At 33.2% G+C, this 288,358-nt stretch overlaps 17 protein-coding genes and 3 long non-coding RNA genes across 84 annotated transcripts in view; 9 read left to right on the forward strand and 11 right to left on the reverse strand.

The window, feature by feature from the left end:
• Positions 1–8,743: 8,743 nt before the first annotated feature.
• On the reverse strand, positions 8,744–37,028 carry LOC119067946 (tolloid-like protein 1). 2 transcript variants are annotated; one of them, XM_037171265.1, is made up of 17 exons: positions 36,301–37,028; positions 17,935–18,167; positions 16,709–17,178; positions 16,307–16,633; positions 15,894–16,091; positions 15,557–15,651; positions 15,183–15,497; positions 14,976–15,121; positions 14,673–14,874; positions 12,169–12,430; positions 11,898–12,103; positions 11,473–11,829; positions 11,103–11,389; positions 10,861–11,041; positions 10,643–10,797; positions 9,488–9,586; positions 8,744–9,418 (listed from the first exon to the last, which is right to left on the reverse strand). In XM_037171265.1, the coding sequence occupies exons 1-17, from the start codon at positions 36,500–36,502 to the stop codon at positions 9,098–9,100; spliced, it is 4,056 nt and encodes a 1,351-aa protein (XP_037027160.1). In that variant the 5' UTR covers positions 36,503–37,028; the 3' UTR covers positions 8,744–9,097. The 2 variants fall into 2 exon arrangements, with proteins under 2 accessions (XP_037027160.1, XP_037027159.1); XM_037171264.1 differs by having other exon boundaries at positions 15,894–16,127; positions 36,301–37,027.
• A 5,465-nt stretch (positions 37,029–42,493) lies between these two features.
• LOC119067947 lies at positions 42,494–43,989 on the forward strand. Its single transcript, XM_037171266.1, has 4 exons — positions 42,494–42,742; positions 43,171–43,218; positions 43,276–43,620; positions 43,682–43,989. The coding sequence occupies exons 1-4, from the start codon at positions 42,673–42,675 to the stop codon at positions 43,960–43,962; spliced, it is 744 nt and encodes a 247-aa protein (XP_037027161.1). The 5' UTR covers positions 42,494–42,672; the 3' UTR covers positions 43,963–43,989.
• Positions 43,990–44,616: 627 nt separating this feature from the next.
• On the reverse strand, positions 44,617–46,297 carry LOC119067839 (methionine aminopeptidase 1). The gene is made up of 5 exons (XM_037171014.1): positions 46,010–46,297; positions 45,768–45,950; positions 45,442–45,707; positions 45,091–45,385; positions 44,617–45,031 (listed from the first exon to the last, which is right to left on the reverse strand). The coding sequence occupies exons 1-5, from the start codon at positions 46,167–46,169 to the stop codon at positions 44,799–44,801; spliced, it is 1,137 nt and encodes a 378-aa protein (XP_037026909.1). The 5' UTR covers positions 46,170–46,297; the 3' UTR covers positions 44,617–44,798.
• Positions 46,298–47,609: 1,312 nt separating this feature from the next.
• On the reverse strand, positions 47,610–51,722 carry LOC119067840. Of its 2 annotated transcripts, none has more exons than XM_037171015.1 (5): positions 51,439–51,722; positions 49,181–49,609; positions 48,944–49,114; positions 47,981–48,880; positions 47,610–47,925 (listed from the first exon to the last, which is right to left on the reverse strand). In XM_037171015.1, exons 1-5 carry the CDS (start codon positions 51,460–51,462, stop codon positions 47,713–47,715), a joined length of 1,737 nt encoding a protein of 578 aa, XP_037026910.1. In that variant the 5' UTR covers positions 51,463–51,722; the 3' UTR covers positions 47,610–47,712. The 2 variants fall into 2 exon arrangements, with proteins under 2 accessions (XP_037026910.1, XP_037026911.1); XM_037171016.1 differs by having other exon boundaries at positions 47,641–47,925; positions 48,944–49,108; positions 51,439–51,713.
• LOC119067841 lies at positions 50,813–52,135 on the forward strand. Its single transcript, XR_005086053.1, has 3 exons — positions 50,813–51,158; positions 51,687–51,811; positions 51,873–52,135. It is a non-coding gene; the product is annotated as an uncharacterized LOC119067841 (long non-coding RNA).
• Positions 52,136–56,211: 4,076 nt separating this feature from the next.
• Positions 56,212–67,190, reverse strand: LOC119067843 (b(0,+)-type amino acid transporter 1-like). 8 transcript variants are annotated; one of them, XM_037171025.1, is made up of 14 exons: positions 67,170–67,190; positions 60,660–60,813; positions 59,190–59,282; positions 59,020–59,121; positions 58,814–58,954; positions 58,592–58,735; positions 58,305–58,523; positions 58,188–58,239; positions 58,092–58,113; positions 57,931–58,001; positions 57,725–57,859; positions 57,561–57,657; positions 56,854–57,172; positions 56,212–56,794 (listed from the first exon to the last, which is right to left on the reverse strand). In XM_037171025.1, exons 2-14 carry the CDS (start codon positions 60,661–60,663, stop codon positions 56,733–56,735), a joined length of 1,461 nt encoding a protein of 486 aa, XP_037026920.1. In that variant the 5' UTR covers positions 60,664–60,813; positions 67,170–67,190; the 3' UTR covers positions 56,212–56,732. The 8 variants fall into 8 exon arrangements, with proteins under 8 accessions (XP_037026920.1, XP_037026912.1, XP_037026915.1 ...); XM_037171017.1 differs by having other exon boundaries at positions 60,660–60,829; positions 67,110–67,190; XM_037171020.1 differs by having other exon boundaries at positions 60,660–60,821; positions 67,110–67,187.
• Positions 67,191–74,006: 6,816 nt separating this feature from the next.
• Positions 74,007–136,470, reverse strand: LOC119067844 (calcium-activated potassium channel slowpoke). Of its 47 annotated transcripts, none has more exons than XM_037171027.1 (29): positions 136,392–136,470; positions 126,728–127,078; positions 121,879–122,037; positions 121,683–121,794; positions 120,305–120,456; positions 119,529–119,696; positions 115,041–115,132; positions 104,421–104,531; positions 100,628–100,733; positions 98,763–98,810; positions 98,141–98,245; positions 97,648–97,803; positions 95,589–95,701; positions 92,588–92,746; positions 92,446–92,522; positions 91,811–91,846; positions 86,319–86,393; positions 85,043–85,093; positions 81,497–81,517; positions 80,344–80,418; positions 78,802–78,834; positions 78,551–78,725; positions 77,486–77,554; positions 75,966–76,140; positions 75,386–75,890; positions 75,190–75,326; positions 74,973–75,115; positions 74,690–74,909; positions 74,007–74,615 (listed from the first exon to the last, which is right to left on the reverse strand). In XM_037171027.1, exons 2-29 carry the CDS (start codon positions 127,073–127,075, stop codon positions 74,490–74,492), a joined length of 3,747 nt encoding a protein of 1,248 aa, XP_037026922.1. In that variant the 5' UTR covers positions 127,076–127,078; positions 136,392–136,470; the 3' UTR covers positions 74,007–74,489. The 47 variants fall into 47 exon arrangements, with proteins under 47 accessions (XP_037026922.1, XP_037026923.1, XP_037026928.1 ...); XM_037171028.1 differs by lacking the exons at positions 115,041–115,132; positions 136,392–136,470 and adding exons at positions 110,646–110,737; positions 132,173–132,744; XM_037171033.1 differs by lacking the exons at positions 100,628–100,733; positions 115,041–115,132; positions 136,392–136,470 and adding exons at positions 102,465–102,570; positions 110,646–110,737; positions 132,173–132,744.
• Positions 136,471–136,588: 118 nt separating this feature from the next.
• On the forward strand, positions 136,589–147,585 carry LOC119067846 (DNA polymerase alpha subunit B). The gene is made up of 7 exons (XM_037171078.1): positions 136,589–137,034; positions 137,102–137,364; positions 144,468–144,547; positions 145,991–146,821; positions 146,882–147,085; positions 147,152–147,332; positions 147,394–147,585. The coding sequence occupies exons 1-7, from the start codon at positions 136,959–136,961 to the stop codon at positions 147,535–147,537; spliced, it is 1,779 nt and encodes a 592-aa protein (XP_037026973.1). The 5' UTR covers positions 136,589–136,958; the 3' UTR covers positions 147,538–147,585.
• A 2,979-nt stretch (positions 147,586–150,564) lies between these two features.
• On the forward strand, positions 150,565–153,266 carry LOC119067847 (ribosome production factor 2 homolog). Its single transcript, XM_037171079.1, has 5 exons — positions 150,565–150,697; positions 150,760–150,975; positions 152,397–152,670; positions 152,731–152,872; positions 152,931–153,266. Exons 1-5 carry the CDS (start codon positions 150,678–150,680, stop codon positions 153,206–153,208), a joined length of 930 nt encoding a protein of 309 aa, XP_037026974.1. The 5' UTR covers positions 150,565–150,677; the 3' UTR covers positions 153,209–153,266.
• A 91-nt stretch (positions 153,267–153,357) lies between these two features.
• On the reverse strand, positions 153,358–154,865 carry LOC119067850 (flavin reductase (NADPH)). Its single transcript, XM_037171087.1, has 3 exons — positions 154,756–154,865; positions 154,017–154,158; positions 153,358–153,955 (listed from the first exon to the last, which is right to left on the reverse strand). The coding sequence occupies exons 2-3, from the start codon at positions 154,087–154,089 to the stop codon at positions 153,426–153,428; spliced, it is 603 nt and encodes a 200-aa protein (XP_037026982.1). The 5' UTR covers positions 154,090–154,158; positions 154,756–154,865; the 3' UTR covers positions 153,358–153,425.
• A 1,668-nt stretch (positions 154,866–156,533) lies between these two features.
• Positions 156,534–157,199, reverse strand: LOC119067851. Its single transcript, XM_037171088.1, has 2 exons — positions 156,944–157,199; positions 156,534–156,868 (listed from the first exon to the last, which is right to left on the reverse strand). The coding sequence occupies exons 1-2, from the start codon at positions 157,085–157,087 to the stop codon at positions 156,557–156,559; spliced, it is 456 nt and encodes a 151-aa protein (XP_037026983.1). The 5' UTR covers positions 157,088–157,199; the 3' UTR covers positions 156,534–156,556.
• A 4,019-nt stretch (positions 157,200–161,218) lies between these two features.
• LOC119067849 (N-alpha-acetyltransferase 80) lies at positions 161,219–164,258 on the reverse strand. 4 transcript variants are annotated; one of them, XM_037171082.1, is made up of 4 exons: positions 164,241–164,258; positions 164,023–164,115; positions 161,717–161,894; positions 161,219–161,651 (listed from the first exon to the last, which is right to left on the reverse strand). In XM_037171082.1, exons 1-4 carry the CDS (start codon positions 164,241–164,243, stop codon positions 161,317–161,319), a joined length of 609 nt encoding a protein of 202 aa, XP_037026977.1. In that variant the 5' UTR covers positions 164,244–164,258; the 3' UTR covers positions 161,219–161,316. The 4 variants fall into 4 exon arrangements, with proteins under 4 accessions (XP_037026977.1, XP_037026978.1, XP_037026981.1 ...); XM_037171083.1 differs by lacking the exons at positions 164,023–164,115; positions 164,241–164,258 and adding exons at positions 163,315–163,350; positions 163,444–163,537; XM_037171086.1 differs by lacking the exon at positions 164,241–164,258 and having other exon boundaries at positions 164,023–164,128.
• On the forward strand, positions 163,827–166,003 carry LOC119067848 (mediator of RNA polymerase II transcription subunit 6). 2 transcript variants are annotated; one of them, XM_037171080.1, is made up of 5 exons: positions 163,827–163,989; positions 164,964–165,164; positions 165,235–165,409; positions 165,480–165,585; positions 165,651–166,003. In XM_037171080.1, exons 2-5 carry the CDS (start codon positions 164,971–164,973, stop codon positions 165,983–165,985), a joined length of 810 nt encoding a protein of 269 aa, XP_037026975.1. In that variant the 5' UTR covers positions 163,827–163,989; positions 164,964–164,970; the 3' UTR covers positions 165,986–166,003. The 2 variants fall into 2 exon arrangements, with proteins under 2 accessions (XP_037026975.1, XP_037026976.1); XM_037171081.1 differs by lacking the exon at positions 163,827–163,989 and adding an exon at positions 164,233–164,675.
• A 2,730-nt stretch (positions 166,004–168,733) lies between these two features.
• Positions 168,734–169,753, reverse strand: LOC119067852. Of its 2 annotated transcripts, XM_037171090.1 has the most exons (5): positions 169,462–169,753; positions 169,364–169,374; positions 169,237–169,305; positions 169,022–169,171; positions 168,734–168,950 (listed from the first exon to the last, which is right to left on the reverse strand). In XM_037171090.1, exons 1-5 carry the CDS (start codon positions 169,679–169,681, stop codon positions 168,867–168,869), a joined length of 534 nt encoding a protein of 177 aa, XP_037026985.1. In that variant the 5' UTR covers positions 169,682–169,753; the 3' UTR covers positions 168,734–168,866. The 2 variants fall into 2 exon arrangements, with proteins under 2 accessions (XP_037026985.1, XP_037026984.1); XM_037171089.1 differs by having other exon boundaries at positions 169,364–169,753.
• A 4,320-nt stretch (positions 169,754–174,073) lies between these two features.
• LOC119067854 (40S ribosomal protein S29) lies at positions 174,074–174,776 on the forward strand. The gene is made up of 3 exons (XM_037171092.1): positions 174,074–174,233; positions 174,385–174,484; positions 174,559–174,776. The coding sequence occupies exons 1-3, from the start codon at positions 174,172–174,174 to the stop codon at positions 174,565–174,567; spliced, it is 171 nt and encodes a 56-aa protein (XP_037026987.1). The 5' UTR covers positions 174,074–174,171; the 3' UTR covers positions 174,568–174,776.
• Positions 174,590–182,917, reverse strand: LOC119067853. Its single transcript, XM_037171091.1, has 5 exons — positions 182,445–182,917; positions 175,426–175,884; positions 175,164–175,358; positions 174,918–175,102; positions 174,590–174,835 (listed from the first exon to the last, which is right to left on the reverse strand). The coding sequence occupies exons 1-5, from the start codon at positions 182,599–182,601 to the stop codon at positions 174,782–174,784; spliced, it is 1,050 nt and encodes a 349-aa protein (XP_037026986.1). The 5' UTR covers positions 182,602–182,917; the 3' UTR covers positions 174,590–174,781.
• A 13,576-nt stretch (positions 182,918–196,493) lies between these two features.
• Positions 196,494–198,163, forward strand: LOC119067855 (proline-rich protein 4). Its single transcript, XM_037171094.1, has 3 exons — positions 196,494–196,812; positions 197,428–197,694; positions 197,801–198,163. Exons 1-3 carry the CDS (start codon positions 196,801–196,803, stop codon positions 198,050–198,052), a joined length of 531 nt encoding a protein of 176 aa, XP_037026989.1. The 5' UTR covers positions 196,494–196,800; the 3' UTR covers positions 198,053–198,163.
• A 28,934-nt stretch (positions 198,164–227,097) lies between these two features.
• LOC119067857 lies at positions 227,098–248,171 on the forward strand. Its single transcript, XR_005086055.1, has 3 exons — positions 227,098–227,108; positions 235,282–235,291; positions 247,708–248,171. It is a non-coding gene; the product is annotated as an uncharacterized LOC119067857 (long non-coding RNA).
• Positions 235,881–247,838, reverse strand: LOC119067856. Its single transcript, XR_005086054.1, has 5 exons — positions 247,719–247,838; positions 241,754–241,756; positions 237,689–237,700; positions 236,455–236,459; positions 235,881–235,893 (listed from the first exon to the last, which is right to left on the reverse strand). It is a non-coding gene; the product is annotated as an uncharacterized LOC119067856 (long non-coding RNA).
• Positions 248,172–260,406: 12,235 nt separating the features above from the next.
• LOC119067858 (homeobox protein homothorax) overlaps positions 260,407–288,358 on the forward strand; it is a 264,173-nt gene continuing 236,221 nt past the window's right edge. For 3 of the 5 annotated variants that reach the window (XM_037171095.1, XM_037171097.1, XM_037171096.1), the window contains exons 1-4: positions 260,407–261,683; positions 270,937–271,196; positions 275,949–276,090; positions 287,949–287,999. In XM_037171095.1, coding sequence (XP_037026990.1) covers positions 261,669–261,683; positions 270,937–271,196; positions 275,949–276,090; positions 287,949–287,999 — 468 coding nt within the window. In that variant the 5' untranslated portion in view covers positions 260,407–261,668. The remainder of the gene's footprint in view (positions 261,684–270,936; positions 271,197–275,948; positions 276,091–287,948; positions 288,000–288,358) is intronic. The other 2 variants (XM_037171098.1, XM_037171099.1) reach the window with 2 other exon arrangements.

The raw sequence follows: 288,358 nt of genomic DNA on the forward strand, positions 1-288,358 counted from the left end.
GGAGATATAAATATCAAATTTCGAGATAGAAAATACAATCTTGGAGATAATAATTTCGCTTTGGAGATAAATATTTAAATTTTGGAAATAATTTAAATAGTAAAAGAGATAAATTAATTGAAAATGAAGTTAAAAAACATAAAAGAGGAGATAAATATATATTAAAATGGAAATATTTAATTTAAAAAGGGAGATATCGAAATTAATAAAATGGAGATAAAATAAATTCAAAGTGGAGATATAAAATTCAAAAAATGGAGATAAAAAAATTAGAAATGGAAGTAAAAATCGAAGATAAAAAATTCGAAATTGCAGATAAATATTTAAAAACCGGGAGTTTACTATCAAAAAATGATCTGATAGATAGATGAATTGTGGTTGCCCACGGTGTTAGTTAAAATTTTTTCGAATGTCAATTGGGTTCTTAGGGTCGCAACAATTTCTTTTTAGTCTATATTAATAGAAGGAGGAAGTGTTCATTTAATGGATGCGACATTCTTTTTCTGTATAGCGAGTGCAATTCATTGTATTAAATAGCTTCTCAATTAGTTAACATTTTGACTATGATTTTGCTAGCTATTTTCTTCAACAAATCACACATGTAGTCCCATTCACCTTTTTCCTATGACTCTGTATTAAGTTATTAACAGATTCATGCCTAGATCGTGTACCGGACGAGTATCTTCGAACAACATTATTGGGCAACTGCCCGTTTCGATGTTTAGACGAGCTTCGGTGTATCGCAGGTAAGTAAATTTCACTTAAAAGGGAAGAGCTCGGGGAAGAGATAAACTGATAATTCTAAAATGAGATTCGATCGCAGGAAAAAATATTTTTTTCAATAAATGCAACTCGTATCAAGTTTTTATTTTAGATTTTATTTGCAATTTCAGGGTCATTTTGTTACAAATCGGCAAAGTTCAAAAACAAGCCATTTACAAAACGAAAGATTATTGAAGAGTTGTAAGGTTGCAACTTCATTTTAGCTGCGGTCTGTTTTCTAGTTTTCGAACTCAAGGAAGATAAAATAGTTACAAATGTGAGTCGTTGTTCAAAATCCAGATACAAACCCTTGTGAATGGGTTAACACAATTCACCTTAATATCCATCTTAAGATATATAGTTCCACTGTTCTAACTCAAGTAAACAACTTGAAGCGCTGCAGGCTAATTTTTTAAGATTTTTCGATTTACCACTCATGTGTGCTAGATTCGTCTCTAATGATAACGATCTTCAACTTTTTTTTACAAAAACGAAAAAAGAAAAAAAAGTAAGATTTTGCGGTGAGGGTCAAACTTTAAAAGTTTAGGCTTTTATTAAAGTCGAACAACTATTACTAAAACCAATACTTTAAGGTATAGATTCTTAGAAATACAGTTAGAGACAATGCAATTTCAGGATGAATTTGCTTCAGCTGTTTTTAAGCTAATCCAAATATAAAAACAAAACTGTTTATAGGTTTCTTTCATCGTACAGTAAAAACCCAATGAAAGCATACTCAATAGGTGGGTAAATCCACGTATTTTGTGACAGTGATTTTTCTCTTTCACTCTCACAACATCACCACTGTATTGTAGCGATAGCGCTCTACAATATCCATTTTCACATTTGGTAACATGACTTACTTTGGTGCATATTCGTACATTGAAAAGAGACAAAATTCTGTTTTGGTAACATGACTTACGCTGGAATTTCCAAGGTATGGTCTAATGTCAAAATTTCTATGGAGTGTAGGAAATAGCAATTTCATATAAACAAACTCACCTTTCAATGATTTTAATTGAGAGGTGAATTTTTTAGATAAAATCGCTATTTCCTCCGGATTGTATGGACATTGGAAAGACTGACTCGAAGGAGTGACGAGAGCAATTTCCTCAATCTATTTTACATCGTGAAAACTAAAAAGGTGTTTCATAAAAAGAGGCCCTAGAAACCAAAATGGTCCAGGGCGCTGAATATGCTGGATGCGGCACTGTGCCTGCCACTAAAATTTTGCACAATTAGAGCGCTTGCTATGAAAACTGACTCAAGTTTCAAAAATTTGTATGCACATTACATGACGTAATAAAATTCAAAAATTGAGATAATTTTCACTAAATTTTGGAATTAAAAAAATTAATTTTGGAAATAAATAAAATAAAAAGATAATAAAAAACTAAATTCTGAAAATGAAAAATTTAGTTTTGGAGATAAATGAATATATTTTACAGATAAAAAAATTTAATTTTGAACATAAATATATATTAAAATGAAAATTTTAAATTAAAAATTGGAGATAACGATATTACAAAAATGGAGATAAAAAATAATTAAAATGAAGATATTAAATTCAAAAAAGGAGACGGTATGACTCCAAATTTAATTTTATTATCTCCTGTTTTTAATTATTTATCTGCAATTTCAAATATTTTATCTTCGACTTTTAATTTTATACCTCCATTTCTGTTTTTTATATCTCCTTTTTTGATTTTTATATCTCCCGTTTATTACTATCCAATTTCGATGATGTTAAGTTTACAGAATCGCACGAACTCCGTTTACGAAAAAGTTCTCCGTTTTCATTCCGTTTTGCCTCCGTAGTATTAAAAAAATATATTAAAGATCATTATTATTATTTTTTTTTTTAATTTGCATTTTTTATTCATTTGATTTTGTTATACAATTAAATTACATAAATAGAAGAATTTTTGAAATTATCACAAGAATACGTTAGCATCACTATTATCACAGAAGGTATTACGGATGCTCACTGCATTGCCCCTCTGGATGGCAATTGAAATCCGTTGGAGCAAAAAATCCAGACTTCGCGGTTCGCCGGTTTTGCGTTTCATAAGTTTTCCCAAATTTGACAAAAACAAACGATTCGAATGCCACGGGCGTGAAATGGTAACGACGCTTCAAGTCAATGTAATGGTTGTGTTTGTCGCGTTCTGCATGATCAGCTGCAGCCCCACTTTTGTTGGATGTTAGATTGATGTACGATGGAGCTACAGTGTCAACCACTGTAACGTCCCAGATTAACGATCTTCCGTGGCTCCAGACCTTGTGGTTCCCGAGTGTTCGGAAATCCGGCAGATGCAATAGCCATTGATATGATATTGTTTATTTCGGTGTGTCTGGCGTATTTACCAATCTGCATGATAGCCCATGGTGACCATTTGAATTGAATATATACCCACAAACACAAACGTGTGGTTCACAAATCAGGCTACCCAAACGCATTGCCACTGCGATTCTCGCGGCGTCGTTGTCCAACAGAAGGCCCAATTGATGAGAAGGAACAGCTTGCAGCCACTTTGATGATGTTTTTGTTGATGACGCAAGAAGTCTAGCTCGATCAATTTGGTCACTGAATGACATCAACTCATTGAAAATGCATTTCACTCGCAACAAATCCCAGGACGATTGACCCATTTTTTGATCTGATTTTGAAGGTATAAACTCAGGTGGATACGATTCGATCGATGCGTTAAATTGATCATTTATGACACTCAAGTTAAATTTCGCGAGAATTCGGTTTGCCAAAGCTTGTGATTGATAAACCGAAGCAAAGTACGCTGGGTGAGCCAAATCGACTAATTTTCTGATGCCTATGATCTGATGTGTTAATTTCATTATTGCTAGACAAAACGCCACTGATGCACATTGCAATTGGACTGGTCTGGAGAAGACTGGCGTTTTTTCGGTCAAGGATTCTATTTCTGAAATTCTAGCTCCCATCCAAAACGGCTTCGGCATCAAAGGTGGTGCAGAAGCGATTGTGCATGCCGTCCGAACATTCATTGAGGCTCAACACAGTTGCCCAACGGCAACTATAAAATTTGACTTCAGGAATGCATTTAACGAACTGTTCCGGAAACTATTGCTCAGTACCATTAAGGATAAAGCTCCATCATTATATCCAATGTTACGCCAAGCCTACAGCTGTCCATCCAGCCTCTTCTTTGGAGACATAATAATCGATTCGCAAAGAGGTACTCAACAAGGCGATCCTTGTGCATTGTAACATTGGATATAATGATGGAGCTTTATCCTTAATGGTACTGAGCAATAGTTTCCGGAACAGTTCGTTAAATGCATTCCTGAAGTCAAATTTTATAATTGCCGTTGGGCAACTGTGTTGAGCCTCAATGAATGTTCGGACGGCATGCACAATCGCTTCTGCACCACCTTTGATGCCGAAGCCGTTTTGGATGGGAGCTAGAATTTCAGAAATAGAATCCTTGACCGAAAAAACGCCAATCTTTCCCGCCAATCTTCTCCAGACCAGTCCAATTGCGATAGGCCTAATGTCTCCATTCAATTTCGCCATGTAACAAGAATCGTATGCTGGTATATTATCGCGCACGATGTCTTGCCAACCTCGGCTTCGCCTAGTGCGCTACTATACAGCATACGATTCGTGAAGAAAATCGAATGATTACCGAATTAGTGTGACTTCAGTAATACGTGGCTTTTGTCGCACTAGTGCGATAAAATACGTTAATACGACATTGCACACAGGTAGCGTAAGTTACAAATACTTAAAAATACTTAGTTACAAAGTAAGTTACTGAATTGCATGAAATGTAATAACACACTTTTATCTCAAAAATTCATTTTCATTCACTGACACGGTGGGGCTGAACGAACTTTAAATAAAAGTGGAAGTTAACATCCCGGGTTTTTTCATAAGTGGAGTTGAGGGAGGGAATGCTATTCAAGCAAACAAGTTTAAGAAAAATCCCCTGAGCTTTTTCTGAGAAAGACCATCAGCGTCAGCCATTGGAATTGATAGAGGGACAAGTTCTAAATTTTACAGTGTAAAATTTATAGCTCTTGACATTTTCTTCATAGAGCAATAGCAGCTGAAAGTCAAAATTTCAGCATGTTGAAAGACTGATATCTCTAAATGGTACTCACAACTAGTTTTCCAAACCCTTTCACGATATCACGATATAAATGATCAAAAATTCCAATAACCTTACAAAATTTGCTTTTAACCCAAATCAAATAATAATGTCGATCGATTCAATAATTATGTCAAGTTAATATAGTGAACAATAAGCTTCGTATGGCTTTTTGGTTGTCATACAATAATTCATGAAGAAGGATCCAGAAGCTCAGACTCTTCAACTCAAGGAAATAAAAACAATGAAAACATGGAATGACTTGCTTAAATATGAAGTTGAGCTATATATGTGTGCTTTTACAAGTAAAAGTAGGTCACCCAACCCATTTTTGGGTTGAAACACAAAAGGCCTTTGTCGTCAGCCTGATTGAAATTACGACACATTAAAGTAGTTAGTTTCGTTGAAACAAAATCAATCTGGATTAATATATGCTAAATGAATTACAGGTAAATTTATTAAAAAATATCGGTAATACCTACCGGTTTTTGAAAATGTACGTTAAATGCATTCAAAATTAATAAAAGAAAATTTTCAAAATCTCGTAGGCTGAAAAATATAATCAACCGGTGATAAAATTTGTAAATAATCGATACAATGTAAATCGAATGTTCAAATGTTTTATAGATAATCGATGAATATCGACTGATAATCGAATTATCAGTTGATATTTATTGAATTAACAGCCGAGATTTACTGATTATCAGTCGAGATTGACCGATTTTCAGTTAACATTTACCGATTATCGATAAAACATTCGATTGATATTGATTTTTTGAATAGATCGATAATTAGAAATAATGAATAGTCGATATTCTATCGAACATGCCTAAACTCTCTGATATTGCTTACCTTTTATTTGTTTAGTTCGTATACAGATCCTCTTCGTACTCTTTCTTTTTTTTTATCTATTTTGAGGACTTGGTGTCGACCGAGCAGCGATTGGCTTTAAGAGCGCTCACCCCTTGGCAAAATTCTAGCCTACATTTGTGCGCCAAAACATTCGTTTTTGACGATTTCTCTGAACGAAAGTCTTTTTTTGGAAAAGTAAAGCCATTAAAGCATGTAAAAATGTGTTACTTTTAAAAGGAAAATTGACTTACAAACCAATTTTTTCTTTAAAAGTAACACATCTTTGCGTGCTCTTTAATGGTTTTTTTTTCAAAACAAGACTTTCGTTCAGAGAAATCGTCAAAACCGAATGATTTTGCGCACAAATGTAGGCTAGAATTTTGCCAAAGAGTGAGCGCTCTTAATTTTTTCTTCGACTTCAAGTACAGCTTCAATCAATTTTTTTTTTTCATCATTTTTCCATCCTAAAACTTTATTTGCATTTTTTTACAGTCGAATTTGTCTTTTCTTAATTATTTTTTTCTTTATTTTTGTTTGTTTTACGTGTTTCACTAAAAAGTACATGCGATCCATTATTTTATTTCATTAAAACGTGCGATTACAATTCTACAGTATAAATTATTAACTTCATTAATTATTTTTCCGTATTAATTACAGTCGCTTAGTGGCCGTTTTTGTTTATTCAATTAAATTTAAAGATATAATAATTTGATATAATGACGACGTTCTAAATATCCTAAATTTTCTTGTTTTGTTTGTCACGTGTTCCTCTTTAATTTTTTTTCCCTTTTGTTGCCAGTACTTACGAAGTATACGCTAATTTAACTACACTTTAAACTCATAACAATTAGCCGTATAAAATCAGTTCAAAATCAGTACATTTATATCTGTTTGTTTGTTAATAATAATAATTAATCAATAACGTATCAACTTTGAGTTAACTGGCTGTATCGATACCACCACATTTAATATCTACGTTAAAACCCTGAAACAATGATTTTTTGTTTACTGTAATGCACATAATGCAAATCCCAGAAATCGGTTTATTATTGAAATCATGCACATCAAATGAGGCAACTGAAACATTTAGTAGACAAGTTAGTCTCAAATACGATGACATTTTGGTTGAGCAATGATTGAATTATATATGTAGCTATAAGTCAACACAGATTCTAGTTTAGTAGTTGTAATGGATGTAGTAGACAAAAAAGAATGCCACTTTTATCATTTGTTGACTCTTCCGTATCTCTTCCACTTTGTCCGTATGAGACATTCTTTTGAAAAACAGCCTACCGAAATCGGACGCATTTTCTAGTGGAATTTTCTGCATGTACCTAGAAAGGACTTCGACCCTAGAAGCCAAAACCACTTTCAAAAAAATTCTTCGAAGCTTGTGTGGCTGGTGAAAGGCGATCAAAAACCGAAAACTTACAAAGTGCCTTTGCCTTACAGAGTCGTGTGGTCGATTTCGGTAGGCTGTTTTTTAAAAGAATACTAACTCTATACAAACGAAGTAGAACTTTGCGCTTTGCTAAACCGTTTTTTTAACACGTCCTAATAGAACATTCTTTCTGTATGAGTGTTAGGTTGTTTCTCAAAAGCAGTTGGTTCTCTTACCCTCGCAAATCCCTCGAATATTTCCAACCAGATTTCTCCGCTGTTATTCACGGCGTATATGCTGTATATGCTTACCGGAAGTTTTTTACATAGTCTATACCGCTTCTTTAATTCATTCACCCTCGCCAACGAAAAACTGGTAAGGATAAAGGTTTTTCATCAATGTAATGGACTCAAAAAATTAGTTTTACGTCTGGCTCTGGACTATGTAACAAACTTCCGGCAAGCATATACTGCCTGTATACGTCCTAAATAAAAGCGAGTAATTTTGGTTTGAAGTATCCGATGGATTTATGAGAGTAAGAGAACCAACTGCTTTTGAGAAACACCCTAATGAGCATCCATAATGTGAGCTGTGTTTCAAGCGTTTCATGTTTAATGTTTGTGTACGGACACGTATCCTTTTCACATTTTATTCCTATAAAACAAGCCCATCAATTAAATTATTCGTCTTGGTCGATAAGAGATAACAGTCAAGCAGTCCTAGTTGAGCTATTTTTTTACTCACATTGACTTAGTCAGCAATGACTCTTCAGCGTTCGTGCTAGCAGCAGTGCTGTGACTCAGTAGCTCTCCGTTTATGTTCTACTTTAACATGAAAGTTGGAAGATTTTTTTAGTTAAATTAAGCAACAGATTTTCATAATTTTGAAGTTTAAAAAAAATTGAACTGATGGAAACAACCTTTGAGCATCCTCACAACGCATGAACTCAACATTTTGTTAGTCGACCAACGAATTGCAATATGTTCTTGATCTTGACCAACTTCTTAAAAATTGCTGAAAGACTTAATTGCAACATGCCTAATTTGCGGCCGACCATTAATTTGCCAATGGCTCGGATCGGGTAGACCTGTTTCAATTCAGGTTGACCCGAATTGAATTTCAACCGGAACCTGAACTAAAATTTCAGCTTCGACCCGAACTTGACCTGAACTTGAAATATTCGATTCGGCTTTAACCGAACCTGAATTAGTTAGACCCGTTTCAGGTAACCCGAAATTGTTCCACCAGGAATCACAAATTGTTGCGAAAAGTTTCGGGCTCCAGTCCGACCGTTCCAAGCATTAATTGCCTAAAGTCAAGTCCGATCCTGTAAATTATTGACCATCGCATTCCTCACTGCAGACACTACACATTTAGCTATACTCAAGTTTCCCAGTTCATTAATTGAAACGGTTCTGTGTTGATGATGGTTGACAAGATCAAACGAAAATTTTCATTCGAATGTGTTCATGATGAGTAAAGGATCCAAAACAATTTGAAAAATTTATAAATAGATGAACCTAGTATAATCCTCTCATTGATGGTCTAAACTCAGATCAGAGCGCACCCGTTCTCGAACTGTATGAAACTAAAAGACGTTCGTTTCGTGTTTGATTTTTTCTCGATATTTTTGCATAGTCATTTCAATTAGATGATCGTCCACTTTCGTCTATTATTCAGTTCAAAATAAATTAAATGACAATAATTTTAATGACTAAAAGTAATTGATCTAACATTTTCAGAGAGTTCATTAATAAAGAAAAAATGGTAAAAGCTAAGTAAATTAAATTGCCACTCGGAAAATGACTAATTTGTTCAGTGTTGATGGAAAATGAGATGATTCGACAATGTTTAGAAAATTTTGAATAAAATTCGACATTTAAGACAGACACACTCACTGACACTATACACACTGTCACGTACACCATTTTTAAGTAACATTAAAAAAAAATCTTTTTGATCGACTGCGGCTGAATTAATCAAATTGTTCGGCTGATAATTTATTGTCGGGCTGTTGTTGATCTTCTTTCTTGTACTTGACTTTATTGTAATTATCGTACTCATTATAATCGTCCTCGTCTTCGTCATTATCCGTGTCCAATTTGGCCACATATATGCTCTTCAAGTAACCGGGAAACGGTGTCACCATTTCCGAATCCTCTGAATTCATTTCTTCACTTCCTTCGAATGGATCGACCGAAACGTATGACGCTGAAAATCCCTTGAATACCATTGTGCCATCGGTACGGAATCGAACCAGTAGAGCTTCGTTGATGGATATTATATCGGGTGGTTTCTTATTGTCAACAATTTGTGAATTCAAACAATTAGTTTTTGCCGAAATTAACCGTTAAAAATAACTTACAGTGTTGCCACAATATCGTCCGTATAAGGGGCCACTGTAGTCGTCCAGTCCACTAAACACTTCTACATAGTCATACGAGCATGTTTTCTCATCTTCTATCTACAAATAGATCAAACGAGTAGGGAATGTAGCAGACACTTTGACGTTAGCCCCGTACGAACCCTTATACATATTACCTACACAGCCCTATTGTGCCTGTAACCCCACTGAAAAAGTTTCACGGCGTTAGAATAGCTGCCTCAGTCTAGGGACCCAATTCATTTTTTTTAAATTACTGTTCGCTCCTTCAATAAAACAAATATTACAAAAATCGGCTAAAGCTTCTGTATGCAAAAAAAACACTCAGGAGCGAGTAAAGACCTTATAGTCCAAGGCCCCAAAATTTTAACAAAATTCCATTTGTGGGGTGTAGCGGAGAGCGCGTCCGTATCTTTGATACACGTGCACCCTGGGTAACGCCAAATGCTCTCCAACCGCAAAATGGGAACTACTGGTGTCAGTATTACTGACGAAAAAGTCGGTTCTGCTTCTAAACCGAGCAGTCCCGGCCCATTCCACGAAGTTCCCTCGGGGCGTTGCAACCCCGCGGAATTTGATGCAAGTCGATCGGAGCTGGGAGTTCATGATTCCATCCGAAGTGGTCATACCAACCACGTACCCTACCCGAGGGTTTGTATCAATACCACGGGAGCTGGAAGCCCCCCGAGAACCAGAGAAACTCTCGGTATCGGGCCCAGCGATGGTTGAGGAGCCTATCCTTGGCTGAAACGTGGTGGCTGTCGGTTCAATTGCGCTTTATGCGCTGGGGTACTGCTCCCGGGGAAAGTGCAGTAAGGGTTGCGATGGGCTCTGGCCTCACCTTTGGTAATGTTGGTGCATGAACACCGGCATAAAAAGGTAGTTCTACCCGCTGATTGAGCGGTAATCTCGATCAAATCCTTTTTGGAAAGGAAGAGCTGTTAAGCTTATGGCAGGTAAGCTCTCTAATCTAAAGATATGTTATTCTGGTAAAAACCTCTCAAATAAAAGTGAAAACAGCAAAATCCCTTGTCTTACATTACTTCGTACGGGGCTCAAAATTTTGTGTTAAATTTCACTTGAATAAAATGAAATAATAATCCATAGAAAACAAGTAAACGCGAACCAAGACCTTACATCAAATGTTAGGAACGTCAATTGAACGTTTCGTCCCGGCTCGGCCTCGATAGCCCAATCACAATCGGCATTATTATCGTAATCGAATCCTCCAAATTTAGCATGGGAATAGAAATGTTTCACTCGAGATGTTGCAGTCAAATGTCCACCACAGGCTAAAGACAAAGCCAATAAATAATTCTGTAACAACAAACACACCAAAAAAAAAAGTATTTTACCCGTCGAGTGTGTAGCAGCAAATCCTCCTCTTTGAACGCTCACATCAGACTTGAAAACCATAAACATTTCGTTGCTGGAAGCCGATATCGGATGTGGCAATTTGTAACCGCAAAATCGTCCCAACGTGAAGCTATCGGGTGAATCTCCATTGTAAATTGCGATGTGATCGTAGGCACATTCCTACACATTAACACACATATTGAATAGAGGAAACGGCTTCAATCACAAAATTTATTTCTACCTGATGCGGTTCCATTTCGAATACGGTGAACGTAAGTCTAATTCGATGGCCAGGAGTCGTGCTAAAGTGCCATATGCAATCCTTTTTCGGTGGATAATAATCGGGATAATTTGGACTGTAAATCTGACCGTGCGGAGCAGTAATTTCGTATTTACAACCACCTTCCTTGCAGTCCAATTCGTTATCGTGCAAAACATAGCCATTGTGACATGAACAAATGTAAGATCCTACGGTGTTTTTGCATTCGTGCATACATCCACCATTGTTTACGGCACATTCATCAATATCTGCAGACACGATTTGTAAGAGGATTACAGATCGTGTGAAATTTAAAGCGCGACATAGATTCCCTCCCAGATTATTTCCATACCTGTGAAAAATACAGCCGCAAATCCACTTTTTTGAATGGTATTATCCGACCGGAATTCAATTCTCATGGCATTGCCTTCAGATGTGACCAATGGTAACGATCGAGATCCACAAAAGACACCATGCTTTTTGACGTTGTCTTCATCCAGTTTCGAGTAAATACTTAGCGAGTCGTAGTCACATTCTTGTTGATGGTAGTTGTTTCCTTCCAGATCGAAGTGGGTGAAATTGATGGTAATGCGATATTGTTCGGGAGCGATTATTTCCCAAACACATTCCTTGGACATTGGATAAATATCAGGAAATGAGGGTGACGTTATTGTCCCATTTAGCGCTTCAATTATACCACCACAAGCGTCTAGTTTAAAAAAAACGTTTTGTGATCATCTGTATAATGAAGCATTACACACAGTTAATGCAACTTACTTTCGCAAGTTTTCTTGTCGCTATGAAGTTCATATCCGATGAAGCAGGAGCACTGATAACCGCCAAGAGTATTTATACACTCATGTTCACAACCATGATCCTGTAGTTCACATTCATCGAGCTCTTTGATAAAAGATGCTGAAAATCCGGCCTTCTGAACCGAGCCATCCGAAACGAATTTCACAAACATTTTGTTCGTGGTCGACCTTTACAAAAATTCAAAAATTTAAGTTTCAAACTCAAACAAAACAAAAACAATTGATGACTCTACCGCATATCCGGTGGTATTTTGTAGCCACAGAAAACTCCTATTAATCTGGAATCGGCGCTGTCGCCGTCTCGTACCTCAACGTAATCATACACACAATTATCGTGATTTTCAACTTCGAATGATTGGAACTTCAGAGCAACCTGATACTCTTCCTGCACGGTGATTCGCCAAATACATTCTCTATTGGGCAGATAGTCGAGCGGATAGTTCGGAGAGTCAAGTCGACCTCCGCTGTCTAGATTAAGTTCACCACCGCAGACAGCTGAACGTGAAGAATAAAATAGTTTATGGTTGTAAATTTGTGTTTTCTGGTTTTTAAATGATCATGTGATTCTACTCTGCATTCATAACTAATCTTTGGGTGTCAAAATTCATAAACAGACGTAATGTTGGTTGTGTGAATAGTAGGTTACATAATGTAACTTACATTGGATGCTGCGAAAGTAATTCATTAGATGCACGGTGGGGTTGAACAAAACTTAAATAGAGTCGCAGCATCACCTCTGATTTTTTTCATGTTCTGGTTGAGGGACTTGAGTACTACACGAAACTGTATTTAAAACTGCCGACTGCAGATGCACGTAATCATTGTAAAAAATGTTCCAAATAACTCAAAACCACTTATTTATGAAGAATGGATAACAATACCACTCATCCTAAAGAAACGGGCACCTGAAGGTGGATGACAAATTGAACATTTCGTCGTAGAGTGACCTTGCTACAAACAAAATGTCGTAATAGATACTTGTTGTGAGGCTGGTATGGCAAGTTTGGTATCGTTGTAAAGCTAAGACTGCAGGCATATCAGGCATTATTGTTTTGTTAAAAGAAGGGTCTACCGATGTATTACAGATGAGTTGAAGTTTCGTCGAGGATGGTGAAAATAAACTTTTTCAAATATTGCACAATTCAGACAAATTTTGTAAACTTCATTCTCGGCGTTTAATAGAGCATGGAATCCTCTACCAATATCGCCATTCAAAGAGTTTCAGACTTTTTTCGTCTTGGACATTTAACCATTCAAAAATGTCGAAATTTCAACTTTAGCTGGCTGTAGCTACTTGGCCAGGTTGTCGAGTGAAGTAAATTTGACACGAATTAATTTAGAATTGACTCGTGACTCGTGGGTCCCGCACGGCCACGTATGCCGGTTCTCCGAAACGTCCGGACAGATCCGGAAACTGAAAACAGTTTCGTGAAGTCCCTCAACCAGAATATGAAAAAAATCAGAGGTGGTGTCGCGACTCTATTTAAGTTTTGTTCAACCCCACCGTGTATGAGGTGATAAAAGCAAACTCAGAAGTTGTGATGCTGGGTTACCACTGCCTCTCCCGTTCTTGTCTTTCGAATCTAAGTCTTGGAGTTCATATTTAGAATAACATAAATGTTTGCCTAATCCTACAGGAAGGATGTAAACAAGATTCAGGTATTGGGATAATTTTTTTCCGACCTAACTTTGTATGAACTTTGTATTCTGTTCCATGAATGAGTTTCGTGTCGATCTATTTTTAGCCAATTAAATCCTTGTCTCATCTTATTTCTAAAATCCTTCGGATTGTATCTTGTCACTTTAAGGCACTAGTGTGAAAGTTACTATTTAAAAAAAAAAACTTTTTTTTTCCTTTATTGCTGTTAATAATACGATTAATAATGTTGAAGCTAATTATAGTTTAGAACTAATAACACAAATTATTTAAAATTAAGGATTAATATGTATTACAATAAAACTATAAAAGAAATCAGTCAATTTGCAGTGTATTTCAGCTATTGATACTAATCCGTGGGGAAGAGTCAATGAAAACAGGATCACTGATTTTATGAAAGTTTTTCGCTTATGCTTTTTCGAAACTAAAGTGTGACTACGGCAGGTGCAAAAAGATGGTTGCATATCAAGAGTAGTGAGAGGTAAACCAGACGATTACTTTGTTCATCTTTCTACAGTTTCACCCTAAATTTATTTATTTTTTTTCATATCAAATTCCCTTTAACGATTAGTATCCTTATCTGAAACAGTCTTTCATTTAACTAGCTCGATGTCCTAAAGCCTTTGCCTTCATGTATTGTGGTCACAGAATTCATCCTTTTCAATACTGAAACGAGGAGTAGTTAAAAAGATGGTTAGTTGAATGTGAAAGACATTCGGTTGTTGCAATCTCATGTCACCACTTTTCTTTGGCATTTGTACATACATTTGTAAGCCAAACATTCTTCAAACATTAAAAATGACGAAACTGGAACTTTTAAAATTACAATTCGAACAACATACTCGAGAAAGTGCGGTTTTGTAAAGGGGACAAATACTGTGACCAACACATAAATTCTTTGAATTGAATATACAAAAGACAAAGAATTGTTAGGAATCGATAATTTTGCTTATGACTTGGAAAATGTAAAGAGAAAAGGATTGTACAGGGAAGGTAGCGAATTTTCTATCGAATTTGATATAGGAACGTTTCCAGCAAATGGTGACATAAGTAAAAGTGACTCAGTTCAAGCGTACGTACCTTCGTAATGTGCTGCGAATCCTCGATGACCTTCTTGACGATGCGTTGTTGTCAGTGTAACCAACATTCGACTACCTGTAGATTTAATCAGCTCGGAAATTTTTCCAGATCCACAATAGCGACCCAGCACTGGTGACTTGTGCCAGTAACCATCTCGTATTTCCAAATAGTCCGTTCGACAGTTGTTGGATTTGAAAATATCCTTTGAACGGAGAGGATGAAAACATAAAAGTTTTTCAAATAATTGGACGATCAAGTAGAAGTGAGCCTTCAAATACTAAGGAAAACAAATTGATGACTCACCAAATCCGTTATGTTCAGGATAATCTTTTCACCGTGAGTGGCCGTTATACGCCATTCACAAGCTTCAGGCTCTTGTGACGGTGCTGACAAATGATAATTCGGCGAAGTGAAACTAGCCGAATTGTCTTGGAACGTTTTGCCACATTCTAAAATGAAATGGCCGATTACAAATCGTCGGTCTCTTCAAAAAATGAAATGAAATCCTACTCGGACATTTGTAGAGTAGATTGGCCTGTGCTATATCCCCTTCGCTCAATCTCAACCTCTGTCCGATCTCTGGCCGTTTTTTTCCTTTCACATCAACCGGAAGAATTGTATCCAAATATGTTCCCTTGGAAAATGTATTCCGTGCATAATGCATAATCGAATCGTAATCGTATGGAAGCCCGAGCGAATTGACATCGTCTGAGGTAAGTTTATTGAAATTGTACTCCTGACCACCCATAATATTGTTGCGTTCGATAACAACGTGATTTTCGCGATCGGGACGAGTGTGTTCGTGCCAGAAACCGACCACATGGCCTGTGAATAATTTTGAGATGATACAATCTTAAGACATACAGGTCTCTAAGTTAGCATACCGAGCTCGTGCACCACGATTCCAAACTTATCACAGTTCTTCCCGATCGAAATAGCTTGTCCACCGTTGCCCCGTTTACCAACGAAGGAACAACATCTGTTAAAGTTTGTTTAAAAAAAAACAATGAATGAGCAAACTCCAGATCCTACTTGACGAAAGTTTAGGGGCCGTTCATAAATTACGTAACGCTAAGATCTCCATTGTCAAGACCCCCACTTCCATATGAGACGCAAAATCTACGAGACTTTTGATACAATTGTATCATGAAAGTCTTGGAACTTCTCCCCCTCTTGTGACCTTCACACCTAATATTTAGTACAAAGTGGCGCTATACTCACCCACAGGGTCGTATCGTGAACATGATAAAATTCGGATGATCTTCGGGAATGCGTTCGACAAACTTAATACACGTAAAGTTTTCCCAATGCCTCATGGCTTGTTTGAACAGTGCTTTATGTGCGCCACTAAAGTTTGCATCAATTTCGTACGGTATCACTCCATAGTCCCATATGCGTTCCTTTTTGGCTGTCGCAGCCCTTGTAATGCGGTGGTGATGTTGTAGTTCTTTTAATCTTCGTTTAAAAGTGATATACAACATGATCAGATTAGATGACATTTGATTAAGAAAACATTGGGTTTTTTGTTGGTTAATAAATGTTTAACGGGAACAACAAGCAAATAAAAAATTTGAAAGGAAATGGAATGACAATGATTTTATATTTCATGTTAACGATTTAGTATCACTTAGTACCTTTCGCTATCCGTTACACTTTCGATGGTCGGAATTTCCGTTGTCAGTTCAGTTAACAACGTTTCAACTGTTGATCGCTTCTTCGTTATAACATTCAAATCGATATCCGACAGCGGCGACAATTCTTCGGGCATATCGTTTACTAGCCAATCTTTAGCATTACCATCATGCGTCGGGTCTTTGTTCGGTTTTTGACTGGTTTCGAAAGTCATTACTTTTTGTTTAAAAAATTCGGAAGTTATCACAGGGCGATTCAATTCATGCTTCAATTTCTCGAAACGTTCTTGGTAATTGTCGGCTTTGGATTTTGGCTTTTTCGTGGATTTCCTGTGGTTTTTATAATTATTTCTGTTTAATTGTCGTAAAACTGTGAAAAGTCCTGTCGATTATCATGATAAGTACCTGCCTTGGCGTCTTCGTCGATGCCGTTTACGAATTACAGAATCCGACGTTAGCGTTTGAACATCATCCAATTTTCCACCATTACCGCCGGAATTGCTGAAGGTATTCGGAATGGTCGTCCGCACTGTTGGAGCAGTGGGGGTAGTAGTTGTTGTTGTCGTAGTCGCACGCTTTAAATTGATTATGTTGTCGCCAGAATCATCGATTATATCCTTTGTATCCGATTGGATTTTAGTGTGATCTATATGACGGAAGTGACTGGATGCGTTTTTCACATGTTTTTCGGATTCGGATAAATCACTTGATAGAGCAGTGGACGTTAAGTTATCTTTTTTATCATCAATTATTGTCGCATTCACATCCGAAGCATTTTCTTGGCTAATTAAATTGTCTTCGTCCGATTTGGGTAACACGTTATTTAAATGAGAATTACTGTTTGGGTTGTTTGGAGACGTTGCAGCATTTGTTTCCTTAAATGAATCATACCGTTCGGTATATGCATAAACCATGTTCATTCGGTCATTTTATCGAGGGCAACATTACTAACGGGCGGAATTTTAAGATCCATATTGAGGACATCCGACCGGAAGATTGGAAGACATAGTCGAATAACCAAAACATTTCGACAACTTTAAGGATATCCCATGGTTGAAACTTGAATCAAACCAATCTTTTTTCTATACTGAACTAAACCCTGGCATTAGTAGACTGATTCTTTTGTCACAAGCACTCTTCCGCTCAACGACGAGCAATTTTTCAAAAATTTCAAAATTTGGTACCTCTAAACGACATGATTTCAGAGAAGCTGATTTCGAAATTCCGAAATCCTTTTTATGTCGCTGCACCCTCCAGCGCAGTATAGTGTGAGACAATGGGTTGTTTGAGCATATCTTTCGAACTATCAGTCTGGTACAGCTTATATACAGTGCCGGACTGGCTCAAAAAAGCCCTTCGGGCGTTGTATGCAGAAATTTTTCAAAAAGCCCATCGTCGTCATTTATCCATACAAAAATCAAAAGGCCCTTCGGGAATCGCCCGAACACCCATAGGGCCAGGCCGGCACTGCTTATATAAGACTCAAAAAATAGTTCCAGTTTTCAAAGAATTTTTTGTATCTGTAGTTTGAGAGATATGGTAGTAATGTTCAGTAATGTTGCCCACGGTATGTCTATTACTTTAACGTGAAGACAAAAACAAACAAACAAAAAGAGGGAAAAACTACTTACGATCACTGCTGCATCATTTCTGTTTCTTTCATTCGAATCTGATATTGTGTTCGGTAGTTTTGTTTTCTTCCGTATAATGTCCGTTAAGCCTTCCTCTTCGACCTGAAGACCTTCATGATAAACTTCTTGTTTCATTCTTTCAAGCTCTTGTTGAAAAGACTTATTCAACTTTTCAGTATGCCATCCGGTTTCGTAATTTATGTTTGGTAATGCAATGTCACCCATAAATCCGTCTGTGTATACATGTAATAAAGGAGAAAAAAAATATAGTTTAATTGACTATTGCATTATGACATAAATGAAATAGTCGCATAATTAATTACATAACCCAAACCAACAGTAAGTTCTATGTTGGATTAAAGTAACAGACAATCGAAAACAGAGCTCTGTAAATGTTAGAAATATTGTATGTAGACGACTCATCCTCGCTTCAAAAAATCTACACGGAGCATAAATAGCGATTGAGGAATTGAATTAAAAAACAAATCTCCAGCTGATGTTGTAGTTAATTAACAGAAAATCGCTTGCGGCTTTGCACTATCAAACAATAGTTGAACTTTAAATTCAAGCGAATCAATTGCTTGTATGTAAATTAAAATGAAAAAAAAAGGATTCGGAGAATAAAATTTGTAACGAATGGAAATGTTCATGTATGCGTTGTCTGATACATAAAAATAAGACATTGCCGAGAGTAGTAATTATGTAGCTCATCCAGCGTAACAAATGTATCGATATTTATCTTGTTAATATTCGAAACAAATTACACTGGTCGTAGTCACTCAACATTCTCTTACAATCTCTTTTGTTAACGTCCTGAACTCGGGGCCAATATTGCCATTATTAACCGACATGTTAGGGTTGTCTTCAATCCCTATTGAAATATCATGATTGTTAAACAGCTTATTTCTCAACTCAGTGACGAAAGATAAAATTTTCGGTTTCTATTGAGAAAATCTTTGTACACAATTCGGTCATAAATGTTTCTACCGACAACGTGCCTAACTTTGACCGGGGAATATGCTCTGGTGTCAATAATCGTACATAGTTCTTTGTACCTCACGATTCGAAGAATTGATTTCATTCCCAAGAATCGTACAGTACAACGAACTATATACAATTTAAATGACTTCAGGATATCTTCTCCGGTCAAAGTAAAGCACATTGACGTTAGTGCGTATACATAATTATTAATTATACATATTTGCCCAATATTCCACTCCTGTATATAATAGTTATTTTCCTAACGCATGCTAAAATGTTTTTTTTAGCGAATGAAGGGTGTATCCAGCTCGAACCGGAGGCGAGTGCTGGAATCGAATTCGCTAAAAAAGCCTTTTATCATAAGTTAGGAACAACGTTTTTCCTAAGCGACGTAGGAAATGAGCGACGAAGTCGCGATATTTCAACAGTAGTTAAGAAACGTCTTGTTCCTAACTTGTGCGAATAGTGTTTTCACCCTCCGACCGATTGACAATTTTCATCATTGAGAAACATTTCGAATTATGTCGAACATGTTATATAAAAAGTTTTTTGTGATTTACAACTAAAATAATTGTCATGTTGGTACCAATAATAGATAAATGAGATTTTTTTGAAGAGTTTTGGCTATAGTGACAACACAAATTATTTGTCAGATTTTTTCGCACTTGTATCGAAATAAATGAAACTTTAACATTGATTGTATTTCCATCTTATTCTTACTAATTATTTACATCGCTCCGCTCGTATGGAAAATTTAGGGCTACTCCTTCAAAGTCGATTTTTGAAACACGATGCACAGTTTACAATCACTTCCCTAGTAAAAAACATAGCTAACGCCGACCCGTACGAAACACCTATTCGTATCAAAAGCATCACATTAAAGAAACTCTTCATTTCTCTTACTTCATTTTCTTCTCTGCTGAAAAAGTATTCTCCCTTTAAAATCACTTACATTATCCACTCTTTGCCTTGTTATCATATACAACTAAATTGCCGGAGGCAATATAGACAGCCCCGTACGAAGACAAATTTCATAAATTCCTATTTAAACAGCTATATACCGCTATATTTAACTATATTTCACTATAAATAAACATTTCACAGATAAATATATGCTATTATATAGCTTTATATGCCTGTATATAGCTCAATATAGCTGTATATAGGTATATATAGATGTCCGTATATGGAATCCCTGAAACCCCACACACATAACAAATTATTTCCATGTTAACAGAAACTCTCTAAGTATCATTTTTCCCAAGATATTTCTATTTTACTAAAATCCAATATGGCCGCCGGCAGCCATTTTGTTAGGAGACCGGAAATAGTACCGACGCTTTACATTCGTTAATACCTTTCAAACAAAAAAAAAATTCATGAAATTCGGTCAAAATTTACTCGAGATATTGTCAAAATACACCACGTTCACTGTACTTCCGAGTAGCCAGATAAGAGCTCACTCCAAGAGACCTAGCTCACGCTCCGGAGAACATAATTTCATAAAAAAAAATTTCCCTGATTGGTACGGTCAATACCTATCTAATAAAGCTAAAACAGACGAAATATGTTGAAATGTGGCCGACCTACAAGCAAAAACTGCTTGCCACCCTGTGTCTGTTCCACACCAAGGGGTCTAACTCACGAGTCGGTCATCCGATTTCCATAAACTTTTTTTTTTGTCGATCGGTATTGTAAATACCTTTTATATGACGTATCACTTACAAGTTTAAAGTTTAAATGTCCGGAGATATCTTCGAAAAACCGTAAAGCACTTATTGGGCCACAGCTCGGGAGGGGTCGATCCAAAATCACTCATCTTCGAACTTAGCCTGTCTTTTGACATTACCAAACGGAAAAAAAAAGAATTTTCAAAATCGGATGCGTTTTACTCAAGTTATCGTGCAGACAGACAGACGGACAGACGGACATTTTTTTTTCTCGCGGATTTGGCATCTCTAGACAACCACAATAGGTTTCCCCTTACTCAGGGAGTCCAATTCGACGTGTTACAAACGTATGCGTAAACCTATAAGACCCCAGTACTTCGTACGGGTCTAATAAAAGTCTCAAAGGTTCGAAAAGAGACGTCTCACGTCTCACAATACAAAGGACTTTTCGAACTTTTGAGACTTTTATTTTACTCGGGTTGATGGCATAAATAACTATTTTAGGATCTTTATAACTATCAACGACAATATTGAATGTTTTGCGAGTTTGGTGTAAAACACCTAGGGACTGTCCATAAATGACTTCTCTCTCCATGAAAGTGGACGTCATATCAGTGGTCTTAAGTCCGTGTTTCATTTTGCAATAAAACAAAAACAAATGAATTCTTGATTAAGTAAACGTCTAATAAACAATTCATACTACCCAGCTGGGTAGTATGAATTGTTTATTATTTTTCTGCCACAAATGGGAACAAAAACATCTGGTCGTATAGCAAATTATTCATTTGTTTGTAACATCACTCACTGCCAGAAATGGGCAAAAAGCTTAGCATCTCTCCTTTGAGGATGGATCTGAAGTTTCAGTACAAGCGAACAAGGCTAAATCTACCGATATTCTTGATTCCCTATTACAAAATCATCTAATCAACAGATTTATGTACATGACTTTGCTTTGATAAAGTTAACATTTTACTGATAAGTTCATCTCATCACAGCTTATTAGTGAAAAACAAACCGAATTGATTTCTATTTATATCTATTACACAGTAAATTTCAATAAAACTGTATTATGAATTAAAATGTGTGGATGTGCCTTGGTAACAATGTAGTATATTTATTTATGTGAATTATCGTACAGTCGAAGAAATTTAGTTTTCGGGTTTTCCAAAGGTATTAATCTTATTTAACCCACACTTTATCCCACAACAATGGAATCCACAAATTTAAATTTAGTTAACACAACGGTCACAATGACGGCGCTGCAGTCACGATTTCAAAATGTGATATAGGGTGGATAAACTAAATTTTGGTTTTGGTTACATTTTCTCTTGGTTTTTAATTATTACATCAGGCTTCTAAATTAAGAGTACCTTTATGCAATATAAACCGTTTGAGTTTGAAAAAAGATGTTTTGTATCAGTGAACGATATAGGAAAGCGTTCAGTACGTCTCAACATACAAAAGAACGTAAAATATAATTGTACAGTTAGCCACCCTACGTCCGTCATCGCTTCTATTGTCTTCAAAAACATATTGTGTGCTTGTCATGATATGTATCAGACGTTTGTTTATTTATGTGTCTCATCTAAAATGCTGGCCAGCAAAATTTTGATCATTAAATTCAACGGCAAAATTGATCTAAATGTTAAAGTAATTGTGAATAATAGTGAAGTTAATGTGGTTTTGTTTTCTCTTCATAAAGGAATTTGCATCAGTTCGATGTAAAGTGCGGAGCACCATTGGAAAAAAAACTTGTCGCTGAAGAATGATCAAAAAGTTGCTGGACGCAATAGCTTCAACTAATGCTTTGCAGGATATAGAATCGAAATTAGAGAAACACCAAGAGCCGTCCATTTGAAATCTTCATCATCATCATTTCAACTAAAGGTTTTTTTTTTAACGAAACGGAAGTTCGCTCGCAGATTCGGATCGGAACATCTCATTCGTTTTCGCTAAAGCTCGTAGCCGTCATTAATCATGATTCCCATGAAGAATCGCCAAAAATACAAAATTGGCAAGGGATGAAGAAACGCCGGCAAAAACAAAGAATGATAAATTTGTCTTTGTTGCGTTTCTTCACACTTTGGCGATTCTTCGTGGTGATTAAACAAATCCTTGGAAATTTATCCTTTTACGAAATTTATCTAAAAGGCGTTATTTGTTCGAAGCTAGTGAATCTACCCTTTTATAAAAGTTACGAAATGCTGCCTGGTTCGATCCTAAGGAAACTCTTATTTTACGTCAGGTAACGGCATCTTGTTCGATCCTAGGGAATTCATACTTTAACAAAAGATCCCGAGGACACTATCATTTTACGAAAGATAATGTAGAGACATTTCAAAAACGTATTTTTACACTTTGGCGTTTCCTCACACTCTGGCGATTTTTCTCTTCTTCTCTTCACACTATCGATTTTTCTTGGCAATTCATCATTATGAGGTTCCGAGCCTACGCTGAAATTGTAGCCTATATTTCTGTTCGAAATTTTTGATCGCTGATATCTTTTTACGAGAGCCCTTTTTGAAAAATGTACGACCACATTTTCGAGTAAAAATATGTCAGCTTTGAATAAAAAATAAAATTGTCTGTGAAAGTTCCATGTGCTTTGAGAAAACTGTACCGATGCCCCAAATTTCCATCAAAGGTACACTTTTCTCAAAGCACATGGAACTTTCACAGACAATTTTATTTTTTATTCAAAGCTGACATATTTTTACTCGAAAATGTGGTCGTACATTTTTCAAAAAGGGTTCTCGTAAAAAGATATCAGCGATCAAAAATTTCGAAACGCAGAAATGTAGGCTACAATTTCAGCGTAGGCTCGGAACCTGTTATGGTTGATTTGTTAAATCAACAAGAAAAATCGCCATAATGTGAAGAAAAACCAAGAAATATCGCCAAAGAGTAAAGAAACTCCAAGGATCATAGAGAATTGAAAATTTGTCTTTATGGCGTTTCTTCACACTTCTGAGACTTTTCTTGATGATTTAACAAATCAACTAAATATGATGAATTGTCAAGAAAAATCGCCAAAGTGTGAAGAAACTCCAAAATATGACAAATCGCCAAATAATACAATATTGTCGATTTGACTATAACTTTTATTTAGAAAAAGATTGTACGGGACAGCAATGAAAGTAAATAGATAGGTATGGCCAAACGTTCAAATTTGTTCTAGCTGGAGCACATACGGACTTGCATGGCGCCACCTCAAACAAACTCATTTCTAGTGCAAATTTCCACTAGAAATGAGTTAGTTTGAGGTGGCGCCATGCAAATCCGTATGTGCTCCGACTTGTATGGACTGGCCATACCTACTTATCTACTTTCATTGCGGGACAGTATGTACTGCATATCATATAATTCCTCTCTCTTGTGTTTATCTGTGTTCTACGAAGCCAAAATATAATTTCGGACTACAAGTAAACCGTCTCGACCAGTAGTTATTTTCCTAAGTTCCTAATGAGTGCAAAAAGGCTATTTCAACATTAGTTAGGAAAGCATAATTTTTATGTGAATGTTTCTGAGGTTTTCAATCTTAATATTTTCATGAAGTTACAAATAATCCACAGAAAATTTTATTATCCTAGAACGAGGTCGGAAATACATCAAATAAATCAAATAGAAAACAGACTTGGAAATTGTTATTTTGTCTAAAAGTTGATATTAAAATTCTTTGGAAATCGTAAATCGCATAATTGCATGAGCAGGCATCTCAGGATTATAAATCAGGAACTTTGAAGTTCGTCATACATTCATATTCTTATCTTATTCCTGACCAGATTCTGTTTTCATGATTGAGCTCAATCATGAGCTTCACTTATACAAAGAGTTGAATTGATTTCCTATGCCAAATTGTAATTTGGCGAAAAAGAATGTTCCGAATCTGCGTTTCGTTAAAAAAAAAAGCCTTTAGTTGAAATGATGATGATGAAGATTTCAAATGGACGGCTCTTGGTGTTTCTCTAATTTCGATTCTATATCCTGCAAAGCATTAGTTGAAGCTATTGCGTCCAGCAACTTTTTGATCATTCTTCAGCGACAAGTTTTTTTTCCAATGGTGCTCCGCACTTTACATCGAACTGATGCAAATTCCTTTATGAGGAGAAAACAAAACCACATTAACTTCACTATTATTCACAATTACTTTAACATTTAGATCAATTTTGCCGTTGAATTTAATGATCAAAATTTTGCTGGCCAGCATTTTAGATGAGACACATAAATAAACAAACGTCTGATAATTATCATGACAAGCACACAATATGTTTTTGAAGACAATAGAAGCGATGACGGACGTAGGGTGGCTAAATGTACAATTATATTTTACGTTCTTTTGTATGTTGAGACGTACTGAACGCTTTCCTATATCGTTCACTGATACAAAACATCTTTTTTCAAACTCAAACGGTTTATATTGCATAAAGGTACTCTTAATTTAGAAGCCTGATGTAATAATTAAAAACCAAGAGAAAATGTAACCAAAACCAAAATTTAGTTTATCCACCCTATATCACATTTTGAAATCGTGACTGCAGCGCCGTCATTGTGACCGTTGTGTTAACTAAATTTAAATTTGTGGATTCCATTGTTGTGGGATAAAGTGTGGGTTAAATAAGATTAATACCTTTGGAAAACCCGAAAACTAAATTTCTTCGACTGTAAACACACAACATAAATAAATATGAATTATCATCATCATCGCACTATATATATACTAATCGTGTTTACAAACATTCATCAAATACCACTAAAATTAATTTCTATGCTAGAATGGAGTTCGACTAGAATATAAGTAATGTTATACGTGCAGTAAACTATATTCTCATTATGTTCACTTGCATCGCACATAATGTCTACACATATGCTGAGCATGAGGTATCATTGATAATTTATTTTAGTGTACCTATAAATGCATAGCTCTCGAGGTTTACCAAATATTGGTTGAATTAAATCAAAACAATTGTGTTGTAGATTAAACCATAGATTTGAGTTCTTGATTAATGTATGGAATGTCGAATTGATAATTATTTGAGATTTAAGATAATTTAATGATGCGACTGTATGCATAGATATCTATCGGATAATGCAAAAGTGCTATGATTATCATACATATCCAGTACAATAGAATTATAGTTCGGTAAACTAGCAGGTACAATAATATATAAAAGGTAACCTACTATGGTAATGACGGCAAACGAAAGAAAAAAAAATAGTTTAGCATTACATTTAACGTAGTATAATCTCTATAAATAAAATAAGTTTAATGAATTCAAGTATTATCAAATGAAACCCCTATAAATGCAGACAACTATCACGTTAAGAACTACAGAAGGTTTTAGTGGTTTTTATAGCATATAGAAGAGGTATTATTCAACCTATATGCGAAAAAGGGAAACAACTGTTGGAACTATACATATTATTAGTTCGTTAGATTTTCCACATTTTAAATAAATCCAGTAGATCTACTACTGTCGTCATTGCAATACTATTTAAATTAAAACTCACTCTTTGCTGGTGAACGACTTTTATAAAGCAAAAAACGTTTTTATAGACACACAAGACACAACCCACTTGATCTAAGCTCGAAGTCTGGATATTATTTTCAGAATTTAAACAGTGGTCAGTGACCACTCGTAGCATAGAATATAACATGAAACATGTAAAATAAGTCGGGTGAACAGTTGCAGAGCCTCTCTTAAGCAAAGAAAATTAAGTGAAATTTAATGAAATTTGTAGTCTCGTTGTGAAATTCTAAGTAGCAATTTCCGCAGAATACCGCAAATTTTACCAAATTGGGTCCGTATCATTCCGTATCCGTATCATATTCTAATGCCAACAAACGCGAACGAGTTGTATGGGGAAACAAAATGTTTGCTACAAAAAAGGACATCTATTTTCAATGCACCTTCTCCCAAGTCCTTTCGTTAAAAGCACCACCCAAAACTCAGTGTTTTCACACGACCGCTAATTGTGCAAAGATTAAAATCGATTTCAAAGCGAAATTTTGGAATTTCTCTACGAAATACTAAATCAATTTTATTATTATTACCAGAGTTGCCCTAGTGTCTTTCAAATATTTATTTATTTATTCCTTTATGTCAGATTGCATTGATGACCATTTCGGAGTGAACAATGGATAAGTTTATTACGTAACTGGGTGCTCATTAATAATCTAGCTGTCACATAGCGCTGTGTGCTATTTAAGACATCTTCAATTTTATCTCTATACCTCATTCACGAATCACTTCGTTGATATTCATGTCTGGCACCAAACATAAATATTACCTAATTATATCTATCATCTCGAACAAACGAAATTAGATTTTTTTTTTCGTACTCACACAGTTCACTTAACAATGCAACTTCCATGATACACGGAAAGCATTAGAGCCCTTTAAAATACTCTGCGCGTTTCTTGAAACGAATTTAAAAAAAAAAAAGAAAGAGAAGAAGATGAAAACCCAAAGTGCATTCATAGAATTTAAGATGATGATGAATCTATTTGGGAACCGAAAAATTAAAAAAACACAAAACACAAAGGCGGATATTATAAATTGAGAAAATGTTTTTTGAATTTGAATTCACTGAAAATAGAACAATTAACGTTATTTAGAAAAAGGGTCTTCTTTTCATGTTAAAATTTTAATTATAACCGAGGGTATCATTCATGCAGACGACTGTTAAGTTAAATATAATTCGTAGAAATTATATTTTCGATTTAAAGTCGCGGAGGTCGGTCAAACGATGATACATATACTTTGTTGCTTTGAGCACAAAAATTGGGTAGACAAGGACTTCATAAGAAATATGATCACATCATTGAATTATAACAATTAATTGTGATAATTGATTGAATCATGCGAAGCGAATAGTAAGTGAAAGTATCCACATTTAAAATGAAACATTTTAAGTTCTTTGTTTAAGCTATTTCATCATTGATGTCGAAAGATGTAAGCCGCCTATTTTCAGACGACAAGCTACTAATTATACGCCAGTTTAGTCATAGTTGAAATATCTTTCTGTCCTTTCTTTTTAGTTTAGTCAACCCAAAAATTTCAGCACATTTAAGACATTTCGGGACCATACCTTGGCAATGTTTTTGAGTCACCTAAGACATACAAATTTAAAAATCGCCTGAAGTGCCAGAAAATCTTAAGAGCGCTCACCCCTTTGTAAATCTATAGCCTACATTTAGGCGGAAAAATATTCGTTTTTCGATGATTTCTCTGAACCAAATTTTTTTTTTCGAAAATGTTAAATCATTAAAGCATGCAAAAATGTGTTACCTTTCAAGCAAAAATTGGTTTGTGGATGATAACTTATCACACTTGGAGAAACCTTTGCAGATTGTGTAAATTTGTGTAATCTTCACAGGTTTCTCCAAGTGGGCCAAGTTATCACCCACAAACCAATTTTTCCTTTAAAAGTAACACATGTGTGCGTGCTTTAGTGGTTTTACATTTTCGAAAAAAGATTTTGGTTCAGAGAAATCATCGAAAAACGAATATTTTTCCGCCTAAATGTAGGCTCCAAATTTGCAAAGGGTCCATTACTCTTAAGGCAGCCTTGTACCTTGAACATATATGCTTCGATTATACTTCGAGTGTCATGGTGAGCTTGAAAAAAATTTTATTCGACCTCTCGTGGACATGAAAAGTTTCTTGTGGTTTTTGTAGAGGGCGGCACCACGAATAAGAATAACATAACAAGAAAATATTTCGATGGGAAAATTTTTAATTAGATCTTTTTTTCATTTTTTTGGAAGCTGCGGGAAGCTTTGAAGACTGTTCGGACTCCACTGGTGACTCGTTTGATCACAAAAATATAGTTGCTGTTTAGCCTGAGGTCTAAGCTTTACGGCGATACCAACAAACATCTTTTATGAAGCAAAGTCATACAACTAGGTCGCTGCAAATTTGAAAGGCCTTATCACATGTGGATGATTTCTATTTTGTCTCAAAAAGTATGTTTAGTTATTTTACATAATTTGGAAGTTAATTAAGGTCGGAAAATAAATTTGTATTTCATTCTGATATAATCTTTGTTGTTAGACCTGAACGGCCATCAATTTGTCTTCGTATAATGTCTCATTTTTTAGTGGAAACAACTAAAATGTTGCAGAGTTAGCTTAGAATGGCTATTGGAGAAGGTTTTTTTAATTTGTGACTTGAGATAGTGCAATTTGCTCATCGCTGCGATTTATAAAAAAACATATTTCGAGTCAAAAATCTTCTTTCGACTTTTATTAAAATATGTAAAATAACTAAACATACTTTTTGAGTAAAAATAGAAATCATCCACATGTGATAGAGCCTTTCAAATTCTCAGCGACCTAGTTTAATGACTTTGCTTCATAAAAGAAGTTTGTTGGTAGTCATTTATATCATGATTGGTAACGCTGTAAAACTTAGATCTCAGGCTAAACACCAACTATATTTTTGTGATCAAACGAGTCACCAGAGGAGTCCGAACAGTCTTCGAAGCTTCCCGCAGGTCCCAAAAAAATGAAAAATCGATCTCATTAAAAATTTTCCCATCGAAATATTCTCTTGTTATGTTATTCTTACTCGTGGTGCCGCCCTCTACAAAACCACTAAAAACATTTCATGTCCACGAGAGGTCGAATAAAAAAAATGTCAAGCTCACCGTGGTGTAATTCGGTTACATTAGTTATTTACATAGATGACTTGGATGATCTATGTCTTGGATGATCGTTTATAGGTAATTTCGTTCGAACAAAGTGCTACAAGCGAAAGTGCTTAAAATCAATCGTTCAAGACATCAAGACAATCGTTTCCATGCAAAGGGACAAAAACTAGAGAAAAAATCCAAAATTGACCGCATTTTTGTCCCCGAAGCACAAAATAGTTATTTGTTCAACGAGGAAAGAAAAGTTTTAAGTTGGATTTCGTTCGTATTTCCAGCGTATACCACAAGTCACACGAGGAATGCAATTTCCAACTTTTTTCTCGTTTTTCACAGCAAAGGCTTCCGAAGTTTCACATGAGTTCAAAAATGTCTATTTTCTCTTCTGCGTTGTGAAAATATAATTTTTTTTTCCACGGGACAAAATTTCGTAAAAAGTTGTATCTGTTCCTGTTGTGGACGGCTGGTTTTGGGCACATTCGCTTGTCTCCCTCAGTTCGTTCGGGATACAACTCGGGCTACATTGTCTAAAATCTACTGTCCACAACTGATAAGTAGGTTTGTGCATATTTCTACTGTTTTTCAATATAAATGCTACAAATAGAGACTGTTGAATTTGGCTGTACACTTATGGAATTGTAGCTTCCAACATTGTAATACGATTTAAATCTAATTAATTCCATTCGCATATATTTATACAATGTAGAATCCACATACAATATCGACGTTAGCATACCTATAAAAACGTACTTTAAAATTGATATCTGATATGGAAATAATTGGATTCATATAGCATACAACAATGGAAGTTTTAATTTCACAATTTTAATAGTGAATTTGATCACAAAGTAAATTTTAAGCTAATAATTCTACTGATAGTCCTTTTGCCATCGTTAACGCAGAGATGATATTCCATACGAAAGAACTATACTTTGTTAGACCGCTACGATTGTTATTCTAAACGTGCTACGTGGAGTCATAATGTTTATAAATAAAATAATTGATATAGTTCGACGAACCACAACAATTTCAAATTGAATGCATAATACGAACTAAGAACAGGAAAGACTCAGATGTGACACAATTACAATCTAAATGTTCTCGGTATCTGAAGAAGTTAAGTGTTCATTAATCAATTATTGATTGTAATTGATTGCAGTCGAGTCTTTATTTTCATCAATTAACATTGTCGAAATATTTTCTACAATCAACAGAAAATGCAAGTGCTTGTGATGCAGAAGGTTTCTTTTTAATGATAACCGTTCTCATCTTCCGTTTTGCGTTTTGTCCAGCATCGTACGGTGTGATAAATAGCTCGGACATTCTTTATCGTTTTGCCATCAGAAGTAAATGAGAACAGCGAATAATTAGCAAAATCGTGGTTTGAACGGAAATATTCTCATAAATTTGGTGTTTGGATTTTTTACCGATCATTTGTCCCAATTTCACGGTTTTCAAACATCACTTTTATATGTATGAACATTGTTTGATCGGTTTTGCATGACAGAAGATTACATTTTACATTGGATGTTGCGAAAGTAATTCATTACCAGAGGTAAAAATTGTGTTATAAAAGCAAACTCACTCGTGTGTTTTTCAGCAACAAGCTTCGGTGACTGTTTTTCGAGAGACTAAATTTGTCGAACTACAGTTACCGAAGCTAGTTGTTCAAAACACATAGTCACGTAAAATAAACCGAAAATATTCTTCAAATAATGTATCATTTTTGCAGGGTACACTCTGCTACGTAATGGTAAACTTTAGCATCTTGCAGGTAATAAAGCATTTTTTCTATTTTGTTGTTGGTGTGTAAGGTTCACAAGCAATTCGCACTAAAGCTGGACTTTTCACATTTTTATCCCTTGGTTATATGAATATCTAGTACTTCAATAGGTTAGCCTCACTTGTTCATACATATGTACATAGCTAGATCTCGACAAATATTTTTGCCGTCACAATATGCCCCTTCCCTAACAGATGACTACCCTTTCTAAAAAAACAAAAAAGGTTAAATTGGTGTACTGAAATTATGTTAAAACTGACAACACAACATTATATCCTGATCGTTAAGTTCCTCTTACTCCTCTTCCACAAAATTCCATTTGTTTTCTTGTTAAAGACAATTCTGAAATTCTAATCTCTTTCAACTGTGTCACATTTTAAATCGTCAAAAATAAATTGTGTAATTCACTCAACAAATTAATTAAAACATTCAAGAGCTCGAATTACCTATCCCATTCAATTTTTGAATAAAAGTAAATTTTCTCAGTTTTTATTTTCCTACTTACATAACTTAAGTACGTATTTTGTACAAGAGATTATCATTTTATTACAAACGAGAAACACTCTGTACCTTTGCTTATACAATTTATATTACATCACCATCATAAAGGTATTTATGCTTTATAGAAATGTTTGCATGTGTATACACTTCATAGAGTCCTTATAGATATTAATTCATCTTTCTTTAATTAAAATCGTTCTTATCTTTTTTAAGAGTTTGTCCCGATTTACGGTTAATTAAATCTACCCTTGCTGCCAATCTATAACATTTAAATTTGCATGAAATTTATCTTTACAAAACTTGTTTTAATCCATCCAATAAACAATGTTTAAATGTACAAAATTAACGTTTATGTTTTTGTGTTGTATGTATATGTATAATAGATAGATACCCGTCTTCGTCTCGAATGAGATACTTAATTGCAGAGAATGGGGTTGAGAATTATAGTTTTCTTAGAGATAAGAATTGTTTGTGCTCATTAACAATGAAAGTATTAGGCTTTAAATTCTAAGTTATTAAGCTCGAAGTCGGTACGGATTTCGTTTGATGTTAAAATAATAATAACAACAATGTCTCGAGCTATGTTCATATCCTGATACACTATATGCACATTGTGTCAGTTCGGAGTGTAATTTCAAGTGTATTTATTAAACTTTATGGGAACACAAATAGATGTGTGGAGAGGGAGCTCAGTCATTGAAAATTCATTCAGATCAGATATGACTTGATATATCATGCATTACATAAACAATGTTTCCAAAATTCGGTGGGTCGTAGTTTCTGAAAGATTTCGTTTTAAAATCCAATTGAAATTCTAGGATTCGAATCGGGGTAATTGGAGCGAACGTACATTCGTAACAAGGAAGACAAAATTTCTAGTTTTCCATTCTGCATTGGGTTGACATCGAGTCGTGCGTTCAGCACACTATAAAAAATTTTCGTTTTAAATTTTGTGTAATTATGAGAGCTCTAGTCTGAAACAGAATCAACAAAAAATATTATCTGTTATTTCTATAAGCTTGAGATTGCAAACATTTAAATGAAAAAGAAAAATGAGTGAAAATCGAATCTCAAAAATGCGCATTCATAAAAAAATTCGGTTCTTCAACCTCCTCAATTGTCAGAGTGATTTAGTCAAGATATTTAATAAAATTCTAATAAAAATACTCAATCGAATATCAGACCAACCCAGGGGTACTCTGTCTATATGATGCACAAATTGGATGTCACTGAGCCACCCGTTAGACGAATGTGGAGAAACTTAAACGGATGGAAGATATCGTGCGACATCGTAGAGCTCGTCACATATGAAGGCACAATGATGTGCCAACCAACATAAATTGGCTGGAACATATCGCGGTTAACATTTGATTGATTTTGATGCTTGGCGTACCCATTACTCATTACGATTTAATGGGTTTGAATCCGCCAAAACTAAAATTCTGAAGTTGTTATACTACTTGTCAACTCACTAAATTCATTTTTAATATTTAAATGAAATGAAATACTTCCGGAAACTATTGTGGAGCATTAATTGGAAACTGGTGAAAATTTTTCTCAATTGAATACATGGTATATACAACAATTTACGAAAGTTTTTGCAGAACAAATAACCGGCAGCCGTAGTATAATTATGTTACTACAAAACTTTTGTAATTTGTAGGGGCTATTCCGTGCTTTGATTTTAATTACCGTCTTAATTAAGTTAAGAGTTCGTTTAATTGTTATTTTAATGCTCACAAAATATTTTCAAAACTTTTATTGCGATATGCAAATTGAACTAACAATTTGTCAATTTTATGTAAAAAGAAACTGATGACGAGTAAAACACCCTTACACCCTTATACCCTTCTACTGACACCAGAAACCTGTTATTGTTGGGAGTTGTGTATTGAAAATCAGACAAGAATCGATTTATGACCTGTGCATTTCTAGTCTGTTTATTTGTACTTATTAGTAAAAGACTAAGATTGGTGTTAAGTTTTGTACCAGATACTGTTATCAAGTCACAAACACCTTCACAGTAACTTCTTTTTTGCGGAAAAGTCATTCGGGAAATTTTGGTACGCATTCGGTATCGTTGTGACAACAACTACGTAGTTCATAGCACGATATGACATGATGCAAAGCACTGTGCGTTGCATGATGCGATGGATGAATAATATGGATGATCAAATCCTATGTGATGCTTTCGCTTTTAAAATGAACCACACAGAATGGTTAAATGCAGAAAGGGCACCTTCAGTACTTGAATGAGTTCTTTTTAATATAGCTCTGGAATTAAAAAGCACACAAAAAATGTAATAAGTTCCAGAGTTACTGAGCCAACCGAAACGGTTTGATATTACGGAAACAGGATTTCTTACAATTAAATTCATCGGTCCGATTTTCCTGAAGACTGTTTGATACATAGGTCTCGCTCTCCAGATCTCAAAACTGACTTTAAATGTTCTTGACAAGCTTAATTCACCCGTGGCGTGCCTTAAAAATTCAAACCCAGGTCTTCTTACACAAGTTTCTATGGGCACTGGTTGGGTAGAATAGGGATGACTATGTGTTCGATGGAAAGCTAGGTATATGGGGTAACCAAAGTTTGAAAAGAAATGTTTGCTGTATGTCTAGCAATAGTCAAAAACAAAATATGATACCCAGTTGATCAAAATTTTGGGTTTTGTCTCATACTTCGACTTTCGGTTCCGGTTCAGTGAGTAATACTATGTTACATAAATGCGGGAAAATTTGCTTACTCAAGAGTGTCCAGAATCGAAGGCGTATTATATTTTACGTGTTACGGCATGTTTCATTTTCATTTACATTGCCTAATCACGTAAAACATTGTACTTACGAGGTTCCAAGTTGCTATTTGACACCCCACTTATCAAATACTATTACTGCCTTTCTTTCAATAATTTCTGTGGACGAAAGATTAAGTTAACGATATTCGATGTGCTTGTATATATTAGGCGTCGCGTTAGTCGCATTTTCTTATAATATTGTTTGTGCACTGACAAAAAAGTTTCGAAAAACTCACCTGTAGGAGGTAACTTTGTCTCCAGGTAATCCACAATAGCTGTAACAGCTGTAACAGCTGTAGCGCCCATACAAAAAATACAGCTGCGGCTGATAATGTAGATTACCTGGAGACAAAGTTACCTCCTACAGGTGCGTTTTTCGAAACTTTTTTGTCGGTGTGTAATTTATCAATGAAAAACTTTACCAAAGTAAACTATTTCGGTGTTTCCTTCTATATGTAAAGAGTTGAGTTACAGTATCTATATGTTTTACCCAAATATATTGCCTGCCAGTAGTACCAAATATTGGAACTGCTAATAGAATTAACACTCGTTTGTCAAACGTCTAAAAGCCTCAAAATTTGCAATCATGTATGCGTTTACACTTGCACGGACTGTGTATTTTATCTAACACCATCAAAACGCGTGCCTCCTGTCTTAACGAAAAAAAAATGCAAAGGCTATTTTCATACCTTTGATAACAATTTTCTAGGAGTGGAGCGGTGCTATGATATTGGTTAATAGGATAAATTTGTAGTCATGTAGATGTGTTTACACTTGCATGGACTGTATATTGTATCTAACACCATCAAAACATGCCTCCTGTCTTAACGAGAGAAATGCAAAGGCTATTCTGATAAAGGATAAACGCCACTCATCTACACTATTTTCAAAAATAATGGCAAACTTAGCGATTATATTTAGAGTACTTAACACGAGTTTATTGTACGAAAAAAAAAAAATTAGAAAAGAAAAAGTTTAATATTTAAAGCTAAGTTGGAACTGTGAAAGCGTTTGATTTAACTGTTTCGGGCATTTAAGGGCGCTCGTAACTTGCAATGCTATTGAAGTACAACAATTTGGATAAAATGAAACTTTGCAAGGAAGTTCTGTGAAGCTTATTTTATTGATGCAACTCATCTACAATAACCGCTATGACTTTAATTAGGATAGAAGTTTTCGACAGTAAAGAAATAAAAAAAAAGTTTTTTTATATTTAAAAATTGAATTTATCTACAATGGTATCTTGGCGAGGTCATTGCGTATTCTAAGAATTCATTTATTGAGAACTGAATGTTATATACATGTCATGAGCATACGGAATATTTTTTAAAATTATTATTTGATTGTGGCAGGCACATTTTATTTTATATAATGTGCGAAATGACTAATTATTTCTAGAATTAATATATAAAATGAATTTTGCTGTAGAAAATAATATTATTGAGATTTATACTTGTTTGTTGCTGTGAAAAGAGAAAAATAACCATAACATCTTATCAATTTTTTGTATTTATTTACTTGAACTAACAGGCCAACAAATGACCTCTTATTAATTTTAAAAACGGCAATATTTGATAATTTTACACATTGAACTGAACATATTCCGTATATATACAAATATATTGAGAGATTCTCATTGTCTGTTCGATTTGTTTATTATTTATCTATCGAATTTCCAATTTATTTATTTTATTTTGTCATTTATCGTTTTTTTGTAAAATTCTTTTTCTCTGGAATTTTACAAAAAAACAAGGATTTTTTTTGTGATATTTTAAAAATTTATATTTAGAACAAAAGGTAACGAAATGAAAGAGTTTTGAATTGAATGGTCCAATTAAATTAAAGTTCGTTAAACGAACGAACATTTCTATATATGTACACAGTACATAATATATGCATGCCCTGCCTACAGTTCCAAAATATTATTCCTTTGTCAACTTTTGAAATTTTTTTTTTTAAATAAAACAAAACCGAAAAAAAATCTTACCTGCTTTGCATGGGTCCATATCGATATCCTCAGACGTTTTTAATTCAAATTTATTCGATAAGAGATCATCTATACTGTATTTCTTTTGTTTGTGTCTCCTTGTGTTCAACGTATCATTTTGAATACAATCACCGTGTTCGAAACAAATCGAACACACAATCAATACTACTATGAATTGTATAATATTATTAAATGATTTCATAATTAGATTTTAGTTGCACTCGTTGTTTCCCGATTCTATATCATATTTTCTTGTGTGTGGAACAACTCAACTGGTTTTTTTGTTTTTCAACAATACCGTGGACAATGTGGATATGCCTTCCGTCAGAGGACAACTTTGTCTTCATATAAAAAAAAATCTATCCAAAATAACCGACAACAAAATATAAATAAAGATATCTTTTCACCAAATGATATCTTTGCTAAACACTCAATTCAACCACCTCATTCACATATACAATTAAGGATTTTGTTTTATATTTAATTAAAATTCAAAAAATGTAAAAAAATGTTTCTTTTTTACACATTCATCATATCAGTTATTATATTTCTTTCTGCACATTTCTATACAAATTTCCAACGATAATAAAAGACGATGATACAAATTATATATCCCGCGCGTTTATTCACCACTTGTCTTTCACTTTACATTTAAAAAAAAGTAAAATCATAAACACCCGTACAATTCGATTTCCGTACAGCAACTGAAGAAGTGAATCTGAAATTGAATCAGTTGAAGTACTGAATGATTTTGCCCTTTTTCTTGTACATGCTTATACTGTATATGTACATCACTTCGTTAGGACTTCGTTCTACTACAAAATGAAATATATTATTCGGATATACGTTTTCATATAGCTATATATAATACCCACTTGTTTTTAACTATGACTTACAGTCAAGAGTAATAGGTGTTTAGTATATATCAATACGGGAAACACAAAAGTGGAATATACAATGATAACTTCGTCTGATTTTTTTTTGTAAATATTTTTTATTTTGTATATTCGCAGTGTGATGAATTGTACTGTAATAGTTATTTTAATGATAGGATCTCTTGACGTATATAGAGGTGTTTTTACCTTTTAAAATTTACCTGCATAGAATGTATGTCGACGATTGACAGCGGTGACGGAGAACAATCAGAACAGAAAATAATTTTGGAATACGTTACAGTGAAAACTAATTTCCTCATCATCTATGTCGCACTTTAAATGGGACAATTTCGTTATTTTGAATTTCCACCAATGGAAAAAAGGGTTTTTTTTTTAAATGAATTCGTGGGTATGTTTCCTCAAAATGATCGTACAAAGCAGGATCAGGGCAATCCGCTTTTAACTTAGGGTACTCACTTGGCTGAAGATAAAGAGACTAAAGGTAACCGATTTTAGCTTTTTTATTTTTTTGATGGATCATCGGTTTTTTTTTTATTGGATGCTGGATTTTTGGTGCGTGAAGGATGCCTCTGCCTCCTGCTCCCCGACGGCTTGCTCCAGCTTGTCTTCCCATTCCTTTCTGACTTATTATCGTATTAAATTTTTCATTTAATTCTATATTTTTGATTTCCATGCTTTATTTCAAGTCAATTTTTCCATTCTTATTTTTAGGCCAGCTACTGTAAATTGCAGGTCAAGTTTCATGCTATATTTCAAGGACTATTTTTTATATAATTTTAATTGGTTATTCCTTTAAAGTGTCTCACAGTGGAGAACCACAATGCGATTTGTTATACTAATTTCATGATGTAGAAATGTTTGAATAAATAAAAAAAAAGAGTAAATAATTTGTTCTCGCATTATTCGTTCGTCAAGCGAACACGAATTTGCTTCGCCTGTTTTTCAGCTGATCCACCTATACCAGCAAAAGTGTTTATACAGATGAAACTCTTTCATTGAAAGTGTTACATACACGCGCGTGGTATTTTTAAACTGTCTAAACTTTACTGACATCCTCTGTACTATTTGATTTAAAAGAACTGTTTGTACACCCCGTCAATTAGAAAAGTTTTCTTTCTCTACACTAATTAATATTCATGTGACGATTCATGTGAAGCAGCATTTCAGACTAATTTTTTATGAGAAATTTTCGATAAATTTGTAAATTTTACTTTCCTTGCGAAATGTGTACCTTTTGGGACCATTGAATGTACCGTCAAAATAACATACAGAACAAAAATATTTGATGTTTCGGTTGACTTTTCCTAAATTATTATAAATACAAGCGAGCGGACTGTCGAGAGGAGTAGCTCGCTTTCGTCAATACAGTTCGACGTTCGTTACACTCTCATTTGATGGTGATTGGCGCTACCTGCGACAGTACACAGCTTTGGGTAACCGACTCGGGTAATGGCAGTCACAGAGTAAGGTACATGCGGAGATGTGGGTAAATACCGAGTAAATACTGGTAAATCGAATAATGTTGGTAGAGAAAATACCTGTTGACGAGAAAATGTATAGAAAATTTAGTACCTGTCGAATTACTGAGAGTAATTGATTGAAATGTTCCAAATCGGTTTTAAATCTGACAAGGAAACGATAATTTTTGTGTAAAATGACTTTTTTGGAAAATAAATTGAATATTGTCGCTCCATTTCAGGCTCCGTTTAAAAAAAATGAAAATTTCTATTTAGCAATTTGTGTAAGCGTATTTTCTTTGCTTTGGTATGAACATTGATTAGATGACACAAAGCATACACAGATAAAAAATTAGATTAAAATTTTTAAACGTTTTGTAATTGTTCCACTCATACAGAGAAAAGACCATTTATTGACGTAAAAAAAAACTTGAATTTGTATGAGTGGATCAGCTGAAACGAAATAATCCGTCGACTGTAGAAATTAAAGAAATTAAAATTGGTAACAACGACGATAATTAAGAAAATGTAATTCCTATATAACTTAATGATTTAGGGTTAAATGAACGTAATTCTCAATGGAATTAAATGTTAATTCCATAAAGATCCATAAAGGCGCGCACTGCTAATCCATAAAAAATTAAGATCTAACTCCAAATATCTGTCTGTGTAGTTCAGTATGACATCATTCAAAATGGGCGTGTTTTTTTTGGGAATTTCCAGAGTTTTCCTCCCAATATAGAGTACAATTAATGCTTGAAGTGCCTTGCTTTTTAACAAAATTAGTGTTTCACCCGCCTTCGTAAGTGTCTTAACCAGTTCTTTCAGAACCTTGAGAATCAACCGCCGAAACTTGTTTTTAACGAGAAAATACAGAAGTTTGCCCGTGACGATTGTGGCGATGAATTTGGCAATGAATGTACATACCAGGTACGGCCGATTTTTCAAATTTCTGTCGAGTAATCTTGAACGCACTCAATATTTTTGTCGAAGTAATATGAAAATGTTTGCGTTAGAATCTGTTTTTATACTCATTGTAATTTGGCACGTTCGTCGTTCGTGTCCGGCACTCTCAAAGTAACTGAACTGTAGAAAAAAAAAATACACTGCAATGCACTGCAATGATGGCGGTCGTTCTCTAAAAAAGGACAGTTAAATCAACACGTTTCGAAACTATATACTAGCAAAGTTCGTATCAACAAAAATGCTAAAGCATTTTTAAAACAAAGAGTCAACAAATACGAATTTTCTCAGTTTGAAGCCTACTTTCAAAAATACTTTCAATTGGCAAATCATAAACAGTATAAGTGTATGCCATTCTTCACTGAAACAAAACTTAAATCGCGCATGAAAGATTGTTATTGAAAACGTTGTACACTCGCGGAATTTTGAAAACCGACACAATTTCTGTTTCGTGATTTACTGTTTTTTTTAGCCCCGTACGAACTACTGGGGGCTTATAAGACTAATATGCCGTTTGCAACACGTCGAATTGGAAGCAGACAGTAAGGGCAAAGCATTTGGTTATGTTCATAGATGACGATCCGCAATAAAACAAGGCATCAGAACAGTCGGAGCGTTTGCTGCGACCTAGCCCCGTACGACCCGTAATCCTATTTCGTCCGTAACCATAATACGTCCGTAGCCGTAATACGCCCGGAACCCTAATACGTCTACAACCCTCTAATGCGTCTGTTACCGCAAGTCAAGTTGGGCATGGTCAAATTTACTGAAAGTGTTCATTTTTAAAATTGCGCATAGCGCAATTACGAAAGCCCGTACGAAGTACCTCTCAAATAAAACCAACAATTTACGACATTATTTTAGAAACCCAAAATTTTTTGCCAACTTTCCATTGGGTATTCAATTACCTCTCAAATGAAACAAAAACTAGCAAAATCGGATGAGATTTACTCGATTTATGTGCAAAAAACCCTTAGGGCCGAGTAACGACCTTTGAGCCCTCCCAACAAGCCCGCGTTGCATCTTACCCAAAAACAATATTCAGCAACTTTGTTCTACTCGTCAATACCTTTCATTTGATAGATCACAAGCAGCTATTGCGTGCTTATTTCGGTAGATATCGTCGAAAGACTGAAAAACACCTATAGGGCCCTAGCTCTGGAAGGGCCGACCCTAACATGCCAATTTTCGAACTTGACCTTACTTTTGTTGATAAATCCGTTCTCTATGTAGGCTCTAACTAGCTGCATTATACGTTTCAGATGTAGGTCTCAAATTAGCCATAACCATGGTCTCCAAAACATTTTCACAATTCTCCACACTCTTATTCTTCGAGTGGCCCAATATCAATTGCGTTGAACAAATTTTCAGTTAACGGAAATCCTCGGCTTTTAATGTCTGCCAAAATTTTCACAATTCCATCGGAAACTCCTCCATTTTCACAAGCCAAATATAGAAACTCTTCGTACAATTGAACTTCTCCATCGTAGTCGTATCAGTCGTATCGAGCTAAAAATTCATTAAAATCGTCAATACTTCGACCGACAACTTTATATGCCCGTAACAACGCAACAATCTGGTCTTTTGTTGGCTGACCACATCTAAAAATTCCATCATTCCAAATTGTATCGATGAGTTTCGACGTTTCTTGTCTGCCAGTATCGGGTAACATTGTGCAGCATTCTAATAGGAAAGCGGCTTCACTTGGCGACAAATCATCATGTACGGTTGAGTTGACGACAGTGTACATCATTTTGTAATTCACACGTTTCACACGTTGTGTATTTGTTGGAGATGCAGACGATACAACGTTGCTTTGGATTTGATGATTCCTTCTGTAGTTGGAGACAACAACTTTAGACCGATACAAAATTGGTGTCCTTCGCAGGAAGTGTCTGATTATTGTAGTCATTTCGATTAATTCGGATAAAAAAATACCCGACAAAAATACAAAACAATTGGTCGATTTTGTGGTTATGTTGTGACAGTCGCTGTCAAAAGAAGACAGAAAAAAGTAGATAGAGGTGTGTGCAAGGCTGTATACTTTGAGGAGGTCACGCAGACCGCCATTTTATTAGATACGCGGGAACACACCACTTCTGATGATTTTACATGTAAAAAAATTCACCACATCATCAAGACGACGAGAATCATCAGAGTAGGTGAATTTTTGAATGAAATCGGCCATTTTATCATCAACTGTGGTGTGTAACCCGCGTATCTGTATCTGCGTGACCTCCCCAAAGTATACAGCCTTGGGTGTGTGAAGGAGACTTGTGTCACAATTGTATTTTCCTGATTTTCCTTTATTTTCAGAGAAATGATAAAACCGGCCGCATCTGGCTATGACGTTTAAAAATTAGAAGACGATGGAGAAATTTTTCCGGCCAAAGTGTCAAAATTGTTTATCGCAAAATATGTGATCAAATCTCAACATATTTCGATCAAATTACAAAATTTTGCGATAATGTTTCAATTTTGCGATATCGTTTCAATTTTACGATAATGATAAACCAAAATTTTCAAATTTTTGACATTTCAACGATTATATGAAAGACCTCCAGGTGCGCATTCTAGTCCGGTGAGCGACGAGCGGCCGGTTTTATCATTTCTCTGTTTATTTTGTCCCAAAAAGTTTAGAGTTGCGTTCAACTTTCATAAAAGAGGGATTTTGTTTGAAATTTTGCTCGATGGAGGCAAGATATGTACTCACACACATGCCTGCTGTTATCACAAACTTAGACAATCATATTATAATGGTTTCATATGTCAATTTTCAGCGCTCAGTATACGTGTTCTACCACAGTCATGAGTGGCCGCGCTTATCATTTCTCTGCACACATACCGTTCGCACATCAGTCCGATGCCATTAAGAAATTCGAACATCGAACATCGATAGGTCTTATCGAAAAGTTTGATGCCAACACTATAAATTTTATACGCGCGTACCAAATTGTCAAACGACGAAAGTAAAAAAACCAAATCAAGAGAATGTTAAATCCATTTTTCGGATTTTTTGCAAGTTCAAAATTGAATTTTTACATTGAAAGAAACTAATGTCGCAACGTTCTCTGGTGGATGATATACTAGACATGGAAAATTTACATTCTAGTTCTGGTTCCAGTGGTAAGCAAAACAATTAGTGTTGATAATTGAGTGCAGCATGTCCGGTACCTCTATACAGTGTTTTCAGAGAGCAATTGAGAGCAACTAAATGGTCAGTACCATTACTTGATGAAATGTAATTGTTCTTTCTAATTGTTTTATGTTGTATATGAAGCAATCCATGACCTGTCCCGTGACTAACGAAACTTTTAACCCAAATAGCTCAATATCCATTAGACTTTTCTTAGGGCATCTTGGACTCTCTTGAATTCTGTGAACGAGTGGATCAGTTAATGCTCCATCAAGGTTTCTCTAATAAAAGTCCTGTAGTTTTCGAGCAATTCTAAAACGATTTCTGTCCGTCACGGGACAAGGTCAAAGAATACGCCATATGCATTTAGTCTAGTTTTCATTATTTGAATAATCAAAAGTATATATGTTTTGTCCAGAATCGTCTTCGTCTGGAGCTTCGTCTTATCAGCATGATAGTACCGAAGGTAAAGGATACATTCTCATAGTTCGAATCAACTTTAATAAATGTGTCCATATTGTAGGCACTGATCCAAAAAAGCTTAAAGGATCAGTTGAAGCGAATATGCTAGCACAACTGATGAGAGATAATATAGTCACTGCATTGCAGAAGAGGTTGCCAAAAGCAGTCGGCGAGAGAATCAATCAAGAACAGATGTTTTTGCAGAATCGTTTCCGATATTATTTAGCACGAGTTGTAACGCCAAAGCTGATTACTCTTAGAAACGAAACAGTTCAAGCATCAGGCAGCTGTTCCCGGATCGGATCAATCGAGGCCCTGTCCCAAAACAAAGAGGGAATTCTTCCATTCCACATCGACATGAAGCAATTCGTCGAGCAATGTGCAGGAATTGAAAACTGCAACGAAGGTAAAAAAAACCTTTAAATTGGAAGATTGAATGAGCGATATAACGGCAGCTTCTCCAACAGCACCCTTGACCCCGACCTCAGAATCAAACGCCATTAAACTAATGATGACTACTACGGAGTGGCAGTTAAAACAACAGGATTACCCAGAAGATGCGATCTATGCAATTAAGTTTCGACTTTTGGAATTGCAGCGACAATTTTTAACTTACTTAGAGACAACTGACGCCCCATATCGCCTATTCCGGATGGAAAAAGAAACCGGTTTAGGTATTGTCATATGTTTTGAGCAAGATGAAAAAGAAACAAAATCGAAAAGTGTAAATGAGCATCAAACTCTATGATATAATTAAAAATAAAATTTATTTTATCAGAAGAAAACAAAAGTTCTACATTTTTAGTTCTGCACGAAATACTGGGGTCTTATGAGCTTACGCCTACCTGCTCGTACACATAGCGACGCGAAAGAGGCCTAATCCAAATTTTTCTTTTGTATTCCAGTCAAGCAGTACGTTTGTAACACGTCGAGTTCGACTAATGTTTGACTGAGGTTCCAAGGTGATTTCGAAATTACGTAATTACGTCTCAAATGTTAAAATTTCAACGGAAATCGATACGACTGTGATAAGAGATGGATCCGTACTGACTTACCTTAATCATTCATTTCGTATACTCGCAAGGTGGCATTGTTATTCATTGCATTGTCACTGCACACGCTTCACATATTTATGTTTCCTCCTATCGCTACCCTTTTCGCCTCTTGATTTTAACTCAACTTTTCTCTTCTACTGGTATTTCTTAAATTTGGGAAATTCCCCTGGGAATTGCATGTAATTTGTGTCATGTAACGCAGCTCACGAGAGAGTGTTTCATACAAAAATATTTGAAACGCTCTCACGTGAGCTACGTTTTTTGTAATACAAATTACGAGGAATTTCGTTGTTAGGAAATCCCAAAAATTCTCACTTTCATTGTTTCTGTTTTTATTAAACAAATGGAACTTTTGAAATGCAAATTTTATTTTAAGAATTCTCAAGAAACAAAAAAATTTGGATGTAGCAATCGCATTAAAAACAGGTTGCGTCCATTAATTTTAGGATTATCAATTATTTAAAAAAAAAACATCCCAACAAACGCGCGTTAAATAGAAAAAAAAATGTAAAAATTTTCGGTAATTCATCTAAAAATTGTCCAAAAACCACGGTTGTCCGTTATTCGTACGTCGTCTGGTCATTATTTCACAACCCGTTTCCGTTACTAAAAGAGTTTGTTCGAATTGAGCACTCCACAGGCCATCTTGAGTTACGGCTGTCCAGTCATCGGGCCATTGAGCGTCACGCCAGGTTCCTTCGGAGATCATTGGCTCGATTGTAAAAACGTTTCCGGCTTTCATTACACCCACAGCATTATTTTCTGAAATTCGAACATTATTGATTGGAGCGAATCGAGGGGAACAAAACGGTAAATATTACTGGCATAGTGTGGTACATTCGGTGCGGTGTGGAATAACCGATGGATTCCATGTCCACAGTAACTCTTCACGACACTGTAGCCATGTGTTTGAACATGCTTTTGGATTACATTTCCGATTTCTCGATATCTTTCGCCCGGCTTAACTATTTCGATTGCCTTACTCAGCGCTTCATAGGTTACTTTGACTAAGTTTTTGTGCTTGTCGGAAACATTGCCAACGAAAAAGGTTTCATTGAGATCACCGTGAAAGCCACGATGATACACTGTCACATCTACGTTGCACAAATCGCCATCCTAGTAACTCGTACCAATTAGTGATAAAAGTTCAATCAAAGTAAAAACGCCAATACCTCTAATGGTCTTGTGTCAGGTATGCCATGACAAATAACTTCGTTGACTGAAGTGCAACAGGAAGCAGGAAATTTGTAATAATTCAAAGGACTCGGATAGCATTCTCGTTCGATGCATGCCTCATGTACCACACGATCTATTTCATCAGTGGTAACGCCGACACCAACAGTCTTAGCCGCTTCGTCTAGCACTTCACGACCCAATTTACACGAAACTCTCATCGATTCGATTTCTTCATCGTCTAGTACCTTAATAGTGGTGTTACCTACCAACAACTGAGGTTAGATCGGATCGGTTTCATTGAAAACTATCATTGAAAACTTACCACGAAAACTCTCTTCACTTAACGGTTTACCGGCAGGATGATCAGCATAATCAGGACGACCAATGCTAGTTGGCACCGTACGGATCGGAGTCTGTTCCCAGGGACGCAATTTGCCGGTAAAAGTGTAATAAGGCCATGGATTGTAAGCAACATGTCCTGGGTCAGTCGCACCAGTCTCACCCTCTAATAGCAAATCATCAATTCAACGTAAGTCTTCCCATTAAATTGGTTTCGCATCTTACTTGCTAACGCATGTATAACTTTATGTCCTTTCCATGCCGACTTGAAACACTCTTGTGAACAGAAAAATGATCCCTGAATTCCAATTTTGAGGCATGTCGGACATTGCAGTGTTGCAGGCTTGTCGCAATTCGGTGTTTCACATTTATGTGATGATGTCATAATTAATCACTACGACTTTGTGTATCAAATGAAATGAAATTTAAAAAAATTGAAATTCACAATCCGGTTTCACAGAAAAATTCTTTCAGAAAAGACTGAATCGATGTTCGAATTTCTATATGTCAAGTACGTCAAGACACACACACACACACACACACAGTGTAATGCATGTGTGCTTATAATGTCCCAGTCAAACTTTAAGTAATTTCTTTGGCGGCAAATTTGATATGGGATGAAACTAGAGGCCATTGGTAGTAGATCTTCCATCCGTCATAATTGCAATTGCAGGACATTCGATATTTTCAACGTTGCAAATTGGCAACGGACTATTAGAATTTCTACGAGTAAGTGTTACATAGAAAGCGAATGAAGGAAAAATCATCTTGCCGCGGATGTGAACACGGGACCTCTCCATTATGAGTCGAGAGCTCTAGCGCCAAAGCCACGGGTTCAGCCAAAATGATATTTACTTCGAACGTCTTTATGTTGTGTAGAGTGCTAGATTGAATGTGTGTGTAGTGTGGTGTATGTGTGGGGCCATTATTCGATTCTTGTCTCATACGGCTATTCATCTGTTATCGATAACGACGACAAAAATACTGGCTAGCTCTAGGTATTAGGGTCCTTTATATAGTAAAATGCATGTTAAAAAAATTGAAGTACCAGATTTGAAATCAACCCGATCAGGCATGAGTGTACAGAATGTTTTTGAGCTTTGCGTTAAGCAAATTATTTGATATTGACTGAGCGACTAGAGCTAACATCTGTTTAGGTTTTCGGTGATCGGCTCAGTACAAAATAAAAAGTTATAGCTCGAATAAAGTCCAGCTGGTAAACTTTTTCCGAAAGAAATTAATTAATTAAACTAATTTGACTACAAGGAAAAATCTGCGACCATCGTAATATATGTTTGCGAGCACGAAGTAAGAGCTACAAGTGAAAATGCCTCAGGTAGATCGTCCTGAACAGATACGCATATAACTTTACAAGCAAAGAGCCTTCATTCTCAGCCTCGTCGCATATAAATAACTACTTAGTCACTGAGAGATTGCAATGAACATAACTGTATAGTGTAACGTTTTTACCTGCAGCTTACATTTAGTTCAGGAACTCTTATCTGAAAGTGAACTCGTAATATTTTACGACTGAGGGAAGTTTTATCCAATATCTTGCCTTCCTCACGTCACGTTTCTAGACAATCTGGCACAAATTGTAGTTACTTCGCCTATCATCTTATGCATCTCGATGTTATAGGCGATGTATTTGTGTCATTATCTGCTCCTGCCTTTTTCACGTTACTCTGTCGTGATTCCTATAGAAACTAGTTGGACCAGCTTGGAGGCGTAAATAAATGTCAAGTTCAAGTAAGTAGCTTACCATAAACTCGGCCTACGAAATTGAAGCGAATTTGTTCGGGAATTGAAAAATCCGCTGTCACTATTTTCTTATAATTTTATATTCAACAAAATAAATAAATAAATAAAAACATATAAATTAATGAACAACCATACCACTACCCACACTACGCCGCCCAAAATATCAACTAAGAAGAATGCACCATGTCTTCCGTTGAATCGTTCGAGTAATAGTCATACGAGCTTACGTTCTCAGCTTTCTCGTCATTCACTATCTCCGCTGAACCGTGTTCGCTCTTTACTTCTGACATAGTCACTCGATTATCAATATCTGAATACGAATCTACTTCTGTGTTAGATTCGTTTGAAAAGTTGTCGAATCGTTTGACTTCATTCACGTTCTAAAACAAAAAAGAGATAAGTTGGTGTATTAGACCTTATGGACCTTGGACTTACTGTCTCAGTTTGCTCGTTTGTAGGCTCTGGGACAATGATCCTCAAAGGAACGTTTTCGAACTGTTCATCCAGATGTTGCTGATGTTCTTGTAAAGCTGACCCGGTTGTTGAACCGATCGTTACGGACGCTTTTCTCGCAGCAATATCTTCATTGGCCTGTCTTAAAATTTCGTCATTGTCTCGTTGGTGTTGTGTTATATCAAAGTCCGTTTGCGGATCCGGAAAACTGTCGTAGTAACTTGACGCAATGAAACTATTCTGATCCAAATTGTTGTACAGTTTACCAAAGTTGATTAAGTCACTAACTTCCTTTTCAGTCAACGTTGTACTGTCTGATACAGAGGAAGCAACCGAGTTATTTTCTCGTATTAATGGGGATGGATTCGATGGTAAAGATTCATAGCTGTTAACATCACCAATTTTATCTTTGGCTGCAGTCATTATTTGACCAGGGCTAGCAACGCTTTGTATTGGACTCAAGTTAGAAGCAGCGGCTATGTTCGATTTGTCCTTAGGTGCAGGTTGAAATAAGTGTCGTTTATGCTGGTCCAGTAATTGATTGGACTGAGTAACGAGGTATGTCGGATTGTACACTGACAAAGGCATACCCTGTACAATTGATTGTTGTTGCAAAAACTTTTGCTGAAGAGGAGAATTAGATGAATCGAATTGTATTGATGTGGATGGTGATTGTATCAGAGCAGAGGGTGGGAGAGTTCCGAATAGATTTAATGTTTGGAAGTTTGTATTGCTTGGTTGACTAAACGGATCTGTAGATGGTTTGATTTTGATTGCAGGAAGAGAAGGGTCTGGATCTGGGGCATACAGTTTTCGAGTTCCCGAAATAAGGTTATTTATCGTGTGGTCATTTGTCTCTTCAGTCACTTGGTATTGATGAATCTAAAAAATTGTTGGACGTTAGATGGGGCACATTATCATACATTTTCAAACTTCAACACTCACATCGTTCGGCCTTTGTGGTAAGAATACGGGATATGGTTTTTCAAAGTACTCTTGTTCAGATTTGGTTTGCCAGGCAGGAAACGTTTCGAGTTGAGAAAGATTCGGTGCTGGTATTGTATGAATGGGATTGAATCTGTCTGCATTTAATCTTATGGTACTGCCACCCTGAAACTTATAATTCATTTAAATCAGCTTATCAATCAGCGCAACGACATTTAATTTCAGTTCAATAAATACCGCTGGTGATTTTGAGGTTGTCTGCAATAAATTATTAGAGAACGGATTTTCGAAAACATATTCTCCAGTGTTAGGTCCTGGCGGAGAGCTTTGAAAGGTCTGGCTCGAAGTTAAAGAGCTTGATGCTAAGGGTGCTGGTGTGGGACGTTTATATGCCGAATTCAAATGATTTTTCAAGAAATACGGTGTGTTTACTGCTACTGCCAGTTTCATTGGTCGGACTAGTCGTTGTGGTTGGGGCAATAGTTGCGGTGCTCGTTTATACAAAAAATCTGCTGATGGTTGTCTCATCATAGGCCTTAATGCCATCATAATTTGATGGCGAAATGATGGTGCTTTTGTTGGTGGCCAGTTTGTGAACACTAGCGGCGAATGCGATTCCGACACACATATTTGTATAGCATAGCTGAAGATAACTATGTATCTTATCTGAAATTAGAGCGGTGTGACTTCCAGTGTTGGTTGTTAAAACAAACTAGCAAGCATAGGCTTGAATTTATGGAACTTTGGCACATCAGAGTGGTAAAAAATATATTTGAAGAATAACTCTTTGCTGGTGATAAAGACAATTATAAATATTCTTATCCCGATTCTCGATTCGTAGGAGGAAAGTGCGAAAGATCACAATTCCAAAATCGAATCACGATGGGGGGAACTCATTGATACAGTGTACCAACGTGCGACTGTTCGTGCCCTCCGAACGGAAGATAATAGCAAAGAAAAACTTGAGAAAATGAACTGAAAATGTACAACTCTCATAGCTCGATTTGGCATAAAGCTGAATTTCCCCCAATGTAATATTGAGAACAGTGAACTTTTCTGCTTATGACTCGCAAAACTCTCAGATTTTGGAGAATATTGGTGACTTTCACGGTATTACTTAACGCTTATAGCAGAAGCACGTCACATAAGTCGTCCAAATTCCGAATGGTAAATATTGTAAGAAGATTTACATCTTACACGGATTGGCACACAAAATGTACGATGCCACAATTAAGCTGGTTTGAATATATAATTGCTAAGTTAAAAAACCACGAAGTAGAGCAAGAATTGTACCGTTCGTTTTACACATGCCGAACGACACTGCCATAATATATTTTAAATGTAAACATAAAAACTGTTGAATAGTATTCACAGTACTCAGTAGTAGTAGCACTAAGTGTTAAAAAACAGGCCAATCAGAGGCCGAGGTGACGGGTCCGTCCCGCTCCAAGTATTAAGAAAACCATCCACTTTTTGTTGTATCTGGAGATCAGGTTCTATTTTAAAGGAATTGAATTTCCTAATTTTTATCTGTTCTTCTAAAATAATAGATCGAAGTTCCACCTTTGTTTTCAAGTTTTCATAGTTCTTTTTAGTTGTTTTTCATGGTTTTGAGCTAGATCGTTTAAATTCGGATGATATTTCAAGCGAAACCAAAATTCAGAAATTTGATGAAATTTTCGGGAAATGTATTCCTTATATGCCGTGGTATAGCTTCAATTTGACAAACCTTTAATTTTTGAGCTAAAATATTGCGGTATTTTCTTTCAAACGATGAGTAATTATTTCAATTATAAGCTTCGCAGAAGTGTAAAGAATTCCAATCATCTGTTACATGATATCGTTCAATTAGCTCGTCATTATTATAAAACAATTTGCAGAGGGAAAATGTTGACAATTTCAAAAATTTCAATCGCAAATCAATTAATTGCAATTATATCCACTTAAGCATCCGTTGAAAGAAAGAAATGTTATTTGTTGTGATAAGAGAATTTCAGAGATTAATAATCATTGCAACAATTGCATTAGATTTATACATTCACTCAATTATACCACATTATACTAGTTCCAATCGTCGTTCTACAAAAGTAACACATTTGCCTCAACATTTGCAATAAAATATTGGTTGAGCTGTGGAATTAGCAACAACAAAAAAAAAACAGATCCATCCTCACAATTTACTTGGAAAACGGGTCGCTGACACAAGTTGTATCAGGTGAATGAAATGCTTATAAAATTCTGTTCGCTTTTATGTAGTACAAATTTTATCACGTACAATTTAAGTGAAATTTATCAAGTTTTTTTCTTTCTATGAATAAACATTCCATTACAATCGATGCGTATATCATACACATAGTGAATAAAATCAAATGTAATCAAAATAAGATCAACCTCAAAATGAATAATTAAACCATAGTTCGGATGAATGGCTCCATCGATCAATGTTAATCAAAACATTTCTTTTGATTTTCATTATTTAAATAGTAACATATTACCGTCATGAATGTCCTGCATATCATTTTGCAAAATTGTCCACTTTGATTCCCGTTTTGTCTGTTCCAAGGAACAAATTAACTTTTTTCTCTACAAATTTTAAATTTCACAACTGCGTTCTGTTCGTTATATTCAAATTATCATTTCATATCACAATTATTGTCACATTAACTCATTTCTTGTAACGCAACATAAGCGGAATCACACGCAAAAGAAAAAAAAACTATGTTAACATTCCGTGTAATCGCAGTGAAACCATGCACCTGACTGAATAGCTGAAGAAAGACTGGTATACAATATCGCTTGAAGATTGACCACATTGATCCAAAGCATTGAACTTGACTTTCTGCAATTATTTATGAATTAAACTGTACAGTGCGTATAATCCAACGAAACTCTACAGAGTGACACAAATAAAAATCAATTTGAATTATAGTCCAAATGCTTCACCTAATCATTTGCTACTGAACCAAACCGCCGCTCCAGCAGATGGTATAACTTACTTTACTATATTTTTATAAAGTTTCAACTTTATGAATCACTCCCGTTTATTTTTAATTTGGTCTGGACTGTTATTATAGCAGCATCGGCATGAATTTTAAAATAATCTGTTGGCGAAGAAATGTTGCATGCAACACTTACGATCCATAAATGGGTGACAATCAAATGTTGTAGTGTTAATAAAGCAATTATATTATTAAAACGTAAGTGTGTCATTATACAATTCGCATTTCGGATGAAAGTACACATGAATATTATTTTTCGCGACCACATTGAACAACGGTCATTCCCGATTATGGGACCGGGAGAACGCAGCGTTTTCATTAAAGTTTATTTGCCATAACCGCACAGCCCTAAATAAGCAATGTTTCTTGCAGCGTTTATGTCGCGGTTCCAACACCCATTAATTCTGGCATTAGTGGGCTGACCTTTATAAACTACTGCTTTAAGGCTATGGCGTTTTGCAATATGCAACACATCTAAATCGGTCCACAGGTCTTTGGGACACTACTTGTCTTCCTCTCGTCCTGGTTAGGTTTCGTGCCTGAATCATTCGTCTTTTACATCTTGTTTTTAAATGGACCGCTTTGGAGTGTTTGTGTAAGATGTAATGAGCTGACAAATTTTCTGACAAATTTTAAGCCTCCAATGAAACAAATAATCGATGGAGAATTAATCGTTGTCTAATATTGGAAAAAAAGTGAAGTTCAGTGCCTGTCTTTCGTTGACTCGACACTGTCCTGTTCTTCATAGCATCTACTACAATTTTTGGTGGTGCAGTATTCATCCTGGCGAATCACAATTGTGTTTGTGCGTTGCCTAAGGTAGCGACTGATTGGTTTGTCGCCTGGTGAACGCATGTACAAATGTGACCTATAGGAAATTGGATATTTCGCAAGAACGATTAGAGACAAAGAGCAAACACACCAATCTCCCAGAAACACAATCCGTCAGTCTTTTGCTTTCTTCTTTTGTCCTTTAGTAGATCCACGTCACCGACGCGACCATTTCTTTTGCCATTTCGGTCATCGTTGTCTCAGTTGGCGAAGTTCAAATTGGTCTCTGTCGCTTGGTTGGACAGAGTTTAAAAACTGTCGGTAGTTGCCACTTTTTGGTGAAGATTTTTCGAAACTATCGACTATTTTACGCCGAAACCGTTGTCTCTTGCGAAAGCCTGCAATGTGGAACGAGAAAGATTGAACCGGCCTCGTAGTGGAAATCTTTGGCTTTATGCAACACGTTTCACTCAATAATTGCGGAATTGTCCCATGTGCGAATGATTGTTGCGGCCATATTTCGCATTCCAAAAATCCAATCCAAATTGATTCGTTGCGATTGTTGTACAATAGTCGGATCGACATCGGTCCCAGCAGAACGAATGAACGAATATACTTTGCCTTTCGTTTTCGATTTGCCGTATTGATGACTTCATCTCGTGACTTTTTTTTTTAAAATAAATTTATTCAGTTATCATTCCTTAGACTATGCCGTGCGGAATACAATGTATAGCACATTTAGGGTAAAATTTACATATAAAAAATAAAATAAAATTTAAATTACCAAATAGCTGGGACAAAAATAAAATTCTTAAAATAAATCACAGTCATAATGACTTCGTCAAAATATAAATCATAAACAAAAGATGACTAGGAAGACCGACCGTTCACTTGATTCAGTTCACTCAACTTAATTTAATTCAATTTATAAAACAGTACGGAGATATCACATGGAAAACGTCAGTGCTTTGCAAAACTTTCAGTTTCACCTTGAACTTAAAAGTCCTAAAGCTGTTTAAATGTCTTGTGGCTCTGTCAATATCATTGTATTCAGCAATTGCTGTAGCAAGAGCTGCATTTGTCGAATTAAGAGCCGTTGATCTGGTGGAATTAGGATTGTAAACATGAACTCTCGAATTTCGACTAGTAGTGTGGTTGTGAACATCGCCGTTCGTGACGAAGTTGAAATTGTTTTTTGTGAGATTGCAGATTAGCTAATAATTGTCCTTGATGCGAATAAAATGCGCCGAACCGTCGCTCGAATTGGTGAATGCGGCCACCGAACTTTTTCGTCGCTGTTTTGAATTTTTTATCTTCAACATGCCAAAACGGATTCACTGTTTTCACATTGGTATTGTCGTGTTCTTGTACCAAGTCCAGAAATTCGTTCTGTGTGTACAGACCGGCACAACGATTTTAACCAAGTCGAACAACGATTTTGTGTCGATGGCGGAGTGTTTCATGCCGAAGTCGTGTTGCGGCACTATGATGAAGTTCTGCAATTTTTGATGGTGCATCTTTTCGCCGACGTCGTCATTTCAGCATTTCATTTGACGTACCCTCACGAAGAAGTAATAATAAAATGGTTTAAAAAATTGCTCTTCTTACCAGAGCCTATTTTAGGGAATTAAATTTCCAAAAATTTCCAAAATTTCACAAAATTTCATTTCTAAATTTTGTTTTCTGTTAAATCTCATTCCAAAGTAATCAGTTAAGCTCAAAGACATGAAAAACACCTAAAAATGCAGTAAAAACAACATTTACGATGCAATCTGTTCTGTTTTTAGATAAAATGACGAAAAGTGATGATAAAATTTAAGAATTTTTGGAAATTTAATTTCCTTAAAATAGTTTCCTTAAAATAGGCCCTGCTTCTTACGCCTCTTTCGTTTCGGTTTGGTTTTGTCATCCGCCTTTTCAGGCGTTGGACGTGTCCGTTTTCGTTTCTTTTTCAGCTTCGAAGCGATTCTGCTCATGTTTGTTGCGTGGATCCAGCGTTGTAGTCATTACTGGCACCATTTGCATCCAAATGAATCTTGGCCCAATCGATTTCGTTGATTTCTTCGGCTTCTGTTGTTTTCTCGTCCATTTAGCCTTTTTTGGATCTGTTTTGGTTTTACCACTGATGTAGTCATCCAGGCGACTAAAGTAAAATTCTCCCGATTGACAAATCTGAGAATCGACAAATTTTTTGCAATTCGTCATTTTCTACCTTCAGCTGAATTAGGAAGCCTTTGTTGTAAAAAACGCTGTGCTTACCTCAGGAAAATGTTGAAAATTGGTTTTTTGAGTGGCTTGTGCCCAGAACAAGAACGGAATGCACACTCGAAATGCAACTTCTAACTTTTCTTCACTCGTTGAACAAAGTACTATTTTTGTCAACACAGTAACGAAAAGTAAAAATTTACTTACCATTATTGAGAAAAACGTTGCATACAACTCGGCCTTTCCATGCTTCTTTAGAACGCAGGTGAGAGAATATTCATTTTCTCACCTCAATTTTAACTTTGGGAGCCTATGTTGTAAAAAACGTTGCGTAGACCTCGGGAAAAAATAAGACATTTTATTCTCTCGAGTAAATCGCTCTGGCCACAAACAACACCCTCCAAATGAAATTTTCTACCTTTTTTCACCTCAGTGAACAAATAACTATTTTAGGCATATGATGAAATGCAAAGGTGCCTAAAAAGCATTTTCACTCGTTTGCATAAGTAACTATTCAACTGTACAGTGGACATCAGAGAAATGTAGATAGGTATTTGTTTCAACAATATTTCAGCTGGTCCACTCATACAAACAAAACTACTTATAATTGTTATGCGATTGGAATACTTAAACGTATGAAGTACTGGTAAAACCGTATTAAGACGTATAGACGCAGTTTTCTTTGTATGAATGGGCATGGACAAGATCCCAAAAATCCATAAGCTCATAACGTTAAAAATCGTTACAACTTTTTTTTTCGATATTTCAGTCAGTTGCATAAAATAAAAGTGTATGAGCCATTGTTACACCAATATATTTCGTGGGGAGTCTCGTCACCGACAAGCACTTCTAAACAATTTATTTACTCTTGGAGGCTTTTATATAGGCCTTTTAACTCTCTAGAATTGCTAGATCTAAAAAAATCTGTAAAGCAACTGGAACCGAGCCGTACTGACAATGGAAACCTCGAAAGTTAAATTAAAGACTTCTCACAACCACACATTGTATTATATTGAAATATGATAAGACAGGAAAAGCATCCTCACCTCACGAATATGGTTATGTGTAGTCGCTGCACTTCAAAGACAGTTCGTTTCGATTCAATGAATTGCGCTGTGGACTTGCTGTAGTTGACTCACCATTCCTCGTTACAATTCCATTAGAAGAATTCTTTTCGAACATCGGGCCGATTCAAAATATTTTCCTTACGTTCCAACGAATATGGGAGGTTAATACCTACAGCTTCCGATGTCACCAATTGATAATCGAACTTTTTCTTTTAATTTTTTTTAAATTTAATTACAAAAAAACTAAACTCTGGCAAGCAACAAGCATTCGTTAGGATAATTGACTATAAAATTAACATCCACACTATAAGGAAGATGCTATTCACAGGTGCTTGCGACTAGTCACTTCTTATGTTCGTACTTTAGTATAAAATAACAGATAAAAAATATCTCCCCGGACAAAATAGTTCCGGTAAACATCAACCGGACCATCCATTTATTTATTGTTTTATTTAACAAACACGACCTGGTATTCTCACTGTAAGCTTTGTATACCCATCATTGCTTTGTATTTGAATATTTAATGAGTTCTGTTTTTGAAGTGAGCAACGGATTATAATTTTAAAATTTTATTTTGAGTGGAGTCGGCCCGAAAAAATTTATAAAAGAGTTAAGGGCTGCACTTCCGTTGTTTGGTCTATTATGTTAGTCGTGTTTTTGTACATGAAGGTACTTTGATCGAGAACGATTGTCCAGGGATACTAGTCGTAAATCTAAAAAAAAACTACGCTGAACTTGTCTTAAGTTTTATAATTCCTTCGGAGGAGGTGCAGCTTCGAAGAGACATTGCAGCAAATATGTAAATTTATCTGGAAAATATTTTTTGATTGGTCATTTCTTGTCAATGAAAAATCGATGTATGTCTTACTCATCCATCTTGGTCGTATTTTGTGATAGACGAATGGCGTATACACTGCGATACCGCTGAAAATAAATGCTAACGCTGCCAGGTATTTAATGGATGGTTCACTAATTATGGGCATAACCGATAGGAAAATTGCAACGAGAAGTGCAAAAATTGGAATGATAATTGGAACTTTGTATGGTCTGGGTATATCTGGATGCGTTCGCCGAAGGACCAGTAGACTCACAAATGCCGATCCATATGCAACCCATATCAAAAATGAAGCAAACTCTATCAGCGCCTCGATATCACCAACAACAATGAACATGAACGTTATAATTCCCTGAAAATGAATTGGGATGTTAAACGATTACACCTTTATGAGGTGATGGACTAATTTCGGGGATTTTTCGGGAAAAGTCGGGCAAATACTTCTCCTATATTTTCCAGACTCTACAAAAAGAGTTGAAAATCTTACCTGTTGCGAGTAACTTTGTCTCCAGGTAACCTACAATAGCTGCCACAGCTGTAGCTCCCCTAATATGAAAAATACAGCTGTAGCAGATAAAATAGATTATCTGGAGTTACCTGCAACATTTAAGATTTTCAACTCTTTTTTGTAGAGTCTGGAAAATATAGGAGAAGTAGGAAAAATGTAGGAAAATCCGAAAAATTTAGGATAACCCGGGGAAAATGTTTTCCGAAAAATCTTTTAATTTCGTTTTAATTACTTGTAAAGCAACGGCAGGACCTGGAGTCGACCGTTTTACATGAATGTATGACATAGGTTCCAGAAAGTGACCTTCTCTTCCGGCAACAAAGCATAATCTGTTTTGATGAGAATGTATGCAAAATCCATCGAAGAATTCATTAAATGTCATTAATGGTCACATACCTTGTCACACCGAATTGGACACTCAATGCACAGCCGAATGTGCTAAGTGCTACCCCCAAAGGAATCAAAAATGCCATCGGCCCCAGAATTCTGTTACCAAATTCAACTGCGACAGCTGGTGCGGTCATCATTTCACTACAATTATAATACAGCAGTCAGAACACTTCATTTTCGTGTAAATATTGTCGTATACTATCTGAACGTACTGTGGCGTCAAAACAGTCATATAAGCTAGATTCATGAAGACATAGAGCCCGGTGATTATAGGAACACCAATCTGGAATAGATGATAATATATCGTTATGTAATAACAACCCGACGCGAAATTGAAATAGCATTTGCCGTCGATTATCCAGTTTCAACTTACCATTATGGATCTGGGAATATTTCTACGTAAAAATTAAAACAACAAAAGAACTAATATCAGCAAAGAGTTTCTTTCCTAATTGAAATTATGGCTTACTTCTCAGGGCATTTAATTTCTTCTGTGACAGTCGTGACGCTGGACCAGCCGTCTAAGTAAATAAAAGAAAATTGTTGAGTCAAATCTGACCGCAATTCTTATGGTATTTTTACAAACCATACGCCCAGAGTCCATTATAAAATGCTAGTGCAATATGTCCCAAATTTGTGGTGGTACCCTTAAAACCAGACTGTAAATTTTCCGTCTTACCGATAGCCAATTGATATATACCGCCACCAATTACTATTAGACATGCTATCACTTTGCATACGCTGAATATATTATTTATTCGAACGTACAGTTTAACACTACTGAGATTAATGTAGGTAATAATTCCTGTAAAGTGATACGCATTAATGAGGCATAACTTAAAGTGGATTATTTGTCTGTTGCAATTAAATTACCTAATCCTAGCAACGCTATCAATTTAATTAATTTTTCTAGGTCGTGCACCGACATATGTGTCATTCCAAGAACAGGCACTAACGGTTGAATAGAGTATTCGGCAAATGTTAACACAATCACAGCAATTTCAGCCGGCCTCAAGACTAAAATGAAAATTTTTCATGATTGCGGAAAGGACTACGAGCCCATTCAAAAGTCAAGAAAGGCATTTACGCTTTTACCCAAAACAAACACCCATGACAGTAGAAAAGCCGGTAACGGTCCCCAAAATTTATTTTGTTTAGCAAATGCTTCGAAGAGATATGCATACTCTGCACCACTGCGCGGAATCACAGTTCCCAATTCAGCGAAACAAAGTGCGCCTGAAAGAAAAAGGAAAAACGTACTTAGGTCTACATGATTTGCAAACTCTTCACATTTGAATCACCTAATAAGGAAACAAAACCGCATGCTGTCCACACAACCAAGCAGAATCCTATACTACCGGAATATCGTAACGCGGCTGTAGGAGAAACAAAAATTCCGGAACCTAAGATTTTTTGGAAATTTTGATTATTTTCACTGCACTGCCAAGTAAGAAATCACTCCAGTACTTACCTATCATAACACTGATTATAATGTTCACCGCAGCCATGAGTCCAATGTTTCTTTGGAGTCCCGGTGTTTTTTTCTTGTTTTCATTGCCATGACCTTTTTTTTGTAGAAATTCAAAATTAGAAGGGAAGAAGGGAAGGGTTTTAACGAATTGGAAGCTTTATTCAGCTATTTGTCGAACAGTAAGTATACCACTTAGATCTTTAAGAGCTTTAAGACTTTAATACTAAAACAGAGATAGATTAAAACTGCAGTCACGGTTCTTAGACTTTTTGCAACGCACTTCAAGCAAACGTGATTCGAGTGACAGCTGTCAAATAGAGTACTATTTTGTATGAAAAATGTTCAATTTTGTCTCCCGATAATCGTTGAGAGTGTTTACTATCGCAAGGATTTTGCAAAAGTCAAGAGTAATAAAACAGAACCGGGAAATCATTTAACGAGTTCTGCAATTTTTCTATAATAATTCCAAGTGTCAGCTTAAAAATTCCGTGGCAATAGATGTAAAAATCTATCATGTTTTAATGTGATCATACAGGTTTTGTTTATTTATTTACATAGATAGACGTTGTTGCACAGTTTGTAAAACACCTACGATAGTCTTGACGAGAGCTGTCTTTTGCACTACTTGTTTATTTATATGATAATGTAACGTTGATATTATCATAAGTTTTTTTTACATAAATTGACGAGCTTTACGTCTGCTCTTCTATATTATATGTACACATTGTTTCGACTGTTTTATATTTGTTAACTACGTAGTTACTCGAGAAAAAAAAAGAGAAAGAAAAGAAAAATGAACTAGTAAAGTCACCGAACTATAAATAGAGACATCTTTTCTTCAGTGCTGCAACCATATTGAATTTAACTGGTTTGTTGGTGATTTGTTTCATCAACACTTTATTTATAATGGGTCGTGGTTATTCCAAGTGAATTAAGAAAAAAAAAAAAGAAAAGTAAACAAAATGCCCTAACAACTGTTTCTAGTACGTTTTTATTCCATGACTTTAATTTAAACTTAAAAAACTTATAGGAAACATCTGTTATAACCTTTAGAGGCGCCATACTTCATTCTTTGAGATCAGATTTTTGTGAAAAAACTTTACTCTGGTAAATATCCATTGAATGTCATAGCAATGAAGTTGGTTAACAAAAAAATTGAGCGGTGACATTAGAGCCTTATAGTTTCCTTTTAAACAATAAAACGATGTTAACGTTTAGAGGTACATCCATACTTTGGGTTTGGGCGGCCTGAGTATCCTGCTGATAGAACTATCTGGAACCAATTTTTGTGCAACGTGGATAAACTGAATTTTGAAATCCCTCCTTGTGATGCTTCCACCTAACATTATTACACATGCCGAACAAGCTAGCTTCCAATTATTTTAAAGACATCCCGAACTTATAAATTGTCCGGTATATCGATGAACGTATTTCTAGTAAAACATTTTATTTTGTATAAAAGACACTTACTCATTTTATTCCACCAATAATTGTTTCAAGCTCAAGTTCACGCAATGAATACCAGTAGTAGTTACAATTCTCTCAACAAATTACGATACACTCAATATAGTTTCGTTTATATTATCATACAAGCATTTCACGATGTTTATATATCATGTTCTCACTGTAACACTAAATAACTGATGATAATGTAAGACGATATAGACTTAAAATGAATGAATTTTTGCAAGTACGCACTGTATGATCTTACGCTTTCTTATCGAATGGACATGCTCTTCATTTTAATGGGTTCTTATATATACAAAGAATTGTGTAGCATCGGAACGACCAACGGCGGTATTTCATTTTATGACCAAGTGGCTTCTTTTACTTCTTTATAAATCAATATTCTATCTTTCTTTTAGACTTTGGACAATATAATTTCTTTTATATATGACAAATTAGAGTAGAGCAGTTCAACTATATACACTACACAACAATCTACATATATATTTACCCATATACGCTCTTCAAGAATGTATAAACGATTAATTTGTCGGTTTGGTTGGTTAAAGGATTTATTATTATTATGAACTAGAATGGAAATGCGACGTCAACATTTGTGAATGATGAAATTTAAGGTAGCTATTTCATCGCATCTTTTAATTGGTTGTTTAAAAAAAATTAAAAAATTGTCAATTGAGTCTTGCGGTTTGCGGTAAAATGAGTCTTCGCACGCGCTTTTTTTTGTTAAACATTTTGCGAACGTTTCAAGTGTATAAAAAATTGCGGGATAGTGCAAACTGTTCAAAGAGACTGTATTTTTGTACAGCAGTTGCATGCTTACAACGGTTCAGTACAATCACCTGTGCATATAGCTTCACGTTCTCTCTCATATAATAAATGGGGTAGTATCGATCTTCAACGGGACCATTCTCCGTACAAGCTAGTTGTACGGTGTAGGGACGCTTAGAAATGCTATGTACGGTGAACGGTAGACTGTACGGTTCTGGTGTAGCTAATATACGATTATCATGTAGACAATGTCCATGTAATTCCAAAATAGTTATTTGTTCACCGAGGGAAATGAGGTGGAAATTTGACAATAGAGGCTTTTAGATAGGACGATTTTCTCTCCGCCGTTAAAAGTTCGATGACCTTGTTGGGACGTTGAAAAATGTGTTTAACTCGGGAAAATAGCTTTAAATTGCATTTATGCAATTCAGTGAGCAATTCGATACTTACGCAGCCTGTGTGCAGTGTCATATGAACCAGTTTTATTTCATCCGAAAATCAGTGCGAAAAAAATTTATCGCACGCTAAATGAGTGCGAAAAAAATTTATCGCACCCAAAATACATCGACACAATCATAATCATATATTCATCAAATGTAATAACAACTGTTATGAATACTATTAGAACAACTGTTTTTGCAACAGTTGTAACACGTTTTTCAGTAGATGTCACTTCAGTTTCAGTTTTTTTAGTGAAAATTTTGTTTTTGTGGTTTGTGTTGTAGTCTTGGGGAATTCGCTCACTGAATTGCATAAAACGTTGTATGAAACATGAATCGTATGAAGGTATTTTATCGCACTAGATGTCGATTGTCAACCCGAGGCGAAGCCGAGTAAATACTTTCATACGATTCATGTTTCATAAATAACCATTATTGTCACAGTCGGCCTGCGGTCTCGAGTGAAAATCTACACATCTAGTGTCTAAAATATTATTTATCACTCGGTTGTATAAATAACTATTTTCCTGGTGACAACTTCTTCGAAATGCAATTTCCAAGTTTTTTTTTCCCTGGGTGAACAAATACCTATTCTTTTCGGTATAAAGAGTTTCAATGAAATATGAAGGCTAATATTTCCCTCTGCACCTTTGCAGAAAGAAAATCCTTCTTTCGGCACTTCTAACACACCTAACACAAACACGTTGTTATGTTAGCTACAAACAATAATTAACTGTTAATTAACTACTAATGCTGAACTAGACTAATTGTAGTAATTTGGACTAAGACACTAGACACGGCTATTAATATTTATGTAAATGAATCACTTTCCGTTCGTACCTATTATACCTATACAGCCATCGAATATTACTACTAGACGGTTCATTGCAAGCCACTTTCTCAACAATCACGATAAAAATGATAAAAATAATTTTTGGACGATATGTATAACATGCTAATATATTCGGATTTATTAATTTATTTAGTTTATTTTAACATTTATCAATATCCAGTCATATTGAACTCATTTCTGATTAGAACAACAAATAACAAATTTACATGAATGTATTACACATGTATAGAGTGAATGTTATTGAACGATAATCGATTTTGTTACAATAGAATCGTTAAGGAAAAGATAACCGGACATATCTGTTACACAAATAAAAGCGTATTATCAACACATTTTGAATCATATCTCATTACTTAACAGTGAAACATTGAATGAAATCATGGTATGGTTTTTCTACATAAAAGATTTTTGGAAATATAGGCCACAGATCTAACCAAATCAAAGGTTGATGATGCTTGATATTGAAAAAAATCTTATCAAGCATGTCTGAGTAGAGTTTTAATGAAACAGAGGTGTACCGCTATCTAGTTTTATGAAAATATTATTAGAGAGATTGTAAATACGTAGGACGACGGAAAACTTGTGACATTTATAAGTCGACTCAACATATAGTTTGTATGGATCAGGTAATTATAATTTCCAAGTTTTGCGTCAGCCTCTAAATCATACAGTGGGCGACTATGAAATAAGTTATACATTTCGTTTCAGCTGTTTTTTAGTTGGTCCACTCGTACAAACAAAACTTTTACGTCTTAGTACGGTTTTACCACTCCCAAGTGGACGCTTCCACTTCAGCCTTATAAACGGGTAAAAGCATTTTTGATTTTATGAGTTAATCAGCTGAAAACCGGCTGAAACGAAATGAATCAGAGTCGCATACTGTAAGTGAAAATTCCTCTAATATTTGGAAAGACGACGTATAAATCATAAGTTTTGATCTATTGTAGAGATCTATCCCATGATTTAACATCGTGAAGTACACAAAGTTTTAAGTCCCCGGTAGAATTAACTACTGGTTCGTCCGCGGCAATTGTACTCTAAACCAATATTTGACTAGGGACCTGAATTATCTAGCCTTATGTTTTGTAAATAAAATTCATTCAATTTATGTCAGTGTTCATTTGAGTTCATTTTAATACAGTGTATAGACTGTTATGATCAGGGCGAGAAAACCGAAGGCTAGTTAGTATAACTTGCCTTGGTGTACTTGTCAAAGTATTTGCTTCTCTTTCAACATGGTACATTGAGAGCGAGAGGACAGAAGACTGGTTTATTTTAACTTGCCTTGGGGTACTTGTCAAAATATCTTTTCTCTTTCATCATAACACTCTATTAGGTCCCTTATTTGACCTTTCAAAAATGAACCGCTCTTGTCTGGTATATTTTACCCTTCCGTGGTTCATTTGTTCAATTTTATGCAACCATGTCAATGCAATGTGTACGGAATTATGTCTTTAATAGTAGGCATAGCTATTCTGCCTAAAATGTTTCATGAACACCGAACACTGAGTTATTCGGAAAGGCTGATTCTATTTGAGTGTAATTGTGACTATAAGAAATAGTTCGACACTGCATACCTTAAGCTCATATTGTCAAAAATTTCAGTCAAATGTGCGAGGAAATTAAATTAAGTACAAAGTGGGGAACGTTGTTGTCGTCGATCTGTTGCAATGACAAAATAAATAATGGAATAATGGATTGTATAGGTATATTAAATAGGCAGCAATCGGTTCAAAAGAAATCATCTCACATAATATTAGATGTTGGGATAAGAATGCTGAGAAATTGACGAATATTCGTTAGAATTTATGTTTTTTTTTTAAACGAAAAACATTGGACACACTGCGTTCATTGTGTTTGAAGTGTAAATTTTCCATCTGAGTTATATTCTAATGAATTTCTTTATAGTCAACAAGCATCTCCAATTATTTCATAAAAAAAGAATTTTTACTCTCGAAACTGTAAGAACTTTTTATAATAATAATTGCTGTTTACTCACGACTTAAGCTTGCTTTGGTAGAGAAGGTAAAAAGACTAAAAAAAATCCCTAATAAAGTCTATTTTAAGTTGTACGATGAAAAAGGGGTCCTGATAACGAAATAGGAAACTAAAATGGATAAATTCAATAAAATAGTACATCAAGAGACAGGGCGTATTTTTGGAAAATTGATTTACTAAATTTGCTACAAATTTTTCCAAAATAATTTTTTTGCAAATCAATTTTTCCAAAAATAGACCCTGCCGATAGAACGAATTAGAACACGATTTTTTCACATCGTTTCCCCCTCGTTCGTCTGCTAGCGGCGGTTTTAACATGCCGATAATTGTCAAAACGTGCCATTTTCGTAACGACAGATAAAAATGTGAACAAAGTTTCAGCAAATACTCGTGAATCGTAATCATTGAATCCATAAAATTCATTGTTGCCTTACCCGGCGATCTATTTTCGTAAATTTTTTATCATTGAAACAATTTGGAATGAGTAGAAGTAGATATATCACCATCAGTTTGTATGTGAAAATAACGGTTTTTAAAAGGCGGGAAATTGTAAAAAGCTCTGTGAGGTGGTACTTATTCTTAAAACCAAGCTTAGCTATACCTTCAATACCTTCTATCGATTGATACAAATTTCTTATTTTATTAGATTTATTGTAGAAAGGCCACCCGGAGCTCATAGCCACTAATAATATTAGTCTAACATACGTAATAACGCAAATGGGCGAATGTCATAAATGGAATGATTTCCATTGAAAGCAAGAGAAGCTATAATTCGTTGGCTGTTTAGTATTTTAGTTTTTTCTTAAAATTTTTTGTATAAAATCCGATAAAATCTAATTACATAATGCAAATACAGTTTTTATCAAAAATCACGATAAACAGATGAGCGGAACTGAACACGCCTCTTCGCCATAAAAATCACGTATTATGAGAGCTTTATAGTCACTTAAATTGTCTGCATACCATTGTCGTTCTAAATAAAGTTTATAGCAAACTAACCCATTTGAAACGAACTCAGCTCCCTGAACTAAATATTTTCTAGGGAATGAACTATCGTCAAGGCGGTTTTGTATTATATCTAGTTAAATTACGATATTCTCTCTAATATAAGATTATGTAACACGGTTCATACGCACGAAATGGAAGATTTTGCCGGCAAGGTTACTATTAATTTGTTATTTTGACACTAGAATTTAATCTTCTCATTTTTTTGTCATTCGACGGCAATGATATGCATGAAATCAGTTTCAAAATATAATTTACAGTTAATTGAGTTGTAATAACAGAAAGAGTCAGAATATATTTCGATTGAGCAACAAAATCATTTCGAGATAGTCAATTATAGACTGGTAAAGGCAATCAATTTAAATGTTGTTTGTTCAAAATATAAATTTCCGTGCAGTACACTTGCTTCCAATTTCGTATTGAAGAAATTATCACACTTTCGGAGAAAGACAGTCGATTCTTTGTTATGCATGTTTGTGGGTGTTGCGCGCGAGAACGCATTTATACACACACGATACAGATATAATTTCCTCTTGCGATCTTGTAAACAACAATCAAAATGTAAAATGTTTTCATGAATTAATTGCGCGAACTTGTGTCATATAAAATGATAATTCTTTGTGGAAACGTTATCTCGAAATTGTGTGTTGTGCTATTCTGTTGAGATGGAACATAAATTTCGAATGCTGAAAGGTCTACATCACGTTACAATCCGTTTAATAAATTATCACTTTCACAAAACGAAAAATGCCTTAATGCGATTCACTCATCTACTACACACACTTAACAAAATATCGTAAATTATTTTGAAAACAACTCAGACGACCCACTTGACAATACACACTACTCAGAAATGCTTTAGTTTGTACAAAAAAGAAAAGAAAAAGGAACTAAATAGTGATCTATGTAATCTTAGACTTTGGGCTTACAAAACCACTTGAAACCGTTGTTCAACAACTATACATTTGAGACTGAAAAAGATCGCCGATTTTCACAATTTGTTGCTCATTTTGAACGTTTAGGTTCTTATCATTAAATTGTTAAGATTACGCATGGGCTTTTGAATATTATTTTTTTCTGCTCTCGATTGATTAGAATGACTGAGAGTGTTTTTACACATCCTAAATTTGTTGACAACGATAAATTATAATTATAATAAGAATGTTGGGTAAGTGACTAGCGCTGCATTTAAACGATTGTATCCGATTAGAAGTGTAAAAGGTCCTCAGTCGAAACGTAAAACGCATTAATTGGATCATGTTAGGCACACCCGACTATATTACAAACGACTTTCACATTTTCTAAAATTATAATTTGAAAAATTTGCTTCAAAAACTTAAAACAACACCACAAGCGAATTGATTTCAATATTCATTCAATTAGTAATACCGATTTATAAGACGAAATTTAATGAACTCAAAATCCATATTTTAACCGATCCCAACTCACTGTTCCGTTGTACACTCTTCATTACTGAATAAACGTATATTTAATTCAAATTGAAAATAAAAAAATTTCATAAACAAAGTCTGCGACATCTTATCCGCGCGGTATTGTACATGTGTGCAATTTTGTAAAACATCGAAATATAAAAATATTGACAATACACTCCACAATATTCGCAATAAAAATATCGTGGCGTGTGTTTATGAGTGTTTAAATTACATGGTTAAGGATAAGTTGTCGTTTTTTTACATTTTTAATTTTTGTTTTATTGAACAGTATGAATGAAATAGTAATTTTCATGCTGGAGTTACCACAGAACAATCAAACCGTTCGATGACTAACCATATGATTTTGTGAACAGTTACCCCAACCAAATTTGTAACGCAAATTGCTTTAGCTATTTTTGAACCTGCCCCACTCATACAACCTCACTACGTGTTTTGTTTATACGGTTTTACCACGAGCTTGTATGGCTATTAAGCTCGTACGAACACGTATAAGGTAGTGAGGTTGTATGAGTGGACCAGCTGAAAAACAGCTGAAGCAAATTGAGTTAACAATTTGATTGAGGTCAATGCTTTCCAGAATTGAAAATTCTAAAAATCGGCACTGAATTTGGTAGCCACCTAAGCGTTCGTGAAAAATTTAAATATTTGTTAAGTGGTTGGGTCTCACCGATTCCCACATTGTACTAATTCACTGCAATGCACATGCAGCCATAGAATTACGCTTGGAAATACTACCGTCGTACACATATGCTTACGCTACATACAGTTACTTTTAAATTGATAATTATACTCCAGTTTTGACAATAAGCTATTGACGCAAATTAATTTTCTGGTTATTGAACTTTGTTAGCAGTTTTAAATTACATTCCAATACCCATTGACTTAGTATTAATATGCCAAATTAAACTAGACCTTGAATTTTCATGAATATTCAACAAGTGAAAAGCTGTGACGACATTGTAAATATTGGACACCAGCAGGGAATTTTAAAGTTTCAGCTAAATTTAATTTGTTTTAATTAAGTAATGTGACGTTTTTTTTGGTGTTACGTGAACGTCGGTTTTTCCCTAAATATTTACTATCAATTGGTTTGAATGAATTTATATCAACGATAACAGAGATAGAACTGAGGCTTATCACTTGTGCGTATTGCCCACTCCAATAATGTATGTCACATATAAAGTTATGTCACAAGTGACGAAAGTGATAAACTTACCTATACTACAATAGTCATGAGTGGCGATTTCAAAAACCCATTTCTAATACGAATTACTTCTTATTTTTTGTACGTGTATATGAAGATAGTTATTTAAGAGCAATCCCTACTGCGCTGTAGTATGCATTTGTTGGTCGTACCAGCCTATTCGCGGTAAACTATTTGCTGTACTTTCGTTGCTAAATGTATAGAGATACTTACAACAGTTATAACTTCTCGAAGTTCGAGACTCGAACGAATTGATTTCATGTGATAATAATCTTAATCACAAATCTGTACACACACAAAGGAGACTGTCGGTATGAGATGAGACCACTGGCCTGACACTTTCTTCATTTTTTAAATGCTGCAATTCATGGAGTGTCCAGTCCGTGGGTGAGTCGTTTGAGACAAAGCCAGTAAAAATAGCTAATTGGTAAACAGATCTGTGCTGATACAATAACAAAATGAACAATGTCGATGAAGGCCTTGGTCGGTCATTTGTAGCTCTGGATAGAACACTTTTTTTTATAGTAAAATACATGTTGACCCTCATGAAGTAGCAGATTTTGGGTCAATCTGTTGAAAAAAATCAAAAGAAGTAAAAAATTGGTGATATGCTTAGCTTGTATGCATGGAAATGATTTTCGGTTTAATTTTAAAACAAAGCTTTCGATAGTTAAGTGGGAGATATACTTTACTTCGATTATTTGTTTTAAAGACTGTAGGAATCAGCAAAGATTTTGGATTCAATAACATGCTATATTACCTAAGCTAAATTAAAATTAGCGATCCATAATATTAGCTCATTTTCAATTAATTTTGCAGTGTCGTTACATTCACACAAGGTATCGTATGACTATCTGCCATTTTATTCATTCCAATAAAAATTTGATATTATAGACACGAAAACGTAAATTAAAAAATTGATGTGGTTAAAATGCATTTAGTATGGCAATAATATTTGCTGACCTGTTAGGCGATATCCACTTGCAAATAATCAAATGTTTCTTATCAATAAAATTGCTTGAACTTCTCGGACAGGGCAGGAATATTTTTTGGATAACATTCAAGCAGATTTTTTTTTTCAAAAGTCGTTGCGAACGTAGTACTGTAAATCAAATGATTGGTTTAATCTCGAAATATGTCGCAGAGGACCTTGGAAAGGTAAATGTTTATTTATGGTAATATTTTGCAATACAAAGGCAAAGGGGTACTCTAGCAGACAAAATAGTTAAATGCAGAAATGGGACACGTCACATAAGCGAATTATACGAAAAATGAAATGTCATTCAATTAGTTCCGTTTCAAAAAGGCTTACGAAGTTTCTTGTTTTAATTTATAAAAAAAAACTTCCATTGACATCGTCAACCTATTTGAAACGGGACCAAATAAATGAAATTTCATTTTTCTAATAATTGGCTAATGTGACATGCACAATAACTGCATTTAACTATTTGTTCTTTTGGTGCTGTAATGAAATTGCTGTATTTTATAATTCCTTCGCTGTAGTTCATTCTATTGTAGTGTTATCATCAAGCGACGATTACTAAATTTAGTATTTTATTCTTCAAAAAGCCATGTTAAAATTGAATTTGAAGAAACTGCAAGTGTCCCAGAAGTTAAGCCACTTATACTAAAAAAACCTTTTGAATTTATAAAATCGGACACGCTTCATCATTTTCTGTTAAACGAAATTGTTTCGCATTAAAACTGGAATTATCTATTTTAAAGATATCAGAAGCTTTTAAAGTACTTACAGAAATTTCGAATTAACCTCAAACGTTTCCAAGAGCTTAGGGTGCGTTTTTAGCCTACGTCAAATTACAGTGCGAAATTTATGATTTTAGATTCATAGATGGTCCGTTAATCTCATAATACTACGGCATTGGCTTGATTTATACTGTGGACTAAACCATGAAACTCACTTTGACCGAGTATAAATATCCCCGTAACCAAAAACGTAAAGGTGACTTGCTACATGCTTTTCCAGTTGGTTTGTTGAATTAACATTTGATTTACTGGTAACCAAAAGACCCATCGAACTTAGTACTCAGTACTCAGTGATATATTTCTGGTTGAGACATTCTTTAAAGCATTTTTTTTACCTCTTATTGTCCCTTCTTTGGTACAAAATGTAGAAAATGCAAATAACACCAGGGTCTATATTTTTGTAAGTTTGAATACGTCACTACCTGGCCCTTTTTTTCCAACACCTTCCCGCGACGCTTTAATAGCGTGGAGTGGACAGTCTAAGTTCATCTGTGTTTGTTGTTGAAAAGCGTTATAACTGAAATCTGCTTCTATAAAGTTATAAAGAAAGAAAAACTTCAAAAACCTTTTTTTTAAATATTTTTTAAAACAATTTTTTATTTTAAAAAATGAAGGTAATTTTTAAATTTTCTAACACCTAATTGCAAGATAAATAAAAACAGTTAAATAGTTTTCAAAACTATTTTCGCATACACTATTAGTGATAACAATTATATACAATCATGTTAAAGTTGTCTTCGTTTTTTTTTTATTTACTTTTATTTGTATATAAATTAGCATGTGGCAGGGTGTTTAGATTTGTTGTTGTTTTTTTTTTAAATATATAAACTCCTAAATATTGTTATAATATATTTTTGCCTCATATATTATTTTTATTTTATTTATTTATTTTTTATCTATATTTATATTTTTATGGATTAAATTTATTGTTCTATTCATATAGATTAAATTGCCATTTTTTATGATAAGAATTTATGAGTTCTATGAATCGTTTTTTTTATATAAAAAATCTCACACATACACGCGATATTTACAGAACAGACATTTTTCTTATACATTTTTTTTTATTTCATTATTAAATGATTTATTTTTATTTTTTTTATTTTTTTTAAATTTTTTTTTTAACTTTTCTATAATTTAGCGAAAAAGCTCGAATACCGTTTTCTTAAATATTTGTGTTTCGTCATTTAAATTGTAATGATTACTATTACGCGATTTTTTTTATATGCCACTTTAAGAACACGATAAGGACACTGGAATAATAATTTCATTTTTTTTGGTTTATACATTTTCCTTTTAATATTTTTTTACGTTTTTACATATTTTTTGTTTGAAATATTTTTTTTAAAATAATCTTCCGTCTTTTCATCGTTCTATAAACGTTGCGTAAATTGAATGAAACAAAGTCTAACATTTATACAAACATACACACCCTCCCAGATATCATTATAATGCTGCATAATGTGACAAAATGTATTTTCATTTGGTTTTTGTTTCTTTGAATGCTCTATTTGAAGTCAGTTCAAAAACTGATTAGTTTTATACTTTTGTTTTTATTTATAATCTTTCTTTTTCGTAAGCAATTTGAATTAATATTTGTTATAAAAGTTTTACAAGTTAGGTATATCCTTTGATTTCTTCTTTTTTTTCTTTTCTTTTTATATCAAAAATGAAATTAGTTATTGTATCACAAATTTGTTTAATATTATGATTATTATGAAAAAACAATTAATTTTTTTTAGGCAATACCTTCAATATTCTATCTGTTGGTTGATGAATTTTTATTGTAATTTTATTGGTTGAATCGGATTGTGTTTTTGTCGATATTATTTTCATGATGGGTTCGAGTTTGTGTTTACAGTTTCTTGGTTTATATATATCAATTATTTCCCGTTTTTTATTCAATGAACAGACTATTAATTGTATTTGTCGATGAAATATGGCTTACAACGAAATTAGCTGTTATTGGCGTTACAATTTTTGGTTATGAATTTGTCAGAACTGTTACTCGGAATGTATTGCGTAACAATTCTAAAAGTTCTTTATTGCTTTACTCAGCAGGCAGTGTTCAGTGTGTACAGAGGATGGTTTTTTTTAATTATAATTATTAACAGGTAACATTTAATTATCATTTGTTCATTACGCAAAATAGTTTCGACTTCTTTCACTGATCAAATATGTATCAGACCATTAAAAACATTGTTCGTGTGACGGTGAGCTAGATAAGCGAAATATTTATTCTTAAAAATTGCATAAGGCAAAAATGTAAGCTACTATGCTACACAAGAACTCTTATTGAATTTTACTCAAAAACTTATGACCGAACCAAATCTTAATGAATATTCCTAGAACATTTTTTTGTGGGAATCCGTTCTAAGGAACTTCGAACTGCTGATCAGCTTTCATAGTATACGAACAAATACAAACATTTTTCATCGTCATCGTCGACCATTTTATTTTAATAAATACTTTTCCCATCTATGTATCAAAAACATTTTTTTTGTGTGGTGTCCTGAGTGAAAAAGCAGATTGAATTACAGACTATATGAATTCTATACTGAATAGTTGACGAATACTAAAATTCAATTCCTATCTCAAATTATATAAGATGTGAACCTGTTTGTTTGTTTCCTGGGGGAGGGTCAGTTTCAATGACTTTAAAATGTTTGTCTTAAATGCTTTTCTAATCGATGGGATAATTTATTCGGAGTCGGAGTGAAATGGAAAGTGATTTTATAAATATTATTAGTGCTGCTAGACATGGATGAGACTACATTTATTCCGAATATTTGTGTATATAGGGAATCGCACAAAATGAAGGCAACGTCATGACTAGTTACCATGAGAAACCGAACTAAACCACAGTAAAAATTCAATGTTCCAACATGAATAGCAATATAATTAACATGTTTTAATGGTTAAAAAGTCAATTTCAATTAGTTTTCTTTTAAATTTATAATGACATTTTTGCTTGATAATTCAATTTCTTTTTCTATGCAACAAAAATAATTAAATCCTTTTTGGTTTTAGAATATCTTTCGGTTTTATCGTTTTCATCTTTTTTTCTCTAATAAAAAACATTTAACAACGAACTTATTTAACACATTTTCCCTTTTAAAAATAATTATTTATCGTTAACAAAAATTTTTTTTATATAATTGGAAAGATCCTATTTGTAATGTGTAAACGATGAACAACCTCTTGTTATTAATTTTTTTTTTTAAATAAATAATTACTTCATGTCGTTAAATAGTTAAGTTTGATTTGTTTTTTTTTTTACTTTCACTTTTCTTTTATTTATTTGTTTAAATTGTTTTTCACCGATACGATTTTTCTTTTGTCAAATGGAATCTTTAAATCAAACATTAGGTAGCTTTTTCTACTGACTTTAGTCGTTCTATTTTTTTGTTTTGTTTTATTATTTAACAATTTAAAACTGACAATTGCGTAAACACGTTTACACAATAGTCGCGTTATTTTTCCTTTTCTTAAATAAGTTTACCTTATTCAATTTGATTGTAGAGTGTAGCAAGCCTTACGGGTGGCTCCCTCATGCTTATAGCACACCATCAAATTAAAAATGTATTCAGAACCTAAAAAAATAAAAAAAAGAAAGAAAAATACGAAATCACCTGGAACAAAAGATCACTTCAGAAAAGAAAAGATAACAGAAAAAAACTCTCGTTTGGTTTTTGAACGAATTTTATTTTAAAAATGTTGACACTAAGAGTAAAACAATAATTAAAAGTAAAATTACAAAATAAAAAATTATAATTTCTACGATGGATAATCAAAAAGTTCAATCAAATCAAACAACGCAATCAAAATTTTCGTTTTTTAAACTAAAAATTATAAAATATTTTCATTTTTTTTTAATATCTCGGAATGGTGTGGGAAGCAATTGTTCACATGAAAGACGAGGTTTATCGGAGGAAATAGCATTCGTATAAATTGTTATACATTTTTGGTTTTTTGTTTATTCTTTTCTTCCTTAATTACATTTTCTAGTTCCAACTGAAAATTTATAAATTTATAAGAAATGCTATTTCCTTGGACTTTGGTTTTATGTACACGATATAGCATTTTCAGTAATTGTTTCAAAGAAAAATGGTTTAAAACGAAAAAGATACAACAAAGATACAAAGATTCTTTTAATGAAACAAATCATGTGAGTGAATAGTGAATTGTAAATTTAAATGAAAAAGAAGAAAAAACCCAACAAAACAATAAACATGGGTCGGAGAATGGAACACAAATTTGTTCGCTATAAAGTGTACAAAATTGATGAATATTCGTCGTTCATATGTATGAATAGGGACCATCTGTTAAGGCGCTACACAACAACAGTCAAGAATTATCATCTTTATTTGATCCTCCACCACCAACCCCAGAACCTTGCGAATTATTTGTTGTACGTCTAACTGATGGTGGTTTATATTCCAAACCAGGATCGAATTGCATTAATACGAACACCTAGAACACACAATTTTCCACCAATGTTATAAGATGTCTACAAACGCCCAACGGAATCATATTTTCAACTATACCTGATCCGTTGGTAATAAAGAGAAATCGTCCGGAGGATTTGTAATGACATATCGTTTACTACTGGCATCGCAACTCGAACTGGTGTCACGAAACCTGTATAATCCTATGCATAACATTCCATACGATTTCAATGCCGCCACAAACAGATCTCCATATTTGCCGGCTTCACCAAATTGAGCTAACGGACCATCATATAATGAAATTTGACCAACGCGACATCTGCGAAAAAACAATGAATTACAATGCAAAAATTTCGACCGAAAAATTCGTGTTGTAACAAACCTGTCACGGTTACTTAAACTATCTGTTGTGCTGTAACCTCCTCTCAAGCCAGCACCTTCTGCCAAAATTAATTCCAGTTCAGGTGTGGCACCCCCAGTAATTAGTGACCGAATCAGAGTTAAGGCATTTTGATTAAAATATGTCTGAAAGAATTATGGTTCACAATGAGAGAGACTCTGATCGGTAAGAATCAAGCTATAAAAACAAATCGACTTACTGTTGACATTAAAGAATCTAATACACTGACAGCGAACGCTGTACCACAGGCAAATGGTTGAGTTAAATACAATTCTGTGTCAGGATCATCATCGTCATCTTGATCAAGGAATTGGACATTACTATCGTTTACCAATTCTGTAAGCAAACATTAATTGAAATCAACTATTCAACGTTAATGTACAAAGAGATCTAACCAGTTATCATCGGTACGTTAGCCCCGTAAACTGAACCCCTTCGCTGTAAGACAATTGGACTGCCGGCTGCATTTAAATTATCGAATTCCGGACCACGTTGACTCAAAACGCCTATCGTATCGTCAAACGTCATTGCTTTAATATTCAACGATGCTAATATAGCCTCTTTATCAGCTAATGTTGGATCGTCGTTGCTAGGAACTTTGGCCGATAATATGCAGCACATATCACATAAATTAACATTGACGGCTCTGAGATCAGCTCGACTTAATGGTGAACCATTGAGTACCGAAATTTTAGGTAGATTTTGCAACATTTTCCATTCCCGTCGAATGTATTCGACTGAACCAACAATCACTACATGCTTTAATTCGTGATAGTGAAAATTAGATGCACGTAATGGCATAACTAAATTTCTTAATCCGATTAAAGGTGAGTCTGGATCAGCGAATAAACATACAACAACATGCCCATTCAGTACAGTCATTGCGGCTTGATTACGATCCTATGTTTTAAAGTTTATGTTGTAGATTAATATTAGAATTTGTTCGAATTGTATATGGGGATTTAGTTCACTTACCAGAATGCAGTCTTCTAAAACTCTAGCCGGACTCCAGTGAAACATACCGGTCGAGTCATATTTCATTTCAGTTTTTTCGAAATCGAAATCTTTGGATTGATCGTCTGCTATACCAGCGGGCATCGAAACACCATTACCAGGTTGAGTTCCAGACCCACTTCCACGACTCGTAGGCCTTTGTGTTATTAAATCAATTAATTTAGATTTTTTGTTTGTTCTTTTTTCATTGTTATTTTTGAGTGAAATAAAAATCGAAAAAGAATTTATGCTAAAAACGTTATTACCAACACATTTACAACGAAAAAAATTAGTTACGATAGTGTGCGAGTTAATAGAAAACTAATGAAAAATGGAAAAAGAAGAGTTAGATTGAGCTTTTGTTACAGTTGCTAATATGTTGGATGGTCTGCATCAAATAACATTGTAACAACATTTGGACATTTGAAAAGCAGTACAGAAATGAGAACAAAATACAGAAACAGGAATAATTCTGAATCGAAAATGTACTTCTCACTAAAAATAACTATGTAGATCAAGGCTTATTATTGGAAGTTTTGATTTCGAAAATCGGGAAAATTTCCAAATATTTTTGAAAAAGTTCCCAAAAATTCCGAAACTAAGTTTCAATAAACTAAAATTAGCAATAATAAGCTCTAGTGCAGATAATGTGATGCTCGGCTCCAGCCGAAGTTGATTCACTTCATTTTAAATGCGACAAAAAAGACTACACGTTTTAAGACGGCTTCAGTTGCATTCTTATGTCAATTATCTAGCCACAATGTCCTGCCAATTTCTAATATATATTTTGATATGGAGTAGCAGTAGCGACAAGAGCAGTCTTGTTGTCCTAAATGAGATTTTCCATATAAAAACGGGTCTTGCTTCGACCGACTGAGTCTTTCGCGATGTCCGGTCGTTTATTAATACTTTCCACTACAGAACGAAATGGCCGTGATCGGAAAACAGGGAAAGCAGGAAAACAAACGAATTGTTACAAAAGGTTGAACTACGGCTTGGAACCAAGTACGATGGATGTGGTTCAATATAGACAAAATTTATTCGGTTAAAAAGCTCTTCCATTTCAACATTATTAAATTCTGTGAGCTTTTTTTTTACTTAAATGAATTTTCTTTGCTTAAAACCGAAAAATTTCATCTATTTTCATATTTGTTACAATATACAATGTCGTGTACAGTGCATTCAAATAATTACACAAGTTGATGATCTAAAAAGCATTCCGTAAATGTTGCAATAAAGGATAAAATAAGTGAAGGGGGTTCGAAATTTCAATGCAAAAATTAAATAAATTTAAGTAAAGTAAACAAATTCTGACAGTTTAGAGACAGTTTACCGCTGCAATTTTCTTGCTTTGCATCGCTGTGTTACAGCACATACAAAGCCAATAAAACTTTCGAACAATAAAACTGCCAATCGTCAAGAGTTTGATGAGTTTACTTCTAATAAAATTACAAAAATCAATTCTGTTTAATAAAAGCTAAAATTGCAGAAAAGTTGCATACATGAGTTTTTTCACTTCATAAGCGAGTTGATAGCCCGCATACGGATTAGCTTCCGTAGGATCCGTAGGCCTGAAAAATTTTCGATTTTATTTAAAGTGTTGTTCATTACAAATAATTTGTTTTTTGTTTTGATTAAACTGAGGTGTTTAAAAAATGGTTTTCCGTAAAAACAATGTTTATTGGTCAACAAAACGTAAAATTTGAAATGAAAAATATTCTGCAACATATCTACCAGGCTGTCTACCTCTAGACCTTAAATCGGGAAAACGAATTTTAAATTGAGACAAAATTCAAGTAAAAGACACGATTTTCTATTGATCTATCGAGGTTAATTCGAGGTGTGTCTTTCACAAAGAATGTGCTCGAAAATTCGATTCACCAAATACTTTTGCTCATCGTTTCCAAAGAGACACTTCTCAAAGATACACACACATGTACTTAACGAAGACAGTAAAACAACTGGAAAATATTCTTTATCCGGTCTTAAATCTCATTTGAATTTATGTGTGCGTTCATGTGAAAAGTAAGTCTTTCCATGTCACAACGATGACAGGATGGAAATTGGATAATTTTGTCGATATATTCCATTTTTCTACTGCAACGGATCAACGTACAGTTTATTTTGTTTTACAGAAACAACAAAATGTCGAACTGAATTTCTGTACGGTAAAGTTGGAGTTTTGAAACTATTTTACATTTTCCTGGTTGAACATCTACTTCGTTTAATCCAAAATATATACGGGAAACGAATAGTAAGTGTTGAAAGGGTATTATATATTAAAGAAAGTTCCAGCAGATTGATGTTATAAAAATTTGAAAATATTTGCAAAGTACACGTTTGCTGTAAAGTATAATACATAAAAACATGGCAAAAATTTCACAATAAAATAAATTAATGAAAGCATTAATTGCATGAAACAGCTCTTGAAAGCGTCGATTTAGTTTTCCATTTGGACAATTTTTTTTTATATTTATAAATTTTATGTTAGATTTTATTGATTATTCGTATCAAAAAGAGTGTATCACAATATGATTAATTACTATTCAAATGAATTGACTACTGACCTATTATACGTTGATGGCGATACAGCACTTTCAGGTGGTTGTCTATTTACATTTGGTTTGACTTTGTTAACTTGTTTTATTGAATTCATATTATGAGAATTTGCTTGCTGAGTATTATTCATTTGTAGTGTTGATCCCGATAAACCTCCATTTGTTCGTCGATTTCGATTGATTACTAAATTTTTACAAAATTTTGTTTGGTAAAATGTGATTTTTTTCAAATCGGGATGACGACGATTCACAATACTTACAATTAATATCCTCTCTGTCACGAGTGATATCGCCTGTAAATGAAATTTAATTTAATTCCATCTATTTATTGATTGCAGTTATGACCAGAAATGATGATCGATATGATTTTGGGAGGGGATTCTCTTTATAACGTACATTCCAGGTAATATTCAAAATTCGTTATAAATTTCTACAGGTTATGGGCCTGCCATTTTAACGTCAATGTTATTTTTATTATCTGGAGTTTTGTTACGGAGAGAGTCCACCGCATGTTTAATTGTGTGCAAGATGAGACTAGTCGTATTTTTACGGTGTTTTAACTGTGATTAAATAAATAATTACTGAATGGGTGTAATGCAAACTGCGGTGTTTGAAATGTTTTTATGTACAACAAATTCTAGTAAATTGAACATTATAATGGTAATAATGATAAAATATTAATCAACTAAAATGGTATATACCACTGATTTATTTATAAGATTAAACTAAGTTAATTAACGGTTTTAGTATTGAAATACATCGATATTATGAAAAACAAAATCAAAATAACAAAATTATACGGAATACCAAAATGTGTATACTGATGATGCACTCAAGTTAAATTAGTTAAACATTTCTTTTTTTTTTTGTAGATGATGGTACATGATTAGTAAAGTAAGTTTATTTATACTGAAGACATGCACTTCATATTTTATTGGTATCTTAGTAGAAAAACAAAAACAAAAAACATAAAAAGGATAAGAAAAGAAAAACTTTAACATGACACAAAATCGTATTTATAAGTAAATAAGGTTTGAATACAATTGCTTCCCGTGTGCCCTACGCCTATTTCCACCGATGAATAATGAACCTTCACCAAACGTCCACAGTCTACCCACTATTGATTTGGTCAAAAGCATCAGTGAACATTATAAAATACTTTCTAACAGAACCTTTAGGGGTGATGGACAACGATTAGAAGGACACAATATGCCGCTATTTTCTGAATACACGTTCCTAAACGTTGCCAGCTGAAATCGACAAGCAACAGTTATTATAATTGGTGGTTGGTTTCGCCATTGCTCTTTTAAGACTTTGTGATAGAGGTTTTTTAATCAAGCTGATGTTCACCTAGCTGCTTTTAGATTGGGTCGTAATTATTTTCATTTCCAATACTTATCCAACAAAACGAGAATTGATATTAACATCGCATATTGGGACGGAATAGCTGATACATATCCGCGAGAAGAAGTGAATCCTAAGTTTATAGATCGACACTAATTGGGCGTTTGATTATACGTATACGGAAGGTAAACAGTTTTAAGTTTATCGTAAATGTATTGTAAATGTTGAACACAGCACAAACAAATACTTTAAAAAATTAAAAAAATAATTTCTTTTTGTTCAATTTTTTTTAGAAAAATGATTTAATGAAATGAAATTTGAATGATAAATTTAAATCGTATCCTCATAGGGACACAATTTTAAATTCCATTAAGCTGAATGTGATTGGAAAATAATAATAAAAAGAAAACTTCTAAATAAAAAACGTGAAATGAATCCAAAACAAAATCTAAATTTACCGGCAGTTATTCCGCGCACATGTACCCTTTTCGGTAGTTCAGGTGGCGTAAATGTAGGGGCCGGATGATGATCATCTGAAAAATGGCATAATATTTCTCAGAAAACCGATCCACTCTTTAGATTGGCACGGTGCCGTTTCTTGTTTTGCTTTTTTTTTTAAATTGTATTTAACCAAGAAGCAATTTGATCAAAAGATTTCTTTTTACTACTTCAAAAATGAAAAGAAAGAAAATCAAAAATCAACAGAAAAGGTAAATTGGTGAAGATAATAATTGTTCAACTAATTCGCTTATCTAGTGTCCTAACTTAATTGAAGAAATTAAAATAATTGCAGAAAAAGAATAGTCAATAGGCAAGTCAAACTACGAAGGGCATGATTTTTATTTACAAAACTCATCATTTGCATATCATTTATATATATATATATTATGTACACTAACTATAGGGCAATACACAAGTAACAAATCACTATTTTATGCACATCATGCAAAGGATTTTCAAATTGCAAATTAGATATTAGGAGCAGAAATACTTGGAAGCATTATGCGCATTCTGGTTAAATAATAATTATGCCAAGCAAATGTTGTGAAGAAGCCGACAAAAGCAAGTTTGCAAATTTAATTTTAAGCAAAATATACATGCAACTGCCAGACAAAAGAATATTGTAGAACAGACAAGATGCAATTTTTTATGTTTTTTTTAATAGACAGTGTTTTACTTATTTCGGTGTGATTTTATGTGAATGAATTTATTTGTTTTTTTTTTTTCTCTTTACTACATGGTTATCATTTTGTGTGTCAATTTGTTTGTTCGTGTGCTGTGAAATCCACGTGATTGATTTTTTTTATTTTGTGTGTGTGGAGTGTAATTTATTAAAACTTATAAATAAAATACATTGAGATTTTTAATTTCATTTAATTTGCATTATCCGTCTAAATATATTTCATAATTCTTATCGCTTTATTGCTCAATTTGATTTCAATTTATCATTTCTGATCATTTTTTTTGTAAACGTGATTTTTTCTCATTTTTTTTTGGTAACAATAATCGTTGGTCAGATTGTACTAATTTAACACGATGAAGTAGATATTTAACTATCTATTATGAGCAACAGTTTATTAACTTTTTCTTTATTTTTTTTTACAAACTTACTTGAAATTGAGTAGTCATCATCTATCCAGCATAAAATATTGACCCAATGAAATTACCGAAAGAATGAGAGATTCAGGGGGTAAAGAAAAATATGATTATGAGATAGTTAAATACGATCTTGAAATAAGGAGAATTATCTTAATAACAGAAAAAAATGTTCCGTAAATTGAGGAAAAGTGTATTGAGTTTCAAATAAAAAAAATTAATCTTGATGGTTCTACTACCTCAAATTTGTTCTATTTATTGGGTAATATCAATAATAATTCTAATTGTAAAGTACTTGCTTTGCAGATCGAATTAATTAAAAATGCTTGAATAAAATAGTAATCCTAGAAACCTGGAGTTGAAAACATGAACGTTTCCATGTCAGGCTCAGATTTCTCTTTAGTAAACCTGAAAAAAGGATTTTTCGGAAAACCCGGTCAGATGAATTTGGTTTTTCAGGTTTCAAACTGAGTCAGGTGCATACTAAATCAGATTCGAAAAGCGACCCGCTTCAAGTAAAACTGAACTTAAACATGTTGAACTTGATTCTTAGTATCACTAAAATGCACCTCAGTTCAAATCAAGTTTACAAGACATGCTAACACGCCTGAAGAAACTACTCATCTGCTATCGATCCCGACGTGAAGAATAAGCGATTTGTTCTGGCAGGGGTTACCTTATATAGCGAAAAGTATGATAAAAATATTGAAGTAGTAGATTTTGAATCTAGCACAAATAGCTTACATAAATGAAGGGACAGATTTAACGAATTTGCCGTTTCTAAAGAACAAATATTTTGTGGATTTAACTCGAAAGGCAAGTGAGTTCAAATTACAATACAATTTTCCAGAAACACTTTACTGCAAAGGACTCTGAATTAAACTTTTAGACCTTTGAACAAACTTAAAGTAGCATTTGAAACCCCAATACTTCGTTTTTACAAATTTTGAAGTATTTGCTGAAAGGTTTTCGATCAAAGACGAATTCGAAACTTTTTCCGAGAACTTTGATTGTGATAAGATAAGGTGGTATCTGAATAAAACAAAAATGGCTCATTTGTAAAACAAAATCTTATGTCTGACGTATTGCGTTGCATGTTCCTTATAACAACAAATCTAACTATTCGCATCTGTAAGAATTAGCGAAAAATTTGTCATAATGATCCAGCAATGTTCTCTTTTTTCTTTTAAAGTTGACCAGTGACATCAGTGAACTATCATTATTGCTATAAAATCATATTGCATCGATGCAAATCCTCTCGCCTTTCAAAATTCTTACGTCCACAGTTGAATTGTAAAAGGAAAAATATGATTGAAAACACGAAATCGATCGGATTGCATCGATAAAATCGTGTTTTTGTGCTGCATTACGATTTAGAGATTTACAGACAGTAGCAACATTTAGTATTAGAACACGAATATTGGAAATACGAAAACGTGCATCGCAAATGTTCAGTTTAAGTATGAAAAGAAAACTAAAAATTTGTTCCACAAAATTATTAGGTTTTTTCAAAGTTTTATGTGATAATATTGTTCAATGTTAGACAGAAACACCAATAAAATGTCAACACATTTGTAAATTATTTAGAATCTAAACGAAGAAAAAACATTTTCCTAAAATATTGTCGTTTTTTGCATACACTATCGACACTTTTCATTAAAAATTTTTTCGGTTATCACACTTAATTTGTTTTACGATTTCACATTATGTACAATATACAATTGGTTACAAATACAAAATAATTTAATCCATTTCTATATGTATATGTATTCTTTCCTAATTTAGTTCAATTTTAAAAACATCAATTTCATTTCGAAGGATTAGGCGGATCAGTCAATAAATTATAAAAAGACAGAACCATAATGTCACTGATTTAGCTGCATTTAAAGTTACATACATGGGCATATTTAACATATTTTTCAGAAATAAAGTTTTGGCTTTTGTGGTGGTTCAACCACAGACCGCCACGAGTCTGCAAGGATAGCGATGAATTGGAATTTCATTCCGATTATGATTCGCTATAATTGTTCGTGTGCAAATTGATATGGTGTTCTTATAGAATTGTATCAAGCAATGGAGTTATGGCCTGATGAGAAATGGTATTTTTGAACTGCATATTAATGCAAAACGTCAAAAGACGTATTTAATTTCTCTCAGATTTTTTCTCTCTGAAACTCTATTATTTCAGAAATGTTCGTGTGTCAAGCCTATTTTCAAGAAATTCAAATTCTGGAAATTTCTCGAATTTATTGGTAACCTTTTTTATTTAGGTTTAATATTATACTTAATGAAGTTATCATTGTATTTTCCCGATATTACGCTTAGACACGGGCTCAAATTATTTTCATATAAAATTTCATATTTTTCGGGTAAGTGAAGTATTACAAGGAAAATTCGGTTTGATAGAAAAAGGCAATTGAGGGCAATCCATTAATAACGTCAGCACTAAAGAAGAAGTCAACATTATAATTGAAAAAAGGACTTTCTTGTTAAGGTTGTTTGAAAAATTAAAAATCCAAAACAATTCTGACGTACTTTGACCCAGACCTTGTGATTACTTTTTCCTTAAATGTTAGAGGAACGGTAGAAACAAAGTGTGGACATCGTAGATATATATTTTACTTGAACTTAGTTGAACTTATTCAATTCAATCATGGAAGTCTAATTCACATAACAAGAGATACAAAATTGGAAAGTCGAGTTTTCGTGTGAAGTTTGTCCGAGGTGAGTTTCGTAGTTGATTTCACTTGCTGTGATTTCCTAAACCAATTCTCTTGTTTTCTCTAGTAATGTAATAAACCATTTTCGACCCTAGGGAAATCAAAAGCACGTAAAAGGGTTTTAATCCGAACATAACGCTTCGATGATATCTTCAAAGTACATAGAACATTGTTAGCATAAAATGATTGTGTCTGTTTATTTGCCAAACTGTGTTTTTGTGACCAACGCACTTCAAGCATAAGTCGTGCCCTAAGTAAGGTACTGCAACTGGACAGTGTGTCACACAACTGTAAATTACTGCTGACCACTACGATCACTTTTGCTTGAAGTGCGTCGTTGTGACTCATTTTCTTAGTTCGAATTCACGAAGTATTTAAATATTTAGCACTTTCAGATGATGAAGTTTTGATTTTTGAGATGGCGAATGCAGCATAGACGAGTGAAATTATTTCATGTCTTATGTTTAGTTTATCAATTTTTTTTTTTGGAACAGTTCCAATAAAACATTCTGTTTTTTTACTAAATTGAATTACATTTCCAAACAACTGCACAATCCGACATCGAAAAATATTAAATGATGTTTCCAAAAGTCAATAAATAAACTACAACCAATTCGGTGATAAAAGAAATGAAAATATCAATTTAATTTTTTACCAAAAAATAAAAACAAAAATAAAACTAATTCGAAATCAAAGAATAAACATTTACACATAAAAATACACACACGACATCCAATTCAAAATTATTATTTTTTTTGTTTCTTTGTGTTGATTTTTTATTTCTGTTAGATGAGTAGAGTTATTTTCAAAAATAAAAAAGAAAATATAATACAATACGTACTTGCACGTCCTACCATTTGAACGGCTCGGACGCCTTTCCTGAAGGTGGCCACTGTGTGATTAAAACAATACAAAAAAGAGTAATAATAATGGGATGATTTACAGCAGCACAATATGATGTAACATTCTAAATTACGGATAATTACGTAGACATTCTTCATTGACCTTCTTTTCTAATTCGGAGATCATTTTTTTATGCATCTTTTTTTGTTATGACTAAGTTTGGACCTATGTTGCCTAGATTGTATATTTTTTCATCCAAATTGACTAGATCACTCGGACGGTCAAATATTGACAGTTTTAGTGTGATAGACGGTCCTCCATTCAAAAGTCTTTCGATATTATTATACTGAGTACGAGCTTTAACGTTTAGCACAAGTTTTTTAATTTGTTTAAACTTAAGGGATCATTTTAGCCGTTTGTTACGAATAATTATGTTACCTTGTTAGCAATAAGAATAGTTTATAAATTTCATGTTAAAGTTATCATTAAATATTTTTAAGTATAACAACAATTAAAGCGTGGTGTCTTTTGCTGATATAAAATATAATAGCAATTGATTATTGTCCCTGATTATTTGTAAAACACTGCTAAAGCATTTAAGCAACGCATTAATATTTTTTTGTCCACATTTTCAAAGCCTCTTTAAATTTTGGTTTTTATTTGTTTGGTTTTTTTTAAGGATTTAATGTTCTTGACGTCGATCAGGAGAATATGAAAAAAGTATAATAATTACTCGAACTTAATTTGATTCAATTAGCGCGCTAAGGCCGCAATATACAAAATATAATAAATCGTAGCTGAGCAATACTAAGATATTTGATTTATGCAAATTGATTTAATGTTTTTTTTTGTAAAATAAAAGAAAGGAAAAAAATTGATTTTTGCTAAATAATTTTTGGAGTGTAGATAAACAGTTTTTTCAATTAATTGTAAGCTTGCACATTAAACTTAATGATTCGCATTAGTAAACCGGGGAACAAATACTGAAAAAAATGGTTTCAGTATTTACACACCAGTTGCGAATCATCGTCCATTTAATGTTCAACAATATTTTATCACATCGACTTACTGATTCGGTTTTTTTTAGCATTTCTGATTTTTTTTATTCGGTTTTAATGGAAAATTAAGGTTTTTAATTTTTAAGGGATGTTTTAAACAAAACATAATTATTACAATTACATAAATAAAAAAAGAAGAAAAAATTAAAAGAAAAAGAAAAGTAAAAAACATTGGCGTATTATTTATGTTAAAAATAGTTTTGTTTTAAACCGTACCGTCGAGATAAGTGTGACAGATTGAATTAAGACCTTGTTTTACCATTCCCGTCTGCATCATAATCATGCCCACATCTGAAAGTCGCAAATAATTGATTTTAGATGGAAAAACAAATAAATAAAACAAAGATTACGGTGAACATAAACGAAACTTATTTGGTGGTGCAAAAAAAAATAAGTTAAAAAATTAAAATTTTATTGACCACGAAGACAAAATTAAATTTTAAAATATATTTCCGAAACATTTATGGCAACAGAAATTGATTTTTAAGAAAAAGAAATGAGAAATATAAACAGAAACAGAAAAACAGAATTTTCGTATTAAGAGCGCTCACTCCTTAGCAAATTTTTAGCCTACATTTGTGCTCAAAAATATTCGGTTTTCGATGATTTCTTTGAAACAAAATCTTATTTTGAAAAGGAAACCATTAAAGCATACAAAAATGTGTTACTTTTAAAGGAAAAATTGGTTTGTGAGTCATAACTTTACCCACTTGGGTTTGCAAATGTTCCTCCAAGTGGGAACGTCATCAACCACAAACCAATTTTTCCTTTAAAAGTAACACAATTTTGCATGCTTTAATGGTTTTACCTTTTCAAAAAAATATTTTGGTTCAGAGAAATCATCGAAAAACGAATATTTTTGCGCACAAATGTAGGCTAAAAATTTACCAAGGAGTGAGTGCTCTTAACAAAAAAAAAAATGAAAATTAAGTTGTAACGGTGCAGTACACAGGTATCTTGACATCATATCCAGGCATGGTTCGACATCATTGTTATTCACCATTTCACTTATCAAACATAGGACCAAACATTTTTGAAATCATTCTATCGAATTTCTAACCTTTGCGTTCGTACTTCCATCATTATAATCGTTAAATGTTTAGATGTAAAACGGATTTATTAAATTAAAATAACTGTTCGTGTCATTTATTTCAATGATAGCCTCAAACCATGTAGCATTTCCATGTATGTATATCATGACGCAGAATCAGCATCATTAAAAGGTGAAAATTTGAGCAAATTGTTTTGACACCTTTTCATATACGGCTAGTCATCTAGTATCAGCGATGAAGAATATAAGCGATGCACAGTGGCTGGTATACTTTAAGGTAACGCTTTGTTTTGTCTTTTTCTGAACCTCCGACGATAAGAAACAGCTCATCGGAGTATGAGAAAAGCAAGTGTCATCTCCACGAAAAGAATTTCCTGTCGTTTGAGGATTGGTGGGCATGAGGTTGTCTTTAAAATAAATTTGATTAATTAATTAGCAGTCAGAAAAATCATCCAACAACCAAGAAATTCATCAAACATCGCCGTCATGTTCACGTTAAAGTTACAAACTAAAAAAAAACTTTCATTTATTTTTCACAGTTTTCTACGATAGAGGCTTCAAAAATGCAAAAACGTTAGATAAAATCAAATCCATCATAATTCTCGTGTGCTATATAGTTTGTGGACCATGAATTCGTCCACATTGTTATTTGTATGAAAAAATCGCTGAGCGCAAAATATTTGAATTATAAAATCGACATTGTGAAGGATTTTGTTTTCTTCCATGCGTGTGTTAGACACATTTTTTCTTCTTTGTACAATGAGCTATCATCATAAACCATTAAATCATTTTGTTATGACTAGACGTGTTGGAGCCGGTAATGATCATCAGCGACGAATTGATAACTCTTTCCATTGAGCTGTTTAACCTTGGGCTTTTCTCTTCCATTATATTGATAATAACTTTTTTAACGTTGATTTATTACAATTAATTGTTTTTCAATCATTACTTCCTTTCAGCTATTTCACATTGTGTTATGTTATAAAGTCGAATAAATATTTACTTTATTAGATATATATAGTTCGACGTGCGGTGATACGATTTGGCTAAATCAACTAGAGATTTTACTGGCTTCAAATTATATGCAAATTTATGTTGAATTTGCAATATGAACTAGAAATCAATTATTTTTGGAATGATCAGATCAAACATACAATTGTAACCGCCAGTACTGTTTCACACATGTAAAAAATCCCAATTTCGTATCGAAGTTGATCTGATAGACTTCTCGATTTCTCTTTGCCATTTGAAGTAGCTTATGAAATGAGAGAAATCAGTGAAACGGAGAGGAGCAGTGTAGATATATTCATATATATAGAAAGTGTGATTTTTTACGTAGGCAAAGCAGTAGTTTATAAACCACATGAGACACACGATTTGAATGTATATCTGAAAATAATTATTCGACTTAACCTTAAACGTTAATTGTTAACATTACAATTAAAATGAATAAAATTTTCTGTATATACAAATATTTAAGCTGATAAAGACTGATGACGTTCATTTAACTTTTCCACAAACAATTTGAAGGAACGAAAAAAATTCATAGTAAAAGCTGAAATTGAGTCACATACATACATCCCAGGCCAAAAGGAAAATCATACAAAAATATTTTGTTAGTAGCAGACATATAAATAAAATAAACTTTTCTTTGCGAATTCAGCGAGAGCCCTTGATGGCAAAAAAAAAACATATCATTATGATAAATATACGTATGAATGGCAGAGAGATACGAATTATTGACCAGCTTAATTCAATTTCTTTTTTATTAACTTGAATTTTAAAAATTACTATTAACTCTAAGTCAATGTCAACAATTCTTCGTTTTATTGTTAAAAACTAAATCAAAAAATTTTCTATTTGTTTCAGTTCTATTTTGTATATTTGTGTAAAAAATATAGTCGTTTTTTGTGTTCCGTTCATGATGTTTTTATTTTTTATTCTGAGGAGTTTATATATGTTGAATATATCCATGAATTTAATGAATTTGAAAACTCATGCTATACGTTTGTTGATTGAATATATATATATTTATATAATAATATATTGAGGGTAGGGAACAAAATCGGTGCAAGTTATTAAATTCAGGGGCATGTGTGAATATCGTTTTAAAAATGTAAAGCTATATATATATTTATATAAAAGATTATCATATACAGTTAATCAAATGGACCGATGCAAATCTGAGAATTAACTTTACTGTCGGAGTGTAGTTAATATTATCGAAAGAGAAACAAAAGCAAAAAACAAATTTTCTTTCGAATATTTGCATTTAACATTCATTGTATAACTGTATATTATACTGTATATAATGTATATTCAAAGCCACATAACACCATTTTCAAAAAGAAAAGAAAAGAAAAATGAAATAAACTGCAGAAAAAAACATTATTTCAAAAAGAAAACCAACGGAAAATATTTATATTGGATTGCGATTGTGAATAGGATATAAAACGTGTGATAAATATGGATATATAAATATGAACCGTCCACCTTGCACATAGCATTGTATTTGTTGATATTCATATTCATATAATTCATATTTCATATGATAAATGTTTAAGTATCCCGAAAACAAAAACCAAAAACAATGTAACACTCTTCAATTATAAAATATACAAATGCAGGTCGTATGATTTATGCATAAAAAGTATATGATAGAGGATTTATCAAATTTAAGGCGAAAGATTTTTGTTCCCCGCTTTCTTCTTTGTAAGAATAAAAATCAGATGAACATAGGCGTTACGATGCGTTTTAAAATATTTGTTTTTTGATTTAAGCAAGACAATTTTTTTTTTCATTTTTCTTGGATATAGTCCAATAATATAAACTAAGCTTGAGATTTAGGAATGAGATCGGAGCGGATTTATAAAATATTCGAATTCAAGCCAGATATAAAAATCGATAACGAACGACACGACATGGTCTTAATTTTGTGACGAGCAAAAAAATAATTTGAAACATAGTCGGCCGTTTTAAGCCAAGCAAGGTTTTTTTTTCAAACTCGCAAATTAAATGTATCAGACGAGGCATCAGTACGTACGAACAGAAATCGTTAGGAGAATTTTCGAATATGTCCGTGATTGAATATGAAATTAGTAATACCTTGAACGATACGGATTCAATGTTTCCTTGTTGACTTGGTGTCTTAAAGTCCCCACGCAGTCAAAAAAAAGCATTCCGTTTTTTTCTTCGTTTATGTAAACCACGTCTTTTTCCTATTGTCAAAAACGATCTGTCAAGTAACGGAGGCTAAACGGAATGCTTTTTGTTTGACTGCGATTGCAGCTTTAGAGTTTATAGAGTTTGAATAAATGAAAATAAAAAAACGGAACAAAATATGAAAAAGATCATCAACAAAAGTAACGTGTCCGACAGAACTCTTTCTTACTTTCACAGCCAAGCTATATTTTCTAGATATTTTAAGGTTGAAGATATTCAGTTTGGGTGATAGAAGCTTTTTTATAACGAACTTCATGTTTATAGGATTTTTTATATTAAAATTAGGATTAAGAGCTTAGTCCCACAATTTTAATTTTTAAATCGTGGACAGATACAATTGTCATTATTCTTAAAACCGCTAAGGAATAACAGCCTCGGACAATCAAACTTTGATAGTAAATTGTTCTATTTTTATAGTAAATAACGTTTAGTTCGGTTAATAACGTTTAGTCACTAAAATTTAATTTTATTTATTGGTATTGGGTTAGTTTTGGAGGGCTAAATTTCAAAAATCACTAACTCGCCGACACATTGGGCTATATAACGGGCATATTACTTTCAAGTATAATGTACAGAGCCGCATACATCTGAATGCATAAACGAATTTCAAACCAGCTTGTAAACAAAATAGTTAAAACCAAAATCGTGAGTCAAAATGTGGCGAATGAAATTTGAAAAACAAATAACAAAAGAAAACTAGGATCAATGTCACCATTAGAAGAAAATTCGTTAAAACCAAAAATATTTACAAACTAAAAACTGAAGCAATGTTCATAGAAAGTAAATCCTTGTAGTATGTACAAAAATTTTAATGTGAAAACATCCATCAATGCAGACACTAATGCAAAAAAGAATTTCGATTCTCAATTTCGTTTTTTTAGTGAATTAAAATAGGCTTGGGGATATCATTAAATACAAAAAAAATTTCAATTTTCTATTATGGTCAAAGAACTACGAGATTATGTTAGTAAACGAACAATTAAAAAATAAAAGTAACGAAACTCTTGATTATGGTGGGTCGGTAGTGATTATAATATAGTTTGAAAATTATGTCTTTTTCTCAAAAATTTGGTATAATTTATATTTTAAAATACACCGTAATTTCACTAAACAAAATCGAAAAGAAAAACGTAATTTTACATATTGGCAAGATTGGAACATAATGGGAAAAAAATGCTTTTTATCAAAGTGGGATGCATTAAGTTAAATATTAAGAAAAAAATTCAAAACTTAATCTCAGAAAATAAAACGAAAGGAAAATGAAAGAGTATTCTGTAATTAAGTAAGATTATACGAGTATATCAAAAACAAAATGAAGAAAAAAATGTCAACGAAAAATGATAAAAAAAACTTTTCATCAAACAGAAGGATATTGTTAATTCTACAATTTATTTATTTTTTAGTTTTGCTTTCGAAGGTATCAATTGGTTTTTACCTAAGTCACCAAATTTGTTCCTCGGTTGAGCAGTTACTGTTTTTGGATAAAGGTGACCCCCCGAAAAATATTTTTTAGATTAGAATTGTTACATAAATTAATTTGTTTTGTTTTTTTATGTGAAAAAAACCATTTGTAATAATAAAAAGTTTTGAAAAAAGATTTTTTTTTGTTTTAAATTTATTTGCTTTGCAGTGTAAATGTTTTTTTCTCTTTTTTAAGTTTAAATTCTCACAGGACGAATTCTTATCTTATTAACTAGTTAATTTAATGCTTCTAATGCATTTTTGATTGGTTTTTGTTTGGTATATCCGGTTAGTTATACGATTTATTTGGTAAATATAGTCAATTTAGCGTTTTATTCGTAGTAGAAATTTATCTTTTTTCTTTACGATTAGTACTCATAAACAACCGATGATTAGTCATTTGATTATGTTAGTCAAATTAGAAAGAATTGACACTGATATATTGTTTGGGCTGAACAGAGATGCCTTTCAAAATGAGAACATCATGTTCATCCATATTATTATCATCAGTTGAATAACTCTTTCGAACGTCTTAAAGTCAGTTTTTGATTAATATATATTTCAGGTTAATTAAGAAAGAGGTTAATGTAAAAAGAAAGTTAAACTCACAGTTTTTACATTTACACTTCTTGATGAGTGTTTCATCCTTAATGTCATCGTGGCATGCTTTACAGTAAAACCAGGCCCTGAAAATGTGCAAAATAATTCAATGAATACATTCGTTTGCGAACGATCGGCAGATCGGTCAGACCGTTTCACTTCGTCCGCACTCTGAGCAATGAAAAAGCCTTGAGTGTTGGCTTGAATTTTGGCACCACGTGGATTTATCGATATTTTGCTGTCTGATCCTTCTTCGGTGGCCTTGATCTCAATTGCCAGCAGAAGCAGTTTTAATTTGGTAAAACATAATCTACGGAAAATGATTTAAAATTTTGATTTTTAGTATTTTCTGGGTTTCATGTTTCAAACGAAAATATTTTTGTTTGTAAATTTTTGAACGAAAACGAATTTTAAAATTACACTGAATGACGCGAAAATACGTTATTACATCGGTCTCATTCTATCGTTGAGAATTTGTACTTTGGCAGGGCCTATTATTGGTAAATTTATTCACCAAAACCGAAATTAGCCTAAATACACCTTAATTCACCAAATTTCAGTAAATTTTAGTAAATTTCTGTGAATAAATTTACCAATATTAGGTGCTTCTTGAACCACCAGCAAGTCGTGATTAAATTGGAAGACTTATTTGGAAATATTTTTTTTTAAATTTCGTTTTACATTCATTTTATGTTGTACACGTCAGGCCGTTTTTTTTTTGTTTAATCCACAAATAATTTTAAAACAATTCACTACACAAAGAGAAAACTACATAATTAAAGCAATATGTACAAGAAAACAATGTGAATAGTATAAATGCTTAACATGAGGCTGATTCTAATCTATTTACAACAATGCATGCCACATAACATAAATGATACAAACAAAGCGCTGGATATATTTAATATATAGACAAAAATATGTTCAACCGGTTTGCATGTTTTTATTTTAATAATGAATTCATAAATTTTTAATTATATATCCCTTGATTACTAACAGACCCTTTAAACAACGACACACATTTATAGAAACCACCTAAATGCTTTTTTTTTCTTTATTGAAGCAAGTTCCAACGGAATAGAATCAATGAACGATAATTTGGTGAAATTTCTAGTAGATGTATCAGTTAAAAACGTTCATTAATTTATTTGACACCACTGAGGGTGTTTCTACAGTACACAATTCTATCGCTAATTCATTGTTACCTTAATCGTTGTGACACCTTTATCATTAATTAAAATTAAAAATTAAATATTGCGTTATAAGCCTAGAGCGCGGTCAAATTCAGGTCATGAAAAACGAACTCAATAGCCTTGTAGAGAACTTGATAATAGTGCGAAGGTACCATGATTTTTTGGTGTTAGTTGCTGTCCGCTGCACATCAACTTCAGGTTTAACCTTGACTATGTTCCCACTGGAAAGCCGATGACAGCGAATAAAAATGCTGTCACCATTACCGATTTCTCAACGACGTGATTGAACAGAACAGGTCGACTTGAAACCTGAAGCTCAGATTATCTAAATGTTATTAGAACTGAAAATTTTAACCTGACCTGAATTTACCTGAAATCTGAAAATCAGTAAAACTTTAGGTAAATCAGGTTAGATTTTAGGTATACCTGAAAAATCCCAGATATATCTGATTTACGTGAACTTTCACTAATTTTCAGATTTTAGGTGAATTCAGGTCAGGTGTGTTCATATTCAAATATTCTCAGGTCGACCTGAAATTCAGGTTCAGATCAAGTGGTACCTGATCTGTTCCGAGCCTTGATTGAGATAGATTTGAATGATTTGAATTAGACCGAGCCTTATTGATCGTAATTGGGAACGGCCTTCTTAAGAGACCAATTGGACCATAATTAATAGACGAATGCGCTAGAATATGGAAATCCTTAACAAATCACAAAAACAAGATGTCCTCAGAGTCGGAATACAGAAATAAATTCATTTTTATAGGAGATGCATTACGTTCAGACGGATCATGTAACGTAATGCTTTAAACGACGATTCATATAGCCAAAATATCAAACTTTTATTCGCTCATAGTTGTAAAATATGCAGTAGCTAGGCTCAGGTGCAATTGTATTGGCAGAGCAAAAAAAATGTTATTTTATTGGAATATTAAAAGCAAAATTTAAAACAAAAAAGGTTTGCGGCAAGTATTCGAATCGAACAATGTAACGCCAGTCAAAAATCAAAGAGCATTTCCAAGCAAATGTTTTCGTATTGGGGAAAATAAAAAATCGTAAAGGGATTTCAAATCTGTAAATGATTCACGCCACAAATCGGCCGTTTCAAGTAAATTTATTTGGATTAATTTGGTGTTTTTCTCGAGGGATTCCCACCAGATTGTGAATGGAATAATTAGGAATTTGTTTTAAACGATAGGAAAAGAATTTTAATTGGTTATTGATGGAGTGTCGCAATAATATTTTTTTAAATATATTTATTGTAAGGAATTGAGACATTTGACTAGTGAAACTATCCTAGTAATCTCCAATATATTATTATATTGACAAAAATCAAAAGTTTTCTATGTACAAACGAAAACACAAGAGACAACTGTAAATCCTCTAAATTTAAAAAAAAAATTTAATTCTCAGCATAGTTGCATTAACCTTCTACCCGATGATCCCCAAATATTGTCATGAAATTTCTAACATCAACCTACCATGTTAATTGATTATGTTTTTGTTTTTTGTAACACCTTCAGCTAAACAATTGTAAGTTAAGCTAAATGCTAATTTAACTATTAGAGAGTTAGTTCAACTATGTAAAGAATTAGTTTCAATTAATTTATTAAAATGCTGGCATTTGAGGTATTTAAAGCAAAATCGTTTTTAGCTTGAGCCCCGCGGCGGATTTATAATAATAATAAAAAAGAAGATTCTATTACTCATGACATAATCTATTTTGTAATTATAATAATGTTTCCACTAAATATATAATCGGTTAATCGATTTTTACCAAAAAAAATTATTAACTTGGTTATAAAAGCCGATTTCTATTTTATAGTCTAGCCTCAATCTAATTATAAAATTGGTTAAACATTTGATAAGAATTTGTTTTTTTTTTTATAAAAATAAATAAATTTGCTTTGAGTATTATTTTCTGGTTAACATTCTGTTAGTAAAGTAAGGGAATCTTACTCGCTCGCTTGTGGGAATGTCATGCCAGTAAATGAGGGCGATAGGGTTTCAGTATACATCTCACATCCTGTACCCTGAAGGTAGTCATTTTGCCATGCCTGTGTATCTGGAGACTGTAAATAACAAAACACCAAAAACAGTTTAGGGATCAAAATAAAATTGTTTGCTGGTTTGTCGTTCCTTTTCTTCTTTCTTTCTTTTCTGGTTAAAATATTTGTGGTTTTTTGTTTGGGTCAAGATATCGAGCGGTTATCCATAAGCTGAAACATTTTTGTTTTATACGATATTTAGTTTGTGAGTAAATGCAGTTCACTGTTTCTTCCTAACCTAAGTACAATGGATATAAAATGGTCAGGATACCTAAATTGAATGTTCACATTAAAAAAACATTTCCACGCAGGATTAATATTCGTATAACGTTCAGTGTTTCCCATCAAACGATAAAAAATATTCAAAGCTTTTTAGCTCGATGAAGGTCCGTTAATAAAATATAAATTATGTCGAACAATTATAATGCAAACATTAAGAAAAAAAGCAACTTTTGTAACTGAAAATATTTACAACATCAATTTGAACAGAATACATCGATAAGCATTTTATTATTACATTCGTGGTAAATGAAAATGGTGGAACGCTCAATATAAAATTTGAGTTGGAAATTATATTTATTTATAGAAAAGTCGAGTGTTTTGAACGTCGCAGAAGAATTTTTTTTTTGGAAAAGAAAAACGCAGGGACAAATTAACCCACCAAAGTTTTGCGTCAGTAGATACACATCAAGTCATTTTAGTCATAACAATTTCGAACTAAAATTTTTTTAATCCAATTTGGTTTTACGATCTAGATTCGGTGAACTTATGTTCAAGTTTGACTCGGATTTTATTTTTTGGGATAGAACTCCGTATGCTTGTTTATGTTGAGTATGACCCTCAAGGGGTCTGAGCTCATTTCTTTAAAATTTAATTTCATTATTTTTATTAGTCCACTTTGTTTCACACATTCATATCTTGTGAGTCATATACACCTAGCCTGTGAATGTAGAACAAAGTGGACTAATGAAAATAAGAGATTGATAACACGATGGCACTTTTAGGTGTTCTTGACTGTAACATAGAAAATGATTTTAATTCCGCTTTAGAGAGTAAGTAAAGATAACCAGGCATTAGTAAATTTTTACAGAAACAAATCAACCAATATTGGAATATCAGCAATAAAAATCTAGTCATGTGATGAGTCACAACGGCCCGTCGATGACTCGACCATTCTACCAACTATTCCAACAATTGTAAACAGAGTATAACAAAACCAATTCTTAAATGTCTTAAATGAAAACAAACAGGCTCACATTTTACTGATGTAGGATATGAAAACCCAGGGAATTTTGTTGTTTTTTTTTATACACTCGTCAGTCGTAAAAGAAAATAGTATAATGGTGCAAACAAGATCCACGTTTACAATTACAAAGGAAAAATCAGTTGTTAATTAGGTGTATCGTTTTGTAAAAAAGTATGCACATCGCACGTCATGGTATGGTTAGGTTTAATGGTAATAAATATTTAGATAGTGTGATTCAAATGTATAAACACAGTTACTTGAAATGGAGAGAGATCGTTTTCAAGTAAAACAACGAAAAATAAAATCAAATGAAAAATGAAAAATAAACGAAAAAACGAAACAATTAAACACTAGACATTTTTTGGTCACAATCAGCTATCGTTTCCAATTAATCGAAGCTTCGCTGGCACACTTACTCAGTGGCCTGTGCAAAAGGCATGCCGATGAATGACGGACTTAATGTTTCCGTATACATTTCCATTCCGGTTCCTCGCAGATAATCGTTTGTCCAAATTTGCATGTCAGGCGACTAAATTTTTTATTCGCACAAATATTTGCATCAATAAAAATTCTCTCTTATAAGACACAATTTTTTTTTTCACTCAAATTGAGTTATACAATGTATGTGTTATGTTATTATTGCCAAGTTAAATGAACAAAATATTATGGAAAATCTACTATATAATCAAAGTTGTCGCAACGCGCACGCACATGTATTACTTACCGTTTTAAACGATCTCATGGCGAACAGATTGGCCATCATCGTCGAAAATCCGGGTGCCAAACAACTTTGGGCAATGAAACCTAATTTCAATTCGGCTAGACAAATAACATCGTCTCCTTGTTTCCAATCCCAGGATGGAATATTTAATAAATAAGCCTGGCAACGGTAACGTTCGATCAATTTCGTTCTTTTATAAAATAAAGGGACTGTACCCAAATTACGTACGCATTTTTAGGGATTTTTGACCCACTATCATAATTTTTTTTTTATGGTCTGGTCAGTCTTTGACACATACTACTTTTGAACTACTTTTGGGAAAACAATTTCCCAAATTTTCCTTAATTTTCGTTAATTTTTCCAAAAAATATTTTTGAGAAAATTCGGAAAAATGTAAGAAACCTCTGGAAAAGATTTGAAAATGTTTTCCCAAAACTAGTCTCTGGTTGTATGTATGTAATTTGTGCCCGTCCCCAAGCGATGATTACTGTCTCACCTTATTATGATATTGCATTAATTGAATGATAACTCTAATATCGTCACTATAGTTTTTAATAGAAATCACTCTCATTATATTGGCAGCATCTTCAGCATCTGGATCCTGCGAATATTGGAAAAGAAACGAATAATTTATATAAATCAACAGAACAAACAACTCTGTCATTGGATATAACTTATGAAATTTCTGAAAGGATCTACGACGATTTATGCATTTTCCCTACATGTAATAAACATAAACACATTAAAGGTTGATTGATTATGATGGGTGTAATATGCCAACGACAAAATTAATTCTGATGAAATCAATTTATGTGGGAAACGGTTATGCTTGAGTTACGATTTTAGCAATCACCAAAATATCTTTGTCAATTGATTTATTGTTAAATAAAGTCGTTTGAAGCTTATCCGAAAAGATGAATAAGCATTTGGGTACGTCAAATTGTTACTAAAATGGAAATTGAAGTTGAAGACAGAATTCGATTTCGGCGCTGAAATCTTCATACACATTGAAGATGTTTATTGTTTATAGGGCTAGTACTGAATACCCTTTACGAAACACTATCCGTTTTATTTGTTTAACAAACAAATAAAATTTAATGAATTAATATCACACTCACCTGGCAATATTTATTGGCCAAAACCAAACAGGCATCAGCTTCGTGTACCTTAAAATGTTTAATTTTCGTTTAAGTTCAAGTTAGATTGCAAAACTCTTTTTATTATTAAACGCTTAATTACTAAATGTGTAACTGTGATGATCTTCCGAAAATAAACTACATAATTCAAGGGTGGTCTGGGGAAAAAGATGTAAGAAAAAATTCGCTTGAGTACTCAATGCAACTAAAACAGTTGCGTAATAGTTTTTTTTTGCGGCTATGCCATCTGATATGAACTGTCACGACAAAAAATAAGGAATTTGCAGTAAAGCTATTTTATATAGAAGAATTGTACGTTAAAAAAATGAAGTAAAAGATTTTGCGTCAATTTGCTAGTAACGTGTGCATCGGATGAAGTAATACTGATGCTTGCATTTAAAAAATAAATAAATTATCATCGAGCTCATGATAAACAGATCGCATTAATTACCAGATGGTATTACAACAACTACCTGGACTCTTGGATGAGCATTTTTCATTTCATTAATTAGAAATACGTTGAGACGATGATTTCAGAATGACGAAACTGTAACTGAGAAAATCATGAAACATTCTGATTTGTTCACAGTTTATTCTAATGGCTTTGCCAAACCAAAACGTAAATGGAACTTCTATTGAATGTTTATTACAATCCAAAAAAAGAGGACAGGGATGAGGGTGAGACTTTTGTTCTACGTTTTATCGATCCTGAGCTTTAAAAATATCTCTGAAGTCTCAATTTGTCGAAAAGATAAAATTTTCTGTGAAGATCAGTGACAACAATTTACTTTTGTGTTTGTGTACTCTTTTCGACAGATTGAGGCAGTTGAAGGATTCTATTTTTTATAATGAATAAATGTAAAATGTTTCTATAAACTAATTTTTGTGTTAAAATATTATGTGTTTTGTAAGGTGCATTCACTAATCAAACTATAGTTAATTAGATGTTTCGTCATGCTGCCGAAAACAATTGTTCTAACTATGAAAACACGAATAAACTCATCATAAAAACTTAAAAAAAAAACATGCGTTTAACTAACCCAGGTCCTTGAAGTTTGGCAAATGTTACCACTGACTCCAAATTCTAATGATTTTTTTTTTATTCTTAAAGAATATCGCACCAAAAAAATAATTAAAAATCCAAAGATTCTCTTTCAAGTTATTAAATTAAATAATTCGATTGAAGAGAGACAAACATCGCTATTTTAAGGATATATTGTTCCTACGTAAGAATTTGTATGTGCTTCCTGATTGAGTTTAGACGGTTTTGGATTTTGTGTTTGAACACCAGGTAACACACAGGATGTTACTCAGTCATAGTGAAAATATGAACGATAAAACACTACTCATCTAATATAAAATCGGTTCTTTTGAAGAGACTGGAGGAAGTGAAATTAACTTCACATTATGTTCATGGTTTTACAAATGGATAATGAAGTATTTAAGGATTGGGTAATTTCCTATGTAATAAGGGGACGAATGGTTGATATGAAATTTTTTCGCTTTTTTGTATTCGTATATCATGCTACATACTTTTATGGTATGTTAAAACATCTATAAGTGAACACAATCAATCCTTAGTTCATTTATACATTTAACAATTTTTGATTTTTTTCCATTAACATTTCGATTATTTTTTTTTGTTCAAATTTAAATGCCAATCGTACTTTTTTATAATTATTCAGTATGTTGAGTTTAAAATAAATTTTTTGCTTGCTTTTTTTTAATAAAATGATCAAATTAGTTTTGTTATCATTTAGACGACAATGTATATAAGGTTAATTATATATATATATATATTACGTTAAACACCAATGAAGCTTAGAGCACTGTTTTAATGGATTTACCTTAACGCGTTGAAGATCTATTGGATTCATAATAGTCCCTTGGAAGAATTCCACCGTTGTGAAATGTCGCTTGAATAAACCCTCTAACTCCAAGTCAGGTGGTTTCCTATTATTTGCACATACCAATACAGCAGTTTAATATAAGCGTTTTTTCGGATTTTTGGATTATTTTGGTGTTTTTTCATAATTTCATTTAAAAAAAATTTACAGGTCGGAGGGTCATTAATGATGTTTGTTTCGTGGAAAGTATTTGTAAAAGAAGAAAAAAAATAACGAGAGCAAATTAAATTTTAAAAAAATAATTAAATTTCATGTTAAATATATATTTTTTTGATGGAGGACTTAATTGTAAGGGTTCGGTGACTTTCTTCAGGTTAAAAATTATTATTTTTGTTCTTGCTAGTTACAAAGTTTGTTGTTGTGATTCGCATTGCCTTAAGCTTAAGAAATACCTAATTTTTCAGCTTCTGGTAATTCCAAATTTGACCTTCTTCGTTTTTTGGTTTTCTTTTTTTTCTTGTTTGTTAAAAAAAAACTTAAACTTCTAATTTATAAAAAAAAATTACAAAATAGATATACTGCATTACATATTTGAATATATATATTTCAAAAAGAAAACAATAGAATGTATGCTGATGTATTTGCCATGCAGAAAGTATAATCTTTAAAATTTAAAGTTTTCGTTTTCATATTGAGTGTCCAAAGATTTAATTTTAACAATAACAACAACAAAATAAAACGCAGAGTACATTTTTTATCACAATACGATTCGTTTAAGCCGACTCCTTTAAATTGTAAAGATATTGAAAATTTTGTAATATACAAAATTTGAGAAGCCCAAAATCCAGTTCTATAAAAATTAATTTGCATTTTTTTTTTTGTAAAAAAGAAAATTCGTTGCAGCTCTCCTAAAACATCAAAAATTGTAAACAAAACCGAAAATATTTTTTTTAAACGATTCGCCTCATCGAATATTTGATTTTAATATTATGTTGACTATACGTAATACCCCATAAATTGTAAGCAAAACACACAGAATATAAAATGGACAGACAATGGTCCACTATAAAACTATTTGAATATGATCGAAACGGGCATTCCGAAAAACCAACCAACATTAATTATTATATATTTCGATGAGAGTCAACGTTTTTCTTTTTTTTTTTTTTTGATTTAGAAAATCACAGTGTAATGTAACAGCATAAATTCCAATCGGATTTTCATTAATTTATCAACCAAACGATACAAAATGCACAACAACACGAATATTTTATCATTTTAATTGGAATTTTTGCTGATACAAGTCAAAATATTTATTGTTGATTTTGGTGACAAGTTCTGCAACACATTATTACAAAGTTTGGAAAACTTTAACACAATAATGGGTCATGTGCGTATTATATAATGTAAACGGTTTTCATTTATGAACCAATGATTTGTCCGACCAGAGGTATTCAGATGGCGCTGACAGTTAAAATTTTCTACATATTATTGTAGTGTTATTGACTTATTGTTTGTCGTTTTGCCAATTTAATTGTATTTAGTACGACACCTCCACCTCCTCTTTCGTCGAATTGAATAATATGAAGAAAGATATTAATGGAAAATGCACATGACCCATTACTTATATTAATTTCTTCAAATACACAACAATAAAGTAAAAAAAAAACTTTCTAATTATGTGAGGAATCAAAAAGAAATTAAAAATGTACAGCCTCTAGTCTAATTATTAATTGAAAAATAATATCACAATCGATGCTGTCCATTTTATAGTGATAGTGTAGACTGTGAATATTTTGTACTTCTGTGGTTTTTTTTTTATTGTGGATTTATGTACCTTAACTCGTTCCAAATCCACGGCATTCATCATTGTTCCCTGAAAAAACTCCACAGTCGTATAATGCCGTTTCAAAAGTCCTTCAAGTTCCAGATCAGGCTCCTTTCTATTTGTGTTTTCAGTGACGATTTTATTTACAAAAACATTTAAATATTACTGTTACAACGACATACACAAAGTTAAATTAATCGAGACAATAAATTCGTTTTTTTAGCAAGATCATTTACGTAAAACAGCATTATAAATGCAACAGGGCTATGTAACACTTTGCTTCCAACATTTTTGGTAGTTTAGTTTATGTTCAGCCTATACAAATCATCTACAAGGTCGTTTCAAACGTGAAAATCTAGATTTCTCCAAACTTTGATTATTGTGTTAATGGTAAATACACCACAGAACAATAGAAAAACTATTTCTCTAAAAAAAATTCTTTGTAGGAGTTTCGTCAAACTCGTATTAGGCGTTTGCTTTAGAGAACGTTTTGTTTTAAATGAGTTTACGAAATACGAATTAAAACAAAGAATATTATTATTGAATAAGTTTTTCAATTGCTTGAATGTATTAAGGGTATCGTTCGAGACGACGATGTTTTTGTACTGAAACTAATGATTAAGCACCCAAAAAATAGATAGAAACGCTTTTACCAATTTGTAAGTCTCTCGATTGCATCCATAAACAGAGTGAGGTTACATAATTGAATATCCACCTGTCACATAATTTATTACGGATTTCGTAATTTTCCACTAATCCATCACGATTTCAACTTTATATGGAAAATTACGAAATCCGCAATACAGTCTGCTACACGCACGCGCGTGGTAGTGGTAAAACCGTATGTAAACCGTAACAGTTTTGATTGTTTCTGTGGATCAGCTGAAAAACAGCTGAAGCAAATTCATGCTGAAATTTCACTGCCTCTAACTGTAAGTTATATGATCCATGGAGATTTAATTATGAAACAATTCTCTTTTGACAGATAGATGTGTCTGTCAGAGCCTACTTCTGATAATTGTTTTGTAAAAATCAAGAAAATTTGAGTAAATTTTTAGAATTCACAACATTTTGACATTTTTCTTGAATTTTCTAAAATTTTAGGAAAATTAAAGAAATTTGTAAAATCAAAGCACCTAGCAGAGTAACAGAGTACTACTTTTTTTTTCTTCTACCCTGCTAGGTGCTTTGGTGAAGTCCACGAACATTCAAGAATTTTCCAGGAATCATTTTCTCGAATTTCTTGTTTTTCTCGTATTTTCCGATTTTTCTCGAGGTGAATTTGTTGGACACAAGTAACGAACAATATTTTATGTACGGCAGTGTGATCATCATTTTTGTTAACATCATTTCCGCACACGAGTGCGTAAAGTTAAATTTATTTACGATCGCAATGTTGTAAAATTGTTTTTTTTTTGCTACCTATTCAAACAGAACTTATTTCAAATCGTATTTTACTGAAATACTAAGTTTTTGTACATTCAGAGGCAGTGAAATTTATCATGAATTTGCTTCAGCTGTTTTTCAGCTGATCCACAAATACAATCAAAACTGTTTATATTTGTTTCTACGGTTGAAGCTGCTAGACGCCCGCGCGTGGTAGAGGTAAAACCGTATAAAAACGCACAAACAATTTTGATTGTTTGGGTGGATCATTAGAAAAACAGCTGAAACAAGTTCATGTTGAAATATTATCTCACTGCCTCTAACTGTAACGGAAGCTCAATACTGTGATTAGTTTAAAACAAGGGACAGTCAAAGGAACGTTAAACAAATGTTACATACTCCAATTGTTTTTCATTCTCACGATTTCGCTTTTTCAATTTTTCTTCTTCTTCATATTTACGATATTAATTATGGTAATCAAGTTTTCTTATGTTTAAATACAGGAAAATTCCCCTTTTGTGTCTTTCATATCAATTTTAAAAGTAAAATGTTTAATTGATAATTGGTTTCACGACTTACCGATGCAAAAACACAACTTCGACGTCCACGTCCTCTCTGTCCTCGTGCAGGAAGTCCTTCAGAAAATGAGACACTGATTCGTATGTGATGTGGCCACACACAACAATATGCCTGCGATGATGATGATGGACGACGGACGATAAAACGCACGTAAAAAAGAGATACAATTGCATTAGTATGGAAGAAAAGGAAATTTCAATTACGAATAAAATAATTTCGTTTTTTTTTCGAAACAAAAAAATAAATCATAATTAAAACACAGCGATGCGCGAATTTCAATGACAACGGGACGAAATTGGATTTGTAATCGAATTGTTTTATTGAATTTCCTGCATCGCTTTTGATTTCTTTCTTTTTTTGTAATATGCGGCATGACAAAATCAAACAATTTTTGCCTTGATTCTTCTCATTTTTTTTATTGAAAAGAAATTTGAAAAATAAAATAAATTGTAAGTCTGCTACCCTCTTTATGTAAATTAAATGAAATTTTGTGTTTTGTTTATTTTATGTCAAATTAATTAACAAAATTTCATTTTCATTTTTAATATTTAAAATTAAATTGTATAAATGCTTTGTTATTTTTAATGTGTTAATAATGAATGCATACAAAATGTTCTTTTTTATATCAAATTCAAAAAAATTCCAAACAAAATTCAAAATTGTATATTAATCACAAGCGATCAAACTAAAGTGCAGTAGTTATCTAAAACGAGACATTACCATACAAGTTACTCAATATACTTTTTCCAGTTCAACAGAAATCTAAAAATAATCTAATCATTTCTGGATTCATTGTTCTACGCATTATGCAAAATAAACTGTTTTCATGCTAATATACTAAAATTAAATCTTGAATTTAAAAAGGATGCGCTTTTGATTGCATTTCTAATTGACTGGTAAATAAATATTTGCAATGTATTTTCCGGTGGCATCATTAACACTGAACAAAATTGCGTAAAAATTAAAGAAAAACAAAAAATTGCTCGGTTACCGATCCGATAAAATATTGCGTATCAATTCATTGCAAGTATTTATTTTAGAGGGACGTTTTTCGGGGGGTGATTGACAATTATTTGTAGAAACTCACTAAATTCACATTTATAACCCACACTATTATCACAAATTTATGTCCTGAAAATATAATGCGACTGGTCACATAAATTAACAACATAAGTTCTAATTAACTTAAATTATTCGATGACGACGAGACTTATTATTAACTAAATATTGACAAAACGTAACAAATGAAAGAGTGAAGGAAACCAAAACGTAATAATGTACATCCGTTAAAATGATATTCAACACAATTTCCACTTCTGTGGATTCTATTTATGTGCATATGCCAATCGTTCAATGAACTGAACAGACAATCGTGATAGATTTCATTTTTTGCGATTGTACGAAGTGAAATCCAACGCAATTTCAACTTTTCTGGATTTTATTGTATTTTACATGCTAGTGTACGGTAAAGTACACTTTACGTAACTGTTTGTGGCAGCGAAAATTCGTTTACCTCTTGCTAGCATGTAGAATGACATGATAATCGTTCATTGAACAAACATTGTGATGGAGTTCATTTGTTGCGATTGTACGAATATACAAGTTAAAAATCATGAATTCATAAACTGAGACGATTTTCTCGTTCGAACGTTAACTAAAACTCTATTTTATTCCTTCGTCGATTATAGAAACACTCTGCATAAAAACTCATTCTTCATTTAATTTGTTTGATTTTTTTAATATTTTTAAATTTCCGAATAAAATCTCAATCAGACTTTTAATAATTTTGTTCTATAGTCGCAATGAAAATTAATATGGAATCGCAAGATATTTATTGTAAAGCTGATCCGATCAGATAAATCGAACCATATCAAAATGACTATAAATTAAAATATCCCCCAAATCTGCATTTAATATTTGTGCTATTAAAACATTTTGAAAATTAGCAGCCAAGAGAAATTCAATTACCTCGGATTTTGTACAATTGTGTACGTACACACAGTCTTGTATACTCAGATTGTTCTGATGCAATTAGATAATTATTCGTAATTTTATTTAAATGTTGTAAATTAAATAGCAAAAACTGTTCTAGAAAATTATTGGTTTATTTGGCTTCATATAAATATTTTGGTGGTAAATCCGATGTACGGGTTATCTATATAGGTATATTTATATGTTGCGAAAATCAATGTCTATTTAAAAATTTTAATTTGTTTAAGGTTTGGATTCAGTGAACTGGTTTGAAAATGGCTGAATAATGATCGATACGATAAATTTATTGTTTGTTTTTTTTGTTTTTCATGTGACTTAAATGAAAGTGGTGAATGAGAATTAAGCTTGATGCTTTTGGAATATTTTTTTTTTTTTCGTATGCTTTGAATTGAAACCGAGTCGACACCGACATTTCAATAAGTAAATTTGTTGTTTTTGCGTTCCACTATCACTATCAGAATTATAAATTATCCTCGGGTGACCAGCCGAAATAGGAAGAGATCTTTATTTAATATGTCCTGATGGTAAAAATGAAGCCATAAAAAGGTCTCAATCGGTCAATTGAACGAAATCTCAGGGTTGGATTTCGCTATATCGAAGAAACCTCTATACAATTTTCATTTCTTAAGTTAAGATCGGAAAGTTAAATTTAATAATTACGAAAGAAGAACGTGACTAGCCGATTTTAGAACAGTAGAAGCCTCACTCTAACTGCAATATATGAGAGCTGTATAATGTCTACACGGTATTGTAAATACCCAATACGGTTTTCACAGATTGAATGTCACGCAGATATAGTTAAAGGAAAAAACTATTTTTGGGAAAACATATCCCCAAGTTTTCTCGAATTTTCCATTTTTTTTTTTGGATATTTACTCATTTTCCCATATTTTCCTTAAATTGAAAAATGCAGGAAAATTTGGTAAAAGTGGCAAAGTTAAGAAGGACTTAGGACAATGCTTTTTCAAAAATACTGCATATTATGAAATATTGGCAATATTTCGTGTAGACTGTAGACGAATGTGGCAAAAAGGCATTACGGATAAGTATGTACGTAAATTGCAGTTAAAATGTCCTGGTAAGTGAAAAGATTTTCCACGTACCTATTCCAACATTGTCGTAGTACAACAAATGTATTGATACAATAATGTTTTATTTAGATACCGTTCATAAATTACTCAAAAAAATTATAAACTCCTCGCACCCACACTGTTTTAGTGCTTCCCATAAAAGTCGAAATTTTCTGTAAACTAGCGTGAGCTCCCCTCCCCTCAATTGTTATGTAATTTATGAACAGCCTCTTCATGTAATAGTACATATTCCATACAGAATATTATAATAAAAGTCAATTGAAATATGATAAAAGATAAAACCAAAAAATATATTTAAAAAAACTAAAGAAAATTGCATATCCTAGTATAAGTAATAATTTTTTCTGCCTGGCCACGCATTTTTACTGTATAACGCTAACTAAGTAAATCACTCAAATTTACGTATTGACAAGATTAATAGTAAATAACATATCGTTTAAGACTGTTTTCAGTAGGTAGCCAATTATTTATTTATATTTTTTTTTCGAAACAACCAATCAAAATAAAAAAACCACATTGAATTACTCACTAACATTTAAGTATTACAACGACAAATATTAAAAAATAAAATAAAAAACGAAATGCTTTTGAATAAAAAAAAATTCAATATATATACTCGAAACAATGTGTTTTTGGATAAATATATAATGTACGAACACAATAATTTATGTATGAGGGGGTGGGGGGAAATGAGTGCAAAATGGATTTTAATGAAACGTGCAAGGAGAGTTTTTTTTATCTTTCTTTGATTGTTTAAATTTTTGGGGATATGTAACGGTATAGGACAACGTACAACATACAAATTTTCATTATTTCTCACAGCATTATCTTCACTCTAATTTGAATAAAAGCTTTTTAGTCCGTCATTCAATTTATATTATGGTGTAAACTTAAACAGAAAAAAAGTTCTTTTGTGAAACCACAAACATCGTCATTTAATATTGAATTAAAAATTAAAAATAGAAAGAAAGAGAGGAGAAAAAAACCGAAATCAAATCTGCCTTGAAACTAAAAAGCTTTGTCCTTTCTAAGTTATTATTCTGGTACAGAAATAAAGTTTTTTTTTTCATTTTTTGTTATATTAAAATATTTATATAGAGATAACATATCATGTTTATACGTTGGATATTTTAAAAGATTACGATACCTAAGAGAATATACAAAAGAGTAATAATGTTTTTACGACACAACAATGTCAATTAAGTATACCTTTTAGCAACACTAAACTCATTTATATAAATATACATATAAGTTAAAAAAGAATTTTAAATCAAAAAATTATTTTTTTTTCTCTCCGCTATTTTATGTTGTGGGTTAAATTGGTTACAACCACAAAATGGAGCTTTTATATATATATTTATAACGATTTTTTTTAAAGTAAAACAACATTTAAGATTACACTGTTTACACACAAAAAAAATGATAAAATAACTCATTTTTTAATATTGGTGGTCGTGTTGGTGGCTCATTTATGTCGTGTTTTGTGTGATGCAATGAATTTGCTTGATAAAATAATTTTAAAACAATTTCGATCAATAAACCGCTCGAAAAAAAAGAACCACACGCTGGTTATTCAATTATAAACAATAAATTCTATCCTAACCATATCTCAAAAATTTTGTTATTAATTTCCAATATTATATACCACATAATGTCGGTCCGATTCGATCGAAATGTTTTAAAAGAATTCCCAAATCATACGAGAAATGAAATGTGCTGAACAACAAATCAATCTAACATTTAAATTTTGTATTAGCAAATTTGTAATTCTTTTTGTTTTGCTAATTTTTCGAAAAATTTCAACGCAACCTTTACGTCCGGGAATTGATGGCATCTCAAATTTGTTGATGTCGATGAGAATTTAGAAAGTTTTGTCAGTTAAGTATCTTTCTAAGAAAAAATAGTATCCGTTGAAGCTTTTAAAGCATTTTTTTACTAGCCTGCGCACAAGTCTGTTATTTTTATCTTAATTTATATTATTTTAATTTCGAAATCTTACTCCAAATATGTATAGATTTTCCTTCTTGCCCTATTTCAATATATTTTGTAGATAAAATTCGTTCGATTTGATTTAAAATGTCCAATAAATTGTTTAGTAGTTCAGTTAAATAAGTCGTCTCCCATACACGACAATTAGTAGAGAAAGGATATAATAGAGTGACTTCAGATGTCGACACGGACGACCGGAAAATCTTAACTAAATAATAGGAAAAGACTGGTAAAATGTAATAGAAGTTTCTACTAATTTATGTCTTATGTTTTAGTACATTTTGTCATAAAATCACTAATGTCATGGCTCTTATTTTCATGTGAACCAACTCCATTATGAAGACATTTAGTCTGTAATGACAGGGGTGAAGTTCCTTCAAAATAGTCAGTCAATGAAGAATTATGAAAAATATGTGGTGCCCTCTATGCAGGTCAACAGACTTTTCCTCAGAAGACTCGCCCAATATGATTCAATAAAGTCACATTGATTTGTTGACAATAAATCATAATTATTAAGCAAATATGGATGAAAGAAATGTAAGGACAGGTCAGTCGAGAAGAAAAAAAAAATTAAAATGTTGAGATATTATGTAAATGAAGATAAAAGTATAGATAAATGCAAAAAGAAAGGAACTGAGCACGGAGAACAATTTCCATAAAATTATCGTTTAAACGAAATGATGGATAGGTTTAATATGAATTTAAAATGAAATTTCGAAAACATATAATTTACACGATAAAAGCAAAAAAATTTTGAAAAGATTCTTTTTGATTAGGAAAGCGAAAATAATTTCAGGAAAGCTGACTGATTCGGTATGAGCGACATTTTGATGGAATTGTAAGTATCAAATTATATTTAAAACAAAAAATACATTTGTGAAAATAGGTAGATAAGTCTTGTGGATTGTCTGAGTGTCATTCTGTTAGTTTGTGTTTTGTTTTTCTCGGAATTAGTAAGTTTTGTCTGTTCAGTATACTCCAGCGCACATAAATAATTCAGAATTTTTATTCGTTCATTTATTTATGCGGCGCTTGCTCTGTGATGTGAGTGGTTGTTTTGTATTTTTTTTTAAATTTGTAATCTCTTATGTAAATATTAGGTAAAAAGTGTGATTATGCTGTAGTGGTAGTAGTTTTGTTGTTATGCTCTCACCTTCGCCCTTTTTCGTTCTTCAAAGTGCCCCCATATTTGTTTCTAGTTCCAATCAAGTCTATTATCTCTGGTATACAACTTGCGAATATTGCCTGAGACACACGAGAGCAACACATGAGGATGAGGAGGACAACAAGAAATAAAAACAAAAAAGCAATATAATGGATAATATGTTCAAATGTATATATTATGTTTTTATGTGTAATTTAATTTAATTTAAAAAAATTATTTTTAATTCCGTTTCCGTTTCATAAACGTCAACTATTTTCTCTTCTTGGTATTTCGTATTTTTTTCTTTTTTTCTTCTTTTTTTTTGTGTTTAGCCTATAGTGGTGCTTTACTTCTTTTTAGTTTCGATATCGTTTCGCTAAATGTTTCACTTTTTTTTAAATAAAATTTTGCATTAGGAACTTTGCAGATAGCTGGAAACCCCTGTTCACCGATGAATGGAAATTATAAATAAACCGATACAAAAAAACCATTTTTATAATATTATACCAAACGGTTCTTGTTGCTTCATTTTGGGTAATTAAGTTAGTATTGGTTAGTAAACGGGGAAATTTTGAAGGCTGGTTGAAGTTGAACCTAAATTTGAAATACTGTCCTCTAATCACAAACGCACACACCATTCGTTCAACCGATTCATAAAAAGACAATGAACAATAAATGAGATAGTCGAAAATATTCTTTTACATTATAAAAACAAAATTGTGCCATATTTTCCGACAACATTTCGATACAAAAATTTTGTTGTAAAATTTTTCTTTTGATTTTTGTTCTTGGTTGTTGATGTTGTTGAGATTCGTTCATTATTTTTTTTTTGCATAGAAAATCTTAATTGCTAAAGTAAAAAAATAAAATAAAAAAATTGGTAAAATTAATATTTTAAACTAAACCCATTAAATTGTTCTAGGCGTCGATTTCTTGGGATTGATATGTGCTACTCAACTCTAATTTAGCTATTTTTATTAAATTAATTGAATAATTCATTGCTCTAAGATGCGTGGCTGCGGCATACAGGCTGTGCAAGCAAAAAACTCTACTTTCAAAAATAAAACTCCAAAAAAATTAACTCGGCAAGAATAATCAAAAAAGTGGAAATGTTTTTTTTTATATAAAATTCAACGTAAATCGAAATAATAACGGAAAAAAATTTAAAACAAAATTTTGTATAATAATTTATGATTATTGTAATAAATATAAAAATATAGTAAGTTAGTAATGTAATACACAATCAGGACAAAAATCAGTGCAATCAAAATGTAATAAAATATAGCTTTTAAAATGCAATAACAAATGAGGATGATTTTTCTTTTAAAAAAAACTTCAGAATTTTCAATAAAGTGACAGACTACATCTGATTTTTTGTCATCATGTCGCAATTTTTTTAGATTTTTATTTCCTTTTTTTTGTTATTTACTTAAAAATCTCTCGTATAAAAGTTACTTTGGAAATTTTAATCGTCAAAATACAAAGTAGAAATTAATAATTTCTAAAATTGTTGAAAAAACAAATTAATAATTTTTGTTTTAAACAAAATTTTCAATCATAATAAAAAAGCCTAAATTATTTTTTAATGAAAACGTGGATTTTCTGTAAATTAAACAATCAAAAAAGCAGTTCTGTCGGCTTCAATTTACAATTGACTTTTTTTTCTATTCTTTTTTAAATGTACTTTCGAGTGAGTTACTCGAATCATTTTTTTTTTCAAAAATTATTATTTTTTTAACAAAAATTACATTGTTTCATTAATGACAGAGGAATTTACAGAAAAGTTATGCCACGATTTCGAGCTGAGACACATGCCGCCAAGAAACCAATGCCTTTAAAAAAATTCAAAATCTTAGGAGTTTGAATTTAATTAATTATATTTTGAAGTGTTTTGAAAACAAAACAAAAAAATTAAAAATTTAATCTTCATATTGTAAAAAGTTCATTAAATAAAAAAATCCAATCGAATCTCCTAAAAAATTGAAATTAAAAATAAAAAACAAAATCAAAAATCAGTGAATCAAAAAACAATCTTTTTGTTGAACAAAACAAAAAATTAAGTAAACGAAACAAAATGTTTAAATCTTTCACTAAGTTAATTATAACAAATAAAACTGAAAATTATGTAGACAAAGAGTCAGGTGTAATCCATTAATTGTATTCAAGTGTCTTTAGTTTTTTTTTTTATTTAATTTAATTTAAACCATTGGCTATGTTAAGACAGTTGTATGGTTTATTACTTTACAAAATATTTGATGTAAACATTTACAAATGTATGGTGGGATGGTCTTTTTTCCAAGTAAAATGATTTTAAGGGAAGAAGACTAAGATATGTGTGTATAATGCAACAATAACATAAAATTGAAAACAGTATAAAACAGAACAGAAATTTACAGTTTTTGAACGGGAAATGTTAAATTGATTGTAATGGATAATATACAACGTTGTCTTAACATAACTCTCGGTGTTTGTTCCAATTTGATCGTTATCAAAACATCCTCTTAGTCCGTTAGTTAGTTAAAAATAATAAATAATTTAATTGCGAATCGGTGCAAGTTTTTAGTAAATGTATAATACTGAAAAACTGAGAAAACTAATTTTGAAAAAGTAAAAAAGAAATCATAAAATAAAATCAAAAATAAATTCAGATTTGATAAATGAAAATGGTAAAATTAGTACAAAAAAACTGTGTTAATGCTTTGGTTAAAAAATATCATCGTAAAAAATTCTATGTAATGAATGAGTTTGTTTGTTTTTTTTTCATTTTTTTTTTTTGGTACAGCAGGTAGGTGTACCTTCTTCGAACATCCTTGCTGTATGTGCCACCATATTTACTCCTTTGCGCTGCCAATTCCGTTATTTCAGGGATCCAACTAGCAAACACCGCCTAAATGTAATAGCATCATAACCCCAGTTTAAATATAAAAGAGACAACAGAGTTCTATTTTTTGTTCAATTTTTAGAACCCGAGGTATTCATTTTAAAAAAACGACTTTTCATATACACATTTGTTTGATATAAATAGTCTTCCCTTTTCAGTCATTTTATCGTTTAGTTAAAAACATAATAAAACGAATCGAAATACTGTGATGATTTTCATTACACACAAATATCGTTACGGTTTTTTTTTTGTATTGTACCGCTATTTCGATTCGAATTAATCATTAGATCGTCATATAAATATATGTCTGTAAAAAGTTAATCGCTTGATTGTGTTTTTTCTTTCTTCGCCTGGTCCCTACACATCGCTTTTTATTCATTTTTCATATCATTCATACTGAGGTTCAAACAAAAATGAAATTTTGAACTTTATTTTTTTTTGTTAAACAAAAACCATAAGTAATAAAATAAACGAAAAATATAAAAACTCTTTCCAATCGGATCAAATAAATTAACTTTATCACTTTTTTTGGATCGAACAAAATAATAGTAGGAATTTTAGAGCAAGATGGTATATCTACTTTGTGTAAAAAAGCATTCATACAACGTAAGAAATATTTAATTTACTATCAAGTTACTGAATTGTTATGATTGTTAGTTTATAAGTATATATTAGGTTAACTGTGACGAACACTGACGAGACAACATTATTACAAAAAAAATATTTCTTACGATGTTCGGTAACTTCAAAAATGTTTTAAATAAATAAATTCACACAAACAACATACAATGAAGTAAATGTTGTTCCTTTAAATTTTTTTTTTTTTGAAAAAACAAAAATATAAAACAAAACCAAAATCTATGTAGATAAGGTGGGGTGGTTCAAATATATATATATATTAGCCAAAAAATTGATTATATTTAAATGATCGCTACCGCACACAGAAAACTAAAATCTATTTTGTAAAAAAGACTATTTGATTCAAAAATCAGAAATGAAACGAATAGAAGAAGGAAATGAAAAAATTAACGAAAATTAAACATAAAACACTCATAGGGTAACAGACTAAATAAACTTCATAAAAAAATTGTGCTCTAACGCAAAAAATTGCCACAATTAATTTGTGTGTTATTAATCAACTAGCTTTTTTTTTAAAACAAAACAATTTTCCGTATTTTTTCAACTTTTTTTTAATTCAGCAAAATTTTCTTGGTTTTCGACTTTGTTTGATTTTCCCCTAATTATTAATGAGCGTTACTTTAATAATTTCAATTATCTCATTGAAATAACAGAACGATGTGTCCAAAAATAATCGTTTTAAATCAATATATTGTTGGGTGCTTACGGCATTTTTTCCTTAATTGTTGGAATTAAAACAGTTTCGGAAAATTGAATCCAAAGAAATTTTTTGTTTGTTAAATTCTGTTATTCCAGAAGTAATTCGAAATTGCAATAAAAGCGTAAGTTATTTCTGTTTTTCTTTTTTTTTGTAATTTTAATTTAAGTGAGGTATTTCTGGCTACCTCTTTCCATGTTCCCTTTTTAATTCGCCACCATATTTCGACCCACTACCAACTAGTTCAATAATCTCTGGTATACTGCTGGCAAACATAGCCTATAAAATGTACCAATTTTTATAACAATATCATAACATAACCTGTATGTAAATAATATATTTTATAAAAATGGTTTCAAAATTGGCACTCAATTCGGTCGCAATGTTTTTACTAGATAAAATTAAAAAAATGACATTGTCGTATAGGATAAATTTGTTCAATAATGACTAAAATTTTGTAAAAATTCGATTGAATTTCAGTCAATAAATAAGAATTAAATTATAATATGATTTGATTCGTTGTTAAACAATTATTGAAACAAAGAAAAAAATGGTCTTGACGAAAAAGAAATCAACTAAAATGTTTTCATAAAATTTCGTTAAATCAACATCATTCTTTCACATGTGTTCAAACAAATATAATATTGTGCACTGTTTAAACATTAGTAAATTATTATTATTTTTTTCTCTTAAACAAATTTTATTATCGAATTTAACCGAAATAATGTAAATTTCGTGCAAACTCACCATGCCATTAAAATTTACTAAAATTGCTATAAATTAATTTGGTGTAAAATTGGGTGTACGTGTTTGTAAAAGAAATAAATTTTTTTCAAAACACGTGCACTTTTTCCGATTACGAATGTTTAAAAGTTAAGAATTTGAAAAAATCCACATTCCATTACTCAAAAATTTATCGAAGCATGACGACTAAATTCTTTCGACTGCGACTCTTTTTGATTCAAGACGTAAGTGCTTAAAGGTCATGATGAGAATGCAATGAATGTTAAAATTACGGTGGATTTACATAACAATGCGAAAGACACCTAATAAGAAATATCACCTAAAATTTGTTTAGTTCGTTGACTTAAATTTTAGGTGTCCTTATGGGTATGAGAATCCTAATTTAATATTACATAGCAACGTCAAAGATCAATTTCTTTGACTGCAAACGAAACGAATTTTAGGTGTATTTTGCGTCGATATGTAAATACACTTCCTTCTTCCGTTCACTGGTTACATTTTCGTGTTGAATGAAAACTTAGTTGTGTTCAGTTTTTGCAAAGGCAATGGAGTTCAAGGCGTAAGACCAATCATTTTGCTCAATATTTTGAAATTTCGTTTTCACTCGGAAGTAGTTTCTAATTCTAAATTCGAAATAGAAGACTGACTACGACTGCTGTCACAGAATAAGAATTAGACAATAAGTTCGAAACTTTAGGTTGTTTGAATACTGAACAACCGGAGAAGACAACAATGCATGTGGACAAAAATTTGAAATAAAAAAGCAAATATTATTTAATAAGCTTTTAAGTCATGAAATTATATAAAGATGGATCTATTTGAGTAGGTCCTAGCCTATTTACCAAATCAAGTCTTCGGTAGTTTAAGCAAAGTTCGGTAAATTTCAGCCGATAATGAGCCACTTTACCACTTTTAATGTTGGTTCGTTTTAGAATAATACAAACTATAATCGAAAATCGAGTGGGTTTCGGTTTGTCCGTATAAAGAAAATGAAACAAAAAGTTTTCCCGAGCATAATTATGTTATAGGCTTCGATTTTTCTTTGTCTGAAATGTTTTTGTACTAGTCGTTACCAAATTAACGTTCTTTGAATAGAGACATGTTTTTCCGATTAGGTTTTGAATGCTCGCAATCAATTTTATAAAAAAAAACATTATTCGTACGGCACTTTCATTCTTTATTTATTTACATTTTGCGCCCAGAATCAACATAATATTTTATATAAATATAATCTTTTCTTGGCTAATTAGCGTATTTAATTCGTTGAGGGATCAAAGAGTGTGCAAGACTTAGACAATGAAAATAACCAGCTAATTACAAGACAAGATTTATTCGCAGCACTTTGAATAGTAACACAATTAAATGTAAAATTGCAAAACTATTTTCACATTTTTATGTGTAAAAGTTAAATATAGATTGCAGTTCATGAGCATAATGTGGTCGTACATCGTGAAGCATCTAAAAATTCTGAGTATTTATAACTTAAGTAATGATTTATTCGTCATAGTTTAGCATCATGATACATCAATCAATAAATTAAATGCTCCACTCAGTTTTAAAATTGTGACCGTAAGAGAATAGGGAAATGTAGGTAGTAGAATATACATATATAAGGTTAACAAGCTGAATGCAGATATAATTTTGAGTGTCGCCATTTCAGAGTAGAGCCCAAGATTTTGTTCAAATTTGTCTAATTCAAATCATCGATGAACTAGTTTGTTTTTTTACTCTTTTCTTAAATTCAATTTTGAAACCATTTTTATTTGCTGTTATTGATAGAATAACCGCGTTCTCAAATATTATTTGCATATTGACATTATTCAAAATATTTTTATTTAAATGATGTTTGATGTACAAAATAGCCTAGAAATTATAAGATTTCAAATAATTAATGTAGAAATTAGCATCCACTAAGTCTATTATGTCAAATTCTAAAATGGTAAGCTAAATTGATGTTTTTTTTTAGTTTTTTTTTTTATCTTTTGTTTTCGGTAGAATTAATAAAGCAGCAAAAATAAATGAATTTAGGCTTTTAAAACTATTTAAAAAAAAATATGCAGCAGCCAAACAAACAACATGCAAAATATTTTACATGCTAAAATTTTCTTTTATGTTAAACAAAATTAAATTTACTATTTTTTTGTTGCAAGAGAAGTGAAAAAAATTTATGCTCAATTTCGAAAATAAAAATTTTTGTCACAAAATGTGGGATTCAATGTGGGACCAACATAACAAATATTTCGGTCACGACGAGAGAACCTATCGATTCGAACAAATGGATTTCCGTTCGACCATTTATATATACAATTCCTATCAAGACGATCGGCAAATGAGCTATTCTCGAAAAATGTCGAGAAAAATTTATTAATTTATTTTGAAAATGGTTTCAGTTGTTGTACCAACACGTCCGTATTACACCCGTATAATTACGCACAAGTAGTGTGTTTGAATGAGCGAGCCAGCTGAAACCAGTTTCATTGTAAATTCGGCTTACGTTAACTGTGCTAATTAGGTCTTGCCTTTGCATTGTTCTAGCTACTACACATAGTGACGCGAAAAAGACCTAATTCAAATATTTCTTTTAGGTCTCTTTCGCGTAGCTATATGTGTACCTAGAATCGAAATTTCCACTGAGTTGCCTTATTTATTAGAGATCTTGGTGCTTTTACGCTATTTACAAAGCTCATTAAAACAAAGGTAAGTGATGAATAAGGATCTCACATAGCATATTGTCAAAGAACAGAAAATAAACGTTCGAAATGCGCAGAAAAAATTCGAAGATTCGAAAAATTTACAAAGATTTGATTCGACTATCAATCCGAAAACTCCATCAGATTTGACTTAAATTTTGATTTAGTCTTTGAGGCGCGAAACTTTAAATCACAAAATGAACTATCAATGAATTTGCAAGAGTTTTGATGCAAAAGCGTTTTGGGGTAATCGATTTAATTAGTTTAGTAGAGTGTTATGACCGATTCGTGAAAATTGGATTTCATAGCATAAAAGCGCTTATAACCATTTTTTTTAAACCAAAACAATAATCCTATGAACAAAACAAACGTTCTATAAGGACTACAAAAAGGAAATGAAAAAAATAGTTTGGGATAAAGAAATTCATCTAATTAATTCTACAAAATACTCTTTCAGCTATTTTATTATGGCTCTCAGTAGTGGTTTGATTAATGATTTTCGTTTTCACAAAAAACAACATAAAAAAAAACTGTACATAGTAAAACGTATGAGCATAAAAACCATTGGCTAAAATATTACATGGTCGAATTTAAGATAAAATTAAGGATAGAGCAAATTTAATCTTGTTTAACAATTTGAAGAAAAATAAAGTGACTCAGAAAGGATTCGGATTATAGGTACAAAATAAAAGACGTTTTGAAAAAGGTTTTCCGAAACAAAATAAAAAATCAAATTAAAAGTATAAAAAAAATTAACAAAAATGATTGCCTTCCAACAAAAATAATTCAGTATTCTTCACATATCACTCACGCATTTGCTGATCCGACGAAATTTATATTTAATTTTGTTTATTATTTTGTTAAATTTTGTGATAAAGTAAACATAAAAATAATAATTTAATTTCTGTGAAATTAAAATATTTACTAAGCTAAGTAAAACGAAAATAAAAGAACATTTAACAAAATGAAAGAGGCTTATGCTAAGCGAAAAATTAAAAATTTTCATAATTCCGTATCGGTTTTTTTTTGTCTTTCGATTTTATTATGTCGAACACTTTTTTTTATTTTTTATTTTCTAACAGCAAAATTTAGTTCCAGCAATGATTTATTTTCGCAATTATGTTTCCCTAACTTCGGATACATATTCATTGTTGATTACAATTATACCTAACCATTCTGCCACTTAATCGTAACTTCGTTTTTAGTGATAAAAAAAAGTAAATTTTCAAAATATTACTTACCAAGCCGACCAGTAAGAAAAATACTAAGAATGTCCGTCCTAAGATAGTTACACAAAACACATCGCCATAACCAACTGTTGACATTGTGACTATAAGAAAGTACACACAAGTCCAGTAGGATAGTTTTTGTGAATTGCTGAATTCGAATGGATCGCCAGAGTTTTCCAACTAAAAATGGATTGAAAATGGAAATCTTATCGATGGTAGTTTAATTGAGAAAGGTACAATTTAATGGCTTTAATGTTATGTGAACGTCAACATGTTGTAAAGATTTTCTAAATTGAGTTTACTTTCAATAAGATTGCTATTAACAGTTTAGACTTTGACTGAAATAAGAATTTAAGATTGCGGTCCAATAGAAAATACCGAGAGGCAGATATACATGGGAAGCCCTTTATCATAAAAATAATCTTTGGAACATTTTTGAAAACTAGAAATCATTTGCAAATTCTCAAAACGTAAAAATAAAATCCTTTAAATTCTTAAAAATCTGTACTGCTGGATTTTCACAGCAAAAAGGGTGGGAAAATCCACAGAAAATCATTGAAAATCTTCGAAGGATTTTCTTTTGGAATCCTTGGAAAATTCAAGTCAAATATTTTCCCGATTGATTAACAATACGAATCAGATGGATAATATTTGACCGTGCTTTCTATCCGTCTAAAATTGTATGAGAATTTGTGAACCTTTCTTCGCTGACCTATCGCCTGTTTTTACTTGTACCGGGACAACGATATGAAAAAATTAAATTAAATTTTAAAGTTGCTTGTGCTCACCAAATGAATTATTCCAGCAGCTGTCAACCAAACCGATATAAAAATAGAAACTAATTGTGCCAGTCTTATTGAACTTGACGTTTTTAATACATTTAAATATTGTAAAATATCTGGAACAGTCATAAGACGTAGCGCTCTTAAAAATCGCAGACCTGGAAGAAAGTTGGAATTTGTTTAATTGTTAAAACCTATTTACCACAAAATATAGAGATCACAGCAGAAGTCGGCATGGTTAACTGTTTCGCTATTTGTTAATATTGTAATCGAGCTTGTTGAAAATTTCCCAAGGTTCTGAAAAACAGGTTGCAACACTCCCAAATATTGATGTAATAAATTCACTTTAACCCTTTTGGAATGTGTACAAATGGATGTATAGTTGACCCCAATGTCATCCGTGGTTCCGCTGCAGCCGTTTCACAATAATTTAAATAGGAATGGGATCGGACACTTCAGTGCTGTAGGTATCTGAGTTATCGTAAGTTCGAATAACCACTCCATACCTATCGTTAGTACAACTTCGAAGGTATACATTTCTGAGTGTTGAAACTTCGATAGTATGTCGAGCGCAGTTTGCGGTTTAAATCAAACCGATCGATTACTCGTAGAAAGAAGTTATGTCAGAATAAAAGATAACATTGAAAGGGCAACATGCCCGAATTGAAGTCTCTTATTTCTCAGGCGAGAAACCCCAAAAAACCACAGGTTAAAAGCTAGGTGGTAGCTAGCGATGTTGAAGACTCAACACTGAGTCATTTTAGTCTTCCTTTGTTGGTGTAGTCACTGCACTCGAGATACCTTCTGCACCAATAACTGTCCCATTTCCATTAATTTTTTTATGTGTTGTTTCTGCAGCAGAACCACATACATCAGTAAGAACATTGTTTCGTACTCAGGGAACCGATACCCAATCAACGCACTATGCCACCGTGCACAAAACCTGTGTCGCTTAGGACTTTATGGCCAGTTCATGCTCGCATATGTCGCACATGCATAGGCGAGATGAACTGGCCATAATGTTGCCTGATTTCTTTTTATTCAATTACACAATACCGTAATGCAAACAACCTAACGAACACGAACTTTTACATTGTTACAATATAACGAACTCAGAGTTCTAGTGTCACAACCTGCTCTTTCAGAATCTTGCATAATGCTTGCCAAAATGGTTTCACCGTAGATACGCTCTCCTGCTTTTGTTCATAATCGAATAAGAACTTTCCAAAGTGAGGTTTTGATTTATTGAGTTCTAATCTCGCAATTGGTTGAAAATATTCGATGAAAGTTACAATTTGAAGTTATATATTTGATAAACACAATAAAAATTGGAATCGTGTATCCGTGCCGACTTCTGAATTACACAAAATACGTTCAATCTTACCGATCCATGTTCTCTGTAAATATATGGATACAAAGGACGGGGGTATTGTAAAATAATCTACGAAACTGTACATTTCTAGCATAAACCATAGTTTATCTGATGCCGCAATAAACTGTAGTGAAGGATAAAAGTTCATGAATTAAATATTTTCCACGAATTTCTGTTCGAAAATGGACGAATTTCAGTCTTTACTTACTCGTATAAAAAAGTACACCATGAAAAATATATTAAATGCGAGATCGATTTGTTGTGTTATGTTTTCGCTAAAATGTGTACACACTTCCACATATTCGCTAGATGCATCAATAAAGTAAATAATAAGGGATGCGATGCTAAGGATGAAAACTAGGACCACCTGTAACATTAAAGTAGAATAATTCTTAGATTAAATTGCTTAATCGAAATTTCGGTTATAAATCTTTGGGCCACTATAGTAATGTGCCGTGACGCAAGTCAACACACATAAAAAAATTGAAAAAAGAACTGTTCGACTGCCACCTCTTTGCCTCTAATAAACTAATTTATTCGTAATATGGGCATCCGTATTCCGTATACGAGTTCAACGAGCTATCATATGTCAAACTTTTCAAGTTAGGTAGAACCGTAATTCTACGAAACAAAATTGAAGCATTTTTCATAAAAGCCACTAGCTTCGGATATATTCAGCTATTGCACTATGTCAGCCATACCTCGGAAAATATAACCAACAATAGAAAGTTCGGTGAAAAGGCAAATTCATAAAGTTTTGGAAGTCATATTATGAACATAAATAATATTCAATTATCACATAGCTACTGTTACGCGCACGACCGTTTGTGATTTTTAATAACCAATATTTCAGTCAGTTGCTTACATTTTCCTCATCATCTTCCATTTGTATCGAATTTCTTTAAAGCATCGCCCCACTCTTGCCGATATCAGTTCTTTTGTAAGTTGATAAAAAGACTTGCGTCACAGTCCCACAGTAAGTGGTTTTTGGGCGATTGAATATAGTTTAGTAGCTATGTGCCTTCGACCGTATATTATATATATATATATATATACAATTTTACACCCGAAAAATCAATATGTTCAACACACTCTGGCTAATATTATATTATGCGGGGTAAATTGACAGTGCCGCTGCTGCTACTGACCAATCTTAAGGTCAATGTATGTTTGGTGTTTTATTACGTATATGGAAGCACAAATATTCACCATCGTGGAGTATTAATAAATGAGATAAATGTTGGATATAATATAACAAGTGCTTATACTAATTTCATTTATTATTCAGTGTTCATCCTAGCAATTATTGTAAAGAAAGTGCTAAAGCTGGTAAATTTTTTTAAACTATGTTTAACTTTGTCAATTTAATCTCTCACATGCTCGGTTACTTCCTTCTGTTCTATCAAACCAATTGGTATAGAGGAAACGCTATGGCTAAATTCTAAAATTTATTATTAAAGAAACAGGAGTCTGCGTTGAATACTTTTTTTTAGATGATTTTGCTTGATTTTCCGGTCGGACAAGCAAACTGAAATCAACCGAAACTTGCAAAGCAACTGTCAAGAAAATTATCCAATTGATTTGGATACATAGTTTGGATCATTAAAAACAAAATGTAATTAGTTGGCGATGGGATGTTATATAATCAGAAAGCAAAGCCGGTTGTTAGCATGAAGAGTTGATTAAAAAAGAAAGAAAACGAATATATAGATGGAGAGATATATTTCGATAAATCAATGTCAATCTGAGCAATAATTTAAGCTGTCTCGAGCATGAGTTCAATAAAACCTTTTTTTATATCATCAAATCAAGTACGATTTTTTTTGCTAATGTATGATTAAACGTCCCTTTTGTACTTCAGGCTTATGAACTATTTAAGCAAGAGTAATTTGCATCTTGAATTTGAAATTGGGCACAGTTCCTTAGTAATTTTATTAATTCGTTATTGGTGATTTGCAACGAAGGGTGCGGCGCGTTGCGGAAATAAATCGAACATACTACTTATGTCCGATATTCACATTTTTTCATCATAGAAAGTGGTGACATAAATGTGTAGTGAGCAAAAGTCGAACACTTATGTTTGATATATTCAAATTTTTCGGACATAGAAAGTAGTGTCACCTACATTACGTGCAAATAACAAATAGAAAACATATTCCAGAAAACAAGAAAAAAAATTGTAATCGAGTCACATTTCTCTGGTTCTGGTTTTTTTATGTATCGTCTCTATACTGAAAAGTTCAATTTACGGTAGAGCAAGCGAACTTTTACAAGCTCGATACATAATAGCTATGTAGTAAATGAGCTTGTTTTGCGGACTAGATGTGAGTTTGCCGATACGAGCGGAGCGAGTTTGGCAACAAATCGTGTGCGCAAAGCCCCATTTACTAACGTGTTAGCAACAAGATTTTATCTACTGTTAGTTGAATTTTCAAGCAAAACACATCAACACAAAATCCTGCGACACATGATCGTAGTAGGATTCTGTCAATTGCGTGAGCATAAGTAGCTATATTGGTTATATGCATAAAGCATATAACTTAATATATAAAATTATGCGCACGGAAATTTTAGCGTGTAAATTGACTGTCTTTGCTAACTAGATTCATGTTGAAAATTATTAATTTTTTCAACTTACAGTAGATAAAACTATTTTTGCTACTACAACTTGAAACTGGTATCTTCTCGATGTAGATTTACGCCACCTCGAACCGAGATACACTTTACAGTTCTAGCTAAATAATATATATTTTATCACATAAGCGAAAATGAGACAACAACATAGAACTGAAGTGTAATTTTTGAATTCTACTTATAGTTAAGTAATTTTGACATCCGAACACCGTGTGTATGTGATAAAATACTATTACATTTTGTTTGTAAACTCTATTGTCAGAAATATCATCTTGATTTAAACAACTGGAAAAGCAATTCAGATACTTATATGAGTAGTAGTTGTGGGAAGACAATGTTTAAAAACTTTGTAGTAATAGGCCAATATTACGCTGCGTTTAATGTCCAAGTAATATTTACATTTTATAACATTTAGAGCGCAAGTAATTGTCACCAATAGTCATAATAGTCATAATATTATTCAGAGCAAAAAATTATTATCAACCATAATGCATTTAACAGTAGCAACAACCGAATAATATATCAATGTGCTTACATCTATGCACTAATTATATTCCCAGAATTTTACGAAAATAAAAGCTTAACTTAAAACATTTTTCATAAGCTCGAGCCAACTTTTAAGAATGTAATTAAGGCGACAATCCAACAATGGAATATGCAATGTATCATGTTAATGAAATCTAATTTTGATTAAATTGATTATTTCATTCATCAAATATTTGGACTAGATATGTTTTAGACAAAAAATAAAACCCTGTCTACGGGCTACGGGTATAGATTTGTATTAAACTTTTCCCGAATAATTCCCTCAAGCTTATGCGAAAGGTTGGTTCATAAATTTAACTGTCCAACAAAAGATTTGGTTACTTTTTTGTCGCTATCTTCACCTGTTCTCCGTTGCTAAATGTGAGAGCATATGAACGGGTTTTTACTGCATAATGTGCACATAAATAAGAATCAAACATTTAAACTTAGAGTCTAAGGGGAATTTATTCAACTTAGTATCATTTTGAGGATTAAATTTTAAAGAGATTGAAACATCTTTGAATGCAGTCTTTTCTGTTCGTATAGAATCAGTTCGAAATAATATCGGAAGAAATTAATCCCACATTGAGTCAGCGCGACGTGAAGCACGGAATAGATCAAATTCAGGTCATGCAAAAAATAATTCAATTGCTTCGTGGAAAGCTCGGCGAAGGATCGAAGGAGTCGATCAAATTCAGGTCATACAAGAAATTAATTCAATTGCTTCGTGGAAAGCTCGGCAAAGGATCGAAGGAGTCGGGCAGACCCGTCTGGAGATTTGATCTTGAATACACTTACTAATATAACATCAATATGGACAACGGAAAGCTCTAACACCAGACAAGAAATCATATCTCCTTCGATCTATTGTAGAGTTTTCTAAAATGAAATTGAGTTAATTTCTTGAATGATCCAAATTCGACGAGATTTACAAAACCACGTAGACGTGTGTGAAGTGTGAAGTTAAAGGTGGAGGAAGTAGTTTGAATGGTCCAGAACAACATAAAAGAATAAGCTCTGTTGTTCTGTTGGTTCAATTTTACATTGAAAACATTTTCCATTTCAGATTCGGATTCCTCATTATAAAACGAAACGAAATTTTTGAATGTGCAGGCAACTTTTCAAAAGAGGTCATAATTTTCGACCTGACTTATGGTGAAAGCTTTACTAAAATTTTTAGTGTTTTTTTTTTCTTGAGAGTATGAACGAGATCCGCACACAGCCACAGGCTATGCATGAAGAACGACAACAAATGGTAAAAGTTTCGATTCGAAAATATGGTCGCTTAAGCATTGTCATTACTATAAGCGATAGTAAGAATTTATTGAAAAAGTACATCCATCGTAAGTGCCAAAGTTCTATATGCTCAAAGCTGTTACACACTTATGACACTTTTGAAATTTAAAGTTGTTAAATCTTTAATAAAATCATTTCTGAACTTCTGGTATAGTGCGCTAAAGTTTCGTTCCATCTATCTATATAACAAAAATAATGTCTTCCCTTTTCAATATTCGATAATTACATCGACGCGGATCGTAAAATTTATCAAAACATTTTTTTATGTATTTATCTGAAGTGTATAAATACTATAAAATGCGAAATAAAAATAACTGATGTGTGTAATGTATCTTTTTATTCCGTTTTTACGACCGTTTTTAATGAACTGATCGTAAAAACAAATGTATCTAGAAGAGGCACTGAAGACAATTTCAAAAACTTATACGTCAAGTGCTACTTTAAAATACCTCGAACATCGACTGATAATGGTCGAAAATTCGAAATATTAAAACAGTTTAATAAAGCGGTGATGGTGTCTGATCCGCAGTTATCATCGAGACATTTTGCTTTAATTCGAATTTTAATGAAAAACATCGTTTATTCATATAAAAAAATCTCACCAAAATTCGACCAGTGGTAGTTTGACCAGATATGAGTTCGCCAGCCCAATCTTTGGCCTCGGTCATAAAAGTCCCCTCAAACTCCTGTTTGCCTTGGCGATTCGCCTTCTGCTCTTTCTGTTTCGGATCATTTGGAGCAAGTTCAGGTTCTTTTCGACAGCAAATAAAGGCGAATACTCGCCAAAGAAGCACAACCGACAGCCCAGCTATAAACGTAAATATGCTGGAAAGCAGGAAGCACCACCATTTTCTGCCTTGTAAGCAGATTACTTCATCTGGTGTCTCGGTTGTATAGATGTTAAATGTTGAACTGTCCGGTGTTAGTGTTGTTGGAATTGTTTGCGACATCCCCTGAAAAAATCAATTAGAGAATTCGTTAGATTCTGTGGTAGAACGACATAAAACAGAAGGTGTAGTAAGTAATGGAATGAAAACGTATTCGTAGAGAAGTAAGAAAGTGCAAATAACAGCTTGTCATCATCAGTTTTTGATAGCGATGACAAATAATGTAAGTGTAGATCATTCATGTTAGAACTTGACAAAACAATATCTTCAAACGCTCCAAAGAACTAATACATTTTTTCTCTTTCTTTCTTTCTCTTTATTTCATTCATTAATTAACAAAAACAGCATAGCTTCAGTATGCTCAAACAATTCAAAGGAGCATTATCCGACTTTCATTTTTTTGGTTTCTAAATAACCGATAAATTAACTGATTTATCACTGTAATGCTTTTCTCTTGCTGATGATCCTCTCCGATTTCTCGATGGATAAAATGGGAGAAATCAAAGAAAATAAGAAGAAGCTTAGATACGACAGTGTGATTTGTTAGGTGTACAAAACAGTAAGGCCATTCATTATTTTCATTAATTAAATTATGACAGGGGCGTCGATACGGCTGATGATAAGATAGTGACTATTTCTGACAATATATCAGTGAATCCCATTTGTTAACGGATTTTTCTGCAGCTATGCGATAAAGGAGAAATGCATTTAAGAAAGACAACTTCCCGATTATTTATCAAATCAGTTCTTTCAATTAAATTAGCACGTTTTCGACTATGTTTCCCTGTTGCTTCTAATTATTTATTTATTAAATGAAATTTACACATTATGCCTACAAATTGACAACATTCAATTGTAGGTAAAATTAACATTTAATTAATTCTTGCTTTTCATGCAAAGACGTAAAGACAGCTTTTCCGATTTATATCTAAAGAATAGATCGGTTCTCACCAGATCCGAACAGTACAGTATGACAGTGCATTACTAATCATTAAAATAAGTTACTTATCAGACGTTCTGTGAGCAGGTCGAACAGGTCAGCTCAGGGTTTTGATTTTCTGGTTCAGGTCGAATCAGATCAGCAATGAAACTAGAGACCGAGGTTCTGAAAGAACTTGTTAAGAATCCCACGAAGCCGAGTGGCATTAAATTTGTGAAACGCACTCAATACATATTGTGTGAAAAGTTATCTTAAAGAAATTTTAGCGAAATATTTGTAAATTATTATGATTGGCGCCACTGAAATTTGTTCTTTCAGAACCTTGCTAGAGACAAGGTAATGCCAATCAGCCAATCGGACCTGTCACATACGGCTATTCATCTGTTATCGATAACGACGACGAAAATGATGACAAACTCTCGATAATATAATTTTTTATATCATAAAATGCATGTTAAAAAAAATGAAGTACAAGATTTAAAATCAACAGATTGAAAATACTTTGATTGATTGAAGTAATAGACCCGATAATAGTCCTAGTCATATGATTGCCGTCTGCAACAGGTTAATCTAAAACTCATTCAGAATTTTTGTCCAAAAATATATAAATGAGTGCGTTTACTAAACATGGGCCGATGGTAGACCATACCTGTTATAAACTTTTATTAATTTATAGTCTCATTCGGATAAAACGCCCTGAAACGTTGGCCATCGAGACGTGGATAAAATGGAGCTTTGCGTTGTACTGCTTTGTCCACTATAGAAATCCTATTTTTGTATCTAAAACAACGTACTTCAAGCATGAGTCCTACTCTAAATAGAGTAATGAAACAGAATAAATTCGTATCTTTCTAAAGTTAACAGCCTTAGGATTTGTTACTTGTTTTTCAAACATTAGTGCCTCCATTGAATAAGTCTAGGGAGAAAAACTTTTACAAGGAGATGTGTATGAAAACAGTGAAACGACCAGCTGAGGAACAAGCATAAACGTGCAACTTTAACGTTAAATATTACTGTATGCTACATGCTACAATAATATTAAAGTGGTATTCATTTTGCATTAGGTCAACACACAATCAAGACCTTACAAAAGCATCATTTTGAACAAGTTTCTGTTTCCGAACTGTAATTTCAAATCAAACTTCTTGAGATTTTAAGTAGAAAACTTGTTTCAACAGATCGATTGATATCATACCACAACAAATAGATAAAAGTTTCATTGCAACGACTGTTAAAGTTCCATTATCGACATGAGAGTAGAGTCATACCACTCATACCACTCCAGTTGTAAACACTTTTTACGACATGCGATGCAATCAAACAGAATTTCGGTATGTAACTTTAGGTCATATGGCTCGTAACTGTATACTGTACTGTGTGCAGACAGTAGACAGATTTATCTTGTCTCTGGTGATATTCTTTTAGAAGAAAAAAAAAACGATAACTCGTGTGTTCTACCAATGTTTGGGATGAACTGGATTGACAATAACAATTTAGCGGTTTAGGACTTGGCTAATTCTATCAAATTAATCAAGTTCAGTTAGACAAACATATACTATTGCACTTTTATCGCTTCACATTTATTGGGAACCGGGGCGAACAGAACGGTTCACAAAGTATGCGATTTCTATTCTCTTCTGGAATAAGAAAGCTATTCCTCAATATTGCTGGTCTACATAGACATGAGAGTTAAAAACAATATCGTTCTTAACTACCTGGCGTTATAGGTTTATAGCTAGCTAAGATATCGAGCAGCGTCTCTCCAGATGCAGACTCATAGAATAAGAAGGCAGATTACACTTCACATTCACGGTATGTTAAATTGTTGCCATTTTACTATTATTTTCGAGACACGAAACGGTTAATGATAGAAAAATTGAACGAACCATTTTTAGTGTTGTAATTAAAAATTCGAAAGACATTTCAAAGGCGCATAACAGTAGATATAACTTTTGTACAGAATGTACACCATCTTGAGCTATATGAATAAACTTTAACGTGGTACGGCGCTTCGCTCATATGAAACATGCATTTACGTTGCCTATTCACGTAAAGCACTGTACGTACGAGGTTCCAAATTTTTATTTTGACGAGTGAGGACGTTGTAGCCTGACCTAAAGGGAGCCACCGACGTAATGTATTATTACATGTTCATTTTCATTTACATTGCCTAATCACGTAAAGCATTGTACTTACGAGGTTCCAAGTTGTTCCAACACCCCAATTATCAAATACACAACTTGGAACCTCGGAAGTAATATACTATTACTGGAGGCAAGCGTCACCTTACCAATATTATTGTCCGATTACTAATTTTGAACTTTGTATAATCGAACGATCTTTCCAATCTATCACTTCATCTCTTTTAACATTTACTATAAAAGACCGCAATAGCCAGAGCTCATCGCTTATTTTTGTCGTTGTTGTCGATAACATATAACATGCGAATCGCCAGTACATACTGCGTCATCTAGATATTTACAGAGGTTGATTTATGTATTTGAAATATTTAAAGAACAATCATCATCAGTTATTTACGCATCTCTCTAGGCTCTAGAGTTGTAGCTTCAAGCAAAAGTGCTTAATATCAATTTTCTAAGACAAACACATAGAAGACGTTTCATACAAAGGGACAAAATCACGAGGAAAAATTCAAACATTCACCCTCGAAATGATTAACAAACTTTAAAGTACAACAGACCCATCCGGCCTAGGTACGTGACTCAGTGTGGAACCAGGCAATCCAAACTAATATAGAAAATTTTAGGATAGACTCTTCTGGAAATGTTGTGGCTACAAAGCTTTATCAAAAGACTTCGAATAGAATTGACGTCTCAATCGAAAAGACCTCAGTGAGATTATGTTGATATGAAAAAGTTTTGTCTTGACCGATTTTCTCTTCAACCAAAGATGATTCATATCCACAAAAATGCTATATTTTGTGATAATATGTATTGTATCTACCTACACAAACTGTATAGACGTATCGATGACCAACTAAACATTATTGTCACGAAATCAAATCAAATCAAAACTTCGTGTTAATTCGCAATTTGCAGACTATTTTCCCCATTTACCGTTTGGAAATTGTATAGATTTATTCCAGATTTTCGTAACTAGGAAAGCAATAACAAACACACATTAAGTTATCCGTGCATGAAGTTGTAACTAACGAAAATAAATAAATAAATAATTAATTTTGAACATAAAAGTAAAAGAAATATAAAATCCTTAAATAGAGCTTTCTCCATTCCCTTCTGCTCAAGACACATATCTATAATATGTATGAAGGAACTTGTAACAAATTTTTTTTTGTATTTTTGGGTCAATTCTCACCACCACATACTACCCCGTTGAAATTTTGTTGTATGGATATAGCTTGTAAGCACATAGTATGAGTAAATATAGGTAAAGCTATGTAAAAAGCAAAAAGGGCAACGACAGTGGGAAAATATGCTGACATGCGCATTGTTTCAGAAAATTTGTTTGATTGTCTTCGAAGAAAACACTAACCATTAAACGATGATGTGACTGTGACATAATTGTTTCAAATGAGTTATTTTATTAAAATCGAAAACATCTGGGTGGGTGGTTTTAAATGCGTTTCGTTAAGTCGATAACTATACAGGGCGAAGGTTTTTTTTTCGTTTTTTCTTACAACAGGGGTGTTGACTAGCGCTATTACATTGTGTAGCGGCTTAGAGAATTTTTGATATGTATACCAGCCCTGTTCAAATGTCGTTCAGAGGAAATTCTCCTTCTTTTACATATTTTTTTTTTATTTGTTCAGAAAACTGAAAAATTTCTGACAATGGATTTATTGTGGCACTTTAAGAACAATGTGCTTGTTAAACTGTTACCAAATACCCAATGAAGTCAATAGAAAGCGGACTCCAATTTATGATGTTGGAGAATAATGGAATATGAAGAGCATATTCGCACTACGACGGAATGATTTGAACACAGAGCCGCTCATAATTCAAACACATAAATAAACCACTCCGTGTGTGTTCTGTGTTTAAAAAAAATGTTGTTCTATAGGTCAGAAATGTGTCCCAGTTATTGAATGCTGCGTGAACTTTATACAAAATAATGCTCGGTGAAGTTTTTGCTTTTTATTCATTTTTTTTTTGTCTGATAAAAATAACTTCCATTTTTCTAAAGAAATGAAAAATGGAAAATAAGTAAATTGTCTGTGTTTTTTCCTGAACGTTACATACCTAGTAAACGCTACGAAACCGAGGCACTCCAGGGTTGCCAACTCACACTAAATAAAATCATTAAATTACACCATTTACTTATAGGTCACTATAGGGCATAGGCTATAATAACTGATTTCACTTTGTGTATTAATTTTCTATTTTCATTTAGATTCATCCATATATATTTCAGGTATTTTTTAAAACACGCATTTATATGTGATATAAAAAATTTAATCTAAATTTATAACATAACATACAGGGGATATTTGAATTTTGTACGTACACATATTCTATAAATATGTACGCATATACATGTATTTGTATGGATAAATAAGAAGAAAAATTTTTCACTTAGATATTTTTCCACATTTGTAACACTTAACGTTAGTAATTTCAATGGATTCCGATCAATTGAATTTTAATTCCACTAATAACAATGCTATTACTTGACTTTTCACTAATTTAAATGACTTGAAATAGTTTTTTTTACAATTAATTCTTCCTTTTTATTATTTTTTTTTCAATATACGAGCTGTTAGACGATACCACGAACCTTCCGCAAATAAGTCGAACACAATTCTAAGTCGTCTCTAGACGAAAATATTAACGATGACTCGGTGAATCAATACAGAAATGGAAAAACACAATGCGACGGCGTACGATTTTTTTTTTCAAGGGATAACCAAATGAAAATTTCGGAAAATTTATTTTGTTCGACTACTTTTGTGTGTACGCATTATGTGCACATGATGTTTTTACGTTTTGATTAATTAGTCGAATGATTATTTCGTTGTCAATAATTTCGGACAGATTTTTTTTATTGAATACACGATATTTTACCGATCGGTTGTTGAATGCTTTTCACCGAAATTCTTTGTTACAGCCCTACTCCTGTTTGGTGCCAACATTCACCAATATTGCCAAGATTATTATTCTTGTGTGCCTATCTTAACATAAAATATTATGCAAAACGATTCCAATATCATACTTCTACAAATTAAAAGCTTTCAGACTTCTTATTAGTTTACGAGTTTGTCTTTCTTTCTTTTCTTTTTTTTTTTAATTAATTAAAATGCATTCGAAAAGGTGTCTCGGTCATGAATGAACATATAAGATAGATTGCAAACGACACGGTACAACTCTGGTGTTAGTCAGCATTCGTATTTACGTGGTTATCGGATAAGACATGCCAGTTGCCTTCTTGTCTAGCACAACATCATAATTAATGGATCATAACAAATTTTTTTCTCTCTTCTATAAATAAAAAAAAAGAAATGTGGAAAATGACTGTGTGGTACGGAATCTGTCGATAAATCACAAGAATGCTAGTTTCTTAATTGCATATTAATTGTAAAAATCTACGAATTGCGATTTTTTTTATTATTATTATTTTGATGTGCTGTTGATGTGCTGAATTTTTTTTAGAATATTACTTTACGGAGGGCTAGATCATCATCAGTATAACTATCGAATCTGAAACTTTTTTTTTATTGAAGCCTTTGCAACACTTTATTAAAAAAATCTTTTACTTCACTTGTTTCGATGTAACATTTCCCCCATACCGCGAAAACCATAGTTCACAATTTATTTCGGTCATACCTTTCGATAGCAGAAGACATGTCATGACACAACCGTCCGGAAAAGGAGGGAAATTGTAATGATGTTGAAACCACATTGTGGAAATATATCTAATAAATATCTCCAAGCAATGTTAGGAAACAAAAACCGCAATTAAAATACCAAACGTCGAACATTGATATGGAGAAGAGTGTTAATTCAAAATTATAAATTATTTTTGAGTTGTCATAATTTCCGAAATTAACAAGAAAAAATCTATCAATGCCGCAATACACGGGACTTTAAAATTTTTTCTAGCAAACTTGTTCAACGACATTGCAATGCCATCGCGAATTTGTTTTCTAAAAATTTGAACTAGATAGTGATGAGTGCGACATGACTTGTTTGAAGAAAAAAGTAAGACAAAAGGTCAAGTAAAAAATATAATATTGACAGCGATAATTCGTTAAAAATTTATTTTTCTAAAATTTTATGATTTAATTCGAATAAAAATTGACCTGCGATGTTTGTATTTATGAAGAAAAAACACTCGAGCTGATAATTACATTGAAATTAAAATCTGAGATAGGCAAACGCATTACAAGAAGTATAATATATATTATGCACCTGTTGCCAAGATTGATATTTTGACGTGTAGGACATTATTGCCCTAGCCGAAGGCGTGGGCCATAATGCCTACACGTCAAAATAACAGTCTAGCAATAGGTGCATATCATATTTTATCTGTCGAGAACAGATATATCGAGATAAGCAAAAACTCCCTAGAGGGATAAGATCGAGATTATCGTTCTAGACAGATAAAGAATTTTAACCTGTCACAGACGGCAAGCATGTTTTACTGAAGTAATAGATCGAAGATTGAAGAGAATTGACTGCATCTGTTTTGAAAATGCCTTTTGTAATATAAGACTAAATTAGTCAGAGCTTGTCGTTTATTATTTCTGTTGTTGTCGATAACAGATGACAGCCATCTGTAACAGGTTGCAACTTCCGATGCCGACCTCAATATTTGTAGTTTATTTGTGACACCCACTCATTTTTGATGCTGCGAAGAAATGGTTATTTAGGCATACCTCGCAAAAGATTCATAGAAAAATTTACTTTTTTCATTTCGAAAACCATTTTCTTTTTGAAAATTGATAGCAGGACATGCGTTAAAAGCCCTTCAAAACATTCAATAATAAGAATGCCGTCTCATAAAATAAGTGCAAAACCCGGGAAATTTATTTTCCGTATAAGGCAAATGCTAAAACCTGATTGGCTCAACGCTCTCCTGTGAGGTAAATGGCGTTGTTTTTTTTTGATCGCTCAGTATCTTTTGGTCTCTGCACTGTCTTAATAGTTCTACATAAATCTAATCACATTTTGTTAAAATTAGTGTCAGTGTGAAGAGTGTGATTTAGTACAATTGGAGATACTCGGAGAATTATATTCTCCCGTTTCAGTATATTATTATTGAGAGATGACCTCATATAGTTGGGAATTGAGGAGTCGACCACAAAAAAATAAACAATGAATTCTGGTCACTGAAGTACCAAAAATGTACCAAAAATGTAAAATTTATTTATATTTATATTATGCCACTGGGACCAAAAAGGAGGGTTTTTGACTCCGCTCCACTACATTCTCGGGTGTATTCACCATCGTGGTCAAAAATTACACCTTCAATTACTCGATATTTTATATTCAGATTCAGTCGGACCAACAAGTCACATTCCATAAACAAAATTTGACGGAAGTGGGACGAAAAAGTGGGAAAAGTGGTTTTCGTTTTGGTGATAGAATGTGACGATTTTTGTTCGTTTGAATATAAAATCTATGCTTCATTATGCAATACGTTGATTTATTAGCGTCTCTCTGATTGTAACTTGTTACGTGAAAGATTTCTCATTAAGTTGATCGAAAGAATTTATAAAACTACAATAACAACATTTAAATAAATTTATTTGTAAACTGGGACCATTCTCTGCTTCGCTAATCGAAAATAAACAAGGGCACTTTCACTATCAACGATTTTTAACATCTTAACCTCTGGTCATGTGATTAGCAAAACGTATAAGCAAATACTTTGCGTTAACGAAAGTCATCCTCCGCCATATTAAAGGTTTTTGTTATCGCAGCTATATTTTACAACTTTGCCAGCAGTTAAGCTTTGAAATAAAAATTTTGAACTTTCGTTAACACAAGAAGTCTCAAATCTGAAAACTCAATAAAGATGTTCAAAACTCTGTGAAAAAGAAATGGAATGTTACACAATGTTCCGCAATGGCAGAATGCATGCACGGATGAATTATCGTTATTCACCAACAACATGTTACATTATCATCACACAATCCTGAAGTTCAGGGCATTTTATGTATACTCGAACACACTCCGTCTTACGCCGAGCTTATATTTCGAGAACGGTTAGAAATTTCTAAGTCGAATATATTGGAAAAATTTACGTTCGAAATATGTAACTATCGCGAACAACAACACTGAGACTTTCAATATTTTTAGAAAAATATCTTCGCAAAAAACCAACTCAAGAACCATTCCGAAATATCAAACTTCTCAGCAAAAACTGTCACATTGTTACTTAGTCTAAAGTACACAGACTTTCGATCACAAAGAAAACAAACATATTTGGTTTTTGTCTCAAAGCAATAAGAGTACTTACGGTCCGTTAGAGGGAATCAGGAAGAATATTACCATCACGAAGGCGATTTCACGAATGCACTTGTTGAATTATCGCTTTTGTATAATGAATCTAAATGACCTGAACCATCTAACGTGTCTCAGTACTTTTCTTTCTCGAAAAGACGACAACACTGCACTCCACAATGTTTTCATGCATCTACTACTATTCCATTTCAATGGAAATGTCAATTTCAGGGTTGTGTGTTCGCCTGATCGATGTTCTTGAACAATAACAATATTGTAAACGTTAATAACGCAAAATTGCTTGTATTGTAACAAATTTTTAAAATAGAATGTAATGTCAATGGCGAGCAGATAATTTAATTTGAAACTGGAATTACATAGCGTAACGACGGAACTGTTACCAATCGACATCCATGTGTTCGCGCACTCTTCGAAACTTTTTCGATGTTTATGTGTGAACCCTCATTCTCTTTTCCCGCGCTTTGCATGTCACTGATGAAATTGTGTTTACTTGTTGTTGATTAAATAAAATAATTAATTCTAATAAGCCGTATAGAATTTTCGAAGCGTTTGCCCATAAAATATGATTTCAACCGAAACAATAGCCGAACAGTTCGATGAATTGGGTTTGGAACCATCCACAGCAATTCTGGAACGATGTATGTCAATCCGTTTTCAATAAAGAACAAAAATCTGAGGTTAACAGTGAAATTAATTGATTCTAAGGTGTACACCTATGCAATGAGTATAACATTACGGCAGCGGATTTCAATTCCATTTGGGTGGCATTTAGCTTGACCCATTTAAATGGAGCTGATCCAACTCTTGACAATTTGAATGAATTGGAGCGTAAAGAGTTTGCCAATGCGAAAAATGTGAACAATTCAAAGAACAAAACCACATCGCAACAACCGGACAACAATTCCTCCTGCTATGACGATTTACCGGACGACGACATTATGGACTCGTATGGTTTCCATACTCCAAAGGTAAGTTTTAATTTTCTGTTTTGTTATTGTTGTCGTGCTGAACAGTTAGTAGTGAAACTCTATCGGACACTCTAAGACAGTTAGCTGGATTTCTAGCGTGTAGAATAACATTATGATACATTAACATCATGCTCAATCACTGAAGTACGCGAAACCTACTTAGGGGCCGTTCATAAATTACGTAACGCAAATACCCGGGGGGGGGGGTGTTGACCTGGCGTTACGGTCCATACATTTTTTTTAAAGTTCCATACATTTTAGCGTTACAGACCCGGGGGGGGGGTCTGAAAATTATCAATTTTTGCGTTACGTAATTTATGAACGGCCCCTTATTACACTAAAAATCCTTATTCGATTTGTGTTTATTCGATTAGTATCATCAAACAACAACCATAGCGTGACCTCCTCGCGTTACCTCAACTTTTCAAAATAAGGAACAGAAAAACAACTGCCAATGCCGCCGTTGCAATACTAAGATTCAATCTATCACAAAATACCATTCCGAATTGGTTTTCCTGCTTGTACTGTTGATCGATGTTTACCAATAATTTTGGTGCTTTCTTAACGGCTGCGCATACGGATCTACTTGAAAACATTTTCTTTTCCAATGTCTTTCTACAAAACTATTGGCGTCAATTAAAATCGTCTTCATCCGCACAAGTATCTCGTTATAAAATAGCCACAGCCTGTAAGAACACTTCACGGGCTAAGTAAATAGGATGCTAAATTTTCAGATGAGTGATCCCGCTTATTGATACCATAAATGCTAAATGCTTTTCTGTCAAAACGCCCCAGATCGACGTGGAATCTAGTTTGTAATCTGAAAATTTCCTCTAAAATTCAAATTATTTGGTTTTATGTTCTCAAGCAGCTCCTTCTTGTGCTGCATTACGCTCCTACCAAAAATGAATTATCCCTCCACTTACTGTCCACTTACACTCCGAATGTTTTGGTGGTCCTTTTGTAAAGATTTTTCTCAACTCAGTGACGAAAACATGAGAAGAACGTTGCATGCAACTCGGTGATAAATGTATCTTATGCACCCGATGAGTATTGTCACACTCGGTCTGTCTAGTAAGAATCTAGTGCCTTGGTTGAATTACTAACTATTTCCGCATTTCATCAAGTAGCTGCCAAGCAGTCTAACTTCTCTCCGGGTGTAAGTTTTACAATATGTAGACTATTTTGTTAAGCTGTGGGGGAACAATCATCCAACAGTCTATTACTGATTCCGGGACATTTCTACTTTGGTGGAACCCTCTCAGTTTGATGCTGTTACTGAGACGTTAGGATTAAGGCCAACAAATTTCTACATGGCGGTTTAGTCAAAAACCAAAAAAATTCTTTGAATTGTAAATCGCTGCGAAACCGTACCAAACGTTTCCGGCTATTATTATTCAAATTTTACGAGATTTTAAAGTTTCTTATATGCTGTGTACACATTGTAGACCGAAATTATTTCTTTCTTTTGCTGTGAAAATTATTCAAATTCCTTGTGAGACGATTAACTACACCACTATACCTATTTCGCTTGGTAAAACATTCATGAACCCAAATGATTCATCATGTTTAACCTGAAATTTGTCTTAACCATTTTTCAAACGAATTTCAAACACATTTAAGGTTTTTAGAACCAAAGTTCAGATCATTATAATGTTTGTGAAGACCTTCTAACTTCTTACATATATACCTCTACTAGGTAATGGATGGCTATTCTTTCACAGATACAAACAAAAAATTATGCACATCGACGATGGCACATTCATGATCCAAATACTTGTTACTTTGTGTACTGTGTGTGCTATTGTAAAAGTGTACCTTTTCTTATAGCATCAACCACCTTCTCTTGAAGACGAAGAAAAAAAAAACTACAAAATTTTGTCTTAAGATCGATCGGACGAACCGTTCGACCCAACCAATAACATGAAAGGAAAAATTACACTTCTTTTAAAACCGAATCGAAAACGTTAAAGTAACATTATACCTATGGAAAAAGCGCACACACAGCTAAAATTTCTCAAGGACAAACAGTTTAAACGTTGTTTTTTCTTTCATTTTTTTTTTCATTTTATTTTTTGTTATTCCTCTTCCATTCACTTGTGTATTGGATCATTATTTTGACCGAATATAGTTTTTACAGGCATTTTAAACAAAAATGATTTGTGTTTCTGTGAAAAGGGTTCACCGAGTTTGTGTAGGGTTTTGTGCTTCTTCAGTTTTTCGCATAGCATCGTATGAGGTAGTATCAGACTTTCAGAATTTTAAGTATGCATCTTATAGCAAGGAGATTACCTATCGAATGGTACCACAATCGCCGAGTGCTGGGCCATGGGTCAGCCTTCGCATCCATTTGATTTTTGTACTCTCCAGCAGAAATGGTATAAAATAATGTTCTGCAGCAAAAAAATGTCAACATCTTGTCGACATACCGTCGTATCTAATAATCGGGAATAAATTCTTTTGTATTTTCAAATACGAACATCTTTAATACGTATGTAAAAATCCAGAGTCTGTTTTCTCTTCCATTCGTCAAGTATTTCTTTTTTTTTCGGTGTGTCGACTGGAGTAATTCGGTTTGTTTGCCCAGATTTTTGATAACATTGTTTGCAATTATTGCTTACTTTTTTCGTTCAATCGTTTTGATATCAGTGGCCTGGCTAGGGCATTCGGTGATAATAACAAAATATATTTAAATTTCGCAATATTTTTTGAATTCTTTCCGTTTTTGTTCTTTCGGACTTTCGGGTTTTAACACAACAATTTTGCAGCTTCAGCCATATGAGCAAGTATAAACCGTTGTGATTGTAGATCAGCTTAAAACCAGCTGGAGCAAATTCACGCTAAAATTTCACTGTCTCCGACTGTAACGCCATTTGAAGTATTTTATGAAGTTGTTTTTGCTTAAATTTCGATTTATTTAAAAATTAAAAATTCAAACAAGGCTGTCAAAAATGCGCTAAGCTGCAACAATAAAAATTTCCTAAGTTTCACCCCTGTGTGATTATAATCGTCACACCAACCAATCAAGCAAGAAGAATAGAATAGAAGAATTGGGTGGAATATAGCATGCACCTAAGCCTGTTGTGCTTCTCCACAGTTACTTAAATTCAGGCATGAGTCGTACTCTAAATAGAGTACTGAAACGGGACAGTGTATCAAACAAATTTTGGCGCATTTAAAGAAAAATTCATAGAAAATAGTACTCTATTTAGCAGCTGTCATTTGAAGCACTATGTGCTTTAAGAGCGTTGCACCAACGAAACTTTAATTTTGCTGTTCGTCATTTTCGAACATCTTCAATCGTCAAACATCACAATTCTACCGATTGGGTCAACAAACTTCAATTGAACGAGTACCATTTTCCCCATTTTCTAATCGAAAAATTTCATTTCAACAGAAACACATACCATAAACTATTCACAAAATGATTCACGAATATTATATACTGGCATGGTACAATATAATCAGCAACGAAATATATTTCCATTTAAAACCGAACGCTTGTGTAGGTATAAACAGTCTCAAGAAATTGTATTATATACGTATAGACACTGGTGTGTTGAGTGCTCTGTGGCATGATCCCTACATTATAACTGAAATCGTTCTAGAGAGCGTCGGTCTTGTCAGTTGAGCTTGAAAATTTTAAAAATAAAATATTTTAGTTAAATTTGCGCTTTTTTTGTGTCTGTTCGTAAAATATTTTATCAGTTATTTTGTCCAGAACAAGCGTGTTTATTTTCAATTAAGTTGAACTATAGACGGTTTGTGCGGTTTGTGATAGATAAATAAAAAAGTGGAAAAATAATCTTTTTTTTGCTAAGAAAAAATTCGTTTTGTTTTAAGAAGCCCTTGTTGCCAGCACTCTTGTTCGATTTTTGTTGTGTTAAATACAAGCAACTTGTTGAATGGACGCATTGCAAAACCATTTTTCTATACTAATCACATTTTTGCTCGCCTTTATTACAAAATTGATACAGCGACGTAGACTAAAAATGAAATTGCATCTCTGGACGATACAATTAAAATTGTAATAAAGAAACACCAGAAAAAACAATCCAAGATATTACATTCGTTTGTTGGATCCAAATTATATAAAATTTCATACAAAAGTCGGTTATAATATTGAAAAGCCACTATCGCGATGGTTTCTCGTTGTTGGTGTGTTTGTGTATAAATTTAATGTTATGCCGCGCTGCGGGTCAACAAATTTGTTTCATTATTTTATATATTCACGTACTTTTGTATTTATGTAGATCTATATACACATTTTATATGATGGTGCCCCTTTTTTCGCTGACTTGATTCGTTTTTTTTTTATTTAGTTTTATGTTACTATACAACTATCCGAGTCCCTCTATCTTATTCCTACTCATGTATAACGTACTTTTTTTGTCTGTGGTGCTACAGATTTTCTGTTCGTGATTGATTACACGTTCTTTTTTATTATTTTCATCTGAATATACAAATTATTTTCACTTCAGAAAGGGAATTAAGTATAAGAATTCTTTCAATTTTTTATTTTATTTCCATCATATTATTGTCTTGTAGGCATTTGTATAGATGTGAGTGAGTGAGTGTATTGTAAGTTGATCGTTTTCGGTTGTAAGATTATTATTTTTTCTTCTTCTTTCTCTTATTAAACCAAAATTCGGTTTCAAAATTATTATGTAAAAATAATAAAAAGAAATTTTTATCAATCCTCTGGGTATTGTGTTTCTGGTGTGAATATTGTACTGGAAATATTGTTTTGCGTGACGCGCTTTGTGCCAATCGGCCCTCGGAAACAACAACTCTTTTTCTCTCGCCGAAACAACTAAATAGCCAGTTAAAATCTATCAATCTTCTTCAACTACTCATTTATATAGATTAATCGGTGTGACTTGTGAAATTATTAAAAATTAAAATTATTAAAATCTATCGAAAAGAATACTCATTCCGTCATAATGAAATTAGTTCAATGCACTTGTTGCAGAAGAATATTATAAAATTGAATTTTAATTACAGTGTTTTGTTCTCAGTATTGTTATTGGTAACTGTAACAAAAGGGGAGTGATTTTATTTATGTTAAAATAGAATGTTTTATTGGGATGAATGTGTTAAAGAAGACAAAAAAAATGTTTTTTTTTCTCTGTTTCATTTAATGCACGCGATAACATAAATTAATTTCAGCATTTTCTTGGAAAAACGCTTTGTTTTGTTATTTGTACAGTTTTTGCTCTCTGCTAACTGTCTCTGTTATATCTTTTTGTTGAACATAACGTTCTCACGCGCGGTTCATCACTAGGCTGAATTTGCATCGATATATACTTTGGTGAATTTCACTAAATTCCAATTTTTCCAGACTTACTAAATTGTTCGAAATTGTACCAAAAAAAAAAACACAAAATTCTGGTCTACCCATCGCATTCTCAACAAATTTTTACAAACGGCCAAAAATGTTAGCCTTAGATTTATGACCTCTATATCTCTATCAATCAGTTGTCATAGTAGTAGTTCATTCTGATTTTATCTTTAGCTGCCGAACGCGTCTTGAACAAATTATTATTTATATGGGCGGGCTCATACAAAGAAAATAAATCGAAATGTAAAAACCGACATGGATTCGAAATTACAGAATCAATAGTATTTTACATAACAAGGGATAAAAAGTAGAGTTTTCGTGTGAAATTTTTTTAATCCGAAAACGCGAAAACGAGACTTTTCATTTTTATCCCGAGTTATATAATGGATTTTACTTGCTTATGGCGTTGAAACATGAAAACATGAATGTACTTCAATTGCTCGATTTTACCATTTCGATTGACACCGTGTATCAATAAATCGTTTGTCCATTTTGTAGTGCATCCAAGAAAAAATTTTACTTGGCAGGCAAAACGAAATTCTTCATAATTCGAAAAATGTTTGAGCGTTTCAAAGTGTCATCCCCATGATAAAATAACTTATTATTTAACTGAAAAATGTTTTTCCACGCGATAACTTGTTGTCGACGACGCTCTCTGTCGATAGATCGTTTTAGAACGCGGAGTCTGCAAGTTTCTTTAATTTTTTTTTTTGTTCCTACCGCATCGCATCCAGTTCGTTACACATGTTTCCATTATTCACAAAAAAAAGATTTTTTGAACTCACGGCTTTTGTGTAATTTGATATGAAAACATGTTTTCGAATTTGTTAAGGGCTCGCACATGACTTTCATAATGACTGTTCATTGTTCACTACTAATGATAAAAATCACAAAGAAATTTGAAGTCTTCGTTGTAAGTGAAAAAAAAAACGAATTCTAACCGAAATATTGTGTGTTCTTCTCATATTTTACTTTACTTCTATTCTTTGAGAGCAATTTTGTTTTACGAAAATGGTTTTTTTAGTCCGAAAAACTAAATTCGCACGTCATATTAGAAGGTACGTTGGTGGTCTTGTTGTCAGTCGTAAAAATTGGCGGTAAAAGTGTAGAGAAGTTACATTTTAGAAAATTATTTGTATAACAAAATGGAACTGAAACGATCAGTACAGTAGATGAAGCATAGATTTAAATTGTTTATTTTAACCAGCAGAGTTTTGTGTTCTTTTTTTTTAAATTTTGATTGCATCCAAGATTGGCTCACATAATGATTCTCTAACTTTTTTTTAAAATAATCTTTTTCAATGGGTGAGGGTCTGGTATCACATTATTTCTAAATTTGTGACTAGATCCACACTCATTAAGAAAGATAAAATTTTTGCTACAGTTTTTGTTGTTTCCACATAAAACGCTAAACGAAATAAAAACAAAAAAATTTCTTCGTCGATTTTTTTTTTGTTTCAAACTCTAATTTTGTCGGCGAACATGAATCTCGTTCACGATTTTTGTCTTCTACGTGACTAGATTTCATGCTCGTCTATTAAGTTTAGAGTCACTTCACAATTGCATTCTTTTTACACAATAATATTGTATAAGGTTTTAATATTGCGTTTTCACAATCCCAATCATTTAATAAAAAAAAAGGTAACTCCATATCCATTGTTTCTCCATTCATTCACCAAATTCAATTAGAAATTATCGACGGATTGAAACAAAGGCATTAAACCAATTTATACATTTCTGTTTTGTTTTGTTGTTTTTACAGGCACCGAAACCACAGTCGAGGCTTCATCGTGCTGCCGTTGAAAATAGCATAACTGCGAGTCCAGCAACCTATTCTCCGGTGTAAGTACCCTTAAGCAATCAGGTTCATTAACCGCACTATATTTTCCATGTTGCATCATATATTGTAAATGTTCATTCGATTCAATTTGTTCGTTACGAAAAGAATGATCGGAAAATTGTTTTTTATTTCTTTCTGCATTGGATCTCTGGTTGTTCGCTATTATTTCGATAATCTTTCATTCTTATTTACCGAACTGTATCTTGGTGTTTGAACTCTGTGCAGACGTGAGCATAAAGAACGTGAAAAATATGTAAATACTCTTCCCTAGTGTACATTATGTACAAAGGTATCCATTTATGTACCATCTACTAATTTCATGGTATTTCGAAATCATCCGTGCCTTCATTATTATACGCTTCGTTGCACTTGTTCAAGTTCATGACAACACCGAAATAATAATAAAAAAACTGTAATCAACAAACTCCTTTTCTTTTGTTATTGAAAATCAGAAGAAGAAGAAGACGCAAGAAAGAAGGGCGCACTTTGTGTAATCGGATCCATGCGTTTACCGATCCAAAAATGAAAACGTAACTTTCCATCCAGGCTTGGTGTTCTAATAATTTGATCTTAAAATCATTTACAAACTGGTAAAGTGTAAAAATCTGAAATTTGTGCAATGTTATTGTGTTCCCAGCTGTACAAACATAGCAGCAGCAAAACAGATACATAAGCCGTGCACAAATTTCAGATTCTTCAATTTTATTACTGGCAAGTTCGAGTTAAAAACGTTTTTTTGTTCATTTAATTTGATTCAACTTTATTGTTTTTGTCATGGAAATATGCAGCTGGACGATTCAAGTACGTTGTCTGTTATTTGATGTAAATAATTTTGTCGTTGTCATTCTCGAAATCAGTTTGAGTTAGATATTTTCACATTTTCTACAGATAATTATTTCGAAGACCTTTTATGTTTAATTTCTTGTTTGGCTTTGCTGCGCCATAGTCATCATTGTGATCAAGCACAGTAGGTGAAGTAGATAAAGCAGGAAAAACAATCTCCTATAACGTTCACTTAAATAGTGTACCTTTGTCCTAATATGCTTGCAACAGGTCAGGTAAGACATGTTATAAGTTCAGGCCTACCCGAACATCTACTCAATTTTTGAAGCTCAGTTATGCTTACTAAATATTGGTTTTACATTTTTTTTTGCCACTGTTGCTATGCACTAACGAGATGTGATATTTTTAAACTGGAAAAAAACGTAAAGTTTCGTTCGGAAAGTTATGGTACAGTGCCCAGAATAGACAAATACGCGTAAAGTCAAAGTCATTGGTTCACCTTGACACTCAACTCCATGCCAAGTCCCAAAGTCGTTTCTATTGCTAAAAAACCTGAGCCTGATCTGATTCTAGTTTGAAATATTAATTCCAGCCTGACCCCTAACCTGTTCCGAGCTCCACTTTGACTAAAAACAAATTTAGAAGAAAAATCGAAATTACAGATCTGGTCTGACCAAAGCTCATTCGGATACATCTGGTAAAGTTATATACACATATGGCAACTCTACGCTGCTTAAAAATACTGATTGGGGCAAACACTGCAAGCAAGACGTAGAAATTATTCAACTTTCCAATAACGATGCCGATACTCTGTTGGCGACAAACGAAAATTACATGTTCGATCCGCTGCTAGAAAAATGTTTAATTTCAAGAGATAGCCTCTATGGCATCGCTAAAGATGTCTACATGAAACATTTTAAAAACGACACACTTCGACAGAGCACAAATGACAACGAAGCGGATATTGAGCCATTCAGCGATCTTTCCAATCCGAATGTACCCGGTCCAGAACAAATAAAATGCGTCGGTCGTATTTGCTGTGATAATGAGGGTAAATTAGATGCATCGTCCACTGTGTTGATCGGGACCGATGATTCGAAAATGCGATCGGTAAATTTGAATTTCTCGAGACTGAAATCGTTCGCTGTAATACCGGGACAAACAGTTATGGTCAAGGGTGTAAATCCGCGTGGAGACGTTTTGTATGTTAACGAAATTTTGACCGAGAATACACTAAATTCGCCGAAACATATTCAGCTGGCCGAACCGTTAAGTATGGTGATAGCGTCGGGACCATTCACTAAGACTACCGATATTACGTATGAACCAATGCACGAACTCATCCAGTATTGTCAAACGAATAAGCCCAATGTGCTGATCATAAATGGACCGTTTTTAGATGCTGACAATCAGATCGTTGCTACGGGTGAGCTGTCAGAATCATTTGCATCATTTTTCGAAAAAATGATCGTCGGACTTGTGGACGCAATTGGGTTAGTAAGATAATTCAGTGATCGTACTGTTCGAAATTCAAACGTAAATGTTTTGTTTAGTGAGGACACCCATATAGCAGTGGTGTCATCGAGTAGAGATGCACATAGCACAATGGTCTATCCAACTCATCCCAATAAATTGATTCGCACCTACAACAATTTGTCAATGTTACCAGATCCGTGCACGATCAGCATTAATGGTTTCACAATTGGAATTATATCGACTGACGTAATTGGACACATAAGTGATGCGGAGCTGGCTGTGTAAGTTTCATTTCGTTGCATGTTTATTGTCTCTTTACTGTAATTTTTCAACATCTTTCTAATTAGTGGTGTTGCCGACAAAATCAAACGTTGCGTGAACTACATGTTCCATCAAAAATCATTCTATCCGCTCAATCCGCCATCGTTAGATCTCTTCGTCGATAGTGAATTAGCAGCAAAACACGGCCAATTAAATCACGTTCCAAATATGCTGGTTGTTCCCAGTGACACGAAACAATTTATTCGCGTAAGTCGTGACGACACGTAATTACGATTAGCGAAGACTTGACAATTTTTTGTGTTTGCAGGATATCAACAACTGTTTGGTTCTTAATCCAGGACGAGTGGCACCAATGAGCGACGGCGGAACGTTTGCAAGAGTTGTTGTAACCCAATCGGAGATTGAAACTCCATTAATGAATTACGTAGCATGTCAGATAATTCGTGTGTAATGCAACAGTTGACTTAATTATGCAAACAAAGAACTTTTGAAAAAAAAACTTTTGTGTTTTTGTAACCACCAACATGAACGTTTTCCTTTCTACTCCACTTCTACCGAAGGAGGTTCAAATTTCCTATTGAAGGTATGAAATGGTACTTGAATATACTTAAGATGAGAAAATAATGAGGAGGATAAACTAGACAAAACAGAAGTGCCTAATTTTAGAGCGTCTACGTCTACACCGAATATTCTAGTATCGAACTCTCCTGGTATGTTTCACTCGAAAACCACAGAATATGCAACGTTTCCAGGTGATCGTTCTGGATGTCAAAGATATAAGAGCGGATTTCTACTCATTGTGTAACCATTTCAAAATTTGAACGAGAAAATTTCATAAGAACTCGGCAAAAACGACAACAAATAATTTGCTTAAGTTTCTCATGCAAATTAGGGTAGTACTTATTTGCAAATTTTCAGAAGAGTTTCATGCCATTAATTTTAGCGAGCAGAAATGTCCCGTAACAGCCAGTGCGTCAAAAGTTAATCACATTTCGTTTCAATATGGAGTGTTTGGGGATCTGCAGCTTGATGATGTTGTTAACTATATTCTGTTTCAACATGTGTTTAGATTCACTCTACGAAAGGTTATTTCTTGTCTTTAAGAAAGAAATACAACCACCAGCCTCCAGATGTTTTCTAAGTTAATGCTAGTAGGTAGTAGAAGTGCTACGAAACTGTGAAACTAATTTTACCTTTCAGTATAAAGCTTACACATTGTTGGTATAGTGAAGTACTCGATTTATTCAATTCAATAAATTCCAAGGCTTCCATCACCAATCCTTCAGTAAATCTTTGTCACTCGTCATCCCTCTTTAAGTGCCGCCTTTTACCTTTTGGGCGCCACGGGCACTTTAAAAAATAGATAAATTTTTGTTCTTGACGTTTTTTTTCGGACGCCAGTTTTTTCAGTTTCTTTTTGGGTGCCAATCTTTTTTTCCGGGCGCCACGGGCATTTGCCCAATTTGTCCATATGGAAAAGGAGGCACTGCCTCTTTTAACGTAAAGCACACAACACCAGAAAATCAATGCAAAACGAATCGTTTTCACCTTCTAATTGAATGGAAAGTGGTGTACTAGATATAGAACCCAAGCTTTATGTTTCACTTGCTATTGTGCTAATTACGACTGTCTTATCAATATTCTGCAGGTTCATCAGGTCATCTAATAACATCAAAGGCAAAACATTTGGCCTTGATTTACACAATACCAGATCAACGTGATTTGTAACGGAAACTTTGAGTTTGCATTCTATAGACGTCCTTCTCTTCGACTCACTCTGATTGCAGTTGACTAACTTTTCATAAAAATAAATTGTGAACTGAATCCACGAAAATGTCCGGGAAAATCATATTTTTCATTTAAACTAACGGCACCACCACGCCATTGTTAGCGAAATTGACCGTTCCAGGCCCAAAATGGACGGAGACCTTAAATGTAGAGACAAACCATCATCAATTTTAATTCGTGGCAAACACTCACGTTGTTTTGACGTAGAAATGCTTTCCCCAACGAAATCGGAGTAACATTATCATGGCTGATTAGGAAATTCTCGACAAAATTATTTGCACCAATTGAAAGGCTCAACGTAGCCGTTCCAACAATTTTGTTTTTTGTCGTACACGACGGGAATATAATTATTAATGAGTTCATTGCAAAAGCCAAGATTTAAAATATTCTCCTCTTTCGGCCAGTCAATTCTGGCTTTGGTCATAGTATTGTTGACGACGATATTGATTTCCATGTTTGATGGATGAATTTATATTTGAACACTATATTTGATACACCGCTGTGTTCTCCGCTCTGTGTGCGTTACACTCAGGGCCAGGACCTATTTTTTCGGAAGAGTACGACTGGCAATTCGTTGTAATCGACTGGCGATTCGTTGTAATCGACTGGCGATTCGTTGTAATCGACTGGCGATTCGTTGTAATCGACTGGCGATTCGTTGTAATCGACTGGCGATTCGTTGTAATCGACTGGCGATTCGTTGTAATCGACTGGTGATTCGTTGTAATCGACTGGCGATTCATTCAGGCCTCAACGTCTTATTCCCACACCAGATACAGAGACAAAACGGAAACCGTTTTCCACGCTTTGTCTCCTAATTGTGTCAGCTTTTGTTCGGAATGTGACTTTTTAGTGTTACGTGGACCAAAAAGTTGTAATTTTTGACCACGGTGACATAGTATCGATACAATAAGAGTTCGACAAAGTGAGATTTCATACAGCTTATTATTCGCCAACACTGTTAGGGATTTTTAGGTGAATGTACTCTCAACGCGCTTCAAGTATGAGTGATACTCTAAATGGGGTACTGAAACTTGACAGTGTGTCACATAACTGTAAAACACTGTAAAAACATTTTCATGTAAAATATAGTACTTTCTGTAGCTGACCACTATGATCACTTTCGCTTGAAGTTCGGTGGTACTATTCATGTAATGACTTGGCCATGTTCAATATGTTCAAACAAAATAACGGTTTCAAGAAAAAGTTTATTGCTTTTCGTTGCATGGTTCTGACCTGATCGACCCTGTAATAATTAAATAACATGCATACACTGTACGTTGCGCATCAACTTTAACGACAATTAAATTCCATGACTAGATCCTCGGATTTTAGACCTTCATGACATCCATCAGACAAGCGACAATCGTCTTCCTCGTCGCATCCAAGGTTCTGAAAGAACAGGTGAAGACAACCCTGAGTTGATCACGAACGCGGTGACACACAACGGCTGCGAAGTTTATATGTAAAATGCAACTTAACAAAAACAAAATTCTGAATTTTCGAGAAAAATATTTTCTTTAAGTTGATTTCTCACACTATCTGTTTATAAAATTTGGCGTCAGCCGCCTTCGTGGTTCTTTCAGAACTTTGGTCGCGTCGGAAGAAACCTAGAGAACCGCTTCTAGTCTTTTTTTACATCGATCTGGTCTATCTATACTACTAAATCGATGTTAAAGATTCTGGCAGCACTGAACGCTTTTGACATTTATATGTCAAAGTCACCAATCAAAACACGTGGTCGACATATTGAGTTTTGTTTATTCTACCAGTTACAAACAGAAATAATTCATTCACACCACAATGTCGCTCCTCAGAATTAAGTATTACAACCAATCATTTACTTATGAACACAATCCCTAATGTGCCACATCTATTTCCACAGAAAACCCACCACACGTAAAGGCAAAAAGATTTTATTGGCTCGAGAACCTCAACTTCACGAAAAAGTCAAAAACACATTGTTCATTGAAGGACGAAAATGTTCAGGTGATGTTAAACAAGCGCTGAAGGACCTTTATCACATTAAGAAGCCACTTTGCAAAGTATTGACTAGAAGCAATGATATCTCCCCATTCGAAGATACATCATCATTACAATAGTAAGTAACAACCGGTTTTTATAGACTCGGAAATAGTGCTCGAAAAAAGTGATGGGCTGAAAAATTGTAAAACTTATCCGATCATGTTATAACTGGCTGGATTCTCGTCTAAGTCGAAGACGAACATCTTATTTTCTGTAAGATGTAAAGTCAACTTTTGCAAGTAGTTGCAACAAATATTTTCCTTTTGAGGGATTCTTTTGAAAAACATTCGACCGAAATCGGATGCATTTTCCAGTGGAATTTTTTATGCGTGCCCAGAAAGGTATTCGACCCTAGAAGCCAAAACCACTTACAAAAATTTATCTTTGAAGCTTGTGTGGGTAGCGAGAGGTCATCAAAAAATCGAAATCTTGCACTTTTCTTACAAAAATTTGTCCAGTTTTACACGAGCTGTACAGGGTAACTACGACGAAATATGAGCACCTAAACATTTCATATTTCATCATAGATGCTTCCAAACCCCCATAAGCTTTCTAAAGAAACCCCACACGATCTTGTACGGCTCGTGTATATCTGGAAATTTCTATAAGAAAAGTGTGAGTTTTCAGTCTTTTTTCGTTTGAAAACTACAACTGCACATATCTCAGTGTGGATGAATTTTAAACCCAATAAGACCCGATTTGTTCCGGAAGTACTTGCAATTATCTTTCTAATGACACCTTACACGACCCTGTACCGCTCGTGTACCTGGAGAAATTTCTGTAAGAAAAGTGCAAGTTTTCGGTTTGTTGATCACCTCCGGACCAGCAAAACGAGCTTCGAAAATTTTTTTGGAAAGTGGTTTTGGCTTCCTGGGTCTAGAACTTGTTGCAATATAGGATATGTGATTTCGTGATATAACTTATGAAAAAGCCTAAAATTGACCGCTTCAAACTTTATTTAAAAACTATTTACCTTCAAACTTCGCACCATCGAACAGAAAACTTTCCGCAAAAGGTCTTAAATGTCCGGTGAAGTGGCGGTGAAAATAATTTCCAATGTGTCGGGTGGTACAGTTAGAGGCAGTGAAATTTTAGTATGAATTTGCTTCAGCTGTTTTTCAGTTGATCCACACAAACAATCAAAACTGTTCATATCGTCTTAATGCGGTTTTACCACTATCACGCGCGTGCATGTGGCTGTGGCAGCTTCAACCGTTTAATCAAGTATAAACAGTTTTGATTGTATGGTTCATGCTGAAATTTCACTGCCTCTGACTGTAAAACAGAAACGAGTGATATATTATGTTACGGGTCGGCAGTAAATGGTTTTCCCTACTCTATATAAATTCTAACATGACCTGAGTAAAGATCGGACACCAGGATCGACAATTAAAAATGATCGTGTTTCTCCGGTTTTAACATAATTCGTTGGAGACCATCACCATTCAAAACCCAATGGAGTTTTTTTTTACTAAAACGTTTTCCATCAAATTTTAGTTTATCCGAGAAGAATGATTGCACACTCTTTATGTTCGGATCAACGTCGAAAAAGCGGCCCGACAATTTAGTCCTTGGACGCATGTATGAACATGAATTGCTAGATATGGTGGAATTGGGCATTAAGCAGTACAAAGGTCTGCAGGATTTCAAAAACGATAAAATTGGCACCTGCGTCAAACCATGCTTGGTGTTCAACGGTCCGAAATGGGGTCAAACAGAAGAGTATCGACGATTGAAATCACTTTTTATCGATGCATTCCACAGGGATACGGTTAGTTTGTGCACGTACAGGAGAAAATGAAAGGAAAACTAAAATTCGTTCTGTCAATAGGTTCAAGCAATACGACTTCAGGGTATCGAGCATGTGCTCAGTTTTACGGTAACTGACGACAATTTGGTGATGCTGCGATCGTATAAAGTTTTATTGAAGAAATCTGGTCACAAGACTCCTCGTATTGAGTTAACCGAAATCGGTAAGATTAAAAATCGAACGTAATGATTCATCGGAACTAATCGAATTGATTTCCACAGGTCCATCGATTGACTTTTCCATTCGTCGAACGAAAATTGCCTCTGACGATCTCTACAAACTGTCAAGGAAACAGCCGAAACAATTGAGAGTGACCAAAAAGAAGAATGTCACTCGCGATGAATTGGGTAACACACACGGCCGTGTTCATGTTGGAAAGCAGAATGTTATGAAAGTGCAAACCAGAAAGGTTCGGGCGTTGCGGGCTACACCCGAAGAAAAGAAGGCGAAGAGACAACTGAAAAAGGCCGAATTGAGGAAGGCCAAAGCTGCTGCTTGATTTTGCCAATGTGAAATCAAAATTGAAAAATTTGCTTCAATAAATGAGGCGAGACCCATTTTTTCATTTTCAAAATATGTTTCCTTCGTGCTGGTAGAGTGATGAATTGCTCAAAATCACTACGACTTCTGGTTAAAGTGAAAAGTGTCAGTCAAACTACAAATTCTTAAATTTATTAACTCGCAAAAACTGACAAATTTTCTGCGGCCATCAACATTTACACTTTACAAATGCCAACGATCTTTCCATAATGCTCACTTTGGTCCAGTGAATCAATTAGAAATTTACCCAAATCATACTTCGATATGACACGACCACCGGGAGATTCACCATATGCAATTTTGAATTCACCGGAAGGTTCATTGGCAATGTGTGGAGGATGAACGGCAATGAAATCCAAACCGGATGGTTTCAGCAAGTCCATCATCTTCTTATGTTCTGCATTCAAATGCTCGAATTGCTTGGGTACTTTCTCCGGTTCCCAAAATAGAAACGACGATAGACAAACCGACACCTTTGTCAATTGGTGCGTCTTCATTCCATCAATTATATTCTGCATGCCTGTCGACAAAACAGTGGTCGGCTCTAGGCTATTACGAGTTCCTAGAACTACACATACTGCATCGGTTCCTTCAAGAGTCTTCTCGACATCGGCCAAATTGGTGACGTCACCTTTCACTAGCTCCACTTTGTCTTTAAATCGTTGAACGGTCTCTTCGGTCCGGTAGAGCAATCGAACATTTTTTCCTAAACGGCATGGCAGATATAAAATATGCAACCGGAAGAACACTATCAGCAAAATTGGTACCTATTTTCAAGGCATGATCGACGGCACATTCGCCAGTCATTCCAGTTCCACCAAATATCGCAATTTTTCCCATTTCACTGATTAGGCTAGCTTCTGAATCGTAAATACGCAGTGAGCGTTTAAGCAAAGTGTTTATTTATACCTTCCGAGTAGAAATGATTTAGCAAAAAATGGAATGTAAAACACACTGCGGTAGCAGTGCGATTGTAGTATGCGGTTAGCGGCTTTCAATAATCAGTGGAGCTGCGGGAATTCGTAATGAGAACGGTAAGTACCTTGATTGGTATTGATTATTACAGTCAGATCCATTATCTGGACGTTAAATTAAACACGTAAGTCGTAATGACCACCACAACAACTCCCAGAAAGCTAATTTGAGAACGTGCCCTTTTCGACAATCTCTCAAATTTCGATTGAATCCATTTGTTGACAATGCATAAGATTATTAAACGCCCGTTAATGGTCTGTGATGTTACGTGTGGTAAATGATTTACGAACACAAAATTCAAGTATTCAGATTCCGAACTGTGCTTTTGGTCTCACTAAATGATTTTTGACGTTGAGTGCACGTAATATATAAACAGAATACCTGCGAAATTGCATAATTTAATGGACTCTCTGAATGCCATGCAAACTAATTTCGAAATTGCCCTGATTGTTCCATCTCAGTTATAATTTTTTCGGTTTTCTGTCTCACTACGGATTCCCTCAACTCCTGAGCAAAAAGTAAACGACTTACTAGATAAAATAAATAATGAAAATGGTTTAAACAATCTTGAGTTTATACATACACAAGCCACACAAACATGTTTCTGTCAAAGCAGTTAGGTAACGTAGTGCATATATGCGTACAAAAATGACATTATGCACATGATAGTCGAAGAATGTTAAGATTAATTATTATTATTCCACACGCTCAATATATTGTGCGATATGGTTTAATAGGTCTGGATATTGCACAAGCGGAATAGGCATGATCACTGACAGGTAGAATCTAATTGACGAAAAAAAGTGGATTTTAAAATCGAATTGATCTGATGGCCAAGTCGAAATTAAAATTCATACAACTAAAAAGATAACAAGAGTTCGATTCGAATACTGCCTGTGATGCCGCATTCACATCACATTGTTGCAACTCAACATGAAAATATTCGAAAACTGCGAGCTTTAGATGCTTCTATAAAACGGTAGAGCCTGGCAAGGTGTTATATAAGGCACACGATGTGTATTGTATATAACTGCACATCTAATAAAGAACTTTGGACTCGATATCAAAAATAACTATTAACGAAACATTGATTAACAGTAAAATCACTTCGGTGCTGTGAGAGTAGAATTTCATCGAAACGGTCAATCTAAATTCATTGCTACTGTCCACTAAACTGACGAAGCAAATTATATTCATCCCTAATGACACCGATGCTCATTTGAGTTGTTGATATTGGCTAACGAAATTATTAGGGTGTAACGGTGTATACGAACAAATTACCAAAATGAATGAGTGGTTTAGATTCTACATATTGACGAAATCAATTGAAACAAATGGACAGAACCTGCGGGACATTGACTCGGCATTCTTTAACGTGTTGTATTCGTTGTATCATAGTGGATTATAGTAAAATTAAGAAGGAATTAATGAACAATCACAACCACAAAAGTCCATAGCCTTGACTTCGTGCTTAATGCAACTAAACTACATCCAGGCGATCCAGCAGCAGAGTTCGCGTTGTAATGAAACTGTAAATTTAGCAAGACAATCTTCATTATATTAGGGTAAATTGAGACTATAGAGATTGCATTTACCGACTTCAACCAATTTTAGGTAAATGGCACCTGCAGGTCGAAGCATATAATACGTTGATACGTTTTAGTGGTGAAAATTGCTGTAAAATTTACCGATAATTTTTCGGTAAATTTTTCAGTAAATTTTGCCAATAAACTTCATCGCATCGACTTTATCCACACGACAATGGCTTTAACGAAAGATATTACTAAGCTGATAAGAATTGTATTAGTAATATTACTCTAATTGAGACGATTCACTGAAGTACTGCTATACAGTATAGGACACCTCCTAATGGAAACAAGAATATTATATTTCATCGGTAATTTCCTCTAGTAAATTTGAAGAGTTAAGGAGATCGAAACGATTGTCGTTGAATCAAATCAATGTAAACTTTTCTGAGTGATGGGATAGCACTTACAGTTTAAAAAAATGACTACCGTTACTGACCTGTTAGTTTAAAAAATCGAATCATTACCGTTTCACTATTTGAGAAAATGGCTCACCGGTCAGGAAAAATATGAACAATCTAAATGAGCAACTTAACTGATGTGGTACTTTCGTGGATCCATGGCAATAAGGCCCTTCATAATTCCATAAAAAAATAATTTCCATCTTAGTCTTCAACTCGAATTGAAACTTATTTACCTACAGTAACTGCCATTCGCTCATCTCTGAACATTTCTTGGTCTCCGTTTCAGCTGCAAGTTTGACAGAGGAACAGAACATTTTAATTATTTTTTTTTTACATTTTAAACTATATATTTTCATCCGAATCATTACTACTAGCATCATCATCATCGTCATCATTTATTTGATTATCATTGTTATGTGATTGTGACGTTCTCCTAACTTCATTCGTTGGCACTCTATTGCTGATTTCAACAGATGAAGCTTCACTTTGACTGTTTGTTGATTGGGAATATCTATGCAATTGCATTCGAACCTGTCGCAGTTGTGCAAAGTGTACCCGGCTCTTAGTCATTTTAACCATTAGATCATGATGTTGTTCAACTCGACCCATACAAGATTCACATATTGTTTTTGGTAGTGGATCGGTTGGTGTGATCTTTCAAGTAACAAATCAATACAATCAATGATGGTCTAGTTGATTGCAACTGACTAGGAATGTTATGATACTTACTGTTACAGGTAAATAGTCATTTATCTTTTGTGCTAATCCTAAGCTTCTTCCCTTATCACCATATATGTGAATAACTGTTCTGTGCATTTCCGAACATAAGCGACACAAAAATCCTGCTATGCAAGCCTTATCTAAACTGCCCATTGCTAAGTGTATCTAAATTAATCTAATTGTCTTAAACTCGACGTTGGACAGGCCTAGGATTTTTTTTTTACTTTAAAGAAAACAAAGTATCTTAATATATTAATATTAATAATAAAATGTCATTTGTTTGATTTCAATCCGTTCCGTTGGCACCATTGTTGTGTGCCTGTCAAAAAATCATCTGGGGGACAAAAGGGAGAAAAAAATCAACTTCGATATCGAGACGTTTAGAGAGTGCAAAAGATTTGAATCGTACATACAGCGAAACACATTGAGATGGTTATTCTTTCACTTTCAATAAACGAGAGGTGAATGTTAGTCTCTTTTTCTTAAATTGTCGAATCAAAGTCGTTAAATCGAGGCTGTATCTAACGGTTTACCGAAGTAAATCATTTGAATCGAACATTCAACTGCTTGTTGATAATAGTCTATTACGCCCTTGTCTGAGCCGAAGGTAGGTACTGTACTCACACAACGCAAAACCATCATCCTTTACCGTTCTTTATTGCCCGCCCCATGCGAAAGACGACCATTACATAGCAGTTTGCCTCCTCCAAAAATGATACAGGATCACTGGATTCGAGTGCATGATAATATTTTCGATTAATTTAACCATAGAGTTACACTCAATATTCCGAAGGTACAAAACTTTCTTTTACCTGGAAAACACACTAATTACAGGGGTGGTGTTATCTAATACACAGAAAAAATCAAGTTCAAACGCATACACCAGAACAAACAAACAGAGCATAATTGCTCTTCCCTTTCCCATGGATCGCGTGAAGCGAAAGTGGAGACGAAATGCTGTTTCGACCTCCGGATACAGTGGCGGTCAGAGGTTAGCGTGGTCTAACCATCTTCAGTCGTTCCACTGATCCGTTACACGAGACAGCAGTATATTTTCTGATTGAACTAGTAATTTGAAAATTTACAATAAAAGTTCTGCCACCTTCAATATTCCTTTGAAAGTTTTGTACCTTCGAAATATTGAGTGTAGCTCTATGAATTTAACGAATTTAACGTGAATCCCTCTGCGATCTTTGACTTTCGCATAGGGCAGAGTAAAATAAACCTTTACTCTGTCGTGCAGTAACTCGTTTAATGAGGTAACAGTTTTATGATGAAAGCAAACTCGCAGGTGTGTTTTTCGAGCAACTATCTTCGGTAACTGTTTCGACTCGTATATAAAACTCTACTCATGTCAAAAAGACAAGTACTGAAGGTTCTTGCTCAAGAAACACACTTGCGAGCAAAGTATATAAACACTGAAGGTAATGTAAATCCGCAGTTACACACGGATCTAAACTTTCAGGTGAATTTTAGCTCCGTTAGATTACATACGTATTGAATTCGTTTGCGTCAAGCTGCATCTAGTGGTGAATCTGGAACGATTTAGCGGCGTTATGTTGCACACATATAAAATTCGTTTGCGTCAAGTTGTATTTAGTGGTGAATTGGAAGTATTTAGGGCCGTCATGTTGCACAAGTCTAAGTTAGACAACATACGAAAATGAATTCACCTGAAAGTTTGGATCTGTAATTTCTTTGATCCGTTGAGGGTCTGCATTACCTTCAGTGTTTATATACTTTAGAAAAACCTACCCTCCTGGTGCTGTTGTGCGTCGAGAATGAGTTACTGCAGTGTTGACGCGTCTGCATAACGTTCGATTCCCAGTTCCAAATAAGGCAACTGCTTCGTGTACAGTTCCAACTCTTCGTATTCGCGAGCATTCTTGAATTGGAACGATTTCGAGTGCGAAAAATGTATAGTCTCGTACATTACAAACAATCGTTTTGTAGAGTGCTCGGAGTGCTCTCTGGTATCAGATTCTTCTTTCAAACAAAGCTGTTCAAGAAGTGAAATTAGTGTTCACTATCGAACATGTTGATAATTTTAGCAATCTAATGCGACAAATTGAGAAGTTGCAAAGTTTCTATTTTTTCCGTTCACTATGTATTAGCGGATACGTTATTCAGATACAAATTATTTAGCTTTTTCTCACCTTACTTTGTTTCTATTTCTTATAAAAATCTAAAGAGTTGATTAAATGCCAGACGCAGACATTGTTCAGCGAGAACTTTAGCTTTTATTTATTTAAATGTGTTTTTATTTACGTATTTTACTACACTGGTAGAAAAGTTAACACCTGATATGTAGAACTAGCTGCCAAAACGCCTTTTTCCAGTCTTTCTATCAAAATACGACCGACATTACATACAATTACATGCTAGAAGTAAGGGTGGAAAAAGGCTGTGTGGCAGCCAGTTATGCATGTCAGGTGGTAACTTTTCTATCACTGCACCGTTAAAAAATTGTAAAAGTTGTTAATTAAGTCTTATCAACACGCCTTATATACACAGTTTTTGTGTGAATGAGTGGGTGAACCAAAATAGCTATAGTTACGAGCGGAGCGAGTTCGGCAACACATCGTGTGCGCAAACCCCATTTACTAACGTGTTAGCAACAAGATTTTATCTACTGTTAGTTGAAATATTCAAAATTTTCAAGCAAAACCACGACAGAGTAAAGTTAACCAGGCAGGAGCGCTACTTTGACTAAGGACCTGAATAATCTAGTTGCCCTACATTTTTTTCGAATAAAATTTTTCAATTTATGTCAGTGTTCATTTTCATCCAGTGTATTAGGTCCCTTTTTTGATGTTTCGAAAATGAACCGCTCCTGCCTGGTTTATTTTACTCTGCCGTGGCAAAACACATCAACACAAAATTCTGCTACACATGATCGTAGTAGGATTCGGTCAATTGCGTGCGCCAAAGTTGCATAAAGCATATAACTAAATATATAAACTTATGCGCACGGAAATTTTAGTGTGTAAATTGACTGTCTTTGCTAACTAGATTCATGCTGAAAACTATGAATTTTTTCAACTTACAGTAGATAGAATAACTCAGACCCCTTCGCTTTCCATTTTCAATTTTCGGCAGACTTACAACGTAAATTGATTAGTTCTCTAGCTAGTTCTCTCGTGTCCATATCTCATGCCACGTTCGATCGATATCTCAAAGTACCCGGTTGATCGGTGAATGACTTTTTTGAGAATAAGCCCTGAGATCTATATTGCATCCAAAGCAATAAATCTTTAGTAGAAAGAGACTGGAACATTGCTGTTTGTATTGGTAAATGTGTGAGTCCTTCACCAACTCTTCACTACATAGTTATTCTCTCTTTTTTGATGACAGACTCTGTCTAGATGTCCAGGAGCAAATACAAACACGTGAAAAAAAACTTTCTGTAAACTTTGGTACCATCCAATTCAATATTTATTTTTCTCGTGTTTTTTCTTAAACGTTTACACTAATTATAGGATCGGAAAAAAGAAACTGATTTTGGATACATGCTGCTGATGTGAAAATTTCTATTTTCACACCACTAAAACAGCGTGACAAATTTTCTTGTGATTATTTCGACACGAAAAGTTAAAGTTTTATTACATTCAACCGGTGTGAAAATACTGTATATTTTCACCTATGTGAGTGATAAACATGGAGTTTTTACACTAGGTGGCGCGAAAATTATATGAGCACCCTAACATGTTTAAAAATGACTGCGTCGAATGTAACTCTATGATTGGCGGCTTGAACTCCACACAAAACGTATTCGGTAGTCGAAAGTCCATAGGAATCGATTATTTTATTTGGCATTGTGCGAGTAAATGTTTTGTGATCTATGTTACCGTATCAATTCTATTAACGCTAACCTTTTCGTTTTCTTTTTTCCAAATATTTTTTAACCTTAACTAGTGTCTCTTAAGAGTCTCTGGCTCTTACCAGACTAAATATTAAAAAAATAAATATTTTTTCAGTTACTGCGTAACTTTACACGTAAAAAATTCCACTTTCGTATCTAAGATGTTCCTCGCCGTTCCTTTAATTTCTCTCATTTCGTATGCTTGAAGTGGAAAATAATTAAAACCAGAGAAACCCATCAGAAGAACGGCATAGATACGAAAGTAGGACCTTTTACGTGTGGAAAACAGTAGATTAATGAGCATCTATTTTTTGTTAATTGAGTTAATTCATTCAAATCGTTTCTGCTAAAATTTCAACGCGAATTATTTTTTATTAATTGCAGAACATTTTGGTTTTAATTTACGTTAGAAGCTCAAACAATTATTTATTAGATTCTAACTATCCGGAAAATGCAGACTCTTTTTCTTTTCTTTTTAAATATAAAATTCAAATCTATCCCTTCTCGATTATCATCTCCTTTATCGTACCATCTTCTTCATATACGTTTTCCGTGAATTCGATAAACTTGGCAATTGGCAGTTTCTCGGTCCGTACATACTGATTGGTGGACATTTTTCGTACAGCAATTTTTCATAAAATCCAGCCGAATCTATTGTGGATAGATAAATGCAGTCCAACATCAAGTAATCGGCACAATAATCTTCGGCATATTTCATGATCAATTTTCCAAGCCCTCGTCCACGGTAATATTTATCCACCACCACCGATTCGATGAAGCACGTGTTCCTGCGACCAGGAATGGGACTAAGTTTTAAATGCGCCAGAACAGTTTGATTAAAGTCTGATGTTAGCACTAAAATAGGATTAAATGGCTAAAATGGACTTTTTTTGTGTGGTTATTTTGACATTGTTCGTTACCTAAACTGGTAGGTAGATTATCACATGATGCTTCCAGCGATCTCATACGAGCAACTTCTGACCGCGGCCATTCCGAATTTATCAATCTGCAACATTGGCTCATCAACTCGGGGTGTTTGTGTATTGGAACCACATTGTATTCACCACCCAGATAGGAGACATCAACTGGAAGATAACCCTGTACGCGTAAAATGTAAGAAAAATGGAAAATTCATCGTTTGGTAATCGATTAAACATTCAACAAATGACAGGGAGACAGAACCTGTCTGGGATTCATGATGATGGGCGGAAATAACAATAAATTTCACTTTGATTTGTCCGAGAGATAAAAGTCTTGAAAGAGTTTTGTTACGTACAATGTTGATGGTACAGGAATTTTGTAATTGATGGTAACAATATGGTGACTTAGATTACAGCAAGAATTTATACAATACTTGCTTCTGAGTACATCGTACTTCTTTGCTTTGCACCTAAGCTACCTTTGTTGTAACATATAAAATTCATAACACAAATTACGGTAATTCTTGTTAAAAACCAATTTTTGATTTACAAGTGATTTCCTACAGTCGGTACTCTTCTTCAATTGATTTTTAATCACGAAAAGGCGAACTACGTTTCTCAAAACCCTTACCATAGTCCTACACTACACTAAGTTGTGTTTATTCTGATCAAAATTTGTTTTAAAAAAAATTAGTTTTTTGCAACAAAAAATCCCTAAAAATACCACATGTGTCGTCAGTAACTTAAAATTTGTCAGATTTGGGATGTTTCTATACTGCTCACTCCAATAAGTTTGAATTATAGTTGTCTCCCTCGCACTTATGGTAATCAGGGCCTATTTTAAGGAAATTAATTTCCAAAAATTTCCAAAATTTCACAAAAATTCTTAAAATTTCCAAATTTTGTTTTCTGTTAGATCTCATTCCGAAGTAATCAGTTAAGCTCAAAGACATGAGAAACAACTAAAAAGGCAGTAAAAACAACATTTGCGATGCAATCTGTTGTGTTTTTAGATGAAATGACGAAAAGTGATGGAAAAATTTGAGAATTTTTGGAAATTTAATTTCCTTAAAATAGGCCCTGATGGCAATTCAAAGGATAAGATGAAATTCTGAATTGTGAAAACCTCGTTTGAGCTTGATTGTGATAGAAAACTTTAGTCGAAGTGATCCTAATCTTAACTGTTTATTAAAAGAAAGTCCTTGTACGTTGAAATCATTTTTAAATGCTTCCAATTACAACTAATTAGTGTCAAACGATAATTTCAGTTTCAGAGTGTTGATGTAAATTGTCTGATTTTATTTCCAGCTATAGTTTTGTGAATTACCACTGTAAAATCCTGAAAGGTAACAAAATAAATTATCGATCTTATGACGTGAACAAATGCATAACCGAAGGCTAAGTGGTAAAATCTTTGGACATTTTTCTTTATTTTAAAATATCCACTTGAAAATGTCGCCAAATATATTTGTACCAAAAAATTATCATGAAAAAGGATCACCTTAATTGGACATAAACAACGAATTAAATCCATTTTACACAATTTAACTGCACAATCATACAAAACACGTCACATGAAAACATAAACACAAACGTACCAATTTCCGCAGTCTACGTAATAGTAGCTTTCGTTCCTTAATCAGTGATAATTCGTTAAAATTATACGTTTAAGCAAAAAAAAAAAAAATTAGAAAAGCAAAATTAATGGAACTTAGAGTGCTACTAACCATGACCATTGTCTAAATTGGAGCTTAAGAAGAAGAAGAGAAATTATTTGAATTTTTTTTGAAATTTACACGAGCAAATAAATATTAATACTAAATCAAAATAACAAAAGCTGTTATTGAATTCTTGTCGGAGAGAAGAAAAAAAAAAATGACGGGATTATTTTTAGCATCGTTTTTGACTAAAACCGAATCATTATTTCAGGTAGACTTGCTAAATTGTCGCAAAATTTGTTACGTTTTTATTCATGCACGTACTGTAATGTTTACCAATTCTAAGGAACACATTCAAAATTTTCGCGCTTGTATTTTTGTTATACAAAAAAGAGAACGTTCAGCAATCGAATTTTTTCTCAATTAAAAAAAGTGCGAAGAGAGTTTGATTCCCGTACGTACAATTATGGCAAAAAAGACGAAACCCAAACCAAAATAGATTTTGACACTTTGGAACTTTTGTGAAAATTATTTTTCCATTTTTCCGGTCGTTTTCGATCAAATTCCAACTTAAACTCAGTGAAATCGACTAGCTAAACATCGTACTATACTCAGGTAACAGAAATGCAATTCAAATTACAGTCTTACCATGCTTAATTTGAAGGAAATTGAGGAAATCACTTGGATAAATGTATTCTTGTTTTCATTGTACGCGTTACTGTCGTGACCACAAACATTGACCTAGAAAAACCGAAACGTTATAACTGAACGACGATACGAAAATTTGGCGCATCTGATAAACTTGAACTTTTTCTGTAACAGAAGTTTGTTTCCGTAAAAATTATTTTTAAATCCACATTACTCACCATTGTGTGTACTGAGAGTTTCGGTTACAATTAGTAATTAATTCACAAGAGTGTTAGAAATTAAGTGAATCGAATTCCTGTGCCAAAACCGTTTTATCTTATTTTGTTTTGATTTCTTTTGAAATTATCATTCATTCAGCTGCCAAAAGCCGACGATTTGCCTGCTCGTTCTTTGAACATGTCGATTTAATAAAAAAAGGAAGTTTAATCTCAGTTCAACCTGTTTGCAATTAATATAAACTTCATTATGATTTTGTGTATACAGTGTAAATTGTTCGGCTATTACGGATTACAAAGAAAATAGCCCGCGACCGACGTTATGATTAATTGCAGTGGATGTGCTACGGTGCGTTAAAAGAGCCATAATGTGAACATATTTCACTGTTCAAAGGGAATAGCCGTATGATGTCTCATAAAATCGAAGGATGCTCTAAGGTAGAAGGCGCAATTCATTTGTATTGTCCTATCGTAACATCTTTTCCTAAGTTGTTGCCCTTGGTTTCAGAAGATTTGTGATGACACAGTTTCCCATTTAGTTAGTACCAGCATGTGTTTTATTCTGTCGGCGATGTCGTCGGTGTAAATTTGTTGATGTAAGGCAAATATAAAGTGTCCGAATCGGTCGCAGATTCCAAGACATTTCACCCGTAAATTACTTACAATCCCTCAAGTTACGATCTATTACATTGCATCCTAAGACTAAAACTTTTCTAATTGTTGCAGGGTCAACATGCAGGGTCGGATGAACGTAAATTTATCACAAGAAAATCCACTATGGATATCATGGCACGACACCAATTGGATTCCAATTTTAAATCCGACAAATGTAATGGATTATTTCTCGGAAAAAACGAACCCGTTTTATGACCGAACGTGTAACAACGAAATCGTCAAAATGCAACGGCAAAGTCTGGACCAGCTAAAGTAAGTGTTTCTGTGTTAGTGTTCAAGCAATGCTCGAGTCGCGCGACTAAAAGTCTAAATTTGTGTTCAGCAACATGAACGGCATCGAATACATTCTGCTGCACGTCCAAGGGCCTATTTTGTATGTGATTCGGAAACAACATCGACATTCACCGAGCGATGTGACACCAATAGCTGATTATTACATTATAGCTGGAACAGTTTATCAGGCACCCGATCTAGCAAGTGTCTTTAATTCGCGATTGGTATGTTAATATCGTGTGCTTTAACCTTTCAATGCAGTTTACCTTAAGTTGTCTCTGAAATCTATCTCAGCTGTCCATAACACATCATTTACAAGGCGCTTTCGAAGAAGCCAGTTCGTATTCCAGATACCATCCGAACAAAGGTTACACATGGGACTTCTCGTCGAACAAAGCTTGTAAGTGTTTGCATTGAAACAGTTGAAAGTGTTGAACCAACCAATTTTTTGTAATCAAATTTCAGTGACCGAAAAAACCAAATCTCAAACGAAGAAAGAAACCGACAAGGTGAAAGAAGAACCCAGTTCACTATTCCAGCGACAACGAGTCGATCTACTATTAAACGAGCTGCTGCAAAAGTTTCCACTGCCAATGCCACCCCAACAAGTACAACAAAATGTGAATCAACCGATTCAATCGAATGGTACGAAAATGGAACCGAATGAGTCCACCGAAATTTCGGTCGAAAATATCAAACAAGAAATCATAGAAAATCCACAAAGTAATGGAGGCACAGAGATAAAAAGTGAACCATTAACCTCGGAAATGAAACCACCGCCGGAGAAGAAAATGAAATAAATTATTTACAATTTTACACGGCGGTTGTTTGTGTTGTTAATCCAGAGGTCGTATACTGCTTTAACAATGTCCTGTATCTCACCAATACCAAAGCACTACAGCGAATTAACAAGGAAACTTTGTTTGTGTTTACAATTGAATTGACTAGAGCGTCATGCGACGTATGCATGAATTTAAACGGCTTTCCGTCCCAACATTAAAATTCACTGCTACTGTTCAATGAAGAAGCGAAGCTGGAATAAAATGAATTAGACCAAACCAAGTCGCTTGATATTGCGGGTAACTATTCAGAAAGAGATTTTTTTCGACAAGATCTTTCTCGATTTGGACAAAAATTTATTTAATGACAAGAGGCATCGCAATCAGACCCACATCCAGATAGTAATCTCGGCAGATATTTAATGATCTCTTCAATATTTGAACTGATCAATTATTTCCTCGTAAATTCTTATGCATTCGGTAACGGCCATACCGCAATGAATGACGTTATCTACGAATTATCTATATTGACCTTCCCAGAACTTTATCCCTCATCCGACCATTGGCATTAAGTATCGTTTGTGTGAGGTTAGCACGTAGATACAGATGATCGCTGGTTGTGTTCACGTCAGCGGTACTTTTTATGTACAGTTTTTATGCATTAAGTCATTAACATATTGTCTTTCAAAGATCCTGTAAGGGTGAATGAACACCAAATATACGATGAGTAATTGGAAAGTTCGCTTCGAAGGTCCTTCAAGGATCGTTTCGGTTCGGTAAATGAAAAGGAAACTCGTACATTAGTAAGCATATGTTTAAATCTGTTCAATTCATCTACAGTTAGAGTTTGTGAGATTTGAGCATCAATTTGCTTCAGCTGCTTTTCAGCTGATCCACACAAACAATCAAAACTATGTATACGGTTTTACAACTAACACACGCGCGCGAGTAGCAGATCCGTATAAACAGATTTTATTAAATGTGTGGATCAGCTGGAAAACAGCTGAAGCAAATTCATGCTGCAATTTCACTGACTTCTTAGGATAGACTGGATAGATTTCTTCGAATCGTTAGAGTGAAAGTAACATTCTAGATATTCACTAGAATAATTGTTCAACGTAACCAATTTCCTGAGCAGTAGAGTGGGATAATATAAAGTTCTAGCGGATGTTACAAATAGCACATTATCATGCATTTTACGAACAATATCAGGAAATCGTTGAGCAAATCGGGCATTAGGCGAAAGGCGAATTAGAATAGATTATGAAAATTTTTAAAGATTAGTTTCAATTTTCAAGGGAACACAATAACGCTAACCAAACCAGGACCTATTTTTGAGAAAAGGTCATCCTCGTTGAATTTTCTGAAAGTTTATTTTCCTAAATTCACACCGTAGGTGCGCTTCAAAATTTGAATTTCAGATGAACCAGTGAATAAAAAAATGAAAAATAAATTTCAACGCACTCTCATATGAGAATATCGCGATTTGTCATTTTACAACGTTGCGTATGGATTGGTTTTTATTTCATACTTTTAATTTTGAATTTTCAGTGGACTTACGGCGTGAATAAAAAAAAATTCAAGGAATTCACGGGGGCAGTGAGTAGATAGTTATCTTCATGACAAGGGCAAACTTGACCTTTCATTTTTATCCCGAGTTTTCTAATGGATTTACATGCTTTTGAGTTCCCTAGGGTCGCAAATGGCTCATTACATTACGAGGGAAAACCAAAACAAATCTGTTCGGGAAATCACGGCATGCGATTACAAAATAAGGGATAAAAAGTTGAAAAGTCCAGTTTTTGAGTGAATTTTGTTGATCAGATGTTAAGCCGAAAACGTTTTCGTGAGATTATTTAACTCGGATGAACAAACCTCCAAATCTCAAAAGCTCTTTTTAAAGCATGTAATAGTTATTTACGTATCGATTGAGTAGGCCGAAAGAGTTACGTATTAAGTTTTGTATGCTTGCTAAGAGGACCGAAAGTAAAGAAATGTCAATTGAAGGGGCGAAAGCGAAAGCTTTACTTTCGGTCCTCTTAGCAAGCAAACAAACCCATTAGAAACATCGGGATAAAATAAATGAAAAGGCACGTTTTCGTGTGCTTGTTGACCTCTGCTTCGCCTCGGATCAAAAAACTTCACACAAAACTAGACGTTTCAACTTTTTATCCCTTGCCATGTAAATTTTGTGATCCGATGAAGGTTTATGAATGTAACAAGTTCCAAGTTTCTAGGACTGCATACGCGGGAAGGTCACACAGACCGACATACCATCTCTGAACGTCCTTATGGCATAGTCATAACGACGGGTGATTTTTTTTGTATGAAAAGCCCAGCTATATTATTACCATGTTTGGTATTTTATCCAATGAAAGTGTAAAACATGTATGGTCTATTGTTCGCCTGGAGGACATAACAATTTGACTTTCGTACTTAAACGCACTCATTTTCATATTATTTTGACATAAAATGTGAGTGCGTTTAAGACGAATTCGCCAATCGACCATACCTGTTCTAGACTTTCATTGATTTTATCCGCGTCAAAGTATTTGTTTTCTTCTGGGATCCTGTGAACAGACGAACAAACTTTTAGAAAACGCTAGCCGGAAGTCATCTCTAGTTTTTGCTTTCAAATAATTGGATTAAAATTATATTATCAAAATGCAACTGACAACAGCGACAAAACCGAAAGTGGGCGTTCTCGTCACTTATTTATTTACTTAGTAAAGGCATGGTAAACAAAATTATTGCAAAATATACAAACTGTTTCGGTTGTAAACATATTTTTATGTGGAAAACATAAATTTTAAAAATCTTCTATTATTATCTTTCGTCTTAGTTCTAAAAGGAAAAAAATTGTTCAAATACAGACGGATGGCGGACATTTTTATTTTTACAATCACTCTCGTCGTCGTTTAGTTGGGGTTTCATCGGTTTCATCAGCATTCGTATGTTGGACGACTCCTGGTAAATTTCTGTGTGTCTACGGAGAAAAACGTAAATGGCTGTGAGTGGCCGTCAATTTAAATTTAGAAACAAAGGCTTAGAGTTTACCATTTCAGCCAAGTATCGTTTCACTCGTAGTCTCGCTGGAAACCCATGGTATTCTTCCGGAATATTCCGGCATATATTTTCCACATATTCTTGGTAAAGTTGGATCGATATTACACCATTTTGTGATGTGGATGCAATGTTTGACCCATCCTTGAATTGAACATTAATTAATAAGATTTATGGTTTGATGGACGATGTCACAAAACGTTACTTACGATCGTTGGTGGTTGTGCAACCGCAACAGATTGTGGGACGTCGGGAGACTTTACGATGTTAAACTTATCCTAAGAATTAACTACCGTCAATGATTGTATTTTTAAATGAATCGATACCGTTACTTACAATCTTTGGACTTTGCGTTGTTATACCACTCGTAGTAGCTTTTACGACTGACTCAGAAGCATCTGCCATATTGGAAGAATGACCAGCTGCAACCAAATTTTGCTTGATTACGCCACTTGTGGAAGCCTTTATGACTGGCTTAGAAGCTTCTACCACATGGGAATGATGGCCAGTTAGAATCGGACTTTGCTTGATTAAAATCTTTATGGCTGGCCTAGCAGCTTCTACCATATTGGTAGAATGACCAGCTGCAGCCCCACTTTGCGTGATTTTACCACTCGTGGTAGCCCTTAGGACTAACTTGGGAGATTTTGACATATTGGACAAATTTTCAACTACAACCCAATTTTGCTTAGCTACACCACTTGTGGTAGTCTTTATGGCTGGCTTAGAAGCTTCAACCATATGGGAAGAATTACCAGTAACAATCGGAGAAGAGGAGCCAACAGCACCAGTTTTATCCTTAAAAAATTCGCAACCATAAATCATGCAACTTTGAAGTGAATTAATTTGTCACAACACTAAGCTTACAATGTGTACAATTGTGGCAGATTCTGCACTGGTTGTGGCTGCTGAAGTAGCTGTAGGAGCATCCACCATATTGGGAGATGTTACGCGTATGGCCGGATAATCGCCTGAGAAGAAAAAACAATTTTTTACATCCGCTTTTCGTTAAACATGGACATCTTTTCGAAGTGATCCTTTGAATTATAAATAAAATGACAACAAAAGCGAGAACATTCCTCTCCAAGTGCAAAGAGAATAAGCAATCCAAACAACGGTATTTGCCTTACAGTAGAGAGTTTGAGCCAATCGATAGTATTTGCCTTACGGAAGACAATTTTTCCGTGTTTCTTATAAGGTAAGTCCAGTGAGCCGTTGTCATTGTATCTCCATTGTTTCATCTGTAAGGCAAAGCAACACAGGCATACAATTGTTGTGTAGGTATGCGAAATTTTTCCTTACAGATGAAAATTTCCCCTGTCAATGCACTTTGCTTACTTGCCTCACGGGAGAGAAAGAGATTGAGAAAATAGTAATACACATCGTGACCCTACTTTGCATCGAGTTGCATACAACGTTTTATGCCACAGAGGCATCTAAAGTTTGCAAATTTTGCATATTATGATGCTGAGTGGCATAAAATATAATTTTCTTGCTTGAGTTGGTTGATTAAAAGAAATTTCAACAATAGTATTTTACATGACTAGAGATAAAAAGATGAAAAGTAGAGTTGTCGTGTGAATTTTGTTGATCCGAGGCGAAGCCGAGCTCAATAAACATACGAAAACGAGACTTTTCATTTTTATCCCGAGTTATGTAATGAATTTTACATGCTGAGGGCGTCGAAAGTAGGGCTGGAAACATGAAAAGTACGGTTTTCGACGCATGTAGAATGTAAAATGTTATTAAATCAAGCATTGCAGTTTCTTTACATCAAAGCAGCTGATTTGCGTCAAGGCTTTTGTGTGTAAAAGTAGGTTTTTTTTTACAATCTTTAACAGTTGTGTGAGTACCTCTCATGCTTGAAGTACTTTGTTACTTATCAAAGTTCGTTTTCTTTTCTTACCACTATCGTCATCCTCCAAAAAGAAATCGCACAAATCATTCCAACTGTTCATCTCAGTTTCTTTCTTCAATTTTTGTGAATCGGATTCGTTTGCAGATTTACGAGCGTTCGTTGTTGATTGTGCGATGGTGTTATTAAGCGATGTGTAGCATTGTTCCGAACTGAAACCGCTGAAACCTTCCGTTTCAATGTTATTGTAATTTTCGCCGGTAATAGACACATATTTATCACTCAATTTATTGATATCTCCAGGTATCTTAGCTATTTTGAATTCACTCGTTTTTGATTTGAACGATTTGACGAGCAATCGGATTTGCTGTTCAATCTCTCCGAATTCACGAACTCTCTGTTGGAAATACTTTGCATAGCAAACTGCTATTGTTGCTTTGTGGTCAACAATGTTTAGGGCTGACATTGACACAACTAGTTTATTTAATTCGCTATTCAGGTCATTGTTGACGTCGCCCACGATTTCTTCCTCAAGCATTTTCCTGCTAGATTCTTAAAAATTTGGTAACAGTGATGAGAAATTGAAACAGGTGGCTGGTCCGATTGATTCGATTCCGAATGACTACTGCGAGAACAAAAGAAAGTTTGACGCATTTATACGACTTGATGTGTTCGCTGGCCACATGCGATAAAATAGCTAAGTCTAGCAATACATCTATGGATGTGCGATCGAAATATTTTTGAGCAGGATGGGCAGGATGTCTACTTTAATGCAATGGTTTTTAGTCCGTCATTGAGACGACGTGTTTAAATAATGGTGTATGTGAACACATGATCAATGTGTTGGTGTGAATGGTGAACAGTTGGAACAGTTGGCATACAAAAATTTGGTTGGCATGAACTGTTGTTGACTCTTCAAATGTTACACTCTGATGTAGGCACCTCAAAATCATTGCTCCCGTTGTCTTCACGTTCCTCTAGGTATTCGCTACAAGATTCAAAGAGGTCGTGAAATCAATTAGAGAAATTCGAAGAATAATCTGGAACAAAACTGTTTCTGAGGATAATTTCTAGAAGCAAATTGTTCAAGATTGGATGAACATTTATATGCTAGAAATATAAAATGCGCAGCGAGAAAATATGATGATCCTTTATGTCCTAAATCATGTATCCTCTGAGAGATTTGAATTTAAACTGGATCATGAACCTATCGTAACAAATTGATTTCATTTTTTAAAGATCTTCCTTACACATTTCACGCGTGGAATTAATGTTGTTTTTTCGTATCTACAACAATAAGTCCGAATGACCTTCTGTAAATTTTTGCGTTTTCAATTATAATTTTGATTTGTTTTGCTCACATAGTAATTTTGAAAAATAATTTTGCGCCAATGACTAACAAATGGCCGTATTTTTTCCAAGGTACATATACATACTGAAGGTAACGCAAATCCTCAGGCAATAGCAAAAAATACGGATCCAAAGTTTCGGGTGAATATAAGATTTGATATGTTGCATCCGTGACGTTTGGCGTGATAATGTTGTTAGATCCAATAAACGTCAACACAAGGGTCGAATGTCAAACTTTGTATGGAGCGGAGGACATAGCGATTTCATGTAAAGAAATTCACCTCTCATGAGAGGTGAGTTTGTTTATATGAAATCGCCATGTCCTCCGGTTTGTATGAACAGACCATACCTGGTTTATACTTTCATTGGTTGGATCTGCGTTGTTTAGTATTGAGTTTTGGCATGTGTTGCAACCTAACAGTTATATTTGCACGTTACCTTTGTACGTTACCTATCTAATTCAAAATTTTTATTTTGGCCAGCCGGCAAAGGCTACAAACGTCACACTGGCCAAAATAAAAACTTGGAAGCAAGTAGGCATACTATATTTTATCTGCGTGTGCGGGAACCCATTTTTTCTCGCTAAGGGCTCGTACAAGAATTCCTTTTGATTCACTGCCGTAAATTTTTGTCGCTCAGATAATTCTGTCAAAGTTAACTTTGTGGTTATATATGTGTCAATAAAGATGTCAATTAGTCTTGGATTTCAGTATTTTCAAAAATAATTGTGTTTCAATCGACAAATCGTGTGTAAATAGTGAAAATTAATTAAATAAATTTTGTTTGTAAGAGTTGTCAAAATTTGTTTTCATTCACTCAGCGACGAAAAAATAGAATTTCTATACGGGCTCTAAAAACAGATAGGTAATGTCGACCTTACCTGTCAATTTTTCGCACAAGCAGACAATAGTTACTTGCATCACTTGGAATGAAACCACGAAATTACAGTATACGTGTGAATTCGTATACTGAGAGAATAATTTTTGCATAAGTCTCGACGAAACATACATACGTCTGCAAAAATTATTCTCGTGGTATACGAATTCACACGTATACTAAGATTGAGTGGTTTCAATCCTGTGATTCACACAACTTTACACTCGTCTCACCATGAAATACACAAACAACAAAACCAAATATTATACACACCGTTCAAGGTTGAACTTGAATGTATAGAAGAAGAATGAGAATAAAAACGAAACCGAAAATACCCGATATAAAGCCGAACGAGTTGTTTCGTTCGATGTGCATCTACTCGTTTCTTACGGAGAGTAAGCTCCGCATTCGTATCAAATTTTTCTCTTTGACGAATAACATAAACAAACTCCACCATTAAGGAAAACATCGCCTGGATCCCTCGACCTGTTTGCAAGGTCTGCTGAGAGAGAACTAAAAAAATGTGGTTTACGATAACTTTTGACGCGCGATATTCAGTGTTTTCATGGTTTGGCGAGTGTAAAATGTTTTATGCAACTCGAGATCATTATGTTCGAAAACTGAGAACTTTAGAATCTAAAGTCCCTCTGTTGCATAAAACGTTGTGCAAAGTACTTGATTAGGCTCACGATAATTACACATCTAGAGCCTAATAAAGCACTCCGCACTCGATGTCATAAATAGCTATTTCGATTTAATTGACTAGGTTTTCGGTACGTATAATCAAAATTTCGGCGCTTAATGTAACTCCAAAGTTTGTGCTACCGGTTCGAAAACATTTCGGTATTGTCGGTAATGATGATCTGAACGGTATTACCGGTATATACAGTTTGTATATGGAAATTCAACCTAACAAAAACAAACAACAAATCTACTACTCTTTGTTACCAATTGAGTTCGAAGTGTCACACACCCGATCATTTACGAACATTGAATTTACGAATTAAAACCGAACCGCCTTCCATCTTTCCGTCTTTTCGTTTGAAGTAATCAAATCGTCAACATGGGTTTCGCTAACGTTTGGTATTCTCATCCAAGAAAACATGGTCAAGGCTCCAGATGCTGGTAAATATTGTTCCATTAATTTGTCTGCTTCAAATGCATTTGAAATTTCTGCTAAAATATTCATGGAAACATGCAAAAAAGCGAATGAAACATTTCGTTCCGCACATGCACGTGTCTTTTTCATACTAACTGAATGTTTTGTGATTTTCAGCCGAGCTTGCTCGAACAGACATGGTCTCATCCGTAAATACGGTTTAAACATTTGCCGACAGTGCTTCAGAGAATACGCCAATGATATTGGATTCAAGAAGGTACGCAAAACGAAAACCCTAACCTCAAATTCCTTTTACCGATAAATAATTTCCATTTCGTTTCCACCTTTCAGTTGGATTAAGTAACGTCGCATTCTTTTGTTATAATGGCAACATCATTGGGAATAATTGAAAGTTGAGACAGCGGTTCACGCCCCGGTTTAAAAAAAAAGGAGAGTGGAAGTATTAAAACACGTCCATGGATGGTCATTGTTTACATTTTATTGGCGACATGACATTTTCAATTATTGGCAATTTTGTTGGCAAATAATAAATAAGTTTGTCTCGGCAACGGCTTCATTTTATTACTAAATTATCGGTCCATTGTCTGACGAGGCCAGTGTTGAATCGCTAGAAATCGGAAGGAAATAATTTTGTGTGAAACAACGATGGTAAGTAGTGTGAACGTGAACATCCAATTGACAATTGTTACCTGGGCAAAGCCTGTGACTAAGGCGAGAAGTGATCTACGAGGCGGTCGACAGTGTTTTTTGCCTTCTTCCTGACAGCACACATTCGGGAAGCAATCCAAGGTGTTGTTACACTTTTTCGGATATGAATCGAAAGCGGGCGGTGGCGGAGGTGTACATTGCAAGTAGGCAGACAGTGATTCGATAGCTGAAAATATCGATTTAGATTCAATATTCGTATCGAAGGGTAGATTGTGTTTAGTTCTTACGATAGGAAAGTTGCTTGGCACCGGGAAGTGACAATTTCTCAAGTTCAGGCTTCGATGTGCGACAATACCGCTTCACTCCATCCGGGCAACAAACTCTCGGCCAACAATCTGCGTCCGTTTCGCATGTTTGCAATTGCCAAAATAGTTCAGCTAACGGTTCCTTCGGACATTTCCTCGGTATAAGTCCGAGTATTGCTGAAAATATTTTCATTTTCAAACGAAACATAGTCTCGTCAATTCGCATTGCTCATTTCTGACTTACGTGCATGATCCTGTTCCGGAATTGGTTTGGCAACCCCTCTCAAACATCTTTTGCTACCAAATTGCTTACAGCACCGATACGTTTTCCCAACATTCTTTATGCATTCACCATGCCGTTTGCATAGCGTTGGAAACAGCTGAAACTCCGCCTGTGTGGCATTAGGACATTGGTACAGATCGTTGTCATAGTTCAGCGGTTCTTTGATTTTCTGTCTCTTTGTGGGTTGTTTCCTCGGTGGAATTTCCTTGGTCGACAGTTGGATACGGTTCGATGATTGAGTCGGTACAATTTGGCGCGACAAAGAGGATGAGGTAGCTATAGCACGTTTCGGTGCTGATGGTTTCGCAGTGGTTTTGTTAGACTTTCTATTTGAAGTTTTGTTACCATCGTTCTTAGCTTTGGAGGCCGTCTGCTTCGTTGTGGACGTATTTTGTAACAAAGCTGTGGATGATGATAGTGCTGTAAAGAAGGATTCAAAGTTTGTAGGACAGTGTAGGACAATGGGTTGAGAGATGAACTTAAAAATTTGCAAGATGAAAAATCGGGTCATTCAATGGGGTCGTAAAAATCGAGTTTTTCTATAGGGTCGTTGTTAGCTTATCAGTCTAATGAACTCGAAATTTGATATTTAACTTTCATAACTGTGTGATCATAACTGTTTAATAGAACCAAACTACCAAGACCTGCTGACCCGCATCGGTAACGCGAAGGCAACATTCGGAAACTCACTTTGAAACAGCTAGATAGGCAAGTTCCTTTATCATAGTCAACTTAAGACCGTTTTTTCGTCTCGCTAGTCACAATATTTACTAGTTTACATTCAAAAAATGCACCGGAAGTGTTTAGAGGAAACAAGTCTGAGCTTAAGTGTCTTCACAGGAATCATCTTTTGAATTTGTTAGCGATCGGCTGCACACAAACTTCAAAGTTATACCTCGGCTAAGACCATTTTTTCTTTTTTTGCTTAGAAAATGACATTAACCGAGCTATAACTTTTCATTTTGCATGCAGCAGATATCTAACAGCACAGAAGGCGCTTCCTCACACAGGAACCGTTAATCAGAAAACCAAATTAACTCTCAATCGACACGTATTGATATAATAGAAATTGACTGGATTCTAATAGTGGGGTCTGTGTGCATACCTGTAATGATACTAAAGAAGATTATAATTTTTGAAATTAGCTGAATAAAAGGCCCTCCCTTTGTAAATTCGATTGAAGAGAAAATTTCTCAGTAATTTTTTCTGTTGGTCAAATGACCCGATATGTCTGCTCATCTCTACTCATATAAATGGTCAAACAAATGAAGTAAAAGGAAGTAACAGATTCAATAATTTTACCCGTGATACGCTCGCAGTTTCTCCTAAATTAAACCATTTATTCTGGTTTAAGTTGTCGTAAAAATATGTCCGGTTTGTAGTCTGAACTTTGAGTTATACTGATTTGAACTGTATAAAACCTTGAGACTAATACGATTGGCTTCACTGATTTTTTTCATTCATGTATGTCGTTACTATGAATGTAATTCGTGGTGGAATGATTTCAGATCTATTTGTTTTTTATAACATTTATCAAAAGTGTGCATAATCCGTTGAAAGGCCAGCACTCGTTTTCGTTCTGTCGTTTTAATTCAATGTCACACAGTTATTCAGCTAAAAACTGAATGCTTCCGAGAATCAGGTGTTTATCGGGTGTGCATTTTCTTCAGAGTCGATTCCGTGGTGAAAATGGAAATCACAAGTTCGAAAACCGCATATTCACGCCTCAAAAGACAATAGATTTGCGACCGTGAGTTAATAATGTCGTTTTCGAACTTGTTGGACTTTTATTTTCACCCAGGGTCCAGGGTTAGCTACAAAAAGAAAGCTATATGGTTTATTCATCAGCGGTACATTTGTTCGATAGAAAAACGAATTCCTGAGCTCCTGAATACTCTGCTTACATCTAAATTTTTCAGAATTTCTTGAACTCTGAATATTAATATCAAACCAAAAATGAACAGTTAAGGCCTGATTTCCATTTATTAAAAAAACCATTCCATTTCGCCTTCGTCCAGATAAACCATATTCCTCTTTTCTATTATTTAAAGAGTGAACGGAGGTATTCAATAGTACATTACTATATCAGTGAAGTAATTTGATATCTCGTATCCAGATGAGTAAAAGTATCCGAGTGCTTTCATAGCCACATTACCACAATTTCACCGGAGTGACTATTTTGTAAGCGGAAACCATACTTAACTCTACCATCCTCATTTCCACCAAAACCTTTTTTCCTTTGTTGTTCGTCTTGTCAGCTTCTTTCTTGTTTCGAAAACTTAGAATATTTATATGTTCATTGAGGAAGAGGATCAGTACTTTTCAACATTCATTTGAATTAGCTTGACTAACGAGAGCTACATATTTGTGGGTGCTAGGGTGTATAAATAATCATAATGTCACTTCAAAGAATTCTCTACTTCTAACTTCCGAAGATGTGGAATAGTGGGACAGAAACGGAGGAGAAAAGAATGGGGTTTGTGATATCACTGCTCGTGTTCGTCTGTTGTGTTGCCACCGTTTTCGTTAAAATGCAAATTCGATTTCATCGTTTCATTCATTAACTGGCAAATTAAATAATGACTGGTCTGACATTATGAAATGAGGCTAAGTAAGAAGTTTCGCAATTAATCAAACGTATCTACCGTAAATTCTTCATGATTTGAATGACATTTATTTTAACTATTTTCTGATATTAGTTGTAATAAACAATAATAAAATCAACATTAATCTGCACCGACAAGCAAAAATTAAACTCAGTTGATTCATACCTTTTTACACGCTACATGAGTCGGAAACCATACTATTCACACACTTCTTTGGAAGAGTTCAACATACAATGGTTATTTTTGTACAAAGACAGGAAAAGTCTATTTTTTAGCATCAGCCCTAAGTTTTCCTTATTAAAGGAAATTTAGAATGTGTGCTGATGCTGAAAATCGAGTATTATCAGAGAAGTGATAACAGATGGCGTTGCTGCACTTCACCGGCGCAGCGCCATCTATTATCATATCTATGGCATGTTATGAATAGTTCCTTTAGTGCAAGACGTATTGTCCAAGGTAGATATAGTATGGCCATCCATATTGTATTGCTACATTCCGGATTTTAACTTTCAACACAATCGAGCAAAAGTGTTAACTTTCAGTACTCTATTTAGAGTACCTCTCATGCTTGAAGTGCGGTGACACAACACAAAATTTTTATCAAAATATAAGTTGATTACATAACCTGAAGTCTGCAGTTCAAAAAAAACCTCGTTACTTTGAAGTATGGTGAAGATAAGAGAGAAGCTCATGGAAAGGAAGATTTTTAATTCTTTTTATTGTGTGTTTGTAACTGATGAATTTTTCACTTCTCTTCGAACTTTCTGCTCTTTTCCTCTCAAAAACTCAAAAACAGTCTGCAAAAAAGAAACTCATCTTCTAGCTTCTGAATTGTTCCAAATTTCAAAGATGAAAAACCGCAGTGATTGTCGCCCTCTTTTACGCTGATGTCTGAAATACAATCAGCTACGGGTGACATTGACTTTAATTACAACTAATCAAGCGAAATGTTTAAAATATTTATTTCAAGTTTTTCAGACGATTGTGTTTCGCACACATGTTTTTTCCAAGACTGTGTGCAGTGAATGTAATTGAAATACAAAAATATTGTGAACAAATTCAATGCACATTTAAGATTGCTAAACAATTTTTGCATCACCATATCCATTAGCTTAAAGTGAATTTACAATGTTGTTACAATAAGTTATTATTTTTGCACCATTTTCTAAGGTTCGATTATGAAAATTGCGATAATTACCCGCTTTGAACATAAACGGCGTTCGTTCACAAACCAGAAATCATAAAATTTTTGCTTGTATATCATTTTAAGCCTCGGCGAATTCGGTCTGGTTTAAAGACCTATATTTGTGCAACACATTGTTTTTTTTTTTTTTCATTTATACATATAACAGTCATCACACTCTCGATAGCGAATTATTATTCATTTTTATTCATTGATGAAATCTCTATGCCGATAGTTTCAAGGTAAAATTCGTAAAAGAAAGAACAAGGTGAATACCTGAACGATGAAAATGCAGTATCTTAATAGTTGAAAAAATGAGATTAAGTGATAAATTAGACTAATTTCGACGATTGGATAAAAACTGTTGCATTGCATGTTTCTCAGCACGGGGTAGGGTAACCATGCAAGTTTGATGCGTGCCAGTTTCCACTGTAATGTGAATTTAGCACAGTGCCAGATTCACCATCTGAAGAGTAATTTGGCACCATGCAACTTTGGAAATTGGCACACGGTAGCCATAATAGAACAATAAATAAAAGTGAATGGTGTGCTAATCATAGTTAGCCGTCTGTCACTATTAGTCAACATTATTTACCTATAAAGGGAAGGCTTGGCAAAAATTAGGGAATTGTGATGTTTCGATTCGAGGAACAACGTTTAGCTGCTCGACGAAGATTGCTCAATAGGGTCGGAAAACGACAATTGAGTTACAAACAATTTTTTTTTTTTTTTTATCGATGAAGAACCTAATTATAAGACACTTTGTCTCGTATCATATGCTAAAAAAAGTTACAACTTTTTTTATAAATCATTTTGAAAGTCACTAAAAACACGAAAATTCGAATAGAAATACAGTATGTCATCAATAATTTTGTATTTCGATTCGAATTTTCGTGTTTTTAGTGACTTTCAAAATGATTTATAAAAAAAGTTGTAACTTTTTTTGGCATATGATACGAGACAAAGTGTCTTACAATTAGGTTCTCCATCGATAAAAAATAAAAAAAAATTTGTTTGTAACTCAATTCCTCCAAGACATCGCAACTTTTATGCAAGATTTCGTAAAAGGACGAATTTTCTAGTTTGGAGACAAATTATTGAATTTATCTCGATGCCTTCAAAGCCATAGCTTTTTTGCGTCATTTTGTAAAAAGACAAATTTATTAGTTTTGACTGCGAAAACTCGTAAAATGACAAATTTATTGACTCACAGACTCAATCATAACTTCCAGATTAAAATGAGTTAGCACAAAACTGGCACACAAGCTTCGTTGCGTGTGCCAAATTCTCAAAAACCTAGGAAAAAAGGTAATCTGGCACATGTGCTAGATTCCACTTCATGTACGGAATTTGGCACCCCCTTCACGTGTGCCAAATTCTCGGATCCCCTCAGCACGCACAGAGTTCTGTAAGTTTCTGTCTTAGAATATTTATTGCAAATATTGTTTCGGAGGTATTGGGGAATTTGGCACACGGTGCCAAAAGAACATAAAGTACATAAAAGGTGAACTCCCAAACGGAAGTTTATTGCTGCTTGTTACTCGACTTAATGACTCCTTTTACAAAATTTTGGAATCGAAAAATCGTGTGCGAGTTCACCTCTTACGTAGTTGGAAAATGCATTATTTTAGCATCATGTGACAAATTACCCCTCTCCGTTTCGGCTTCTTACGATTGCAATACTTGATAGACCTTCACGATATTTTATTAACGAAAGGCAGTGCTAGGATGTGTCTGTTCTACTGAAATTTGGTTTTTGAAATGCTCCTGATCTTCAAATGAACTTCAGGCGACACAACATCAAGCGAATTGAGCAAATGTCATGTGAGTTAAAGATCATAAAACAGGAATTGGATCTACTGTAAGGGACATTTGATTAATAATTATACAACAAATTGAATCATAAGAATTAAGACAACAATCCACACGTTTAGTGGTATGGTAGAAAGCGCTGCAAAAAAAAACGGTCGAATCCGGTATTTTGAATTTTTGAATGGGAATTCACATTCAAGCTTTGATATTTATCTTCGTTGTTTTAAAAGAATAAGAGCCAGATTTTGCTAGGTTAGTATGTTCTATTGAGATTTGTCGATTGGCATACTCATTTGTGTAAAATGTTGACTGAAAATTTGTTTCAAAATATTTGTAAGCTAAAACTGATCTCTGAGCCATCTGTAAAATGAAAGAAGATGAATATAATTAAGTTGAATAGATGATTCATGTGATTGTTAGTAACTCCATGCCAGCATTTACCACTTTAGTGAAGAATTAATGGCTATTGATTCAAAAGCGATGACTGCAAATTCTAATGCCATAACCATTTGTTGTTCAGTTAATTTATTTGGTGAAAATATTTTTGGCCAAAAAAAAGTGTAACACTCGAACATACCATTCATATACTGGTTTATTACATCAGTTTTTTTTTTTAAATTTTGTGCGATATTTTAATTCGATCGCTATTACATACAGAGAGGTGTATAAGTGATTATTGTAATTGTAATCACTTAACCACAATGAAATAAGTTTTACGGTTGAACGATTAAAAAGTCCAAAAATTCAAAAACTTTTTAAAAAATAATCGGAACACGTTTTGTTGCTTGGTTTTTATTGAGCAAATCTTTGCAACTCAAATGTGTCTAAAAAAACAAGCAGCAAAAAAAAGCTTCAAAGAAGTGTAATGCAATTTTTCTGGTGAACGTGTTTCGCTTTTTGTGTTTCCAAAGCGACTATCCTGCATGCAGTTGACAGGTTCAAACGAACCTTTCTCCTGATTATATAATTATAGACCATTAACGTTTTTGCATAAGAAATAATTAATAACATTTGCCCGTAAAATAAGAATGTAAACAGAAAAAAAACTTATTTAAAGCTAGGTCATTGCCGTAAACAGGTTTATTAGTACAAATGGTTCTTTTTACATCAGATATCCACAAAAAAATGAGACACCAAAATGCTGTATGGGCGAATTAATCCAATTTTCGGATAATGATGCATGTTTCGAATTAATTTTTTTATTTCAATTTTTCATGCATTGCAATATAGCAATATAAACTACAGAAACTACCAGCCGTGGTGGAAATCCAACAAATTTATTAATTACACACATAATATCGAAATATTTTAGCATTTTACGGACGAGTCATACCAACCAAAAATTAATACCGAAAAATCCTATTGCTGTAATCTCTTACCTAGTGCAGAATTTCCATTATGATTCGTTAATTTTGATTTAGTTTTATTCGATTTTATAATGAGAGTTGAGTTTTTATTTTTGGTACTGGCCGCTATAGTTATATCACAAAAAACTAAACAAATTAGGAATGAGCACAAAATGTTTCTGAATATCATTTTGATTGGTATACGATTGCATCACAGTAAAAGTATATTGGTAATTCAAATTGGTTTTTGCATAAGTTTCTAATTAACCAAAAAAACACATTGGTGTTAAAGCTTTGAATCAATCACTTGTTGTCCATATATTGGAAGTTATTTATTATGCAGTCGGTTGATGTGTAGGACACGAATAATGTAACTCTTTGTATTATTATTATAATTAAATTTTTATAAATCACAACAAACTAATTTTTTTCTAACAAACATAAACAAATGTCTTCAGTTGGTTCGAACATATCTGAAACGTATAGTCTTAAGAAAGTGAATTTAATGTGCAGACTGACACAGTGTAGTTAAAAAAAAAAGTTCGATTGACTTGCATACTTGTGCTCGCAGATCCCGTTCTCGGTAGCTTATGGAGGGGCTTTTTCAGTTAAACTAAATATCAGACTTTCACTCTTTATAAGATCTTTGAGAATGCCACTGGTTTATTTGTGAGATATATTTTGATCAGACATTATTAAATGAGCAAAATTTGAGTAAAAGTAGTTCTGCAATCGAGTATAAGTAATGATCACAGGTGGTTTTCATTGGTATTTTCCAATCGTTTTAGAGACAGGCTTAAGTCTATTCAGTCTATTCAGAGAGATTGTCATATCATCTATTCCGATGATGTTACAATAAGTGTTGTGTAGAGTATGGGATAAATGAAGAAAACCATCGTAGTAGTAGCAAACCATCATGTGGGGATACTCGCTTAAATATTACAATGAAGCGGAATAGTAGATTATTGACTTATGAGTGGAAGCAATGAGACTTGCCAAGATTTTCTCTCATATATAAATACGCTATTTTATTGTACAAGCGAAAGAGAGAAAACAGGCCTAGGGAAACGATAAGATTCCCGGTCAATTTCAAATAAGGTCAGTCCTAGGACAATAATAAATTGGAGAAACATCGCGCGTAAACTCATAAATATACACCTGTGTCCAAATGTTTATTTTGATGAGTTGGTGATTGCAGTCATTCTACGCAAAATTGAAACGAAAAAAGTGAAATAGTGAGGGAAATGCTAGAAAATAGTTGCTAAAAATAGTTGGTTTTTTGACCAAAAAGTTGCCTAAAGATGAGTTTTTGGCAGTGCCTAATTTTTAGAATGTTAAAAATTAAATTATTCTCTGAATTTTGGAGACAAGCTTGAATAAGAAGAGATTGGATAGTATGCTCTAAGCTTGATTTATTGTCACTAGTGTGATTCTTTTGGATTTCGACTTCGGAAAATCGAAACCACTCTCCAAAATTTTTTAAACTAAAAGTGTCGTCTGTGGTGGACCTTGAAAGTCGGTATGGGGTCTGCTCGTATGTACGGCAATTTCGCTACAGTTAAGTGGTCTGCATGACCATTGTCTCATTGGAAAGGCATTGATGATAATGATAACTATTGATTGACTTTTTGGTTTTAGATTAAGTTTAACTTAAAGTAGAAGGCGTCTTTGTTATGGTAGTACCACATGTTTACTTTTTCATTGTCTGGCATCAGACATTTAAAAAAGTATTTTTTTCCATATTTTTGAGTAGCGGTGGTATCACGACTTAATCCACTCTAAATGAGATATCTGTATGATATCTATCGCTACATTTGGGTTACTGCCAACGTAGACTGCGGATACCCTCTAACTTAAGTTAACGCTTATAGACAGTCGTTTGCCATTAAAGCTTTACATTTCATCAAAGTTGCGTCGAAATTCCAGATTTTTTCCATTTTTTGACCTACCATATGTTTCGACACAAAGATGATTTCTTTCAAAAACTGTGTTGGCCCTGAAAGTAATTGACCCTTACTTTCCAATGAGGCCATGGTCAACCAGGTCACTCATATCTATCGGAAATGATTCACATACGCGCAAACCCGATTTTTAGGCCTTTCGAGGTCTATACCAGGCGGCATATAGGGTTTCACAATTTTTGAAGAGTGGTTTCCAATGGGTGTAGACCTTTCTAGGCATATATTACTCACCTTTGACAAAATACTTCAAATTTTCCGAAGTCGAAATCCAGAAGAACCATTCACACTCTTTACTGCTGAGTTAGAGAGTAATGTAAAAGTAAAAATTCGGGTTGTAATTACGCATCTGACACATTTACATTGCCCTCTAAATGGCCAGTAAGAACAAACGCTTTTCGTCGATTTTGATGGTGTTTTCGAAAAAAAGTGAGTAAAATCGAAAATAGTTCGAAAAAGTGGAAAGTTAGGCAAATAGTGCGTCACTTTTTCATAACGACGAAATAGTTGGAAAAAGTGAGAAAAGTGAGTCAGTGGAATAACTGTGATTGTGGTTCTAAGCCGAGTGCTTCGACATTTGGACATCGGTGCATATCATTTTTTTGTGTCGATTTAAAGATAAACTAGCTCTCCGAGCTGATGCATAATGTTAGTCTTACCAGACAGAGACATATAAATGTAAATAAATGATGCAGATTAGGTCATCGGAATTTTCCGTTTTTATCATAGTTTTTTAGACTTCTTAAAAATGAAAATTTAATTTAAATTTGAGGTTAAAATTAAATATTTTTTTAAATTTGTTTTGAAACTTTTTTTTTCTTCGGAAGTATCGTTCCGGATCCAGTTTCCAATCTTTTGGCAAAGTAAAAGTTTTTTGCTTTTCAGTAACTGTGGCAACTAGTTTCAGTTTTTATCAAAAATTTGACCCTTTTACATGACGAATTTTTTTCGTCTAGTTTATTTTCATGAATTCTAGCAGCAATATGGTGGAATTTGCTAAAAAGGTCTAAAATCTTTTATAATCTGTTTTTAGATTTAAAAAAAAAAATTGAGAACCCGAAATCTGCTAGAATTTTCGAATTTTCAGCCCTCGGAGAACTTTGTCAGACGCTTCAACTCCTATAGAGTCCTCAGCTTTCAAACGACACCACACATTCCACCTTTTGATCAAAAGAAATATTACTTATGTGATTTGAGATATGTGGTGGGACCTCATTTCAAGCAAATTTTGAAATGTATGAGAGGTATGTGTAAAGCACAAAACAAGGCGATTAGGATAAGGATTCTGGGAAGGCCAGTTCGAAGAAACAATTTATGCGAATAGCACAATAATCTATTCTCATCTGATGTCTTGTTTACTTACTTCCACTTCATCAAAGTGCATCGAAAACTTCAACCGGATGTAGATGGCGCTGGTGTTCACTCATTCATTTCAAAGTCTCATAATCGTTTTGGAATCCCCAATATCTATGGTAAAAAATTCACGCTTTTATACCAAAATTCACGAAAAAATGTGTTTTGCTCAACTAGTGAGCCCTACTAACCTTTTGGTAGAACAGCATATCTTCACTGGAACTTTGATTATCCGACAAACGAATTATTTAGTTCTCCATAGTAGGATAATAACACATTTGTAAAAGGCCCAAAAACTAAAAATTTCACAGAAAAAAAAATCACAGTATGGCCAGTCCCGGCCGTAGCACTGTTCACTGAATGAAACTCAGGGATTCCACGCACTCACTTTTCTCACTTTTTCCAACTATTTTCAATATCTGAAAAAGTGAGGAACTATTTGCTCTATTTCTCACTTTTTTCAACTATTTTCAGACCCTTTACTTACTTTTTTTAAAATCAATTAAAATAGATTAGAAAATGTTATAATTGTAAAGTTTCGCCTGCGGCGCTAGAAAATTTCCTTTTTCTCTTTTATAAATTTTCTATTGCCTTGCAAAAGGCATTAAACCAGAGTAACCTCGTGTCGTCGTTTCTGAGATGAATCTACGTATCTCCGCTGCGTATTTGCATTTATGCATCAATAGCTATATTTTTTAACAATGGTATTGACCGTTCACGCACAAAAAAAGATTTTATAAAAATCCTAAGCTTTAAAAATTGTTAGTATTTTCCAATTCCTTTTGGAATCCTTATCAATAAGGATGGAAATCGTCAATTGAAAGAGTTAACTGATAGTGCACCTTCTTTTAGATTTTTTTAGAAGGATTGCGCAAATGATTGAATTGACGTATAAGGTGGAAGGTATACATTATAACCAAGACGCTTTCAAGTTATAAGTCAGGCTCTTATAAGTAAATTTTCAAAACATCCAAAAACTTTAACCTCAACATTTTTGAAAATTTATTAAAAAATTTAAAATTCGCTACTAACTTATAAGTGTCTAAAATAAAACAAGTAACTTCCACCTGAGTCACTTGCGCAATATTTCTATTTCACTTGAATAACCTTAAGGTTCACTATATTGCAGTCCAGTATTTTGTGGATGGATGTTAAATTGACATAAAAATTACAGGAACAAAACTTTACCCTAGAAGTATGATCCTAATAATGTACCTAACATTCATCCTGCATTAAATTTCCTTGGCGCGATGCTTAAGCGAAGATTCCGTCGACCTAACCTCTCCTGTTGTACAGAATTCTTCTACCAATTTCAGATTGAAACTTTTACCTTTTTTAAATCAATCAATCAATCAAACCTTCTACATATTTTTGAGCCAGTTGCTGTTAGGACTGTCAAAAAATTGCAAGGAGAATCAGGCATCTTATATCTACTGATTTCTCTTTAATGTTTTGGCACTTTCTCCCAGAGAAATGATAGAATGCGCATGAGGATGACAGCTGGGCGCTAGGGTAGAGCAGGCCCCAAAATTGTATGAAATTCTCTCACATACAATTCAGCTGTAATCCTCATGCGCATTCCATCTCGCCACAGGCGTACCAACTTATCATTTCTCTGCTGTCTCCCTGTCTATGAAATACATTGGTTACAGTATATTCTTCATTTAATTTTTTTTGCTATATCGCTAAATGATTGACCTGTAGCTTCATGCAGGGGAAACATAGGCGTGGTAAAACCCTTAACTTCATGTAGAATAGGGTACAAAAGTTCCTAAAAACTCACTTTTTTACCAACTTTTTCGTCAGAAAATCAACTATTTCAAGCAACTATTTTCGTTATTTTTACTCACTTTTCCACTTTTTTACTTTAAATTTTCCGTGGAATCCCTGGAAACTGGTAGTTGTTTGTATTCGTTTTGCTTCGACAAATTGAAAAAAGCTCAACTCTAATGTAGTGGTAATCTGTTATTGGTTATTTATGAAGCATAGAAAATCTTAGTCCACTGCAATAGATCACAGTAAAGATTATCAGAAGAGGCTACTTACTCAGTGATCAAACAACATGATACCACAATCATTCGAGACAAAATAGTATGTAGATGAAAGTCACTCGCCTAACGATCTATGAATTTTCATATGGAGTGGACAGTTTTCTGCTACCGTTGGCTTCAATTTCATTTTAGCTGCATTTTAAACTTTGTATCAAATTTCAATGCTCCACCTTCCTCTTGCTATTTTCACTGCAAAATGTCAAACAAAAATGTGGCAATTAACCTAACAGTGCAAGGAATTATAATGAATCTTCCAGCTTAATAAATTGTCCGACGAATTCGATGTGTTTTTGTTTAATGCTAGCCGAAATTATGTAATTTTGATTTTTAGGCGGATGTGCAGTCCATGCATAACTCGGTATTTTTGCTTCCTTTCTCTTCGCCCGGTTTTGTCACACACCATCGACAAACCCACTTCTAGAAAATTACGGTAACAAGACAGAAAATATTTGGGTGTTGTCGCCGGTTAATGAATTCTGGTGCGTCGACGATAGTGTAGTGATTCACGTGAGTTAGCTGAGAAATATCAACTCCGTCTGTATCGATAATCTTATATTTCCGGCTGGCTATTTATCTGTTATCGATAACGACGGAAAAGATAAGAGACAAGCTAATGTGATTTTATATATACATGTTAAAAGAAATGAAGCAATAGATTTCGCATCAAATGTCATGAAAATTGCTAAGTAAACGAAGTATAGGCGCGATAATAACACTGTTGATATGCAGCTTTCAAAAAAGTAATGCTTTAAATCGCTGTTAGAAGTGTTTTAACACAACTAATTTTGAATTAGTTTTCAATTGCACTTAAATTCTTAGTCTGTTGATTGAGATGATTTTCTGTCGTTGAATGGTGTTTATGCTGCCTAACTAACAAGTTTAAGTCTTTATCGCCCTAAAGTAGACTATACATTTGAGCTCTATGTAACTTTAAAATGTTTTATACTTTCATACCCATGTTGTGTGCAGTATTGGTAATACAGAAAGTGTGTATGAGAGAACCGAAGCAACAACAGATACTCTAAAAACACTTTTAATACACATTGAACTGCATATGTGTGTACAATTGCACAAATAGTATTTAAATTTTAAATTTTATAAACAGGACTTTTCAAAGTAAATATTGTCTTATATCCAACATAGACTCGCAAATAGGGTGATTTTGAGAGATTGAAATCCATACCAAAAGACTTTCCCATTACCGTGTTTTTTCCCGATATTTTTCTTTTCTTTTACAGCAATTACAACTAATCGTAAAGACAACTCACTTGCTTTGGTATATAAATACATAGACGTGCCTGATAATTGTTGATTAAGTAATGTATTTCACCACATTCCCCTATTTAAATAAACATCATGCAAAATTCAATTTATGTCACTCTTCCATAAGCATAAAAATGTAAAATTCATTTTGATCGTCTTTGATATTCAGTTTGAATGAGCTGAAACAACTTCTCCACTTCTTTTTTTTTACATATATAAACATATACCTTGATTGACTGATGTAATTTCATCATTTGTCAGTTTTGTCAATCAAAATGGACAACATTCGCAAGCGAAAAGACAAAAGCCATCAATGCAAGTCTTTTGGGTTTATCTTTTATTACTTTCGTTGTGATCATTCAACAAAAATTGATTTTGGGTTAAAGTTGAATTTATATTGGCTTTTATTGGATTTATTGAACGAACGTTGATGGTTCTTAAAATGTGGTTGAGGTTTTTTTTTGAATGGGTTGTAGGAGGGTGTATATATGCGTTATGTGAGATGACAAGTTATGATAACTGACGAGAGCGAGATTTTGGGTTGTAAATTTTTTTTATATGAAGACCGTTTTGAATAAAATTCTGAACGGTGCCCGTTCAACAGTTGATTTTCAATTCTGCTGTAATAAAATATAGATAAGATGGGTGCAGGTATATACGGTGGTAACTTTGAATGTTTCATACGGGAAATTTGCAGTATTTACTTTTTCTCACCATAAAGCTAAATATTCAACATTTATGTGACATCACGTATCACATTGTGATTGTGTACCACCGTATACGTTACACACATAAAATGGCATTCAACGATACGACTCTGCAATATGTAACACCGTAAATGTGGTGACATTTTTCCACCGTCACGACACTTACGTGTAATTAGCACAATGTTCTAATTAAAGGTAAAAGAACATGTAATTTGCTCAAATAAGATTGAAACGAACATTCCCTTTTTTATCGTTTATTCCAAAGTGAGTATATAATGTCGGAGAGTTAAGTATATCGAAATCGTGTGAGCGATTTGAAGTAGGGTTTGAGTTTAACAAAACCATCTTGTTAATAATCAATCAACGGCTAATTAAAGATAACGATGCCCTCTTAAAGCATCAAATTAGTTGAAAATCGACTTTAATTAGCTAAACCTAACAAAACGAGAAAACAACATGAGACATAGTATCACGATCTGGAAATCAAGTGACATTTAGGTACTTACCTTCCTGATGTTATTGACTTTGATAATAACATGAGTATAAGAAGTGCATACTTTATAACGTGCGAAAACGTAGCCAATTATTTTTTGTTTTAGTTTTTTCAAATTAAAATACTTTCAATTTGGATTGATCGTCCTTTTTATCACTAAAGTCTTTCCGTGGTTTTTTTAATCATATTTTACGCGGACTTCAAGAATGAATCATGTCAGTATGGCTTCTATATCATGCATCTGAATTACATCTAACAGATACCAGTCATTCAATTCGAAAGGTATAGTATCAGTCTCAGTCTCAATCTTTGATTTCTTCAGTGAGTGATTTTTTATCATACTTGTTAGGCATAGGGTAAAATCATATTTGTTACTGTTGTATGGTAGGTAGTGACCGTTTAAATATTTTTTCCCAAAATCTAAGCCGTCGATTTCATCGTCGGCCCGAGATGGAAAGATATGATTGTCTTCTTGTGTGGCCGAATCAATATCACCGAATGTTATAATGTTTAACTTGAAATAAGCAAAAATTTGCATTAATTGGTTGTGTATTTCTGTCCATGTAGCAAAATAATTTCGCATATTTATCAAGATCAAAATGAGAACTTTAAATAATTAGTAGATAACAGACAAGATACAAACAACCAAGATTGATTAATATTCAATTTGACTGTTGAAATAAGAACAAGTTGGAAGATGTTATTCACGGTTGTATGTTTGAATATTGCTGCAGGATCGATTTCGATACCGAAACGAAGACGTTGAGTTAAAGAATCCGTTGGACGAATATCACTTGTCTTTGTTCTGATTGTACGAAAGTTTAGGTAGAAAATTTGTCAGCGAAGAAAAAAATATAAATAATTGCATATTGGTTTAGTAGCGTGCTGATTGATCGGAACAACTCACATTTATAGCTTTCTTCGTTTAATGACTTTCTACTTGATTTTGTGTCTCATTTTTTTTGTTTAACAAAATATTACTTTCTTCGTTATAATCTCGTACCAATAACCTCGATATTCGTTACGGTTTTTTTTTTGAGAAAATGATTTATGATATTGAGTTACGTAAGTTTATTTGAATTTTAAGTTTTAAGATTCGATTAAATAATAATCCTATAAGTATTGAGAATAGTACTGTTGGCCAGCTATCTACGAGGAAAATTCCTACAAGTGGATAAGTAAATTTTTCCATTGGAACGCTTGCTTGGTGCCAGAAAACGACAAATTACCGTCTCGCTTAAAACTAGTTTTTCGTATTTTCAAAATACGATACTGTCCTGCTGTTTAGACTTCTGGGACAGAGCCTTCACCATCGACTCGAAACACAAACTTCCCACATGGCTAAACAAAAAATATCCCAATAATACAATTGAGTTACATGAGGTTACTGTATATTGGTACACGTGGTGTGAAGTACCGAATCGGTGTAAAGAAAACGATGTACGTGTACATCTTGTGTGGATTGGGCTGTGTTGAAATCCACTATTATCACTCTACTATTACAACGAGTCACAAGATTATACAATTGGCATTGTATTGGTGAAGAAGAAATTAAACGGTTGTGTTGGGCACCAGTCCACTCTACAGAGAAAACTTCGAACACCCGCGAGATGCATACTTCCATCGAGCTTCGCACTCGATGTACGTACAGGTCAGGTATGAATGTTTAACTTTAATACATTTATTATTTATTTAGCGTATGGTGATTACACACTCAATTACAAAGACATCATAGCGATAATCGAACAATTATAACTAAGACAAAAAATCACGTATCACAGTAAGTGTCGTCGAGTACGTTAAATCACCTTTCAAAGGCTCAACTTTCCGAGTCAGTTCACAGCTTCCAGAGACAAAAAGAGAACCATTCCAATGTCTCCGTTGAACTTAAAGATTGGACACTCGTACAGTATATGGGCCATGGTCTGTCGTTCGTATCCACATTGGCAACTGAGATCGTTGTTGATGTTCCATTTGAAAAGCATGTCATTGCAACGTCCATGTCCCGTTCTAAGTCTATTTAGGCTGCACCATACCTTGCGATTTAGTTGGAACTCCGAATTGTGTGTTTCGATGTTGAATATGTTGATAGCGATGGCGCTGTTAGTCCAAATTTCCTTCCAGACTTTTTTTTGGATTGAAATCGGTTGCATCGAGGAATACAGCCGTTGAGATAGCTGGCTTACGTGATACAAGCCGTTCGATTCTGGGCACAGAAACGTCTTTGCACAAGAGAACATCATCCAATTTTACAACTTTAATACAAGACAGGTCCAATCCAATTTTTTTCAGTTCTGACTTAACGCTTCAACAAAAGAAGTAAAAGATTCGTACAATTGCCGTTTTTCGGTAACATTAAAGGCTAATTTAAATTACATCTCCAAAATCCGGTTCACAGTTCACTGTGAATCATGTCCTGTTGAGATGAAGTATTACAACGATTCTGCTCTCGACTATTTGTCTCAAATGATTTCCATTTTCAGTAAGTGCAATAAACTGTACACAATCAACGACAACACATGTAATTATATGTTTCTAATGTATAAACAAGCGTTTCCGTGTAGACAATATCACAATATGATAAAACGGGCTTGAATATCAAGATAAATTGTTTTATTGTTGCCATGAGGATATTTCATTCATATAAAATTACACTTTTGTTTGCTTCCACTCACATGTGTTTATAGTTCTATTTAAGGTAAAAATTCATAAAAAATACAAATGCAAACAATATTTTATTTTAAAGTTTATTGCATCCGAATTATGATGGGTGCTTCTGATAACAAAATTTAAAATGTTACGTTCATTGTTGACGTTATGTTAAGGGAAACAGTTTTCGGAATTAACGTAAAATTTTAATGTCTCAAGATTATCACACAGCAGATGATTGATTTTATTTTCATTGAAATAAAAAAGAACTTGTAGCACATACTTCTACATATCGTAGACTGGACATGAACAACGCATATTATACGTTAATTGCGGAGACGAATTTCCAAAATTCCGAGAAATTTTTCAAATGACAATTTTTGTGTATGATTCAAATAAAACGATGGTAATCTGCATCGTTGCGATTTCGTTACATTGTTTTTGATTCAACCATAATGCATCATTTATTGTTAGATTTTCAAAGTCTTTGTATGCTAATTTCGGTTAAAGAAATATATGACTGGGAGATTTGAATGCAACAGAGTTTATGTTTAAGTCTGCATCGAACAATTTCGAATTGGCAGGATTACCGCAGTTGATTTTATTACGGTGCTACAATCTTCATTTGAAATTACTAAATTTAACCGTTGACTAGTTCGATCGATGATATAATGTTTTTACCGGTGGTCAACGTCAATTCATATGCCTTTCAATTTGAAATTAATTGAAAATGGAAATTCATTTAGACCGGGGATCGTAGTTGGTCAATAGACAAGTTCATTTTTCACGTTGGAATTCTGATGCATTAATTTTACAGTTAGATAGAAGCAAGAATTTGAAAATTGAGCCAATCAGATATGGAACCATTCCTCATTTGTAGCGTGGAATACAGACACAAAAGAAATAAAATAAACATAAATCAGGCAAAAGCCAAAATTAATTTTAAAAAAACTTTAGATTACAGAAACAACAATGCTTCACTCTAATTCAAGAAAACGAAAAAGGAGAGATCACTCTGTACTTGTCATTATCTTTAACTACAGCTTCTATCTTAATCACTTAGAACTGACTACCATCAAAATATCACTATACATTCTCGTAATCAACGAGCACTAGCTGCTTTCGTCGAATTGGGTCTTGAATAAATCCTAAATTTCATTAAAATATTGAAGCTGTGCTGTGTTAGATTTAGATCAGGTTGGGTTGCTTCTACTCTGTCCATCATGCAAATCATTTTAACCTCCCAGTACCAACTAAGAACATACATTTAAAATGGTAGTGGTCCTGGTTTGGGTACGTCAGACGGTACAACTGTGGCTGAGAAGGTAATACTATGGGCATTTACAGAACGTGAAACCCAGCGTTCTCTCCCAAGCCACAGTTACATTTGGAATCGTTTGAGATTCTCTTTTCCGCCAAATACTGATTCAACCCACAGTGCCCAATGATCGCTCCTGGAGTTGTACTTAGTCTGTACTTAGAATTTACTAATTTGTGGACCAGTGTAGAGATAAGTAGACGGTAGCTGGAACAGCACCGTTACTTTATGCAGCCATTCTGGCGTCTTTGCAGCTCATCTAGATACGTCTTAGGTCCTTCCCCGTATACCCGTAGCATGTATATCAAAAACATCTAGAATGTCTTATAAATCCAGACTGGTTTTTATTAAAGATGTTGATATACACAACAAAGGCAGTAAGTTGTTCAGCCAAAAGAAATTCAAAGACTATCAAAAACGTACGGAACACGTATAGTGTCAACCCTCTAAAATTATCGAAGTAAAGATTACCTTCAGCCTTTCCTTTAAAAGCACAACAGGATGTGTAGGTAGATATGAGTAATTAAAACATAATCAGAAGGCGCAAGTAGTTTTCCTCAGCAACTTGAAGTCATCGAATCTGTAATTGCAAGAAAGCGTGAATGTTGTAGACTTATGTGTCGTTAAATTTTTCTTTATCACAGTACAAAGCGTCGTATTTCTCGTTTCTAGGTGGTGCTTCTTCTTCTTTTTCAGCCATTGTATATCCACTGCTGGATGTAGGCCTCCCCTTCCTCCTTCCATTTTGAACGGTCTGTTGACACTTGCTGCCAATTTGTTCCTACTGCTCTCTTGATGCTATTCGTCCAACGTTCTGGTGGTCTTCCCATAGGTCGGGTTGTTGGTGGTCTCCAGTTCATGATCGATTTTGTCCAACGTTCATCCGTCATTCTTGCAATATGATCTGCCCAATTCCACTTTAGAGACGCTATCCTTTCCATGACATCGACGATTCTTGTCTGTTGTCGGATCCATTCGTTTGTCATTTTGTCTCTAAGCGAAATTCCCAACATACTTCGTTCCATGGCCCTTTGAGCAACCCTCAGCTTGTTTTCTGATGCTTTCGTTCATGTTAACGTTTCCGCTCCATATGTTAGGACTGGGAGGACACATGAATCGAACACTTTCCGTTTCAAGCTGTTATTCATCTTGCTCTTGAAGATTAGCCTGAGTTTACCGAAAGCTGCCCAACCTAGACCAATTCTTCGCTTCACTTCGGCAGTTTGATTGTCCAATCCCAATTTCAGTTTGTGACCAAGGTATACGTAACTATCGACTCTTTCAATCACTGTGTCTCCAATTTTAATTTCTCTGTCGTCGTCGATGTTCGTCATGACCTTCGTTTTCGTTAGGTTCATCTTTAAACCCACTTTGCTCGATTCTTCGTTCAACTGTTGTAGCATTGTTTGTGCTTGATCCAGATCAACTGCTATAAGGACAATGTCGTCTGCAAAACGGAGGTGACTCAGGTACTTGCCGTTCACGTTCATTCCCATCTTACTCCAATCCAATTTCTTAAAAACACTTTCGAGGACTGATGTGGATAACTTCGGAGCGATGGTGTCTCCTTGTCTTACACCTCGACCGATTTTGAAATTATCTGTGTTCTCACCAAGTCTTACCCACGACGTGGCATTTTCGTACACATATCGAATTGTATTAGAGTACCTCAAGTCCACTCTGCATTCGTTCAATGAGTCCAATATCGACCATGTCTCCACTGAATCGAAAGCTTTTTCGTAGTCTATGAAGTGATGCTTCATTGTGAATAATTGAATTTAAACAAACTTTAGCTAAGTTCACGCAGTAGAAGGAACGAAATAGAATACAAGAACAAGAGCAGTTCTTAGAGAACTAACATAAATGGCACAGTAATTCTTGCATGCTTAGGACTGTTGAAAAGTTGAGAGAGAAATTTTTAATGGGACCAACACTATAACATTGTATGCTGCACATCACTAGTACTATAATTGTCTAGAAATTAATTCTAGCAATGATTGTAGGCATCACATTGAATGAATTTTTAACTCGATCTCTGATCAAGAGTCAGTAGCTAAGATAATTCTTGTACAGAAGGTAACAATCAAACGAATCAACTAAAATTATTTAATAAAAGCGAAATAAGATCAAAGGTGAATGTTTTTTTCTGTATCCATACAATGTAAATTGCACTTGTGTTTGTTTTATAATAATAATAAGAGGAAAGTACCGAGAGATATACACATGAATCTCAGCTGATTGCATTGTGTATATTAACCTTATACTTTTGTCTTCGTCGAAAGATCTTTCACTTTGTTATACATTACATTACGTTATGCTGATTGACTTTGCTATTTATTATTTAATGTGCAATTAGAAATGATTTTTTGTCGAAGTTAAATTTGGTGAAATGAGAAATGGTGATTTTGGCGTGATATATAAAATGGGCATATTACGGAGAAAGGTTCATTAATCAACTCAGAGCAAACGAGTGAGCATCGTGCTATACTTTAGAAGTTGCAGAATTTTTGTGTTATTGCTGTTGTGTGTAAAATACGTTTTTTTTTTTAAAAAGAAAGTGATTTTTCGTTTCTTTTTTCGGTAGATAATATTTCATAATGAATTCAATGGTACGTATAGTGCGTGAAGAAGTAATGTGATATTGTGTAAGATTCATTTTTGTCATCGTGTCTTGCTTACATAACCAACTGAGGAAGGAGTCGAATTGGTGAACTTAACATCAAGTGAAAGAAAAAGTAGCAGAGAAAATAATATGTGTAGCGATTCGTACTACGATAGCTTATGTTTTGCCTAAAAGTCTCCAAGTTGAAGTAGTTATTTACTAAATAGCTCAAGAATCTTTAATAGTCACGTGAAAAGGAAAAAAAACTTAAAGTGAATCTTTAGTATCACACAGCTCTTAAAACAAAATGGATAAATTTCAAAAAGCTGAAACGGATTAATCTGAGACAATTCTTGTACCCACAACAACCCCACACTATTTATTCAAACTTAGTAAATACGGCTTGTTAGCTTGTTTTTAGACTTTTTCATTCAGCTGTTTTACGATAATTCTTACTGTTTGTATCATCTGAATGAAAACAACTTCCACAAACAAAATTAACTGTTTCCAAGTACCACATCCTAGACCTTTAGTGTATAATGTCAACATCTCCTTTTACCACAAGTCAACTCTGCACGCTCAGCAACACTGACTAATCCAAAAAACCTTTCTCTTTGTGCAGAAAACAATTTTGGTTGTTGCTGCTGTAATTTCGGCTGTCGTGGCTGAATATGGAGGAGACGGTCATAACGACTTCGGAGGTGGTGGTGGTGGTGACGATCATGGATATGGCGGAGATGATGGAGGCCATCATGTACACACAACACATAGTGTGGAATCAAAACCACATCCAGTTCCTGTCTATGAGAAAATTGGGGTTCCAATTCCTCACCCTGTTCCAGTTGCCGTTCCAAATTACGTCAAAGTTAAAATTCCACAACCCTACCCGGTAAGTTTTTTTTATTGTTATTCTTCCGACTATTCCGAAATTCCGCTGTGTTACAAATCTTCAGCTCTGAACTGAACGTAGAGTAAATTTATTATTTTGCCCTCAGGTTCACATTACTGTCCAACAACCCATTCAAGTGCCAGTATACAAAGTCCGAACTGAAATCATTGAGAAAAAAGTTCCATATACCGTTGAAAAACCGTATCCAGTCGAAGTTAAAAAACCATTCCCCGTACACGTTTACAAAAAAATTGAAATTCCAGTGCCCCAACCGTACAAGGTGCCATACACTGTATACAAACATATTTTGCATACAGAAAAATCCCATGGACATGGAGGACATGGTCATCATCATTGATAAGTGATTGACTTCGTCAGTTGAGTAGGGGTTGTTACAGTTTAAATTTTTGAAATTTTGTTTGTTATTCTTTTTAGTTCCTCTGTTGTTGATCATTTTTTATATAAATAAATTTTTTTATAAAAAAAATATATTTTATATACGTATGTCCATCAACGCACTCCAATAACAGGCACAAGAACAGATTTTTTTTTTAACGGTGATTTGAACTCTTATTTTGTATGGAACGCCCGTAACGCAGTGGTTTATTAGTGGTTGGACTAAGCCTAATCTGTCCTTTACTTCTATATACTCAATGAAGAGTATAACCTGAAATGAATCACAGCGAGATGGCGTTCTTCATCTTCATTCCACAGCTGAAATGCCTATTAAAATGAAACTAAAAAAACAACACACTTCCCTTACCCAGGACTCGCGTTAAGTGAATGGATTGAGAAAAAAAAGGCTTTTTCGACCTCGAGAACTAGCGGTGGTCTAAAAGCCAGAGTGAACTGACTATCTTCAGTTGTTTCCGTTAGCCTCTTACACAAGACAGCAGTAAATCTTTCAATTAAACTATAGCGTTAGAAAGTTTACATAAGTAATTGCCATCTGATGATGGAAAATCGGGCGTCAAAGAAAGCTATTCTGATACAATCCCAAAAATGTAGCACCAACATAAGAGTAAAAATACAGACAAGAATATCACTCAAACAACAAAAAACCAAAACACATACCACCGCACAAACCCAGTCTCGTTGGAAAACTCCGTCAAGCTCCGTTCGTCACGTCCGAAAAAGAAAAAAGTGAAAATTTTATTATTATTCCATTTATTTCAAGAAAAAATAGAGGTGACAGTTTCCTACTTCTAATTAAATCGTTGAAACTCTATTTGCGAAGAATGACCTGCCAACACTCAATTCGCAAAGATCAACTCCTCTCAGCACACACGCTTGAGAAAGACGTTACCTCGTGATGCAAAACACACCAATCCAACTCGTGGGAACGAAGAGTCCATCATGACTCAATTCGTTGCAACGAAGAGTTAACCATGACTCAATTCGTTGTAACGAAGAGTGCATCATGACTGTCGTAAATCAATTTGCGAAGAATGACTCACTAACACTCAATTCACAAAGATCGACATCCAACAGCAACAGAGCTCCAAACTAACCAGGGGGCACTACTCAAACTTTACCGAATCCCGTCGAAATCCGCATCCTGATTTTCCTTCTTCTTTCCTTCGACTGCTGCATTCACATTCTTTCCCATATGATTCGTCATCCATTTTTGATCAAATTTCAAGTCCAACCACAAAAACGAATTGCGATTTCTCTCTTTCCATACAACGTCTACAAACACGACACATTCGGAAACAAACCGAGTCCATTCCGAGACCATTGGTAATTATATTCTTAATTGCTTTCAAAATTTCTGAGGTGCTGGAAATGTAAAATGTGATCAAGTAAAAATCATACTTAATCTGTTATGACGAATTCTGACCACTTGTAAGTACACGATCCAAACTGTTTATATATAAAAGTTAGTGCGGCTTTAATGTTAACAGCTTTGATTGTTGGTTGGTCCATCAAATTTCGAATTAAAGCAACAAATGGAAAACAATAGTCAACAAGCATATCTAACGTGGCTTATCATCTGTTATTGACAATGGTGTCGTCATTGAATGATAATCTGTAACTAGCGTTCTCTTATATATAGGAAAAAGTACCTATATTGTAAAACCAAAGAAGGACTTGGTATCAAAAATTAGACGACACTTAAAAACAAAAGAAGTAATGGATTACTTAAAAAAATTTAAAGTGATGAATCATCACTGATGATTTAAATCAACTTAAGCGACAAAAAAATCGGCAAACTTTTTAACTAGATATTTATAATAATTTCCAAGCTAGAACTTTCTTCCAAAATTTTCTTCTCTTTTTTATTTTAATGTAAAGATTTTCTTGATATCGAAAGCTTTTTATGGCATACAAAAAAACGAGCTTTCATTTTTCATTGTGATAAAAGCTTACTTGATTCATAAGAAGCGTTTCTTATTTTATGACATCATGCCCGCACGTTAGTAAGCGGGCGTGACGCAAGTCCACTACCAAAAATGTTTTACCAAAATTTTTTTGAGGACGGCGGAGCATATTTACAGCCACTTTTTGACTTCTCCCCCTTTACTCAAACGACCCCCAAACCAGGATATCTGGAATCTCGGAATCCATACGAGTTCAACGAGCTATCACACGTTACTGCAGCTTCAAAATTGGCCGAGATATTGAACTTCGAAACATTGATGTTTGTAGGAAAATAAGCAAAATTTCGTTTTTTCAGATAACTGAAATCGCCTACGTTAGTTAGTTAGTTAGTTCCAAGATTCCAGGATCCAGGAACTCCTAAACGTTTCTATAGATTTTCCTGAAATTTTGGTTATAGGCTGATAATGGCCCAAAAATAACAATGGAATGTTCAAAAGTTGGAAAAAATCCATATCTTGGGAGCTGGAGCTCCTCAAAGTCTCCCCAAGTAGCATTTCAGAAAAAATAACTTATTCGTTAGAATAACGTTGTAGCAACGTTGTCACAACGGTTTTGCAACCGTTGTTGCCCGGTTATAGTTTAACCTAGGTCAATTAACCGTTGGATAACAGTTAAACAACGAAAAAGTTAAAAATTTAAGGTAGAACAACTATAATTTTTAACTTTTTCGTTGTTTAACGGTTATCCAACGGTTAATTGACGTAGGCTAAACTATAACCGGGCAACAACGGTTGCACAACCGTTGTGGCAACGTTGCTACAACGTTATTTTAACGAATAAGTTATTTTTTCTGAAATGCTACTTGGGTCCATATACAAATGTCATATATAAACCAATTTGTATGTGTGTGTGTGTGTGTGTGTGTTCTGAAACTTTTTGGGTCACTTTTCGGTTGATAAAAAGTTTACGTACAGGCGCAGAATGCGTCACCCTCAGCGATATCAGTTATTTTGTAAGTAAGATAAAGGACTTGCGTCACATTTACCCTTCTGGGATTTTTGGGGGATTACTAATATCATTTATTTCGAATGTGTAATACTCCACACTTAAATTGGTTAGCAAGCAGTTTTACACAGCAATGACTTTCGTTAATTACAAATTTTAATTTTGTATTAAATCCTACTAATTAAATTGTGAATGCCGACATATTCTAAGGAGTTGTTCTTTCTGGTTTGTATAGCGTATAGCAATAGCATACATAGTTTATGGAAGACAAAGGAGAAACTAGATTTCGCATTTTTTTAGAAACTTTAGAATCTAGATTTACTCTCTAAATGTGTGGAATAAGAATTGATACCACAACAACTCAGAAAAGATTTCGGTAGTGGGGAAATGTGGAAATATCGATCTTACATTGGTGTCGGGTAATCTGGAAACCAAAACTTCACATTTTTAAAATCAATTTTTCACAATCCCGCCCACGTAAAAATATTACAAATATTTCTTAGCCGGTGCCCTATTTTCAATATATTTGGATACCTATTTTCAGTTATGGGACATTGGACATTGATTTTCTTTTTGTTACAAAAAACGACGTCACTTTCCAGGGAGATTTAACCTCCATAATTAAAAACGGGGGCACTGGGAGAAGAGACTATATAAATTTGCGACATTTTCTCCATAATTATTTTTTGTCTTACGAGAAATTTGTTAGGTACACCCAAAAAAATGAAATTTTGGATGTACATTAAAATCGCCCAATTTCTACGAGTAACCCGTAGAAAGTACGTTTTGGATGTACAATTTACGGATGAGTAAACCATTGGTCTTATCGTGTTTTTGGGGGTTTTATCCGTATGTTGATGTACACTTTCTTCGTACATTGTTGTACATTTAATCCGTACTTATCATGTGACAGTTCAACTGTCACAGTTGCAATTGTGAATTCTATATTTCAACCAATTTGACCTCATTCCGCTCCTCAGATATCTTTTTTGCAATTATTTTCTTAGACAACCATAATTTTTATTTGTGGAATTAAAAAAAATTAAATGAAAATGTTAAAAAAAAATCTGATGCGGGTTTGATTCGAAATTACGGAGAGGGCAGCCACATCAAGAATTCCTAACTTTGATCTGATGAGGCCGATCAAGGTGATTGATAAATGTAAGGTTGCTCGTAAAATTTGCAGCTAGTTTGTCTACCATTCCCACTTAGGTTAAAATGTGACTACAGGCTTGAAGCACAACAGACGTAGGAAGTAGAAAAAACTATTTGCTGATGGCGGAAGACTGTCATTTGGCAGGTGATGTTAATAACTGACAAGATGTTATGAATTTTGTCGTGTCAGTTTTTAACATGATCGTCATTTTTTAAAAGATTTTGCCAACTTCGATTTGAAATTATACTTTTTGGATATATAAGTCGGGAAATATTTTAAAACGAAATAAAACTTTTACAAAATCGTCGAATCTGAAACTAAAAAAGCACCACTGTGCCAATCAATCATTTACTTTACTTTTTAACCGTTAATTGAAGCCGGTCGAAATTCACGTTGATAATCTTAACGGCCTGTTAGCTCAGCAGGAAAGTCTTAGCCTGACGTGTGAGAGGTACCTGGTTCAAATCCAGCTAAACTTGTTTTTTTTTCTTTTATTATTTATGCTTGTGATCCTTTTTCCAAACTAAAAAACAGATGATATGATATGATTGTATCATTACCAATCGTTAATTAGCTTTGATCTATTTTTAAATTGACAAATAAACGTCAAAGTCTGTATGACACTTACTGTACGTTTTAAATGTACATGGTGTACGGATGAGTAAACCATTGGTCTTATCGTGTTTTTGGGCGATTAAAACGTAGAACTTTTTTTTGGGTGTAGTTGAGTGGTAAATAAACAAGTTTTGTGTTGAAAAATGATTTCGCCATTTTTTGAATCTGTTCATGGCGAAGGAGAAAAAAAAGGAGAATGTTGTCACAGCCTTATAATAGAATAAATTGTTATTAAGTTGTAACGTTAATGGTAAAATCTACCTCAGTTTCATCTATATGAACATTTCGATAATGATTCCTAAAAGGCCCCATCCACGAAATTCAAGCTATAATGTATTTTTTAAGCTGATAACGTCTCTCGGTTGGTATTGTTCAAATAAAATTTGTTTTATTACGAGCAATGGACTCTTTGTAGCCTACCTAATAAACCAATTTTTTTTTTAAAAGCAACTCTTTTTTGCACACTTTAATGGTTCAGAGAAATCATCAAACGACTATTTTTCCGCCTAAATGTGGGCTACAAATTTGCAAAGGGTCAATCGCTCTTTAGGCCAGGTTTTGACGTTCTCTAACGCTATGTAAACTGTTGTTATATGCTGGACTAGTGTAACGCTAACAACTTAATTCATAACAAGTATCTACATACCGACCCTATAGTCTTATATCGAGCCAACCTGAAGAATCAATAAAACATTATCTCTTTGTTATTACTCAAGAGCACACGTATTTTATTCAAGTTCCTAACCACGGACCCTTGGTGTTTTCTCACATAAACATTTTGTGATGTGCCTTAACATGACAGATCTGAATCTGTCCTGCACCTTTGGCAATAATTTGTATGGTCGTTCTACGAAAAATCTTGTGACCAATAAGGATCAAAAACGTTATCAAATCATATCAAAAAACGATGCATTAATACCATATGGCTTGCAGTAAGTTTGATTGAATCGTTTTAACGCTTTAATAGGCTCGATTTAGAGACCATTAACAGTCGGTTCGGGACAGCATAATGCATTACGTAAGTAGTAAGCATCGTAAATCACGTTAGTCATTACTATACGAATTTTCAATAGTGATTACTTCGACTTAAGAAGGGTGTTAATGTGTTACAATGTAACACTGTTGCACAAGACGTTTTCTGTTTAATAATTTGTTTACGAATTAAAATAAATATTATTCATTAAGATAGTGTACACTTCACGAACGAAAAAAAGGTACACTAATAGTTAAACAGCATAATAATAAAGACAATTTATTCATTTTCATCTGTTTATTTTCCCTAAGTGTTATACCCGAGAGAGCAGTGTTTCATATAATTGAAAGTGATTATTTTTATTTAGATTAAAAAATATACAAATTTTATTCTTGCGGCCTGGCGCCACCGCTTATAGTCATAGTAACGATGTATTAATAATAAACAATTTGTGAAGTTTATGAGGCCAAAGCGGAATGAATTAAGAATTGTGAAAAGTTGAAGTCTTTTTTTTTGTTTCTCCTAAAAAAATATTTTAGAATACAATTGGTTTGTTCAATATTCCGTATTCAAATTCATTAGAGTTGAGGTTTTTGTTATTCATGTAAATCATGCAGCTTACAGTTTCCATAAATCATTGCTCGTATGATTTCAAATATGTAATGGAAATTTCGTTATTGGTTGAAACAATGATTTACAAGCAACATGCAGCAGTTTTCATCAATGTATACAATTTACTTGAATTACTCGATCCTGGAAACAATATTTTTCGTTATGCGTAAAAACAATTGTAGGAAGTGTGGAAGAGATGGACGCTTCGTTTATATTCAAAGACTAAGTATTTTGAGACAAATATTTTAGAGAGATAAATCTTAGCAAGTGGATTTGGGTATTTGGGTAAATTCCAAAGTCAGTCGAGCATAATTCAATGAGAATTTTCTGATGATGATTACACCCAATTATCAGCTCAATTACACCCAAAATTTCATCACTCAAACGGTACAAATAAAATCAAACATTACAATATGACTTTTCAAGTGAATGTCTAATGAAATCAGGATCAATTCAGCCTCGAATTCAGCGGTTGGGTAAAACTAATCTGTTTGTATAATTTTGAGATCCTAAATGTTTTTTTTACAAAATCCCAGACTGCTTTCTTGGATTCTAAACAAATGTAAATAAAAGTGGATATAGCAGTATTTGATCCATCAACATCTATGTCTTTTTTATAGAAACTATATCTTTATACGAGCGAGCTGGTGTCAAGTTTAAAACAATCGCAATTCAGAAGTAGTAAACCTATTTTCACACTGTAATGAGTTCCTGGTACTTGAATTAAAAAAGCAGCCTTTCAAGTTCGAAAGTGTAGTTACTACTTCCCCATTGACATAAGCAGAATTTTGACAGTCCCGACAAAATCTAGCATTAGCTAGAGCTCAACGCAGATTTTAGTCGTCGCTGTGAGGGCTTAACAGATGATAAAGATATCTTAAATAACAACTTTTCAGGGTGTTTGTTGCAGCGTTCGTATCTTATATTTTTCGTTTTCAGCATAACCAGTGATTATCTCGATGTATGTAGAGGCTACATTTCGATAGATTTTGATTTACAGTGGAGAAGGTAAAGGTCTGACGTACCACACAAGTTGGAAATTCGAAAAGTACTCACGTCATACTTTGTGACATCAAAACCTTGATAACGTCAGTTTAACAGAGATGAGCACCAGACCCATTGCCCTATGTCAGAACAAACATTTCTAGTCGAGATCTTTTAGTCTAATTATATATTAGGCAAACCCACCGTCGAATGTGACTATACGCTACAAGAATATCAGTCAAAAAACCCTTAAAGGGGTTACCTTACTTACAAAATAACTGATATCGCTGAGGGTGACGTATTCTGCCCCTATACGCAAACGTTTTATCAACACAAGATGAGCCCAAAAAATTTTAGAAAGAAAATTTTACAAAAACAATTGTGTCACAAGTGGCAGATGATTCGGTTTTCTTCCGTTTAAATTCCATCTTTCAGAAACGTATTTTTCCATATTTTAACCATTTTCCTAACCGTACTTTCCTCAACATCTGCCACCTGTGATGCAATCTTTTTTGTAAAATTTTCTTTCGAAAATTGATGTGCAAGAAGAAACATATGTCATCTCAAGGAACCAACCTCAGAACAGCTTACTTATATCGAAAATAACCCAAATCCATTGAAAAATCCGATGGAAGTTAGGAAGTGCCAGAGGAATCGTCTGTCATCCCAAAATTTAGGAACCAACTTTCGAACACCTCATTTACATCGAAAATAACCAAAATCCATCGAAAAATCCGATGTAAGTTAGGAAGTGCTAGAGGAATCATCTCTCATCCCAAAAGTTAGGAACCAACATTGGAACACCTCGCTTATATCGAAAATAACCCAAATTCATAAAAAAAATACAGACGGAAGTCAGGAAGTGTCAGAGGAATAATCTGTTATCCCAAAATTTAGGAACCAACTTTGGAATACCTCACTTATATCGAAAATATAATATTCACGTGCGAATAGTCACTTCGAAGTTAATACTTAATGATCTACACAATTTCCAACAAGAAACACATCCCAAAACAACACACACCTTCACCACATGACCATCCATATCATTCACCAAATTATACAACACACACACATAAAAATTGTTTAGACCCGTACGAAGTACTGGGGTCTTATAGGTTTACGCATACGTTTGTAACACGTCGAATTGGACTCCCTGAGTAAGGGGAAACCTATTGTGGTTGTCTAGAGATGCCAAATCCGCGAAAAAAAAATGTCCGTCTGTCCGTCTGTCTGTCTGCACGATAACTTGAGTAAAACGCATCCGATTTTGAAAATTCTTTTTTTTCCCGTTTGGTAATGTCAAAAGACAGGCTAAGTTCGAAGATAAGTGATTTTGGATCGACCCCTCCCGAGCTGTGGCCCAATAAGTGCTTTACGGTTTTTCGAAGATATCCCCGGACATTTAAACGTTAAACTTGTAAGTGATACGTCAAATAAAAGGTATTTCCAATACCGATCGACAAAAAAAAAAAGTTTATGGAAATCGGATGACCGACTCGTGAGTTAGACCCCTTGGTGTGGAACAGGCACAGGGCGGCAAGCAGTTTTTGCTTGTAGGTCGGCCACATTTGAACATATTTCGTCTGTTTTAGCTTTATTAGATAGGTATTGACCGTACCAATCAGGGAAAATTTTTTTAAGAAATTATGTTCTCCGAAGCGTGAGATAGGTCTCTTGGAGTGAGCTCTTATCTGAAAAATGATACTTAGAGAGTTTCTGTTAACATGGAAATAATTTGTTATGTGTTATACAGGCATATAGAGCTATATAATAGCATATATATATCTGTGAAATGTTTATTTATAGTGAAATATAATTAAATATAGCGGTTTAAATAGGAATTTATGAAATTTGTCTTCGTACGGGGCTGTCTATATTGCCTCCGGCAATTTAGTTGTATATGATAACAAGGCAAAGAGTGGATAATGTAAGTGATTTTAAAGGGAGAATAGTTTTTCAGCAGAGAAGAAAATGAAGTAAGAGAAATGAAGAGTTTCACATTAAAGGCTTTTGATACGAATAGGTGTTTCGTACGGGTCGGCGTTAGCTATGTTTTATATAGCATTTGTATGGAGACTTTGGGGAGTTCCAGCGACCAAGATATGGGGTTTTTCCAACTTTTGAATCCTCTGGATCCACTTTTCCATAGGAACTAACTAACTAACTAACTAACTAACTAACTAACTAACTAACTAACTAACTAACTAACTAACTAACTAACTAACTACCTACCTAACTAACGTAGGCGACTTCAGTTATCTGAACAAACGAGATTTTGCTTATTTTCACAAAAACAAAACTTTGAAATTCAATATCTCAGCCAAATCATAAGCTACTGTAACGTGTGATAGCTCGTTAAACTTTTTTTTTTATTGTTTAAATTTCTTTATTATCATCCCTTGACTGACGTGTGCGGGATACGAACTCGTATGGATACATAGATTCCAAATATTTATTGGGAGTCGTTGGAGTTAAGGAGGGGAAGTCAAAAAGTTGCTGTAAATATGCTCTGCTGTCACCAAAAAAAAATCTAAAACATTTTTGGTATTGGACTTTCGTCACACCCGCTTACTAACGTGCGGGCATGATATGACCGATACTAGAAAAATTTAACCATTTATTCACTCTCGATTTATAATGGCTAACTAACTTACCAAGTAAAAAGCAAATAATATTTACATCATTATCTGGGACGTTGTATTGTAGCTAATTGATGAGATTTTCATCTAATTCTATACCGTACAACAATGTTTAGTATGTGTAGTGTATGTATATTCGATAATAATTTGAAGTCATAAGGTGTGCGCCTAACAAACAATGGTAGTATATAACAAAGATGTCTTAAACGTTTAATTTTTTACTTAACAAGTCGATTAAATACGTCCAGTTAAAGATTCAATCATTGTCCGAACCACTGTAATAAATTTAAAGTGGAAGGAAATTTCAAAAAATGGATAACATCATGTTAAAAAACAAAAATGGCATTTTCCATGCTTAAAATACTGAAATGAACGTAAAAACTACTTTGATGATGACATTTTCATATGCCTAAACCAAATATCAAACGCAAATGCAATACAATTTTTTTTGTGTGTGTGCAGATTGTTGTCGGGATGGTATGTTTGTGTAAAATATTTTCAAAGACAAAAACTTTATAAATGAATAAAAAAAAACATTTCGTTTTGTATATCATGGCATGCAAAATGACGTCCAATAAGAAGACGTAATGTGAAGTTAAAATAAATGTTAACATAATTCAGCAAAAAAGTTTTTTGAATAATTGGATATTAGGCGGAGCTTTGAACTATTAACGTATATTGTGAGCTCGACGCAAAAACAATTTAATTCAATTTTACAGCAGCGAAGGTCTTGTAACATCCATTAAACGATTTAGACAATTTAAAATGTCCGTACGTACATACCAGCCGTTCATGCATTAATAAATAAGATTTGTACTTACAGATCGCATACAATGAGCTTTGCAACCAGTGGGCTTCAAGATTTGAAGACTCACACGTCACACTTACTACGGTTTGATCAGTTATAATCAGTCTGTTAATTAGTGAAAATTAACTCCAGAAATCACAATTGCAATAGGAATGAACACCAAATGAATCAGCCATTTCTGTGCCATCGAAATTTTCAAACTAGCACTCAAAGCACGGCAGAGTAAAAGTAAACCTGGCAGGAGCGGTTCATTATTGAAAAGTCAAATGAGGGACTCCTGCCTGGTTTACTTTTACTCTGCCGTGTTTAAATGCTCTGCTACGATACATGGCATCTTAATATACAGTGAAAACAATTATTATCAATAAGAGCAACAGGTTTGTTGCATATCTAATAAAAATAGTACATTACTATGCAAGGGAAGTAAAGTGATATCTCGTATCCAGATGAGAAAAAGTATTCGAGGGCGGCAGCCCGAGGTACTTTTACTCATCGTGATACGAGATATCACTTTATTTTCCGTGTGTAGTACGACGTTTTACTATGCGAGTGATGTAAAGGTTATTGCCTATACATGTAATAGCCTTATTACATGCACCAGCATAGTAAAAATAGTTTTAAGGATTCTTGAGTTTCATCCAGGAAATAATATTGACGAAGAAATGCAGTGTAGACTCTACACTGTAGAGATGGTAAAGTGTCCACTCAACGCAACAAAAAGTACTCCATGAGAGAGCCGTGAGAGAGCGAGCTGTCAAATAAACAAAAAAAAATTGAAAAAATTCAATTTTGTCTCTCACACGGAGTACTTTTTTCGTAAGAGGAAACTAAGCATAAGAGCGTGAAAGCAATTGATTCATTAATTAGTATTTAAAACTCTTTTAACCACAAGTTCAAATTGTATGTGTAAGAAAAGCCAGTGTGTACAATCTAATTCCCCTCATAAGAATTACTGTAAAAAGGTTTCACAGTTGCGGATCCCAGGGGCGCTCAATTAATGTGGCAATCTTTTCTGAAACTTTAAAATTTCTATAAATGTTTAATAAAATGGGAATTTTGTGTCAGCCCGACGCACTTAAAGTAAAAGTGTTTTTAGTGACAGTTGCCAAATAGAGTACCATTTTGTATGAAAATGCTTTCCAAACTTTATTCTTAAGCATCAGGCCTTGACTTTTTTTGAAAAGACTTGGGCATCGGGATGGGTATGCCCATTCATTTACAAAAGGTTTACGTTAAAGATCGAAACAGGTTTTTTGCTACCTTATAAAGATCTTCGAAAAGTTGACTCTCAGAAAAACTTGACTCAACAATACAGTTTCTGTCTTATGTCCACACAAGATAATTATCTTTGTTTATCTAGTGTTCAAATATCGCGATTCTATAAGGAAACGGGAAAACCATTTTTTGCGGATTTCATATTGTCTATCTTTCTATAAGGAAACGGGAAAACCATTTTTTGCGGATTTCAAATTGTCTATCTTTCTATATCACATGCACGAAATTTCAGAAGTCAAACGTAATCTTAAAGGCTCATTTCCGGCACACTATAAACAAAACGTTGCTCCTAATTTATGCTCAAGGGCTTTTTTAGTTAATTTAATTCCAGCTCCGGCTCGTCCTGGAAACTTCCAATTTGCTAAAAAAAGGCCTTGAGCATGCGTTACGAAAATACTATTATCTAAAATGTTGTAGGAAGTGACACGATCATTTTCCTGCCAATTTTAACATCAAATTGATATTTAAAAAGAAAATCTGGCGGTATTTTTGTCGCTACTTCACGACTTTCTTCCGAAACAAAATGTTGCGGCTCGTAAATTTTCACAGATTTTGACAGTTATATACATAAGCTGATTTCTTAGATTTTGACAGTTTTACACAAGTTGCGTTGCGTCGGTTGCGTCGTCGTGGGTTAACTTCCAACGTTAACTTCCAAAATAAAACATTTTTTTCATTTTTTCTGATAAACTGCTAATTGAATTACTAAAGGTTACATATTTCCAAAGTGTACTTGGAGTGATCGTTAAAAGGAATGTTTTATTGTAAGATAAGTGACATTTTTAAGAAGTGCATTCACAAGTTTCAATTCAATCAACATAACCTAATTTAATTTTCATGCTTCGTGCCGAAAATGAGGGCAATTTTTCAAATTTTCTCGGAATTACTGCCCTTTGGATGAAAATTTACACATGTTTTACAATCCGCGAAATTGCCTAAAATCAATCGTCCAAAACAGGTACACAGATGACTATTTGTTTCCTTGTTTAAAAAGCGGTTGTTGTTATACCTAGATGTTCAGTGAACATTGTTCGCTGCACGATTTTCTATGTGTGAAATACTTCGGTCTTAATCTATGCTGCAAGGAGATCTTCAACAACTAATTCTTTGCGTAGTGTCAAGAACATGAAGAGAAAGTTTATGCAGTCTTGGAGTCCTGGAGAAAGTGTATGCAATCTCCACGTAAGTTTATTTCCAGTTCCCATTCAAAGTATTTTTCTGTGGTTCGTTTGTTTATAATGTCATCTTGCACAAATTATCAGTGTAAGGCAGATGATAGCCTCGTTTTTATGGTTTGTGAGCTAAGTTTCTTCTAGAGTATAAATTTCGTACTTTGACTCATATCAGTATCCTCTCACTCAAATCGTCAGACATAATCATTTGTTATGATTGTAATAATTGACTCTAGTCGAACCAATCTCACAATCAACTCGAGAAAGTATTTTTGTAATACCGCCGAAATTGAGGGCAATTTTGGATTTTTTTTTCTCGGATGGAAAACTTGGAGAGGTCACGCAGATTGCCATTTTATTAGGTACGCGGGAACACACCACTTCTGATGATTTTACTTGTAAAAAAATTCACCACATCATCGAGGCGACGAGAGTCATCACAGGAGGTGAATTTCTTTATGAAACCGGCAATTTTATCATAAACTTTTGTGTGTCACCCGCGTATCTGTATCTGCGTGACCTCCCCAAAGTTTGCGAAAAATTGCATACGTGTACATGTGTACCTGTCTCACTTCCTGTCTCGGTAGACAACTCAAGTAATTACCTAAAATCAATCATCCAAGACACACATGTAAATAACTAACTGTCGGAACTGCAATATGAAGTGTTTGTTTACAAACTCGTCTTTGCCATTGTTATCCAGAGTCTCCTGATTTGAGATCTGTTATTCGATATTAACTTGTGTCATATCTCATCGAACAAGAAATAAATCTGGAACAAAGCGAAATATCCAAAATTATTGGATGACTTCGAGACTCGGGGTCTTCGTGTTTCCATTTTTTCCCCCTAAAGCGATCGTCACTATAATCTACTATAGTCCATAAGAGAAAATTTTCCAAGTTTTTGCTTTCATCAAAATGTTTTTTTTTTGTAATTAACGAAGCAACAGACATTTTTAGGTACTGTGCTCTAATAAAGTACTTTGAAAATTACAACAAAAATCATTGACACACCATTGTAGTTCCAATATCAATGCAATTATTGGATGTAAAATTCTTAATTGATGTTAACAGCATTAACAAATGAGCGGCGAGTTAAAGTGTCTTACTATGAAAAAACTCAATGGAATGTATATTTTTAGGTTCCTTACAAATTTAACTGTGAACCGTACACTATAGTGACCAATAAATTCGAGTTTTGAACACATCAAATTGTTAATAACATTTTGTTATTGCTCTCAAATGTGTTAAAATCTATCTCCACTTCTCTTCAGATATTTTCAGATGAAAAGCTAACATGAACCACGCCTATTTTGCCATTTTTGAAAGGCGTGTTTTCAGATTGTGTAGTGTGTATGCTCATAGTTTGACTATTAGTCAATAGGGTGCAGCAAAAATTGTACGTTTACGAGTGTGCATTTTTAATTACAAATTTTCAAAGGATCATAATATGCGTATTGTGTACTTATACGAACATTATGTCCTTAATACCTTTGAAAGTCATTCAATCCGTTTCAATATACCTATAAATGCATTTTTATGTTTATACTAAATCTTGTCAAGAACATTGAGCAAAAACAATCCATAGTTTATCGATATCTAGGTAGAGAAAATTTATTATTGTGAAAAATGTTTTTATTGTATGCATGTACATGCGGTTTTGAAATGTTTCATAATAATATGAAAAAAGCCGCGCAGTCGCGTTCTTTGAAAGGGAAGTTCGTCTTCCAAGACATGTCACTGTGACCTTTCGGGTTTAACATTGTTTTTTACCTACATTGACAATAAGATTTTCCATATACGATGTTTAAATGCGATTTTGTTTACGTGTTCGAAATGCACTATAATTATTATATTCCATCTTCTACGTGTATTGTTTCACTTTTTGTTTTTTTTTTTTCGAAAATAAAATCAGTTTCTTTATGAAAACATGTAGATATGGAATTGCATTTAATGTTATCGTTTTATGATGCCGACAATAGGCAACGTCTATAAGATAACTTTTGATGGTAGATCGGAAATTGTCATTGATTGATTTATTATGAAGAAATTAATCGATTTGTTGTTAAATGGCTGGTCAAAAACATATGAATATTGATTTAATGTTCGACGGAAGTAATCAGTTGAATGAAAAATTGTCTTGATTAGTGTCAATAGAGAATTATAGAATACGTCACCAATAGGTTGACCCATCCTTGGGAAATCAATATCCTCAATTGCTTGACATTTCGATTTCATTAAAGATTTTTGAATTACGGAATTTCATCAGAATTCTAGATTCTACATTAGCATTATTGTTTCGAAGTGTAATTCAACGGAGTACACCAGCTGGTACGCTTTCCAATAAATGCTTAGACACGTGCTAATACTGTTTTACCACTGCGCGTGCGCATGACTATTAGACTATTATATCAGCACGTAACTGCATGAATGCAAACTTATTCTAATTTAAAAAAAAAAATCCAAAAAGTAGGTCCAGACTTCAGGATGATTCACAACGATTTTGCTATTATTAAAAAAGGTTATCGCACTACAACGACGAGCAGTATTTTTTATTACTATTAAATAAAACGGGACAATTAATCTGCCTAAACAGATTGAGCACGCACTTAGGCCTCGGGTGGACCCATTGTTTTATTTATATATGCCAATTCCTATACCCCTTATTTGTGTCTGAATACTCAAGCTATACTGATGTAGTTTATAATATCCTTGGGGTAATAAAATATTTAGTGGAGATAAATGATGGACGTTTACATAAGTAGTGGTCGGGCTAAGTTCATGTAATCAACACAGTATAAACTTCTAGTCTAACTCTACTCAAATCAGTTAGGTATTTTGAGGATTCACGGTGAGCTTCAAAAAAATTTATTCGACCTCTCGTGGACATGATATGTTTTTAGTGGTTTTTGTAGAGGGCGGCACCACGAGTAAGAATAACATAGCAAGAAAATATTTCGATAGGAAAATTTTTAATTAGATCGATTTTTCGTTTTTTGGTACCTGCGCGAAGTTTCGAAGACTGTTTGGACCCCACTGGTGGCGTTTTTGATCACAAAAATATAGTTGCTGTTTAGCCTGAGGTCTTAGTTTTATCATGATATTCATGACAACCAACAAATATTTTTTACGAAGCAAAGTCATTCAACTAGGTCGCTGTGAATTTTAACGGCTGTATAATATGTGGATTATTTCTATTTTCACTTAAGAAGTATTTTTATTTAATTTACATAATTAAAAAAGGTCGAAGGATGAGCTTGGATTTCAGTCTGATAAAATCTTTGTTCTTAGACCTGAACGACCATCCAATTTTTCGTAAATTGTCTCATTTTTTTGTGGAAACAACTAAAATGTTGCAGAATTAGCTTAGAATGGACTACTGGTTTCATAACATACGAAACAAAAGAAAATACAGCCAAGATTTGTTAATTTTTGACTCGAAATGGTGCAATTTGCTCATGGATGCGATTAAAAAAAAACCTATTTCGAGTCAAAAATCTTCTTTCGACCTTTATTAACCCCTTAAATTATGTAAATTGACTCAAAATACTTTTTGAGAGAAAATAGAAATAATCCACGTATGATACTGCTGTTAAAATTCACAGCGACCTAGTAGAATGACTTTGCTTCATAAAAGATGTTTGTTGGTAGTCATGAATATCATGATTAGTATCGTTGTAAAGCTCAGACCTCAGGCTAAACAGCAACTATATTTTTGTGATCAGACACGTCACAAGTAGGGTCCAAACAGTCTTTAAAGCTTCCCGTAGGTCCCAAAAAAAAGAAAAATCGATCTATTTAAAAATTTTCCCATTGAAATATTTTCTTGTTATGTTATTTTTACTCGTGGTGGCACCCTCTACAAAAACCACTAAAAACATTTCATGTCCACTCTCTACGATTACGATGAGTTTCCTAGAATTACTCATTTCTAAGAGATAGACACGGTCAAAAGTTATGACTATAATTAACCGCAACCATGATTTTGACGCGATTTGCTTCAGATGTTTTTCAGTGCAACTGTTTCACAAGGCATTGAGGTTGTATGAGTGGATCATTTGAAAAACGGCTGAAACGAACTGCGTCAAAAACTTTGTTGGGGTTAACTGTAAGTAATTAATAAAAATTTTTGCACATAGTTGTTAACCTGACACTAGGTTTTTGTGTGGAAATAAAAATGAAATTCGCGAAAATATTTACGGTATCTCATTCTCCTCCCAATTCAATATTTATTTACTGTAGGCTGCCCTAACGCACCCATTTTTTTAAATCATATTTCATTGCAAAATGTTCTACTTCATCATCGACTTCAAACAGAGAAGACAAATAAATCACTTAGATACGTAATTGTAATTCTTGAGTAAATCTGAGTAAGATTAGGCTAATAATTTTCTTATCAGCGACAATCTGTCAAGGATAACACAATAAAATTGCAGAAAATTTGCTCAGAGCTCATGAATTTATTTTCATCGAGAGGTTCTGCAAATTCATTGACTTAGAAGTGCGTTATGTTTGATCTAGACCTTGAACAATTGAGCCTCTCATTACATCATTACAAACCGTCTAAAATAAATTCATATCTTCGTACAATTCAGTTTTGAACATTTTCTTATGTCCATCTAATAGCGGAACGTAGAAGCGTCTAGATGGTCGCCTTTGCATCTATTACATAACTCCAATGAAAATCTGTATAAGACTTACTTTGAAATGTCGACTCGCACCGGAGGGAAAATTGATTATTCCATACAATACATTCTGCATCTGCATCCGACATCTATATCGGAATTGATACTAGTAAGGCCACCTAATATCATGGTGACATTATTGTAAAATATATATTTGTGTAATAAACTTCAAGGGTTAATAATTATGCAAATAACATTGATATGAATCCGTAACTACAAGTTTTGAGCTTGGTAATAAATTACAAATTCTTTTTTTATGTCACCGACTATCCTACAACAAATAAACATCAAAATCAAATAAGACAACAACAGTAATCCCATTCGTAATCAATTGTGTCGAAAACTCGGACGAACACATTGAACATTTAGTATATTGAAAGAAGATTACTTTTATCAACGTCGATAAAATGAAATCGAACGCAAGCCAACTAAAAACCTTCATGGATTTATCATTTGAAGTAATAGATTTTGTTGCAGAGAGTAAGTTGTAAATGTAAATTGTTATGCATTGAATAAGGAAAGAAGGTCTATGGTGTGGAATGGGTGCTGTCTTTGTCAATAAAAGTGATATTTGTCAGCTATTGATCGTTATGATACTAACAAAGCATACAGATTCTTTGGGGGTATTTTTGTGTTGCTGAGAATTTTATTTGTCAAGTAAGATGCGAACTTGAAAATTACTTTGTTTTTTACAGACATTTACACCTCCCATTATTTTTCATAAAAAGTAACCGCACTTAAGGTTAGCTTTACTTAAAAATTTGATAAAAGTTCGAACCATCAGTGATATCCACCACTACGACCATTAACAAAAAAAACTTACCAGAAATTCGATCTTGTCAAATAATTGTAAGCAAATTACAGTGCAGAGCATTTATTTAAAATCAATAAACCCGATCCAATTTTTTAAGTCGTTTTTAGGAGGGGTTGCTCACTTAGCTGTTTAACATGATTGATTAACCACTTGTTAATCAAGTTATTAACCACTCAATAGTCAAGTCAAACGTCTTAAATCAGTTTCTAATCAGAATAAATCAACGATGAATAGCGATTTATCAAGTGTAATCAACGAAATTAGACGAGATCCAATTTTTGCGTAATCGAAGTGAGCAACCCCTCTCGTTTTTCCAGGTTATCATATTAATTCTAATTAGCTTTGTTGTACGATCAATCGTCAGAGATCAAGAGCCAGTCTCGTTTTTTCATGCATGTTGGTGGAGGGAGTGTATAAAGAAGCTACTTGTTCCGTGTGACTTCTATAAATTCAGCCGTTCATGACATGGACCAGAAATCTTGCAAGTGTTTTCAGAACAATTTTAGTGTTCACCTTTACAAATTGTGTGTGAATGACGAAGAAACAAAACCCACAGAGCTCTTTTATAAATTGACATTGACATTGACATTGACATTGACATTGACATTGACATTGACAATTTTTGTTTTACCCTAAATTTAATGCCGAAACACAGAAAGTTTTCTCCCGAATTGCAAAATAAACAATGTGTACCTAGTATTGCTAGGGTGATACGCAATTTCTGACCCATCGTTCATGATGGATGATGTAGTTGACTTTTAGTATTTGTAGTTTTTTTTTCTTGCGGTTACGATCAAGTATTTTGCGGTCAAATCTAAATATTGACCTATCACTTTGTGGAGATTTCCTCCTTCAATTTCCAAATTCAAAGACGTACAGTCCTTCTTATAGGTTTCACTGCCAACTGGTTGAAGAACCATTGCTTACTGATTCTATATCCACGAACCATTGGATATGGATAGAATCAGTTAACAGTTAACAGTAAAAAAACTCCCAAGTTACCAATGGTTTCCAAGTATACCAATTCAAACCATTGAAGCTTAAGTGAATCAGAAGCAACCTTTTCATCTTCGCTGCAGTACGAGTCCCAACACATTCATTTTGATTTATTAAAAACCAAATTCATCAAAATGAATATTATTTCTTTAAATGAAAAAACAAAAATGAAGAAAAAAAAATTAAAAGTTTTCCATCACACAGTCAATTCGAAAAATCTTTTTAAATGGATCCTCTGACACTTTGTTGTATAATAAATTCAGTATTTTATCGATGTTGCTTCTCAGATTTTTATCATCGATTGGATTGAATCGGTGAAGAATCGGTTAGTTGGTTAGTTATGCTGTAAACTTTTTTTTTTTTCAAAAAAAGATTTCATTTTTACTTATATGGCGGATGTGTTTGTGGGTAGTAATAGCTTTCAGAATATACTTTGATAAATTATTATTGTTGTGAAAAAAAGTAATTTCATATGAGAGTAGAAAACAGAAGCGAATATTAATTTATTTTTGGCATAAATTTGCTTGCATTAGGTTTTTTACTTAAAGTTATCAATTCGAGGCTATGGTTACAGCATACTATGACGATGAACTTGTATTCGCTATCTTCTTATTCCATCCTCGAGATCAGTAAAACGTTACGCTGGTTGGATAATTTTTGTCTACTAAGAATAGGTCAAGCACAATGATTGTCAAGGTCAAGTAGCGTGTCACAATGTTTTAATAAAAACCGTTTTTTGTATTGTCAATTGACGTTGCAGCATTTTTATTTTATTTATAATATTGAAGTGTCTCGTCTTTGACTTATCAGGGAATTCCACTTCTTTATACTAACGCACACGTAAATCTTTTATTTTCCTATTTGATGAAACAAAAATATCGAGAAGTCTTGACAAATTAATCGTATACGACCAAGACCAATGGTGCAGGGTTATAGTTTTCGAATTTAAATTCTTTTTTATTCATCAAATGATAGGATGGATTGACCGTGATCATTTTGGGAAGTTATTTTTAATCGTTTTCGATTAATCAAACTACAGAAAAACTTTTTCGAAAATGTCTGATTTTACTAGTCGATAAATGATTTGTTTACTCCTTGTTTGGTGTGTGTTTGCATCATGTTTTGCCTTTAATTCATTCCGTTTTCGCAATAACAAAACAGAACTTACAATTTTTGTATTCCCGAAAGAGGCGTTAAAGTTTATCAAGAGCTATAAATTAAACTCGTCAATAAACTGTTATTATAACATCAAACATCAAAGGTGAAATTTATCCTGACAAATGCTGGTAGGTAATATTTGTTTTAGCTTCGGCGCTAGTTCTTTTTTTGTGAGATTTACCTGAAGTGTAAAGTTTAAAGTTATAGCTCGGCTGAGGCCATTTTTTCGAGTTTTTCTTAAAAAACGGCCTAGGCCGAGCTATAACTTTTAATTTTATACTCAGCCGTTTGCTGAAACCTACAAAATATGATTCCTCTAATTAATATCTAATGGACATCTAAAGACACTAAAGCTATACAACGTCATCTACATCCCAAGCCGAGGCTTTAGCCGACTTAAAAAAATATTTCGGCTCTCCACTCTGCAACTAGGTAATTTTGAAAAATAGGACATTCTGGCGTCAAAAAAGGGGACAGAAAGAGGACGCCTTCACATTCAAAAAAAGAGGACGAAAATTGAATTTCTGACGCGGAATTACAACGACTGCACATGCACTTTGTGCAACTATTGTGTAATTTACACCACAGTTCATGCTGAAAACAAAAAATTCAAAAATGCGCTGAAATCGTCCTGATATTTTTTCGGATCCCTTCTCAGTGATAACACCCACTCAATATTACCTGAATGCAGACTTTATTTTACCTTATCCTTGCGTGATCTTTGGTATCTCACACAACGTTACACTATTTTGTTTCTTTTAAAATTACTAACTAACGTTTATTTTAATGTATGAACGTATGAGGTGGTAAAGAATGCGAGCGGAGCGATGGAAAAAAATTTTGAGATGAAGAGTTCGTTGTATTACCTTTCAAAGGTTCTCTGACAGAGAGGATTATTAGATAATGCAAACGAAAAATTTCCGTTCTCTATGTATGAGCTGCATCCAATTTACTTTAAAAAAAGACCTGAAAAAAAGAAGACAAAGAGGACGCTTCCATCAAAAAAGGAATGTTCTTAGAATTTTTGTAAAAACGAAGAACGAGGCGAAAAAAGAGGACATGTCCTCTAAAAAAAGGACGAATGGTAAAAAATCACTTTCCTGTCGAAATACAAACAACGTTTTGTGCACAGGACAACTGAAGTAGACAAAACAGATCAATCTACTTGCAAAAATTCAAACTTCACATTCACCATATTAAATTTGTTCAATCATGGAAAATTTCATTCACAACCGTTCTCACACGATAAATCATAAGGAAATAAACTTTTTCCCCGCACGAAGTTGTTCGGGAAAACCTGACATTTCACAACGAAAAATCATGGCAAAATATGTCGTATTTCAGTTGTCCGGTGCACAAAATACTATTCTCAACTCAGTGAAGAAAAGAAAACCTTTCATTGACTTTTTAGAGAAAAACGGTGTATGTACCTGGCACCTGGTGATAAATGATTTGTTAGACACTCGATTTGACACACTCGACCTTGAGTGGCAATCTACACATCTAGTACCTAAATAAGCATTTATCAGTCGGTGACATAAATAACTATTGTATCCTGTTATTTTGATTGCGGCGCCTTCTTTAGGTATTATTCCACTCACATTGAGAATATCTTGATATATGAGTAAGCTAATGTTTCTGAGACTGGTGCATCCAACACTATCATTTTATCAGCTTCGGAAGAATGAACGTTGCTAATTTTAGGCTCCTGATTTTGGGACTCTGTATAGGTAGCCTGTAAAGTTATTGAAAGATAAATTTTAATTTTTCATTTGTTATCGATAAATCGAAAATTTTCGGATGTGATTGCGTCTACATCTTATCATTTTAAGTTCTCCTGTCAAATCAACGACGTTTAACCTGGTTTTTAGTAAAAATTAAATTTCAGCGTTACTAATCTCTGAGCCCTCAACCTCAGAACCGAAAACAGTCGAGCTTAATTGTAAACGTTCCACCGAAATGATTATGCTCGTAATTTTCACCTAAGTCAGTCTAATTTCTTTCGTTCAAATAGAAATCGAACGATAAACGAATTTATTCTTATCCTCATATCAACCGCTAATATATAAAAAATGCTGTTCTGTTCTCACCGTTGTATGCAAAACAAGAAAACAATGGACAACAATATACACTTATTAAAATTCCAACAACTAAACCAAAGATGTACAACAAGGGAAAATTATGTAAATTTTCAAACATATCAACACCGACCCGTACATAAAGAGTATGTCTGGGTTTCTATTAGCATTAAAATGTTGAAGACGAAAGATCAGACATATTGAATTTATGTGTGAATTTATTGAGTGTAACAATATGTATAGACCTCGAAATCCGTTTGTGTTAATGATAAAATGGGTTGGATAACACAACATGACAGTATAATCCGTTAATTTAACCCTGATTTAAGTAGCTCACTTTGTGTGTTACAATTTGAATAGCAACAAGACTTTTTTTTTCCAAATATTTGTCATAAATAATGGAGGAGGTTCATGCAAGTATGATGATGGATTTGGATAAAATTTAATTTACATATCCATTTCTTCTTATTATATTTGTCAGTAGGTTTTATGAGGCTATGAGTATATAATTCAAGTTCCGTCTGTGGCTTGTGTTATACAAAATTAATAATCGATTAGTAGATCATAAATATATTGTAAGACCGCATTTATAATTCAAAGATTAGTTATAAATCATGTAGGTGACAAATTATGACAGTTTAATAGCATCTCTCGTATGAATGGTTGAAATATAAATTCACAGTAGATACATGTTTAACCACGTCAATAAAATGTTTTATTTTCGTTGTTTCTTCAAATAGAAGCAAGATTGAATCAAAACAGTTATTAAAATGTGTGTTCGATTCTGTGCACTGAATTGTTATTTGTTGTTAAACCGCATCGAATAAATTTATGCATTTAGAAACGAAAGACATGATCGCTGAAGCGAACCTATGAGGCGATTATTGCCATGGTAACAGGGTGTTACAAGGATCAATTTATAAGGATCACTTTTAGCGGTCGCTAAATGATTTATTTTTTGATAACATCTGACGTTCCTTACATTGGTCGAATCCTGACAGAATTCAAGGCACATTCATTGGAGCACGGACTTCATTCTTCTTAAAATCTAAATGTTCACATCTTTACTGAAATTTAGCATATTGTGGAAGTAAATCACTCGGAAATGTTTTTCACAAAGTTTCACTTATTTTTCGACGAAAAATGCTCAACAAACGCTAAATCCGAAAGATAAAGGCAAATGTTTTAATGGAACGAAAATAATTAGATTTTGACTGCACGGATTTTGATGTCCGGTGAAGTAATTAGTTTTTTAATAGTTCTTACAACTTCCGAGAGATAAGACATTGCAAAGTTGGCTTTCCTTACACATTATTCAACTCATTACAATTGTTAAAAGTTTCTTATGTGCAGAATGAGCACCAGCTGAATATCACCAGCTGGATCTACTAACACACACTTATTGTATGACAAACAATCAAAACACATTCTTAACAATGTGTTTACTTCATTCATACGTGTTATGTGCGAGCATAGTGATGACGTTAACGTAGAAATTGTTTACAATGCAAAGTGTTTTTTGTTTGTACACCAGCTGGTGATATTCAGCTGGTACTCATTTTGCACAAAGGAAACTTTTAGCAATTGTAGTAATTTAGCGATGATCTTCGAGAAACGGCTATCATCTATTTTCAATATCAACTTCAACACCTTATATAGGTAATAAAAAGAACGTAAAAACAAATCCAAATGAAATAAAAGAAGTAACATATTTGAGGAATATGTTTGATGCACGAATTTTCTTCGAATTTGTCTACGCATTTTCAAGGCGTTGTTCATTTCGTCATATGAAAATTATGTTTAGAAATATATAAAACTGTAAATTTCGGCTTTTTTAGCATAGACAATAAAACCAAGAATGATGATGATGTTGAAATGGAAGAAATGTAAAGAAAAACGCTAGCTTTGTATGATGGAATACATGTGAAACGAATAAAGCGTGGAAAAGCCCACCAAAACTAACAACTTATCTTGAGTTAAGTTTTAGAAGAAAAAATAAAATTGAAATTAGTGGGAAGCTAGGGCTAGAAAGCTTTGTAAAGCGAGGATGACGTATTTCCACATTTTTCCGCGAAATTGACATTTACAAAACAAGAAATGTAAAGTTGGAAAGTCCAGTTTTTATGTGAGTTTTATTGGCGCATTTACAAGCGAAAACGTGACCTACCACTTTTAACCCAGCCTTGAAATGGTTTTTTCAAGTTAGGGCTGTCGAAATGAAATTTGATAAAAAAGAACGATTTTTTTACGACGCAAGCATTTTTTTTTAAATATTTTCACAAAATTTCCTTTAATTATTGTAATTGCGCTAGAATAAAATTGTGCTAATATTATTGAGCCATGTACTTCTTATGGCGCAATTATTATCGCACTACAATTTTAGAGCAAATGCGCCATAAAGTTCAGAAAACTAAATTTTCGTGGTAATAGTTATTTATGTAACAAGAATCGTATGGAGGTATATTATCGCGCACGATGTCTCGCCTCGGATTGGCAATCTGACATCTGATATAAAACGTTGTATGCAACACGAATCGTATGTTGGTATATTATCGCACACGATGTCTTGCCAACATCGGCTTCGCCTCGGATTGGCAATCTGACATCTAGTGCGATAATATGCCAACTAGAGGTGTGCACCGCCGATTTTACGCCGGCGCGCCGCCGATTTTTTGCTAAATTTTCGGCGCGCCGCCGCCGAAAAATAATAGCTCACGCCGCCGCCGCCGCCGATTGTATTTTCGTCGCGCCGAAATTTTATACGTTTAGTGCTTTCAGAAATTTTAATGGGCGACAATAAATATAAACTTAAATTGAAAAATCTATACAAAAGTGTGTGCCTGAGTACATGTACAAGGTTTTAGCAAATGTTTATCGCTCTTAATTTATAAGTCAGGTTTCTATATGCTGCTATGTTTCTATATGCGTAGAAAGGAGTTTTTTGTTAAAAATTTTTTGTTGAAACTTTGGGTTTTTCTTCTTACTTGCACTGTACGACGGTGATTTTGTTTCTGATGCTACGATAGGGTTATCTTCGAAGTAGCTTTCTATAACGTATCCTATTTCTATCAGTAGATGGCAAGTGTTTTATGCATATTTTTAAATACTTCTTCTTCTTCTTTTTCAGCCTGTTTCTATCCACTGCTATCCATTGCCATTTGCTGCCAGTTTGTACCTGCAATATTCTTAATTCCGTTTGTCGATCTCTCTGGTGGTCTACCTATAGCTCGTCTTTTATATGGCGCGCCATATAAATACTAGTCCAAAGAAAAAGTTTGCTGCTGTCTTGGGAAGGGTATCGATGGATACTACTGAGGATGGTCAGATCACGCTGGCCCGAGACCGCCATCGATACCCGAGGTCGAAACAGCATTTGTCTTTTCTGTATCCTCACTTAACGTGAACTCTTGGGTACGTTACTCTATTTTCTGTGCATATAAGAGGAAGAAGAAGGAGAACAAAATTCAGTGAATCAGTCAAAACTACTGTAATTGTAAAGTGGCAAACTTAAGACCTTATGTGGAATTTGGGTGGAAAATGGCGCAAATCACGTGTTTTAGGAATTTATAAAGTGGAAAATCTTTCCGGTTTCAAGTTTTTTCGTCAAAAAGACGAGACACGGGTATCTTTATTTTCAATTTTTAGCTGCTTTATTTAAAAAATTTGGGAAAAAAAATCATTTTGGCGTAGTCTATGCACTTATTACTTATAAATTTAAGTTTATCTAAATCTCTTATTTGCGAAAACCTTCTACTACGATCTCACTCCTTCATCGAAGATGGACTAAAGGCAACGGGAACGGTTATTGCATAAATCGAAAGATAATAGTAGTGAGTTTGCGTAAATGACATAAATTATAAGTTGGAAATAAGAAGCCTGCAGAACATCTGGTATGAAGATGTGACTTAAAATTTCCAAATTATAATTTGACTTATAGCTTACATGTCATTTACGCAAACTCATTAATCATTCTTGGATTCATTAAATTAGATGTTTTCAAAATAATAGGTGATTGTACATTGTACACAATATAAAAGGTGAGATACGCCTCAGTTGATTCCCCTTGTATAAGTGGTTGATACTTCAGATTACAAGATAGTAAGATTTCAGTGTTCGGAAAAATGATTGCGCACGCTTTTTCAAATGTTTTTGCATTATTTTCGAAAGTTTAGATTTTTTGTAAATTTATCGGCGCGCCGATCGGCGCACCGCCGCCGACTATAAATTTCTTCCGGCGCGCCGCCGCCGATCCCTTACCAGTCGGCGCACCGCCGCCGACTATTTTAAGATCGGCGCACACCTCTAATGCCAACATACGATTCGTGTTGCATACAACGTTTTATGCAATGAAGAAAATCGAATAAATACAAAAGATAATCTTAGTGTGACTTCAGTAACACGTCGCTTTTATCGCACTACTGAAAGTCAAATATGGATCTAGAATCTATAATCTATGTGAGACATTCGGTGTTTTTTGCATTTTGAAGAGAGGCTATTTCTTGTAACAATTTCTAGCTCTAACTATATTTTCTGTGTGGAAGGTCAGTCAAATTTTCATAAATATCAACAGAAATTGATCAGTCAAAGGACCTGAGAGTGGACCTAATATTTTGTAATAAACCAGAGCCTAATATTTGGGAATTAATGCCCAAAAATTCCCATTTTTTTTCTTTTCGTTTTTATAATTAAGTGCTCGTAAGGAAAATTTCAAAAACGTTTAAAAACTATGAACAAGCATATAAAAATAGCTGAACAACATGTCTTCATTTACTTTTCCGTAATTTATTTTTGCAAGCAAAGTTTCCGAAAAATAGTATTTAGAACATCAAAACGAAACTTAATTAGGTACTTCAAACAAGAACCTAAGATAATTTTCAACGTAATCTAACTGATTTTTGAAATGTGAATAAAGTTTATTTCACAAATAACTTCTATTCGATAAGCTTTTAAAAAATTCAATTTTTCTATATAGAATGGGTGACAAGCTTATATCTGTACTAGTCAGTGAAACGGTTACTTCTTTTGGTTAAATAGTATATGTTGCTTCATTTGTTTTAATATATAAATAGTTAAATACAGAAACGGGACATGAAACATTAGCAAATTATAAGAAAAATAGAATTTCATTGATTGGTAAATTTGAACATACTGGGCGATGTTTATTGTTTTAATTTATCAAAAAGCTTCTGTTGACATTGTCAGTTCATTTGAGATTGTATTTTTCTTATAATTCGCTAACGAGAGAGTCTCGTTCATATACACTTTTCTACATAATCTCTAATTTCTGTATAAGTAGTGTCCAAGCAATTCGTTTTTACACTGTAAAATTTACAGTATCTTTTAGTATCAGGTAAAGTAATAACTTTCTCTGATCTGGGTAAACTGAAAATATCAAGTTTTTCTATTGGAGGGAAACTAGCACGAGTAGTTCTAAATTGATGGTTTGTTAATGAATTTCTCCTCGATTTTGTTAAAAATTAACATCTATTCGAATACTGGCCTACAAAAATTACTGAACTAATTAAAAATCTGATATGACAATGGTTCAAATAACTTGTTTAGTGCCGTCCTACATCACGATGCGTTGTTACTATGAAAAGTTTCATGTTAAAAACACCCAGCTCCTATGAAACGATTATGGAATAAACTTTAATTAACAATTGTATTTATGTGATACTGTTAATTATTAGAATTAGTTTTGCGTTTAATTTTACATTTAAAACATAAAACAATTTCAGCGATGGTGCGCCAACAACTAATTAAATTTATCGCTAAATTATTATGGTGATAATTTCAGATTGATTGGCGACACGCTCAACTTAGAGAAACAGTGAAAGCGATTTTCCTTATATGGACATTGAGGTTTTATGCAAATCAGTGCAATTGATTCGATTTCCATATTATCTAAATAAAATGAATATAAAATGAATAAAATAAAAAAATTGTAAACCAATTAGACGTTAGACCAACACATGCAATCACCCTGTATGTGTAGTACATTTATATACGAAATGTATGTTTAAATTGCACTAGATAATTTGTAGTTTCTTGTACATTTTCCTAGTACAATGACTTTCAAGTTTTACGCTAATCTTAAGCCGATTTGCACGCAACCTCTAAGTTAGCTTTTGTGTCAGCTTGCATATCATGGTTGATTATGCAAAAAGTATCTTTCAAATGTGTATATATGTATATTATATGATAAATAACATCTTTTACAATATCCCCGGCTTTTATAGATATAAATTTGTTCAATTCCAGCGAATATTCACGGATGATGTTTGTAAAATGAAAAAATAAAAAAAAAAAGTTGAATATAGAAGTCGTGTAAGGATTATGTTTTAACACAACCAAAAAATAAATAATAAAATAAAATATACCGACTATTATATGTATATATCTCGGTATATATTATCTAGAGTCAAACTGTCACTCAAAATAACTGACAGCCCAACAGAGTGCTTATGTGTACAAAAATTAAAGTAAAATTCTATCTAATAAAGTGGTTAAATGCCTGTAGATTTCTGTTTGTTATTTAAAAAAACGAATAAAAGGTGGATGAATAATAATAAAAAAAAACTTTAATTTTTTATACGTTTAAATAGGTGTTTAAAAGTTTTTTTTTAGCTTTTCGATCACTTTTGTTCTGGTTTGATCTTTTAAGTTATTTGTGAAATGCGGTATTATTCTTTATTATGCGCTTTGATGGATTATCGATTATGTACAAATGTACAATTTAACCTTTTATTATTCAAGATAGGAATCGCTGATTATGTGATGTATCACCTATACATACATGTTTATACATTGTGTTATTCAAAGATTTTTCTGTTAATATTTTTGTTAGATCGACCGAAATTATCGTCATTAAATATTCTGAATTTCCCAGGCTTTTTTTTGACATCTACCGTAAATTGTAAATTACGTAACATTTTTATGAACACATTGATTTTGAGAAGGTAGATTTGTTTTCATTTTGTATTAACTTTTGTACACACATTTTTCAAATTAAACAAATTAATTTCTTATAAGACAAGAACTGATGTTTCGATTTTCTCGTTTAAAAGTCTCATTTACAACCAATCATTTTCCCGAAATCTTGAAAAATTTTGAAAAATGAAACAATGAAAAACTGTTTGTTGGTTAGTTGTTTTTCAATAATCACCGCTGCCGCTCAGACTTAGAAAGTGGCAGGTTAGATTTTATAAATCGGTGCTGACCTTTTAATTAAAGCTTACCAGAGACATACGATCACCGAAGATATATTAAACCTCGAAGGACAATAGTTAGCAGATATTTGTCATGTTCAGAAATATTCTCAGCTAATTTTCTTTTAAAATTTACAACTTTAATTAGTCACCCCAAAGCTCTAATTATGCAAACAATATTTTAGTTATTAAAAAAATACTTAATAAGCCGAAATTGTACTAAAGCTTAGCGAACATTTACTAAAACTTAGCGGACACTTACTAAGGATTATCGAAAAGCTATTACTCAACAAAAGTTAACCAGCGAAAGACTATTAAAGTAACCCTCTGCGTGTATTTACAAGTATTTATAAGACCTCAGCGTACTTTTATTTACTTTGACAAATATCCTTTCAGCATAAATAAATGTGCGCTGAGCTTTGTCAAATATCTGACGATTTTCGTAAAATATCCGACACCAATTTGGAAAACAAATGCCGAAGTTACCACAACAAAACACTCAATCTAGTACTTATAATTGCGGAGTGTTTTATGTTGCAATATGTTATGTGTTTTTGTCGATACAAAACAAATATAAACTTTTATTATTGCATCATTGTGTTGGATTGTTTTAGTGTTCATCTGTGCCTTGGGGAACTAAGGAAAGTATGATTGAATACGTGGATACATGATATATGTATGCATGGAAAGTATCAATGGTGAGATTCTTTCTTTATTTCTGTATTGAGTTTTCCCGTCAAATACTATTGTCAGGCTTTAAATTTAATTAATTCAATAATTTTACTGGCTGAGTCACTTATTTCGAAAAGAACTACTTATACATCTTTACACGGTTTTACCACTACCACGTGCGCGCATGAAATTTCACCAGTATTTCAGCCGTGACTTCATCAAATTTTTAATAATTTAATCCCAAAAATAGACCCGGTTCCACTGATTCGCTTCAGAAGACATAAGACAGCATCACTCAAGCTTCGCCAGAAAATTGACCGAAGTCAGAAAAATTAAACACGTAGGAACTGTTTTCAAGAAAAATTCCAGTCAGATCAGGAAGAGTTTTAAGGAGAGGAGGTTCCTTCAAAACCTTAAGGACAGAAACAATGAATCAATCTTCAATGTAAATTTCTTTGGATTTTTCATCATATTTACTGCATTTTCAGAAACTTTTGGTAAACTTAAAATAATTCTCGTTAGGATTGACAGCAAATTGAACGTAAACTTGCTTCCCCTCTAACAGAGAAGTTTTTTTACACTAACCGCTTGACCTCGAAACAGTCTAAAAACAAGAAATTCCATGGTACAGTGTCGTGACTAACAACTTTACTTTTTCTATTACCATGTTTTGTGCTTTTTGGTTTGAAGCAAATCAAATTCAAAACCGAAATTTTTCTTTGAGACAAAAGTGTTGTTGACAAAAAAAAAATTCTGAAGAATCATTTCATAATGTCCTTTGCTATGTCGTGTAAAAGCGTTTTCAATTCCATTCCTGCTCGTAATTTACAACACACTAATCTGTTCCACAAGTTTTAACCGACTCGTCAAACAAAACACATGTTGCTATCTTTACGCATCAAAACGTAAAGCGGATCCTAAATTAGTCTCAAGTTTATTATTGATTTTATTAGAGTTAATCTAAAAGATAAACAAAAATGTTTTATCCGCTTGATGTAAGGAATACTGTTAATTTGACAAAAGTAACATCCCTCTGCAGGAACGAATTGATTGACGTAAATTATTCATATGAACGTTGTATGGGGAAAAAAAGATGTAACTTGAATCATTTTTATTCAATAGATTGTCAAATATTTTACACAATTCGGATTCGATTACGCACCCAGAAAACAAATAGCTTGATTGTCACAGATGTCGTAAGCCCGTCAATTGTTTCCGATTCGCATCAAATTAAACAAATTCATATTATTAAAAATTTCATGTGGATAAAAGTCAAGAGTATTATGCGTAATAATAATATTGCGTGGACCCTTCCTTCATTTGTTATTATTATTTTTTTTTGTTACTTTATTCCTCACTACATACTGTTCTCGAATATTATTGTATTATACATTGGGCTAGATAGATTACATTTAAAAGAGAAACAGCTCTACCAAAAATATTCACGCATTTTCCGAGAAGTAAGGACTGATTAATGCCGGCACGTCACTGATATGTCACATGCATGTCACAACTACTGACAGTGACATGATCTCTCGCACATTTTCATTGTAACTCAAAAATTGTACAAATGTAATAATCGAAATTACTAAGTGGAATGTTTTTTCGTATTGTTTGTGCGTAGGGGATTTGTGATGCTGCTTTATGTTGCATACATAAGCTGGTAAATGAACAGTCTTTTTGTTGGTGATTATTTGAATTAAATACAAGATTTTTTTTTATTTGAATGAACAAGTTGATTATTAGGTCGACTTCCCCCGGCCACAACACTTGTATCAGTGAAAACGGAATGTAAAACTTTACACTTAGCTAATACGATTATGTTGATTATTATCACGATAATCGTATTGCGAATCAGTGACACGAGACGGCAACAACGAAAAACGGATTTTGGGAAACAAAGTGTTTTCTTATCGCTACAACGTCTAATTATTAGCTCTTTAGAGTGTTAATTTTCGGTCTTATTTGTTCAACTTCGTGAGGTATAGATTGATACTTTTCTTGGCGACAAAATTTTTCTTTCCCTTTCTTTACTCACATTTCATTGGCACAAACGCTGGAAACGGCTTCTATACTATTTATTAACCTGTTGAGTCTTCAACATCGCTAGCTACCAGCTAGATTTTAACCTGTGGTTTTGTGGGGTTTCTCGGCTGAGAAATGAAAGACTTCAATTCGGGCGTGTTGCCCTGTCAACGTTATCTTTTTCTGACATAATTTCTTTCTACGAGTAATCGATCGGTTTTATTTAAACCACAAATTGCGATCGACAAACTATTGGAGTTTCAACATGTTTATTAACCTGTCACATACGGCTATTCATCTGTTATCGATAACGACAACCAAAATAATGACAAGCTCTGCGTAATATGGTCTCTTATATAGTAAAATGCACATTAAAAAAATTGAAGTACAAGATTTGAAATCAACCGATTAAATTTACTTTACAGTGAACGACATCTCAAATGTCTCACTGTCATTTTTTTCAGAGAATGTCATTGTGAATTTGCAATGACACAATAAAATTCTCAGAAAAATTTGACAGTGAGACATTTGAGATGTCGTTCACTGTAACATACCCAAAAATAATACTGGTCATATGCTAAATGCTTGCCATCTGTAATAGGTTAACCTTGGCTTTACCTCCCATTGATATGTGAGGTATTTACTATTAATGACGTTTCGTCTGCGTCTCATCCTACAATGGATTGTATTCCTAAGTGACCATTTGATTCCAAGTCTCGGTAGAAGACAAAATTTCACATTTTCCTTGGTCTCCTTTTTCCTAATACTTTGGTGGCCTTTATTTTTAATGCTGCAAATTAGCATCGACCTATTCACCTTCGTATTTATCTCCATGTACATTGTACAATTCTTTTACTGCACGACATTTATTACAAGTCAAATTGCTTAAATATTTTCGTTAGAATTTCGTCGAAACAAGTTAACGAACTTTCTATTACACCTATAATTTAAAAAGAAAACATTTGAGAAAACCATCATCCATAATTAAGCGAAATTCCATCTATTACCATAAAACATACGACCGATGTCACATCATGTTTTTAAAATGGTTTATTTTTTTACTTCGTTCATCAACATTTTTTTTCGGTGTTTTTTTCTTCGTCTCTAAATGGTTTTAAACACTTGCAATGATATTCTTCAGCCTCTTTAATTCCCATTAGATCTCCGAAAAAGAAAAGTATGTATTTCAATGTACATTAATGAGATGTATATATGTTCCAAGAATTTGTAACATTCTTTTACACAAATCTGTAAACTCATATGTGATGATTACTTCAACATCTGTGGTTATAGGTTATTCATATGCGTGTGAAGATTTCGAAGATGTTGTGGCGTAGAGTTTCCATTGTAAGTTCCTGCGATCTCAGGGTACGTGGCAAATCGTTGATGAATTTGATACCACCGTCAACATCATATGACGATTCGATCGAATTAACTTTTACTGGTTGGTACTTTTTTACGACGAGATTAACGTTCTAGATTAAATAGTTTTACTAATTCCTCAGACTCGGTTAATATTTTGTATCCATCCTACCTTAGCGTTATTTTGTTTTTAGATCAAATCCAAAAATTCGATTAACTAAAGTTCAAGACAATCGTTATTTACGTATCTGTTTTGGACGGTTGATTTTAGCAAATTTTGCTAGTTTTAGATCGAGCGGAGCGAGAAATACCCTCGAAATCGCTTCAAACCTACAGTCCCAAACAGATACGTATAGAACCTTTCAGGCTTTTATTCTTGAACCAGTGAGAAATTTGCTATTATGCCAAATTGCTTAAAAATTATGAAAACACATTGACATTTAAAATTTTATCGATTTCCGATTTTCATTTCGATGGAAAATTCATAAGTTCATAAGTTTATAGGTCAAAAGCTTGCGTGGGGTAATTTGGCAGACAGTGCTAAAACAATGCATTTTTCAACTACGTAAAAGGTGAACTCGCACACGATTTTTCGATACCAAAATTTTGTAAAAGGAGTCATTAAGTTGATGACATGTATAAAAAGCATTTGCAGCAATAAACTTGCGTGTGCGAGTTCACCTTTTACGTAATTTAAAAGTGCATTCCTTTGGCACCGATGTTCAAAAGCTTATAAGTTTATAAGTTATACGTCCCAAAGTGTATACGTTTATAAGTGATTTGTGAGTCAAAAGTCAAAATATTAATTTCAAAGACATCTTAATTTATGTTCTGTGTGCATAAAGATGCCAACGTTTGTACTATAACATAATGGCAGTTCAAGTAAAGAACATTGCAACTAGTGTTAGAAATTACCCGTAAATTTTCCCATTTTACAAACAAACTGAGTATACCACGTGACATTCCAAGTACACAGCCTTGATGTATACGACTCCAACACATCGAAGCGGACATTGCAACACTAACATGATTGCAATAAATGGACATACCAGGTACGGCCGATTTTTCAAAATCTGTCGATTTATCTTAAACGCACTCATTATTTTTGTCAAAATAATATGAAAACGGGTGCGTTAGAATCCGTTTTCAAAATCGTTATTTCCGAGGTGACATTAGACCATACCTGGGTGGATGAAATTCGTTGCATGATTGTACATTGGCCAAGTTACCTACCAAAATCTGTTACGTTTTCAATTAGTGCAAAAATTAAAAATTACGATGATGTCTTTGAAATTTATACTTTGACTTTCGTCTCACCAATAACTTATAAACGTATTTCGGACATATAACTTATAAACTTACGACTTATAAACTTATGAACTTATAACTTTTTCTTTATAAGTAGTCGACTTATAACTTATGACTTCAAACAACGTGACTTACAACTCATCATTGACTGACTTATAATTTATAAATTCGGATTTATATGTCGTCTTATAATTAAATGTCATTTGCGCAAACTTTCTATTACCATATTACACTCTTGCTGAGATATTTTGTTGTTTGGCGTTTGTTTATTTTCGAGTCGAAGGCGAGGATTGCATGCCACATGTGTTAGCGGTCATTCTCACCTGAGAACTTTGGTCGGGGTTATCCGGTTATCCGTGCTAATTGAGGATGTTTTTTGGCCCTGATATACTTTAAAAAAACGTTTTTTTTTGTGTGGAGATCCAACCTTATTATTGGGAATTTTAATTCTTACACAAATTCTTATTCAAATTCTTATTATTCCGGAAAATTCTGAAAAGATTTTACGCTGGGGATTTAGTCCAATATCCCAATTTTCATCTTAAACAACTGAATTAATCGAAATACAATACAAAGACTTACATGCAAATGGTCAATTAGAATGAGACCAGTCGCGAAACGTTCTGATAGTAAAACAAAACATTCAGTAAAACCGAATGCGAACAACTCCTAAACTTGTAATTTCATCGAAAATGTAAACGAAAGTCAATTTCGAAATTTATATTATTTAAATACGCGTATTTTGTAAATAAAATAAATAAATTCATTCGGTTGTGAAATGATCGCTTGCCAAATGTTAAATTTTATCCAGATGTAAGATTAAATTCCACAAACAACAAAAAATATTTTCAAATTAATTGATATTTGTGGAATGTTCTTGATATGGGCAATTCTATGAAGATTGCAAAGAGATTAATAAGTGAGTATATAAATTTACAAATAAATAAATAAACGTTTGGCTGCGCGTTGATGAGCATGCAATGGCAAATGTGAATATTTGTGTAAATTTACTAATTTATACGTTTGTGTATTTATTAAAGCAATATTATGTTAACTGAAAAAAGAAACACACCACCTTTTTGTTACGGCATCAAAACAAATTTTTGTATTTTTTGTTTTTATTTTATCCTCATGCTGATGGTGTATTCACTTCTTTATAGTGACATAAATTTCATTTCATAAAACAACAAGAGACATATAACATATAAACACGAGTCAAGTAAGCTCAGAGATAGCGTTAATCTTTGATCTAGCCTCCATAAATTCTCAGGGTCGGGTAATAAAATTTAGGCGACAAAAACACTTGTACAATGGTTATGGAGAAAAGGGAACCCCAAAATCGAATCGACAGGGTTGAAATGAGGAAGATTTATTGCACAAGTAAATTTTCGCGGTTCTATGGAGATATGTATACTAAGTGTATATAAATAAACGTATTGTATATATTCACTTCGTTCAATTTTATATTGGAAAAAGAGGTGTTTTGTCATGGGGTTGCATACCAAAATCCATACAACTATTAAAAGACATAACATTTTGGAATTTTTTCACACGAAACCGTTTTTATTTCTCTCCTGTGCACATTGCACACACAATATATATGTCGCTATATAGTATATTATACGAATATATATTTATAAAAAAGAAATAGATTTTATTTTTGCGGAAGGAAATTTATCGGATGATTTCCAAATTCAATTATGTTATTGGGTTTAAAGAGTTTTTTTTGTGCCCTGCTCGATGTGGGTTCAATTTGCAATGTTTAGTGTATTTTAATCTTTCAGGAAGTGTAAAATTGGAATGAATTACTGAATATCTCGCCGAAATTTATTGCCAAATTTATGAGTTGCTCAAAGTTTTTGTTTTATTTTAAGATTATCTGGAATTCATGTTTCTGGAATACTAAATCATATTATTAAGCAATACCAGGCGAGTGACAGTGAGAATTTGTAATTGTAAGCAGTGTTCGAGCTTCTTTAATAAATCAATTAAAATTGCGAATAAAAAATTGATTTTGGAAGAGTAGCAGGAGCGCCCTTGTTTGGAACTTTTTATTTGTGTGGTGTTTGCAGCTCGAGCCGAAGGCAAGGAATGCAACCACACTAGGCAAAATACAAAGTTCCAAACAGTTAAGTAAGTTATTTTACTCACTGAGCCCCGGGAATAGTAGATTACGTATATACGGCAAAAATGATAGAAAATGCATACGAGAGTGATTGTATTGCCGTGCTCTCAGGCGAGGGACACATTAACCCGAGTAAATACATTTTCCATCATAATTCCATAGTACACTATTTTACTCGGCAAAACAAAATAAATGTTGACACCGTCTTGAGTAACACTTATTTGTTTACCGTAGAGCGTAAATAATGACGGTTAAGTTAGCCCAAAAGTTTTCTCAAAATGTTGGCGATATCGCTAACCTCAAACGATTTTGCGCTACGAAATAAGTTAGTTAGTTAGTTAGTGTCAGTTCGGGGAAGAAAATCGAAACTTTTGTCACAAGACATTTTCTCACCCGAACTGTCATCCGACAAAACGTCAACCAAATGTCATTTTCGGTTTTTGGTTTTTTTAGAAAATACGGTTAATTCCATCGTAAATAAACGAACAGTTGTGAAGTTAATCGGAATTGATGGACGAAAATTCTAACTTGCAAAAAACCGATTCCTAGTTCACAAATCTATATTCAGCTACACAAAGCTAATGTTGGACTATTTCTATTTTAAAGGTTGATCTTTGCATCTAAAGATTTCTAAGACCTTTCAACTTACTTGGCCAACAAAAAAAAAACAGAATCGGTTGCGAGTTACAGTTGATTTGATGAGAAAAAATAAATAATTGTATTACCAACAATACCAGTTCAAAAATTATATAAATCCCCAATATACTGAAACTCCTCTCATCTCGAAAAGAAACAAACAATTAAAATCTTATGAAGGACTAAATTAAAGCAATAAATCAATTTCCCACCAAGCATTTATTTCATTCCCTGCATGCACAGTATACAACGGCTATACACAAGTCATTTGAAACAGTTCCCTGTTACTATAAGTATTTATAGATAAGCCGACAGAAAGTCAATTTTTTTCTTCTATCGAACAATGTGACTATAATGCAAGGTACCTGTGCTGTAAAACTACACCCCTTAAGAATGTTAAAATATTTTCTTGTATGCCATTAACTATTTCTATAAACGTTTTCCAAAATTTGGTCCCCATTATATATACACATTGAATATACATGCATTCGATGCATCATATTATACATGTTGCTTTGATACTATTTTTTTTTTGTTAAGAGACAATTTCTAAGAATTTAAATATGAATACGACTATTAAATGTATGAGAAAGTTTTTTTTTTCTCTTTTAAAATTTCTAAACTCGATTTTACACATTATTTTGTTTCTATCGGTTTGTTTATTTAAATCGATGCCCTCATGGTTTTTCTCAAAAAGTCTGCTAGCAAACTATAACATCTCAGTTTGTTCGGCGTTTCGAAAAATAAAAACTGTAATGAGTAACGCTGCTTTAATGTCTGATATACAATTTAATTTGTCGTGATACATCTCAATTGAATTTTATCAATGCAAGGGAATGAATTTAACAAATTTAATAAAATTTAACAAAAAATGGTTCATAGCTACAACTATTGATATATTGATATAGTGATATAGTTGAAGAATTTTCTAATTTTTATTAATTTTCAGACTCTCGTTTAGTCTGTAACAAGATATCAAGTGATTCAATTTTTCCATCTTTTGAGAAAAGAAAATTCAATGCGGTTGCCCTGTCTACTCTCTTTTGAATTTACTTCTTTTAAACTTAGAGCGTTACTATCCCAACTCACAAACCCGGCATATGAGACATCAATGGAACACTTGGGTAATGTAATCACAGAGAGCATGTTAGTTCCACATTAGCAGTCATCACAACCAATACAGACCTATCATAGATTTTGACTCCTTTCACCCAACTTCCATTTTATCACTTTATTTGACATATATGAGTATATGTTTATCAAACTAAGCATACCCTGAAAGTACTTGACCTCAGCTTTCCAACTAACCCACTCACATACAGAACGCACATATTTCGCGGTCGTAAAATGAGTCTAAAAAACACCTATTTTTTGATCTTTGAAGATCTGCTACCACCTACCAGCAGCCAATGGTGGCTAGAGACTATCTGAAGCCTGTTTTGAATTGCTCAGTCCAAGATCTTTCAAACGTTTTATATATCCCTCCCAGACGAAATTGATCCATTTGCGGTGGGTAACAACTGGAAAACTCATTAAAACGCATGAAGGAAAATAGAGATACACTTAACAAAATTAACGAATTATCACATTTTCGTTTTCAACAGATTCTACATAACTTCTAGATCCACAAATTTGACAGTATTGATATTGAATATAACAGCTCTCAGAATCTGTTGGACTAGTAATATCAGATCCCACATAAAACAAAACTGTGATAATTCCGAGGGGTCCCGCACTTCTTCAAATTTAATCCATTTAGTACATTTAATCCAAGACATACATGGGATTTAATGGATTTGCATCCATTTAATCCCGAGGCGTCACCCCTCGGATAATTCGTAATTTTTCATTATTGTAGGAACGATCGAAAAGCGCAGCACAGCATTGCAATGCGTTTGGAAGTTATATTGTCTTATCCCAGTCGAAATTTCCCGATAACCAAAAAAGGGAAAGTGACTTATTGCAACATACATTTCACGTATCATTCAATTACCCAGTAACTGATTTTTTCAATAAAAAAAAATGCTGAATACCCATAGCAAAGTGTTTGGCCGACGTATTTCGACCATTTTAACTGTGGTTGTAAGAATTTTTTTCAACATTAGTCTGTTTTATAGACATGCTTTGATTTTAAAAGTTCATGTCTTGATTTAGCCAAACTTTGTCCGGACCGAAACTTTATTTTCTGGGTGATCTATGAAAATCTTCTACTTCGTTTGTCTTAGCGTAGACCTTATAATCGACGTTGCTACGTTAAATACTAGAGTTATTCTTATCATAGTCAGTGCAAATCGCTCATTCTTGTCGGCGTTATTGATAACAGATGACAGTTTCTGATGCATCTTACATTGTTGAGTACTCTAAATAGAGTGGTGAAACTGGACTCTAAAAAAATGCTAAGAAAATTTCATGCAAAATACACTCGCGGAATTTTGAAAACCGTCACATTTTCTGTTTTGTGTTTTACTGGTTTTTTTGTGAATTTTGCATGTATTTTTATATGGAGAAATCAGAAACTCAAGTAAAACACAGAAATAGAAAATGTGTCGGTTTTCAAAATTCCGCGAGTGTAGTACTCTATTTGACAGCTGTCACTACGATCACTCAAGATTGTAGTGCGTTGATCTGGCGCTAAAAATAAATTTTCTGTAGTATTACTACAGTGTAGTAAACCAAACGGCCAAAATAAGCCGGAAATATGAGTACAAAAATATTTTTAATTCATTTGAATCGGCAATGAAAAAGAACTGACAAAAATGGAAAACATTATTTATATCAGAGCAAAACTAAAAATAAATAAAATTGTTGACTGAACATTTAATTAGTAGCCATATTTATACTTAAAGTATAATATAAGCAAAGTTAATCTACAACAATTATAATTCATATTGTCAACCTCTAAGCCATCAAAAATCAATGTTTAATTTTACTATGTGAACAACAAGTTGTGTTACATATTGTATAATAGACGATAAAAGTGTCATATAAAAGCATAATAACCATAAAAAAGGCAACTGTCACATTCTCATCATTTAAATATTTTAATTTCGTTTTATAGCTTGATTATTACAACAATGCGATAGATGATAATGGTTAATATCATTTGTAACTCGAAATTCAAATAAAAATAGATTTTGATAATTTTTTTTTTTCTGTTGTAATATTAACTCTACGCGTACATATACAATGTAATTCGTTGATGTTCTGCTAGTATTTATGCGCCGCCGATATGAGTAAAGATAAGGACGTGTTTCATGCAATTAATTAATGTCGACATTGTATGGAATTTCATTACAGCTGCTTTCACTAGCTGGTTTGTCAGCCAATGTTTTAGAGGTAAAACTAACATAATATGCTTGAAACAACAATCCAGCTGGTAAGAACACACATGAGCATCAAATTCCGCGCAATGTCATACACAAGAACATAATGGAGGTTTTAGTAAGAGTAATTGTTTCTGTTTATAGTTCATTTCTGATGATAAATCCTCGAAATAAGAAATTGATCGAATGATAAAAAAAATAATAATTTGTTATCAAAAGAAAAAAGATCTTTATTTGGCTATTAAAAAAAACAAACAAACAGTGTGCTGCCTTCTGAGAGAAGGTCATCTGAAGGTCATGGTCTTTCAGAGCGTCAAAATCGATTGGAATAACCTAAATTTCCAAATATTTTTCACTTTGTCACTAGGCTAAATTAGTAAGTCGTTTAAACACTATTTTGATCTGAGAGAAAATTAAATCCGTTTTTCGACGTGTTGTTCAATTAATTTGCAGTTCAAAAATGACATTTATCATCAAGCCATGGCGACAGTGGTGCTTAGTACAATGTTCTTGGAACACTATATCAATTTGCACACGAACAAGTCTAGCGAATAATAATCGAAATAAAATTCCAATTCATCGATATCTTTGCAGACTCGTTACAGTATGTAGTTGAGCTACCACAAAAACAGAAATTGAATCTCAAACACCCATGTGACGGGTTTTGATTCTTCTGTAGATACGAAAAGCAATGTAATCCATATTTGTTGAAGTTGTTAAATCAAAAAATGAGTTAAGCACACCTAAAAATGTATGTTTCAATAATTTTCGACTTTATACCGGACTGCTGATGGCATCAATACGTTACAGATAACACGAAGGATTAGGCATAAACTTTTACTTTTTTGTGGGTTTCGTTTATTTCGTACAAAACGATGTGGAACTAGAGGTGTGCCGGCCGATGTTTTTTTGAAGCCCGTCCGGCCCGAAGCCCGGTCCGAAATTCATTTTTAAAGCCCGGCCCGAACTGGCCCGACGTATTTATAGCCCGTTCGGCCCAAGCCCGATCGGGCCGGATAAAAACTCGGACGGGCCGACATTTTCGGGCGGCCCGAAAGCAAATTTCATATAAAAAAGTGCGCGAAACTTTGAAAATCGGGCCAAAAATTTGATTTTTTAGGTCCGGTCCAAGCTCGGCCCGACAGATTTGAAGCCCGCCCGGCCCAGGCCCGGTCGGGCCGGATAAAAACCCGGGCGGCCCGACATTTTCGGGCGGCCCGCACATCTCTATGTGGAACGAATAAAATTGTAGAACGAAATACACGTAGAAACATTATACGAGTTAAGTTTAACTATTTGGTAACTGAGTTTTTTTTCTCCTTTGGTACAAACAGATCTTTCACTGTCTTTGAATTGCTTAAACTAGATCAAAAAGTACCAGGCTAGTTCCGAAACTATTAATTTAATTAATCGACAAAAAACATCGATTAATTAAATTAATAGTTGTCCAGATTTTAACGGATGTTGTTCGAACAATTTAAAAGATTTTTTACGAACTTTTGAATAGAAATCAATCGATTAGTACATTATTTCCGAAAGATTTTTTAATCTTTGTGTCTTAGCTTTAAATGATTTCCTAACTTATTAGGATTAATTAATGGAATTACAGTGAACGACATCTCAAATGTCTCACTGTCAAATTTTTCTGAGAATTTTATTGTGTCATTGCAAATTCACAATGACATTCTCTGAAAAAAATGACAGTGAGACATTTGACATGTCGTTCACTGTAGTTTTTGTGAAATAACAATGCTAATGACTGTCAGTAATATAACAAACATCTTTATTCTTTGATTCCGACAAAGGATAATGGGATTGAACAGAAGAAAATTACATTATCGATCACATTCTTTTATCAGATTATTTGGATAATGTAAATGTCACTTACACTCGTCCCGATTAACATAATCAAATACTCTTTTCGCTCATCTTGAAAATTGTATTTTCTAGAGAAACGACCATTTTTGCGTGCGTGGTCGTTCACTTTTCCTATACCAGATAATCATTTTACTTCCTTCTGATCATCATTTTCTTAGATTCTGCCGTTAGCTACATCGGCAATGTTGCAAGTTAACATGAGAGTTAGACCTCCGCGCTTATTGTTACTTCCTTGCTGCGCATAGATCTCAAGATACTATCAGTATGGAAACCAGATAAATGATCATTCTATTGACTGACTTACAATTCGGTCGGGTACCATGTTTTATCTAGTTTCATTTTTGTTACAAATTGCGAAGAAAAATTTAAATTTTTTAGTCTAATGTCACGACAGAGTAAAGTTAACCAGGCAGGAGCGCTGATTTCACTAGGGACCTGAACAATCTAGTAGCCCCATATTTTTTGCGAATAAAATTTTTCATTTTATGTCAGTGTTCATTTGACTTCATTTTCATCCAGTGTAAGAGGTCCCTTATTTGTCGTTTTGAAAATGAACCGCTCCTGCCTGGTTTATTTTACTCTGCCGTGTTAATGTCGAACAGTCATGAGTCTAATTTAAAGTTAATATTATTTTATATAATCTACTATTTTCCTGGTTGGTCACTAGTCTATAATTCTCTGTGAACATTCTAATGAAGACGGGTCTTTTAAAAATGAATTCAAAACGAGTTACGTTCTCTACTTTATCTGCTGGACGCAAAGAACGCAAATATCTTCGAAAAAAATGTAGCACTCGGCACAAGCTCTTCGTTCAGGTCTTATGGATCATCATAAAATGGGCGTTATTGTAGCGCAAATAATTTTATGTACTCTACCGTAAGATAAACGTAAGTTCCAGTGCTGTACATCAATTCCATTAAACTTTCTATCATCATTATTTGTGGAGGGATACATACGACAAAAAGTCGAGAAGTAAATACGATTCGGTTCACAAACGAAAGTTTTAAGTTTAACTAGCCCAAAAATAAATATTTAAATTTAGTTTGCAATGGAATTATTCGACTACATGTTTTAAAAATGGATCGACCGTCACTTTTTTCAACTCGTAATATTAAAATATTTTTAACGCCGATGTGCTATGACAAAACTGACTATGGCGTTTTAAAATAATTTTGGTAACGTGCAACACGATATTGTATCAATTAAACACGACTAAATAAAAAAAATTATGTTATAAACATGCAAAAGTCAAGTTGTTTCGTTAATCTTCTAAATAGCTCGCACGACCATCTACAGCTTCTTCAAAACCTATTTCATTGAATATATAACAGTTAATGTATCACTTAATCTAAATTGAAATTGCTTTATCATTCAATCACCTACGTTATCGTCCTATCTAAAAAAATGTTATAAGATTACAAAACGCTTAGCCAACAATCAGTTGGTTTTAAATTGATTTGACTTTTATTATCGATTGCCATGATCAATTAGACAAAAGACTCTTCGCTTACCTTCCAGTTCCATACCAAAAAAAGAAAACGTTCCGAAACTGCTTATACGTTCATTTAATCACATTTGTTAATTTTTTATTTCTACATTTTTATCTTTTTAATATTTTTTTTTTCGTCTTCTTTCGTTTCAACTTCAAATGTTTATCTACCTTGCATGGAAGACTATATTGATATGAAAAGAGTGTTTTTTAATACTTGATCTCGTCAAGAAACTGTGCGTACACATCGCGGGATATGATGGGCCCCCCATTGGTACCGATGCATAAGTCGAACCCCCCGTGACGATTTGAGTAGATAAGGTCAAGTCGACACGCCGGTCGCGGTCATCTAGTTATATGGAAAGGAATCTTTTTGAACTTTTTTTTATGAAAATGTTAAAGTAGTTTTTTGTTAATATCTCTATACAGTTGCTTTAAGAAGATCGATTCGTTTTTTTTTTTCATTTTCATTTTTAGAATAAATAATATTTTTGTTATAAAATCAAATATTTTTTTTTATTCATTTCGTATTTCTCGGTTTTCTCCATCGGTTGGCTTTAATTTCAGAAAAAAACATATGTCTAAAAAGATATACTACTATGTTGTTGTCTATAGATTTTGTTAATGCGGAGGGGGTTAATCCGATTATTATATTTGTACACTTTTTATATTTTTCTATCTGTACATATGTATTATTATATTGTCTTGCTGACGTTGATGCTGTGCTGATCTTATTACTTATGCACACCAATATTTAATAAGATTTGGAATTAGTTTTACTCAGAACCGAGAAAGAAATATCCTTACAATAGAGCAGAATTTGCACTAAGAGAAATATACATGTACGAAGTGAAGATAGGTGTATGCTGCTGGTCCTTTCTATTACATTGTTAAGAGACAAAAAATAAAAATCTTTCTAACGTTTTATTTAAACGTAAAAATGTAAATTTCTAGTTACGACCGTGCATAAAAATTAGTTACGGTTATAACTATTTGGCTTTAATACAACCATGAAAATGAATTGACCCTCAACATTTAAGATTAGTTGACAAAAAGACGACAGAAATATATACCTGATGATCTTATTCTGACATCGAAATATCATGTCGTTAAGAGTGTAAAGAAGTTAGTTCGTAATGTCGCTGATCTTCAAATAATTTGCCTGATTCTTGATTTGTACGCTTTGGTGTGGTGAGGCAATGATGCAGAAGCAAAACAGAAAATATTTTGGGCGCCGTTCATAAATTACGCATTGTTTTTTTGTAAGCCTTTATTATGTCACGCATGCTTGGTTTCACTTCCCCGACCATACCAAGGATTGATTCGATTTGATTTGTTGTGAGCTGTTAGTAAGCCTTTCACGGTTTTACGGCGGTCTGACCACCACCTTAACGTAAACTTCCGAACCACATCGCAAAGTATGCAAATACTCTCTGAGGAAAGTTAGGTGCTAATTGATATCTCGCCTAAATGCAGACATATGAACACAGATTCATCGTTTTTGGGTTCCGTCATACAAGTCATCAAAAGCCATCAAAATACACTGCAACTACTCAAATTATGAAGCTTGAGTGAACTTTAGGACGTTGCCAATGCGATAAAATCGTTACAAATATTCCTTGTGGAATTGTCTGACACAAGAATCGAACCCAGATCATTTTGGTGGAAGCCAATTCCGTAGCCACCGAGACATCCCGTCCGTCGGTTGTATATGAGGACGTTACGCAGATCACCATTATTTCATCGGTGCCGTATCTCAAAATTGTCAGTAATTTCAACTGTATTGCAATACACAATTTTAACGGAACGGAAATTGTACTAAGCTGACAGCTCAATGATCAGTCTGCATACTGTGCGGAAAAACCAAATTTCCTTACCATTTTCTTGGTAATATTTGCGAACTTTTTTGTCAGACAACTAACATACGACAGTACGTAATTCACAATAGATCTTAAATTTAATTTTATGCTAGTTTTTTCGCTGTACTGTACTGTGCCCTCAAAATTATAGACATTATATCACCCGAGTGAGTATTGACTACATATTGTCCGTTTGTCAATTTTCATCCAATGAAAATGGTCAACTTTGTTTAAGGAAATTGCTACTGCTCATATTCAAACTGACTTGCACATTTCAAAGTATAGTGATATGGATTAGCAAAAATTTCTAACTTAGTTTCACTTTCTAGTAATTATCGAATGTAATTTAAACGAAGAAAAGAAAGAAAACATCGTCGAGTGTGTATTTTCCGTCGTAATTAACTTGTCACATTTTAAATTAACATAAAGCCATAAAACTGTTCATCCTACCAAATTACAGTAACATCACCGTATCAATTTGATAACTATTATTTTCATAAATCACTCAAACCATGGAGCACACTTTCCACACAAATCAAAACAAAACTCTGTGTTCCACAAAAAAAAAAAAGTCAAAATGAAAAATGACATAACACTGACGTCACGTGGTGTCTGAATGACATGACTGTCATGATCGTGTGGAAATGATGACTTGCACACCGATTATCATTAAAATATAATAAAAGATGAACCAAAAAGAAAAATGAATAAAAATGCATCTTTACAATGATTTTTCACATGAGTCTGAATAGAGAAGTTTAAAATTTCAGATCAGAAACTCTTTTTTTTTGTGAAGATTTATAAATGTGTTGCCTGACAAACCTATTAGATAGATAATCGATGATCTTTATTTTAAATGAGATCATTGATCTGTCTAAAATGAATTTATGGGTGGTTGAAGTTATTATTTTTTGTATATTCGATTAGTTTGTTTAAAAACCATAGTGTAGTAGTTGGGCATTGGAATTTGTAATGCAGAAAAAAAACCGTAATAAATTTATGGTTTTTAGCAAAACTATTTCGATTTTTTGCTCCTGCAATATTTTTTTTTTTATAAATGATCTTGATTGGCAAGCAACAGAAACGTTAACTAATAAATTGATACGTCTGTTTCATGATAATAAATTCGTTAAAGTGGTTATTAAATTGTTATTATTAAATTGTCTTCATTTTTTGTTGTTGTTCGAAACAGTTTTGGTAACAAGGATATGGTAAACAAATTTATCTTCCATGTGTGACTATTTCATACATTACTCGTTTCTGTATATAAACTCTAAGACATACTTTATTCTGGTTTTCTAGGGATATAATTCTATTATTACTCTTCTAGGGTAAATTTTATTTCCGTTTTTTTATTTTGAAGAAAAAAACCAGTGACCCGACGGAGATTCGAACACGGAACCTCTGACTTATGAACAAACTACGCTAACCATTTGACCACAGAGTCTTCGGGTATATCAGATATACATACCCTCATGATTGTCTTATGCCGCATTGTGCGACTCAATTTATAAAGTATATAAGCAACATGTACTGCAAAATGTGTCGCGTGTATGTGTGAATGCCATGTTTGGTTTCGGTTAGAACGAAAAATAATCAAATTTTGACGAAACGGATACTCTTCATTCAAAATTTCTTATTTTTTTTGTTTTACCTCAAGATTTCTGTAAATTATTTATATCATATATGCCGAGAAATATGCCATCGCAAATGTGGTGTAAAAATGTGTAAGAAAGCGCAGGGACTCAGTGCTCAGCAGAAATTCGTACGAATGAAAATCAACTTACGATAAAGAGATGAGCATAGTTTATTTGCAATTTATTTTGATAAAATGAATAAAAAAAAAAAAAATGTTTGGTGCGGGAAGAGAACTCACGACCTCATGCATAAAAAGATTACGCTCTAGCCAATTCGGCCACTGAGATTGATGATTCCACTTAGTTTTGTTGTCATGAAACCCCACATGTATGTAGAACATAAAAGCAATGAACATAGATGCTCGCATAGATGTGTTAGTAAGTCTGTCGCAGGTAGTCCGACCAATTTAAAAAGTGCATGCATGCATGATGCACGACAAAATGTCGCGTGTGTATGTTTAGAACGAAAAATAATCAAATTTTGACTAAACGGATTCTCGTTATTCAAAATTACGTTGTGTAGTGTTTTATATCAGGATTTCTGTAGCGTCATTAGTTTTTCGATTGTACAAATATCTGCCGAGAAATGTGTCATTGCAAATCAATATGACAAAAAGGCTAAGGTCTCGGTTTACAGCAGATATTCCTTCGATTGAAAATCTACCTACGATATCGGAGATCAGTTTATTTACAATTTTTTGATAGAAGATTGAAAAAAGAAACAAAAAAAAATGTTCGTTGTGAGAATAGAACTCACGATCATGTGCATAAAATTGACGCGCTCTAGCCGATTCGGCCACCGAGACTTACGATTACATCTCTATATGTTGCCATAATTTGCTTGATTGTCACACATGATGCTTGTGTACTAGTACTAGATACACCAAATATTTCAGTGGTGTTTGTATGCCTTCGAGTTTATATACAGAAACGCTGAATGTATGAAATAGTCACACATGGAAGATAAAGCATTGTATTGGTAGGCGAGAAAAATTCTCGAATCACTTCTTATGTACATATTGTATACACACGCGTTCGCTACGCTCACTTGTTATATACAATATGTACATACGAAGTAATTCTCGAATTTGTCTCGCCTACCAATAAAGTACTATAATCGTACATGTGACCGTTTAGAAAAGATCTTCTTTTTTATACGTTAGTATGCTAGAGCCGGGAAAAGATATGAACAGATAGAAATGACACACAATGGGTTGTGATTTTCGCCATCTTGTTTTTGGCAAAAATTGCATGTATGTAGAAAGACTAACAGATGACGCTAGGAGTAACTCTATGATAAATTTGAATATTTGTATGGAGGATGTGAGATTTTTCTGAATCTAAAAGTTTTGGAGTGCGGAAATCAAAGTTTTTGATTTTTCTTGTTAAAATTAAAATGTTTTCTGTCGTATAAAAATAGTTCCGCATGAAATTTCAAGAAAAAATAATTATTCACTGGAACTATTTTTAAACGATGCAGAACGTTTTATTTATAACGAGAAAAATCAAAAACCTCCATTTCCGTACTCCAAAATTTTTAAATTCAGAAAAATCTTACATCCTCCATACAAATATTCAAATTTATCATAGAGTTACTCGCAACGCCATCTGATTTCCCCTGATTTCCCCTCTCGTTGAACGAAACTATATCACAACCCATTCGAAAACTTCAATGCGCCGAGCTGCATTCTAAATTTGTTCATTTTTATTCGCTGGGAATATTAGTTCATGCAACTGAGTGTTAAATGTTTTTTTACTAGACGTGTAACTTGACGTCGCATGTAACGATTTTCTCAGTGAAGGCTACGATAAATTTACTTTTTGCACTAGGTTGAAAAAAAAATATTCAAACCTAAAATGCCATAAACATTTCAAAATAATTAAATCTTACGCAGAGTTAAAATACCCGCCTTTTCATAAGGAAGCTTTGAAAGAATCATAAGATCTAGTGATTTATTTTGGCTGAGAAATTCTTTAAAGCGTTTTTTTTTACCGCGAAGCCATGATGACACATTTTCGGCTAAATACTGATAAATAGGGGTGACAATTATCTATTTTTTCATCATTTTCAGTCTTACGATTTTTTACTCCCAGGTTCATTATTCACCCACTCGTTTACTTAATACAATCGAATATTTTTATCAGTAATAGTGACTGAAATAATTTAGAACTTAGAATTCGAAGTGAAATTACAAGATAAATTGAATCAATGAAATTAAATTGGAAATAAAATGTTGGTGCCACGTTTGGAACCCGAACCCATAATCTCCACCTAGCCGGGGTGTTGCTACCGTGGACATTTTTTCAGATCTAATTTCGAACAGTTGTTACACTACTAAAGTGTGCTACTACTATGTGTAGGTGGCACGAAGCGTGTGTAAATGCTAGAAACAAGTAATATCAGTGCACAATAGCCCATATTACTAGCATAAAATGCTCACGGTCTCGCTACATATACATGCTTTAGTAGTGTAACCATCGATATAATATACTGTAGATAATGAGACACGAACAACGAAATTTCGGAAATATAGCACATACAAGTGCAAAAAATACGAATCACAACACAAAACGAAGAGAAAAAGGAAATTGAGAAATGCAGAGTTTCAATTATTTTCAAATATTTTCAAATATGTGTATGACATTATTTCGCGCGCTTTCTCAAAACGTAAGTTACGTTACACATACTTCCATGTGATCTTTCCGCATAAAGTTACTTTGACATTACTTATCTACCCTATATTCAATCGATGAGTGTAACAACGGTTCGAAATTAGATCTGAAATTAAAATGTCCACAGTAGCTCCAAAATTTACTTAAACAACAAGCATTACTCCAGTATAATTGTAGATCATCTCTTGCTTCTTTTGTTTTTATTATTTACAACGAAATAATAACTATTCTCCTAACAGTGATCAAATGAAAAACTTTCTGAAAAATATGTGATAATTGTAAACCCAAGGCGTGAGGTGCATAACACATCTCCTGCATATCACCGTGGGAAAGCAGCTACTTTCGTTTCTCTCCTTCGCACATCACAAGAAGGAAAACTATGCGCCTTGTATATGTTAACTTGAATATCTCTTCTCGGAGAAAGTATTGTTTTTTTTTGACAAGTGTGGTTGCAGTCCTTATCTTCTACCCGAACAGAAACACTTTACACTCTTTAAAAAGTCACCCTCCCGAACAACTACTAAATCATTAGTTTTAACACACATTTTGATATTATATAAGGAAATTAGTCAGTGCTAGGCTTACATCCGCGTAGCATTTTACCTTGGACGCATGTACTAATTACTTCGTTATACGTTGTCAAACTGAGGGATTATAGATTGAAAGATGTCGTAGATTACAATTTTATCATGAACGGTGGCACATCTTTATTTATTATAACATGACGACTTTTCAAAAAAGTCACCTCATCAAAATAATATTGAAATGATTGTAATATGGTCAGTATAATTGAGAAAAATTGGCGTGCATCGTTATAATGTCTATTCTCAGACACTCAGCTTACTTTTGGTAATTCTCCCATTTTTTTTTATATTTTCACATTTTACAGACGGCCAGTATTTCACCACTATAATTACCGATGATCTAAGTAATTTCAACAGATTGATAAAAAAATCTTTTACTTCATTAGTTTTATCATAAATTTTACTAAACAAGATCACGTCATCCTTTATTTTCGTCGTCGCAGTCGATAAAAGATGCGAGGCCGTCCGGATCAACATGGAAATGAGGGATCAGCAAAATATGTTTAAAAATTTATGGCACAAATGTGGCATGGTAAATTTAGATCTATCTCGCGTCGATAGGATCAGAAATTTGAAGAATTATTCGATTAGCTTCATAATGTAAAAAGGCACTCCGTCGGAGGGGCTAGACTGTTCTGTTCATATTGTCGAAATGTTGATTAATTTTATTCGTAATTTTACGATTTTATTTTTCAGTGACCAAGCATAGCACATCTAACCTTCCATTTTAAACTGCGAATATTTATTGACTTTCTACGGTATAGTTATTTGAATCTAACATCGTTTTCAGTCATTTATTTCGTACTCACTATATTCAGGTTTTAAATTGATCTAAGTGCAGACAATTAATCCAAAAATCCAGCAGAAATCTATTTCATCGCGAAATAGATTCGGTATTAGTATTATAGCACATTTCTTACCCTAATTGTAACTTATGAAATTTCATGGTTTTGTTACTAGCGAACTGGTGTTGTGGTGAATATCATAATGATAAGTTTGTTATACAAACATGAGTTCAACCCAAGACTTTATATTAATTTGTGTTACAACCTAAATGTGTTCAACGGAAGCTGTTGGCCTTACAAGATACAAGACTCTGATTAGCAATTTAAAAACAAAATTGATCCAAAAGTGATTTCTAATTTTTAATTTTCCCAGTGATAATCATTGCATTTTCTCATTCATGCGAAATAGTTATGTGTCTTATTTTTACACTACAACAACACTGCACTTAAGTCCTTTTTTTCTGACGTTAATGCATTGAAATGAGACAGCCACATCGACATAGGGGCAAAAGTCACTCAAAATTTCACTCAAACAGAACGATACAACACTATTTTTAGTTTATCATTTTCCCTTTCTTTTGTGTAAGAATTTACCTACATCTGCTTGGTACAACAATTTTCGCTTCATTCTATACATATGCCCGGTGAGTGTGAGACCGTATTCGGGAAGACGTTCTTGTACGACAACAAAAATGCAACGTATATTCGTATCATCAGCAGAAAATGTAATATACAAAAGGTGAAAAATAAAGCTGTTTCGTAGAATAATGTTGACATATCGAAATATGAAATGCTGTAGAAAGAGAAAAAGATTAAAATGTGTGTTATCTCGTTACCCGAGAGAACTCATAAAACATACAACATCGTATTAATAAAAATGCAACATCAAAACACAACCCCCATATCAGTTTAAATAGCAATAAATTACACTACTTTTTTATCCTCTCTCAAAGAGATATTAACAAATTTTAGTGATTTTTAATGCGTACTAAAAGTGATGAAGGAACTATAAAAAAGGGCATGTTGCTTGAATATAAAGATGGAGATTTTTTTTTTATTTTAATTTATAACTTTTGGGATGAATAGGAACTTTTGAGTAATGTGAGAGTTTTGGGGAAAATTCACATAAATTAAATTGTATTACTCGGAAGCAATGATATTTTATGAGATTGATATTTTAGAAACTGATGCATTGTAATGACCAATGGATTTGTAATAAAAAATGCTTAAGAATTCAGTTTTCACCTTTGAAACGGGTCTGATTTAGTGATTATTGAAATCGTCGGAACAACAAGTTTCTTTCTGTCGATTTTTTTTTCTACTTAATTTGTCATGATATGCAAAAATATAAGTGAGAAAAACCGAAAAACCACAATATTTAAGCTAAACCCGTGCTCAAACACTTTGCATAGCCATATGTGTCTGGTTTGGACTTGCATGTTTGTTAAAAATATTTCCAAACATTTTGAATAATTACCCGAATGATGCAGCAAAAATTAAATCGATTGTCTGCCATCTGAGCGGTTAAATTTACACAATTTGGCAGGCGTGGTGTTGTAAGCTTTTTCTAACATCCATCGACTTCAAAATACATCGATTCTTAATGTAGTTTATGAAAATGTCTCGGTAATTGTACTTATTTGCTCAAGGAAGGGGAAAAAATTGATACTTGCATTTCGATGGTGTCCAGAGCTTAGCGAGTGCCGAGAAAATTCACCCGAGAAAATTTTCTGACTTTTTCCCGGGGTAAACACAATGTTATTCACAGAAAAGGCTTTTGAAATTTCCATTAATAAAGTAAGTTCTTTTTTAGGAAGGAGAACGGTCTAAAATTGAACCATGTGTGTAAAATCAGTCGAACATCGCGTTCGTACTTTATGTTTATGGATGGCCCTAAGAGGGGAGAAAATTTATCTTTTATCACCTGCGTTGTGATTCACAGAAAGGCGATCAGTCTTCTCACTAAACTGAATATTTTACAAACTGCTAACGCGTCTGCTAAATCACTAAAATAAATCTGTTGCTCTTCTGTTCGCTTACAGTTTTTAACAATAATTCTTGTACTTCATTTTTAACACACTTTTTCCTATGTATGGTAGACGTACATCCGTTACTAATAAGAGAAATTATCACTGTTATCATTTATTTGTTACTTTGAGTCACCTTTGTCGATATGTTTGACGATATCTGATGACTAGCCGTTCATAGGAAAGTAACGTCTTTTTGCAGCTTCCGATGAAATTAGGTGTTACTTAGTTCTTATTTTCTTATTGATTGTAAATTTGCTAGACAGAGAAAGAAATCCCACAGCTACGTCATTATTATCCATACTGCTTACATACGTGAGAAATTATTTGTGACGATTTAAAATTGATTTCGCTTGACGGTGTATTAACCAAAAAACCAAACCTAGAAATCTAATACTTAACAAAATAGTTTCGGATTTTTAGCAATTTTGTGAAGTACTTACTAATTAGTAATACAGTTGCTTGTAAACAATCAACCAAGTACAAGTTTCTTTAAACCAAAATTCTAATCGCTTAATACATTGAACGTAACAAGGCAGCAAAGCCATTTCCCCGATTTTTCGCGCAAACCGGTTTTAAATTTATTTATTGCGCTTTTCATGGTCACAGACTACAATAGGTCGCTTTTTAATTCTCGGCTGCTATTTATTTAGATTTTATTTCTTAGAATGTAAAAACTACAATTCTTCAAATTTAATATTCAAAAAGTTAATCGTTTACAATAAGCGCCGGTAACAATTTATTTCGATAGACTGATAAATGCGTTTGAAAATTTTCTCGTTCTCCAATTACCCGTATACACATTTCTACACATTTCTTGATCTATGGCAGCAAGTTTTCATCTCAAATCACACAAAACTTAAATTTGAATATATATAAAGTACTATAGTGTAACTGCATTCAGCCTATGCGGAAAACATTCCTTTTTTCTCCGAGTGACATACACAACTTTAAATGCTGAAACAATGCATTGGACAGTTCGTTTATGAAACGTGTCACTTTCTCTTCTAGGATGTGCATGAAGCATGTAATAGTCATTTATCACATACGCGCGGTGTTCGGATGTCAAAATTACTTACCTAGAAGTTTAATTCAAAAATTACACTTCAGTTCTATGTTGTTGTCTCGTTTTCGCTTATGTGATAAAATAGAGTACACACTTGTCACTATCAGTCTCGGCAAGCCTCGACTTCTTCGTGACAAGTGTGTAATATATATTACGTCACAAGGACATAGCTTTTTTGTGTGACGTATTGAGTTTTTCATGCTTGCTTCATGCTTGTGAAATGGTGAATCTCTTCACGAGACCTTTTGTGTGTTTAGTTAGAAACAGCAAAAAGTAGTTAGTCGGACTGTATACCAACTGAGGGTCAGTTCTTTGCGTAAATGTTCTTATCCACTTACCTGGTTGGGCTAGCGTAATCTAGGAGGCATATTAATGGTGGCATCACTCGCTGGGTATAGTGAAGTCGGAGTCGGTTCCCTTAGCAAGCATGAAATAGTAGATTACTGTGCCAGTGAAGACTGACGCCCTCGCATACTTTTACTCATCTGTATACGAGATATCAAATTCATTCATGAGTACAGTATGGCGTTTTACTTTACGAGCGAGGGAAAGACTTTTCGCAAGAGACACACCGTTGACACTTGCGATAATTTCATTTTCCCAGGGTGCAAGTAATATTCCTTACGTAATTGTTTGGTTACTGGTATCTTGCCACGAAGGCCCTTCGGCTCGGGCTACAAACTCGGAAAAATAAAAATCTCTACAAGGACGTAATGTACTATGACACTCGTCATATTACGGAAACACACAAAATCGAGCGTGGAAAGTTATTTGAAACAGACGCATTTAAGGAGGGGAAGCGTTCATTCATCTGTTCGTATTTCGTGCACCTGTGTATGGAGCCTCTATGTTCGCGATCCCGATCACATTAGCGGTGAAATATGGTAGTTTTGTCGAATAAAATGACTCATGTAATTGATTGGACATTTTTATTTTGACTCGTGGGATTATAATTCTTGCCTTCGGCGCAGGCTATATACTTCCATCTCTACAAAATGAAAATGTCCAAACAAACATCGTTCCTTCTTTCTTAATTCAAGATCTGATTTCTACTGCTTCGACCTAGACTCAACAATATTCACGTTCACACTAAAGCTCGACCTTTGAACAATTTCCTACCGGGTGGGGAAAACTTCACCTGATAGAAGCGCCATATATATATTTTGAACTTAATTAAATCATCCATAATTTTCAGATTTTCTGCAACATTCTGTTTCCGGTAAGAAATGTTACACTGACTTGATCTGAAACTATCATTTGCCACTCGGAAGAATTTTGAATACAAATTTTTTGTTGTGATAGCAAACCGTATGCAGTGACAGCAATAATATATAAGTTAAAAGAAAAAAAAACTTTACAAATTGAAATAATAATAACTGAGAACACCTTCATGAAATAATTTGAATGGATTTTATCCTTAACTTATTACGTTTGTCTGTCCTTAAATAAAATATAAAATTATTGCTAAGGCTAAGGTGACACACATTAAGCCATATATGATCAACAATATAATTTATAACTTTTTATTTTGTTAATATTTCATATTCCATTCAAGACAAATACATAAAATACCAATTTTAAATGAACGTAAGTAGGTTTATGTACACAATAATGTAAGAATGAAAATTCTTGGGCGAACTTACATTTATTATTTATTATTAAAATGCACATATTTGTGTTAATGTTACATTGTGTCAAACAGTAGCTGTAAAAGGTATGTAAAGGTAAATTTATTTTATCATTGTTTAAATAATTGTAATATTAAGAAGAAGTAAAAAAAACATGAAAAATTTGTTCATAAACCACGTAACGTTACACTTACATCGCGGCTCTGATTTATTTAAATAAATATGCATGTATGGAAGAGGAGAGATATGTTGGTGCTGATAATTTCTTATTTTCAGATAAAAAAAAATCAGTTCACTTTTAGAACAAAACAATAAGTGCAGGGTGGTTATATATACACCAACAGTTTCAGGCATTATTGATGAAAAGTTTGACTTGCATTGAGCTTAGTTAGGTAAAAGAAAAATTGTAGAAATCGATTAATAATATTTGATGGATGTTTTTAGCTCAAGAACTTGTTGTTATTTAACGTTATAATTTCGAAAACATTAGGGAAAGTTAGCTTAATGGCCGCTAACTCTAATTTCCAACGGTAAGGGACCCGCTAACGATAAAACCAACGTTAATGCCCCGTCGAAAATAGTGAATGAATATGAATATACAAATGAAATTTTTAATTATTTTCAGATTATTATTATTATAAGCGGGTCCAGAACAATATTTAATTGCGTTCGTAGACCTGATTAGTAGGAAGCTAGCGACATTGAGCTGGAATTGTGTGATTATTACTATAAAAATGGATCCAGATCAACATGGAATCAATGCAATTAGTACATTTGACTTGTATGAAGCTAAAGGCATTGACCTCGAAATGTTTTCTTCACTTTTTTTTAGGAACAAATGCAGTCCTTCACACGACCAACATGCAGTTGGAACATGTCATTTTTAAATCGTTTCATATTGCATTTAAAAGTAAATAACTTTAACTGTAATAACCTTTCCAACTTTTACTGCCACAAATCAGATTTACTAATTGCAATTATAAAATATGTATCTGTGTCCATTTTTATAGTAACGATCACAAAATTAACTTCATGTCTTTCAATGGGGGATTGAAGTTTTGACCAATTCGACGCAGAACGTTATTCTAAGGAAAAAGTTGTTCGACGGTATGACTCTAAAATGCACAGATTTTTTTTTAAAATTATTTTGTTCACACAATACGACCCAATTTTGTCAGCCGCCTAAAATTTGCCGAAGGCCGTTTCCAGGCTCGATGAAAATAAGTATTTGTAAGGTGTTCTGCAACAGAAACTACGTGGGTATCGACAATTCTGATCAAAGAATTTCTGAAAACAGTGTAAAATCAAAAATATAGGGCCGCCATTTTGTAATTTTCTTTTAATGGCGGCTGTACGTTTTGAAGTATAGACGAACTTATAAAAAGTAACAGTGCATTTTAGAGATATACCGTAAAACAATTTTTACAGGATAAGCACGTGTTTGTCGTGTAGTTGATGATGTTGGTCGTGAAAAGCGAATAGACTTTTTCCAGAATATTGTCGTTTGCTTCGCACATATCAAATCTATCAATGATTGCTATTTTCGACAGGGAATTAACGTAGACTTTATCGTAACCGGGTTCTTTACCGTTGGAAATTAGAGTTAGCGGTCATTTAGCTAACGTTCTCTATTAGCCATTTATGTTGAAACAAATAAAATATGAAAAATTATTGGTATTTGGCATTATAAAATGAAAACTTTATTGTCATCAGTCACATGTAGGTGATGAAATTTTTTTATTTGCTCAATTCATTGTACATTCTGTTTAGAACCAGCATTTTTCTACAGTACAGAAAAAAATTGTGTAGTCATTTTAGTCAATAAAGTGTTTTTACTTTTAACTGATTGTATCCACCTTCCATAAACTTCAAGCGAATCAGTTAGATTACGGTTAAATCTTTTACTTCATCTGCTTACTAAACTCATCTGGAGTTTAGAGGAAAATCTTTTTCTTCGTTAGTTTTCCGATACATTCGCATGTATAAAACAACACTGTCGCTGGATAGTATCCGTAGGTTATCTCCTTTTTGTCGTCGCTTTCGATTACTCAAATTACGAATCTTTAAAAAAAATCTAATCACGAATCCACATCAGTCACATGTACAGAGGAGATGTGTGAGTCTTCCTAAGCTTTATATGTTCAAAAACTGCGGGCGTTCTTTTTTCCGGATAACTCGTAACATATAAGTTGCTTTCAATATATCTGTTGTAATCATTTTTGAATCACACAGGAGACTGATAAAGATTCATTTTTAAATTTGTCTGCATAAGTGTGTGAAATGTGTAACGTACACCCATCACATAATTTATTAAGTTTAAATGAAAATGGTTGAACGAAAATAAACTTTATTAAAATTGTGAGACTCGATGACTTGTTAGTCTAAAACTTTAGCTTGTTATAAATTTCGAGCATACATGCTTAATGCACATCACCAAGGGTATTATTCTGTAAAAAATTCAAAATGGTTCTTTTATTGGATGTTTTTCTTACATTTAGTATTCATGAAGATACAAAAACTTAGCAGGAAAATTCTGAAATAATTTAAAGTTTAGTGCCTTAAAAAACAACGAAGAAGTTGCAATTATGTAATCAGCTTTCCAGCGTCAGTTGCTTTATTAAACAATAAAAGAAACACAAAACCTTTTCTCATCCACTATTTTAGGTGCATGATAATGATTTTTTATAAATCCGTAGTTAACTAGCCGATGGAAATTTTAAACAATTACAATGACAGTTCAACTTAATCCCATTATAATACTACTTTCGTCGAAAATGCATCCTTTATGTCGTAGAATCGACTTCAAAGCTTGGCATATTTTTTTTTTTTTAAATTACGTGCTCGTTTTTTACTGACCTCGGCTTCGCGTCTGATCAGTGGAATTTCCACGAAAATTGCATTTTTCAACTTTTTATCCCTACACACACGGATTTATGAATAGAGTTTGCCCATATTTTAGTACATTCGGTCATAAAATTACTGCTGTCACTGCGCTTATTTTCATGTGAACCAACTTCATATGGTGACATTTGTTCTGTAATGGCAAATGTGAAGTTGGTTCTCAAGAAAACAAGCCGCAGAGAATGAAGTACTATGAAAAAAATGTGGCGCCTCTACAGGCCAACCCACTTGTCCCATATGAAAATACACGCAAAATTCACAAAAAAACCAGTAAACCACAAAACAGAAATGTGTCGGTTTTCAAAATTCCGCGAGCTTAGTATATTTCTACCAAATAGTACACAACACAGTTTTGCACCCTTTGCACCCTTATTCTACTACTTAAAATGTTAAGAATTATTGACAGCATTTTTCATTTTTACGTAGAGAACTGCAGCTATAGCTTACATTTTCATTTTTGTCAGTTTCTTGTGCATTTTAAGACCAACTGCCTTAGGCTTTTTTAGGCCAATTGCGAAGAAAATCTCAGAATTCAGGAATGATATCCTAGTAGGACTTTGTCCTACTTCTATGGCTTCTAATGCCAAAATTCTATTAAACACCAGATGTAATTAAAAAGGCAGTAAGCAACTTTCTTCGAATAAATTTTCAATCGAAAAAAGTACGTTTTCTGTTCTAACATCAGCTTGTTGTTTAAAGCGGCTCTGATAGAAACTTTAACGACCATAAACACACGTAACGACAAAATTCAAATCTGCACGTAAAAATTGCAGAAAAGTTTTTCCAAGAGTCTTCAGTGTCTTGCCTAACGGAAAATGTAAATAAATAAAATCGATACCGAGTCAAAACTATTCAAAAGTTTATAGTCGATCCAACTATTATAGCCATATCGTGGCTGATAAATTACATGATACCTTTCTTCTTCCTGAATGACATATCCTAATTTCAAATGTTCCATATATTTTCAGAGAGCTTAACTTATGGCTTATTAAACATCACAACAAAGTAATTGTTAACCTTGTTCCAACAAATCATAAAAAAAAGATAAAAGTAACTGCTTACAACCCCGTCGGCAAAGTACAGTCGTCCTTCAAATTCAAACCCACTAATAAATTAAATCTGTCTATATAAATAAAAAACAACAACCAGACCAAGATAAAATCAACAGATTGCCAATAAACACTTGAAAAAATTGCCAAGGATTGATTTTCAAAATGCATATCATCGTAAAATGAAAAATATATGTTATTTTAAATAATACACCGAGTTACGATATCCCTTTAATTTTCCGTACTAAACCATTGTATGCAACATATCCCTATAACCCCTAATTGCTATAAAGTTTTCTGTACTAAAAATGTTCATTGTTTCGTCAGATATATTACTTTCCCTTTTTCTATCACTATGATTGATACAACATTACCACCCTAGCTCACATCAAACGTATTTTGTCCCAGTCAAACATCCATCCAGTCATACTATAGAGTGTACTCCATCGTTCTTCTTCGCTTTCAGTTGTGAGCAGCAGTAGTTTAATCGTCAGTCTAAGGTATATTCGGTTTGATAGTATTCGGTTTGAAATATAGAAGAGCAAAAAAAAAACTTGTATAAAAAGTGTAAGGTCTAAAAAGTTTATATTGATGTATTGCCTCATTCAAATGTCATCTCTTTCTCGCTTCAGTTCTCATTTAATGGCGGACTTTGTCGCTAAAAAAATCATTCAAACACTTAGACATTACATCCGTCGTTTGTATATGTTAGGTATCCAAATTCAAATAAAAAACTATATTTTATTCTTGTCTTGCGTACTAAACAATCAATTTGTTTTTTATTTTTTATCTCTCTTTTTTACAAATGGAATGCAACAAGATTTTGATTTTTTGCATGCGCGGCACTTAAAGTCGTACCATGTCGTACTGTCTCCTTTTCTCGTCATGATTGATATATCTCTTCAAAATTTTTGGCTTGCCATTATACCATGCTTGTGTAATTGCCTATATGTATGTGTTTTCCGTCAGACGGTCTCGTATAAAATATAGGTACACAAAATGCGATGATAAGCAGTATAGGTTGTCCATTCCATTTCGATAAGTTTACGTTGGTATGCTGGCATCACATACATGAACAGCACAGTAGAAACATACCAAAAAGAAAAAAGCGAAAATATGGGAGGGCGGTAACCATATGCGCAATGATGAAGTATTATGAGCACTGCCTTAGAGGCGTTCATTTCGATCAGTCATTCCTGTTACTTGCCCCAGCTAGACGATTCACATTGATTGACAAGGCAGTATGTATTTGCCTTCGAAACGCGTATGACGTGTGTGCGACGTCGCTCCGTTACCAACAACAACAAAAGTTATACAGTATCAGTCATTTTCGACTTCATTGCTGCTGCACTTTTTTATAGTTTTTCGTGTTGTGTTCGAGAGTAAGCATACAGCTCCTCGTAAATCATAATAAAAAAAAATTATATATTTCGGTCAGATTATTAATATCATTTGGATAGTAAAACCAATTGATAACGGTGTGTATGCGGGAAAACATATCGCAAAAGATTTTGTGAATAAAATGTATCGTATTACAAATATTATTTCAAAATAGCGCGCCAAATCGTGCCAGCAATAAATTATCTGTTTTGTCATTTATTAGTCTGCTTATGTCGGTGCGGCCCGTGGTTCCGTGTTCGTGTGCATTTTTGAATATTGTGCTTTATTTTGAACATTTGGAATTTTTGCACAATTTGATAAAATAGACAGTATACCCGAGAAAAATAAAAAGATTTTGTTTTTATATATTTTTCTTCACCGGCATAGCAGAAAGCTATATTTCTTTATAAAGTAAAATTTCGAAAATGTGCAGTTGTCGTCGCGTTACGGTATTATAATTAAACGATTCATTTAAATACAACAAAAAAAACAGCGTCGCGTCGTGATTAGTAAAACGTTCAACGGGAAACTTCGCAAATGTATAACAAATGTGATTTTGCTCAAGTAACTAGTGATTAAATTAAATACAAGAGATATACGAAAAGTAAAATAAATTTTGGTGATCCTAACAAAAAAAATGATAATATAAGAGAAAAGAGAAAAATAATTATTGATGATATTTGTGACTTGTGAGAATATACTGCAAAATATCATTAATTTAGTGACACAATTTTTATAACAAAAAAAAAGCGAGAGAAATTATTCATAACATCGATTAGTGATGTTCCAATATACTGCAACCACATAACTGAAAACAAAAAATAAGTCAATTCGTTGCGGACATATGTCAATGTTATTTTATATGTTTCTATTACACAGTTAAAAGAAAGCAAAAGGAAAAAAAAACAGTGAATTTGAAATTTTTCTCATACAAACAAGAAAATATTTCAAATATATTCCATCGGTGTTTCAATCCAACACCGGTTACATAATTTGTTTCTTGTGTGAGTAATCACAGGGTGGAAAGTGGCACAACTCGAGTTTGAAGCCGCTCCCAGAGCATTGATGGCTCAACCTAGGGTAGGTCTAATTATAATCCATTTCATCTTTTGTTTCTTATGTGTGTTTAAGTATAAATTAATTTGTTGAATCGTGCCATTAGTAGTTCTATTAATCACGTTTCCGTTTTCTTGTTAATGACTTGCAAGACAAAGTTACTCCAGACAATTCGTTATCACTTCGGTGTACAACCAAATCTTTAGGGAGACTAGATTTTCTATTTGTATTTTGTCAAAAGAATATCATTAGTCGTGTCATAGCACTGTACCACTTGATGCCCATTACACCGAATATTGAAGACCGTTTTAGCGACGGGATTTTGTTCACATCGTTTCAGAGTGGTACGATTGTTTCTTATTTGACCATTTCTTCTGTCTACAATAAAATTCGTTAAAGTGCAGTGAGTTGATACTGCAATTGTTTCGGTTAATGAGAATATAGTTTGTTGATCGGTTGAACCAATTCGCAGATGCTAAGATTTTAATTTCAACATCATTAGCTTATCTGCTCGATTTCTTAGTTAGTTAGTTTTTTTACCTTTCGCGATTTCACAAGGATTTTCAATTCGTAGAATTTTTTCCCATTTATAATACTCGCAAGTTAATTCATCCAGCAAAAAACATAAATTTGCATAATTTGAGCGAGTTTCACTTAATTTGGAAGTGACAGTAAAGAGTAGCTGTCCATTCTGCATTAAGTATCGTTCACACCGTAGATTTAACCGTCGTCGTTTCAATTAATGTAAAAAAATCATCTCAACGAACTAATCGAATGAATTAATCAATTCAGAAGAAACTTCCAATGGCTATAGTCATTAAAATCAGCAGAAGTTTTATTTTATCGAAAACTAATGAACTCTCACATTAAACCAATTTTTTTTTTGTTCAACCGTCGATACTTCCAATTATCAATTTTGTTTGTCGACTCCAATGATTACAACGGAAAAAACTTGAGCTTATAGTAAAACAATGTTAAATAATCTGTTTGAATAGCTTTTCTTGCAGTGCTTTCAAGTGTTTGATAAATTCATTATCTTTGATTTATAATAAAGCTCTTTGATTCAACGGATGTAATGGATCATTTAGGTTCCGACAAAGCAACAAAATTTTGTTAGGAGAAATTAGAGATGTTCAAATTTGTTAGAGATTTGTCGTGTGTTCTATCCATCTAATCTTCCATAAAATTCTTAGCATTATCAAAATAGTCCGAACTACTTTGTTTACGAATTGAATTGATGTTACCTATACGCGGTCATTTCAATTGAACCGAATCAAATGGTTATCATAGCGATTTATTAACCTCATAATAATTTTGATTTGTGACCACCATTAGAGACAAGTAATGAGGAATTGGAATCGCAATAAAAATGAAACTTTTTTCAAGATTCGAGTACTATACGAACGGCATTATCTTAACAGTGGCCAAGCTTTCAGGTAGTCAACGCTATATAATATTTTTTCGATTCGAAATTCTTTCCATCAACGCACTTTTTTTTCGGAGATATCAAACAGAAGTCTTACGAAAAATAAAAGTCAATTCCTCCAATATATCATAAATAATTATCTCAATTATCTCTTAAATGTCAACTTCACTTCATTTTTCGTACAATTTCTTAATATTTTTACGACATCACAAATAACAAAATTTAAGTCTTATTGATACAATAAAATTGATCAAATTCGTTTGTTTCATAGCGCGGTTTTTGTTTTGAATTGGACTGTAAATTTCTAATCCCAAACTGGGATTAAGTTCTAAACAAATGGCACTTTTATAACGAAAAAGAAACATCAAAAAAATGAAAGTCTGGAAATATTTATTACTCACTAGGTGTACCTATGTCGTATACATGCTTATACACTTTTCAATCTTATCAAACGATATTTTTTTTTTCGTTGTTAATTATAATTTAGAATTACGTCGAACTACATTTTGTTGAAGAAAAAAAAATTCGTGCAAAATGTATGTATGTACATTGTACATATGTTCGCCATGATATCTGATGTTCGATTAGATAAAATAAAGTAATTTTTAAATAAAACTTGTTTCGAATTAAATTCCACACAAAATATTTATCATTCCTTAACTATCAAAATACTAGATGGAAAAAAAATCATCATCATGGTTTCCATTCCATTCAACGTTGAATATACATGTTCCACGGTTGATAGTAATAGTATAATGTTCGTTCGCGTATTATTATAAGCTAAAAATCTAAAGTGATCAATACATTACACAAAGTTGAATGAAAAAAACAAATTGTTTTAGTTTTGTGATGTTGTTGGTTCGATAAAACTTGTTCAACGAATATTGTACGAAAATAATTCAAATAATTTGTTTCACTTGCGGTTTCATGAAATAAGAATATTTTATTTACGTCGAACAAAATAAATACAAAATGCTCATTAAGATAAGTCGGAAATCGATAATGACTCTTGTGCATACCATCATATAGCCATCGCAAATATACTTGAAAATGTACTCGTTTGTTTGTTGGTGTGTGCTCCATTTGATGGGTGATAAACACGTAATTATTTATTAATAATGGTCTGGTCATGTAATGTGAAATAGTCGACTCGAGACACTTAGTCTGACGACATAGTTCCGTCGGTTTAACCGAACCTTATAACAAGTCAAAATTTTAGTTTACTATTCAAGTGACATTTTAATCATTATGATTGAAGATACTTCAGCGCGTTAAAGTCGACCACAATATGACTTCTTCTACCTGCCAATATATCTCCATTTACAAGCGTTTAACACTGCATTTTTAAAAAATTCGAGCACTTCTATCGAAGCTCTCAGCACGGGTCTTTAACAAATGGCAAGCGTGTCACGGCATAATTGCTAAATCTGTTACTTTGGCTGATTAAACAATTGTTTAATGTTTAAATCTGTTACAATATAATGAATTTTGCAATGTCAGACAACACTACGTATAGCCATCAGATATTTAGCTAGCTCATCATTTATTTCTGTCGTCATTGTTTCTAACAGATGACTAGCTATTTCTGAAAAATCACGCAATATTTTAAGATTAACTCTGACTCTAACTCTGATTTCGACTAATTATCACAGAATTTTCAAAGTTGTCTCCGACCTGGAATTAGCGAATTTGTGTTATAATTTGCCACAAGCTTTCGTGCACGATACTATGCGAATCTTTGCTTGGGACTCAAAGTGATATTGCAACTGTCATTGGTGTGGCGATACACTGACTTTTGCTTCTTTTATAACTTCCATTACAGCAATTGGTTTACAGCAGGTTTGATACAGTGACCAAAACTAACGCTTGTAATAAGAGTTGTATTCCTTTCGGACGGTTTATTGAATACTAATTTGGAATGAAAATCTTTATTTTAAATAAATAAATGAAGAACTCATTATTCCGTATGTCAATGGTTATTTCATGTAAGCGGTTTGCATACTACATGTCGATGTAATGTATAATTTTGTCTGTTGAAATCTTACACTGCAATCTCGACATTATCCTCAGCTACCAATAAAAGTCATTAACGTAGGTATCGTTGCTTTACATTCCCAAATTAGTCATTGTTACAGCTTTTCAATTGATATCCAATCGTTATTAAAGTAATTGAGTCCGTGGTCGAAATGGAACCTAATGACATATAAGTTAATAATCTTCTTGTTAGCTTCGACTAATTGTACTCTTTTCTAACTTTTCCTTGACCATAAAAGTTAATTACTGGAGCATTGGCTTTGCTAGATTTTTCGGTCCATCATTGGTTCAGGCTTCAGCATTTTAAAATAGTCGAAATTAGTGGGCAGCGTAGAAGGAAATATCACCAGACTACTGAAATACCAAGAAAAAAGCTAAGCTTTGAGATTCATATTCCAAAGATATCAGTTGAAAAATCAGTTGACAAAAACTTATAATTTTCGTTTGCTAGGTGGATAGTGTTCGGTCCCCAAATTGTCTGTTACTATTTTGTTATCATTCATCTTTTTATCTATCAAAACAGTTGATATTAACTCTAATTATATTTATCATTCTTAATGCGTTCATAGAAAATTACAGTAAGCTTACGGTCTATTGACGTTACGATAAGCTACTGCCATATAATTGAGTACCGCTGGCAACAAAACTAATTTCCTAATTTCGTATTTATACCATCATACTCGTCCCGAGTGAAGAAAAAGGTCTTGAAAGTTAAAAGGTAGCAACTTATACATCTATTGTCTTTGTCAACAGTCAAATGCGCTAAATGTTTACCTTAACAGCTCTAAATCCTATTATATACAAAGTAAACAACACTATGGGGACAGTTGCACAATGTTTTTGTTTGGTTTTTGATGTTCGGTATTCCGAATTAACCTACACCATCGTCGTTCGATTCTAACTACGGTTTTCTTTTCCATTTTTTTTGTTGTTGCTGTTGAAATAGTAAGGAAAAGCACAAAAACATCTTGTCTCGCATCTTGCTTTATGCGAATTAAATTAAATTAAAAAAGATCTTTTATTATAAGTTCGTCCAACAATGCCTGATCCAACTGTCCATATATGGTTCTTTACATAATAATATCGTACCTGCTAGTGTTGAAAAACGTACACGAAGTGAGCAAAAGAGCTAACATTTTCTTCTTAGTTTTTTTTTTTAATTCAAAAATTTTTACGAAAAGAACAAATTATTATTCTCATTGTGAACGGTACACACAAGAGAGTACATACGAATTTCACATCGGTATTTTTTTTTACTTGAATGCATTATTAAAAAGACATAGATTGTAAAGGAGCAAAAAAAAAGATCTTTTGATTTTTTGCCAAAGGTTTTGTGCTGGCTCCTTATAGCGATTTACGAAAAAAGAAATTCTGAAAAGTATATGTATATACGGACGAAGTAATATAATTTTCTTGTCTGTGCAACTATTCAGATGATATAGGTATACGTGTAGTGTAATTTTGAACAAAATACTAAAAGTAATTCCTACAGACGTTCACTAAATCTATGACTTTTGTAAACGTTTTTAGTTGAGTACACTCACCTATTCGATTGTATGAGATCTAGAGTTGCTGTTGCAACATTTTCGTATGATGGGTAGATATTGAAAATAATTTTAAACAAAACTCTACCCCTAACTTCATCATCCATAGCTCAAAAATGATACACCATCCAGACGTAGATATTATACTAGGCTCAATATAACCGTTCTATTATGGATTTCTGCCAAATTTCATACTCATGGAGAAAATGTTTACTGAACGTTTTATACGGTACACATTCACATAATAGCAACATACGTGCATATATATATATATTTACGAGTTGAACGCACAATGTTATATTTTTCAATGTTACTAGTTATGTAGATATGCTATTATATTCATATGTTTTTATACACATGAAATACACAAAAAAATGAGAGTTAGAGACGGGTTCCCAATTTTCAAAATGGCCGCTAAATTGATTGATGACCTTTTTTGACAGTATGAAAACATACGCATGCGTTTTATGGGTGACGATGACTTTTTCTGTTGTTTAGTTTGTTGTTTATGTGTCGATTTAATAAAATGTTTTTTATTTTACTTTTTTGGGGAAAATTTATTGTGGAAAAAATAGGTGGAATTCGGCAGTTTTTAAAGAGAAACCGTTCGTTTGTGAACTTGAAAAATGTTTCACTTTTTTCCTTTTCATATGCAGACCTGACATAAAACATTCACATTTTCATTTTTTGGTTTTGATAGTAAGAGTTAATTTCGCAGAGCTGGACATAGTATCATAGACGAACGTATAATAATATAGCTTTATATGAGGAATGAGGAAAGTCTGAATTGATTTCATAGTATCGTGTAAAGATTATTTTATTAAAGACATTTTAAAATTGTTTGACTCATTTTCGATGCACACACACATGAAATACATTATTCCTTGCGTGAGAAAGCTATAATAACCGACCGACAGTAATTTAAAAACATCGATAATTTCCCGATATCGATCTTCCCGATATTAATCTCCAATTATTGTCTAATAAGCGAAATATATTTCTAAAAAGTTGAATTAATAAAATGTTTTCGTAGCTTTTTTCGACCAGTTCTTCTTCTTCTCCTAAACTGTCGATCATTAGATACCGCTGTTATTTTCTCTCTTTTGTTATACATATCCTTGCCGTATATTTTCTTCGATCTTCGATCGCGTTTCGATCATTATACGTTGAAAATGAATTATAAAAGCGAAAAGAATGTCATACGAAAAAAAAAGCAATCGCATGGATTTTGATGAAATCACAAACATTTTACGATCTGAATCTATTCAAATTTTGACGGGAAAAAAGAATTCCAAAATTATATGAATTCCAAGGCGTAGATCAATCTCAACCATCAGCTGACGAAAAATTCTCACGAAAATAGTTTTTTTTTTTTTCGTTCGAATTGAATCTAATAACTTTGTTATTCAGACATTCGGTTCGGAACGTTTAAAATCCCTCCTCAATATATAAGGTGATGATCCGTTTCACTATGAAACGTATTTGAGCGCGGACCTGTTTAAATTTTATTCATGTTTGACTTAAGTGCTGTACATATTTTAACTTTGTTTTAAGGTCATGATTACAACCTGCTTAGATATACACTCAATTGTCTGCAAAACTCGATTGAAATTCAAATGAATTAAAATTTTAAATGAATTGGCTTATACAAATTCACCAGAATATGAATATCTGCTTCCTAAGTGTGTCATTCAGACGGTTTTACCATTGCATAAAAAAAAACCGCGACGCTGATAGTTGTGCGATCTTTTCCTTGGAGAACTTTGACATTATAACAAAAACCATTTGCCGTAATTATCATTTAGTATTGAGTTCGTAATTATTGTAACCTTTCATTACCGTTTCAATTTATAAGCAATAATAGTTTAGCTGGTAAACAAATTTATATATAAAGTGTAATGTGTTCTTGAAACTGTGCAGTCCAATGCAAGAACTTTTTTTTTATCAAAATGTCAACATACTTTTTCAATTATAATAATGAATTTATGCATTCAATTTGATGCCAACACTTAATTTAATAACAATTTCGTTTGTGATATAAAGCAACCTAATTGCGTTTAATCATGCAGGACGAGCATTGAAGTAAAAATCAAAAAATTTTATAAGTCACGACGAATTAAATGACATAAAAAAAACCCAACGCACATTGCACTTGATTTGGTATACTTAATACTGAATGTGTTGTATATAAATAAAAGACAAAAAGAAATATTAAATGAAAATCTTGCTCTGCAATTTAAATGAGGTATTAACCTGAATAGGCTCTATATTTTTCAGAGACTTTCTGCCAGCTAATTTGGTTGTGTAATTATTATAAATTTATAATGCTCGGATTTGTTGTGTAGTATGCCTTTAACATTTTTCTTCTCTTTATTTTGTTTCGATGAAATCTAACGTGCTTAAGGATTTATTCATTTTATGCACATAAATTTAGAAGAAAAAATTTATATATTTTAATTGGCCGTGTTACTTTTGGAATTGTTTAATTCATTGCGAAGATAAACTTTTATTTATATAGAAAAAAAGTGAGAAAATTTTATAATTTGTTAAATGAATAAATTTTGTACAGATACAGAGAAATATTTTCAATGATTTGTAATTCAGAAATGAAACGTTTAATTGATTTTTAATAGGTTTTTTTCTCTTCTCTCGCACACTCTCGATAATATAGCTTAGATAAATAACTTAAACTGGAGAAATATAATAATAAAAAAAACTGAACTTAAGTGATTTCGAAATTTATTTCTCCTTAATTCATAAATAATAATACAGCGAGACGAGACTGTCGGGCATCGTTATACAATTTATGAACAGCAAATCGATTTTACAAGATAATTTCTTTTTTATCCGAAAATATATTTGATGAAAAACACAAAATTAATTTCTATTTTTCCCGGTAAATCAACGATTCATACCCGTACACATTACATACCATTACATTCCATATGTGATCGCTGTACAAACAAATATTATTATTTAAAGTAAATAAATGAAGTGGTCATTTTAATAAGACAGATGTTTTCCAGTATTATAACCAAATGTAAATCATTTAAACGTGTGTTTATTATTCTGCTTCGGGAGTAATGCCCAACCGTCTCAGAAATAGGTCAGAAACCAGTTATATATATATTAAAAAAAATAATAATTTAGGGAAGGCCAGTCTGTGTTTTTGTTACCATAACTTCTTAAAGAAAACGAATATATTTTGAGCAAAACAATTGCGTTTAACTTATACGTATCACTCTAGGATTGACTGCAAAAATAAAAGCATTGACTGCAGAAACAGAAATAAATAATTAAAACGTTTAACTATGATATATAGTGACGATATGCATGGATTAAAACATGCAAATAATTGCATATTAAACAGTTGCAATTATTTTTCAATTAATACTTCGACAGGATATTCTTTCACACACAGTGTTGAAGTATAATACTTTTCTCCCCACATATCATTTTGATTGAAAAGAATTTTTTTTATTTATTTACCGTTAAATACACATTTAAAAAATATATGAATCACTCCCCCTTTTTCGAGCAAATAAAATAAAATACAAAAGGTGCGTTGTGCTGTAACAATACCAGTACTAATTAACTCCAGACAAATTTGTCTTAAAACATATATTGAGCTCTTCTGTGCATAACGCATATCACCGTATTCTTAATGGATACGTAGAGACACCAACTGATAAAATTGGCAGTTTCCTTTTCGTAGAAGTTAGGTAATTTTACTTGCTTGGAAAGTAAACAGTAAAATACGCAAAACAAAACAAAAAACGAACTGATAATTAGATGTACAAGAAACACTTCTTCAAGTTCTTTTTTTTAAACGAAACTGTTGTTTTAATTTAAAATATTATCTAAGCAGTGACATGCACCAATAAACAAACTAAATAGAAGACGAGGAGAAAAAAAAATTGGTCAATTACAATGCAAATAACAATGATGTTCAAATTTAAATTGTTTCTACATATTTATATAAATTGTCTATGGGGCTTCTCTATTACCGAATGCTATGTCGAAATCTTGTTAGCACTTTAAATCGAAATGGTTAATTTATTTTTGTTAAATGATGGGTTGAAGAGCTCGTAGAAATTTTTATTTGCTTAACTCAATTGTCACACTATTTTATCGTGAATCGTAATTTGACTGTAGGTGAATGAAATTTACTTTTTTTTTCATTGAATGAATGAACACCAAATTTGTATTGTTTCAACCATTAAATAACTTAACATTCCCATTGATTGATTGTATGTTCCATTTTATATTACAGTATGACGATGGCCTGCACGGCTATATGAATTCGGGTGCAGCGGCAGCAATGTATGATCCACATGCTGGACATAGGCCACCCGCTTTACAGGGCCTGCCGTCACACCATTCACCTCACATGAGCCATGCTTCTGCTGCGGCGGTCGGTATGCATGGATATCATTCTGGACATGGTACACCTAGTCATGTGTCCCCCGTATCAAATCATGTTATGGGGACATTACCAGAAGTACATAAACGTGATAAGGATGCGATTTATAGGTAAAATATTTTATTTACTTTCCATCTAATCTTGATCGGCGTAACCTTTAACTCAATCACTCAACGCACTGGAATGATTCACAAATTATTATCCGACGTTACAGTGTTCGGTTAAACTATTTATATAAAAAAATGATTGTCTATAATGACGTGTTCCAACGCGCATGCAGTCTCTCTTCAATTGATGGTATCTAATATCATCAATTAAATGAGTTGCTAAATTAAAAATAAATATTCGGAAAGGCTGTAATCAACTTAATTTCGTCAATTTTCAAACCTGCTATTATATTTATGAGAAAAAAAACTCCGACATTGCGACAATATCCTTTTAGGTTTTTTTTTCTCTGGTGGAATTGTGATCGGTGGCCGGTTGCTGAATCATTTTGACAGTGACATGGGATAATCAAGCAATTTGTTTTTTTTTTTTGAAAAGTTAAAAAAGCAAAATAAAATAAAAATGAAAACACAACAACAGTTGAGGCCTACCAACCTATTAACTAATTACACATGGAAAGTAAAAATCCACAATTTATAATTTAATATTTCATTTTAGTTCCTCGTTTTTTTTTTCTTCTTCTTCTCTTAACTAAACGGCACTTCATTCATATCAAACCTAGCCATTCAATTTCTGTTATAAAACGCGTATGCTAGCTTCGCTCTCTTCTATGTATAAAAAAGGACGTTAAACGTAATTTGAAATCTACCAGCTGTCGAAGTGTTTTGAGTTTTAGGTTTTGGAATTGGGTGTTTGAAACAGTCGCACTAGAATCGTTGCGTATATAATAGAGAAAAATTACAACGTTTTGTAGTTTGTGCCTCGAACCGATGAAATGTTTTGAGCATAAATTAATAACAATTAAATGCGAGCCTATAATTTTCGGTTTTATGTTAAGGTATAGTGATAAACTATGACCATGAAAAATATTGAAAAAGAAGAACACAGGGAAGGGAGTTTGAATGATTCAATTTTAGCTTTGTATATCAGATGGAGATCGGGCTTCAAAATTTTCACATATAATAGTAAATTGTAAATTTAATACACTTACTTTAAACAGTGTTGAATCACATATGAATGGTTTGAATTTGAATTGTAAATTGAATTATTAAAAATGTATTACCAACACCATGGTGCACTATAACGCTAATGCCGACAATAAATTAGTTAAATGAATATAATTGTAATGAATGCAGATAATTTTTTTCTTCTTATATCTTGAATAGTATTTAGCATTTATTAGCCAAGTCTATACACTCACAAAGTTAATACATCATAAAAGAATAATTAAAATTAAAAAAAAAAATAGAAGAAAAGAAAATTCATGAATTAAAATGAGAAACATAAAAACTATATAGACGAAATATCATTCCGAAAAGTGCTCGTTTAAGGTGTTTGGTTGTCAAATTGGAATTTAATTTCATGGATGGCAGTTTTATGGGTTTTTAATAAGATACATGATTTTTTCTGCCTTCATTATTATTGTTTTTTTTTGGTTCCTTTCGTTCATTCGTTCATATCACATCACATAAACTTTTATTATTTATTATTATGGAAAATTATCATAAAATGAATTTGAATTTTTTTTATTTATGAGTATATATCGTTTCAGAGTACTTGTTCTTCTATATTTTGGTAATACTCCCGAGTATATTAAATGGATAATTTAAATAATTGTGCTAGAAAAAGTCGTTAAACTGACAGATGAACTGTTTTTAATGACGCATAACATTACCTTCGTAATCTTTAGATTTATTACGATAACGCATGCATGATATTATCATTTTTACGTAAATATATTATAAACGTTCAAATTGATTGCGTTGTTAAAAAAAAATCTACGTCAAACCCAAATGACTGGTGTAAGTTCTTTTTCGATAAAAAAAATTATTATCCGATGGTTATATTTATAGCATAGACGAATTCTATTTTTGTTGTAAAGAATATTGATTTCTAATTCATTTGATTTATTGGAATTTTGTTTTATTGATAAATTTCGTTAGTTACATCTTATCTGCAAACGATTCAATTTTTATTTCGATGAACTTTTTACGAAATATCCGAATGCAATCGCACACACCTTCCTTCGGTGACCTTCTCTAAAATAAATGGCTTATTAAATGAAGATCATTAACAATAAAAAAGAAGGAAAAAAATATTAGCATCCATTGGCTGTCCGTAAATGTTAATTATGAGTCTCATATCCAAACTCATTAACTCATTTCTGTTCCTAAAATCATTTAAAAAACGAAAAATAAAATAATTTTTTTTATTTAAAAAAATATTTGTAAAATTAATATTCAAACCATTCGATCAGAATGTTGAAAGTTTTAAACTTTTTTTAAAATTAATATGAAAACCTATCTGCTCGCGCAAACATATACGAACATACAGACTCGAATGAATAATAATAAAAAAAAAAAACATCTAACCAGCCAACATTAAAAATTATTATTATCATTCCAGACGCGCACAAAATTAATTCACCGCGGATTTTTTTGCGTCATTTTTTTTGTATCAAATTTTATTGTAATATTGCTATTATTGAATAATTTTCAATAAAATATTATTTGAAATATAAATATTTTAAATTTTCGGTTTTTTGAGCGAAAATATTTAATTTTTTTCATTTCTGCTTATTGTATGATTTTCGATCGAGTTCGCTGTTTATGGGAACCTCTTCATATATGGATGGCTTTTTTTTGTTGTGTCTCCTTTTACTTTATTTGTTGATCATAAATATTTATAATACAAAATCATATTATCTAATAGTTTGATGTATGTCATAGCATCATCGTTTGATATTATTTTGTTTTTTTTTTCTACAACTTTATCAGAGAAGAGAAAAATGATTCTTCAATCGGCGCTGGATGCATTATAATTCTATATATATTTTGCCGTATCAGCGAATGTATTTTAATTTATATATATTTAATAGATACACAATATCTGTATTTACCGCACTTGGATGGAAGAAGAAGTTTAATACAATTCTATTTTATAAAACCGTAAATGAAATTCCATTGCAATCATTAGCATAATCAAGAATATACAAAGTTATTTTCGTTCGAGAAATATTTACTGTAATCGAAAGTGAAATACTCAAATGTGCTTGCATTTATAACACACTAGTTTAAACATAGAATTGATAACAGAATTTCGAAAACAAATTCCTTACCTAACCTTTACGCGTATGTATACATAGATAGATATAACAAAAACTAATACCTTTTCGAGTAGCATTTCCTCAATGTTAATTCAAATGCTCATATCAGAAAACATATTGTCACAACATTGTATATACAAACTGTCGGTAGCTAACTAAATACATATCGTCTAGATTTTTATAGCTCAAATATGTACACAAGAAAAAAACTGAATTAATTTTTTTCGTCTTTTTTTTCAAAAAAAGATCTAGAACCTTATATTTGTGGTTCAGTTATATACTCTTAATCATACAACAGTCCATGTGTGTACACTGTACATAATTACACATTTTATGCTCATAGTGAGTGAGTTTTGAGCGCCCATTGCACAAGGTGTAAGGAATTTTCTTTCCAGCTCTTGTGATGAATTCAAAAAAGAAATTCTTAGATAAACACAATTTTATATCTAAACTTGCTTCATTTATAATTGCGGTTATGTTTACACAACGCAAGATGAAGCGCACCTTAAGTTTTCTTCTGTCGTATTTTTTTTCTTCTTCTTCAATTCTTCAAATGCACAGAAAACAAGGTTTAAATAAATAGAAAAACAGAGAAAATATTCAATGTGTTTATATGATCGTTGTAATATGTATGTACATAGTGTGTGTGTTAATATAGATTCTGTCTATATATATATGTATACATGATTGTCTATTGTATGTATTATTGTAACCCAAGAATGACGCCGATGAATAAATATTGCTCCTAGATTTTTCTCATCGTCGAGATAAAGAAAATAAACTTTGGAAAAAAATTATATTTTTCTAATTTCTTCGCCTAGTTTTACTTTTTTAAATTGGGGCGACAAATTTTCGTATTTTGCTTCAAACATGTTTGTATATATGAATTATGGCAGCACAACGTTTATGTTCCACGGGTTACAGGCGTAGAGTAGTCTCGTGGTCAGAGGATTTTATTATCTTTGAAAATAGTAACAGGAATCAAGATTAAATGAAACACGCAAAACTACGACAGAAACTACGACTTAATATGTTCCACAAGCTACACCAAAATTTCAATTAGATTTCAACTTTGAAGTACTAGATTTTGGTGATTACTCGCAATTTCACACGATACTCACCTAAATCTAGTACTTTGTGACCAATATAAGAGAACTGATCTAAATTATAAATTATAGCCCAAGCGAGACATATAATACCTGACTCATATTAAGTAGTTAAGTAGATGGGTTAAAGAAACATTAAAAAAAACAATCCAGAAAAAAGTTTCTGACATGGTTTCGTTGGCTGTAGCATAAATAGTTTCTATATATATACTGAGACTATGAAAATGATGTATCTATATCTATGTAGCGTAATTTTACAGACTAGAGTTATATGTAAGCATAAAGAACAAAGACAGCAACCGAACAAAGATAGTTGTAAATATCGTTGTGTGTTTTGTGAAGAGTTTCATCATAATACTAAAATTACATGGCAAAAATAAATTGATTTTGGAACAAATTGAGCGATACCGATTTTCTCTACAAAAACTAAAATTACATTCCATTAATTACATTAAAAATTAATTGTTTACATTTTATATTTCCAGTCATCCGCTGTTTCCCCTATTGGCATTAGTATTTGAAAAATGTGAATTAGCAACATGTACACCTAGAGACCAAAATTTGCAAGGTGCTGATGTTTGTTCATCAGAATCCTTTAATGAAGATATAGCAGCTTTTAGTAAACAGGTAAGAATTGATTTTGATTTTCAACAGTAACATAATTATTTATAAGCACTTCGGCTGGATTTTACGTTCGGTATTTTCGTTCATCCGTTCATTTCTTATCAGTTACCATTTTTTTCCTAATTTAATAACCAGTAGCAATTGAAATTTGTTTTGTGATATCACTTAAATTATCTGCTGAGTTATTATCAGCGATATTCGGTATAGAAATTTTAAATAGTAAAATCGTACTAACTTTATGAAAGAGTAAAAGAGTGTGTATGAAAACATGATTGAAGGTGCAATTTTTTCGTTGTTGTTCTTGTAAATAAACCGAATCCCTTCGACCATGTGCTAGTGGCATAAAATATTATTCGTTTCTTACTATATCCATTTTACATAACAATACTATCTGTACATTCAAATACACATTGTCCAAATACATATACTGTGTGTTATTATCAATAAAAACTTTTTTTAGTTACTTATGAACGGGCATATTCGTAGCCGATATTATATTACTAACGTCAAATAGATAAAGAAAAACGTGGTTTTTTACAAACAACCAGATTATCGTTTATTTATCTCTTTAACAAATAACACAAATCCAATATTATTTGTGATCCCAAATTCGATTCGATTTTGATATTAATTCGATAGAGATAATATGAGGTTATATCACCCAGTTGTTGGAAGGCAGATAATGTGATTTGTTGTGTTGTTGTTAATTTTCATTCTTCAATGCGGCTACTTTTACTGAATTTATATACAGCTACGAACATTTCTTTTTTCCGTCATGTTACCCCTTTCACGCTGAACGAATTTTTTCTCTTATCCCGTGAAGCTTTACCAATTGACAGTAAATCGTTGACGTGATGAGTTTTAATAGCCACATTAATACTCTTGACTTTCTCACTGCATGAAGAGAAGTCTCACCCCTTTTTTTCGTACAATACAAATCTCGTGTTATAATAGTGAAATTTTGACTATGTATACAACAGACAATGTGAAGACTATGCATAGAGCGTACATCGTGTTATTTTTGTTGTTTTTTTATTTATTCACATAATGGTTGTTATAAATAGCTCAAATTTTATTCACTATTTGGGTGGTGTAATATTACTCTTCGTCTGTGGATCTGATAAAGCCGATCGTGGGATATTTGTATCAGATAGAGTAAACATAAAATTCGAATCAACGATTTCATTTCAATATGTTGACATCAAACACTGTCCTGAATTAGTCCTCAAACTTCATAGATATTTGGACAATACCGATTCCTAACATTCAGTGAACGCAAATCATTTTCAGTTTCTGTTTCTGATTTTTTTTTTAAATCTTCCTATGTATCGTCAGACGTAGTACGAAGTGACATGACTCAAAATTATTTTAAATTCAAAAAGATAGCACACTGAACTCAAAAACATGTTTTATTCCTACGCTTCTCATTTCACAAAATAACACGATATTCTCATTCTCGACTGTCCTCTTGTGTATATTCAAAACATTCTCTATAGATATACGTTTCCTCGTTGACATTTTCTTAATTTTTTTTTTCATGGTTTCTTTCTTAATCTTAAAATTTTCTTATGGATACCATAGCCAACAAGGAATGTTTCCAACATCACCCGAATGAAAAAGAAAAAAAAAACAACACAAAACACACATCATCAACAAACACACTCTGAGTGCACACCATACTCTGAAGAAGCGAAATTGCTCGTCGTTATGCATAATATAAATAACCACTTCTACTTTACACAGTTTATTTTGGAAACACCATCATCTAAAAATATAAAATTTTATATGAAATTCAAAATTCAAAAATTTTTATTTTAAAAGATAGATGTGTGTATCGTTATAGGATAAATTGTGTATGGCAGATGATATATTTGAAATTTAAGAGTGGAAATGTCGACGAATGTTCATCATATGGGACCAATTTTGTCGTTTTTTTTTAAATTTTATTTTGAATTGTAATTTTTGGTGTCATTACGGATGGAATAGGGAAATTTTAGAACGAAAATAGAAATGTGAAAATAACTTTTCCATTTTGTTTTTGAAACTCTAAGTTTCGATAGTTTCTTTTCGGTTCAATTTTCGTTTATCAAATCTGTTATGATCGTCTGATTCCTTCTGACTTCAGTCCTTAGATTTTATTCAATTATCCCAACAACACCAATCTACCATTCTACTGTTCTCATCCCAGCCAATGCAATTAAATTTCAATTCTAATTTCACTTTCTATCAAGAAATGCATCACCTCTCTGTCCTGAAAAACGGAATGTCAATAATAACATAAAGATTAAATACCTTCGCTTACTCAAAGGCACACTCAAACAGGAAACTAAAAATATGTTGCCACAACACTGAATATGTGAATGAAATGTATGCTGTGTGCACATTAAAAAAAAGACTACGTAAGATATGTACATAATGATAAGAAAACTTGTTTATATTTAGATCAAGAAACAGAGAAAAAAAAAATCATTTTTCATTTTCTTGAATGTCATACACCATTAGGGAGAAAGTGTTCCTCTCTTTTATGAATACGGGTACTATACTAAAAATATCGAAATTTATTTAAAAAAAATTGTGGTTTCGATGTTAGTGTTGTTGTCTTGTAGACATTTTGAGCATAAGCAAATCAAGTCGGAGGTTTTATGGTTTTTTAATGTGTCTTTTCAACACATTTGTAATAATTAACTTCACATTTTCTTAATACTTTTCCCATTTTATTTATGGACATTTATATTGGTAAAATGTCGTTTTGACTTGTCGATCGAAAGATTTAAAATAATCTAAATCTAACAGAACGATAGACTGAAGATGTTAGGAACAGGACCAGTTTCATGTACAGATTCCTAATTTATTGCTCAATCTCAACTGTAGTCTTTTTAGATTGAATTCAAATGTCACAGACAACCAATCATCAGTGATTCTGTTGCGCTCATTTTTGTTTTCCTTCAATATTTTACGACATCTATGATACCTATGCTATTTCAAATTTATTAAAATTTTCATACAATGCAAAATCTAATGCAATTCGACTGCATAACATGATGAAATCTATATTTACACACATAACTAAATTGAGAATAATTTCTTGGGTTGGACGTCATGTGCTCGAGCCTATCTATATATTCTGTATGTAGATAACGCATTTCGAAAATGCATGTGCATTTATGCCATAATAATAGAATGGACAGTGGAGTGGAATAGGCACACAGAATTTGAAATGGACATGTGATTATTAACCCATTAAATTTATGGTGCAATTCATAGAGCAAGAAAATTTAATAAACCGAGTTGACGACATGTGTTTAATGGGTGGTGATATATTTTATTCACGATTTTTTTTTAATGGACAAACCAAAAACACGACGGAAAACATTCTTTTCCTTTTTATTGGAAAAATCCATTGCACAAAATTTTTTTTCGTCTTCACAAAATCCATTACCATAAAGTGCGTACTATTTTAAAATTTTATTGGTTTTCTAATAAGCACATGGTTGTAAGTTGTGTGTGACGGTTCGGAGTTTTTTTTTTATTTCTTATTTTATTGTTTATTAATTTAATTGACGTCTGACGACGATTTGCTCTATTCTTGAATTTTATGTCATTTTTATGATACAACGATGGTTGGTGAAGACTTGTGGTGAAAGTGATTTATTTGTATGGTTATTAAAGTCTGATGCGACTAAGCGAAATGTATTTTTATTTAGAATCATCGTAAAATAATAATTAATGCTTTGCTATCGTGAGCGATGAATGGCTGGTATACTTCTATTGAGGGTGCTACATAGTATTATAATTTTGAATAAGAGCGATAGAGTCACACAATCGATTAAATACCATTTTCGAAAATTTCAAAAATTTTGCGCTAATCATTTCATCGAATTGTTGAGGTTCACTGTTTCCAGTAATAGCCGTTTTGTTTTGTAGGTAAGGTGATAGTGCTAATCAAAACAAAATATCCACTGTACTTATTCTGATAACTAATCGACAATAATAAAAAACCAAACGTTACACACAAAACATTATACTACATGCAACAAAGGTAGCCAAACAGTCGAGATTTTTGTTTTGTTTGAAAAGTGTGCTAGAAAACTCGTAAAAATCCGAAAATAAACTTCTTCTTTTTTCGAACAAACCAAAGAAAATATCGTTTTTTATCCTATATGTTTGTTATGTGGCATTTTATGAACGGTGTGTAAGATAAGCAACTTCAAACATCAATATGTTTATGTTTTATTAGATTATTATGGTCTTGTAGTGGTTTTTCCATTCGGTTTTACTCTCTGGCGTGTATATCGTAAAATTAAATGTAATTTTGAAATATAAAGACGAGGAAAAAATGAATTATACAATGATACGAAAATGGTTCAAAAGTGTGATCCATTAAATTAATTTTTTTTTATATTTTCCTCATTCGATTCTATACTTAAAGTTGGGTAATAATAAATTGAATGAACCACATACAGCATGCTTCGGACCGGATTTATGGAGTGTTAATTAATTCAAACACCAAATTAAGATTACGATTATATTGTGAATATGAATTAAGGTTCTCGAAAATGTAATTGAAAAATAATTTTTAATTCGTTCTTCCACAATATTAAATCGTCGAACATATTGCTCCATTTTAAGTGTTTTTTTCGAAAGCAATCATACGAACATAATACTTTGTTTTATTACTCGTAAAACGTTGAGAAACCGAAATTACAATTTCAATTACAATCGATCAAAAAAAAAAATTTAATTAATAATTTTCCATAATGCCATGCATACACAATTATACATAAATTATGTATACAAGAGCCCACACCCTGAATGTCCTTTTTTCAGTTTGATGAATTAAATTACTTAGTTCTGATATTATTCTATTATTATGCGAATAACATACGAAAAGGCTAAAAAAAGGGACATTCAAAATGTGGCACTCCATCCATAGTTAACAAACAAAATAATAAAAATCGCATCACATGCTGGGAACCATATCGAGCACAATTTTTCTGGTGTTTCTCTACGGTTTGTTGCTCATTTTGTTAGGTTCTTTTTTTTTGCACTCATCATGCAGGGTCCCTTTCGTATAACATACGCCGTGTATGTACGTATGCAAACAGTTGTTTGTGATTTTTTTTTTCTCTTCGTCTAAAAAACAACAACAAGAGAACCAGAGGAAAAAAAAATTAAATAAAAATATTTTCCAAATGTACACAATGTGAATTTATAAAAGGTCTTAAACTGATTGTAGAAATTTGGTGAAAGAGACGGTTGATATTTTCGGGGTCTATTGTTTGGAAATTCTTATGGTTGTGCGTATATAATTGTGTATATTATGGAAGAGGCATTGAATGATGAGACCTTGTATGTTCGAATAATTTTTTTTTCAGCTTTAGAAAAAAAAACTAACCCCTGTTGAGTCTACCTGCTTCTCACAGTTGGGTTCATATTTTTGAGTCGAATATACTTTAATCCTATTGCGTTTAACATTTTTTTTTCTTCCTTTTTTTCTTTTGATGCTTTTTAACTCTCTTTTAGATAAATGATTTACCTATGGTTCTCAAACTTTTTTTCTTCTTCTTAAATTGTCTACGTACAGATTTGATGTTTCTTAATATTTTTCGATTTTAATTCGAATGCTACATAAAATCAGTTGAATTGGTAGAAGTAAAAAATCAAATTGATTATGAAACGATAACTACGTACATCAGGATTGATTGACCGCCATTTATTCACTTCTAAAGCCAAAAAATTCTTTGCTATACATTTCAACAATATTGTTCCTCTACACCCAATGCACTTCAGTCGATATGTTCTTCAAATTACGGCTAAACGACTCTTTTTCTTTTCGTCGTAAATCTGTTCACATTTATTCCCAGGTAGACAAAGTAATTTATAAGGATAGATTAATCACAATTAATAACTGGAATAATTTATGAGTTCATTAACCTAAAACGTTTCCAACACGAATCAACAAATCACCAGCATCAAAAATTCAATAAACCATCGATTTCCAACTTGTAATAATATAACCAAACGCAAGTCTAATCATAAACACAAACAAAATCAAAGATTTTGATTAATAGCTATCAATGCTGAATAAAATAACATTCGCCCTCCCAATTCAATATCGAAAAAATTAACTCACTGATTGATGTGTATGCCGTACAAAAAAAAACCATTTTAAACAAATATCAATCAAACGAATCGGTCGTCGTTCAACACATTTGGAAATTCGAAATATCATTTCTGATTTTGAGCATGTTTTATATATATATATTATATGTATATATGTATCACAGTATAATTGATATAAACACTTTTCTTATGTTTGTACGTTTACGTTTCAGTTTTTTTTAACAGAAGTTTTGTGTTTGTTTATTTATGCAAAATTCAAGTGGTTTACTTGTTTAGCGGTGAAAACCTCTTTTTCCAAACAATTACACGATCATATTTTTTGTGGTCGCAAAATATTTAGTGTGACGTCATTTCAAAAATAAATCTTCTCTCAACCATTTCATCTATCTTATCGAAACACACGAAAATGCTCTTAAATTAAAACAAAACAAAAATATTATAATACCGCAAAACCATGTCTAACGAAATAATAACCAAAAAACAAAATCATCATCGTCGCTTTTTTCATTATTTTTTTTATTTTAATTTTAATTTTGATATTAATCATAAGGGCACACATATGTGTCATGTAATTAAAATACTTTGACGCTATCCAAACAACACTGCGATGTGGAATATAGTTCGACAAAAAAAAATGTATAAAAAAAGGGAAAGTCATATTTCATTTTTACACTGCCGCGGATAATGGTTTTGTTTTTTTTTTATTATTATTTCTTCGTTGAGCTTTTTTTAATTATAATAACAGTCAGATGTTTACATTAATTAAATATCCACACACAAGTATATTTGTATGTAACATGAAGACACCAGAATTAATTATGCTAAAAATATACATGGGTTTAACATCGTCGATATATGTACGCCGAAGTGTATATTATAACACACAATTATTTTTAGAAATAATTAGAAAAATACAATGTCAGATTTTTCTTGTTCAATTACAGAAACTTTGAAATTTGATTCGGTATTTTGGTCAATAAACTTTAATTACATATTGTCATAACACATTTTGTGTGTGTAGATTTCATTTCCTGTATAAAATTTTGAGTGAATTAAAAATCCACCAAACGTCTCGGTACTTCATCCGTTAATTAAATTATAAAAATAAATCAAAAACAAAAGACCCTCTAAGTTTGAGGAAATATAATTTGGTTTTGCTTTCTTAAAAAATATATGAAAATTTCTATCCGTTGTCTCGATCACTTCAATGAATATAATGAAATAAATTCGTTTCAGTGCATATACAAACATTATAACAATATTTATTTGAACATTTCGTTTTTTTTTTCTCAAAAAAGCTATTTAAAAAATAATTTCAGAGTTAATTAGAAGTAAAAAACGAGTTATAAGAAAAAGAAAAAATTATAATTTCGAAATTTCCAAAAACACATCATTCATTTACCACTAACACAAATTCATCATCTCAACATTTTAAACTCTCTTCCAAAACTATAAATTATCTCGTAAAGTTTATGAATGTGCGTTTTTAGCAACGCGCGTGGCTCTATCGCATTCATAATAACTACAATGTACTAAGTAATAGCCCGAAAATATATATCTTTCAAACAGAATAAAAAAAAGATTTATAAAAAGAAGGGGTATCTCCTCGGTTCAAGCCATTATCTTAAATTAAAAAAAAAATAAAAACTAAGAAGGTATATAACAAATATAGATTCGATAATCGTTTTCCAGACAGCTCAATGTTTTATATTTCTTTTTTTCTCTCGAAAATAGGACGGACTCAATAATTTATATTTAAAAAAAAACAACAACGTACACCACAACCTTTCTACACAAAATTCATATAGCGACGATTTAACAAAATAAAGCTTTTTGAGTTGTACCTTATCATTAAAAGTTTTTTTTTTGCTCCCTCCTATGACAGCCCATGAAATATCGCTTTGATGATGAATCGGTTGGTGTTACATGTTATTCAATGGTGAAGTGAATAGAACACTTTTTGGGAAGTAAAACATAGAGATGCACAATGTTCCATCCATCTCATATCATATATTTATATGAATTTCGGGTTTCATCGACCTGCCACGCGGCCAAAACATCGTTTATGTGTACCACCATATAATTTTCTTTTGTTGTGAATTGGTCTATATGTGGATTTGTTTTCTTTCTTTCTGTTTTTTTTTTTTCTCTTCATTTCTGGTTCGGCAAAAACTATACCGTTTTTTTCACGTCTGTCATTGTTTTAGTATTTTGTGTCCTTTCTTTGAGTGGGTATAAGGGAAATTTATGTGATTATAAAAATTTATTGTGATCATAAATAAAATATAGAAAAAAAGACGATCCGGAAGTCTTACAAGTCGTTAAGTAGTAGCTAAATCTTAACGTATTTATATAAATAAACTTACATTTTTTTTGTATATAAATACGTTCTGTAGCGGCGACGACAACGCGACCTGAGATAGTATCTATTATGGTTTCAATTAAAATTGTAAAGTTAGCAACATTTAATTTCAATACTCTAATGAGGAAGTACTAAAAAACATTGTCTCATTTATAAATCGTTTTGTTTGTATACACTTTTCTCTATAAATATTTAAGAGAAAAAGAAAGAAATGTGTTGGCATATGTGGTAAATTTAAAGTGCCTCCGAACGTTACACAAATTTATGTATTTTTCTCATGTACATAAAAATTTATATTATATAACATCATATATAAAATCTAACCGCGATCAAAAACCATTGTTTACTCTAATTTCCAGACATTTTTTTTCCTTCATCCTAACAATCTTATTCATAATATAAATACACACACACACGTTGTTCGATTATACGGTTTAATTATAATATAAATATTTCCTTCATGTTATAAAAATAAATAAAATTGCTGGAGAGTGGTGTTTTTTCTCTGGTCGAATGGTTTTTAATATAAACCGTTCGGTGGAAAATTCATTTTTATTTATTTACCTACTTTAAATTATTGGAAAACTAAATTGTAAGATTTTTTTTTATTAGGCGCCATCTTGCTAAAATAGACTCTATTTTTTCTACTTAATTCGTTGATTCAATTTGAAACGGTTTTATATAAATAGAGGTGCAGAAGAGAGAGGAAAGAAAAAGATTATTTTTTTTTACTTCTTCTTCTCGTTGGATTAGTTATATTATATGTTCCAGCTAAGTACATTTCTTGCCTATATTTAGATTTTCTCAGTGAAATGAAAATGCTTTTGATTTAAATTTATTTTTATGTAAAAATATAAAATAACATTTTAGGTCTCTCATAATTTATCTAACTGTTGTAGCACTTACATTTAAAGGAAAGGAAAAAAAACTTTTCTTTCCTCTCAATGTATTCCCATTTCAATCTAGAAATAGGAACTACTTTAGCCTCTTAAATCAATAAAAACTCATTATACAATTTCACACCAAGTCTCTCCGTTTCCATTAATGACCATTTTATCACATTGTCAAATGAATTAAATTTTTCTCCCATATTTCATCCGATCAAGTTAAAAGGCTAGACTTGTGTGTAATCGACCAATCGAAATTTGTTAAACGTTTCCAATATTTTAACTATATTGTGTCCGATATCATAAATAATAAATTTTGCTTCATTTACTTACGGTTCCACCGAAGATTCTTTTGCTAATTTCTGTCGAATAATAAATTCAAACCATACGATTGTGCTGACATATAATGAAATATTGCAAATTATTGTTGTCTATCTGTCAAAATTCAACAGTAGTCACAGCTCCGTGTAAGCGGCTAGTTCAAGTCATTTTTTTTTCATCCGAAACATGTAAAAACTACACCCACCATAAAATGTCGAGTGTGTGTATAGTATATATGTGCAACATGTAATCAATATATCAAAATGTACATTTCAACGAAATCCTTTACGCGCCACACACAAACATTTATTTTATTCACAATAATTTATCAATAATTCATAGTCCAGGCCATTTGTTATAAACTCAATTAATAACTTATCATAAAACGTATAACGTTTATATGCGCTCGTATTAATCGTCTATTCTTTTTTCGAAAGAGAGCTGCTGTTGCTGCTGCTGGTTTTGTGTTGCTGTTGTTATCTACTCGATCTTTCTCGGTGTGGCAAGAGGTGTCATTTATGCATAATTTTTGTGGTATCAATCAATTGATACTTGAATTTATTTTTTCCGCTACCTTATAACTGGTCTAGATAAAAATCTGTTAATTTTAACAATTTTTCACATGTTTAAATCATGCGAGAGATTATTATAACCAAACAATTTTATTTATTAAAAAAAAAAGTTTAATTTTTCTCTCGTAATTATACATTCCCAACCGTGTCAGTATATTTCAAAGCGGTAAGATAATAAACGTTATACTAAATCAAATAATATTTATTGCGATTTTCAACAAGTTGAACATAATTACTTTCCTATTACAAATTGTCTTTCAACCTATCAAGATGTTCAACAAATTAATCAATATATGATTACCCGGGTAAGGTGTTTTTGTGGGCGTACCATTTTGTTTATATACGAATAATAAATTATTTATTTCAAAAAGCGAAAACAAAGGCATATGTTGGGTATAATTATTAAATTAAAGTTGATAAGTAAATTGAATTATTTATAAAAGAAAAAAAAATTCAATTATACATCGTAATGACATAATTTACTTTCATTTGTCAAACGTTTCAATTAAATGGACAATCGCGTTTAATATACGTATGTCAAATGACTAGGTATTGGTTAAGCTATGTGTTGAATTAGGTCAAAGTTATAATCGATATACTTTTGAATACAAGTTCCCTTAAACTCAGTAAACTTTAAAATTTCTTCTACCTGTTCCGAATAGCAGCAACTCAAAATCTGAACAATATTTTTTATTGTTTTATTCGTTTCATACTTGATATTAGAAGTTAATTGTTTTGTGACACCATAAAACAAAGATCGTAAATATATTATGACAGTACCTTCCCGGAAGAATCAACAGAAAACTGACTTTGTCACACAATGGTATTTGACTTTATGCCGTAATTTAAATTAAAAAAAAAAATGAAAAGTCAGTACTCAATTGCATAATGTTGTTGTACGGTTCCTTTTTTCCGTTCTGGTGACATTTAATTCAGAAATATTTGAATTTTTTTTTGATTGAGATGATACAACGAAGAAGAAGAAAAAAAAGTGCAAAAGAAATATTTATCATTTCATCTGGAGGAAAAGACCTGTTGGGCATAATTGGTTGATTTTTTTATGAGATAAAATCAGCAAGCATGAACAACAAGAAGTAATATTTTATCGTTCATTTCATTTCATATCAACTGTTGTATGTATGTATATATACGTGCACCATGTGAGCTTATTATTTATAAATTAATATTAAATTGCTATTCTCCTCTTATATTTGTATTTTAATATCAACAACTAACTACGGTGGATATTAATTATTTTGAAAACGGAATATCAAGCGGAATATCAAATTGCGTGTAAGAAAACAGATATATTCCTCCCCACCTCCCGATTCAAACTATATGCACACAAAACAAGTTTAATAGCAGAATATAAGAACAATAATCTGTAAGCATTTTAATTATCTGAAAATTAGTTTTCATTGACGATATAAATTTTCAGAATAAATGCCAATGACTGTGCACACTGTGCTTATAAATATAATTGTCAGTTGTGTTTCGTCACAACATTTTATATAAAACTTTTTGTTGTTGTTGTTGTTGAATTTATCTTTATAACATTGTGATTTAGTATTTTTAATTATTTTTCTTCCATTACAGATTCGGTCTGAACAGCCGTATTATTCAGCAGATCCCGAAGTAGATTCACTTGTAAGTATTTTATTCATCCGCACATTATCATAAATTCTATCACTCTGTACTTTATTTAAATTGGCTGTTTCATTTTAAATTCCTGCACATTTTAATAATTTAAAAAAAAAATTAAAGAAAAGAAAACCAGTTTTGTAACTTACTAATAGCTAATATGTCAAATACGTGCGTTTAGCACTTATTTCTGAAGTGAAGACGAAGTGAGAGAAAAAAAAACAACCACGACGACGAATTCTTAAAACATAACAAAACATTTAAATCAACGACCGTACAATCAAATTAATCAAATCAACACTCCAACGAAAAATATTAATCTAGATCATGTGTCATGTAACCACATAAATTATCTAAAATTGTTA

Source organism: Bradysia coprophila (genome assembly GCF_014529535.1).
Source record: "Bradysia coprophila strain Holo2 chromosome X unlocalized genomic scaffold, BU_Bcop_v1 contig_130, whole genome shotgun sequence".
NCBI classification, from domain to species: domain Eukaryota; kingdom Metazoa; phylum Arthropoda; class Insecta; order Diptera; family Sciaridae; genus Bradysia; species Bradysia coprophila.

Coding starts and splice junctions, on each gene's coding strand:
- LOC119067946 (XM_037171264.1), bottom strand. CDS start 36,502: ATGAAATCATTTAATAATATTATACAATTCATAGTAGTATTGATTGTG. Junction 18,168..36,300: donor TATGGACCCATGCAAAGCAG/GTAAGATTTTTT, acceptor ATGTATACACAG/ACGGATTTATGGGTGACATT. Junction 16,128..16,306: donor AGTGTAACGGATAGCGAAAG/GTACTAAGTGAT, acceptor TTTTAAACGAAG/ATTAAAAGAACTACAACATC.
- LOC119067947 (XM_037171266.1), top strand. CDS start 42,673: ATGTCGCAACGTTCTCTGGTGGATGATATACTAGACATGGAAAATTTA. Junction 42,743..43,170: donor TTCTAGTTCTGGTTCCAGTG/GTAAGCAAAACA, acceptor TGTTTTGTCCAG/AATCGTCTTCGTCTGGAGCT. Junction 43,621..43,681: donor AATTGAAAACTGCAACGAAG/GTAAAAAAAACC, acceptor CTTCTCCAACAG/CACCCTTGACCCCGACCTCA.
- LOC119067839 (XM_037171014.1), bottom strand. CDS start 46,169: ATGACATCATCACATAAATGTGAAACACCGAATTGCGACAAGCCTGCA. Junction 45,386..45,441: donor CTGACACAAGACCATTAGAG/GTATTGGCGTTT, acceptor ACGAGTTACTAG/GATGGCGATTTGTGCAACGT. Junction 45,032..45,090: donor GAATGTACCACACTATGCCA/GTAATATTTACC, acceptor TTCGAATTTCAG/AAAATAATGCTGTGGGTGTA.
- LOC119067840 (XM_037171015.1), bottom strand. CDS start 51,462: ATGATATGCAGGACATTCATGACG. Junction 49,610..51,438: donor TATGCAGGACATTCATGACG/GTAATATGTTAC, acceptor CTCTAATTTCAG/ATAAGATACATAGTTATCTT. Junction 49,115..49,180: donor CAACCTCAAAATCACCAGCG/GTATTTATTGAA, acceptor ATGAATTATAAG/TTTCAGGGTGGCAGTACCAT.
- LOC119067843 (XM_037171025.1), bottom strand. Junction 58,114..58,187: donor GAAATTAAATGCCCTGAGAA/GTAAGCCATAAT, acceptor ATTTTTACGTAG/AAATATTCCCAGATCCATAA. Junction 57,658..57,724: donor GTCCAATTCGGTGTGACAAG/GTATGTGACCAT, acceptor TCATCAAAACAG/ATTATGCTTTGTTGCCGGAA.
- LOC119067844 (XM_037171027.1), bottom strand. CDS start 127,075: ATGTCGCAAACAATTCCAACAACACTAACACCGGACAGTTCAACATTT. Junction 122,038..126,727: donor CTACCACTGGTCGAATTTTG/GTGAGATTTTTT, acceptor TTAATGTTACAG/GTGGTCCTAGTTTTCATCCT. Junction 75,116..75,189: donor TAGATTCTTTAATGTCAACA/GTAAGTCGATTT, acceptor TAATTCTTTCAG/ACATATTTTAATCAAAATGC.
- LOC119067846 (XM_037171078.1), top strand. CDS start 136,959: ATGATTTCAACCGAAACAATAGCCGAACAGTTCGATGAATTGGGTTTG. Junction 144,548..145,990: donor CCAGCAACCTATTCTCCGGT/GTAAGTACCCTT, acceptor TCGAAATTACAG/ATCTGGTCTGACCAAAGCTC. Junction 147,086..147,151: donor AGTGATGCGGAGCTGGCTGT/GTAAGTTTCATT, acceptor CTTTCTAATTAG/TGGTGTTGCCGACAAAATCA.
- LOC119067847 (XM_037171079.1), top strand. CDS start 150,678: ATGTCGCTCCTCAGAATTAA. Junction 150,698..150,759: donor ATGTCGCTCCTCAGAATTAA/GTATTACAACCA, acceptor CTATTTCCACAG/AAAACCCACCACACGTAAAG. Junction 152,671..152,730: donor ATGCATTCCACAGGGATACG/GTTAGTTTGTGC, acceptor TTCTGTCAATAG/GTTCAAGCAATACGACTTCA.
- LOC119067850 (XM_037171087.1), bottom strand. CDS start 154,089: ATGGGAAAAATTGCGATATTTGGTGGAACTGGAATGACTGGCGAATGT. Junction 153,956..154,016: donor CGATCATGCCTTGAAAATAG/GTACCAATTTTG, acceptor CATGCCGTTTAG/GAAAAAATGTTCGATTGCTC.
- LOC119067851 (XM_037171088.1), bottom strand. CDS start 157,087: ATGGGCAGTTTAGATAAGGCTTGCATAGCAGGATTTTTGTGTCGCTTA. Junction 156,869..156,943: donor ATGACTATTTACCTGTAACA/GTAAGTATCATA, acceptor GTTACTTGAAAG/ATCACACCAACCGATCCACT.
- LOC119067849 (XM_037171082.1), bottom strand. Junction 161,895..164,022: donor TTTCCTTCAAATTAAGCATG/GTAAGACTGTAA, acceptor TTACGCGTACAG/GGTTATCTTCCAGTTGATGT. Junction 161,652..161,716: donor TAATCTACCTACCAGTTTAG/GTAACGAACAAT, acceptor ATCCTATTTTAG/TGCTAACATCAGACTTTAAT.
- LOC119067848 (XM_037171080.1), top strand. CDS start 164,971: ATGCAGGGTCGGATGAACGTAAATTTATCACAAGAAAATCCACTATGG. Junction 165,410..165,479: donor GTGTCTTTAATTCGCGATTG/GTATGTTAATAT, acceptor AATCTATCTCAG/CTGTCCATAACACATCATTT. Junction 165,586..165,650: donor CTTCTCGTCGAACAAAGCTT/GTAAGTGTTTGC, acceptor ATCAAATTTCAG/TGACCGAAAAAACCAAATCT.
- LOC119067852 (XM_037171089.1), bottom strand. CDS start 169,681: ATGTCAAAATCTCCCAAGTTAGTCCTAAGGGCTACCACGAGTGGTAAA. Junction 169,306..169,363: donor CAACGCAAAGTCCAAAGATT/GTAAGTAACGGT, acceptor GTTAATTCTTAG/GATAAGTTTAACATCGTAAA. Junction 168,951..169,021: donor AACGATACTTGGCTGAAATG/GTAAACTCTAAG, acceptor TTTTCTCCGTAG/ACACACAGAAATTTACCAGG.
- LOC119067854 (XM_037171092.1), top strand. CDS start 174,172: ATGGGTTTCGCTAACGTTTGGTATTCTCATCCAAGAAAACATGGTCAA. Junction 174,234..174,384: donor GGTCAAGGCTCCAGATGCTG/GTAAATATTGTT, acceptor TGTGATTTTCAG/CCGAGCTTGCTCGAACAGAC.
- LOC119067853 (XM_037171091.1), bottom strand. CDS start 182,601: ATGATATTCAGAAACATTTTGTGCTCATTCCTAATTTGTTTAGTTTTT. Junction 175,359..175,425: donor TCCGGAACAGGATCATGCAC/GTAAGTCAGAAA, acceptor AAATATTTTCAG/CAATACTCGGACTTATACCG. Junction 175,103..175,163: donor TGCCAAGCAACTTTCCTATC/GTAAGAACTAAA, acceptor CGATATTTTCAG/CTATCGAATCACTGTCTGCC.
- LOC119067855 (XM_037171094.1), top strand. Junction 197,695..197,800: donor AAATTCCACAACCCTACCCG/GTAAGTTTTTTT, acceptor TTTTGCCCTCAG/GTTCACATTACTGTCCAACA.